This window comes from Python bivittatus, unplaced genomic scaffold (assembly GCF_059951505.1).
Source record: "Python bivittatus isolate LINGU-HERP-01145 unplaced genomic scaffold, Pbiv_v1 ctg000080_np1212, whole genome shotgun sequence".
Taxonomy (NCBI): Eukaryota; Metazoa; Chordata; class Lepidosauria; order Squamata; family Pythonidae; genus Python; species Python bivittatus.
Window position 1 is genome coordinate 23,110,034 of NW_028277035.1, and position 288,358 is coordinate 23,398,391.

At 39.2% G+C, this 288,358-nt stretch overlaps 2 protein-coding genes and 1 long non-coding RNA gene across 6 annotated transcripts; 1 reads left to right on the top strand and 2 right to left on the bottom strand.

Moving 5' to 3' along the window:
- Nucleotides 1-2,001: 2,001 nt before the first annotated feature.
- On the bottom strand, nucleotides 2,002-225,608 carry NEURL1B (neuralized E3 ubiquitin protein ligase 1B). Of its 4 annotated transcripts, none has more exons than XM_088133679.1 (5): nucleotides 225,391-225,608; nucleotides 18,083-18,643; nucleotides 9,753-10,460; nucleotides 8,493-8,618; nucleotides 2,002-6,821 (listed from the first exon to the last, which is right to left on the bottom strand). In XM_088133679.1, the coding sequence occupies exons 1-5, from the start codon at nucleotides 225,485-225,487 to the stop codon at nucleotides 6,577-6,579; spliced, it is 1,737 nt and encodes a 578-aa protein (XP_087989805.1). In that variant the 5' UTR covers nucleotides 225,488-225,608; the 3' UTR covers nucleotides 2,002-6,576. The 4 variants fall into 4 exon arrangements, with proteins under 4 accessions (XP_087989805.1, XP_087989806.1, XP_025024632.1 ...); XM_088133680.1 differs by lacking the exon at nucleotides 225,391-225,608 and adding an exon at nucleotides 207,906-207,969; XM_025168864.2 differs by lacking the exon at nucleotides 225,391-225,608 and adding an exon at nucleotides 63,941-64,244.
- A 10,308-nt stretch (nucleotides 225,609-235,916) lies between these two features.
- Nucleotides 235,917-241,151, top strand: LOC148216641 (uncharacterized). Its single transcript, XR_015794738.1, has 2 exons — nucleotides 235,917-236,775; nucleotides 240,357-241,151. It is a non-coding gene; the product is annotated as an uncharacterized LOC148216641 (long non-coding RNA).
- A 34,713-nt stretch (nucleotides 241,152-275,864) lies between these two features.
- On the bottom strand, nucleotides 275,865-278,834 carry DUSP1 (dual specificity phosphatase 1). The gene is made up of 4 exons (XM_007437745.4): nucleotides 278,168-278,834; nucleotides 277,688-277,836; nucleotides 277,279-277,498; nucleotides 275,865-276,772 (listed from the first exon to the last, which is right to left on the bottom strand). The coding sequence occupies exons 1-4, from the start codon at nucleotides 278,535-278,537 to the stop codon at nucleotides 276,402-276,404; spliced, it is 1,110 nt and encodes a 369-aa protein (XP_007437807.1). The 5' UTR covers nucleotides 278,538-278,834; the 3' UTR covers nucleotides 275,865-276,401.
- Between the last annotated feature and the right edge of the window lie 9,524 nt (nucleotides 278,835-288,358).

Sequence of the window (288,358 nt, forward strand, 5' to 3'; positions counted from 1 at the left end):
GGCATGGCTATTGCAGCTTTTATAGCTATGCTGTTGACCTTTTATACAGTTTGTTTACTAGCTTCTTCTCAAGATACACTAGAGTTGAAGGAGCCATCTGAATGTGTGTTTCTGCCCAGGTATGGATATGAGTAGGAGAGATCTTTTTGATCAGAAAATTAAGAATGGCAGTTTAAGTGGGTATTCCCCAGAATGTGGTCAGGCTGATGGAACATCTTTTTATCTCCTTCCAAAAGCGGACAATTCGCATGAGTAGCATGACATCTGTAGAGGGTACTTAATACTTATGGGTGACTGGGTAAATCCAGGAATAGCCCATACACATGGGCACATTCGTTTTAGCAGCAGAAACTATGCTAGTTGCATTTCTGCTGTTTTCATCTCTTTAAAAGCCTGACTACAGGGTTCCAGTTCCTATTTTTGGCGTATGAATATCCTCCTTTGCTGTAACCAAGCAAAGATGAAACAAGATGCTGTGGCCTGTAGTTTGTTCTGTTTTATAATGGCTCAGTCACAGTGATATTCTTCAAAGTATTTTGCCTTCAGAAATTGCAGTACATAGCTGTGGTGGTTTGAGAAGGAAAGATGCAGACACAAGAAACTCTGCCTGGGTACTGAAACAACTAAGTGTTAAGTAAAAAAGCCTTGGGAATTGTCTGTAATGCCCATAAGGAGGAGGAGAGTCCCAGGGAGGTTACTCAACAATGACAACAACAAACCAACGGAACCAGCTGTCAAGCTACTTACAGTAAAATAGAGATGTGACAACCTAACTTTACAGGAAGTCTGGGACTTTGGGAGGCAAACAGAGAAGCGAAAGATCATGACTCCTACAAAATCAAGCTGAACTTGACATCTAATCACAAATTCTTAAAGAATGATAGCAAGCTGCTCAAGGAAAACAGCTCTCTTTTCATTTCCCAGCCACCTTTCATTTGTTATAGTGAAAAGAACAAAAGGGAATGGAACTCTGAAGACGGAATGACCTCACTGCAGAAAAAGTATCTTCCCAAAATGAGTATACTTATGGTTGACAGTATAGGGGGGGAAATTCAGCACAAATAGTTTTGTTTTTTTAAAAAAAAATAATAAAGGAATAGAGAGCATGCAGAGTTCATAGAGAGGATACAGGTTAGGCAAAATAACCATCCAGCTCTCTCTGTTGCTGTAAGATGGTGAATATTTTATCACAATCCTTGGCATAAGGTAAGATCAGTGGTTTTACAGTACGTTTATTTGCAGGAAGCTATATTTTCCAGGCCTATTACACTTCAGGTGCGGAAGATTGTATGCACAAATTCTTTTAAGGCAGAGATTTTAAGTGCAGTTAAAAAAACAGCATTTGAACTTTCTCAGCAGTTTTTGTCTTTTTTTCTTGTTTATCTCCTTAGGGGAAGGAGTACTTTGGATGGGCATGTGGGAGATAGGGGACCCTGATATCACAGGGGGCTTTACATACTCTTTCTACATGTCAAGGCATATCGTACTGCATGGTAAAGAGGGCCTGGGAAATCAAATGGGTGCAGTGGAATCGTTGCGACTGCTGGACAACATCCAAATCTCCTTTTCATATGCAAGCTGATGTTGCACAGCAATACTGATAGAGATTTTGACAGATCCTACCTGTCAAAGTCTTGCGTCATTGTGTTCTCTAAGCCTCTTCTGGCTAGTCACAAGTTTACAGCCTCAACGTAAACTTAAGAAGAGAAAGATAGTTTCAGTCAAGAGGGATGGCAATTTTTCCATCACTACCCTAGTTGCTCAATTCTGCTCTTCATTTTACCACCGATAACAGTAGTAGCAATACATTTGAAGGCTATGCTGAATTCCTGTGCAGTGAAGCTTAGAGGGCCCAGTTGAAGTCCTACGGAAAAGGAAATGTCAGTGTCTCGTTTAGCTGCTTCTAAACCCTGAACCTCTGCCAGAGTCATGCACTGGTCCTCCTCCTATTCATAACTGTGTACCTAAGGCTGTTGAGAATATTTACAAGCCAACATCATGTTTCATAAACAGGTAAAATTTTATATTCATGTAAAACAGACCAAAATAATAAAAAATATATACACACACGCACTACAGATCACAATGCTAGAGAACATTAACATACAGAGAAGTGCAAACTTCCCTCCCCAATTAATTTGCTTTTAAAGTTTATTACAGAGAGATTAATCTGTCTTATTTTAAAATGTGAAGTACAGCTCACATCATGAACTACAGATATATCAAGAAGTTTTAGAAATCTGGAAACTTTTTTTTAAAAAGCTTTTTATACAAAGGGGAAGGAGAGTGCCAGCAAAAATTCAATGAAAACATACATTTTTCACTCCAATATCAAAAAGCATAATTATTGGTGAACACATGAGATTCTATAAAACTACCAGCCATCTGTGTTAAGATCTTTTTTTTCCTCTCCATTTTAAAGTAGCATTAAAAAGGATAAAAAGTGCACACACACCCTTATAAGGCACAAACAGATTTTCAGAACAAACTTTTTAAAAAATAAAAAATAAAAGAACAAGCAGTAGCGAAAACTAATTGCTAAGTAGCCTCCACTTCCTAGATGTTACCTGTCAGCGTATGAGACTTCCTTCTGAGATTTAAATGAGTAGAGCTGCATTTCCATTAAAGCTCATTACCTGTCTCGCAGCCTCTGAGCTTCTGTCAGATGCTACTTCTTTTGGGAAATCTTTTCCAAGAGAAAGAACACACGTGAGCCTTCTGCCTTGGCACCAAGCAATTTGCTTTCTGCAGTTATTGTAGACGTAAATTGCCAAGGCAGGAGGAAACATGTTCACTTGTTTACAAATCAGTTCCAGTGCAGAAGTTTAGGGCAAATGCTCAGGTAGATTTGCTATTAAACAGCTGATGATTAAATAGACCCAAATGACAGTTCTAAAAGAGATACCAGGAGGCTACGTGTTGCTGAGAATGTCAACATTAGAAATAGAATGAAGGTTTTGAATAGCACCCAAGTGGGGAAACATCCTTAGATTTATCATACCTGCCACAATGTAGACTTGTGTACTATTAATATTCTTCAGCCACTTGACCAACCCTGAAACTACCCCATAAGAGCAACAAGAACAGAGGAAGTCTGTAGCATTCACTAGGCCTTAGAGCCATCATATTACTAGGAGACATGCTAGAAATACAAGATAGCATTATAATACTAAAAAATATTCTATCTGTAGTTACAATTAGGGATCTGCAAAATATTTTGAATTTGAATAATCTCATATCAACTCTGAATACATCACCCACCAAGTGAAAAATGCTCTCTTGGTGTAGAACTGAGCACTGAAAGTATTTTGAAAGTGTTTTGAGCTCAAGATGCTTTCAAAATGCTCAAATCAGCCAGTTCAGATTCAAAATAGGGTGTTTTGAATTTGAAATTTTTTGCACATCTCCAGGTGCAATCTTCAGAAGTTGTGATCAAATACATTTAGAAACCCTCTGAGAAAGAAGTTTCTAAGAACTCTCTAACCAATACGAATGAAGAAGTAGCAGAAAGTCAAGGAAAATAATGCTGCTGGTTGAGCCAGAAAGTTTTCTACATAAGTAAAAAGTTACACTTCACAAAACCACTTCTAGCAAACAATACTCTTAACTTGTGAAATTACTCTTGAGCTTTCAGACATAGATTTATTGTTAATGTATCTCCACCAATAGTGCTACCAAGCATTAAAACATACAGTGAGATAAAGATGATAGAGATGAATTTCTTCTTCTCCAAGTCTTAATGCAGCTCCTATGGCAGGTGTGAGCAAACTACAATCCACGTATAGGAAAAATCCCCCACATTTTTCACTCCAGGATCACACTGCCAAAAACTGGCAGTGAAACCTGGAATTACACTGGCATGATTTTTCATTTAAACCAATCAACCAACAGCAAAAGCGCTAAAATATTCATGCTAAGGCTCCATCCAAATCTAGCAATTCCAGGGACATTACTATATCATTATCACTCTCTGTGTCCTTCAGGAACCAGAAGAATTTTACTCCTTAGAAAGTTTTGCTGGGAATTGCTCAAGTCACTCATAATGCAGTCTCATCCTAAACAGTTAAACAACCTCAACTATCCAGCTTTAGCATGTACATGTGTGACATCCATGGCTAGCAGACTTGAAATTAAAGCCAACTATGGTCAAGTTGCTATAAGAACCTGGAAGCTACCGAAAGCAGCCTGTGAATGCAAGTATAGTTGATGATTTTACAAATAATTATTTATCTCATTGCAAAACTTGCATCTAATGGTGTCAACCATTTTTTCTAATAACTGATTGCACTGCAGTGCTAACTTTACTACTCAAGTTAACATGGCAGGTAGAGTTCAAAATGTACTGCAACATTTACTGGAAGCCATCATGTACCATGATGACTAAATGTCTGGGAAAAATTAAATGAGAGTTAAGATTGGTCCTAGCAATGCCATGAGAAGAAATGAGTATATGTGGTATCTATGAGCTTTCATCAGCTTCTCCAGTACAGGTATCACAGAAACAAGTCATTAAAACAGTTTTTAAAAGCAGCTTTGGATCCCATCAGTTACATATCAGAATGTAATAACTGCCATAAAGATGGAATGACTTCATAATAGATTTTGCTGACTAAAGGGAGAGGTTGCAATTGGGGATTAATATTTCAGAAACCTCCAAAATCAGGGGTAGGGAGAAGCTGACCTTAGACCTCAGCATTTGAGAAGGAAAAAATAGCTCTTTTGGGGGAGGGAGGAATGCCTTCAAGTCAGTTTTGACTCCTAGTGACTGCCTGGACAAGCCCCTGCAGTTTCCTTGGGCAAGATTTCAGAAGTGGTTGGCCCTTGCCTGCTTCCTAGGGCTGAGAGAGAGGGACTGGCCCAAGACCACCCAGCTGGCTTCATGTCTAAGGCGGGACTAGATCTTACAGTCTCTCAATTTCTTGCCTGGTGCCTTTACCACACCAAACTGGCTCTAGTTACTCACAGGGAATTTAAATTTTCAAAGAACCTGAACACTGGAGCCTTCCAAAACAGTGCATAGGATTGCTCTCTTGGAAAAAAGAATCCACATCTGGGCCTAATTCTGTAATTCTCTGACTCTCCTTCACATATTATTCAGGTTACAATTCAGCACTAATGCTATAACCAAAATTTCATTTATCTTTTAAGTACAGGTCTAATAATAGTTTGAAAATTCTTTTTTCCACAAACAGTGCCAAGTGAAAAGCTTTTCAGTTTCAGTAAGATGCCTCCATTGTGGAACAGCAGACAACTTCCTGGAGCGGAAGATATGAGTTGGACATTGCTACCTACTTTGTTGACAAAATCTCTGGAGAGAGATGAAGGAAGATATCAATCAACTGTATTCATAAATCATAAATAAGAAAACATTGGAAGCTTGAAATTCTAAATTATCCATTAGCCACTTTCCTCTGCAACCTAGTTAAAAGGATACCTTCATATGTTACATCTTACAGATGCTTGGCTAATAACTATTTGCAGCCTCTATCATAAGCTGGTTGGATCACATGCACTAACCCTGGATTGGTTGCTTATCCCACAGTGGTCTGGGTTCACACAACATGCTAAGCCAAAACCCAACTAACAACATGAGATTTTGTGGCTAGACTCACACTGTATTGTTTCTTCTGCCTGCAGAGGCCTACTGCTTTCAGTGCAACTCTCCAGATCAGAAAGTACTTAGTAATTGCTCACTACAACAGCTGGAAGTATCAAGTCACACAGAGGTGAAAAATCAAATCCTAGGAGAACCTTTATAGCTCTGCGTGTGTTCCAGACTCACTTTCCCAAGAAAATGCCTTGTTCTTGATTTCACAGACTGAGCCACAACTTCATACATTTGGACACAAAATCATCGCTCCATGTTGTAAACCAGCAATGAAACTAATAAACTTAAAGAGCAGATTTATGAAAATATCTCTGTTCTTACGTACTTGATTGGGAGTAATTGATTAATTAGATCATCCCTATTCATGGTCTTGACTTGTGAATAATAAGAAAAATATTTTGAAATTAGCAAATTAGGTAACAGAACATTTATGACCTGCCACTCCTGCAAACCAAAATAAAAAGAAAGTAAATGAAATTTATTCTCGAAAGGGCCTACAAAACAAACTAATTTTCAGCATTCCTGGATTTAGCAGGAAAGAACCCCGAATGTTTAAAACTGGACTAGTGACTTCTCTTTTATCCTGCCCAAGATAGGTTAGTTGCATACTCAAGTGAAAACAACTGCACAAGATCTTTTTGGTTTCCTTTAGGAATCAATACGGCAACTGTATTAGGACTCATCTTCCCCTGGCCCCACCCTTACCCATCGGAGCAGCATCTTTTCAAAGCTCTTCCCACTCTGCAGCTGTACTTTCAGCCTCTACAAAGACAGAGTGTTCCCAATTGACTTAGTTTTCCCTGATTTGTTTCTACTGGTCAAAACATGGAAATACAGACAAGAGTCACTCAGCAACCACTGACCAGCACAATACCCATAAGCAGGGACAGTAAGGTGTGGCAATCGCTAACAACATTCTTCATCCTGCTCCTCATTAATCACGCCCTGAGGGGTGGGGTGAGGTGAGGTTAAGGACGGTAGATTTTGATAATGTCTTTAATGACCCGTCGGCAGATTGGACAGCAGGCATTGAGTTGTTTCTTCAGTTTAAGACCACAGGTGTTGCACAGGCACATGTGTCCACAGGTATAGATCACCACATCCACCTCGTTATCAAAGCAAACTGTGCATTCCCCGTTCTTGCTGCTTGAGGGCTCTGGAGGTGAGAACACAGGAGACACTGGAGGACTCAGCGGAGAACTTGGAGCAGTCACTATACAGAATGGAAAACAAAGGAACCGTGGTTAGAAAAGTCGCTTCCTTTTCTACCATCAGGCTGAAAAGGACTCATTCAAACCATTTTTTTAATGATAAAAAGAACCTTTTGTGAAGTTTCAGAAATACGCATTATAGAGGCAATAATAGAGAAGAAAAAATGGTATGTCATTATACAGAAAGTGAATCCAACTGCTTGGCAGGCAGGACAGCCATCAGCCAGGCATTGGGAACAGTAGAGAGCCAGGAGTTTCCTCAGGTGGCCAGGTGAAAGTGTATCAGGAAATATAAGATAAATTTTATATAGCAATATAGCCCTATTTCATAGAAAAATGTTTGCATCTTCTAAATAACTTTTTAGTTGTGTCCTAATAGATGTGCATGTCATGAATGGAATTTGGGGTGCCTGACATTACCTAGCATGAATGTTTGTAATTTTGGAGTGGGGGGAGCATGGGTTCAATGTTTTAACTTATTGGTTAATTTACTGGACTTTGCATTTTACTCATCTATCTGGATGTTAATCCATGATTTCAACAGTGTATGATGATATGATTGAAGGCAAAAGGAGAAGAGGACGGCAGAGGATGAGATGGTTAGATAGCATCACTGAAGCAATGAGCATGAAACTGAGCAAACTCAGGGAGGCAGTGAAGGACAGGAAGGCCTGGCGCAATATGGTTCATGGGGTCACGAAGAGTCGGACACGACTTAACGACTAAACAAATGATGATATGACATTAAGTTCTAAGTTTCACTGGATACTTTAGGATGAATCTATATAGTAGCAAACAAGACACCCTTTTTCTTGTAGGTAATTGCCTTTTCTGATGGCACAAACTATGAGTTACAGTCTTAGTCATTTTTATAGCATGTGCTCTTACTTACTGTATGCACCTTTTGAGAAGCACTTTCTTAAATGGGATGAATAAATGGGAGAAAAACATACTAAATGCCTTTAAAAATGTTATAATGGTTATAAAAAGGAGAATTTTTTTTCCTCCAGCCCAAGAGTGTATCACAGAAAATGCAACTGAAGAAGTAGCAATCCTCTCTCTCTCTTTCCCTTCCTCCACATTTCGTTGCAACTAGATTAGTAATAAAGAAAAAGATGTGATCTCTGATCTACATGGATTCTTTCATGGAATAGCCATCAGTGCATTGGGAAAGTATGTACATGTATATTTGCTGTCTCTTTCTGAGGATCAATCAATATTCAGGAAACCAATGAACTTTCATAATCTGTAAAGAACAAGTGTGTCTTGATGAAATATGGCGCTCACAGAGTCTCAGTTCAGCACTTTGCCATTTACTTTTATTCTCCATCAACAGGTTCTCTAGCACTAGTTTTGATAGATGGAGATTTTCCACTTAGTTGCTTGTATACCATAAATGTCCCATAGATCTCTCAAGTCATTTTAGCTTTATGAGGCATTTGTTGCCATTTTTATAAAAGAAGGATTGTACATAACCTAAAGATGTCCAATGGGGCACTAAAGAGCAACCCCGGGAAATTTCATGGTCCTTCCTCTCAGTGAAAAGTAGGCTATGCTTAGCATAGTTCAGCATGCCATCTTTCAGACAACTCAGCCTACAAAGCTTGGTTTATATTCATTAGCGTACTGAATGCAAGCATTCCAACTGCAGAGATCAGCAAAAGACCCCTTACCTAGGGATGACTCAGAAGCAGATGAAGACCGGTTCACGCTGAATGCCATGTCTGAATCACTGTCATATTGTGAGCCTCCAGGGGATCCTGAGGGGGAGATGGTCACAGGGCTGGATTGCACTGTGCCTGAAAAGAAAAGGTTCAGTCAGCTGCACAACCTGGGTAAGAATCTCTCTCAGGAGTAAGTGCTGAATTTGAGTTGGATCTGGGAATGGGAGAACAATTTCTATTTCATCTTCACAACAGTCTTACATAAAGTGTGAGTTTCTAACTACATTGTATTAGTTTTTAGCATGCTTGTTTGTTTAAGGGGATGAGTGTCCTCTACTCTAAGGTAAGGTTCGCTCTGCTCCTAACGTTTTTTCAGGCTCTGGACTACATCTGAGTAGCAATATCGAACTAGGAGATCCAAATTCTCTCTGTAAGGTAAAATGGGTATTTCGTCAGTACACTCTGATGGAAGGGAAAGATTCCTGTATACTTCTAAAATGGCATTCAGTTGTGTCCTGGTACACAGAGATACATTATTAAAATGTAGCCTACCTCTCCCCATTAATTAATAATTTTAATAAAGGAGAAGCATACTAGCCATTATAGCGAAGCAGATCCCTCCTGTTTCAATACCCGATACTAGAGACAATAAAGAACAGGGCAGAGATCATTGTCCACACTTGAACACCTAGTTACCTGCTTTTGAGAAGCAAATGCTGACTAGGTGATCCTTTTGGCCGATTACATAAGGCAGTTCTTTCTACACTAGTGGAAGGTGGGAAATCCTACTTCAGAATGCTGGTATTTTCCAGCTGTAAAGAAACCCTTCAGTTGCACAAAGTGGCTCATAAGCCCCAGCAGTGGTGCTAGACTATCACAGATACTTGCTAGCTCTTCCTGTACTTGTACTCTGGACAGATTGAATCGAAATTCCTTCCTTTCTGCCTTAGCCTACTTGGGTGAACTAAGAGAAACAATGCCAACTAGTGCAGAATGTTTAGCTTCAGTTTATAAAAAAGATTTTAAAGATACATGTTTGACAAACAAAAATATGCAGCTGGTTCTGTCCAGTTATCCAGGTATGATTTCTTATTTTAGCAGCACCAGTCATCCTCAGTACTTGTGCACATGAAACTTTAGTTGGCCATCAGGTAAAAAGTACAAAGCACTTAGCCAATTAATTGGCTGTTACAAGCCAAACAGGAGAGGGTCTCACTAGCATTGCTTTCTTTTATTCTGGTCACTGATTTTGAAGCTATACTTACTTACCTAATATTTTCAGCTGATTGATTACACCATGGATTGAGAAGAAAACCCACAGTGATTGCGAGGTATCAACACACATCAGCATCCCACGGCTCATCCCATTGATTCCATGATGCACTTCTCCATTTGGCAAAACCACAAAGTTGAGGATGTCACCATTGTTGAGGACTGGGAAGCCTCGGCAAACCACCCAGTACTCCTTGCGATCCAGAAGAAAATCTGGGTCTGCTGGGAGTTCATTTGTCCGTAAAGTACCAGGATCACAGGAAGTGATGCCAAACGTCAGGGCCCCATAATATGGCAAGCCCAAGTGTCCCACTTCCACAAACAGGCTTTCATCAATGTGCAAAGGTCGGTCAGAAAACACCAAAGTCCTGTTGCTTTCTTGCCAGTTGGTGCAGGCAGACATACGATCCTGAGAAAAGTTAATATCAGGCCCACGAGTAGGGTGGAAATGAAGATCTGTGTCTAGAAAGGCAGGCACAACTTGGGCAAGCTGCCTCCTGCTTGGGCAGCAGGGGATTGTATGGTTATCTGTGGGCAGCCCAGGCATACGGCTCAAATTCAGATTTGCAATTTTGGCGACCACTTGATTGTTCTCCAGCTCATTGTTGTTAAAATTAGCCGAATCGTGGTTGCTCTGAGGAAGGCAAGTGCTGAGTCGTGCATTGCTCAGACGGGTGGAGGTCATGGTCTCAGCAAACATGCTATCTGTAAAGCAAAGCCAAGGACAAGCCAGATTACAGATATGCTACAAATGGTGTCCCACTCAGACTATTGTTTTGAGCTCCGTTATGATTAATTATTTTTACTTTTGCCCATTATGACTGGGTTATTATTAGTTTCAGCTCTATTTTCATCACACACAAATGCCAGAAGCAATATTTTATAGCAGTCCAGCTGGGTTTTCATTAGTTTCAATGTAAGCAAAGTGGAAATGAAAATGGAAGCACAGAATTTAGAAGCCAGCAGACCTGACGTCTGATCCTTGTTGAACTCCAGTTCCCATCAGTCCTAGTTCCCATCAGTGTGGCTAGGGATGCATGTTGATGGAAGCTGTAGTTCAAAAACACCTGGAGGCTGAGGGTCACATGCTAGCCACCCTTGCATTAAATTAAATCCCACTAAGTCAATTTATTAATAATTACCCTGATCCATTCAAATAGTACACTACATTCTTGATGTCCTCTTCAGGAGTCCTTGCACCTTGCCACCCCTTCTTTTACATTCACAAAAAAAGAGAGTATCAGGAGAGAAGTCCATTTCTGTTTACTGATCTCCCTCCCTCAAACTTGCAATTAAAAAAAATTCTTTCCCATTTCCCTCTGCCTTTGTCACTGCCAATTTAATTCACAAGAGAGACTTAAAAAAAAACATTTAATCACCTTACAGATCATCAATAATATATTTGTAATATGTTGCACATTAAAGCAGCAGTTGTGACCTTTTACTTTGTTTCAAAACACACTAGATTCTTTGTTACTGACATGCCATGTGAGCAAGCAACAGACTCTTCCAGAAGTACTATGCAACTGATAGCTTCAGATGTCAAGAAAAAAGATGCTCCTGATCCAAAAGTACCAAAACTGGAAGCCGGCTGCTCCCCAGTAAGCCATCCCTCTGAATGTTAATGCTAAGAAAAAGGGAGGAGGCACATTCAGATTTTGTAGTAATTTGCACCCTAAAGGCTTAGGGTGCTTCTAGAACTACAAAGCAAAAGACATTGTGCAGTATTCTAGCTTTCTTTCCCGCCTCAACTTTTTTCTCTCTTTTTTTTAATGGTTAGAAAAACGTTGCAAGACACTACGGGAAAACAGGGCAGCTACAAATGCAAGACCATAACATCTGGCTCTCTTGCCCAATTCCATCTTTAAGACAAGGCACAATGAAAGCCTTGTCTGGAAGCACGCTCAGATCTCTAATTCTTGGGCCACTCTATGCATAGTATTCCACTGAAATCATAGCAATGGTTTGTGGACATCTAAGGATACAATTCTACGTATACCTGCATAGACGTAAGTTACATTACATTCAGCAGGATTTACTTCTGAGTACATACGCATAAGGTTTTACCATTAGATTTGATTTTCAGTTATTCTAAACATTGGCTGACTTGGTGTATATGTTAAATTCTTTTTAAATTGAATGACTGAATATTAAAATTGATAGACAAATATGTAGAAGAATCAAGTGTTCTGATTGTAGCTGTAGTCATCTACATGGCTTTTCTTGACAGGGACAGTCTAGGAGGGAACAGTAAAACAAAAACCCCTCGTATATTTTGAAGGGAAAAAAAATAGATTTCTCAGTTTAGATAATAGATTTGCAGAGTTTTTCATGTTATGTGATTTTTAAAAATTTAGCTATTTTTAAAAAATGAAGTAAGTTCTTTCCATGTGGTAGCAACAATGTACAGTATAAATTCAGACACTTTGAATGTAAACACTATTCAAGAAAATAACTATCTGAATCTCTTATCTCTCTGTAGTAATACCAGTGTTCTTTTGTTTGTGAGGGGGCAGAGAGATAAACACACACACAACAGAGGAATACTTTAAAATATTCCTCGGCCTCTGGCCACAGTCCAGCATACATTAAGTACATAATCTCCAATGTTTTCAATAGGCTTTACCACTCAGTTCTGATTTGGACTGAGTTGCCCAAGTACTATATAAAACCATAAATAAAACTTTGTAGAAAAGAATGTCTAATGCCTCTGATGGTTGTAGCTTAACATTTTATACCTGAAATAATAGCCTGATTTCTATCAATGAGCTAGGTTTGACAAATCATGGCACAGGCATGATACTCTTCAAGATAGTGGAAAGCACTGTCATGCTTCGTTATCTCGGAGGAGTTTGACTGTATAGTTCCTAAGAAAGTGGATAGATCTTTGGTACTGTTAACCTGACCACCTATTTGTTAGATCCTTGTCTCTCTTGGCCTGTGAAGGCCGCCCAGGAGGTGACATGTTTGGTCCTACGTAGTGATGCTGGCCTCTATGAGAAAGGACGTAGTTCTAATAGCCTTGAAGGAAGCAACTGCACACCCTCTCCTCAAGAGGCCATCACTGGATCTAACATCCTGGACAGTTTTCATCCAGTCTCCAACTTTCTCTTTTTTTTAGGGAAGATGGTTGAGAAATTGGTTGGGTTGCAGTTACAGAAGATCCTGGAGGAAATTGATTTGAACCCTTTTCAACTGGGTTTCAGGTCTGGAGATAATAGGGAGAATGCATGGGTCCTACTTATGGATGACATATACTGGAGCTGGGATGGGGTGGGGTGGTGCTACAATCCTGACCCTTCTTGATCTCTCAGCAGCTTTTGATACAATCAACCATGGTATCCTTCTGGACTGGCTGCAAGGAAAGGGGTTACAGTGGTTTTCCTCCTTTCTCTGCAGCTGGTCCCAATTGGTATTGGTTGGAGGGAAGAGGTTGAGCCCAAAGCTTCTGATTTGTGAGGTGCCTCAGAGCTCAATGTTTTAGTCCCTTCTGGTCCAGAATGCAGTAGGACAAGCAATGATGGGCAGTCTTGCTATGCCCCTACAGCAACCCTGGTATGTGAACTATACTGGTTACCAGTTGGCATCCAGGGCAATTCAAGATGCTGTATATCACTTATAAAGTCCTGCATGGCATAGGGCCTACCTATTTGAGGACCACCTGTCTCCTGTAGTATCCACCTGTCCTGTGCTATGACAGACTTGGCTTGCTTCAGGTCCTTTTGATTAAACAATGCTCTAGTGGGACCCAGAAAGTGAACATTCTCTACTGCACCTGCCCTTTGGAACAGCATCGCCCCAGAGGTTTGTAGCTGGATCCCAGCTTGCCAGCCTTCAAGTGTTCTTTAAAAACCAGGTGGTTTAAAAATAAATACATTCTACATAGAATCAGGATCTGATAGACCAAGTATATTATCGTCATTTTCTGCCAATATTTATTCCTTTTTTTTAATACAGGCCCACAACAGGAAGAGATCAAGAGAAAGAATAAAAATAATATTTTTGGTCTCTATTGCTTTTACAAAAAGCTTTGGAAGATAAGATAAAGTCTGGAAAATAAAGTCACTCAGATCTACTCCTAGTTAAGACTCTGCTTGGGCAGATTCCATTCAATTGCCCAAGGCATGATCTTGTTTTGTTACCTGAGAAATGTATAGCACCTGAAGAAGTGGGCAGGACCCTTGCGATTGTTATTCCAGTGATCTGTTTATTAAGTCCATGTGACTCCTGGTTGGTAAAGGCCTCCTGGGATGTGATATAGTTGGATCCATGTGGTGGTAAATTCACCTTTAAGAAAGGGGGTAAGGATCCTTACCTTTTGGGATAAGGTTGTTGAGAAGGTCATCAGATTACAGATCCAGAGGACTGGAAGAAACTGATTATCTGGACTTGTTTCAGTTGGGATTCAAGCTGGGGCATAGCATGGAGGTAGCATTGATCATACTGGTTGATTATTTTTGATAGAGCTGGGATAAAGGTAGAGTGATTATCATGGTTCTTCTTGATCTCTCACTATCTTTCAGTATCGTTGGTCATGGTAACCTTCTGAATTAGATATGAGGTTTGGGAGTGAAGGGCACAATATTGTGGTGTCTCCTCTTTTTTCTATAGCCAATTCCTGTCAAGGTTGACAGGTAGGGAGAAGTCCAGCTCCAAACTCCTGGTTTGCAAGGTACTTCAGGGTTTGATGCTCTAGATCCCCTGTTTAATATCTACATGAAACTGCTGGGTGAGTCATACATTGACTTGGGGTCAGGTAACATCAGTATACTGATGATACATAGGTATATATTCAGCCCCTGGTTGACCAAGAGATGCTGTTGAGGTCTTACTAGTGACTGGGGGATCAGATGTAGATGGGGAGAAACAGGCTTAAACTCAACCCTGACAAGACTGAGTGGCTATGGATGCATGGTTCTTCTGGCACTGGAGATTCTCCATCTTTGGTTTTGAATGGGATAGTCCTATCTATTATGGGGGTCATCCTGAACTCACAGATTCTGTGAAAGAGCATGTGGCACTGAAAGAGTATGTGGCAGCTGTGGCCAGGAAGGCCTTCTCAGAGATCCATTTGATGACGCAAATGCACCTTTCCTGAACCAGGTGTTCCTTCTCATAGTCACTCATGTCTTCATCACCTTTAATGTGGATTATTGCAATGCATTCTACATGGGGCTGCCCTTGAAGACCACTTGGAAGCTGCAGTTGCTCCAGAATGGAGCAACACGAGCAATTATGAGAATGCCACTTTATGTTCATGTGTGTAGAGAGCCATAGAGATGGCCTTGAGAGGAATATTCAAAAGCCAGAATTACAGGAACAAGGGCAACAAGAAGCATTCCTTACACTCTGGGAAGAGACAGTATTAGGAATAGCTCAGGCTGGCTCCTCCCTGACTCAGCAGAGCATATGAGGGAGGGAAGGTAAACACAAGCAGACTTGCAAGATTCTGTTACTATAGCTTATCTTAATAAAAGATAGCTATAGTCTTCCTCTGGAGTTGGTTTCTTGCTCCGGTCTACCTTGTACGCTTGACATGTAATGCTTCTGCTACGTGAGTTAAACAGGTTAGGCTTCTGCATTCAATTCAAGATGTTGGCTGTCACCTATAAAGCTGTTCAGGGCATAGGGACCGTCTCTCTCCCAATATTCTTGCCTAACCCAAAATTTCTGACAAAATTTCTGTTATCTGGGGGACTTTGGAAGTGTGCCTTCTCTGTTGGGTGACTGCACTTTGGAATAGCTTCCCTGTGATGGTTCAATGCCCCAACCCTGCAAGATTTAGGTGAAATACATTCTTGTCCCTAAGTTTTGGGATAGGTTGGAGTGTGTCCATCTGGTATGGAGTGGCTGTTTTGGTTAATGTATGTCTGTTCTTCCCATTATGCTTTCCGTTATGATTACTGAAATATTGTATTTGTTTTTAATTTTAACATTGGCCAGAGTCAGTGCTGGGTTGAGAGGCCTTAGAAATCAGACAGACAGACAGACAGACAGACAGGATGGTGTCTGGATTTTTAAAAATGGTGGTATTGATGTTTTTTAAAAGATGGTCTTTAGTTTTTATGGATGTGAGTTTAAACCATAATCTAAGTCCCATTAATGTATTCATTATATCATTTATAGTATATCATATAACATTACCCTGAAGCTAAATTATCCTGTGCAATCATGCCTATAACAGCACAAAGGGACTGCCAGATCTTTCCTTAGAGAGCTATGCAGTAAACACCAAAAAGGTAAAGCAGGGTGATTGGCAGCAGCTTTAGTCACATAACTCCACACAACACAGAGGCATGTTCTGAGAGCAGTTGAGACCGCAGACTACATCCCTAACATCAGCTAAAATCTGAAGTAGCAATCAAGGTCCCTACTTCTCTGTAACACATCCTAACAGGCTTGCCTGTAAAGACAAAAGAGCTGTATTTTCTAGGTAGCATGAGTGAAATCAAGTTATGTCCTAAACTCTGTAGGAGTTGGTGATAAATCAAGAAAAATAAAGTTCATGTCTACATGACAGAGAGTCCCAAAGGGGGTGGGGGTGAGGGGGAAGGAAGCTTCCAAACTCTTAGAAGGAGAATCACAATACTGTTGTCCATGCTGGAGTTTTCTAATAGATTGAAAAGTGGTGTTTCTTTTCTACCTAGGTGCAGTTCTTTCTTAAAAGCCTGATAGATCTGGAATGTAATGTGAAAGCATTTAAGTAGCCCTCAGAGGAGATAACAGATATAAAGCCTGCACTGCACAAGGAAAAGGACATGCTTTGAGGCTGAGTCACAGTCTTTCCCAGGACCAAGATGCATATAGCTGGCACCCTGTGGAGTCAAAGGATGAGAAAAAGAAGCCTCCTTTCATTTACATGGCCCCACAGTCACTGGCATACAAGATTCCAACTGCTAAAGCCTAACTGAAACTAAGAGCAAATATTTGCAACCTTATTATGGAACAGAAACATGCTATGAAGAGATGCTACAAGCATTAAGCATTTTCCCACATATATTTATTATTGCATAATTTAATTAAAATCCAAACTGGTCATGCTAGAGAAAACAGAGACGGATTTCCATAGGACTTCTTAAGAGAATATTTGTTTGTTTATTTATATCCTGTCTTTTCCTCTGGAGCTCAATACTTCCTTCAAGGAACCAGCTTCTTGCATGCTTATAGTTTGTACTTGTGTGCAAGTTGCTGTTACGTGCATGCTCAGGAGCCCATAGCAATGAAGGCTTCCCATACGCAGTTCACTGGGCTTGCATGAAGGCTGGACCGCTAAATGCCACCCACAGTTCCAGGCTAAAATGGCCTGCAGAACAGGGTGTCTGGGATTCTTTCCAGGCCCTTAATGATGGCTCCCCTTTGGATCATCTGGTTGAGCAAGGAGAGGGAGGGTGGCTTAAAACAGTGGGGCGCCAACATTCCGCGGCACAGCCCAACTGCCACTTCCGGAGGGGCGCCACAGAGCCTTTTCGACTGAGCGTTTTTCTCCACAGACCCTTGCTCAGTTCTCAGCATTTTTGTCAGCTTTTTCAGCAGCATCAGATTTGGTCCCATTCTGTTCTGATAACCCACTGATGGGCAGACAGAGAGATTCATGAGCCCCTGTCTATAATTTTTTTCCAACATTCTGTTCAGGCTGAAAAATGCTAATTTTTGCTTGGAAAATAGCCAGCCTCTTAAAGAATTTTGCAAGGTTCCCTTCTGCGAAAGGGAAGCGAATACATTTAGGTTGTAGGTCACTTAGAAACCTAGAACTACTTCCACACGACACTCTAAACTTTGCTAGTTTTAATCTTATTTAATTTTTGTGGCTTAATATTGGGTGAACCCAGGCCACTTCATTAGTTTATGCTCAATGTAAACCTAGAAAAAGGATTATTTTGGTACCCAGCTTAAATGTGTTGGGTAAACATTGCCTTAGCACAATGAAAGAATTGGGGCAGAAGTGACCCAATGAAAATGAAAATGTAGAACTTGGCATTTCTTTCGTTTACATTTTCAAACAGGAAGCAACTTCACTTGAGTTCCTTTTCTCAAGAGGCTAGCTGAGAGAATGAGTCAGTTCATGTTGTGAGCATGGGTGTGCAAAGGCCAGTTCAAGAAAATATATGGCATTAGAACCATAAACGGAATGCCCTACATTTTTATCAGTAGTATTTTCTATGACATTTCTGGCTTTCTACTTCACTCAAAATATAAACCACAGAGAGGGAAAAAAGAAAAATAATCTACAGCTATCTTATTACAAAGGCTAGAAGTTCAATTTGCCTTCCCAGCCAGCATATAATTGTTGTGTTTTTTAAGATTAGCATATAGAAAGATACACCTACCTAGTATTTGCACTTCATGAGTGATTCCATAGACATCTATCAGTGCCCAGAGAGGACCAGAGACTTTGACACCACAGTGAAACAGAATTGGCTCTTCATCATTGATGCTATAGAAAACTCTCCCATGGCGATCAACCCAGAATGCCAGGACATTGTCCCTTAGTGCAAACCTCTCTGGCAGAGCTTTAGCCCAGAAGCCTGGTCGGGTTACCAGGTCTGGACAGGCATACTTTGGTATGTCATCGGCATTCATCTGCGATGGATCGTGAGTGGTGAAGCCAAAACGCAATGCCCCGCTCCAGCCATGGTGCACAGACACCAGCTTCAGACGCACTTTCTCATAGAGGTGAATAGGACGGTTAGTGAAAGTGATGCCATTGCAGAAACTGTTCCTTCGGATGGCCTTCCGAGAATGGGCATCCAGGCGGATGTTTTTTCCTTTGGCCTGGAAGTGGAATCGTGGAGGTGCAGAAATAGTAAGGACAGATCGCCTCTCGTGGTTACCATTGGGCAGGGTGTAGTAAGGCCTGTGGGATATTGGACGGGCCTGATGACTGGTGTCTGCAAAAAGAGGGGGGAAAAGCGCTTGATTAGAAATGTCTCACAGAAATCATTCTAAGATAGACTGTAACCCTATAAACAAAGTTCCTTCATTTATTGAGATGTGCAAGCTCTGGGCTTCAGTAACAAAAAATTAAATAAATAACAAATTGATACCATCTTATTTCTATTCTTTGTATTTTTGCAATTTTATTTTTTCTAGGTTAGAAAGCTGTCTTTTGAGACCAGTATTTAACTGGAATCAGTTGTAATGCTGTTAAGCTAAACGTTGCTATTGCATTAACAAGTCAACACAAGTTAGCAATGGTGCAATTGATGGGATATTCTAATGTGGATTTTACCATTTCATTGCTATACAGAGTTTAAAAAGCTACTGCTTGAGCAACTATTCTGGTTTTGAAATAACTATAGGAAGTTGATTTGCTGAACAATTGTTTCTAGATAATGAAACATTTGAGGCAGTTGCTAAATAACCACCAACCACCACTTCTTCTGATCTTCAGAAGTCAGGGACGTCTTTAGTCCTATATGCAAAGGTCTTTTGTGTGGCACTCAAAAGGAGCTCTGTTTGATTTAAGAGAGGAAGATGAATGTAAAAGAAAGCTACAAATGTATGTTACTTGCTGTTCTTCTTATGTCCCTCCCTGGCAGCAAAACCTGTGGCTGGATCAAGGAAGACACATGCTCTTTTGAAGTGCCTTGAACCACTAAGGCCATTTTCAACCCATGTACCCCAAAGCAGAAAGAAAATCTAGTGATTCTGGAACAATGGAATATGCTATTCTATTTCAAAGGGAAAATTTTATCATGCAAGTATTCATCTCTTCCTTCAGGATATTATGTCCATCGTTTAAGCTGGAAGAATTAGTCCACAGATTTTAACTCATTTAGTGGCAACATTTGATTCAGACCAAACCACCAAACATTTCACTCTCCTAAATGGTGCAGAAGCCCAGGAAAAATATAGCTTCCTTAAGGAGGTACTATTTACTTTGAAGCACCTTTTCAACTTTGGATCCAAAATACAGCACAATTCTACAGAGCACTGGTGCTTCCTACTTTCCATTTTATCCTATATGGCAAGGAATAATTATGTCCTAACCAAACGGATCAGTCACAAATGGAGCCTGCATCCTATAACTACATCTATCAAATCCCACCACAGATCTGTATCTTGGGACACCTGTTAATGCCCAAGCTCCTGCAGTAGGGGGTGAATATATCCTCATCTCTAGGAAAAACCTTTCTGTTCTTGTGGGGCACATTCCAGCTATATATTTGTATTGATTCCCTGTTGATCACCATTTTCGTGAACGTGTGCAGGAATTCCGCCAACTGCATCCTTATCACATTGCAGTAGTCTTGGCAGCTAAGGTTCATTCCTCTGTTTTGTCTTGCTCGCTGAGAATATCACCATTTCCTAAACCATCCTTGTCTATTATCCATCTATCAGGGCATGTATATCACCCGAACTTTGATTCCTCCCATTTCACAGTTCAGAGGATTGGATTCTAACGCACTTCAGATCCAAGGCAGAGGAGGGTCCCCTGGCTTCTTAGAAGCAATTCAAAAGAGCTGCTTAATGTAGCTAAATGGAAATGTTTATAGACTTTGTACAGAACAAAAAGAGATCACCTCCCTTTTTTCTAATCCAATAGTGAAGAGCTTCATGAAATGTTTGGTTCACCTTTATCCACTGGTAACCTTCCTGTTCTCTGCCTGATGCCTTTCCCTCATTATCTCACCGAACACTTTCAAGCTCATAACCTACCACTTCCATTCATGTATCACAGAAGACAGTAATTTAGTTTTCTGTAATATCAGCTTGGCAAGCAGGATAATTATGTGCCTTACATTAAGATCACACTTTCTCATTTTTCATAGGAATAAAGAAGTCCTTCACCAGATATACCTTCTTCCAAAATCCATCTCCACATTCCAACTGATTCAGGACTTCTTATTATCTATCCTTTCCCCCAATCTGTTGATGTCAGAGATTGCTCCATTCTTTTGATACTTGCCTTCTATCTGGGTCAAACAATGTTGTTCTGAAAAGGGCGGCATATAATTTTGGCTAGGGCCCATCTAAAATACTGGGTCTCTTTCCCCAGTATATTCCAAATGGATAGTGACAATAATTAAACTTTGGTAAGAGCCAGCCAAACAACATTGCTCTCTTCAGATCTGCACTCATTCTATGAGAGTGAAAGCAACATGCAGCTTTTCCCCCCAGAACCTTTCTACAGGAGCTATGCCAGGCAGGTACTTCTATTTCATTCAACACTACTTTTTGATTTTCATTCATAGAGTGATGCAACCTTTGGACGAGTCTTCCTTTCCTTGATCACCTAATGACTAGTAGTTTTTCATCCAAGTAATAAAATAGCTACTCACCCATGTATATGAATTGCAGAGACCATGATGAAAAACTGGTTACTTATCTACAAATGAAGTTCTTTGATGGATCATCTGTGAATTCATGCAATCTGTGCTCTTACTACATTTAGTATCAGGTAATCTCATGTTCCTTCTCAGTTCCAGTTTCTTGGAAATTGTGTCACATCTAACCATGCTTGGTATGCACAGAGAATGGGACTCCTACCAAAATTCTATACGCTCTAGAAGATTCAGAGGAGGCTCTCTGCAGGTGCATATGTGTGAATTCACAAATGACAGCTCAAAGAATTTCAGTTACAGGTAAATAACCAGTTCTTTTAAACTAATTTCAGGTCTTGTGATTCAATATAAATGGTATGAATTATTCCTTATCTGATTGTTTCAACATTTAAATATGTGTATCTAATGCCGACCCTGAACTATATGTTTAAAAATCCAGAAAGATAAATCAAGCTATGTGAAGCAGTCCAATACGCGAGACCTGATTTTAAAAAAAACCAAAACTGGCTGCTATGAAGCTGTTTTTGTAGGTTCCTAACTTATGACTTTGCCTTATGACAGGAACAGTGTAATGGCAAGTATTTAGTAACTATTTCCATTATTTGTACTGAATCACATACACCACCTAAGACAAGATTAAAGGTTTTGTTGTAATGAACTACCATAAAAAAAAAGAAAGAAAGAAACAGAGCAACAGCTTTATTATTCTGGCTATTGGCCATTACAAGTAGCTATGATCCAAATGTTCATATTGCTGAAAGGGAAAACAAAACACACACTTCCAATGATTATTAAAGTATATATTGAATTATATTTGTCAACACTTCAGACTGAGAAATAGGGACATGGCTAATTCAATGTGCCCTGAGCTGCACAACGTGCAAAAGTTCTGGATGCAGAAGAAATAGTCTAAACTGCAGATGGGAGGCAACTGATAAAAGTTATTAATTTATTATTCTTACCACTATCAGGTGTCCTTAACCGGCTGCAAAAAGATTTTACTTCCAGCAATGGGAATATGATAAATACTGCACTGATAAACTAGATGTGAAGCATGACTAGAAAAAGCCCCTATAATGGAAAAACAAAAAATAAAAGCAAAGGCAGTCCAGGGATAACAGCATGAGCTGTTGAAGCCACATTTATTGATTTCTGGGGCCTGTTTTTTGTTTTGTTGTGAGATCATACATTGAAAAACTTGACAGTCCCAAGAAATTTCTGACAATATGAATGAGTTATGGAAGGCCAGAGCTGAGATTGCAATTTAGATATCCGCATCCCTGAGAGCCACATATTCCTACTATTGCTTCGTAGAGAAAAATGCTTATGGGTATTGGTAGCTGTGGAAAATGAGCATGCTTTTCTATATGCTGGTTTTCTGTGTGCATTTTTTAAATATGGAAATATCATTCAAGCATTTGGTGCCATTTCTAATATGCAGTATGAAGTAGTTGTTCCACTTTATAGTTCTTACACATCTTCAACTTCAGCCTCTCATTTATACAACAGAAGGAAACCATCTCAAAGTTCACGTTGGGATAAATGAGAAAAGGAAAATGCCGCTACGGCTTTCCCAAGAGATTATTTAGAGGTACTACTTATTTTTATCTCTATCTGCTCTCCCCACCCTCCAATATTATATACTATCAATGAGACAAACAAGGAAAACAAAACTTCATGAAGTTATATTTAATTTACCGGCTCCACCCAATGTTATACAATGCAACCACTCTTCCATTAGCTCAACCTTTCAAGTAGGCAAAAATCCCCAATGCTACAAAGCAGATGGGAGTGTAACACAAATGTCAATTACAGAATGTCACTTAAATCATTTCATTTTTTTGTACCCTATCATTTCTGGTGAGCAATCAAAGCAACAAACACCATTTATGATGAAAAGAAAATATTGCAAGATAACAATGCAGCTTAAAAATAACAAAATAAATATTACAATCATCTAACAATGTAACATCTGTTGAAAGTGATGTAACTTTAGAAACTGCATAAATGCTGAGAAAGTGGGGACTATGTGGAACTGAAGAAGTATTCCCATAACTTGGGAGCAAGGCCCACTCCCCTGTCTTAGAAATACAAGAACCTCTGAGAGGGGGCATCTTCAAGAGGGCCTTTCCTGTCAATCTGAAGAACCAGACAAGTTGTAATAGGTGAGGTGGTCCACTGAAGTTTTTGCCCTGTTGAATTTAATCCACACATATGGCTACAGTGAGTCACTAAAGACTGTGGGCATAATTCTCCACTTTCTGAAGAACAGAGTTTTGTTTTAATAACTTTTTATCAACTTTCATTCCTCAGGACATACCGTATTTATCGGCCTATAACACGCACAGGCATATAACACGCACCTTAATTTTAAGAAGGACGTTTGATTAAAAAAACTTAAATTTAAAATAAATGACTTGGAAGCATAATAAAGGGAGCTCCAAACTTTCTGTTTATTAATATTTATAGCACTTATAAGGTAAATACGTAATATGAAAGAAAAAGCGCCTCTTTGAAGGAAGAAAACTGGTGCTCCCTATCGCTCGCGCGAGTGCCTGAGCTCCACAGAGCAGGACGTGAGCGGCAGGCGAGCCACTGAAAACCGCACTCCCCAACACTTGCGGAAGTGAAAACCAGTGCTCTGTATCTCACATGAGTGCTCGCGCAAGCGAAAACTGGTGCACGAGTGCTGGAGGGTGCAGTTTTCGCTCGCGTGAGATGGGGAGTGCGGTTTTTGCTCCTGCGAGCACTGGGGAACACAGTTTTCGCTTGCACGAGATGGGGAGTGCAGGTTTTTGCTCGCGTGAGGGAGCGCGGTTTTCGCTCGCGTGAGATGGGGAGCAGCGGTTTTTGCTCGCTTGCCCTCCTCTCACCTCCAGAGCTGCCCTGGTTACAGCCCTGGCTCAGATGAAGGCGCCACTCTCCCAGCCCTGCGTATAACACGCAGCTAGGATTTCAGCCCCAAATTTTAAGGAAAAAAGTGCATGTTATACGCCGATAAATACAGTATATTAACTGGGAAAAAAATTATGACAATTTCAAATACTGGGGATAACCAGTTAAAAAAACAACCCTTAAACATTGATCCATCAGTAACTTTACTTTCTGGTTTTAATCTGGTTTTAAAGGGGTTATTGTTTTTACTGACTTTTATATTTTGTTTATTGGTTTTGTTGTTTGGTCATTTAATTATGTGAGCTGCTTGAAGTCACAAATGTGAGATGGGTGGCTATACAAATCAAATCAAATATAAACTTAATAGCCGCCAAAATACATTAAATTAATTTTCTGAGGAACCGGGAAGATCCAAATAGGCCCAATTTTTCTGAAGTAAGAACCTGGCCTGGCTTGTGTCCTTCCTGGTTGTCTCGTTAAACACAGAGACACTATTTTTTGGGCATCTCTGTGTATGTCCCAATAATTTTTGCAGACTTCTGGACAATTTTATGGCGTTTATCTCTTTCTGTGAAAACAGGTGAATGGTACACCCCTCTGCCCACAAATCTCTGCATAAATCCACTAAGTCCAGTCAAATTTATTTTCAAATGAGCAAGCTGAGCAAAAGGTATTTGCCAGCCAGTTCTGCACTTTGTGGGGAAAGGGGACAGCTGCTGAAGATGCAGGGATGGGGACTAACAACACGAACAATGCTGGCAACCCTCTTTCTCCAGTGACAGACAAGGCAGACCCAAACATAGCTGAAGCTCTACCCCTCAGGAGACCACAAGGGTACTTCCATAATGTAAACAGGCAGCCAAGGAAAACTGATAAAAGCTTTCCAAGTGGAGTGCAGTGAGATGCTTAATAGATCTAAATGAATAAATGTGAAGAAGCTGTTGAGCTCTGCAAGGCAAGCGTGTGGGTCATTAGCCAACCTCTTTCCAGAGTTTCAGTCAGAAGCCCCAAGAGGCCTATAATAATTGACAACTTTCAACAAGTGAAAACATTTTGGCCACAGCAACCTGGGAATTTCACCTTCTTTATATTAACACTTAACTACGTGGCAGACATGAAGAGGTGAGAAACACCTGCTCTTTTGAGATTCTTTTTTTAAATAATAGCTGTTGGAACAGCATAAGCACACAATTTTATCTGTAAAGATAAAATTGATAAACAGAGAGAACAATTTTAAGGTATTACTTTTCCTTACATTTATCTTAAGAGCAAAGAGATATGGGGAAAAAAGGACAGAGAGATACCATACTTCATTGTATTCTCTCAGTAGCCTAATGAATGGCAGTCTATAGATAGGCTGAATGGGAAACACTCTCTGGCAACTGTATAGCGGAAGTTTTAATCATAAACTTGGGTAAGGCCATGATAAGGCCAAACAGCCCTGAATCAAAGGCCATCATACACAAATACATTAAAGTCGTAAGCTAACAGCCTTTTGTGACTAAGCTGCAATTGATCTCCAGTTATCACTTTCTGGTACAGTATATGCAATATGAATTTGTTTTGGGGATTGCAAAATCATCAACCTCAATTCTGTATAGTATTATAGTGCTTTCACAAACCGATCCACATTCATTACCACTAGAAATAAGCAATCTGTATCTGCCCCTTTGATGTTTAAAGTGGCACATTTCTCTAAAATGGCGCTCCTTCCCTTCTCCTCTGTTATCCAGTAAGAGATTACAAGTACCATCGCCAGACAGTGTAGCTCGAGTGCCATGGCTAAGAAAGAGGGATTTAATGGGAAACATTTTAATATAACCTTTTGTACAGAAACAAAGCTGTTTCAGTATCTTCAAACACAGTCCAGTATCTTGCACTGTATAAATTGAATAAAGGTGTTCCAAAGGCATGAAAAATATGTGCGTAACTATCTCCAAGGTGTTTTGTGTGAGTCTGATTCATCTCCGCTAACAAAGAGAAAAGAATGAACAGAGAACACTTAGAAGCATAGTATTTCTTTCAAATAACACTTTTCTATGTATTTATTTATGCAGTGTATACACGCAAAGAATGCAACAATGTCAAATGAGGTGGAAAAGCAGCTGTATAGCCAAAATGCCACCTTCATTCCTAGCTGATGAACAGGAAGTTAAGGCCAGGGGTTATTTTTTTAAAAAACAAACAGGATAGCACGTTGTGATTATACAATAGGAAATTATCCAAAAGGAAATGAATGGATAATTTATTTATAATGCCAAGCCTTAGTAGCATGAACACCTGTCAGCTACCCTTTGGGTTGGGGGTGGGGGAACTGAGTTGGCTTGAAGCAGGAGAGGCATTAAGGCAATGAAAAAATATTGAAAATGCAGCTGTGCTGTTGTAAGCATTTTGAAGCAATACGTCTACTAACTTAGAATTGGCACTCTCCACAGAAGAAGGGGAAGGAAGAGTGGCAAACCATTTCCACGCATTAATACTTATCACTGTACAACAACCCATTCCAATGAGAAGATTAATCCCTACCAATCCCAGGCTTCTAGCGAAAGGAAAAGTACAACCGCATTATGCGACAGGAGATGTCTAGCCCAAAAAAGGTTTGGAATGTTTTCATGAACAGGCAATAATACTTGGAGTAGTAATAGTCAGCGGCCATATTCACATGCCAAGGTAAACCACAGAGTTACATGAGCTACCAGGAATGTAGTTTAATGGTAGAGCATATATCTCACATGTAGAAGATCCCAGGTTTAATTTATGGCATCAGTAGATACAGTTGAAAAAGCTCCTGCATTAAACCCTGGAGACTGTTGCTAGTCAGAATGGATAATATAGTGCCAGTTCAGTGTTTCCCAATCTTTAGTAAGTTTTAGATGTGTGGACTTCAACTCCCAGAATTCTCAGCAAAGGACATGGTAGATGAGGAATTCTGGGAACTGAAAACCATACATCTGGACATTGCCAAGGCTGGCAAACACTGTACTACAGTAGGTAGACCAACAACCTTGACTCAGAGCTAAACTACGAGGTATGATAAAAATACATATTGTGCAGCTCTACTTCTGCTTTTTATTCATAATTTGTAGTTTAACTTTTAAAAAATGGCAGCAAGGGAGTTGAAGAAACATCCACCTCGTTTCTAAGCAAAGGGGCTTATCCTTTTCCTTCTCCAAATCAGGTAGTCCTGGTTTGGATCTAAACAACCTGTGCTGATAGTAGAATAAATAAAAACAAGTGGAGCTGCATGACTCCTACTTGGGCAGAGGGCAGTTTGGACCCTCTCTTAGAAGGCAAATTCTCATACTGCCTCTCCTCTCACACGATTACGAACAGACATAAACTAGGCTTCAAGGTCATTATAAGAGATTCCGTCTTGACTTTATATGCACATTAGGAATTGTGGCTTTAAACAAATCTTAGTTTAATACACAAGGCACAAACACTAATCTAGACATTAAAGCTGTTTTATTTAGCAGTTGACTAGCACATAATGACAAACCAAGAATGTGTTAAAATGCAACTACATTTGGGTGCAGACCCAAGGGAGAAAGGCAGAAGAGAGTTCGAGACTACTTCTGCATGCAATTCCAAATTATTTTTTATCACAGCATACTAACTTTATCAGTGACATGTACTAATTGGTCATATGATAATTTACAACATCAGTATGTGGTGACATTTACTGGCTAAGTCAGTGTATGAACTACACCTTTAATTAGCCACCAGGCATCTTTTAAAAGTGTTGGGATTGCAAGTAGGTCAAGCTGGCAGAAAATAATGAGATTTGCATTCTAACACCTCTGAAAGGTGCCAGGGTGGAAAGTACTACACTTATAGTCAACAACATTTAGCAATAGGTCATTCTGCATCTGTCGCTCTAGAATTGAGACATTTGTGCCCTAACCCTTATAAAGCAATAGAAAAAACTGAGAATAAGTTCACAGAGTGAAGAAACAAAAGGAAAATCTATGGTACTTGAAATGAAGGGGGGAGAAGCTTCACTTTCCATCAAGTAATTGTTCAGAGGTTGGGAGAAAGATGATCTGTATCTACTTCATTTAACGGTAACATACATTTGCTCCTTCAACTGATTAGGTTTCATTTTTTCCAAATCAATTTTGGCTGTAAGCCTTCACCCGTGCCTCCACTAGCTAATTAAAACAGACACGTGAGGATCTGGAAGAGTTAGCTGTGGAAAGCCCCAAATGCTGAATCTCACCCTGCAGTATGCTGAAAAATTACTAGATGTTAATACTAAGGGGTTCTGTTTTATTAAAAAAATATATGGTTACTGTGACTTAAAATCATTGGTTTGCTTTTAAAGCAAAACAGAAAAATGAGTATTAAAAATAGTTATTACGCTTGGTACATTTCTAGTATTGTTTGGCTCTGGAACTGAGAAAACTAGAATGACAAACAAACCTTTTTTTAAAATCTGAATTTTACTAACCTCAGTAAAGCTATTAAAATTCCATTTTAGAACCAAACTACTGTAAACAGTATTTAAACCAAAAAGTTCCCAAGACACACAAAGTGCATTTTGCATTCTTTCCTCCAGTGCATAAATCTATTCTGTTTTCGTTCTCAGCCATACATCAACATTACAATCACACAATATTAATCTCTTGAACATTTGGGAGGTTTAAATTGTTTGGGGTCTCCTGAGAGCAATGCAAAAATCTAGACAAGCTAGAATAATGGTTGAAATTAAAGGCCAAGTTTTAAAAAGCACACACTTCTCACTAAAAAGTCCATAGAAAAAATGAAAGACTATCTGGCGTCAATCACAGATTGCTACACGATGATTCAACAGATATTCACCGCATAACCCAGACTACAAAATCCCACAAGTAGAGGATAGAAGGAGAATCAGACAAGATGACTAGGGATCAAATACAGCCAGAGGACACATTAAGGAAAAATCTGAATCCTTCCCAACATTGTTAATCAGGATCAACAATATATTTCAACAGGAGAAAACTGATTTTTAACTCCAAATATGGCATTAAATTAGGCTCTAAGAATCAAACCACCTACTGTGTCTCTCCAAAAGTTCATCCCAAATAGGTCCACCACTTCCAACAGCCTGTCCCAAGCTGTGGGAGACTCACTATCCCATAGGAAATGGAAAAATATCTTGGGTGTGGAAAACAATTCTTTTTGACCACAATAAGCTACAGAAACTAAAGCATCAGCTGGAATATATAAGGGATTGAACTCTATCCTGAACATAGTAAGATTCTAGAAAAGCAAACTGTGAATTCCATGTTTTAACATTTTAGAACATCTCTGGCTGCTACTGAGAAGAGTTTATAAAATAGTCATGTTATAGAAAGACAACCTTTTTATCCAATTAAATCGGCAGAGGCAGGAGCAGAATCAACTTAAGAGGACCTGCAGCAAAGCAGGAGGAGGACCAGTTGCTTAAGATAGAAGGATATGCTATTTCTTGTCCCCACTGTTCCCTCCCATGGTACATACCACCATTTACCTTCCAGCTGCCCAACAGCTGCTTGTAGTAGGCATCATCACTCTTTGGGTAACCTCGGACATTTCAGGAATTCTACCTCTTTTCTAGCCTTGAGGTATATTATTTTGTCTCATTCGCATCGGAACAATTCAATTAAAATACTTGAAGAAGGCTTCAAGCTTCTGGGAGCTTCCATTTACACTAGAATCTAAAAGTCTCCCAACTAAAATAGGAGTGTGCAACTTCTGCTGCCACAAGGGCTGCACCAGGCTTTGTGGCATGTCATGGGCTCTTTTGTAAGAGGGCTGAGCCAGAATCTTGAGGGATGGTGGTGGAATAAGAGCTATGAAATGGGTGCCTTAACCCCTTTGCAAGGCTTGAGACACCAGTGTTATCCCTTAATCATGACCCCCCCCCCCAAAAAAACCAAAATGCAAAAGAAAAAGAAAATTTTTCAGTCTCTCCTACTTTGGGGATGGGTTGTAGCTCCTTGGCCACAACTTTGAACTTGAGCTAGAAGCAAAATATGAAGTAGGAAGTAGGAAATGATAAATGCAAAATGCTGTTAAGAGAGTGGGTTAATTTAATTTAATTTAAATTTAAATTTAGGTTAATTTAACCTAATGCAAAGCATGACCCATAGTTTAAGATAATCTTCGTATACAAATTTTTATCTGACTTACATAGATTTATTTGCAAATTGGCTGCAATGGATGCATAGACACTGAACAGGCAAGGGGTACAATGAATAAGTAGGTGAGACAAGGCCAAACCCTTGGTCTGATGGGTGGTACTTGTTAATTTTAATCTGTGTTTTTACTTGCTACTTTTAAAACTACTGAGAGTCAGAAACCCTTGCCAATTTACTGGAGATCATCTGGAGATGATGATGATCATCTTAGAGATACTGATCTACTTCTGCCCACTTTAAAGCATGAGACAAGAGCTCCAGAGATCCTTAACAAGTGTCATAGCTTGTACTCACAAATCAATTGCTTTTTCATTTCCCTTTGCTTTCTCCTGAGTATTTAAAATTACATTTCAAATGGAGCCTCTATTCCCTTTGTGAATATGCTATGGAGGTTTTAATTAAGTCAGAAGTTATGATAGCGAGAACAGAGATGTAATATAATAATTGTGGAATCACTTTGGGAAAAAGTGTTTGTTCAGTATTTCTAGCTACTACCACATAGGTTAGTCTCTTTGAAAACACCTCCCTTATGCATCATGCATGATGACCTCAGGTGGACTTTTAAGTGGAGATGCAAATAATTTAGGAGCTATGAACAAGAAAAAGAAGCTGCTATTTCAGCCACAATTGTTTCAATATTAACTCTCAGAGAGAAACAAGCTTATGTTAAGTCCTTAATGGTTAACAGTTTCAGATTGGAGCACAAAATGGATATGCTGACATAATGAAAACATATCTGTACAGAAGAGGATACTAGAATGTTAGAATCATTCTGAGTGGAATAACTTAATTAACATTTTAGAATAGCACATTCTTAGTTCTAACAGTACAGGTCAGAAATATACCAGTGCAAAGTACAGCATCCTGAAATGTTTGGATGTAATTTTTTTTTAAAGCAAGATTTAATTTATCTATGCAAAGATAGGCTCGAAAGCATGGGAAATGTATGCTCTGTATGTGTTAAAACAGAGAACAATCTCTGCTACAATTTTTTTCAAGGAGAAACAATTGTTTTCTTATCAAAGAACCAAAACTGTAAAATTGGTTTATGCTATATATTTATTTAATTCTGTGATCTTATCTGGAGGACAAGAGATTAGGCCTGTCATAATTTTATAAATGCTGCTTCAATGTTACAGAAATATAATAAAGAGAGTCTTCACTCTATTTCAAGATCTCATGGTTCAAATGACATGACCAATTTTAACAGCTGGGCTGCTGTTGTAATTCTGACTGTACTTCCCTATCCAGATTTAAAGTCCTTTAAATGATAAGATTCTCCACTTCCATCAACTAAGACAGGGTTACTTGAATGTCTAGAAATGGCAGAGATGAGAAAACTATTAGATATGCTATATAAGTGATAGCAATCAGAAAAACCAGAATTGCTGATAATAGACTAGTTTTTATAGATGAAATTTAGAAATCAGCTTGTGTAAGCTGATGTGTAAAGCTTTTTTGTGTAAGCTTTTTTGTGTAAAAAGTGCATCTTCTTGTTTTTTTAAAACAAGGTATTTTGAATGGGAAATGGACAACATTCACATGCAATCACCAAATCACAGATTCAAGTACAGTAATTTTTTTGGCTCTTGTTCCTTTTTTGCCTGTCAGTGAGTTTCACGCACCAATCGATTATGTCTGCTTATTTCAGCTGTCTCGTGCTCCCCCCTCCACCAAATGGGTTAGAGTTAAGGTTAGTGATAAATAGTTGGCTGTGCGAATTTATGTATCCACCACATAATCACAAGAAGGATATTTTACCAATCAATTATGTCCATGGCACACAAAAACTTTTTGGACATGCAATGTTAACATTAGTGGCAGGCAAAGAAGGAACGAGAGCCATTTTCTCTATACATTCTGAACTGTACATATGAAAGAACAAGGGTTCCTTATAAGGAACAAGGGTTTGAGAAAAGGTACTCTAATTCAAGGTTTTGAGGTCAAGCTTTGATGGGCTAAGTGACTGTAAAGATTCCTAGAAGAAAAGGCACAGCTCCTTTAAGAGTGAACAGATTTCTAGAGGGAAGCAAGTCCAATAAAATCTAGGCCAAGGAAGGAAGGAGAATGTTAGGTAGTAGGAAAAGAAAATCTATAAACAGTGAAATGTTAATGAAAAATGCATCTAAATTCCTAATTCAACACAACCTCGTACCATATCAACTTCATTATTTTCACTTGAAAATACCAGATTCATATATATTAAATAAATGTGTATGTGGCATGACAATTACTATGTTCACAAAACATGCTTAATCTTATTTTTTGAACTTACTTTCTGGGTTTGCAAAATATGTTGAACCAGGCAATAACTATGGCAGAAAAAGAAAACCCAAGATAAAACTAACCAAGCCTGTCAGGTTGGTTTTAAACTTGTGCAAACGCAGCACTTATGTAATCTGAACAATCCCATATATAGCAAGCTCTTTCCTTCTTATAGTTTATCTTGCAAATACTGTTCCTGCTTTTTAAGGTTTAGAGAATAGTAAACTGTACTGTTCCTAATTTTGTGTGCTCCATTTGTGACTTGACTCTTTTTTCCATATTCCAGATCAGAACCCTATGACGCATTCTAGAGCAATGAATTTTTATGCCTGGCAGTTCCTTTAAAAAATAAAAACAAGCAGGGGGCAACTTATACAGTAACACAATTCAGTTATAAAGACATGCATAATAGAACTCTTAAAAATGAAAATAAACGTAGGAAGAAGGCATGTCCTCTTGGTTAAGTCACAAGCCAAACTACTGAAAGAGAAGTAACTGCTGGCTAATCTCAAAGACCACAAGCTGGAGAACATGTAACAAGGTAGATCTTATTTTCACCATTTGTATTATAACAATTTGAACTATGAGACAGGCAGTAATGAAAAATTATCACTAGACTGCATGCAAACTTGATGATGAAACAGTCCATGGCCCTCATTGTTTCCTCTTCTCTTGTATAACGCACATGATTTATAATGAAATGACTGGTTTCAGATCCTCATATGAACAATGACAGTGTCTCATTATCCTGTCTGGCAATCTGGCATTCTCCAGATGTTTAAGATTCCTTGCTATCAGGGCTGATTAGAACTGAAGCTCAAAACATCTGGAGAATACCTTGCTCTTCTGTAGAACTTCAGGATGCTACTATATGTTAAGCAGAAGCAAGCCTCTGGTTTAGGTATAATCTTCCCTACCACTCTTCTAATCCATTTCTTGTTTGAGGGCATCTAAAATTTATATTTAAATATGGCTGTTGCTATTGACTCTGCATTGTTTCTATAGAAGTATTGTTATATGCAAACAATAACTATATCATATATATCTAATGTTCAAACTAAAAAAAATATTTTGAGGAAAATTAAATTCTTTGCCTTGTGAACTATTCTATTACTATTACAAGGGCTGTATGTTATCAGGGTGCATAAATGTTGGTGTACTATTTTACAGTGCCTGGAGGCTGTGCAAGCTGGACGGGCAGGAACCATCTCTGCCTCAATCCTACCAAGACTGAGTGGCCGCGGGTGTTTGATCCACTCAGATCTGGAGATATTTCATCTTTGACTTTGGATAGGGGAGCACTTCTCCCTTCAACATTGGTACACAATCTGGGGGTCTTTTTGGACTCACAGCTCCTCCTTGAAAAACAGGAGTGAACTATGGCTAGGAAGACCTTTGTACAACTCCATCTGGAGATCAGGGGGCCCTTCATTCAGACAGTCACTCATGCCCTAGCCACCTCACGGCTTGACTGCTGCAACATGCTCTATATAGAGCTGCCCTTGAAGACCACCCAGATGCTTCCACTGGTCCAGAATGTGGCAGTGCAAGCAGTAATGCGTATGCCTCGGCATGCCCATGTAAAACCTCTGCTTTGCGAGCTGCACCGGTTGCCGGTTTGCTTCCGTGTGCGATTCAAGGTGGAGATTATTACCTATAAAGCCTAGAAATAATTTCTGATAGTTATAGGACCCTCTGGAATATGAAGCACATCAGGACGAGGGAACTGCCAGAATCTGAGAAGATGGAGGTGTCAAGCCATGCCTTCGGATTCAATATTTTCTTCTAGATTCTGCTTTATTTTGCCTCAGCCATAAGCATTCTGAATTTCATGGTCTATTAAGAAGTATCTCTTTAATTCAACTTACCCTTCTCCTATCAGCAAATTAAGCACCAGGCCATAAAATAATAATTTACACCAATTCAATTGTTTATTACATCTTGCATTAATTCACCAGTGTCTCAAGGCAGCTTTGGAAACAACCCAGGAAACCCACAGATATATATGGGAAGACTTTTGTATATCCTCAGGGGAATATCTGTGCAATATCCAAGTTGCATCATTGTTCTAGCAGCTTTTGAGTCCTGTGGAGTTAATCTTACAGGAATGATCAAATTACTTTCACTAATGTCTTCAAATATGCATATTTCAGACAAAAATATACATGGCAACGCATAGCTGAATGTGTAGCTTGGCTGTGATTACATTATTTATATCAGAAGTTTGATGTGTAGTTTTTTACCTTATGGTGTGGTCATTATTTGATCAATTTTTAGAAACCTACTTTTTTATACTAAACTAACAAAAATATAAATACATATAATGGATTTTATGAATGGTAAAAGGCAGTATTAATTTCAAATGTCATCGTCATCATCATCATCATCATCAGATTAAAAAGGATGGGAAGGAAAAAAGACCTGGAAATTAAGTCCAATTAGAACAAGTCCAATGAATTGATGATCATGTGTGAGCCATCTCTTGATTTCACTAAGCATATACAAAATTCACACTGAGAAAGTGCACCTACCATTTAGTTCTAACAATTTTACAACTGCAAAAGATTGCTCTGTCAATAATATACAGATTTATCTTTAAGATAAAATTATTTTTTGTTTGTTTTTAAAAAATATAAAAATGGCCAGTTTGGATAAACAAGACTCAGAAAGGGTTAGTAAAAAGAATGATAGACAGAGATGAGTGATTTGCAGTCCCTTGCAGTATTTTCATGTAAAATATGCCTAATAGCTAGTAAGATTGGAGCCTTGGAAGCTTTCCAATTTGTTGTAATTGAGTACATTCATTTGATGTTCTAGTATCTTTTCTCTAATATTTACTTCAGCAACAGTAAGAGCAGAGCAGATCCACAATCTTGCAGCTCCTGCTAGAAAAACAGATGAAGGCCATGACCAGGAGGGTCTTTGGATAGTTTCTTCTGTGTGTGTTTGTTGTGGATATTCCTGAACTGCAAGGCACTGTTGGTGGTCACTTATGCCCTTGTCACCTCAAGATTACTGCAACTCACTCTTGCAAGTGGTTGTTCTTGAAGAACATTCAGAAAGTTCAATTTAACCACATTCACAGCAAATGGGACTGCACAGTTGCCAATAGGCTTCCAGGTGCAATTCAAGGTGCTGGTCGTTACCTTTAAAGCCACTTGTGGCTCCAAACCTGGTATCTCTGAGACTGTGTTCACCAAGCCCTTTGCTTGTTCAGTGAGATCCAAAAAGGAAGGCTTACTGAAAGTTCCAGCCCCTATGGAGTATTATTGTCAGGGACCTGAGGGGTGAGCCTTCTTGGCGGTGGCCTCCTTCCCTAGGACAGCCTACCCCCATAGATAAGGATGGCCCCATCCCTATTAATATTTTGGAATGCTGTTAAGACCTGGCTGCGTTAGAGGGCCTTTGGGATGTGGAATGGAAGGCCAAACAGCTTCTGACAAAGCAGCACCAGGTGTGTGATGATTCCTATGTTGATTTGCTGTGCATTATAGTTTTAGTTATACTTATTTTGGGAATGTTTTTAATCCAATTAGTGTTAGGAGGAACTGTAAACCACTTGGTAAAGTGGTCAAGTAATAAATAAAAAGAAATAAATAATGAATATAATAGATCTATCAGATTATAGACTATTTATTAATATGTTTTGCTTATGTATTGAAACATTACGCAAATAAAGGTAAACATCATTGGTTCATTCTACTTTGCACCATGCTGAACACATTTGATACACAGAGTTTAACTATGTTCTTAATCATACCAATTTTCTTTTGAAAATGTGTACTTTTTAAAGAAAATACAAGCATTTTCACTCTCTATTGCTCTTGTGTAGAGTTTGTTTCAATTCACTTGTCATTCAAGCTACAACATTACATATGTTTAGCCACACTGAACTTAGATTTTTTTTCTGAACAAGAATGAACAGGAATAGGATGCCAGGCTTCCACATTTTAATTGAGGAATTTTATTAGCTACTATCATATGCCTTTTCCAAATGCCTGCCCTAATCTGAAATTGAAGATCAAGGACAGAGAGTATTCAGCAAACTCTGATCTCTCTAAAACTTGGCTATAGTATCTCGCTTTAGCATTCCACGGCCAAAACGGATCCAAAGGTTTTATATTATGTATTAAATATGGATACCGGATTAGCATCTAAAAGTTATTCTATGTTAAGGCATTGTACAACACCAACAACATGACAGATTTGGAATCAAAGTGCTGATGATGTGAGAAGACTAGCTTATGAACTTTCCCTCTCTTCTTTTAGAAGAATATCAGGAAAGGCTGTTTAATTCTTTTTGTTATATTAGGACATACTCACATTTTCATTAAGTTACTGTTACAAAAGCTAACTTAATAGCTGTACTGGTTAAAGTACTCATGCAATTTTCTAGCCAAAAAAATATCTGTGACTGAAAATGGTTTTAAGAGGTTAGAACAAAGAAAAACGAGAGCACTCTAAGGTAACATTAACAAAAGTTCCTTGCCTTTGGCACGTGCCATATCAAACTAGCAGCACATTATAGCAGAGGTAGTTCTCAGGCCCATCTGTATTATGAGGATGGCTATCAAAGATCTGATTTGACATATGAGCTATTGGCTTTAAAACTACTTCCTCTGTCCCCATGTCACTTGTTCACAATTTTGTTACAGCATATTTTTGTTTCCAGTACTTATGGAAATGATGTGTTAGCCTGTATGCACTTTAGTGCACATTGTTTTCTACAGAGAGAGGGAAAAAGGTCCACTGGGTGAGACCGGAAATGCATTCCAACTCCCTCAATTCAAAGAGTCATTACAGCAGAAGTCTAATGATTAAATAAATTAGAAAAGTAGAGAAAACAGGGTTTAAAATAAAGGACCGCAGTTCAGTATAGCTAGTGAACTTCCTAAGAGATCTCATACTGGAAGACACAGTTCAGGTATATAACAGTTACAAGTGCCTTCAGCAAACATTACATTATTATTTTTAGCTTTAGTATTTATCCTTGTAGAAAGTTGTTTCTCATATACACGTGAACTTTAAGGTAAATCATTAATACAGTATCTGCATTATTCCACTGTTGCACACATCACTGAGAAAATGAAAGAAAAAGAAGTTTGCTTAAGGATAATTAGGGAGTTCCAGTAATGAGTTTTGATTTAGACAGGTGTTTGGTTTAGTTTAGTTTAAACCAAGATACTTCATTCCTTCAACCTGATTTACCTTATCCCACCCCAACTTCCAATGGTTGACCCTCTTCATCGTGGGAATTTAGCACTGCAAGCATTTTGGGCAAAAGACCATTCTCTGAGCTGGAGAAGATTCACCTTCTACCTGTCATTTATATTCATGGCAGGACCATCACATGAGTCCTATATTTTTGAAGACAAGAATTGAATGTGGATGTTTATGCCGAGAGAATTGCACAATCCACAAATAAGGAGGCAGTGCACATTGAAGAGAAATCTTAGTTTGCAGATTCAGGGGCGGGGGTGGGGGAATCTTCATGGGAAAAAGTCCTGAGATAGAAAACCCATAAAACAGTGAGAATGAGCATGCTCAGTAGCCATGGAATGCTGACTGAAGGGGGCGGAGGGAATGGAAAACTGAGTGGGAGAAGGAATGGAATCAAGCATCTTGGGGGAGGAGAGACTGAGATGACATGGAACATTAAACAGAAGCATTCTACTCTGCAATGTGAACTGCAGGTCCCACATGTAAATACTAGTTGGGAAATATTTTGCATGCTATGATTTAATGTGACAATGATGCAAGTGCTATGAATTCCTATGTGCATTCCTGCCACAGTAGAATATTTAGTATTTTTCTGGGTATAGTCTCATACATAAAAAGGGTTTTTTTCTTTTTTCTCTTTTTTCTAAATGTGGCATGTGTAAAGTATAATAAACAAGCAAATAAAAATAATCTTTTTGTAAGCCGTTGAGTTGGTGTCCTAAGTGAAATGGAATTGTCAGGGTTTCCCTGAAGAGAAGCTGCAACAGTTGAAAAGGTTGGGTTTTTTTAACCAGCAATCCTGCTACCTCTTTCAGTTTGAATATCCTCTTTTCTTAATGATTCTTGAATATCATTGATGCCTCACTTCATTAAACAGCTGCAAGAAAATAGCAGAAGATCACAATATAACAGGGATTTGTACACTAGTTGGAATTAAGGTCCACTGCATTCAGTGAGACTTACTTATGGATAGAATGATACAGGAAGGTACTGTAAAAATATCCATTATTAACTACAACTGTACTGCAGAGAGAACATATTCTGTCCAGTACTGTGTCCATTCATAATCCAAACTTGCTTTAACATCAAAGATTAAATTAGACTGTGTATTTATTCTGAGACTGTGCAAAGGACAAATTAAAATGATTCTCTCCTGAGTGACAAGCAAATTTACAGGCACAATCATCTTACTTTTTAAAAATGTTCTCAAGGCAAGTGTGGTCTAGATGCAATAATTCTGTAGCGGCAAACCTTCACTTACTCAACCACTTCTAAACAGGGCAATTAGAGCTCTTTTTAACCACGTGCATCTACTGGGCACACACTTACGAAGAACAGATGCAGTTTTGTTTTTGAAAGAGGAGGAAATCACAGAACCGCTTCCATTCATGTAAGTAGTATGGAGAACCATATTAGCAGTAAACCTCAACAAGGGCATGTCACAGGGCTTTCTCTCTTTAGAGAACCACAAATTCCATTCTGAATAGAGCAATAAGGCTTCTGAAAAAATGTTACTTCCAACAAGTCCAGACTCACAATGATCCTGGATGATAGCCTGGTGGTAAAAAGTAAAATTACAGATAGTTGGCAAATAGGAGGGAACATCCTTCAGAAAGAATGCACAGGCAGAAAATCAAAATAATCAATAGCCTGCTCTTCAATCACTGGATTGTTACATAGCTACCAAGACTATAGTTCAAACAGACTGTTCATATGCACCGTGTAAAAAATCTAAAACATGATAATGGAAAAAAATCAAACTGCTTTGTTAATTCAAAGAGGGGAAAATACAGCTTTCCTATTTTCTATGTTATAGTTTATTTCAATATTGTCTTATGACAAAAAGTTTCCAAGACTGCTTATAAAAGGTCAGTACAAATACAAAATTCAAACAATAAAGGAGATTTTCTTAAGAAAAAAATCAAGACAGCAAACATGATTGCTGTCTTGCTGATTTTAATTTCAAGTCTTTCTGGTGGAAAAAAAGGTATTATTCAGGGCAGAGTTCACATGCAAAATAAGACTGTTTAAAATAGGCCATATGTACATGCTTTATATGTAAAAAGAAGGTGGAACTCTTTCAGAAGTGGAGCAATATATTTGCCCAACTGCTTGTTGTGTTACAGCCAAATCAGGTTTGTCACTCTTGTGGCTTCAGTTTCCAGCATGCACAAAGATGGTGCTCATAAGCAGTATACCAGACTTACCAGCAATCTGGCATACCATTATCTGTGAAGTGGAAGTTATTGCAAAGAATAATATATTGTGGAAGTACAAAGTTCTAACAATTAAGTATGAGCAAAACCAGAACAACTAGCGTTCCTTCTTTCTAACAAAATGTGGCATCTAAAAGACAAAGAAATATATTATGAGAAAAATATGGAATCCACTACAAAAAGACTTAGCCTCATGAAATTTATTTATCAAAAGCACACAAATTCATCTTGCTGTAGTTTTTCACCATGTATATATAAGTTGTCACCAAATGGCTACATAAACATTGAGTTCTATCATGGATTTGGTTTATCAAGGCTTCACTAAAACTGTTTAGCAAGAAAGAAAAGGTTTAGACAAGGTTACCAGCCTCAGATGTATTAATGCCACATGCATCACAATGGTAAGGACAATACCAGTTAGCTTTGGCACATCTTGGCCAGTTTACCACAAACACAAGTAAAGCCTAGTTACCCTAAGCATGTTTATACTATCTATGCAAGCTGGGATCTTTAGTGTAGAGACTACCTTGGAAGTGAATATTCTGTTGCCCATCTCATCAACTAGGAAGAACACGCTGTACTGACACACACCTACAGATGTGTCATCTTTTTAGGTGTCATTATGGAGCCTTTATTCCTTTTGTTCCTTCTGACAATACAAGTAACCTTCTGGAATTTGCTCCTGAGAAATAACTAATACAAGATAGGTAAAAGTTGTGGAAAAATGCAAAAATCTCATCTTAATTTTCAAATAATCTATATTGACTTACTGTGGATAAAGGACTTTTATGTTGTATCTTGGAAAGTAAATCCCATTGTATTCACCAGTCCTTGCTTTCAGATACCTATGTAAACAACTGCAACTTTAGACTCTTCTAATGCCCTCCTAAATAACTCCAAAATATCATTCTTCAGAGATGGAGCAGAACCAATTATTTTTAGAGGATGGAGAAGGGTAAGATTCTACTTCTGCAAAATGGAAGGAATTTTGTTTGGCATTGGAGAAACAATTGCTTAGACCTCAGGACTGAACCAAAATAGTTATACCAAAGAAGACAAAACCATATTTATAAATTAAAAATAATCTCAGTTACCAGAAAAACTAAAACAAAAGAGTTGCTAACATTTTGGAAACAAGATGTGCCTATCTGGGGGAAAAAAGGCAAATTTCATGTACAATAATTCTATTAGGAATGCCTCTTTTGCCAGTGGAGATTAATACATTTCATCTTACTCCAGAAAACTGGAAGCATTAGAAGGAGGCTGGCAGAAGGTAAGGCAGGTAGTTATTAACACTGATGGCACAAATCATGAGCTTACAAGGATTCAAAGAAGCAGTTCCTGATAGACAATCCTGGAGAAGGTTTCTCGGCCTTTTGGCTAAAATGAAGTGTAGAGCATTGCCTATCAGTTCACAAAGTGTAGAAAGCAACTAACAACTATGTTCAGGAAGCTCTCATTGTTCCTCTTTGATTGAAGCCCAAAAGCTTTCACCCCAAGCACTTATTCAAACTTGCCATTACCTGCTGATTTATAGCTTAGCTTATATCCTAAGAAGATAGTGGAAAGTGATTTTGCCTGTCTCCCCAGGTCTACTGGAAAGTCTGATTTAGGTGGGTTTTGGTACATCGTGCTGAGGAGAAAGGAGGATGCCAAAAACTGGTAGAAGGAACATTATCTCTGCCCAATTTTTGGTAACCCCTCTTCCTTGCGGTTCTCTATGTCACAACTTATCTCATAGGGCAGTCTCCTGAGACTTAGAAGAGGCTAGCAAAGTGGCACCACTATCTTCCATCAACCATCTTCCCATTCCAAATCCAATGGAGTTAACAGGATACAGTAAACAAAGGCTTATTAAGAATTCCTAAAGATTCTAAGCCTGCAGCACCTTGGAGATCAGACTATACTGAATTTCATCTGTGCCTCATTCACATAATATTAAATCTCTAGAGCATTTAACATATGAGACCTCTGGATATGTCACATTCTCCACTTATATTGTTCAAAACATGTGGTGAGCATTCCAGAATTAGGAACACATGTACAAGATTATGGGTGCCATTTAGAATCAGCACATATTTTACCTTTGATTACAGAACAGAATTCCACAATGCATATCCTTACTAAATTTAAATGGACCACACTCCTAAGTTCATCCATGTTGTTTTTTAACTCTACATTCATGAACAGACAAGTGCCAGGGTGTGACTTCCTTTACAAGATAACAGTCAAAGCTATAGCACCATATATTAGTTAGGCGTCTTAAGGCTGGAGCGAGAATTAAAACATTTGACAGCAAATGCAGTAATGCTGCATCTGAAATATATTTATGCAGTCAAGAGTCTAAAGATAAAATGCCTAAAGGAAAGGCGTTTTCCTTGTAGAAACTGCCAATTTAGTGTTGAAGGTTGTTAGGCAATAGCGCACAGCTGCTGCACCTCTGGGACGTGAGATTTCGGCTGTTCCCTCTCACAGCATTAATAAAACAAACCATGAATACTGACAAACGTTTATGCTGTTCAGGCAGAATGTGTCAGAACCTTTAAAGCTAATGAATGAAGTACTTCAGTTGATTTGAGAAAGGATAAAATACAGCCCTACTGAGAGGTATTCAAGAATGCGTCATGAATTAAAGGATAGCCTTTGTATTGATGAAAACAATCAAGATATCTAAGTTATTACAGGTAGTCCTCAGATAGCGACAAGTAATTGGGACCAGAATTTCCATCGCTAAGTGATGCAGTCATAAAATGCAATGTCATGTGACCACATCACTTAGCTACGGCAATCCCGGCTGCCATTGTTAAGCAAGGATTGTGGGTTGTTAAGCGAGTCCCAGACAGCTTGCAAGCAGGTAAGATGCAGTGTGAGGAGTGGTATGAGGCATGGTGCAAGGCACAGTGGGGCCAGGGGTGGCTGCTGCCAGGTGGGGGAGGGTGTGCAAGTGGCCCGCAAGGTGTGGTGCAAGTGCAGCTGTGTTGGAGATGGCTGCTGCCAAGTGAGGGCTTACCAGGGCAACTTGCGACCTTCCCTGCCAGCTTCCCCATTGACTTTGCTTCTGGGAAACCAGCGGGGAAGGTTGCAAAGAGTGATCACATGACCACGAGGCACTGCAACCATCTAAGTACAAACTGATTACCAAGCGCCCAGATCATGATCACATGACTGCAGGGGTGCTAGGACAACTGGAGCTTCGAGGTCCAGTCCTAAGTACCGCTCATTCAGTGCCATCGTAACTTCGAATGGTTGCTGAACAAGTGGTCGCTAGGCGAGGACTACTTGTATTTCTTTATGTTTACTTTATTATGTTTACATAATGGTAAGGGATTTGGAGGTTAAATCCTACAAAGAGTAAGTAAAGATATGTTTAACCTAAAGAAGAGAAGGCTAAGGAGAGACATGTCAACAGTCTTCCAATACATGAAGGGATGTTACAGGGAAAAGGATGTGGAATTATTCTCCATAGCACCTGAGAATAAGACAAGAACCAAGGCGAGAGGGATCCAAACTTGAAATAAGGAGGAATTCTCTGACTATGAGAGCTATTGAACAGTGGAAACGCCAGCCTCCCAGAGTCGTGGGTGCTCCATCACTGGAGTTCTTCAAGGAAAGATTCATCAGCCCTTTGTCTGGGATGGTCTGTGGATTCCTGAATTGGGCAGAAGGGTGGATTAGAAGACCTCTAAGGTCTCTTCTGACCCTATGATTCTACACGTTTACAGAACTTTTAACATCCTTCTCCCTCTCCAAAGGCACTTCCAAATTAAGCATGATCATCAGTTGCAATGAAAAGCAAAGCACATATAAAGCATTTCTGTTTAAACCATTAAAACAGCCAATCTTTTGCAAAATATATGCAGCTGCTTGAAAAGGCGTTCCTGGCTTTCTTTTCATGTCTGACTTTGTACTCTTTCATGTAATATGTGGAGACCACTGGGAGCAGCCTCTAAAGCAGGCATGAGAATCTCAGAAACCCTGCAACTGCTTTAATGGTTGGGAAGTAAGAACTTCATACACATTCCTGTCCATTGTGTCAAATGCTTCACGGAGCCATGTTGCATACTGAGACTGTGCAACAATTCCTATTCAAATGAAAAAAGGTGCTTCAGAGGACACATGTGTGCATGTTCAGCATCTGTCTGCTACTCCTTAAACCAAATGCATCTTTTTCCTGAATTGTGCTTCAGCTGCAGAAGGCAACCATACAATCTTAGGAAAAGATGCAGCTGCTTTAAGGAGTTGCAGACAGGTGCTATATGAGGGCCCCCATATTTTATATGCCTTTCCCCACAATTTGGAAAGCCAATCTGATCTACCACAAAGCCTCCAACTGAGGCACTGAAAAGGGCTGCTGTGGTTCTGACAGCAACTTCTGCTCTGGGCATATGCAGAAGACTAAAGCACATTGAAGTGGCAAAGTGTGTCATTCTGAGCCTCTACAGAGACCAGGCGCTGCTTTGCAGAGAAGCCTCACAAAGCCTCAACCAAATATTCAATCAAACGTAAATCTGGCTTTGAGGCTTTGCACAACTTTGATACCTGAAGTGAGTCTTACTGGATGTGGTGTGGTTTATTCCCAAGAAGCAGGAATAAAATTGCAGCCTCTTTAAAAATAATTAAAGCATGCAGTCACCACACAAATAATACAACAGCAGGATCATTCATCCCCCTCCCTTTTGTTCCCTAACCAATACAAAACCATTTATGGAAGCAGGGTTGCTGGGGTTTTTTCCCCGAAGAACATTAGGATAAATTGCTACTTGCACAGCTATATATGCCTATTCAAAGTTGTATCCAACAGAATTCAATCAGATTCATTCCCAGGCAAGAGGGCAGCAGGCTCCTCAATCAGAATTAAACAGCACAAGCAAAATCAGACATCTCTCACTCCATTTACAATTTTGCAGCACTTCCTAAAAAGAAAAGACAAGCATTCCTTCACGTCTCCCTCCCCTGACCCTGTTGTCCACCGACTTATAATACAGAAACAAATATCAGGAAACATCAGGAAAAATAAACAAGTTGTTCTCTTCTGTTGCATGCATCTCAGCTTTATCAGATAGCTACACTCGCTCACAAATCTCTTTTCTTCTGCTCACTGCTCATGCAAATAATAAACTGCTGCAGTCCAAGCTGCAAATGGGAGACAATTGGCTGTTATTTTATTATTTTTACCACTATGAGGTGCCTTTACCCTGACCTAGCTGAAAAAAGATCATGCTACCAATAACAGGAGGATTAAATCCTGCAGTGATAAAATGTACATTTTATTTTATTTATTAAATTTATATAACTGCCCATCTTAGAACAAGTGACTCTGAGCAGCATACAACAAAGCTAAAAACAGATCATTAATGAATATTAAACCATCAGTTCCAGGGAAGCAGTGGCGGACTGAAGATAGCTCCACATGAGTGGAGCTGATGGCCACAGTGGAAAGAGGAACTGGTGAAGGGAACAGCTCCTCAGAACCCCCCTCTGGATTAAGATCACCCACAAGTTTGCTCTATACAGAGGCTGGTCCATGAAGAGATTGCAAAATAGCAATCTCTGCTGGGTTCGAGCGCTCTGGAACCACCCTGTCAAAGCTGCGATTCGGACAGACACTGGGTTCGCCCACTTCCTCTCTTAACTACTGTAGGAAATTACTTATTATTGACCTTTTGGATGTTAAGAACCTTCAGAAAGGCAAGTTTCATTACACGGGGAGAGCTTCCTTCTATCCTGGATGGAAGAAGTTTTATGTACATTTAAAGATGAAATAGAAAAAAACCAATTTTTCGGAAACAGCAAAAGAGCATCCAGAATGTTGATTTTGGAAAGTTAAGGGGCCAGATGGACTTGAAAGAATATTTCCTGTGGCTTAAAAATTTATAAAAGTATATATGAAGATTTTGAAATTAACTGTAAGAAATCCTGTAGAAAAGCTTTGCTGACTGGAGAATAAACATATGATAAGAAGGGACTTTGAAGATTGGCTAGAGCAAAACAGAAAGAACTAAAGATTACAATTAAAGGAGAAGAGACCTATTAATACCATGGAGCAATATTATTTCATTATAGAAGAAATTACAGCTATCTGGGAACAACGTACTCAGAAATTACTTTTAAGATTGTCTGCCACTATAGAAATGGATATAACAGAAGTTACAAAAGAGGAACAGACTTCTGTATAGCATAAAATAGAGACTGAGGCTGATTTGAATGTGGATTTGAAAACAGATTTCAAAAAACGCCATACTACAAGAGTGATATGGAAGAAGATGATGTGGATTTGAAAATGGATTTAAAAGTCAGAGACTATGAGAACAACATGGAAAAAGATGCCACAGTGGATTTACAAATGAAACTGGCTGATGTTTTAATAACTAAAGGGGACAATACAAATAATAAATCAGAAGAGTGACTTGCACAGCTTTTTCATTTCGTACTTACAAAAGGAACCTGTTAAACTACTGAAGCTGTTCCTGAGAGGAGACAAAGAGAAAAAGACAAGAAATCAACTAGTGGGACACTATTTGTTGGGATTAAAGACCAAGCTTTTTAAAAATAAATGGAAGGACTACAAAGTGAACTTATTTGATCAGGGTTTTTGCATGCATGCATGCACGCGCGTGCACACACACACACACACACACACACACACATATATATAGTTTCTGGTAGCTGTTAATGGAATTTCTTTATAATCAGGACTGAATGACGATGCTTTAAAGATTTGTTTGTATTTGGGGAAAGATTTCTTTTGCTTTCTCTCTAAGAGAAAATGATAAGTTGGAGCACAAAACAGATTTATTTCATTAAAGTTTGTTTATACACACACACACACACACACCCCTACACTTAATGAAATAATTAAGAGCTACCAGGAAAAAAAATTTTTTTTAATAAATAAATAAATTTCTGGTAGCTCTTAATTGACTGGCTGAACAGAACTGAATGATGAGTTTTTATAATTTGTTTACTGACGAGATGAGTTATGGGAAAAAGAGATCCTTTTTTATTATTGAAATACTAGAGAAGGTGTTAAGTTATGGGGTTGTTTATACTTGTCTGAAGGGGGGGAGTCACTTTTATATTTCTTCTTTTCTTCTTTTTTTTTTTCTTCTGCTCATATCACTACAACAAGATCATCAGTAAGGAACAATGAAGCTTACAAATTACACACCTTAATACATCACAGGGAGGCTTGTGTGACAATTTAAATAAAACAGCCTAAGGACCAACTCATTAGCCATGAAGAAAGAACTATGTGTATGATGCAGCTGTTCTGAATCCCAGCAGAATATTGTATTATACTGTTTAGACACTGCTGTATACAGACACCCACATACATAGACCTCTGTACTTGATAGGAATCTCATCAAAAATAGTAAGGACTTCTATAAACTATACTCAGCCTCACAGAAATGGGGGATACAGGGGGTAGTAAAAGCCAGAAACAAATCAATCAGGAAAGAAATGCTACTATGTTAAACAAAGGATATGAAAATCGCTGGGATGAATTACAGGAGTTTCCCCCATCTGATGCCCTCAAATGTGCAGATTTACAAATTCCCCAACGCTCCCAGCCTGCCCAGTCATTGGTCCTACAAGTCTGAGATTAATACAGTTATAGTTATCTCTGTCTTTCAGCAATAGTCATCTCTTTTGTTTATCTAGAAAGGAGGGAATAACTCAGTTATCAGTGACTGCATTAATGTATGCTGAATAAAGTATTAAAAAAAAAAATTTCTAAAGCTGTGGTGGTTGGTTAGTTATTAAGGAGCTTCCAAAGCAGAACTCTCTCATTACAATCATTCAGTGCATAAATACCATCTCTCCCTTAGGATGAGGAAAAAGAAACTGGAAGGGACAAGGACATTCCCAAAGTCTTAGCAGGGCATATTTTCCTACCTGGGATGGGGACCACAAACTGCAGACTCTGCAATACAAAATTATGTATATTATGCCTGGGTCTACAGATCATGCTAAGTCATATGTCAGAACTATAGTCTGTGTAGTAAGTCACAGTCTGCAAAATCATAAACCTTAGTAACAACTTAATAGCTAGGTTCAAGTCTAAAACATAATTTGTGAACTGTGCAAGTGTCAGTTTTTTACCAGGATTTTCGAGCTGGTAGTCAAAATCCTGGTAGGATCAGAGCAGGTCCACTTTTGCCTCTCTTTGCCCTAAAAGAGAAACTCCTGGGATTGGGGCAAGAAGATAGCAGCAAGAAAAGCTTCAGAACCACTGTTGAGTCAAAGCTTCATGCCTGAGGATGTTTCTAAGTGGGTCAGTGCATTTTAAGGCAAACTATGGGAAGCTTCTGCTGACAGGGCAGAAGGGAGGGCCATACAGTGGGGCAAAAAAGTATTTAGTCAGCCACCAATTGTGCAAGTTCTCCCACTTAAAAAGATGAGAGAGGCCTGTAATTTTCATCATAGGTATACCTCAACTATGAGAGACAAAATGGGGAAAAAAATCCAGAAAATCACATTGTCTGATTTTTAAAGAATTTATTTGCAAATCATGGTGGAAAATAAGTATTTGGTCAATATCAAAAGTTCATCTCAATACTTTGTTATATATCCTTTGTTGGCAATGACAGAGGTCAAACGTTTTCTGTAAGTCTTCACAAGGTTTTCACACACTGTTGCTGGTATTTTGGCCCATTCCTCCATGCAGATCTCCTCTAGAGCAGTGACGTTTTGGGGCTTTCGCTGGGCAACACGGACTTTCAACTCCCTCCAAAGGTTTTCCATGGGGTTGAGATCTGGAGACTGGCTAGACCACTCCAGGACCTTGAAATGCTTCTTACGAAGCCACTCCTTCGTTGCCCGGGCGGTGTGTTTGGGATCATTGTCATGCTGAAAGACCCAGCCACGTTTCATCTTCAATGCCCTTGCTGATGGAAGGAGGTGTTCACTCAAAATCTCACGATACATGGCCCCATTCATTCTTTCCTTTACACGGATCAGTCGTCCTGGTCCCTTTGCAGAAAAACAGCCCCAAAGTATGATGTTTCCACCCCCATGCTTCACAGTAGGTATGGTGTTCTTTGGATGCAACTCAGCATTCTCTCTCCTCCAAACACGACCAGTTGAGTTTAGACCAAAACGTTCTACTTTGGTTTCATCTGACCATATGACATTCTCCCAATCCTCTTCTGGATCATCCAAATGCTCTCTAGCAAACTTCAGACGGGCCCGGACATGTACTGGCTTAAGCAGGGGGACACGTCTAGCACTGCAGGATTTGAGTCCCTGGCGGCGTAGTGTGTTACTGATGGTAGCCTTTGTTACTTTGGTCCCAGCTCTCTGCAGGTCATTCACTAGGTCCCCCCGTGTGGTTCTGGGATTTTTGTTCACCGTTCTTGTGATCATTTTGACCCCACAGGGTGAGATCTTGCATGGAGCCCCAGATTGAGGGAGATTATCAGTGGTCTTGTATGTCTTCCATTTTCTAATTATTGCTCCCACAGTTGATTTCTTCACACCAAGCTGCTTGCCTATTGCAGATTCAGTCTTCCCAGCCTGGTGCAGGTCTACAATTTTGTTTCTTGTGTCCTTCGACAGCTCTTTGGTCTTGGCCATAGTGGAATTTGGAGTGTGACTGTTTGAGGTTGTGGACAGGTGTCTTTTATACTGATAACAAGGTCAAACAGGTGCCATTACTACAGGTAACGAGTGGAGGACAGAGGAACCTCTTAAAGAAGTAGTTACAGGTCTGTGAGAGCCAGACATCTTGCTTGTTTGTAGGTGACCAAATACTTATTTTCCACCATGATTTGCAAATAAATTCTTTAAAAATCAGACAATGTGATTTTCTGGATTTTTTCCCCCATTTTGTCTCTCATAGTTGAGGTATACCTATGATGAAAATTACAGGCCTCTCTCATCTTTTTAAGTGGGAGAACCTGCACAATTGGTGGCTGACTAAATACTTTTTTGCCCCACTGTATGACCCATCTTGATTGGTTCTGCCTTTCAATTTTTATTGCAACAATTCTGAAAGACCTAACTGCCACCACAATAGAGTTTGAGGTGATCCTTAAAAAAAGGAAAAGACATTAAATTTCCTGAGAGCCAAGGTCAGTTCCTGGTGATTTCATGAATATGGACATGTAGTTGCCTTGGAAATAATAAGTGAAATGGTTTGCTGTTTTTTTCCAGGATAGCTTTTTAACTTTTCAGTCTAGCATTCAGTCCTGGGATATCCTGCTAGTTTCTCATTTGACTATTAATGAGATCTAGCTTTCTGAGATAATCCCTGATTCGCTAAGTGTTGCCATCTAGTTGGATGAGGAGTCCTAGCTTCTGATAAAAGAAATGAAGGTAGGACAAAAGGCTGTGCAATGACATAATTTCACCTTTAAAGAAGATGAACAAGGAAGGAAATGGCTCTGAAGAGGAGAAAGAAGGAAACTCTCAGATTTTTCTTCAAGACAGAAGTAAGTGTAGTTGTGAACAAAGTTCAAGCTCTGATTTACAAAAACACAGGAGAATGACACATCACATGATGGAGTACAGACTGTACATATTTTACTGCAAGTGTTAACTGCAAATAGTCACAGAAGGTCTAGTCTGGGCATACTTTTGCTTATAATCCTCACTCCACTTTCTTCCATTGGTCACATCAAAATCAAAAGGTCTTCTCTAGGGAAAGTAATTTGAGGAGTTAGGTAATCAGCCACTTCATTTTGAAAATTATGGCCAGTTATCTTTACTGCTCCAGAACCTCTTAAAACTGTCCTCAAAGATCAGTTCTGACGAGCATTTGCAAGGACAGATGATACAGGAACAGAAGATATGTGGGAGAACCTGGCAACATGGCAAAAGGCACCGGAAAATGTAAGGAACACAATATACTTCAGAGGCTCAGAAATGTTCTAGTAGCATACTTCACTTACGTCAGTCTCCAAATGCTGTGAATATTCTCAACAACAAATCTTGGATCAAGGAATGTACAGCTTATAGTCAGTATACAGAAGACTTAAAATGTGAGAGCTAAGCAGCACACCAGCAGAACCTCGCTGCATCTTATTGACTACATTTGGAAGTTAGTACCAGCAATGCTTTTATGTTACTGATCACCAGAAGAGCTTAAAGAAGGGAAGATTTATATACACTGCTTCTGGAAGACAGAGCTGCCTTCTTCATCATTTATGCAATGAAAAGTACAGAGTTTTCACATAAAGGCTTAGGTTCAATCCTTGATGTTTCCAGTTAAAAGGATGTCAGGTTACAAGTGGTGTCAAAGACTGTGTGCTTGAAACCCTCAAGGAGCCATCTATTAAAGCAAATGATACTGGACTAGACTGGCCAATTGTCTACCTCAGTATAAAGACCTTAGATTACATTCACTTTACTTAAACGTTTTGCAGAACTCAGCCCCCTGAAATATAATAGAATAGTTTTGAAAGTTATTGTTGTACCACATATAGATATGTGTTTAAATAACTATGTAAACTACAAATTGAGTGCACTACATTAAAAACAAGAGACAGATGAAAAACTGGTATTTCTATAATCTATATGTATAGATCCAAACTGAATAAATAAATAAATAAAATAATGGATTTTTTAAAAAAATATAAACAGATCTACAATAGGCAAGACAGTAATTTCTAAAAATATGGGAGGAGCCTTTTGAGACAAGCTTTGTTTGAAGGACACAGAATTGGATCTATAAAGGGATACATATTTTTTCAAATGAAAAATTATACACAACATTCCTTATTGGGCCGGAATGTTAACATACAAAATCTACATCTAAACACAGCCAAATTCTTCCATCAATAGTTTCTATGTTCATCATCACCACAAGAAATCTTGCACTATTATGCAGCAACCTGAAATACCAAACTGTTAATTTAGTGTGAAGACAGATTTTTCTCATAGACATTTAGGAAAACTATTATGAAGTTGTTTTAAATCTTTACTTGAAAAACAACAGTGCTGTTTTCCTTAGTGCATGTAATTGGCAGAATGAATTTTTTTTTAAAAAAAGCTGACCTATATCCTAGTGCTACTAACAATTGCTTCAAAGTTGGGTCAGAAAGATGAATTCACATTGGGCACCTTAGACAACAGGAAGAAAAGAGGGCAGGGGTATATGAATCAAGGACTAGTGTTTAGAGATCTCCGGGGGCTTATTTTAAATACCTATTTTGGTTTAGTTCTAGGATCTAGCGACCTGTTGCTTCCTTCTGTTCAACAGAAATGAATGCCACAGAAAGGTCCTAAACTTTGCACAGGATTCTCCATTTCATTTCACTACTTATTTTTCATAGCAATATTGGTGGATTGTACTGTTGTAATATAGATCTATTTCACACCTAACTTGAACATCCCTTCAACAATTTCCTTATACTAAACTACTAAGAGCTGGTGCATCAGTAAACCTGTCCTTTCCTTTCTGAGTTCAAACATAGTGCAGTATTATATTAGCGTATTTAGGGGTACTATACTGTAAACATCTAAACAATCATTAGATGGCAGCAAAGAAACACAGAAAACTGTCCTTTGCCAGCATCTGGTGGTTGTCTTGGATTTGCAGCCCAGATATGACAACTTTAATCATGTTACCAGTTCACCTTAGTCAAGTTTTAAGATTACAGCCAGACATGATTAAAAAGAAATTTAGCTAACATTACATATAACAGTGATGTCTGATTGTAGCACTCATGCCAAACCCATAGTATGCTCATATTTATTGCTTAAGAGGACAGTATTCCCTACTGTCATTCAAAATGGGTGAATGCAATCTGTTTAATATGCAGAACCATCTTTTATCAACTCTATTGTACTCCCAATTAGTGATATTTTGTACATCAGTGCATGGTTACAAATGAAACGATTTTCATCTACTAAGTTATTGACTACTGGAGTAACCAAAATGAACAATAGAAACTTGCTATCTCAAAAATGTCTCCTTGCTTTTAAGGGTATGCACTTCCCAAAGCACCTCCATCTAGGGCTTGGTTTTTGCCTTCTTGTCCCTCATGCCAAGGGAAACTAAGAAGAGACTTCACATGAGAAACTGTGTAAATTCTTTTTTTTTTTAACTTTTATTTTTATGAGGCAATAGTTTGGAGATTCAATAGATAAGTTTGTAGAGATTCAAGAGCCACTTCTCCAAAACCAAAATAAATTCAGAAATGTATTGACTGAGTTCTGATGGATAATCAAAAGGAAAAATAATTAAAAACAATTATTCCATAGACTTTAAGATTATGAGCACATGGAACAACATGAAAGAAATATTTCACAAGTATGATATGTCTCTGCCCACTAGCAAAAGGAAAATATTAACTCCCCAGTAGTACCTACAGGAAGATGTAAAATAAGTTCACCTTGTTTACACCAACTATTGAGCTCTTATTACATTATTTATCAGATCCAAGACTCCCTGTTCTCACCAACATGGGACCAACTTCTAGCATAAGAAAATGCCATTTAAAAAGTCAGCATAAAAGATCAAGTTAACTCTCTAATTATTCCCCGTAGGTTAAAAAATTGATTAGATGAAAGTGAGATGTAAATCACAGCAACTTTTTGAAAAAGTTGCCATCACACTTAACCAAAGTATGAGGAAAAGAAGATTAAAACTTGACTGTTTCCTTCTACTGCTTTTTAAAATACTGGGTACTTTTTCATTAATCTCCAGTTCATTTAATCCAGTAAGCAGCTTTAACATTTAACAGGTACTCAGACATAAAAGTAGTAAAGCAACTTCATTTCCAAAACAGAAAACCCAGAGTGATGGTGGAAATGTTCATGTCTGGATACAGTGGGATGAATTCCAGCATTTCCCTTTTCTCTCTCTCTCTCTCTTTCTCTCTTTCTCTCTCTCTCTCAATTTATTTTGGCTTATAATAACATTGTAAATTTTGTGACAAAGCTATTGTAATCTACTAAATGTCAGAGACTAGTTTCTAAGGAATCATGTTATTGTCACTTACATAATGAAAATGTAGAAATCATTATATTCAATTATAGAAATTGTTGTGGCATTATCCTGTTGCTAGACCTTCCAGACTAAATGCAGAATTTAACAAGGTCTTTTTAAGCAGGCACAAGAGCTTCCTCCAATGGACAAAGTTGACAACAATGATCAGCTTGTGGGTGAATAAAGGGCTACCTTCTTTCATAAACTTCCCTGACAAAGTTTGCTAGACTACAACCAGATGAAAACTATTGGAAGATTCTGAAGCTCACAGAAGTAACATAAAAAACACGACTACATAATTCCAACAAGAAAAGGTAGAACAAAAAAGGAGTAAATAAATCAATCTAACAGGATCCCCTTCCTCCTCCCAATTTGCTTTGGAGAAAACTAAAATGAAAATGATTGTTAGAGTTACTTAGTTAGCTTTGAGTACCAAGAATGTGTTATTTTTTTTCAATGTATGAACTTGATCTCACCTGCTCCTACAAAAACCTTGACTTGACATTAGAGAGAGAAACAACAGTCGCCTGGGAAATTAAACTGAACAACAGCTGCAAAAACAGAATAACCTTTTATTTTTCCTAAATGGAAAAGAACCTGAATCATTACATGAAGCTGAACCAGATCAGAACTGGAAAACCCTACCAGTTCCAAAGAAGGGCTCAGCCACACTTGAAAGGATACTCCACTCATGGACTTCAGCAAAACCCAAATCACAATCAAAATGAAACAGGTGTCTCCAAAGAGTCACGTATTTTGGATTCCTACAGGCTTCTATTCTTGACCCTTTTCAGGGACAAAGCCTGGAAAACATGGATGAGATTTGGTGGCCTATTTCCATTTTGGGATAGAGTTTCAGTTACAAGACACAGAAATCCTTCATTTGTTACAGATGTTTGAGTTCAATTAAAATGTAAACACTACCAGTAAGTATTTATTTGTTAAGTATTAGCATTTACTTTTCACACTTGCATCATAGTACTTACCGCTGATACTCATTTCCAACTATTTCAGACTTATTAGTTCACTCCACTCTGCTATACAAATGATGTATAGCTTTATATTTAAATTATATTAAACTGAAACAGATGATGTATATGCCAAACCAGTTTGTGAAACTTTTTTATACCCTGCACTGGATCTAAACTAGGATTCCCATTGCAACTATACCTGAATCAAAACTGAACCAATTTCATGTTTTTACTGCCTGTTTCCTGAAATGTGTGCAATTCAAGTTCAGGCAATCAAGAAAAAGGTCTTGACATAATCAGATTGGTTTTAGGTATCATAAAAAAGCCAGATACATATTGTGGTAGCTCAGAGAACAGAGAGGCAAAAAAATATCAGAAGCGAATATGGACGGATCCTATTCCCAAGTGACATACGCTGGTTTACATTAAATAAGACTCCCTGCTCCCCAATGAGTGGAAATTTGAAAATAATGGGGCATATTGTCCCAAACCGTTTTTATCCAAAGTTTCCTCTATCCAACTTTTAAAGAATTCCAGTGCTGATAGATAAGGATCTATTTTGGTGAGGAAAGGGCGGGGGGGGGGGGAATACCAAAAAGGCAGATTCCTATTCATCTGAATTGTTGTAAAGGATATCTCAGCAGCTATGAAAAAATTTTGGGGAAAAGCTACTTCAGATAACATGTCCTCTTCCATCCAGTCCTGGAAAGTGACAGCAGTAGGTACGTCTTTGCACGTAGTTCCCTCAAAATATCATTGAGACCGAACTTGCCTCTTGTATTTTTTGAATAAAAGCAGCATGTTCTAATAGCATGAAAGAGGCCATGCCTTAGTACCAAGTGGCCCAATAATCTCAAGTTATAAAGGCTGAGATCTGTGATACGTGAAAATGTTCCATTAATAGTCTATCTCTCTTCTTATCCTCCTGTAAAACAGCTGCTTTTCTTCTATTGTTCACCTCTCTTTCCACTGCTACCTTCCAACCCTGCTTCTTCTTTTCCTTAGAAAGAGTTAATTTAAATTTAAATTTATTTTGCTATTTTGCCTGAAAGACAAAGATGTTCACTCTTATGTTTGATTAGAATAAGATTTGTGGAATTTTTTTTTAAAGATGAACAGGGATATTATGAAATCTTGAACATGAACCATCACGGTAAATCACACATACAAGTTCACTTTCTCTAAACAAGACTGTAAAACTTTAAGCACGGAAACAAAAGAATGTGAATGAATAATCCCAAAGTCTAATTATTTTGAAAGGTGCCAAAAATCATGTGCCAAAACAGGACATCCAGCCATGTAGGCAAACATACAAATTCTCAAACTGAAGTGACACAGTTGTGAAGTAAAATGCAGATGGCAATCTGGTCAAGCTCCTGGAAGCTCGAAAGCAACCCAAAGACAGGGCCAAGACTTGGGCCTCAAAAAGGGACAGAGCTAGCCAGCAAGGCACAATCAAATTCCCCCTGAAAAGGATAGAAACCAGGCTTTATTCCAGGAGAGTGCCCTGGAATAAAAAATGCCCACCCTATTTCTTAATGGTATGTGAAACAAGCACACTCACCTGAGATGGTTTTTTTCCCCAGACACTGGAAGTAGATGTCACCGATCAGTCTGGAAAGATACTATATGCCGGAGCATAAACCTGTCTCAATAGTTCAATACACACAGGCCTGAATAATCCAAGATGGCCTCAGCAAAGCTGGATTCATTGTGCCACTGAATTTATTTTGGATTTATTTAATCTTGTTTACATATAGCAGGGATGTCAGCTGAATGAAAATGCCTTAGGAATAAACAGCAATTGCTTTCTTTGTGTGGAGGAAGTAGAATAAAATGTTATCTGAGCCATTTCTTTTATCAGTGACAGATGCAAGGTGCTTACGCCATGACTAAGTGGATGCGTTAGAAATAAAGTAATTCATTCAAGATCATAGTCAAATACCCAGGAGACATTTCAGTGTCAAGTGTTTGTCCATAAAGACTGCCAGCTATGTAACCTCCCTCTTCCCCTCGCTCCCATTTTACAGGTTCATCCAAACAAAGAAAAACAAATGTTGCTGTAGCCATTAGTCTGCAATACCCTTCCTGGAATTGACAAAATCCAAGGTCTAAAGGTTAGGTTACAGTCCAGCAGTACAGTTCTAAGCTTGAGCAAGCTGCTCAGATTTCACACACCTACTGCTGGTTATCCAGAATGATTCACAGCCTCCTAGCCTTCCCTCTATTCCTGTGATTTTCAAACTATCCAGTATAGGGGTTTTAATAAAGGTATGTGCTTTTATTATTGGCCTCTCAGTTTGAGAGGTGGTCCAATTCAGGGATTCAGCAGTTTTCTCTTGTGTTGTCCCAGGCAAGTTGGCAAGTTTTTCAGCACCTCTGGAAATCCATCTTTCAGCTTCTTTAAAGATAAACCAAATTAGGTAGCTACATTAGTCACGTGCAGTGAAAACATAACATCTCATGGAACTTCAGAGATGAACAAATCCTTCATTATTCATAAAAACTAAAGTGAAAATAAATGTGGTACTCTCTAAGATGACATAATGTCTCCTTAGAATTTCCAAAAGGTCAGAAACTAAAAACTGTCAATGAGGAAAAAAGAGACTAGAAGAGCCAAGCTGACGATAGATGCCACCAAGAATGAAACTTGCAAAACGGGAGGATAAGGGAAACACATTAATGATAAGTCATGTATTAACTCTGAAATCAGGGGACCAAGAAGCTATTTTTCACAATTACATTAAACCATCATGTGTAACATCTGCTTTTGCATTTCACATGTCTCAAATCTGTGTGCCTTCCAGATGTGTGGATTTACCTAGTATGGCCATCTAGAGGGAAGCCAGGTTGGAAAAGGTGGCTTAACATGAAGTGATTTTAAACCATGCCTTTTCAGCTTGGCCATCTATTGGATTAGGGTACTATAGTTTGTTCAACAAAAGAGACTTAAAAACCTCCTGGCATTGTGCAATGTATGAATAATTTCAGTGCTTCTCAAACAACAAAACAAAGAGCATTGCAAGAGTTTCAAAATAGATTCCAGCATTTGAGGGATTTTCAATAAATAAAAAGAAAATTCTTTAACAACTAAATCCTTTTGTGATGGCCTAATATACATTATGTACCTGGCCAAATATGGTGATTATGAATATTAATTACTGAAATAATATTTCTGTTGTAGCTTGTTAGGAATATTTCCCGCTGTCTTTCCTATGCTCTCTCATCAACACACACACCTTGATGGATATGCTACTGTCTGATCACAAACCACAGTAAGTACTGTTGAGAGACAGACGATGCTCATACAGAAAAAAGGTAAGTTAGAGTCTTCTTTCAAGTCAGACTCAACTTTGGTGATTTCAGGGACATATCCATACAGTTTTCTTAGTAACAATACAAAAGTGATTTTTGGGATCTTTTTCTGACTCCTCAGTCTAGTCTACAGCTCTAGTATTTCCTGATGATCTCTCAAGTACTAACTAGGTGTACTGCTACTTTAAGAAAACCACTAATTAAAGATAATGCAATTCTTAAAGCTGTGACATTTTTTTCAGGCTTGCATAGAAACCTGAAAAAATGTGGCTACTTAAATAAATAATCATGAGGTGCTTTGCTTACATGAAATGTGAAGTATTCCCTCCAGATTATTTTCCAAATTTTCCAAGGTCCTGTCTATTTAATAGAAAGTTTTATACCTAGTTTATCAGGAGTAGAATGAAGAAAGCCAACCTTGAAGTCCATACTCTTAAAGGTCATCTGAAAGCTGTTACACAGTGGAATACGTGGCCCATGTCATAACTTATCTTTTGCCAACAATAAAGTAATAAATAGTAATAACTGCACATTCAGATTGCATTTAAGCAATTAAAGACATGGGAGAATTTTTGCCAGGAGCTGAAAGGATCGCAGTGAGCTTGTTGACATAATATAAACCATGGCTTTTCTCTCTTTACCACACACCTCTCTTCACATTTTGGGATCAGGTTAGACTTCATTCACTTGGGCAGACTGATGCCAAATGAAAGCAATAAGCAGATATCATTCAAGAATTCCTGTGAATCCTTCAGAGACAGAAGCAGAGAGCCACTTATCCCAGACAAGTCTGCATGGTGACTGTTGGTTAGTAGGCAATCCAAGGGCCTTGGATTAAAAAACACAAAAGATTAGGGGAGATGCTCATTTTATTGATGAAAGCACTTTAGATGTCTGCAACCTCTTATTTCAAAAAGTTATTTTCACTATTCCAGAATATTAAAATGCTGCACTTTCATTTCTTTATTCAAATAGCTCTGAGCCAGTATAAAATGCCATTTCATTAGCCATTACAGTTAATGGCAGCACCTGACTGATATTGAAAAGCTAAGCAGAGTAGGACCTGATTAGTACTTGAATAAGTGACAACCCAAAGAACCCACAGATTTAAGTTAAATTGGGAAGTAAAAAAATTCCCAGAATAAGGCAATGGCAAACCACTTCTATATTACTGCCAAAAATGACTTCATGGACATAAGTGACTTACATTTTCATTTCATCAGATATTCCTAAGCACTTTGTCTACTATTGTTAATATGTGAATTGCCTCCATTTTCTGTGTACCAAACTACTGACTAAACAGATGTTAAGACTAATTCTACATCCCCCTGCCCTAAGGAGCAACATTAAAACATTAAAAGGGTAGTTCTATGAATATCTTCCCCCAGGTAAAGAGGACCCACTTGGGGCCCAGCATCTTAAGGGATACAGAAGTGCTATATAAAGGCTGTTTGATTACTTGGGCTTTCTCCATGAAGTCAGTGAGAATGATCTGTTTGGGTTTTCTTTGCATGGAATTAGAACAAAAGTATCAACTTCAGCTTCAAAAATGTTCATGTCAACTTAAAAAAAAACAGAAATAAACTTAGCAAACACCTATGAAGCATAGATTAAGCATTTTGCTTAAATGCTAAGCTAATATTTGGTTGTTTCTTCCTTGCTTTTGTACAACGGTTGCCTCTCCAGTCAACTAGGGCAAGAGAAGTATTATTTGTTTGTTTAAGCAAGAAAGAGCATCTACCAAAAGAGCTCTTTACCCTTCTTCGTTATGTGATACTGAAGACTCGCAAAGATTCTAGAACTGTTGTGCAGTCATTCTAAACACCCTTGGCATCTTCATATGGGAACTGGTCCAAGAATTTAAAGACGCACAGAAGAATTTCTAGCACTCCAGCAACTGTTATGGAAAAATGCAAAGATACCGCTTGAATGAAAAAGTACATTTCATAAGAAGCATCAGCATTACCTATTTTTTAATCTATCTATCTATCTATCTATCTATCTATCTATCTATCTATCTATCTATCTATCTATCTAAAAAAGGGTTGCATATGCCATATCTAATAAAAGTGTTTGCCTGTCAAAACCAGTATTTTAAAAAATGTGTTAAGTTAATCAAATCAAATACTCTTTTTTCATTTGAAATCTTTTATGAATTATATCCTTTTCTTTATCTCCCCGCAATTTCAAAAGGGCTGAGGATTTAATTATGCAAAAACTAAAAATGGATTTATTTCATAAACCTTACCTCCCACCACCCCAATGAAATGGAGAAAATGGGGGGTTTTTTACTTACCAAGAATTGTTCAAATCTGTTTAAAACACACACGCACGCACACACACACATTTTTTCAGCATTATTCATAAATGGTATCAGATTAGCTTAAAAAACAAAAGTTAAAATTCACAGATATTTGCAAGTATGAAAGTCGTTTGTTTGTTTATGCATTTATATGGCTGCCCAACTCAAACTATGTGACTCTGGATGTTGTATAAAAAAACAAAAAACCTATATAATGCAAAATAACATAGCACATTAAAACATACTAACCAATAAAATGATGAACAGATCTGAACACTTCTACAACTCACACATTGGGGACTTGGTTCAACCTGACCCCAAAGCGTTATACATTTTATATATGGCAGTCAAATTCAAAATGGAATCTAAACTCACTGTAACTCTTACCATTAATAGGTTTTTATAACTGTAAAAATAGCTTTGTTCAGGTCGATATAATATATGATGCAAAATGTGGGTACACAAGAAGATGCTTGCTAATTAAGAGCATAGGGTTCTTTGAGTCAGTTATTAACTTTAATATTCATGCAGGTTGCTCTTCTCAAAAGCTGATTTTGTAATGATAAGCAGCTAAGCCTAGCCAAACGAGAGAAGTAGCTTTATGAATCCTTTAACCTTCTTCATGTGTTGTGTTCAGGAGCTCATTGTTTCCCACATTAAAGGATTAAAAACGGGTGTTTCTCACTCCAACGTGCCCACCATTCTTCTGAAGTCATGTGATGTGATAAATATCACACTTCTCTGTGTAGTAATGACATATTCAGGCCCCAAATTTATAGAGTTATTTGGCCATTCTATATTGCTAAGGGACATACCAAAAATGTTCATTGAACTGAGTTGCCTATAGTTCATTCAATTGGCAGGCTTCATGTTAATATTAAGCCTGTTTCTAAAATCAGTGATGTCCAAGATTCCTCTTATTTCTATATTTGTACAACAAAGTGAAAAATATATATTGATGGTCTAGTTAGCAAGAACAGGTCACTTTCTATGTGTTCCTTTTTAAGTCCTGTGCTTTCTATAATGAGCTCAGGATAACATAGATAGATCTCCCTTTACCTGTCCTGTCTTCACAATCACCCTATCAGGTAGGGCTGGATTAAGCACTAATAACCTGTCTAAATTGTACATATTATGTAATGCATGCTAGACTGCAACTATAGGGCACAATTTCCGAAATTTATCTGTGTTTCATGCACCTCCAAATTAAGAGTTAATTACAAAATCTAAAACACATTTCAATTATATAACTACTGTGTGAGTGAATTACATCCAGTAACATCCTCTGGCAGACTGAAGGGTGTAACTGCAATTTATTTGGATGTGTAATTTAAACCCTAAGGATAAGAAAGAAGTAACAAAAATAAATGTCAAGTAAAAGTCAGACTACAGACAGGTACTATTCACAAACTCCAGCATCCTAAAGTGAGAAAAGTTTGCCCTGCTATCAAGAGATATTCAAGCTTGGGTCCCATCATGCAGCAGGAGACCTTCATACCTGGGTTGTGGGACAACCATTATTTGGCAGTTTGCCTGCAGTTTGAGTACATCCAAGTATCTTGAATGTAATATTCTGCTTAAGGAGAAGCAGAAGAGGAACCGTGATTGAGACCAGCAGCTGGAAAGAGGAACAAGCTCACAGGAGCTCAAAGCAGTAATCCAACACTGTTAATTCTTCATCAACAACTGTTCAAGTTACCCATTGAGAAGAATGAAGGGAGGGACCTCAATTACCCATTGGCAAGCAAAAAACAGAACCCGATTTCCATGAATGCAGAACAATACAGGCTGGGTGAGGATGTATTTTAAATCAAGGCATGGATTACACCAGATTTATAAATATACTTCAGCATTATTTTTTCTTTTACAATGGCTCATACAGATTTTTCAAAAGAGAAATAAGATGCAGTTTTCAAAATAACAATCAGTATCTCTCCAGTTCAACTGTAAATCTGGCTTTTTCTGTAAGAAACACTCCTTCTGCCTTCTTTGGAGGGCTTGCAAAATGCTTCCCAGCTGCTGCTAAAGTACATTGTTTTTATTTTAATGGGGTGGGGGGAAGCACACAGGACCCTGAACATGCTTGTGTTTTAAAAAGCGCGTTCATTCTATTCCACAGACACAAAGGTTTAAAAGGAAGCACAAAACAATCCTCTCCAAGGAAGCCTTCTGTCTGAAATTGGCCATTTCTGCTGCCAATCTGCCTCTTGGCTGTTGAACAAAAGCCACCAGTTCCAGCATCTGTCCTCTTGCACATGTTTAATTTGCCAACTATGCGCACTGCCCCAACCCTCTGTCTCGTCCAGTTCAAGCACATTTACCTGCCAACCACACTGATTTATCGGGGATCTGACCTCCATGAAAGCATGCTAAGGATGACAGCTTTTGAAGTGGATATCATGAATAAGTATCATTTTACACATTAGGCCCTGCTAAGTGGAATTGATATACAACATTCTCTTAAAACTAGCGTTGATTCTCCTTTTCAAGTCAAAATGAATTTAGAGAAGAGGGCTTTTTTTTTTCAACAGAATATGAAGCTTGCTGACATCAGAGTCAGATCACCTACCCATTTTCCACCATTATTTGTTTGAATGGAAGCAGGTCTTCAAAATCAAAAGCAAGATGCTTCCCATGTCCTGCAAGCTGAGAAGCTTTTAGCAAGAACCATCCAACCTATTCCTGGCCTATGATTACTCCTGCTTTCTGAGGCTTCACTCTAGATACACCTGCAAGGGAATAAATCTTAAGATGGGTTACAAGAGTCGCTATGGAGTACTTCATGCTTTTTTATTCATGGTTAGGAATAAACAGGATATAGCCCCATGGTCCACCTGAGAGAATTATGAATCACAGAGATATCTAATGCTCCTAATCTAACACAATTTCCTGCCCTGAAGCAACATTTAAATTAGGGAGTTAATTGAAACAGGGTTTGGTTTTTTGTTTTTTGTTTTTTTAAAAAACAAGCTTCAAAGTTTTGGGAGAAAAAAACACAAGAGAAATACATAGAAACAAATTACCTTCTCTACAGCTCCCTTATAGCCTAGCCTAGCCTAGCCTAAGCCTATAAAGCCACGCCATCCATGTTTGACAGCTTATCTCAATGGTAGTGGAGGATGCGGCCAACCCAACCTTATTCTCCGGACACAAGACAGAAAGCAACACGTGCGATAAAGAAAAAAGGCGGGGCAGACAGACACATACACCCAGAAGACCAGAAAACACCGCTACTGTGTGCACCACCACCAAGAGAACTGCAACGATGCCCGGACAACGTGACGAGGGCAATGCAAAAGTCCCTTGGCTAGGCAGCTCCGTTCACCAAGGAGAAAAGAGAGGGAGGGAGGCAGAGGCGGCGCGGGGGACCACAACCCCCCACTTTCTCCCAGAGGACGCCCGAGAAGAGCTCAGCCTTAGCAGCCGAAGGGAAGCATCCTCGTCTCGGGGGAAAAGGCTTTTCCGGAGCGTCGCCCGCTTCCCGGACCCGGGTCCAGGGCGACCTCCGCAGGCACTGATGGAGGCGGCGGCGGCAGCAGCAGCAGCGCTCTTTGACGCCCCGCCCCGAGTACCTGCCAAGCTCTTGTGCGCCGTGTTGCCCATCGCTCCCTCATTCACTCACGCCGCTCAGAGGGGGGCTGCCGAGCACGACGCTGTCGGAGCTGCACCGCGCTCTGAATCAGGGCCATTGACGGCCCCAGGGACGGAGAGGGCCACCAGCGGTTGCCGGCTGGGCTGGGCTGGTCTTCGCTCGGTGTTTCCCTGCCCAGGACCCGGAGCAGTACTGAAAGAAGCCCCGGCAGCCAGTGGCTCCCCGTGGCCGGGGCCGCCTCCTCTGAAGGGTTGGCTGAGGGCTCGCAGCCCAACCCTTCTCCCCGCCCAGCCAGGGAGGAGCCCGCCGTGCACGCATTGTTTGAAAGTTGGCAGCCGCCTGCCTACTGCCTGGCATAACGTAAGGCGGGACTGCTGCGCTGAAGCGAAGAAGCAAGCCCAGGCGATTGTGTCGTCACAATACGCGCGAGGGGAGGCAGCCTGCGGGAACGGTCGACGGGAGGGGGGGCCGAGGGCAACCTCCGGCCGCTTAGAAAGCTAGTCTCTAAGGCTGAGTGGGGGAAGAGGAGTGGGCCCGCTTGGAGTGAGATACATTCGGGTGAAAAACAAAGTATCATTCACAGCTCCACGCTGTACTTGGGGGAGGGGGCAATCCTGCGACCGAAGGAGAAGCATCTTCCGCCCCGCCCTCAGTGAACATTTGGAGGTAGCTCGGTCGAGGGAAGCCTGTAGAATTGCTGCGTCCAGAAGCATGTTAAGGCAAACGAAAGGCGAATCGCCGTTCGTTCAGCCGTCCTCGCCTTGAGGCAGCGTCTCTGTGTTACGGTTCAGTGAAAGCACATCTGGACAGAAGCATGCCCAGTTCAGTTGGGTTTCAGCATAAACCCGCTCGTTAACCACAGCAGATCTCTCTGACCCACAGAGAGCAGGTGGTACCTACATCTCGTACTACTGATCCCTACTTGAACTGCACCGACCAGGCAAGTCAAACAGCAGTGAGAAAAGGTACATATCACAAAAAGAACAGAACAGCCTGAGTGTGCACAACGAAGCACTTCTGTACCTTAGCATTCTGGCTAGGGTGGTCAAAATCTCACTACAGAGGATAAGAGGTGAAACACTCTGTAACTGTATAATTTTATATACAGATTATGCTGGTATAGAAATGCCAGAAATAAATTCATAAATAGCCTTTTTTTGTACTGATTTGCATAGCAGATGTGCACATATTCCTATGTGGTGGTTCCATGTCTCACATATAACAGTGAGATTCTTAAAAAAACTTACCTTATGAGCTCTCAGCAAATATTGAGTTCAGCCAAAGCTTCCAAGAGAGTAACTTAGTACTATATTCATTATATTCTTTTAAGTCTGTGTTATATGGAATACATTAATTAATTTAAAAAATAAATGTATTAGAACAACTTAAAGAGTGTTGTGTATCTATATGAGCAGTGTTCATCATTTCTTACCCATAAAAATCTCTTGGATGCTAGTTAAATCCTCCTTGAGAATCTTCTTTTGGGTTCCCACACTCAACATTTTATATTTCTTTTCCACCCATGACTATTAAAAAATGGAGCCAATTCTAAAATAATCAGCATACCAATTATTCTAAAATAGCTTTTATTAAAAACAGATAGGATATAAGACAGCTAAAATTATGCAGGGGTAGAAAATATTGGGAGAACCAATTTGGTGTAGTGGTTAAAGGCACAGGCTAGAAACTGGGAGACTGTGAGCTCTAGTCCCGCCTTAGGCACAAAGCCGGCTGGGTGACCTTGGGCCAGTCATTCTCTCAGCCCTATGAAAGAGGCAAGGGCAAACACTTCTGAAAAGCCTTGCCAAGAAAACTGCAGGGACTTGTCCAGGCAGTTGCCAGGCATCAAGAGTGATTCAAAGGCACCACAACAAAAAAAAGGGGAGGGGGGATATAAAAGGGGAATATTGTTTCATAGCAATTTAACAAAAGCAAGTGCTTGTAATTAAAGAAAAACAAATGTACCAGCTGTGATAAAGTTAAAATTATCACTGGAAACATATTGTGTTACATCAAATGGTTGTACTATAGCATCTAATGAGGGGGGGTGGGATTGTCTGTCTGTCTGGTTTTTTATATTTTCAAGTCAATTTTGACTCCTGGTGACTTGTCCACGCACTTTGCTTGGCAACATGTTTTAGAAATGGTTTGCCACTGCCTTCTTCTTCCTAGGGCTGAGAAGGAGTGAGCGGCCCAAAGTTACCCAGCTGGTTTCATGCTTAAGACAGGACTAGACCTCACAATCTCCCAGTTTCTAGCCTGCTTCCTTTAACTACTACACCAAATTGGTTCTCTTAATAAGCTTAGTCAGATGATTTTTATATATGTCACACGATGAAAGGGTTATATTTCAGTTTTCTGTGCAAGCTGATTTTATGCATTTTAATTAGAAGTTAAACCCCATTTTCTATTAAGTGTGCAACCCACTCCTATGATGTTAACTCAAAAAAAAAAATCCCCTTCTATTCAGCTAGGGTTGTTCCATTTTTGTGTGAATAGGGTTTCAGCCTTATAGAGTAATATTACGCTCTTTAAGTAAAGTTTCTGAGTTAACATCATAGGAGTGGGTTGCAAGATAAGATTTGCTATTCAGTCAAGCTCAGGTCATAAGGATGAATTTAATAATAAATAAATATATAAATAAGTTACTGGGAATATGCATGACAAAATGCAGCCCATAATAAAGCAATTTTCATTTATGGCCCCAACTTGGTGCCCTCCAGATGCATTGGCGCTGCAATTCCTAAATTGGGAAAATCTACTCTAGTGATTCTTGCTAGAATTACTGAGAATTTGAGTGGCTTTAAACATTAATTAAATATGACTGAGTGTTTTACGTTGTGTCAACCTGTAAGCAGGTATTATTAAATATTAGATAATGTGCCAAATAAAAACAAAACAAAACAAAGAGTCCCAATCATAGAGTTCTTTGGTAGCGTGATTTGATACCATGCAGTATGACATAAAATTACATATTATCCCATACCATATTATCTAACAATATGATTTAATCTAACTAAACCGGGCCTTAGCTTGTAAAAACAATTACATCAGTGCATGAAAAAATTGCCAAATTAAAAGCATCTCATTAACAACAACTGCCAGTACTGAACTGTGTAATATATGACTATATTCTGGTTGGTATGGGGCTTTTTTGCCTGACATTAATTGAAATCAACTCAATTATTTTCCAAAAATTAGAAAGGTCAATGGTACAGTTTTATAAGTTAAGAGCATGACAATTTACAAAAAGCATTAACACTTTTTCCTAGGACAGCTTTTTTTTGGGGGGGGGAGTGTGAGTATATTAAGGGTGAAGACTCCTCAAGCCCTGGTGATTACATGGACATGTTCATGTAGACTTCTTGACAATGGTACAGAGGTGCTTTACCACTGTCTCTTCAAGATTGTTTTTTCAACTTTGCACTCTTGCCTGCAGCCCTGTGATTTCCTGGTAGCCTCCCAAGTACCAACCAGGTGCAACCTTGCCTAATTTTTTTTCAACATCAACCAAGGTTGGCTAGGTGCTGCCACCTCTGTTGTAGAATCTGAATTAATGGAATATTTCTCAGAAACACCGAAACTCATGCAAAGGCAGCTTATACAGCAACCAGATAAATCTCCAGGAAAGCAAAGGATGGGGAAAAGGGAAACGGAGAATAGTGATAAGAAAATGCTCTTCATTAAAGAGCATAGGTAGGGGTCATTTGCAGAAGAGAAAATCCCCTATAGCTATTACACACTTTGAAAGAAGTGGAGGAGATACACATTATGAGGCTTAATAAACAGCCTTTGTTCAGAAAACAGCTTGGAGTCATTTTCCGAAGGAACAAATGAACCAAACGGTTTCTTTTTATACAAGCCTCATTTTTTAAAAAATGAAGCCTGCAACAAAGTGCTCCACACTTTATATTTCTACTTTGTAATTTTCATCTAGACCTTAAAAAACAGAAGAGTTATTCAGAAAGGTATTTATTTAATGCTTGCAATATCTGAAGAATTTCAGGTCCTCTAATAGTATTGTTAGTCCTATACAGTAAACTCAACCTTTCAGGAAGAAGTTTATTTTTGGTGAAGGAAGAAGAGAGAAGAGAAGAGAAGAGAAGAGAAGAGAAGAGAAGAGAAGAGAAGAGAAGAGAAGAGAAGAGAAGAGGCTCACATTTTGGGCAGCAAAGTCATGAAACAATTCACTTTTTGTCAACAAAGCTTGGATAAAGGAAAAAGCTTAATCCAAATAATAATGAAATATTATTGATGCAAAATATAGGATATAACTAGGCATGGAACCAATGCACTACAAGGGTACTTTTATAAATATGTCCTTGAGTTAAGCTCATTCATCCCCATTATCTTTTGCATATTTAGAAATAAAAACAGAAATCTGAATTGCTACTCCAATATTTCTTTTTGATAACTCATTTTTATATCAGTAAAAAATTATATTAATTTGGCTGTACTGGTTTATTGTTTGTACTTTTTAAGCATGTCTGTAGGCCCCACAAGGAGACTAGAAACATTCTTTAGATTTTGCTTTAAATTAAAATTAAAAGAATCTAAACAAACTTTGAACAGTCAAATGGAGCAAAAACCTTGACAGGCACCACAAGCCATGGGCATCACCAAAATGTTAGATTTTTTAAAAATTGTAAATGGAACAACAGACAGACACTATATATTTACCAGGAAGGCATGAATATTTTCAGCATCCCTGTTCACAACAGAACTGCTTAAATATAACACTAACAGCGTAATCATAAGCCACCCAAATTTAAAAAGTAATTAGCATGAAATGCCATTTAGATATGATGATTCAAGATAGCTACTTCTAAATGCTCCATTACCATGGAGAAGAGAGAGAGAGGGAGGGAGAGAGAGAGAGAGAAATGTCTCATTATGGTTTTAGCACATCAGGTGAACAAATTTCTGTAGTCTGAAATGGTTTGTACAAATAGTCATGCAACAAATGTTACACTATAGAGTGTTTGTATTCAGGATTACACCCAGCTTGGAAGCCATGCTGTTTTTCAGAGTAGTTCATTTCATTTTTCTTCTCCACCCTTCTTCCCATCCACAATTTTTGTTTCCTGCATTCAAAAATCAGCCAGCATTCTGTGGCTAATTGACAATGTTGAATTCTTTTTTAAATTTTTTATTTCATTAAACATTTTGAAGAAGATATATAGACAAACAGGAAAAAAGAAACAAGGGAAAGAGATAAAAGTGTAAAATACAAATTGAATAAACAAGGAATTTACAAATGCGGTTGTTATTGTTTTCCAATTTATCATTAGTTGTGAATAATTGAATATATTATATAGTATGTTATAACAATGAAAATTGCTATTAAGCTCTAAGCAAAGTGTAAATATCAATAATTATGTCCAAAATAGTATAAATCACTAAGATTATAAGCTACAGTAAATTCTAAAGGTCTGTTCTGATTTGGAAACCTTACAAATTGAGATATAGACTCTAAGCATAGAGAAAACCAAATTTCAGATGTGGTACAAATCCATGTATTAAACTGTAGTCTAGGAATGGTTCCCAATTTGAATTAGATTCTATGTCAGATTTACTTTTAAGATACAAAGCTGTTCTAGACACTCAAGCATATTCCTATGACTTGGTTAGCCATTATTCAATTGAGAGGATAAAACAACGAAAGCATATACTGTAGTATCTTTGCAGCAGTTCAAATGTACAAAGCTAATTCAGTATACTTTGAGGGAATACATGGTCTACTAGAGTTTAATAAAAATATTGCAGGTTAAAATGCAAATTCAGCTTTCAAGATTTGTTTCATTTTGGTATAAGTCATTTTGCAGAATTGTTGAGCTTTGCAACGTTGCCACCAGATACGAAAGAATTATCTGACCTGCTCATTACATTTCCAGCAATTTTTAGAAAACGAATTATCCATTTTAGTGATCAGAACTATACTAGTAAATGTAGCGTACAACGCTAAAACATACCAATTTTCTTTCAGTATAATATTCAGGGTAAATTTAATATTCTTCTTCTATTGAAATTCCCATTGTGCACTTCTAAATTCTGCATCCATTTGGTCATACAATCTTTGAGTTGTTTGGTTTCTGAGTCATACTTCACCAGCAATTTATAAATAAGGCCCAGCAGATGTTCCAAATTACATGTTATACAATTTTCAAATTCAGCCAAGCCTGTAAATGTTCCCCCTTATTTTTGCAATTCTTTTAGTACTATGCTACATATCTGAATATACTGAAATCAGTCAGGTGAAAAGACCGTTCACTGTGAAGTAAGAGCCTTAAAAAAAAATTTCTGTCCTATTAATAATCAAATCTTGCAATCTAAATACATTGTTTTCTTTCCACTGAGCAAATTTATGTTTTCTTCTTCATAAAAACAAACATTTAATAATGAAGCAAGAGAGGGACAATCTGGGCTTATGCTTTTCCTATATTTAACCCAGACATTCAATACATTAGTTTTTACTGCATGACCTTTTATAAATTGTTTGTTTCTGTGTCATTCCTGAGATATTTATTTTATTTATTTATCATATTTGTATAGCCACCCATCTCATAAAAATGTGACTCTGGGTGGTGTACAACACTCAATTAAAAAGAAAACAAATAAATACATACAAAACAGTCATTATTAAAACTATAAAAACTTTAAAAAAGCACACGGAACAAGAGAGGATGATGCTAGCCACAGCAAGGGAGCCATCGCAAAATCTCCCTGGGCCCCTGGGAGCCCCAGGCCTGATCACATAGCCAGATCTTGAGGGACTTGTGGAATGTTAAGAGGGATGTAGCTAACCTCACTTCTGGGGGGAGAAGATTCCACAAGGCAGCCACTATGGTAGACAAAGCCCCCCTCCTGGGATCTGCCAAATCTAATCCCTAACAGACGGGACCAGCAGCATGCCCGCTCTGCCAGACCGGATGGGACTGGCAAATGTAATCAGAGAGGCAGTCCCTCAGATAACCTGGTCCCATGCCATGAAGGGCTTTAAAGGTCAAAACTAGCACCTTGAATTGGACCTGGAAGCAAACTGGCAACCAATACAGCTTGCGGAGCAGAGGTGTAACATGTGCTGCTTTAGGGGCACACATAACTGCCTGCGCTGCTGCATTTTGCGCCAGCTGAAGCTTCCAGATACTCTTCAAGGGCAGCCCCATGTAGAACACATTACAGAAGTCCTAATGAAAGGTGACCAGGGCATGAGTTACTGTGAGCAGAGCCCCCAATCCAGGAATGGGTTCAACAGCGCACAACACGAAGGTGTGCAAAGGCCCTCCTAGCCATGACTTCCAGCTGCTCTTTGAGCAGGAGCTGTGAGTCCAAGAGGGCCCCCAGATTGTGTACTGGGTCTGTCTGGGTAGTCCCATCCCAGCCAACACCAAAAATGGTATAGTCCTAGCACCAGAAGGCCCCAAAACCAAAGCCACTCAGTCTTGCCAGGGTTCAGCTGAAGCCTGTTGTTTCCCATCCAGACCCTCACAGCCTCCAGGCACCGAGACAGGACATCAACAGCATCACTTAATTCACCTGGGGCAGAGATGTATAATTGGATATTATCAGCATACTGATGATATCTCACCCCATGGCAACAGATGAGCTCACCCACTAGCCTTATGTAGATGTTAAATAGGAGAGGGGAGAGTACCATAGTAGGGGCTGAGGGTGGGATCTCTCCTCCCCAGCTATCACCAATTGGAATCAGCTCCAGAGAAAGGAGGTAAATCAGCACAACAGCATGCCACCCACCCCCAATCCTCTGAGCTGATCCAGAAGGATACCACGGTTGATGGTACTGAAAGCCGCAGAGAGGTCAAGTAGGGCAAGAATGGATGCACAACTCCTATCCTGCCCTCACCAGAGTTCATCCAAAAGCACAACCAATGCTGTTTCAGTCTCAGGCCTGAATCCAGACTGAAAGGGACCCAGATAATCCGCTTCATTCAAGGTCTTTTGAAGCTACTGTGCAACCACCTTCTCAAGCACCTTCCCCCAGAAGGGCAGGTTAGATACTGGACAAAAATTTATGCAGACCATCTGGAAGTCCTGGCCCTTCCATAGAGGTAGCCAGACTTTAACAAGATGCAATCCATTCTGTAATCCATGTTATGCAACTTGCATGATAGTACAATAGAAAATTTGGAAATGCTGGTCCACCTTGCCCTTTTGAATCCAAACAAGTTGAATTCTAATTGGGCTGGGTTTCTTTAAGGGGGTTCGTGCCCCCCTTTGAAGAGTAGTTTAAGGAATCTACTCATTAAAGTTATAGATCCTTTTTCAGGTTTGCTCTGAATCCTGAATAAAATTGGTGGTCTTCAATTAGTAACAAAGTGGTACTGTGCTTGTGTGAGATCCAGAGTACTTATCGGAAGCATAAAAACCCTGGAAATGATGAAGGACTTAAGGTGATAAAGTTTGTTAAGGAGTTCAAGGAGCAGAATACCAGTCTATCAAAACAGAATCACATAGCCTGGACTGTGCATCTATATTGCCAAACAAGAAGTTACAAAACACAAAAAGAAATTAGAGTGCAAAACACAGCAAAAGTTACCCAGTGGTTTCCATGCATTTTTATCATGACAGCTCACATCATAAAACTGACACCTACCTGGTCACTCTTTTCACATTTCAACAGTAAAGCTGCTGTGCTCATTATATATGATTTGATCTTTAATCAGCAATGCTGGGAAGGGGAAGGGGAAGGGGGGGGGAGAGAGAGAGAGAGAGAGAGAGAGAGAGAGAATTCTGCAGTGTTGGAACTCAAAAAATAGTTTTCAGGCCCTCACAGAAGCAGCCTCTGAGTGACCAGGAGAAGAAAAAGAGAGACAGAATGGTGGCTCCCCAAAGGGCAGAGTGAATGCAACCAAGAGAAGGAACTGAAAGAGACATATGTCAGCTGGATCTACTGGCTGTTAAAGTACGCTGTCAGCCAAGAGGAAGGATCCTAGTGGATGGGAGAGATTTGGTTTGGGGAACAAATACCCCATATTTGGTTTCTGGGACCAAATGCTTTGGATACCCCAAATCAAGCAAGCCAAAGTTCATTAGCAGAGTTTTGAAGTGAATCATGGGATATGGAAATGAAAATATTGAACTAAGGATCTCAGATACTCTTGTGTATTATAGAAAGTGTCAGTGTTGCTGAAATGAGGCCTCTTAAACTACTCAATATTTAAAACCACAAACCATTGTCTTATAAAGTTCATGGCCTTCATTGTTTATATGCTAACACTCAGGGTATGTGAAATAAACAAGATAAGCTCTTAGTACAGAAAGGCAAGAGCATAGATGTTTTAGTAGCAATAGCAACTACTTGATGGGGTGACTCCCATAACTGGCATACAGCAACTGAAAGACAATATTTGTTCAAAAGGGACAAAAACCACAAAAAGGGAGGAGGAGTTACACTGCATGTTAAAAAATATCCATTCCTGCTCAGAAGCTCAAATGAATAAACCTGGCACTGCTGCATGGGGTTTCTGATGTAAAATAAGTAGAGGAACAAACAAAGCAATTGCCCAGAAACTACAGTTGGTATAAATATGGCAGCCAGGATGTAAGAGCATCAGAGATGCCACTGTAATATAACCCCAACATTCCAATGTTATAACAATAGATTTCAAGCTCCAGTTTAAACTGCTGGTTTTTACCTATAAAGCCCTATATGATTTGGTTCCAGAATACCTTTGGGACCATCTCCTCCATGTGGAATCTACCTGGCCCATGCAAGCAAGCTGGGAGGGATGCTTAGCAACCTGTCCCCATGAGAGATCAGAGGGACACAGACAACGTCCAAAAGCAATCCTTCTTTGTAGTGGCCCTGTAGTTATGGAATCGCTCCAGACAGTCCTGGTGAAATGATATCCACAAGGTCTTGAAGAGTCAGAAGTGACTAATGACAAAAAAATAAAGTGGGGTGCCACAATGATTAGTCTTGGGTTCTTTAGACTTCAATATTTTCATTAATGAATTGGATGAAAAGATAGAGGGAATGCTTATCAAATTTGCAGATGATGAAAAATTAAATGAGATAGATAAAGTTCTGGAAAACAGAAGTAAAATTCAAAATTCAAAATGATCTTGATAAATTGGAGAAATGTGCTGGAAGTAAAAGAAAGTTAGAGATAAATGCAATGGTCTTCACTTAGGAAACAAAATCAAATGCAATGATATTGGATTAATAATATCTGGCTTGGTCATAGTACTTGCAAAAAAGGATATTGGAATAGTACTATAGTTGGCTGCAAACTGAATATAAGCCATCTGTGTCATGAGACTGCAAAGAAGGCAAATGAACTTTTAGGCTGCACCAAATCACAGAAAGTAATCATTCTACTCCATTCTCCTTTGATTAGACTCCCATCTCAAGTACTGTGTCCAGTTCTGAGTATGACACTTGAAGGATTCTGAAAAATTAGTACAGAGAAGGGCAATTGTGATAATCAGGAGACTATAAACTAAGCATCATAACGGGTCTGGGTGTGTTTAGTCTTGAGAAAAGACAATTGAAAGGAAGTTTAACAATACTCTTCATATACCTGAAAGAATATTATGTAGAAAATCAAGATTTGTCCTTTTTTGTTCCAGAATTCAGGACATGGAATAATGGATATATTATAAGGAGGTAGATTCCAACAGAATGTTAGGGGAAAATTTTTATAATTATAAAAGCAGTTCAGCAATGGAACCATTTGCCCAGAAAGGTGATGGGTTCCCCTTCATTGGGTGGGTTTAAGGGAAGCTAGACAACCCCCTATCTGGGATACCTTAAGTTGGATTCCTGCATGGAGCAGCCTAAACAGCCTTCTAACTCTATGATTCTATAGGACTGGCATACACACTGCTGCCAATCAACATTACTGCATTTCATAATGAGAAGTTGTGCATATCTACAGACTAATCACTTTCACTAGAAATTATGATGGAACACTGATATAAACCTGGCACAAACACTAGACAGTTTCCTAACTGCTTCTTGGAAAAATAATGGTGGCCTTTTCCAACTCTTTCAACATCCCTCTCTCTTATTCATGCCTTGGAGCTTCTTTGCCTATTTTGTTTAGTTACTCCTTTAATTGTGCTTAATTTCACCATTTTTATTTTATGTCAACTAGTTTCATGTTGCATGTGTGCATAAAACTGACTTTCCATACGGTTTCTGAAATTGTCCATTAGTACAGTGATACCTCGGGATACGAACGCCTCTGCTTGCGAATTTTTCGGGTTACGACCAGCTCTGGCCCCAAAATTTTACCTCGGTTTGCGAACTCCGCCTCGGGGTACGAGCCATTTTCCGCCTGTGCCACGTGGTCCGCGGCCATTTTCTGCCCGTGCCACGTGGTCCACGGCCATTTTTCCGCCCGTGCCACGTGGTCCGCGGCTGTTTTTCCGGCCCTGCCGCGTGGTCCGCGGCCGTTTTCGCGCCGCGCCGGGCTGTTTTCGCGCCGCGCCGGGCCGGGCCGTTTTCGCGCCGCGCCGGGCCGTTTTCACGCCGCGCCGCGCTGCACCCGGCCATTTTCGCGCCGCACCACGCCGCGCCCGGCCGCTTTCCGTGTGGTCCGTGGACGCCAGAACGGATTAACGGTAATTACATTGAACCTTATGGGAAATTGCCTCGGGTTGCGACCAAATTCGGGCGGAGGGCGGAACGGATTAACCGGATTTACATTGAACCCTATGGGGAAATTTGCCTCGGGGTGCGACCAAATTCAGAGGGCAGAACGGATTAACCGGATTTACATTGAACCCTATGGGGAAATTTCCTTCGGGTTACGACCAACTCGGGATACGCCCAGAGTCACGGAACGGATTAAGTTCGTATCCCGAGGTACCACTGTATTAAAGTCTTCAGAATGTGGGGAAAAGGAGATAAATTATGTCCAATGGCTCTTCTCTTTTTTCTCTTTATTCATCAAATAGTGATTGATGAATGATGGATGGGCTTTATTATTAGCATGATAAAGTTGCTTTCTGCCCATATATATATTTTATATATGGCTGAGTTTATGCATCATAAGCTATGGTTTATTTTATCTAGAATGAGCCAGAAATAAGTCAATTTTGCAGATAAGCAAAATAATCTCTCCAGCCAATTCTTAGTATGTTTCCCTCCTTTAGTTACCATTGTCTTGAACGTTTGTGGATTAATTTCAAACTTGGGTAGGATATAAAAACTAGGATTCAAGAAACCGTAAACAAACCATTCATCCACATTCATCCATCACACAACCTATAATTCAAGCCAGTTTGGTGTAGTTGTTAAAATACTAGACTAGAAACTGGGAGATCGCAAGTTCTAATCCTCCCTTAGGCATGGAAGCCAGCTGGGCTGGTCGTTGTCTCTCAGCCCAACTCACCTCCCAGGGTTGTAGTTGTGGGGAAAACAAAAGAAGGAAGGATTATAAATGCCATCATGATTTATACAAAAGAAAGGTGAGATATCATCATCATTTATTCTAAATTAGAAAAAGGAAAGATCCCACTAAGACGTTGCAATTCATAGTTCCATAGACAGAAACAGTAGTCATGATGTTTAATGTACATAAAAATGTGACACTAGATGAAGCAGCAGCAGAGGCAGATTCGCCATGATAAAGACTAAGGTGTTTCCTCGCTGCTGATGTTGATTTACCAGTGTAGTACCATGGGCACAATTGTTCATAAGTTCATATATTTGTTCATATAAATGCACGGTTACTTTTATTTTTTTAAGTGTTTGGGAAGGGAAGATAAGTGCTCGTACTTCAACTAGATTCACAATTGTAAACAAACAAATACCGTTATCAAATAAACAAGGGATTGTGAAACCACAATTTTTCATCTCATCTTTGAATAACCTTCCTTAACGAGAGGAATTCCAGATGAGCGTTGCTCTTTTTACACTTAGGGCACCAATGGTTTCAAGAGATGGAAGCACAGAAACTCCGAAAAGACCAGTTTCCAAGTTTTCTTTACTAAGATTGCTAGTGCAGTTTTTCAGGACTTTTTATAACTGTGAGTCTCAGACCCCATACATCTTTCCTGCATACTGAGGACTATAAGATTTAGTTAAATAAATACGGACTGTGTTCAAAGGGGAAGTGTCTTAAAGTACAGTCACACATTTCATGGATTCGAACCACACTCTTGATATGTGTTGGTTTAATTGTCATTCATCAATATATCATAATAATGCCATAAATAAAGGACCTACATAGACTAACAGTCATGCACCTGACTTTCTGTGAATCAGGTTTAAGCTAATTTGTTTTATTTCTAGAATTAATCAGTTGCTAAACTGTTGCCAAGGCTACCTAACAGCTATACTAGTCAAGGGAGGGCAAACTAATAAGATTATTCCAGTTACCCTAGATGAGCCTGGGTCAAGAAGCAGGGACAAGCACAACATACTTAACTTCTACTGAAAAATAGTACTTCTGACAGGAGCCTGTTCATCGATCCTCAGGCTTGATTTTTAACATCCAAAGCAGAAAGAGAAAAACTGGGTGGCCTTCATCCTTGTTCCACCTCTGAAGTGGCGTTTCCAAATAGGCAACTCTGTATCTCTCCCTTGGAGACTTCTGGTCTGTCACCTGACTGAATCAGGTTTGGAGAAAATGCCCTCCCTCCCAATTCCTTAAGAGTTTACTTAGGTCATATGATGCTTTTCTCACCTAGGCTCAGATGGCCTGATGCAAGATGCTCCCTACAGCATCTCTTCCTCTGCTAGGCTGTGATCATGTTGGAAGAGCTGGAGCAGCTGAGACACTCCCAGCACTCTTGATGAATTGGTCGTGCCCAGTTTAATCTGCTACTGCTCTTCTACCAGGAATGGGAGAAATACCCCACCCGCTAGTTAGGCTAGGAAATATAAATATTCCAAGAAGGTAGTTTTTTCTTTACTGGATGGTGTGATTCTGGCCACTTCTTCAACTTTGCATGTTTAATTAAATTAAATTTAATAAAAGGTTATTTACTCCTCCACCTCTTATCTGTGTCATTTTACTATTTAAATATTTACTATTTTACTATTTATATATTTAAAACACATTCTCTGCATTGAACTTAAAAAAATCTAATATAAAAATCTGAAACAAAATAGTACAATCAGAACAACAAAAATGTAAAAATGACAAGGCAGCTGTTTATCTTCTGTATTGCCCCAACTAACTGGAATCTCCCTTTTTTCTGAACAGTATCTCTTTCTATGTTGCTTTCTTGCTTTCAAAGAACATATTAGCAAATATTCAAGGATCGGTTGTTTACATTTACTTTTTTTTTTTACATTTATTTTAAAAGAAATAGAAGAAGGTTGTATCTGAGCTAAGTGTCTGGTACTATGCACGTCATTCATCTAGCAGGAAAAATAACATTCTGAAATGATAATACTGCATACAATATAATAGCAAACATTTTCTATACTTTTAAGATGTTCTAATGTATAATTTGCAGGAAGTTGAAAATTATATTCAGATATATTGAGGAGACCACCTATGGGCAGGGTAAGGCAGATACAAGCAAAGCAGAAAGTTGGCTTGCCCAGAATAAAAAGAGGGAATGCTCAGATGATCAACATTTCATCTTTAACCCCAAAGGATGATTCTACCCTCCTGTCCAGATATAAGATAACGTGGCAGAGCTGTACAGTAGCTGAAAGGGAGAGGGAGGAGTGAAAAGGGCTATAATCCCAAGAGAAGAAAGGTATGCACTATCAAAAATTAATTTTAGAGGAGGGAACTATGAGTGCACAAAAAGTCTTGGGGGGGGATGCCCACTCATCCTATAAGTAATTGTTGTTTTTATACAGAAATTATGCCCATCCATCCATGAAACTGAAAGGCTCAGAAACATTAATCTAAGTTTCCCAAGATGAGCTAAGAGGTCAGAGATCATTGGTGTTCCTTTGTCTTGTGATCTGGCTGTCTGAAAGCCAATAGTCAGATAACTTTAATAAGAACTACCATAACTCTGTTAGAGCAAATCCATTTCCCATGATGAAGAGATATTTGTTTAGAAGGGATAGGCCAACATTGCGTTCTCAATTCCTCTACAGAGCTAGCAGGCCACCCACACAGCCTAAATGCTCAAAGCAATTGTTTCATTTCCCCTGCTCCTCACACAAGCACAGGATGCCCAAGGTCTCAAGTGATCACACAAAGGGGAAAAATGGGGAGGGAGGGAGGGGAAGGAAGGCAGGAGCTTCCAGAAGAGCTGAAGGAAAATCCACACCCTTCGAAGAGCATCTTGAAGTGCCCTTGGCTGCAGGGTAAAAGGTGTTTCCTGTCCTGAATTCTCTACAAAGCCCCTGGGAAGCTTAAATCATGGCAGTGTTTGTTTCTTCCAGTATCAAGTGGGTGTGCAGCTTGTCTTCAGAGAAGACAAGGAGTGGCGCAGGAGTTGCCATCCTCAAACTACATTCTACATAATAAGTAAGAGAGAAACGTGGTTAACTACTTCAAGGGATTCAAGAATTGTAATTCCAGTCTGACCTTCCTTCTTAACAGGAAGGAATTTTCCCTTTCAAAATCTAGCTGCAGATGGCATGCAAACTTACCAGGTAGTATATCCACAATGAAATGTGTCTTGCCAATTAGATATTCCTGATATTCCTTGTTTGTAGTACTATTGTGTATGGAGAATTAGCTTCCTAATTCTGGTAAGGTCAGCCAGGTGCCGGCATGATTTCTCCCGCTATAATTAATACTTTTCCCTTCTCTCTTATTGAAGATTACAGTTCAGCAGCTATTTTTGGAGGGATTCTTATTTTCTAAACTAGAAAGTCCCAAATGCTGTAGCCATTTACAGGAAATGGGGTGCTCTAAAAAGAACTGTACAAATTTAAATCAGTCTAATATTTCTTGTGATTCTTCTTAAGACTGTTACAATTGAAAGCTGCATTTTCCATCCTGAAGTGAAATCTATGGTTCTCTCCTAACCCCTCTGAATATTAAACCACAAGAAAAGTTCTGCAAAACTCAATAGCTCACTGTTTTTAGCAGGTGCTAAGACAAGGTTTTCCATTACTTTGGTTCTGTTCTTTTGTTTCCATTGCTTTGGTTCTGTTTTTTTGTTTCAAAGGCAGCAAAGAATGACCTGCTCCAATTAAGATGCTTTGCACAAGGCTTTACCCTGCCCATCAGATGCATACCTACAGGAGGAACAAGGACGTTTTCAGTAAAACACTGTTCTCCAGGTGTTGGCTGACAGCATCATAAACTAAGAATAAGACATCACTTCCTGCTGGGCTATGTATGTTGCAACCCACAATTAAGCTGTATGATGTGGAACAGGATAACATAAATGGTAGGTACATAGAAAAAGGTGCAAACTATTTTAGAAATGGGTGAGAATTATTCTATTATAGCAAGGAAAATCTGAAAAAAATAAAAAAGTATTTTGCTTTCTATAGTCATGCAAACCACAAAGAATAGGAGATTCAAGATAATTATTTAAACATAGTAAAAAAGCCATATTTAATTAACTTCCTAGCAAAGAAAGAAAACAATGGATCTCTAATAGGCTGTAAAGTATAGTTTACATCATAGGACTATACATATTGTTTGACTTATTAATTGAGGGAGTCTTTTTTCAATATTATGTTTTTTTCTTTTTTTCTTTCAAATCAGTCTTAGTTCTTGGTGACCCTGCAATTTTCTAAGGTAACATTTTCAGAAGTGGTTTGCCATTGCTTTATTCCTAGGGCTGAGAGAGAATGACCAGCCCAAGGTTACCCAGTTGGCTTCCATGACTAAAGAACTCAAGTCAACCCACTCCTACCACTAGATCAAACTGGCTCTCAAACAAAAAAGTTATCAATGTGTTATTTCTTTTTAATGAGCAGGCAGCCAAGTATAGTCAGAGTAATAAATACTGTAGTAAAACTGTTTCAGTAAATATTATTCCAGGCAGCAATATATCAGAAAAAAGAGCCACCTGAGTTGTCTGCTGCCAGAAGGAAGGAAAGACGCTTCTTTGCTTTTAATACTATAGCAAACAGAAAAACAGTTTTAGCAGGTGAAACTTTTTCTTGCTATGCAGGTAAGTGATCAGTGGAAAAGAAAGGTTCCATCACTGCTTGCATATAATGAAGTTATTAAAGACAAAAATATGTCTAATAATAAAGTTGATTTCACAAACTAGACTTAATAAGAGAAGCAATTTTATTAGTGGAACCCATTTTAAAAGATTCTTGCAGAGCTGATCCCAAGATTTCCAAGACAAAATTCATGGTTTCCAACAAAGTAATGTAATATTTGGTGGCAACATTTTGTTACTGTTTTGACAGAAAGCCTTGCAGGACAGAACAGAGGAGGACAGAACAGAATAGATTAGGACAGAATGATAATCTAAGAGAGATTTGCTTTTGGGCTGTGCCTAACAAGTATCACATATTAGTAACATCCTAGATGAAATATTCAGTGTTGTAACGGTGACTTTCTAGCTCTCTGTTAAATGGCAGCATTCATTTTCAGACACGTAGTTTGCCGAATTTGTCATGCATATTATAAATCATCTAATACACAGTTTGGAGGTAGGGATGAGAGAAATATGAGAAATTGGATATAAACATGCTTTTAAAAAAATAGGTTTATATGACTGACATAGAATGAGAGAGAGGAAGATATTTTGCCTCCTGAATATATGCAAATTTATAACCTAAGGCTCTATTTAATCACAAAATTATTCAAATAGAAAAATGCATGTTCAAGGCACTGCTGCTGAATGACAAGGGAGCAATTAAGTTTCATGTTGCCCAGGCAACATGGCATGGGAGATTTGAATGTTGCATGCACTTCAGTGGGAAGACGTAGTTAAAAATGCACACACAGTTCCCCATGTAACTCTTACAGTATACACTCAAATTTCACTGTTGTTTTTAATTCTCTTCAGTCTGGCAATAGATAAGTCATGGAGGACCAGAACATGCAAATGTACCTGATCTACTTAATCCTGGATCTTACCAACACTATGGACAGGAAAAATATCACATTAACACCCATATTGTTTATCTAAAATTTACTTCCTGTTTGATTTGATTCAACTGAGATCAAGCATTTGAAAGGAACACCCATGTGATATAATGATGGATGGATGGACTGAATCATCAGCTGCTATCAATCAGCCCAACTTAGCTCACAGGTTCCTAGGGGAATATAATGGAGGAAGATCCCCTTAAACATTAAGTTCATAGTGTGAAATATAAATGTAATAATAATTAGGATAATTAAAAAGAGAAAGAAAGTGACATTTGAAAAGCTAAGCTTTTGAAACCACTGCAATCCATGACTTCACTATAAGAATTAGCTCAAGGAGGAAGATTGTGAAAGGTCTTCTTTATGTAAAATGTTCGATAGCTTCTGCAAAGCAGTAGAGATGGACCATCTACAGCAGGCAACCTGCAGAGTATCACTCTTGTTCTTTGGGACACTCTTCTGAGAAAGAGGCAGAAAATTGGTAGGGTCAAAGGGCTTTGTGTTGCTGCAGATTCCACTCATTTGCACTCCAGTGCTGCCCAATGGACTGACTTTTCCAGTGGCATTTCATAAGAAGTTATTCCTGGACTCAATAAGGCAACCTTATATGTAGTAAGTGGTACTGTCTACTTCAATATAAGATGCTATTGCTCAGTGATGGGACTCATATGCTCTGCATTCTGCAGCATTTCCAACTGAGGGAGAGTGGGAAATTTTAAGTTCCAGAGATGGAGAAGATTTAGACCTGAGACCTTGGAGAATCACTGCCTGTCAGAATACACCAGTCTCCCACCAACTTGGTCCCTGCCAGATCCATTGGACCCCCACTCCCATAATCCCTAGCCAGGACTATATTACTCATGTTGCATCTGTGCTTTTAATAACAGCTTAAAGGTGAAACTTTTTACAGTGGGGCAAAAAAGTATTTAGTCAGCCACCAATTGTGCAAGCTCTCCCACTTAAAAAGATGAGAGAGGCCTGTAATTTTCATCATAGGTATACCCTCAACTATGAGAGACAAAATGGGGGAAAAAATCCAGAAAATCACATTGTCTGATTTTTAAAGAATTTATTTACAAATCATGGTGGAAAATAAGTATTTGGTCAATATCAAAAGTTCATCTCAATACTTTGTTATATATCCTTTGTTGGCAATGACAGAGGTCAAACGTTTTCTGTAAGTCTTCACACGGTTTTCACACACTGTTGCTGGTATTTTGGCCCATTCCTCCTTGCAGATCTCCTCTAGAGCAGTGATGTTTTGGGGCTGTCGCTGGACAACACGGACTTTCAACTCCCTCCAAAGGTTTTCCATGGGGTTGAGATCTGGAGACTGGCTAGGCCACTCCAGGACCTTGAAATGCTTCTTACGAAGCCACTCCTTCGTTGCCCGGGCGGTGTGTTTGGGATCATTGTCATGCTGAAAGACCCAGCCACGTTTCATCTTCAATGCCTTTGCTGATGGAAGGAGGTGTTCACTCAAAATCTCACGATACATGGCCCCATTCATTCTTTCCTTTACACGGATCAGTCGTCCTGGTCCCTTTGCAGAAAAACAGCCCCAAAGCATGATGTTTCCACCCCCATGCTTTACATAGGTATGGTGTTCTTTGGATGCAACTCAGCATTCTCTCTCCTCCAAACATGACGAGTTGAGTTTAGACCAAAACGTTCTACTTTGGTTTCATCTGACCATATGACATTCTCCCAATCTTCTTCTGGATCATCCAAATGCTCTCTAGCAAATTTCAGATGGGCCCGGACATGTACTGGCTTAAGCAGGGGGACACATCTGGCACTGCAGGATTTGAGTCCCTGGTGGGGTAGTGTGTTACTGATGGTAGCCTTTGTTACTTTGGTCCCAGCTCTCTGCAGGTCATTCACTAGGTCCCCCCGTGTGGTTCTGGGATTTTTGCTCACCGTTCTTGTGATCATTTTGACCCCACAGGGTGAGATCTTGTGTGGAGCCCCTGATCAAGGGAGATTATCAGTGGTCTAGTATGTCTTCCATTTTCTAATTATTGCTCCCACAGTTGATTTCTTCACACCAAGCTGCTTGCCTATTGCAGATTCAGTCTTCCCAGCCTGGTGCAGGTCTACAATTTTGTTTCTGGTGTCCTTCAACAGCTCTTTGGTCTTGGCCATAGTGGAGTTTGGAGTGTGACTGTTTGAGGTTGTGGACAGGTGTCTTTTATACTGATAACAAGGTCAAACAGGTGCCATTACTACAGGTAATGAGTGGAGGACAGAGGAGCCTCTTAAAGAAGTAGTTACAGGTCTGTGAGAGCCAGACATCTTGCTTGTTTGTAGGTGACCAAATACTTATTTTCCACCATGATTTGCAAATAAATTCTTTAAAAATCAGACAATGTGATTTTCTGGATTTTTTTTCTCATTTTGTCTCTCATAGTTGAGGTATACCTATGATGAAAATTACAGGCCTCTCTCATCTTTTTAAGTGGGAGAACCTGCACAATTGGTGGCTGACTAAATACTTTTTTGCCCCACTGTATATATTTATCATCATGCTAGGAAAGTTAAACCAACTGAGATATGTTTTAAACAATGGCAAGTTATATGAATTTAAAAGAGTTCATGTGAGCTTAACACATGGTATTATATGAATATTTGTCTACTGGAAAGCTGATTTAAGGAATCAGCTTTAAACCAGCCATTACCACAGAAGAGGCTTTTAATCCAATTCTGCTAGGTAGACTAACAGCAGCGGTCTTGAACGGCACATCTGTAAATACTATTACCAACCCCCTTAAGCCATCTATTCCTTGTGTTTTTGTTAAAAATAAACAGGCCCATATTTGGTAAAGTGTTCTTAGCTTTTGTGAAGCTCTGACACACATTCTGAAAGCTAACACATGTTGTCCTCTGCTTAGCTGCCTGCCCCCGTCCTGAATCCTTAAAGCTCCATTTGCTTGTAATTGATTGCAATAAATGTGCTGTTCTTAAAATTGCAGGAATCACCTATCTCTACAGGCAGGGAAGAGTCACAAGAGTCAGGGTCAAGGTGAGGATTTCCAGGTGCTTAAGATGTTGGGATACAATCAGATAAAACATGTATATTGACTGGTTCAAAGGTTAGCCTCCATACCCACAAAAAGACAATATATGGAATGAATCCAAGCCATAATAATACTGATCTAAATAATGAAATACAGGACTAATTACCCACAAACCAGAACAAAGCACGATAAATTTAAAAGCAACAAAGCAACAGATTAAAAGCAGTAAAACAGCAGCAGTTAGCATTAAATGCTGTCCTCCTTTTCACTACAACAGTTCCTTGGGTAGTCAACAATATCATTCCAATATTGCTCTTATAACCATCTATCAGCATCATCTAGGACCAATGTGTAACAATCCTAGCCAACATCAATCAGACAGAAAGCAAAACATCTGCTTATATTGGTCTACTGCTGCTTGACTGCAAAAATTGCTTACCAGAGTAAATCTACAGTAGGTAGAATGGACATTTGGTCCTCCTTTCCTCTGTCTATCAGCAAGGACAAGATAACACCTATCATGTAGTAGAGAAGTGCAAAACTATTGGTATTTATAAATATTTAAACACAGTCATTTCACCCAAAAGACTTCAAACTCATGCTGCCAAAATCTGTATGCTGTCTTTAAACCTGTAAAATTCCATAATGAACAAATGGCAAAGATTTAATTACTGCTTGCTTGACATGGAATAAACATTCAGAACTGGCAAATGGAAATGTACCTCATGCAAGCAGAGATTGGGAAGGGGAAACAGAGCTTCTCTAACTGTACCAGCATTTGCCCTTTGGGTCCCACAGTAGAAAACATCTGCTGGTTGCTTTGAAATCAGTTCAGTCTTGCTCCATTTCCTAGTACATAAGCAGATAATTTATCCACACATTTATCTTTAGTCCTGAAAGTTGTAATTCTTTCAGCACCCTTTCTTCCGACAGTTGCTTCTTAGCCTTTGTAATAGATTTCCCAATTCTCCTCCAAATGGAAGAAAAGCCTAGGTACTATGGAGACATATTTGTTCAGATGTGAAAACTACACCAGCCCTGATCAATTTTAATTCCTACTTAACTAGAATAGCTCCAAACATTATTGACTTTCTTTTAACTGACTGGCAGGCCACAAAGCACAGCAAGAGCACAGCACAACACATCGGCTTAAGGTTCAAAAGAGAAAGCAGGGACAAAATACAATAAAAATCTAAATTCCTTTTCCTCTCCAAATCCTAAACACAAGCCACCCTAGTTATTCCATTGCAAATTGTTTCATGTTTCCTCCTTTTGTCTTGGAAAGCATGCTATATACAATTAATATCTATCAATATAAATAGGTAAGTAGATTCTGTACTGGGTTAGGTACTATTTGCTATATACTCCTCTTTTCACTTTCAAAAAATGGAATCAAGGCAATTCTCAAAAATATTGACCACATAAAACAATAACCCATTATAGAAAACCAAGCATTCAGAATCAATAGCCAATAAATAACATTCAGGAACAGGAGAGTCAAATGCTTATTTAAAACTTTTTAACTAGCTCTGGAATTAGGATGAATTGTGAGGTGGCTAAATTTAAGAGTGATGCCAAATTACAACAACAGCAAGAGGTGCAAAATAACTTGCAAACTGATATTTATTTATTTATTACACTGATTTCTAGCCTATCAGCTCACTAGATTCCACATGGCATACAATAATATAAAACAACCACAATGAAGTAATTTAAAACAAGAATTAAGATCATCACCATAGAAACTAAAGCTAGAGAAAGCCACCAGTGTTAATCCACAAAGGCATGCAAAAGAGTGTAGGCTTCACTGCTGTTCTAAGGGGGAGGAGTGTGGGGCCCTCTAAACCTGGGGGGCAGGGAGGGCAGAAGATTTCATAGGACTGGGGCAGTAATGGAAGTCTTCCTTCCCTAAGAAGAACAAAAATCATACCTCACAAACCTTATTCCTGATTCGGTTTAAAGAAGTGGGAGTAAGGGTTTCTAAAATGTGCCAGAGTCATCCAATGAAGTTGAATAACGGGAGATTCAGAACAAGCAAAAAGAAATCCTTCACACAGACATTTTGCTTTGAAATCGTTTAAAGGAAGATTTGACATCAGCAGCTGAAGGCTAAGGTTACCGATGCCTGTATATTGGCTTAGGGACGTATGCCATTATGCATCTTAATACTAGTCCCCAGGAAAAAATTAGTAAGAATATCCGCATCTGAATTGCTTAGAGACATCACACAGATTTGGATGAGCCACCATGTCAGAATTATTCAACTCTCCTCTTAAACTCCTGTTGATTTTGCAAGAAATCAACGAAAAGTTGCTCCGTAACGGTGCATTTCTTATATGCTTTTGTAGAAGTGTCTGGGGCTGCCCACTGTGATTGCACAATTGATGCTATATTGGAGACAAAGTGATGAAACCAAGTGTTTACAGGTAGAGATTAGCAAGAGATACTGTAGGTACTTTGTTCCTGCCTACCAAAATGTAGAAGTCTTTTATTTTACTTAAGGCTATACAAAGCAAAAAGATAATTTTTCATACAACATGTTATTAACTAACCCTGTGCCAAAACCTGTCTTCCAATTTTACCAAAGTTTCTTTCCCGTAAAACAGACTTTTATTTTTCTATCTCATTCTCAAAATACTTTAAAATTTCTTAACCTGCCTGGATTTTTGGCTTTGAAAATGTCCATCGAAGGGCTTTTTCTCATTCTTTCTTTGGGTTTAACTTCACTCTTAGAAATGGATGACCATTGGAAAGATTCTTCTGTAATAAAAAGCAAGATACTCTGACATATTGGTCACTTACAAATTTGTGCAAGAATTCAATATCCCTCAATGAAAATTTCATTAAAATGTTCTTCTCCTTCAAAGAATAAAAGCAATTTCTTTTCTACCCAAACAACTCAGAATGGCAAAAATACAATAGAACTGCGGCAAATGACATTTATTTGTTTGTTTATTTATTTATTTTGAGTTAGGTGGCACCCAACTCCAAACTGACTGTGGGCTGCTCAAAATATCATAAACAATAAAAACACAATACAGCACAAAGCAAGATGGGATCTGGTCACTCTATACAAAAACACAAAGAAAAAACACATCCAGTAAGGAACTCCTTAGAGATCATTTATAAAATATTATTTCTTGTTCAAAAGAATGTAATCTAAAAATCTATTGATTTTGGGGGGGGACCTCTCTTCTTCATTGGTTAAGTAAAACATGCAAGGGAAAAAAAGGAAAAAGATACACGTAAAATTTGGAAAAATGAAAAAGCAAAACAAGAAAAGACTTTAAAAAAATTATTAAAAGGGCATTCTAGAAGCCCCCCCCCCGCACTTTTTCCCCTCTTGCCACTAATTGCTACTTGAATATTTGTACACTTTACTTGGGACATTATTACTCATTTCTAAGCTCAGGTACTTAGAAACTGATTTAAAATAACAACAACAACAAGTGAAATTATCTAGAGCACATCAACACAGTTGCTTTGTACTGGCCAGTTAGAAACCATGGGAGATAGGCAGTCCCTCAAATAACCTGGTCCTCTGCCACATAGGGCTTAACAGGTGATAAACAGCACCCTGGATTCACCCAGAAAGCAGAAGTGTCATGTGGGCACCCATGCCACTGCATTCTAAACCAGTCTGAGGTTCTGAGAGTAGAGCAAGTTGCAACAGTCAAGCTGTGAAGTGAATAGGGAGTGAGTAAATTTCTGAAGGGCCTCCTAATCCAGGAAGAGGTGCAACCAACGCATCAGATGCAGCTGTATAAAGCCTTCTTGGCCATAGCTGCCACCTGCTGCTCGAGCAGAAGCTATGAGTCCAAGAAGACCCCACAGATTGCGTAATGCTCTTGAATGGCAGAGTGCAACTCCACCCAAGTTTAAAAATGGAAAATCCCTGGATCTAGGGGGTCCTCATATCCATAGCCACTTGGTCTTGGTAGGGCTGAGTCACAGTTGGTTTATCCCCATCCAGTCCAACATATTGGGCCCTGGGACAGGATCTCAACACTTCATTTGGCCAACCTGGGGTCAAAAGATATAATTGGGTATCATAAATGTATTGAAGAGACTGAACCTCAAACTGGTAGATGACCTTATTCAGCGATTTCATATAGATAATAAACAGGAAGGGAAAGAGTACAGAGGAGGGGCCTAGGAAGCAATCTCTCCAACACCCACTGGAACTGGCCACGAAGGAAGGACGAGAACAATTGCAAAACAGTTTCCCCAATTCCCAACTCTTGTAGCTGATTCAGAAGGGCACTGTGGTTAATAGTATCAAAAGCCACTGAGAGATCAAACAGTACAAGGATGGATGGACTACCTCCATCCCAGCTCTGCCACAGGTCATCAATAAGCATGACTGAAGCTGTCTCTACAATGAATCCTGGCCTGAAACCTGACTGAAATGGGTCTAAATAATCTGCTCCCTTCAGGGTTCTATGCAGGTGCAGTCCAACCACAGGGAAAGTTGGTGATAGGATAGTAGTTGTCTAAGACTAAAAACAGCCTCTTGAGCAGGGGGCACCACCACTGCCTCTTTTAAGCCTGAAGTCCTTACCCACTGTCTCAAAGGGCCGACACCTCAGCATGAACTAAACTATAAGCCACTTCCTTGGTTGCCTTAACAATCCAGCAGGGACTAACAGACAAGTGGCCAAGCTGATAGGGAAGAGAACTCTGTCCACTTCCTCAAGAGTCAATGACTTGAACTCATCCCACATCATACCACAAGACTGAGGCTCAGGCATCTCAACCAGATTTGCCTTGTTGGTGTCCAGCTTGGAGCAGATCCAAATGACTTTGCCCATCAGATAGCTTGAATATTCCTCACAGTGGCCCTGCAGATGACCCTGTGGTCAATCCTAAATAGGGCTGCTGGACAGCCATTACGGACACAAAAAGAAGAGAGAAATTTTGACACTTTGCCGCCCTTAGCACCACAAAGTAATCCTAAATATGGGCTCTTACCCATGTTTAATCAGACTTGCTCCTAGTCTTTCTCCAATGGTAATCCAGTGTCTCTGTTTCATCTCCCAGAGCTCCTCAGTAAACCACAGTGCACCCAAGGACCAATGCACAGGAAGAGGCAGCTTAGGGACAATGCGGTCCGAAACCACAGCCACACATCCTTTCCATGCAGTGACTAAAGCCTTGGCCGAACCACCCATCAGAGTCTCAGAGAAAACCCCAAGCTCCCTTTGGAAACCCATTGGTCCACCAGTCACCTGGGGTGGGCCAGTCCAATGGGTCCTATCTCCCTGCAGAGGTGTGGGGTGGGCATGGGGTGACAGCAGTGAACAGAAAGGCAATTGGACTGATGCTAACATCCTCCACTATCAGATCATGTCACAACTGCCTTGAGACAAAAACCAGATATAATGTATGGCCACCAGTATATATCAGACCACTGATTATTGGGACAGGTCTGCGGTGGCCATGGAGGCTATAAATTGAGCCAATCTGAACACTGCCAGACAGCAAATTGAAATCCCCAATCACCAGCGGCCTCAGGGACTCTATTGCCAGCAACAGAATCCAGCAGCTCAGGCAGGGATTATGCTAGGCTGCAGGGAGAACAGTACACCAGCAGCAAACCCTAGAGCCCAAGTTCAACTAGAGCATCTCTCATCCAATTATGTGTGGAGCAGAGCCTCTGACAGTCTTCAAGGACTCACAGATAACAACAGCCACCTGCCCTATCCCACCCCAAGGTGTCAGCTGGGCAAAAACTGAAACCTGGGTGGGCAGAACTCTGAGGTACACCCCCCCAAGCCCACCCAGGTCTTGTTTATACACACCATTCTTATTAATTCAACCAATTTCCATCACAAGTTGGCATAATAGAAATGGTGTTCCTTTAAAAAAGAATCAAAGTTATGAGATACTGATCAACAGCTGCTAGTTTCCATGATCATTTTCAGTATTAATCTAAATACCACATTATGTGTTGCCAATATAATGGACCCCGTCCCAACCCAGCAACCTCTACAGAGTACTGTGCCATCAACCCCAACTAGCATGGCTATTGAGAGTGTTGACGAGGAATAATGGGATATGTAGTCAAACACACCTGTAGAACCCTAGGCTGGGAAAGACCTGTGCCATCAGTTTCCACTTTGAAAATTCCAGAAGACACCTGACTTTTGGAAACAAACATAATTAAAGTAGAGTTTGGGTCTGATTCTGCAAATCAATTTTTATGTTGTATTGCTCACAATCATCACTAACAGCACCAGTTGAAAATCATGGAATGAAAGGGTTAAAAAGAAAGTTGGCGTGCAGTAGGGTGATGAGGCCACGTGGGAATAGCTTACCATGTCTGAATGCCCTCTGTGTGATACTTGAAGATGGATTAAACACAGCAACCACATTTTTTTAGCATTTTTATGGCTGAAAAATACATTGCAGAAATGTAGGCAATTCAGGAGAGTTTTTCAAATCCTGAGCTTTCCCTCCTGTTTTCCTAAAATAATTATTCACGCCTGACAAAATGATTGTGCACAGTTGCCAGGGGGCAAACACCCATTGCAAAATTAGCACAGGGAGCCAATTTGGTAGAGATCCGTGATGTCTGAAAATACCCTTTCCTTGAACTGGCATGATGACAATGTCAGTTCAAGTTGGAACGACCCTGGAGCCAAACATTCCCAAATATGGAAACAAGAATGTCATCCACGTTCAACACAGAAATAGGATGAGGCACAAAGCAGTTCTATCAGAAGCATCCTGGGTCCTGGGTTGCCCAATGTGTTTATGTAGTCTTAAGAAGGCTGCTCTTCAAAATATCCAATTTATTCAGAAGTCTCAGATACAGTGTCCTAATATTAGGAATATTAAATTCTAATATTGGGAATAATTTCTGAAATTAGCGTAGCCCCTTGCTATAATTTAATATGGCACAGACAATAAATGCCCCTACCAGTGTGACCTATGAAGGCAGAACAACATGCTTACATCTTTCCTCCCTGAAAAGTAAGGAACAATGTTTCGAGAGGTTGAGGCTATGTGCACATTTTAAAATAATCTCTATATTTAAACATCGTATTTCCCATTCTCAAAAAGAAATATAACGGACACTTTATATGGAGAATTCCATCCCCTTGCTCAGTTGTAATTATCTTCAGTGCTAGGAGTAAAAGTTCTGAGAATGAAGTCATCCAATTGTAAGGCCATTCTGAGAACAGAATACATCTTTGCCTGCTTTGCCAAGCACTTTGCACCCACTTGGGTGCTTGATATAATTAAACTTAAGCCCGTATCTTTCCAAGCCTTCTAGCACTCCAGCAGCCAGCATTCAGCATCCTTGGGTGCGCCTGACATGTGGTCCCCCTTATCCCCAGGCAAGCAATAAAAGATGCAGTCCACAACGTTCTTCTCTGGGGCACATTTCAACAGATTTGATTTATAGTTTCTACATAGCATGTTTTCATCTTCCAAGCAAATGACCAGTGACAGCATGGTTTACACGGCACTTCTGAAGCACAGCATTCTGTGATCTGATAACCTGTCCTAACTGAAAGCTGGCAAGAAAAGACATCATGTTGTAGGAATGTTGCAGAAGCTGTTCCATATACTGCTTCCTTTGTTGATTATTTCCCCCTTCTTCCCTACACTTTTTAATTTCATGAAACAAGGCCCAGTTCCAGGAAGCAACAAAAACACAGCTAGATCTAGCTTCTGTTTTTCTTAAAGGTCAAGAAATCAGATTTCAAAAATGTGGTCAGTGGGTGTTTAGCAGGACAAGATCTCCCACTGCTCTTTTAGTTTTCAATAATAAAAAGAAAGGAAGCATAAGATACCCCTCCTGCATATTTTCCATTATTTCATGCTTTATCCACTCACAGTTTCTTCTGCTATCCATTCACTAAAGCTGGTATTTATTTGTTTATTAATCACATTTATATGGCCACCCATTTTACAAAAAGTGACTTTGTATGCCAGAGTATATACTGGCATAGTACATATTTCTCTATATGGTTCTAGCAAATGATCAACCACCATCTCTAGCTGAAAATCATGTCTCAAACCATGCTTTTAAAAAGTTGTTCTAGTAGGACTTTGCAAAAGAATTTGAATAAAACTGACTCTTGTATTGGTTGTTCCAGAATGTTAATAATGTACCAGAATCCATGGAGAATGTACGATGTTCTCCTATTCTGTTTATACTTCATATGACAGAAATTTGATACTTTCCAGTCAACACCCCATACAATGAGAACAAGAAACCTGTGCATGGAGATCAATGTGAATGGAGTTAGAAGTTGCTGCTTACATCTTTCTATCTGCTTTTGTGTACATGTGTGTCTATCAACCTTATAAGACCAATATTTCTTAAACTATCCGCAATTGTGGACACCACATAAATATTCAGAAAATATAAGTACCATCTAATTAAACAAACAACCCTTTCCCTATATTTTTATCATTAAGAACATGAAAATTCACATTTTTGCTGAATCAGGTAATGATTATGATTGCATCAGTGTACTCCTTCCAATCCCCTCCACTTTTAAGGGTTTTTTAAAACTAATTTTGTAACATATTTTTAATTCAGAAAGGGTTTTTTTTACCACTTGAGTTGATTGACTCTGGCCAATGAACCTGAGGGAGGCTGCCGTTGACTATGAGTGAACCTCTGCAGACAACACTTTGACAAACACAATTACAGACACTGTTTGATGGAACAGAGCAGGTAAATACTGTCTTCCATTCTGTCATGTGATCTTCCAGCCATATAAGCTATACACGGCTGGGAGATAGCTAAGAGAAATCTGATGTTCCCCCCCCCCTTTCTTTCTCTTTCTCTGTCTCACACACACGGAATGAGTTTCTCATGAGGGGTGAGGAAGGGAGTTGAAATGGGATAAGGATCCAATAGGAAGAAAGTTGTGGCTAGACTTAGAGAAAGAGAGAATGGCTAGAAAGCAAAGTTGGATCTAGGCTGCTAAAGGATTTCAGGCTGCTAAAGTGAACACAAGTTCTTGGGTGATGGAAAGATCAGAGGTAACTATAGTGGGAAAAAGATGGCATGAGATCATATCTATCTGGCATGACTTCCAGAGAGGGAAAAGAGGATCTGAAGATCAAAGTTCTACTATCTGTGAGAAGTTAGTTGCCAGCTAAGCTTTAATTAAGGCTCTTGATTAACTCTGTGGAGAATTTAATAATAGCCACATACATAGCAAGATGCACATACTGACATAATAGCAAAACTGTTATTTTTCAGGCAGGGATATAGTTAATCCCAGCCTTGTAGAAGAAATTAGGCCAAGCATCAGTCTGCTGCATTCTACTGTCTTCTGAAGTCAAAAGCAGGAGGGGGGAGGGGTTTGTTTATCTGCTTGCTGCTTACAGAGCTATCTAGCTGAATTCCAGGAGAAATCAATGCTTTTCTATCCTGAAATGCTGTTAATAAAAAAAAATTAATTGCTTCACAAGAAGGTCCTTGCTGTCTTTTATCTGTTCAGTCCTGAGATCCAACAAATGACACACTCATTTCCCCTTCAAAGATTAAAATATTACAAATGAAGGCAGTGCAGGTGAGTTAATTAAAAGGACTTGATTAAGTACCAATCAGGAGAAAAATACTCTTTCTTCTTATGCCTTTTCCCTTCTGAAAAGTGTCCTCGGTCCCTCCCATTTTTCAGCTCCATAATGGTAAAAATGTGGAAACATTATCTTTTCTTCGAATTCTGAAAGACCAGAATTCAATTGGGAAATGAACAAAAGAAAGATGAAGAAGCCACATTCCTAACAACAATGTACCAAATTACATCCTTAATAGCAGCAAATATGTCTATCTCCAAAAATATTCAGGGATCATATGTTACACACAGTACTGCCTTCAGGTGATGCTGCTACTGAATCTATCCAAGATTAGCTGAAGGGTTAAAAGCAGGAGCAAGTTTAATAGGCCCCCCTTGATGAACAAAACCCTTTGATTTGCAGTGAGTGCAGAAAGGGCAGCAAAACCCTTTTTGGGACTTCACCATAATAGACCACATATGGTGCTAGTTGTATGTTTTATCCTTCCATGCTGCATATAAAAAATAACATGTCTTGAAGAAGGATATACTTTAACTCCTCTCCCTGGCATCTAGTGAGATTTTTCTTACAAAGAAAATTTGTGATCACCACCAGGAGCTTTACTATGTCATCTCTTCTTTATGTAGGTCAGCCAAGTATTAAGAACTGAAAGCTGGCAAAAATGTCAGAGGGGGTTAGAATTAGGAAACACAGCATAGGGATGAGGAGGCAGGGAGGGTATACAGGCTATAAGGGGATTTTCAGAATACAGGTAGTCCCCAGGTTAAGAACACCCAGATTACAGATGACCCATAATTAAGAACGGAGCCTACTATAGCAAAATTCAAATTAAATACACAATGATTTGAGTTAAATACACAATGGTTCGAGTTCATTACACAATACTACTTATACAGTATTATACGATAATACTGTTCTGGCTTACATACAAATGAGATTAGGATGGCCCCGACCCTTTTGGCTTTTGGGGCCCCGAGCATGCGAAGGGCCCTGTTTCATGGTTGTGTTGATATCAACGATTTTTTCAGATCTCTTGGCTGTATTTACATTTATATTTAATTTTTTGTATTGTTTTAAGTGTTGACTGTTTTTATTGTTAGCCGCCCTGAGTCACTGGTCTGACATGGGCGGCTATATAAATTGAATGAATGAATGAATAAATTTGACTTAAGGACAGACATTGAGAACGGAACTCATTCTTAAACTGGGGGACTACCTGTAGTTCTTAGTTTTGCATTATTAACTACCAGTATTCACAATGTTTGGCAACTCTGAAGTACACATGAAACTGGTTTTAAAAAGGCATTTATGAAAATTTCATCATGAAATCATCCATGCCTTTTGGAGAAGTTGTATCAAAGATAAACATCTCTCTCTCACTCACTCACTGTCATAGATTTTAAAAACACCCAACTGACTCTGGGCACTTTACGTAATACCAAGTCAGAACAATAATAATAAAAAAAAATTATAAAGCAGATGTCCATACAAAAGGGATGAAATAGAGTTGCTAGGACTTCAAAAGACAACTATACAACTTATTCTTTACTGGATGAAGGTTTTGCCTGGACTCCTAATCCTTCCCCAACTTGATGTACTTTAAATATGCTGGGATCACATCTCCCATAATTCCCACCCAGCATAGCTGATTGTTTTACTAACTGGGAATTCTGATCATTGTAGTCTCAATACAGCTACAAGGCACCAAATTGGGAAACCTCTGTTAAAATTTGAGGTGATGTCACCTGTGGTGACATTTTGTGATTCTTGCATTAACCTGCTAAACCAGATCTGGGGCAGATCAAATAAGTAAGATAGGGCTGGGAAGGTAATTATAGGGTATAGAAAAGCATAAATAACAGTTATACTGTTGTCTTTCCTGGAAAATCTGAAAAAAAGGTAGTAGAAATGACAATCTCTACAATGTTGAAATGTTTCTGATTCAATAGATGGCTATTCATCATCAATCCTAGACCATTTTCCAACAAAAATGATGTGTTTTTTAAGTACCTAGTGTTAAAATTTTCCCCAAGGGCATATGGGCTTAAACCTGCTATCTCAGCTTTTGAATAAAGGCAGGATATTAAAAGAAACCACAACAAAATTCAAGAATCAGCAGCTTCAGATGAAGAAAGGGCCCAGCAGCTGCAGAACAAAATCTTAGCTTAAAGCAACCTTCCAAATAAAGCCCGAAAGTTGAGTATATGAAGCAGGGAGGGGAATGTCAATGAACTGAGGTTTGGGTCAATAAACAACTTAACCAACCACATGAACAAAATAACATGGAACTCTCTTCCATCATAAGCCAAATAACTTCAATCACAGAAAAAACAGAGTGGATTGATTCTGTCAGCCTGTGGATATCATTTTGTGCTAATTTCAAGCTGTACAAAAGCAGCAGTTATATAGGCCGCTACACATGAAGAACTCTGTGTATATACACAGAGTACTGGTAGCACTATTATACATGGCAATGATGAACGTATACTAAATTTCATCAGCACCAATGGATGCGTTCATATATGCTGTGAAGGGTTAGAACTTGTACATATTCAGAAGTAATACAAATGAATGGGCTCTATGCATTCACCTACAGACTGCTCCTGTAATAATTACACAGAAGCAATGCAAGAAAAAAAAATCATACAATGATGATTCTGTGCTAATCTGCAAGGGAAAACAATCTTTAAAAGTTTTACAAGAAAAAAAGCTATGTGTGGCTGATATCTTAAGGTAGTCTTTCACAATCTGAAGTGTGTCAGACTACAACTTTCATATCTATCTGTAATCATCATATTGGTTGGAAAAATAAAACATTGTGGTTTATTAAGTTATATGGTTCAAGAAAGCTGCCTTAAGACACTTCTTTTTAGTACTGATTCAGTTTTCATAAACCATCATCTTATCTATACAGACTTTAACATGATTTGAGGACTTCTGTTACTGAGGCTGACTGAAGCCAGTCCAAAGTGGTCCAGCATGATGCTACTGTTTTCCCTGGGAAAAATGAAGACCTTCCATGAAAACAATCTAGGTTTCATGAGGCCTTCCCATCTGGTCACTGGGATCTGTGCCTTTTTTGCCATGTATGTTAGAGCAGCCAGGGAAACTAGATGCTTCCCTAGCACACAATGTGTTTCTAGTCTTATCTTTGGTAGTTTAGTCTTTCATGGGGGGTCAATATTCCCACTAGTACGTTCTCCGTAGCCTTAACAGGCATCTCCCATTATGCTGATCTCACTTCCGCTACCTTCCCTACATCATTCTTCTCCCACCTGCTTCTTAACCCACTGCTTAACACGTAAGCCAAGTGCAGGTCATTCTCATTCTCTTCATAGATTCCCACTAGCTGTGAATGCCAGAGACCATGCCTGGTGGAACGGAGCGAGGGAAGAGCCAGAGACTTGGCACAGAGAAATGGAAGGGAGGAAAACTGGGAGCAGGAAAGGAGGGCCAGATACCTGCTATAACTGTTGAACCTTGTGCTACCAGGCACCTCTAAAAGGTTAAATGACTTTAAATGTCTAAACATTTAAAAACAAATGTTAGAACAATTCAGCTTCTACCTCTCCTTCTTCTCTTTCTCTCTCTCTCTCTCTCAAAGTTTCCAATAGCTATTTTATGCTATTTTGTGAAGGCAGTAACACTACCGGCCTCATTGCTAAAGCATGGTAAAAGGCATAGTGCAGGCAGGATTTTTCATACCAATAAACTTTCCTCCCATCTCAAGGACTGGAGAAAAGCATATCAGTATGGCTATATGGATGAGCCCTATCTCACTGGGCTAATAAGACACTTTTCATGATAAGCTGATAATGGGACCAAATGCTGAGACCACTAGGTATCAGAAGCCAGTCATGTGTAGAGCAAAATCTAGGAAATGGCCCAACAATTATTCTACTTCAAGAGTGATAATATTTTTGAACATCCTCCCATGTTTTTAAATTCTTCTTGTCTGTTGGTGCATGTAAGCTACATCACTCAGTTAAAGAAGGTGCATGAGTAGATTAGTATGTGTACATTCTGAGAACAGCAATCCATATGGTACCTGTGGATGATTCTGATCAGCAAAAGAAGCTGCTGAAAATAGCTGGTTGTAGCTTTATGCAAACAACAGTCATCCCAAACTGATAACATAAGGTCACTGTCTGGTCTAAGTTAACAAACCACTTGCATATCAGGAGATCTGACTGTGTTAGAACGAAACTGGTGATAGTCTTAGCTCTTCTTCCTAGGCATCATTCTGAAGCTTAGTTAAAAATGAATAAATAAAAAAGCAAAGGTGCTTGTCTAACCAAGAATAGAACCTATGCAATTCAATGTAAATAATAACTTGAGTAAATCCAAAGGGAAACCAGAAATCAAATTTGAGTTAGATGAACTGATCCACGTTTTCTTTTAGCTATGATTGGTTAAACATGTCACAATGGCTAGAATACTAAACCATGGTTTAGGTTCATAAATGAAACATAAATCTAACATTAAGTAAGTAAGCTGTATCTTTTCAAGAGAAGTCTGCTTGAAACTGAAAAAAGGTGGATAAAGATAGTAAGAATGTTGGAGAAAAGAGTCAGTCAGACTTTATTACGAGTCACTGAACCAAACCTCAACAACAATAATAATGAAGTATATAATACAAATTTCAGTGTAGCATGCATGATAAAAGGACCTGTGCATAGCTTATTTTGCTGTTAACAGTGCACAAATTCTAGACTACAAATATAACTTTGCAACAGCAAAATTTATCTTGGGATCTTTATCTGCCAAAAGAAGCTGTGCATAGAATTCTGTCCAACCTGGAAATGGGCTAAGAAGAGGTGTTAGTAACTCATTGCGGGCATCTCTATAAAAACTACAGTACAGCAGGATATGATCCTGCGATTCAATGCTCCCAACTTCGCAAGAGCAGAGCCAGAGAGAGGATAGAAACAGGAAAGCAGAGCTGAAATGTTATAGGAAGCAGATGTATAACAAATGCAGGACAGATCTTAAGAAATCTGGATGATCACCAGATGGTAACCAAGATACACAGAAAATTCTAACTCTTTGCTGCCATCTAGTGGTTATCCTGGATTTGTACAACCAAGGTTTGGTAGCCTTAGGAGAAAGGATGCAGGAACAAGCCAGGATTAGCTGTCTACAGTACAATCAGAATCAAAACCTCAGCAGTAGAAAAGAACCAACTATAAGGGGGATTAACTTGCTCTATCCTGCCTTTGGAGCTCGAAATTCCATGTGCTTTTTCCCAGTGAAAGGTTTCTAGAGCACTTAAATGTTCAGTGACTCACCCAACCTATCAATGAATCAGAGCTGGTTCAAGGGTGGTAATTTTTTTATATCAAGATAGTATTTTGATGCAATGTGAATTATATGAAGATAATTAAATGTGATTATTGCATCTGAATATCCCAGTGTGTACACATATACATACAAACACTGGCCAAGACTGACTATTGCATTTTAGTAGTTTAGACCATTGCAGATGATTCATGTCCAATCTACGTGCTTTTTTCAACATAAAGACTGTATGCATATAGGAAGTTCATTACCATGGAAGCATCCTTTGTTTCAGTCATGCACCCCCAACAGTAAATATGGTTGCACTGTTGAAAACAAAAGTGGAATCTCTGAACCTCAACAAAAGTGCAGCTTCTTGCAAACAAGTTTGACTTCTCCACTGTAAGTGTTTGCTCTATTCCACTTCCTAAGAGTTGTTCTTTCTAGCAATACAACTGGCAGAGAAAAAGAATATTTTTTTTAACCTCAAGCAGAGGTACAGTCAAAAATACATGGAAGAACCTTCCCCAAAAGTAGGCTGCAACACATCTTTCATCCAATAATTCAACTGGTTGAGCAAAATGTGAGGGAACCATTAGGCCCTATACAATGTCTCTCTTCTTACAGGAAAATTCTACCCAATTCCTCAAAATGAAGGTCATTTTATTTGCTTGTCCTATTACGTTTGATCACCTGATATAGCTCTTGTCTGATTAGCATGTTCCCCTTAAATACACACACACACACACACACACACACACACAATCACAATTGGAAAACTTCTCTACTCCCCCCTTCACTTGAACTTTACTAGAACATGCTGTTGGATATTGCAGCACAATGATACGGTATAAAAAGTGTGCACAGTTCTTAAGAATATGTACCAACTTGACTAATGGGATATGGCTTGTGGGAGAAGAATATTTGGTTGAGTTTTAAATATTTCAAATGTTTGACTTGTGCACAAAGGGCTTGTTTTTAGAGGCACAGCAGGTAGGGCATTACACAGGAAAAGGTGGCAGAGTTTGATAGATCACATTGTTTCGTTGGAGGCTAAGGTGAAGAATTTCTTTAAAAACAGCATGTGATTATCTTCCCTCTAGATTTTCACCATAACCAGGGGAAAAAATAACTTAATCAGTGATGTTTTTAGCATTCATTTAGACCAGAGGCACAGAGTCTTTGTGGGTTCAGAATCACCCTTAGCTGTTTCAGTGGCAGGCTGGGAACAGAGCTCTAAAAGATAGATGCAATCAGGACAAAGAAGTGGGTGATGCAAGATAAAATATAAATGTGATTGATTTAAATGAAATTTAAACAAATTAAATGAAGCCAATTTGATTATGTTCTGTAAGTTTAATAACTACCTTCTCCACCAACCCTATTAAAAAATTACAATTCAGCAGCAACATTTGGAGAGACCAGGGGAGCTACACCATTGTTTTGGGGAGGGGAATACAGAATGCGTACCACTCATTTAAACTAAACATGAAAAATAACCTGATGGTCTTAAAAGCAACATAGCAGGCCATTGATGGAGACGAACTGCAGACTGAAGAGGAGTCAAATTTCTAGAATGTACAAAACTATAATATGAATATAATAAGTATTATTTTCCCACACACTGACACATTTCTCATGATGTGCTTTCCATGTTATATGAATATTCAAAAATAGCTGTAGTAGCTTATATAAATAAGCAAAAAAAAAATTAAGACGACAAACAAACCTCATCTTTGTGTCCTGTTATCACAGACCAATCCACCAAGTTTGTTGTTTGAGTTAAGCAAAACGGAAGTACCTGTATGTATGAAATACCTGAGCATGGGAAGAAGACAACAGTACAAAGCAAATGATTTGCTTTGTATAACCTGAACTACACATATATTGTGTGAAGATGCACTGAAAGTGTTATTCTGATTCAGTGACATGATGTTCACATATCTTCTATTTACTCTGACATTTGCTGCAAGTATGAATTCTGTGACTCTTAGCCTTAGTTTTATTATTTTCCAGGTAGGAGGAGGGCTCCAACAGGCTTGCCAGGGAGTAAAACACAATTGTGCCAAGATTCCTTACAAATAAACTTACCTTTATTCCCCTTTTAACAGTACAGGAGTTGTAATTACACTATCTTAGCTGTGATGAGAGCTATTAAGATTCATTCTGCCAGTTTTCCTCTCTGGAATGACTCACCAGCCCGCTGTGCCCTCCTTGTACTGCAGCATCCTGGTGCTCTAAAGTCTGTCAAACTCATTGGCAGAAAAGGCTCCCTGTGGGTAGAATTCTCTCTTCAAAGACAATTTAAGCCTCAGTTCCTAGTGCTAATGCTGGTGGAAGATTTCAGTTTGACATCTCTGGAGGCTGATGCACACAAGTATAGTTGTGTAATAGTCATTTCATGTTCTTTGCAGCGCTTTATGCTTTGTCATGAGAAATTCATTGTGTTAATGAACAAAAAGAAAATCCAGACTAGTCCAGGCTTAGGGTTCTCACTGATTTTTCCAGTCCAAAAAAATGCCAAGAACAGGCCCAGCACCAAAAAGAAACAATGAATAAAGGCCTGATATTAGAAGTGATAATACTTAGAAACCAATGGCAGATTAGTTAATCCTTCTAAGACTCTGTTACTAATAGAAGAAAATATATGCAGCTCAGGGTTGAACTGTGGAGTCCTTGGGGTTCTCTGAGCTTGATCATTTTCTTGCAGATGATTCATTACCCTGCTAGGTAACATCTTCAGTTGTAACAGTGTAATCACTGAAGATGTTACCTAGCCAGGTAACACAATGTCTGCAACAAAACTACCAAGCTCAGAGAACCCCAAGGACTCCACTCTGTTACTAATCCTGAAAATGGACATTTATCAACAAAAGACCTTCAGAGGGAGAGTAGAAGAAACAGCCAAGTTATGTTTCCTCAAAAGGTTCAATTCTCTGTGGGTAGAATACCTACAGTTAATTGTCTTATCGGCATCAACTATGTTGTCAACAGTGAGTGCTTATTAATTTTTATCAGTATACTGATCTGCATTTATTTCTCTCTGGCCTTACTCTTTCATTCTCCTCCCTTCCAATCTTGTGTATAGACAGATGTTGATGTCTGTGCATTTATGCAGCTAAAAGTAACAGATTTCATACATTGAAGTGGACTGGGTCCATAAAATTTTATTCCAGCCTTTCCCAATTTAATACCCTTCAGAATGGTTGGGGTTTATGAGAATGGATGTAGATCCCTTCTGGAGGGACACCAGGGTTGAGGAAGATTAGCCCTTGACATAACACATATGTTATTCTATAGTGTGGTCTTTATTATATTTGATGCAACACAACCTGTGGAAAACAAAACAGGATAAAGGCCTACAAGGCATGTTCTTGATTAGACACACACACACACACGCATATGTGCGCTATTAATCATGTTCTAAGTTCAGGTGTCAATCCAGAATCCTTATTAATGACTCAGAGCATTTATGTAAACCTGCTCAGTGAAAGCAGGTTGAATGAAGAGCTCTTGTTTAAACAAAGGCAATGCCAGGGATGCACTGCAAAATATCACGCAGTATTGAATTATTTTACTTTTATCATAACTGGCTGAAGAGCTTGTAGGATAGAAGCATATCCTGCATCATTCACACATTGGTCTATTCTGGGTTGATCTTAAGAATATACAGGTGCAGTTTTACTTCCATTCTCCCTTAAAACATTTTTTTATCATGTTCACACATCTGAGTACCTAACATTCAATTAAATGAGTAAGCAGATTCTTAACATTCACTCTTCTCTTAAATGCATGGATTCTACAATACCAGGAGTCCAAAACTGGCTTTCACAAATGGGCATGCATAGGGGTCTGGCTCTAGTGGTTTCCATGGGGGTCTTCATACTCTCCTCCCACAACCCTAATTCACCCTCCTGCCAACTACTGGAGAAGCTGACTAGGTATGTTGCCACTAGCCTCTTTACTCCAGAGAAAACCCTCTCTGTCACTGGTTTACCAGGCAGGAGATAAGAGGCAATCCTCGTTCTTTCTGTAGCCTGACTTGATGGGAAGGCATATGCTAAAGGCTAGGTGCCTTTTCCAGAATGCACAGCAATCAACAATTTTAAATATATATTATATATAAAGAAAGTTGAGAAGAGAACGAAAAGAGAACAAACAAATGCTTTCTGAAGAGGCTGATCTCAGCTGTTCCCTCAGCCCCAGCATCCACCAAACATATATACCAGAACAAATTCACACAGCCCAGATCTCAGTCCATAAAGTAAGAACAGAATTTATACTGCAACTAGCCTCATTGATCCTAACTTGCTGTCCAAATTTGCTAGATTCTAGCCTGCTTGCTACTGGCCAAGGATTTTGTCCTTCCCTTCTTTTCAGCCTGCCTTGGAAGAAAGAAAAGAAAAAGAAAAACTTCAAACAAACAAACAAAAAAAATAAAGATTACCATCCTCTCTTATAAAAACCCACCTCCATGGAAAACCCACCCTCCTGATTAGTTTAACTCCTAAGTGTTTGATTTACCCGGCTTCAAGTTTGTTCCACTTAAGAAAGAATATGTCCTTGCACACAGAACAAATACACATAGACATTTCCATTTGACGCCATTAACATGAATTATTTTTTCTCCATGCATTTTGGCACTGTATTAGTCTTATGAAGGGAACAATGCATTCAGATTCTCATTCACCAGTTCCCCAGATGAGCCCTTCCCCAGTCTGATTCTCTGAAGATGTGTTGGTATCAGGTTAGAGAGCTGCCGCATATCAGCTTTAAAGATGCTGGCAATCCTCATACATAGCAAAATGTAGCAATATTTATGCATAAGATTTATTGACTACTTCAGTCCCAGAGGACTCTAGGCAGTGTACAAAATATAAAACATAGTTATATGAAAAAGTAAGTACACCCCATTGAAATTTTTGACTTTTTCAACATAGAGATATTTGATCTTCATTTCAACAATATTGATAGATAATGGGGATATAATAACTAACATGCAACAGTTACATTATACAGTCCATTGTGTAATTTAAATAAACTTAAATGCAAATTTTGCATATGGAAAAACTAATCAAATATCTGTAAGCTGAAATAGTCAAAAATTTCAATGGGGTGTACTTACTTTTTCATGTGACTGTGTAGTATATTACTGATGATAACACAAAATGATAACCATTCTGGTACTGATGACTTCACATAAACTCTGAAGGCCTTCTAAAATAGGTAAGTATTTATTAGCCTTCAGAGGCCATTAGAGCAGGAGCCACCTGTACCTTCGGGGAAAGTTAGAGGAGCTCCTTGGAGAACCAAGACTGTTCCAATATTCCAAAATCCACATGGAGGGGGGAAAAATTGAAGACATAGGCATATTAAGCAGTTGTGTAACTGACTTTGTCTTGAAAACACTTCAGAAGAACCGTCAAAGGGTGCCTAACTACACATATTAAATTACAACTATTTGTTCTTGTCACCACCTTTAATCTTTTTATTTAGCCAAAGTGTCAAGTTATAAAGAGACTCAGAAAGGTCACTCATCTCTTTACTGATTCTGTACTCCATCTGTTTTATTATATATTATTCACTTATTATGGTTTTATCTATGATTTATTCCAGCCTGGCATTTCTTTTTTCCAACAAACATGTTTTGGCAAGCCCTGGTCTTAAAGGTGATGGTAAGAGTGGAACTACAGAAAACAGAGGAAGCTCTGCAGAACACAACAGCAGAAAGATGAAATTAAATGTGTGAAGACAGGACACTTGTGCTCTTTATAGACAACAGGCTCCTCGAAGCACACACTGGCTACTTTGATACGTAGTGGGCTTTTCAGATAGAGATGACATGAAAGGGAGAAGATCACGGATACTGCCTGCTTTATAATTTCTAGCTTGAGAATGGTATCTAAGAATAGTCCATTTCTTCTCTCCAGATCATCAAAGCAAAACAGTAGAGAAAAGGAAACCAAATTAGGACAAAGTTTAAGGTTTTTTTTAAAGGACACAATATGGACACAATTCTTTAAAGGACACCTAGGACACAATCCTGTGACAAAGTAGAGGAATGTGATTTACGTTATATTCTGCTGCTTCTCAGAAAGGAGAGAATCTAAAATACAAATCAGGCAAGAACAAGATGATCCATGTCATTTTCTGCAACCAGTTTGGGATTAAAAAGCAAGCTAATCCCTTCAGAGACTGAAGTTCTTCTTGGTATTTGAAGTGCTTGTGTGCAGGCTACCTTTCTGTGCGTTCAACCCAATAATATTTGAAAACCCACATTAGCCACAAGTGTGATTTAGCATTGGCTCATCTGACTGGCCCAGATGACTGCTGGCCTCAAAAATATTACAGCAATATTGTGGGAAACAACAACTCTCACAGGAAATCTAGCTAACCTGGGAGGTGGGGGAAAATCTCTCTGGGTCATCAGAATAGACTTGGACAAGTGTTTAGTCAGTGGCTCCACGTATATTGTGGAAAGTTATCATTTGAGAACTATTCTTCCACATATTTGGAAAGACAGAAAAGGCAATGATGACTATATTTTCTGCCCTCCTTTTTGCATAATGTAAGCTTTTTAATGGCACTCCACAAGCTTCATGCAAACAAAGATCCCTTTTTATTCTTAAAAAAGCCTAATATGGTTTCATTTCCTCACATTTCATGTAAATCCTTCTTTTGTTTCATAGACTTGTTTTAACACTTGGTCTTGCTACTTGTTTGTTTGCCGTAGTTTGTTTTAGCCATGGTTTACTGAGTTAATCACAAAGATCGGATTCACGTGTCATATTAAGCTATAAATGAGAGATGAACCATAGGCAATATGCAGCCCCCATCAAGTTTATTTGCAACTCCCAGAACCCAAAATTTGACAGCAAAATGGTCAGTTTTTTACAATGTAAGGTACAGCTTAAAAATGTTAATATATGAGTAGACTACGTCATTTTCACACTTAATTCTCACTAAACCATGGACTGAACAGTTCTGTGCTCAGAGATATGGCCACAGTTCTCTTGTGGTTTCCAAGCAGGAAGCAAATAAAGTGTGGCCTAAAAGTTGCTTGTTGTCATAAACCATAGTTTACAAATCACAACAGATGGGTTTACTTTTAGAACAAAGCTGAAAGCAACACCCTGCATTAGCAGAATGTGTGAATCCAGCCACTGTAAAACACCAGTACCTTGTCTGTGTTGCTGATTTTTATGCTACATATGATGAAATATGCTACAGCACACAAGGTGATACTGCACTAGAATGAACTTAAATACAAATATCATGAATCATGGATAACCCAAAAGTTGCTAGCTAAAATCAGATGGAGTGTATGAAGTCTAGAGTCTGCAAACACATATGGAAGAGGTTAATCAGTCCCAGAATGTAATTCTTTGGGCAGCAACTTCATCATACAGAACTTTTGAACTGAGATAGCAAATTTAAAAGGAAGCTGAAAGATTAAAAAACAACAACATAAAAGCATCCCTATAAATTAAAATAGATTGAACGGAAGGAATAGTATCAAGAATCTTGGAATTATGTTCTTAGTACTGTACACATCATTTCTTTATCCTCTTTAAGACTGGACCTTAAAAAATTTTGAAATGACAGGCTGATCACATTTAACCCCTACCAAATTTAAAACAGGCATAGGTCATCACATAATCACATAACTTTGTAATAAAGAAATATTTTTAAATCTTTCACAATATATATACAGTGAAGCATCTAGGAGTATCTGACAAATTCTCCCTAACACCATGTATACATTTTCATTTAACTGTTCTTTTGTATTCTATCTGAATTTCTTAAGAAGAAAAGTAGTACAGAAATAGATAGCAGCAAAAAATGCTTGGCACAAAAGCAGTGTAACAAAAATATTTTTACTGCATCAAAATTAATCAAACACTGATTCATATGAGAATACAAAATGGGCTTATGGAAGAATTCTATGAAAGATAGCTATATAGTTTATTATATTCTAGGTGTATGCATTTATGGAAAAATCCTGGGAAAGCTAGTTGCTGTTCATATGATATTCTGGGTTTATGAAAGAATCCTGGGAGTAGTGGCAACAGTATTATTATGGTTGGTCGCACAGTCAACCAGATGTTTAGACTGGATTTGGCATTTTTATCCACCTATCGAGTCCTTCCCAAAGACATGGGATTGGCAGATGTTGTTAGATGGTGTCAAAGGTATTGTTGCAGGATATAAGCTGTTCCAAGTAAAGCTGCCTTTTGCAATTAACTGATGGTGATTTTGTCAATGCCGATGGAGTTCGCACAACATCTGTGGTGCTCCAGATGTTCTGGGATTGCACCCAAGATGCCTATTACTATTGGTCCTATCTTTGTTTTTTTTTGCCACAGTTGTTCTATTTCTATTTGCAGGTCTTTCTCTTCTATTATGCTATCTGCAGGTTTTTTATTATTATTATTATTATTATTATTATTATTATTATTATTATACAATATAACACTATTCTTTTGTCAAGCCCTGTTTTTCTTCATTGTAACAAAAAAGAGGGTGACCATGCACATTAAAGAAAATGCTAAGTAAATGTAACAGCAGTAGAATCCTATGGAAAATGTAAGAGTAAGGGTGAAAAACAGATAACAAAATGTATATTGAACTAAACATCATCACAGTGATATATATCAATGCAAATGTTAAGATCATCTGAAATTAATTCATCCTTTGCATAACTAGACATGGAGATTGTTTTATTTTTGCCCAGGAAAGCAGCATCTTCTCCCCCCAACACTTTAAAAACATTCTAATTAATATTTAGAGATGTATAAAATTGCTATACCTGAATTCTACCTTTTTTATCATTTGGGTGAATTAACATACATCTAAAATTATAGATGCAAAAAAATTCTTACCCAAATGTAGCATTCCACATCATATTTCAAATTATCTTAGTATCTATTTTATCTCAAGTGCTTGTGGGAAATTATAGACATTTACACTTGCCCAAATGATAGAAAAATACTTCTATTTATTTACTTATCACATTTCTATCCAGCTACAATCAAAAGATTCTCAGCAGCTAATATAGAATATAAAACCGATAACGCATCCATAGTATAAGATTCTGTAAAAACAATAAAAATAACACCCACCAAGCATAAAAACAGTAGTTAAAGATGGCATGATAAAAAATCAGGGGAAAGGTCTTTGAAACATCTCTGTCTTTAAAGACTTCTGAAATATCAACAAGGAATGGCCTAGCCTGATTTCCACTGGGAGGCTGTTCCACAATATCGGTGCAGCCATTGAAAAGCAGCATTCTCTCACCTCAGCCACCTGAACCTCCCAAAAATGTGGGATCAATAAGAGTTTCTCTCTGTTGGATTTAAAAATTTGAAAAAAAAATATCCTGTATGTAAGAAAAAAGTTCTTCTATAGTGTTAGAAGAATCCATACTTGTTCTTGTCTGTTTCATGCAGATAATCAAGTTCTATCTCCAGTCTTTACTCAACAGAGTCATAAGTTGACTACTGATTGCTTACGTATTTTATAAACACATCAGCATAATGTTGCGTAAGCAGCCATTCCCATCCAGAGAATTCCTCCTTTACCTATCAATAATACTCAGCGTGTCAGCTTTGCAGGGGTATTTAGTGCTTCTTTCTATTTGATGTTAATTATAAATCTGTAGGTATCAACCAAGTAACTTGCTTTTGGAACTGCTTGGACCTCCTCTGTAACCAGACCACTCAGGGAAGTGGCATATTAAACATAATTATTTGCACAACTAACAAAATTCCACACTTCCTAGTCACATCATTTTACCTAAGGGAACTCCCTTGATAAGATGCCCCAATTAGGTTATTAATCTTTTACTCCGAAGGGCAAAAGAGTGGCAGTGTGATACTGAAATACTGTAGCATAACTTGCTGGGATTTCAGCAGAAAGTCTATTTTGGGAGCTGGGTGGAGGACTCCTTAACCTTGACTCTGGAAAAGATTTATTGCAGATGATCTCAGCCAGTAGCTATCAGTGTCCAGTGGCTGTAAGATACCTTACACTCTTGGACTTCTGATCAGGCATGCATCTGCCCCACTTCTTAATTAAAGAAATAGTATTTGTGCTTTCTCCCACTGCTCCTCTGACCGCTCCTTGTTCCAGAGATGGTAGCTGATGCATGACAAGCCTTGTGATCTGATGCTTGTTCCTCAGCTAAGATGAAAGAAATACTTGTAAAACCACTGTGGGGAAGATTAAACAATTATAGCTGGGGAATTTCTGTCCACCAGACAAGAGACAAGAAGGGTGGGACAATTTTACTGATGAATCTCAGGAACCTAAAGTCAGACTGAAGGGAGTTTAAGTTACGAGCAGGAACAGATCGTTTCAAGACCTTATAGGATATCTTGCCTCCCTTCCAAGAAAATGGGAGTCAATAATTCAATGCAAAAGGATGCCTATATTTCTATAACAGACTAGGAAAGACAGACTCTCCTTGCAAGGCAGGAAAAAAAAAACACCAAGAATGGTTTCTGTCATTATTTCAGCTGACCAGTGTGTCAATTTGGGGACAAGCTGTGTGAAATCTCCAAAGGTTTCTGTTGTTGATGGCAATAACAAAACATTATTTTAACAAAAATTACACACTCTAAGAACTTCTGTATCTATCCATCTGCTGGTTATCTCCATTTAAGCACTGCTGACTATGCCTCTGTGATTACCAAACAGTTTCACAGGTCAGGACTGCAAACCCAGACAGTTTTGACACAGAATGATACGAGTTTCTATTTATTACTTTCTTACACAGTGACCATCTATGTTATGCAATCACCTCTCTTTTCTTCTAGGACAGTGTTTCTCAACCTCAGCAACTTTAAGATGTGCGGACATGCTGGCTGGGGATTTCTGGGAGTTGAAGTCCCAGAGATGCTGAGGTTGAGAAACACTGTTCTAGGATAACCAGGGCCATTTTTTTCACCCTGTCATCACGGTTGTACTGTGGCTTATTACAATTCTCTCACTGCCTATCTCAGGGTATTTTGTGTTATCTACAGGAATATGTAATCTCCAAATGGTGCTGTTTTTAACATTTGACCTTTAACAAATAAGTCAGATTGCAAAAAAATATTTTTACTGGGAATTAACAGAATAGTAACTGACATGCCCATGCTTTAGTACACAGGTTTCTGGGAACTTTCTTATGATTACTCTTTAAAATACAAGTTGTTTTGCTACTTAACATGAGTTTTACTAAATATGGTTGGTAATGCTGTATTTCAGGAGCCAGCTTGGTGTAGTGATTAACACATCAGACCAGAAACTGGGAGACTGTAAATTCAACTGCGTGACTTTGGGCCAGTCACTCTGTCTTGGCCCTAGAAGAAGAAGGAAATGGCAAACCATTTCTGAAAACTACAGGGACTAGTCCAGGCAGTTGCCAGGAGTCAAGACTGACTCAAAAACATGCACACACACAAAGATGATCAATCACTTTGGGATCCTAAAGATTTACTTAAAAAGCAAATATTGGAAATAATTATAAACACATTAAATACAATGTCCAGGATTTTGCTAATACTGTTCTCCAAACTGCCTTGAAGCAAATCTGAGATGTTTTAACAGTTGAAATCCAATTTCCCCCAGAATATTTGCCTGAGATTTGGGCAGCTCATGGGTCTGTTCTAAGCACTATATAAAAGAATAGCCAAAACAAATTGAAAGCAGTGATTACTTATTTTATATATAAATTTATAGGCTGCTTCAGTCAGCCAACTCTGGTTGCCCTTAAAATAAATCACTAGAAGGGTATGAAACTAAATCTACCCTTCACTCTGGGAAATACTTTTTATTTAATACATTTTTATTAAACATTTTTAAGAAAAAGCAAGTAAACAAAAAAAGGGAAATAATGTTTGTGTGCGCGCGCGTGTGTGTGTGTGTAAAACCTCATGTATATGCTCAAGGTGATAGGGCTACCATATTTGGGCTGCTAATTTCCAGTAGATGGCAGCAAATTGATATTTTCTGTTTCTCTTTGCAGCCATCTAGTGTCCGTCTAGATTTTTTCAGCCCAGATATGAAAGCCCTATCTGGTGAGCTAGTTATTTTGAGGCAAAGGGGAAGCTGCCTCCCTTTGCCAAAACATAGTCTCTTGCTGCTCTTTTCCTAATTAGTTGGAGGCTGAAGTTAACCATTCCTTTCTTCTGCAGACAGAGAAGGAAGCAATTACTCTCGGCTTTCTCCTGCACATAGAGGAAGGAACCACAGTGTGCAATTGTTCTGTGATGGTTTTTCCTGTATATGAAAAGGGAAAGGATAATGGGTACAGAGTTTGTGGGGAGGAGGAATCGCTTGAAAAAAGTCTTGCTTGAGGTGCCAACGGCTATATCGGCTATATTTAGGATACTCTGAACTTACTCTAAAAAGCTGTCACCTTTATCAGATATGCTGATGCACAGACTGACAGGAGGCAAATTAATTCAATTAAAAAATGAAATAATTTCTAATCTACTGTAAGAAATCAGCAGATTCACATGTCACAGATGTCAGTTATACCAACCAACAACTGCTCATCTTCAAGGCCATGAGGTGTATGGCAAACAGTGCGTTGAAACATGGGAAAAGTGGGAACTGCTTATGCCGACAGAAGGTAAGCAACAGTACAATGTAGTTTCATTTTAGTTTGCAATAAAGATTCTTAACAAATTGCATTGCATTGTATGCTTGAGAGATCTCAGCCAAGTTCAGGCCTCACAATCAAATTAAGCCAAATCAATTCAGAGGACCAAGATTTATTGATGAGTCCTGCTGCAAAAAGCTGGTCATCTATTCCTTCTTCTACTGTGAAGCAGATCTGAAGTAAACAGGCCCTCTAATATGTGCTGACTTTATCTCTAGGAATGGAAAATGTTGTAAGAGTCAAATAATCCCCAGCCCTTGTTTAACGACTTAAATGCATTCAACACTGTTAAACTATACAAAGAGTGCTGTCAGTCTTGCCTAAGATAGCAAGTACACCTTTCTATCAGCCCAGTTTCTCCCCGTAGTAGCTCTGATTGAGTGAATTAGGTTAAATTTTAAAAAAACAAACTGTAAATCCTGGCAATAGCTAGGTTGCACAAAACAAAGCATATGTCTACATCTCCTCCCCTCATCTGCACATCACATGGGCATGTGGCTGGCTGCCAGTTCCAGCATTAGGAAGGACTGCTACAGCTGATGCACCAACTCCAACTGACATACATTGCTGAGGGTGTGCCTGGATTATTGCAAATATGGCCTCTGGGTTAAAACAAGTTGAGCACAAGAGCTGTAAAGCACACTTCATCTCTGCTTTGATATTGTCAGAGCAATAGAAATATACATAGTGGATCTTATGCTTCTTCACTTGGAACTAGGCCCCTTTGTGTTCAACAGAATTCACCTCCTAATTAGGTCTGTTAGGCTTGCAAACTACTTGGCTAAAGTGGCATGTTATATTATAGCACAGATTGTACAAGGAAAGAACAAAACCAAACAAAATAGTACCAGAAAACCTGTTTCCTTTTACAGGCCCAATGATTTTTATTCTTCAGTCTGAGTTCACATCCAGACAACTCAATCTACCTTAGTCTGGAAAAAGAGTGCCAAATATAAAGGGTGCTTTCAGATATCCAGCTTTTCCAAGTCCTCTGACTGTGTACTTTAAAGAAAGCCGAGATTAAGCTGATTGTTTTGATTATTTACAGTTACCCAAATGTTTACTTCTTGACTCTACAGCTTTCACAGCCAACTAACAGCCGACTGATGAGCATCAACAGAAGAGCAAAGAAATGACGCCAGCAATCAGAGGTCATACCTTGGCCAACAGGCAAGGAAGGCCTTGCTTGCCCACTTAGTCTTGTACCAAACAAAACCTTTCCCCTTTGCAAAAAAATAAAAACCAGGTGTTTGTGTTCTTGTGATGGCAGCAGGTACTTATCCTGCCACATTGGAACCCTTTTGAGCCACTATGCTGGGAGGCTGAGGAACCAAGTGTCCACTCCAGTCACCGTTCAGACTACTCCGCGCATGAAGTCTAGCCTGCTGCTGCTGCTGCTGCTGCAGCCGTGCTCATGGAAAATAGAGGTTCCCTGCCAGCAAAAAACTCTTCATGACTGAAGCAGGGAAAGGAGAGCAAATGGGGCAACAGTCAGCATCTATAAACAGTGAGCAGAGGTCTGGGTTCATTCTAATGGTGCAATGTCACCTCCATCCAAAAGAGCCCTTAAAATGAATTATGTGTGCTTACTGTTACCCAGTATCCTGCGTTTTATTTTCTAGTATTTCTAATACATTCAAGTTTATTTATCTTGCAAGCCAGTTCTCTTGGTTGCTTGAGGATGGAAAAATATCACCAAATCTTCTCTCATTTCCTAGGAATGAAGGTATTTTAGAAAGATTAAAAGCATAAACTATTTTGGAAGTAAAGTAAAACTTTCCCTGCTTCTGTTCCTGCCTGCTTCGTAAATACCTCTTTAATTGTATACATAAACGTGATACTTCAGGGACAGTAAAAATAGAATGAAGATATTGTAGTAAATCTTATTGATGTTTTATACAGGTCCACCACCCAGGTTCAAGCAAATAATTCAGCCATCAACTTTTCGTTTCTTTTTTGGGGGGAGGGGAGGGGAGGGGAGGAGGGGTACCCAAAATGGTCAGTCAGGCAAAACAAAATGCTACTTTCCCTAGGCAGTTCAGGGGGGCCAAACCAAAAGAGACACAGGAGAAAGATGAACAGATCTCTGAATCATTCCTTAATTTAAAAATGGAAACTTGAGTTTGCATCACTAGGGGAGGTGGAACCCTAATTTCTTTCTCTGTAATTTTTCACATCAATATCCTTCCTGTGGCAGCTATTTACTTTGCTTGAAAAAACATACACAGAGGTGATATGCAGGATCCAGATCCAAGACAGAAAAGGGTGCTTTGGGTCTGATTTTGGCATCCTTGTTATACCTGATGCTCTTTAAGGAAGCTGTACTTTTTCCTAGACCATGATAAATAGGTGGTTGAGCTAAAGAGGTGAAAGGAGATGGCAACAGGGCAGCAACACAAGGTCATACCCTTTTGCTGCCTTCTTAACTCAAACATATATTTTCCTGAGCTCATGCAGCTACTGTGACAGCCCTATAAATGGTGCAGCATCTTTAAGGAACAGCCAACAGGTAGAGAGAGGGTGCCCCCATTGGATCCAAAGTACTCCTTGCCTGCTTCAGATTCAAATACCGCATACCTCTAATGTGTAACAAACAGGAACTATGGAAAAAAGTGCAGGAGAATTAAATTCACTTTCCCCTGGCCTATACCAGTGTTTCTCAACCTTGGCAACTTTAAGATATGTGATTTCAGTTCCTAGAATCCCCCAGACAGCATGCTGGTCTACACCAATGCTTGGTTCCCTTCTTTAGCATCTCTTCTTGTTTGGCATAGCGCAGCATGCTGGCTGGGGAATTCTAGGAACTGAAATCACATATCTTAAAGTTGCCAAGGTTGAAAAACATTGGCCAATGGTTTCAGTTTGGATCTTCCACATCCATATTAAACGTATTAGGTAATGTTAATAACAACAACAATTATTGATAAGAAAGGCAAAAAAGTCTGGGTAGTGGACATTGCAATACCTGGAGACAACAGAATAGAAGAGGAAAAACTGGAGAAAATGACAAAATACAAAGACCTGCAAATAGAAATAGAACGACTGTGGCAAAAGAAAGCAAAGATAGTTCCAATAGTAACAGGTGTCTTGAGTGCAATCCCAAAACATCTGGAGCACCACTTGAAGACCATCAGCATTGACAAAAGCATCAACATTCATTTGTAAAAGGCAGCTTTACTCAGAATAGCTTACATCCTGCAACGATACCTTTAACACCATCAAACAACATCTGCCTATCCCAGGTCCTTGGGAAGGATTCGATAGGTGGATAAAAATGCCAAATCCAGTCTAAACATCTGGCTGACCAACAATAATTTAAACTTGTACTGTATGTCACGAAATATATTTTATAGGAATAATCCAAGGGATTAATCCAACATTCCTCTGCCTCCATGAACCTTTTGGCAATATTTCCACTTCAGCTAGGTATTTTTAAAATAAGTGTGATTGTAGACACATGGGTAGAAATATAGAGAGGTAGTGGTGTTTTTACCCAAGGAACTTCACTGTATGTGTATCTTAAGTAACTCTGAACTACCCAGAAACATAGGTAGCCTTTGAAATGCTTGCTTACAAGTAAAATATGGAGAGGCTTAAATATCCATCCTGTTCTCCTAAAGCTGAAACATAGCTCAGAAGCCTAGCACAACATATGAACCTACATCAAACCTTGATTTCCTGGTGCTATCATCTTATCCCTATCCACTCAGAAGTACTGCAAGCTCCATTCAATGAAACTTACTCTGAGGTAAAGCTGCTAAGAACCCAGGTAAGGAAGCAAAGGCTTCCTCTACAATTCTCTGGCCTAATCCAGAATATATGAAATCTTGCCTCTGGTTTCAAGGCTGCAGTAACAACAGAAATGTAATTCTTCATTATATTAAAATGCACTTTTCCAGAGATCAGTGCTCCTTCTTGCCACCTCTTTCTTTTGTCATCAAAAATGCGTGTGATTTTCTTACATTCTATCCTTATGACAGTCAGTCAAGGCACGGCTCCATTTGTTTTCTTACATCACCAATTAGCTTTCCACAACTCTAGGAACATGATTTCTTAATTCACTTGGACACCCTCTGCTGGCTGGTTCAACATGAGCCAAAGGAAAATCCTGCAGGGTTTGCAAGTCTCCCCCTCAGTAGAAGAACAGAATTTGCCTCTATTTATAAGGTAGATTATTTAGAGTTAACTAGCTTGATCAAAGTTCACCATGCCAGGTAATAAAAGACTTTGTCATCAGGATTTGGCTGCCTCTGTTCTCATAGTCAAAACATGACAATGAAATCCACCTTGAGTTCTCATTGTTGTAGTGCAGTCCTCATTCTGTTGTATTACTTAAATATCATATTTGATTTTTGTAAAGATGGTAAGATACAACAAGAGGGTATTTCACTGTTAATTACACTGGAAGCTATGTTGAAGGGCAGCATTTTTTTTCTAAATAAAGAACTTCTCCTTATGACACTAGACGCCTCTGGCATTTTTTTCAAACAATAAGCTTTAGGGTCACGTACTTCATACATATTATCTGATTTTTCTTAGGCTTTTGCAAGATCTCAAAATATATGTCAGGAGGCATAAGAAACAGGCACTGTTTTAGAACAGATATGGATGCTCATAGTGATATCCGAATTAAGTTTATCTAGGCTAGGCTTCCACACCCTGACATTCTTCAAATGTATTGAATTGTAACCCCATCATCCTTAGCCAGCATGGAAGAGGCTCAGGATAATTGGGAATGATATGAATTATAGCCCAACACATCTGGGGGGATGCCATCATGATAACAGTTATTGTTTTTTGAATGTCAAAGATTTCCATTCACATCTTTTGTTCGGCAGTGTTAAATTGGATCTGAGTGGATAAGAGGCTAGGCAAAGAATTTAAATAATGTCTGACTGGTATAAACACTGCCATAAAATGCATCCTTTAGAATAACTGGCATTCATCTTTTGCTGGAAATAGGAGAACTAAAATAGGCACATTTACTCTTTGCATGTGGATAATGTACACAAGCACGTTCCACTGACATCATGCTGTCATGCTCCCACCATTCCACTGCTCAAATATACAAATGGGTATTAAATAAAAGATGCCTTAGCCTCTTAGGAACAGATTAAAAGTAGATGTGAGACTTTTACGGCTGCAAGGGTTGGAGCAATGTCTCAAGCAGTGAACAAGAAGAAAAGGTTGAGCAGGGAGAGAGAACTAGCTACCCAATCCACAGCTAGCTGGATTCAGTATGCAAAGGTGCCTCCTCCACATGGTGCTGTTGGCTAGGGTTAGGGTTGGAGTCCCAAATCATTTTGAAGGCCCCAAGGAAAAAAAAAAGCTAGCATAAAGCAACATGTATTAAATCTGCATTATTGACTACATAAATCATGGTAATTTGTTGCCAGGTTTTATATAGCTTCCTTGCAAAACAAACTGTTGGAAGGGTGACTACAGTGGCCCTGAGTTTTCATGGCCATGGGGGCAGTGAGAGGCAGAGTTAGCAATTTACTGTTTCCCCTCTTTGACTTTCACTCTGTCGGCTCTTAGTCTGTGAGATTACAAATCTTGGGGTCTTCTGATTTTGTTCCCAAGGCATGGAGGCATGGAGGCTTTTTACTGGCTGACTCTTCTCTGATAGGATGTAGCTAGCTAGGTGCTAGGCTTTGCCTGTCCCCTCCATGCCTCCTCCTGCCCTCCTTCCCCCTTCACTAATTCTTGCCCAGACTTAATTTACAGTATCCAGAATGTTCATACGTAGACACACAAATTTGCTTTCTCCAACATGAACAAACCTTAGCCAGTTGATATTCTGATGTTCTCAAGATGTATTGCTACTGTATCTAGGTACATGCAGTTTTGTATCTTACATAAATTCAAGGAGAAAGCTCAAATCCTTATCTTTTTTTTCCCCTACAGATTGACAAAAGTGTAAAGTCACAATGTAGTTTGAAGGTCATCTTCTGTATCCCCAGTTGCAAACCAGAATCTGTGATGCATCTGCTGTCCTCTAAGAAAATGGCCACTTAAACTCTCTTTTGCTATTTTGAGCCAAGAGCCCCTTTCAAGACACCTTTCAGTCTATTTCACTGAAAAAAAGAGTTTTCTGCCAGGTTCCCTCTATTGTTCTCCTAAAGTTAAGCTGCAATCTGTCTCTTTGAATTTTCTATCCATTCATTCTAGTTCTGCTTGCTGTAGCAACAGAAGACGAATAGCAGTTTTTAGCAGCTCTACTATCTATTTAGAGATATAATTCTTCTTGGAATCAATTTGGATTTCATTTCATGTTTGCAGAAATAATTGATAATCTATTTCCTTCAGTTAACAAACTGAATTAAATTAGAATTACCAATTTCCAGAGTACAAACTATATATAATGCTCTCCAAGCCTGTGTGTTACATACAGTTGCTTGTAACGATTACATCTTCTCAGAGATCAAAGTGATTAATGTAACATATTCAGCATAAATCAGTGCACTATAAAATGTTGCAGTTTTTTTTTTAAAAAAGACTTAAATAATGTATAGGAAAAAAAAGGAAAAGAAATATAGACCAATATAAGACCAGTCTGCATATCTATTTTATACTACCCAGCTAGTTTACCATTCCATCTGTAGATAGCAATTTGTTCAAAATAACTTGTAACTGAAAATAAATGAACCGCTAGTATGTGACATAGTACTGTATTAATATGAAGGCTTTTTAGACAAACCAATCCTCTAATTTGGTGGAATATTATTGCTCAAGGCAAGGACCATGTTCCAAAGCCATGTATTATTAATGAGGGTCTGAAGCTGATTTTAGTGGTATACTCAAGATGTACAGTTTGTGTCTATCAATAGCAGGTTTGAGCATGCAGGAAGGCAAGGAATTTTGAGTTCCTAACCCCAGCACCATTAACAGGTTAGAAGACCAATTATTTTATTATTTCTATTCTATAGACATATAATCAGAAAGTGTATCTCTATAATTTCAGCTGGCAAATAAAGTACCTGAATATCCAGTGCTGGGCACTCATCCTTTGTAAGAGAATATATAAAAGAAATTCCACCCAGGGGGCGGTTAGAAACTAGACCACTTTCTTAGTGAAGACAAATGTTTTCAGAATGTTTAGAGGCAAGAAGGGAAGCGATAATTCAATTAATCCAGTTGGAAACAATTCAGCATGTTTTTAAGGAGCTGCTTTGGTCTTGTTTATAAACAACAATAAATAACAATACAGTGGAGACCTTAGCATAAACATTAAGCTCAAAGATAGAAACCTTTTAGATATTATAAAATAATTTAATGCATTTTGCAATTGTCTATCAATGCCATACTTAGCTTTAATTGTACAATTCAAGCAACTTTGTTTATTAATATTTTAGAAATTATATTTAACATTTATAAACTTTTTTCTCCTTATCTTTAAAGGATTAACTTATCTAAACCACCATAATGTTAACAACTTCTAGTTTATACTTCATAAATATCACTGTACCCAGTGAATATCTGTATTTTATAATGTATTATTCACATCTCACATAATTATACCGCCCAGAGTCACTTCCTTGTGAGGTGGGTGGTGTCTAAATTCAAAATATAAATAAATAAAAATAAATAAAACAATTACTTGGGGGGGAGGGAAGCGAGCACATATACATGTATTTATTTGGGTAGAAAAGCTTGAAGCCAGCATATGTGATCATCGTACCCACAGTCCCCATCCAAAGAGGAAATTGTGCTAAATAAAAGCCCTCAGGGAGAACAAGCCTACAGTCCTTTTGTAATCCTTGAACTGCATATAAAAGTCACTGGGGTTCAGGCTCTAACACTTCACAACCAGTACACAATGGCCTATTAGCCTAGAAGGATTTTTAATAGCATGCTAAACATATGGATTGCTGAAATAGTCTACTTCAGTCTGGGTCCCATTACTCTGGCAATCACTGCCATAGTTCTATGCATCTCGTTTGAACTACAACACTGTTTTTCCACGTGACAATACACAATGATTTGAGTTGAGAGGGAGTGACTGCCCCAAGTCATCCTGCTGGCTTGCATGCCTCAGGGAGGGCTAAAACCTGGGTCTCCCTGTTCCTAATCCAGCACCTTAATCAATACAACCATACTGGTTCTCAAAATCCACTACTGTACATTCTTATTATTTAACTGTTGATTATGCATTCCACAGTGCTAGCAGGAAAGTATCTTAAACTGTTAGAGCACAGAGGCAAATCTAGTAAAAACAAACTAGCCTCTCACTGACAATTTTGGAGATCCTTCCATATCCATAAAATGTTGCATCAACACTTTCCACTTACTGTTGTCTTTTTTTTGGCCATTTTGGTCAACAATCAGTTCCCGAGCTCTCAGTTACTAGATGGCCCAAAGAGCACAGTTGCAGTATACATGCACTCATATATCAAACTTGAAGCTTGGTTCTACTCAGGTGCCAGAGAATAGGCAGGTGCCTTTCCCCCATTGTATGGAAGACAGTGACTTGGAAAGATCTAAACAACTGCATACTTTTCTGAACTCCAGAAACAGCCAAAGAGCAAAGCCCAAACAATAGTTCCACAGCAATCCCATGGACAAGGCATCCTAGAAAAACAGCTCAATCCCTTAATGACATTGAACATAATATACAATGGAGCCAATCTCATTTTCTATAGTAGAACTCCACAGAAGTAACTGACATAATCAAGTCCATAACTTTCAGGATAGATTTGTTCCCTCGCTTGTGAAATGCCCCTATTTGTGACACACACATTATAAACATATAACGCTGCCATGCTGAATCCAGCCTTTCATAATATACAATGGAGCCAATCTCATTTTCTATAGTAGAACTCCACAGAAGAAACTGACATAACTTTCAGGATAGATTTGTTCCCTCGCTTGTGAAATGCCCCTATTCTATCTATCTAGTTGGCCATGTTGGCTAGGGAATATTGGCGATGAAGTACCATGCGTCTGAAGATTGATGGAAAATGATTTAGTGTACCTTAGAAAGGAAAGTATAGGAGACATAGTTCTTTAATGCCATTCTCCTCATCATCCCATGACTCAGTTTCTTGGGGCTTTTTGCATCTTTCTCCAGTTCTGTCTGTAGCAATGGATCAGATTTGTCATTTACATGACTCCTGATTTTTTAATGAGAATGAATCTGGCTTAGAATCTCCAGTAAGACAGGAGAGGTTGAAAATGTGCAATTCAGTAATTGAATCAGAGCTGACTGATGGCTTATCAGTGACATTCATTTCACCTGACAACTGAATGTACTTTTCATCAACAACTTTGGAAAAATACTACCAATGCATCTGTAAAGAAACAAGACTGGTATCACCAATATGTTTCCTCTATCAAAATAAAGTTATTCCTAAATGCTAATTATGGGCAATTTATCATCTGGGCTTTTTGCCCAATACCACATGTGACTCCATTCAACGGATAGCCCCCGCTTTTCACATTTCTTTTCATATGCAAAGCCTTCTGCAATGTTTTTCTTTTGGCATTTGTTATTGTTAGCATGAGAACTTTCCAAGCACACATGGATTTGATTGTGTCGTATGAGCCAATGAAATTCCATCCCCCTTTTAAAAAAACCCAAGAGAACTCCCCATTTCAAGGAAGACCCCTTAAAGTAATTTACCAGAATTCTTCAGTCTTTAACAAAACAAAAATATTAAAAATGGATGTGGAGAAAGGCATCAGTGTTTACGTGTTCTTTTCATAATGAATATCTCATTTTAAAAGCCAAAACTGTGCTTCAGGAAACTCATAATTTGGAAAAAGTTTTGTAATCCTCAATCTGCATCTGAGAATTACGATCGCATAATAGAGATTACTTGCAGACTTCATGAAAGCATGCAGCCCATGTAAGTGCAATCCTAGAATCTAATTCACGGAAGCATTGGTTGTACAATGATATTTTATAATCTTCTGCTCTAGGCATCAGCATTGTCTTTGCTGCAATGTCAGCTCATAATATTAAGAAATCCCAGATGGGAGAGAGAGAAAATCAAGACTAAGAACCAAAAAAACCCAATTCGCTCAGATTCATTGCTTCCAAAGAAATTAGGTGCTGGTAAAATAACTTTTTGGGAAGTACCTATGGGTTTCTCACTCCTTCTCAGAGTCCAAAAAAAATACCTATGTTCACTTACATCAGAGATCCACAAAATGAGACTTGCAGCTTCATGAAGCCCACCACAGCCCCAGAGCCCTTCCAGAGAGGATGGGGTCCCCAAATTTGCCTTTTTTATAGATGGCAAAGAGTAAATGAGTGTCTTAAAACTCTGTAGAGTTTAAGCATCTTAAAACTCTAGTACACACACTCAAACCAGGCCCACTGTGGATCTGGTCCCTGCCTATTTTGGAGTACGGCTGTCAAAATGCCATGCAAAGCCAACACAACACTTAAATCAATAAAGCTGTGCACCAAAGCCTTATGCTAGGGATGGCAGCTGGTTTTTTAAAAGTACAGGCCAGCCAAAGGCTGCAGTGGGCATCTTGGTGATGATTGAGGTATCACTGGGAGAGATGGGGTAGTTTCACTTTCCCTAAATGTGGGCGGCTGTTTTTTTTTAAAAAAGAACAGGAAACTGCAATTAGAGGCTTAATGCCCCATTTTGTGTGTTTAACAAAAGCTCAGTAGAAAATTATGCTATTGCTATTCAGTGATAGGTGGCTACAGGAGCCCTATGAGGTCTACAAGCCATGGATTGCTCACCCCTGATTAGACCATGCCACCTGTTCTCCCACCTAAGTAAATGCATCCCTAAAAAAGATTCCCCACTATACTTCTGTCTCCCTCACCCCATAAATCAAATATTCAATTCTGGTTGCAATAGATGGCCTTGTAGGTACCTAGGCACCAGGCCATATAAAACTTCATAGGTCAAAACCAGAATTAGAATGAGCTGTTTGAAATAAAAACTACCTAGGCTTCCAATAACTAGATGCAAAGTATTGATCAAACCATCGAAAAGCAGGAAAATATGCAAGTAAAGTACAAACCACATACACAACAAGTTAACCACCAAATGAACATATCGGTATTAAGCCAGAGAAGAGCAAGATGTCCACCCCGCACCTCAAGAGCTAATAATAGATGGTATATTTCCTGCCATTCTGAGGCAGGAAACATAAAAAGTAGAAGCTATAGAACAAAATTAAGCTGTAAATACATTAAAGTCTTCCTCTAAAAGAAAATATCAGACCTGCCCAAATGTGAAAAATCCCAGCTATTTTGCATTATAGCCTTACTTACTATCTCCCCCCAGGAAATGTATGGCCCCAGCCACCAAAAGATTGCATATCCCAAGATTAACACACACATTTATTCAAGCTCAAAATAATTAAATTTCAGTTTTATTTTGTTTTGTTTTTGTTACAATGAAGAAAAATAGTTCTTTTTGTTCATATAATTCACAGTCAGGAGATGACACTGACATTTTCTCCTCTATATTTAGCATCCTCATTGTCTGGTGCTAATATGTGGCTGTCATTGACTGTTTTTAATTAGATGGCAGAACAATGAACATGTCAAACTCCATTGCGTTTTCTCCCACCATCATCATCACTTTAGCAAATAATTCCTGAGCAGATCTGTCTGCTACAATGACTATTACACAGCACAATACATCTGCCTTTTTTGGGACTGATTTCTCACCTTTTCCTAGACTCTTTTTTAGTCTACATTGATTATTCATACATTCTAAAGGGCAATTTTTGCATTTAATCCACCTGTCATTACGGATGTTTAAAATTGGAATAAATGCTTATCATACAGAAGAAACCCCTTTAGAGCACTTACATATCAATTTTCATCCACAAATTGCATGCCACTGTCAAAACTAAACTAAACATGAAATATTCCTGTTCAGTTTTAAAAATAAAGCAGAGGAATGGGGCAATTAGTTGACTCATAGTAGTAAGTAAGCCTAAAACTCTTCATATTTTCATCCTCTATTATATTCTTTAAATAACTGTTAATAAAGTTGGGCAAAGACATGCAATTCAAAATAAAAATATAGGTATTTATAACTGTTGCAGGTCCTTTTTTCTTCAAAAATGCCTTCCACCAGTAATAGAACAAAGACAAGATTTGCCATTTTTCTTGAAATGAGTTTGGTGGCAATGTGATGCTCTAGTAGTCCATCTGTGAATGAAATCTGCCACAGATGTAAAATTGGTGTGCCAAAATTTGTTTTTAAAATTTAAAATAGCTTTAATATGTTAATAAGGAAAGCGTTACACCAAACTCTACAGTTTCCTTTTCTAATTTCAGAAGACAAAAATTAGTTGACATGACATGAGTGACCAACAGTTTGCATCTTGAAGTTTCATCCTCCAAAAAAGAATTCCATTAGTAATCAACTAATGTTCAGGAAATCAGTGGTCCACAGCACCAAAACCACCAAGGTAGTAAAATATGTGGTTTCTCCATGAGGTCCTAATAACAATTCACAGTAGGTTTAGACCCTCTTAGAGGAACATAGTTCCAAGAAAGATGGGAAATTTGGATCTCTAATCCAATATATCAAGGCCATTGCTTCAAAGTATATTAAGTTACTTAATGGTACAGCTGCTAAACTCTAATAATTTTCTGAATAAGCTGAAGTTCAACAGCACAGAAGGTCATTATCACCATAAGCCTGGAGGATTATACACCTCTGTAGGAGGCTTTTTTTCCTTGAATATCAAGTTGTCTGCTATTTTCACTAATTATTCATACTTTGTATTTATAATACAATACATTCCTGGACATATACCAATTGTTGTGTCAAGTCTCAGCCTTCTTCCAAAAGGCAACTTAAACTATATTGATAAGAAACATAAATGAATGCATCAGTCACAGTTAATTACATTATTGATGCAAGGCAAGATATTGTGACAACAATCATTATGGTCTTAGAAAGTTATGCCCCTGAAATTGTTGGAATCAACAGTAAAAAAGGGCTATTTATATCATATCTCACTTGAGCTGTTGGTCACAATGTAAAATAAAATGCTGGACTAAGTGGACATTTGGTAAGATCCAGAAATACCTTTCTTACATTCTTTTGGTCATTTCATGTGGATTTCCCCAAATACATCTTGGGAAAGGTTTTCAAGGGTTTCAGCCTGCTGTGCTTACAAATCTGTTATAGACTTTAGTGACAAGTACATGTATATATTTAAAGGAGCCAGGCACACTGGGACATTGACAGTATCTCTATCCTTCAAGACATTTTTAATCCCTGTCTGAGGAACATGGATGTCTGCACAGAACTATTTGCATTTAAAAATCAGATGGATGTTATTTCTCCATGGCAGATCCATTTAACATAATGTTAATAAATAATCATTGAAAAACCAATGTTCCATAAATAAGTCTACTCATTAAAAAAATTCTGGATAAGGCAAGATTACTCTAGTTATCAAGAGTTTCACAATTAGCTTTGTTGCTTGAGTTTTTTTGTTAACCTCTTCTTTTGAAAACTACAACCTTTTCTTTAGCCACATTACATCCATCCAAAATTAGACAAGAAATACATGAGTGATTACTTAACCGTGTGAGCAAAACATGCAACACCATGTTAGTATGGAACACAGAGCTGGGACGTAAGTTCTAGTGCTGATGTGAGAATTTTCTATCAGGATCCACTGCAGAATGAAATCCAGCACAATACCATATGTTGATGAGCTAGCTATCCCACCAAAAGCTTTCATGCAAATTAATTATATTCCATCATTTTACTTCTAGAGAGGAGTTACATGTTCTCCTTACTTGGCTAAAAATCAGCAAGCAACTTATTCAAAGCCTACAAGATCATAGATTCAGACAGAAGGCCTCCAAACATTTCAATCTACAAGAGATACAGAGCTGGCAAAATGGTCACTGTTTGCTGACTTGTGCCAAAAGTTTCTTCCCTCACAACCACAACATACAGAGACACAGATGCCCACACAATTTTTAAAGGTCTGATAGGCGTTCCATGGACAACCCCTAGTGGAAATAAACATTCTCTTCTTTGAAGATGTTAATCATTGTTTTTGTCATGTCACAACCAAGAGAAGGCAAGCACTAGGATGCTTGAAATGGATGCTAGGACATTCAAAATAGGCAAGATCAATGGGCCTATTTCTTGACATCTGTATAGCTATTCTGCTATCATAATTCCCATCAAGCTGATTGTTTCTTATCATACGCAAGTCCTTATCATATACCAGAATCAGTTTGCTAGTATGCAGATGAACAGCTCCTGGGTATAAAATACAGAGCACTGTCTGGAAAAAGTAAAACTGGAAATCTGCTGGAACTGAATGTGTTGTGCACGCATATTTCATTGATCCTCTCAGCCCAGATTTTTCTGCCATCTATAATTTTATGAAGCAATACAGCTTTCCTTCTTCCTTTCAGACACACTCCTCTCTTTTTAGCCAGACATTTCACTCATGTGGCAGTTTCCAGTTGCAGAAAATACTTTTCAAGTATATAACCTGTCGTCTACATTCTGAAATAGCAGAGTCCCAGAAAAACTGTATCGGCAGGGATTTCTGTACATGTACAGTACCTTGTTTCTCATAGTTTCTTTTTCTCTATGAGCCTGATTTATAGAATTGGAATAATTGGAAATTGAATCATGTATCCATTAGGCTCTGGGCTGCAGGTGGAATGCGCAATATGGATGTTTTGCCTGCACATCTGGAAAGACACAGCTAATTGGTAACACCTCCATTACCTCTCTCCTTTTAGTGTAAAAGATCCCATGAATCCCATCTTCCCTTGCTCTTAAAAATCTTTTCCAGTTTATGTCTACAAGAGACATTATGCAGCTCAAAAGAATGGAGCAAAGTGAAACAACCATTAAAAGACACACAACCTGCATTGCGGAAAGCACTAACAGGATGCCACGGGCTCCACAGCCTTTCTATACCTCATACAATAGAACAAAGGTAGTCAATTCAAGGCTGTTTGATCTGTCTCTTGCCAAGCCCTCCCAGGGGTGTGCACAGCCCTGTTGCTGAAAGGACTGGAATAGCAGGTATCAGGAGAGTAATATCCTCTCAAGATTCGCACATAGCAACAGTGCAGGTTACTATAGAAACCTGAGGATTATTTTTAGAATTCATCATGTTTTAACATTAGCAACCTGCACTGCACTAACCTTCCCCACTCTCTTCCCATTTTCTACTGATTTCAAAACTAAGTAGTGCCAGAATGGTGTATAATTACAAAGTTGGATCAGGAAGACCCAGGTCCACATTCTCACTCAAACATGGAAAATCACAGGATGATTTTGGGCCAGTCTCTGTCTTTCAACTCAGCCTACCTCACATGTTGTGGAGAGAAATTGAAGGAATTCCATATACACTACTCTTAGCTCCTGGAGGATAGGAGTTATCCCTGTGGCACAATATTTATTACAATTACTTTTTTTGTTATTTCTTTGTTATACTGATGCACTATATAACTAGAGAGTGTTTTATAAGCCACTCAGAGTCTTTATGGATTATAACAGAATATAAGACCCAGTAATTAAGTAAGTCAATAAATACTTCTAAAAAAAATGTACTGGGTAGTAGGCTGTACTATCAGAAAGCAGGACCTGGTACACATCAACCCAGCAATACTGAAACAAAGAGAAATCTAGAAAATAGCCCATCGTTAATTTATCAACTTCAGCCAGTCAATCATCAATCAAAGAGTCTAAGAGATCTGACTTTGTCTTATATAAAATCATATTTTACCTTACTTTTTATGCTCTAAAGAAAAATCTAAAAGGATTCCAAATAAAGACTAAATCTCAGAATAAAAAAAAATTTAAAAAGAACATTCCAGCATTCTGTGTTACACAATGGCCAATGGGATACATTTGGGAAGCTCACAATCTTGGAGCAATTCCTCTTCCATTTGCTATTAACTAATGTTTAAAGCATGATGCCCCTGACTTACAAGGTAGTAAACAGCTATCGACTGATATCCTAATATTTTCTAAATTTGCCCAGTTCCCTTTTACAACCACTGGCAAGGAAGGCCACCATTTAGCTATGTGCTGTACAAAAATGCCTTTTCTTCTGTCAGTCCTGAACCATTTTGTACATAATTTAAATGGATAAGTTGTGAGAGAGAGAGAAGAATTTCTCTATTTCTCCATGTTACTTGTGCTCTGCATCATTTTACATTCTTCTACCATGTCTTCTCTTACTCTCCTTCACTCAGGTTAAAGCGCCCCGTTGCTATAGTATTTTGTTTCTGGTACTGATTCCAGACAATCATTTTGGTTCTTCCTTTTTGTCACCTTTTCTAGTTTTGTCATAGCCTTCTTAAAATGTGATGATCACCATGGGTTTGTATAACTTTATATTGAAAGTTCTATTTGCAGTTCCTTCCTGAACATTCCAAGCATGTAATTCAGCTTTTTCAAAATAGCGGCTGCACATTGGGTTGACATTTTTATGATCCACTGTTACTCCAACATCCCTTTCCTGCTCAGTTACTACCAGTTCAGATCCCATTTATGTACAAGTGAAGCTCACACTGTTTATACCAAACACACACCTCTTTACCCTTATTTATATCATACTACACTGCCATTTTGAAACTCACTCAGATTGGGGAGATCCATTTGGAGCACTTCACAATCCCATTTTGATTTTATTAACTTGAAGAGTTTTGTATTATCAGAAAACATGTCCACCTGTCTGCTCAGTTCTATATATGCAAGCTAAAAAGCACAGGTCCCAACACGGCACCCTCAGCGGCCTTGTTATACACATCCCACTAGCATTCCTATTCTCCATTTCCTATCTTTTTAACTAGTTGCCAATCCACGAGAACACCTGTCCTCTCACCTCATAGCAGCCAGTTTGTTCAAAAGCCTTGCGTAAGGGTTTTCTCAAAAGCTTTTTAAAAATCCTTTGACACTACCCAACAAGCCTAGAAAGTTGGTGGAATTGGATTTAGCTCTGTGGAAGTCTTATCTGTTTCTTTTCAGCAAGGGTCAGTCCTCTATATGTTTGCTTTTTTCTCTTTCATATCTTCAGGCATTTTCCCCAGAACATGTCAAAAGGCCTACAGTTTCCTTTATCAGGAACATATTAGCTATTTTCTAGTCTCAGGAACAGATGCCAATGTTAGAAAGAAGCATATTTTAATGAGAAGATTAGCAATTTCATATTTAAGTTCTTAAAGAACTCTTGGCTGGATACTTTTGGATGCAGAGATCATTTATTTTTAGTTTTATCATTCTGGCTTATAACTTCATCTCTTTGGCTGATCTTTCGTCTGAAAAAGCAAGCCCTAGCATAAACATTTGTTCTATGTCATCGGTGAATATAAAAGCAAAGAATTAATTCAATGTCTCTATTTTCTTATCTTCTTTTAGAGCACCCTTAATTCTCATGTCATTCCAAATCCCTATTTTTGTTGTTTTCCTTAATGTTCTTTGTCATCCATTCCTCAAAACCTTTATTTTTTTGGCCTATTTTATCAACTGTTGGCATAGCTTTTGCAGATTTGTATTTGTTTTTGTTCTCATTTTGGTAAGACTATGTTTTTTAAAAAAGAAAACATTCTTGCATTTAATGGTATCTCTGATTCTGGTTAGTAGTTACTTTGATATCCTCTTGGACTTTGTGGTACTTCTGCTGATTTAAGGTATACATTCTAGTTGAAATTCTGTTATGTTGGTTTTGAATAGTCTCAAAACATTGGGGCAAGAGGAATTCTCTTGATTCTCTCAACTTTCTCTCCATTAATCCCAATTTTCTTGAAGTCTGCTTTTCTGAAATCAAATGTGAGCATTTTGGATTTTCTCAGCAAACATCTATGTACACGCACTTACTTGCAATCTAATTCATTTACTAATTTGTTTCATACATAATTGTCACCATACAATATGAATCAACCTCGATCCCCAAAGAACAGTGCTATTTTTCTATATAACAGAAATCCAAAAGTTTGTCATAAATAAAATGGAAGCCTGACAGAACCTCAGTAAATGGACTCCCCTGTCTGATCATGCTATTGAATAACTTAATTTTAAAAGTAAGATTTTAAGATGCTGCAACAGTCTGTTGTTTTTTTCTGTGTTAGATTAACATGGCCAACTCTACAGAAATGGTACAATGGAAAGCCAACTTCAGATACTGTGTATCCAATTTTTGTTGTTATTTTGCACAAAAGAAGGAAGGTTGCTGCAAAATAGCTATAATCAATGCCTGGAGGGGGCATTGGGCATCTGTCTACCCAAACTTATGTACCAATTTTCTAGCAGTTAGCCATTCTGAGACAGTAGCAATATAGGTTGCATAGAAGAGAGAAAATTTTGCAGTGTGCAGTAGGAACAAGAATGGTCAGTAATAATGATCAGATGAGTACTTCAATAAGCAGAAGTTTGTTCTTATATATTCTTATATATATATATACAGTATGGATGAATCTCTCTGCTTAAACATAAGAAGCAAAAAGATCAGGAAAGGCTGTAGATTTATTACCTATAGGGATGACTGGACAGAACCACTAATACAAATGTTATGCAGATTATCTATATCAGAATTATTTACAAGCAGCCAAAAAACAAACAAACATATTTTGGGTCAAATTCTGACAGGAGTCTGAAGAATGTCAAATATTTTATCTTATGATCATTGAAGGCAGTCTCTTTTCCAAATTTCATAGAAAAGTTTAGCCTGTTTGGATATCTTCCACTTTTTTGCTTAAGAATTTCAGCTTTCATCACTTGTACTTTCCTTGTAAGTTCCAGCTGTCCTTCATTAAATTTTGTTTAATCTCCAGTTTCTGGGACAAATATAAGTCAAACAAGCATACATGAATGGGGTATTTGCATAATTTAGTACAAGCCACAAAACCTGACATTTCTGGACACAAAATACTTCTTTAAGATATAATAGATTCAGCTAGATATTGATCTTTGGTACTGGAATTAAATACTTAGGTAAGAAACTGGATTCTGTGACTGTTCATTCTATTTATCTATGCCCAGTTCCATGCATTAACATAAATATCCTTATTTCAGACTTGAGGGAAATGAGAATTATAACCACCTGCAGCCCCCTTGACTGAATGCAGCTCACTAGAATTGCTGCTGCTGTTACCACAATATGGAATCTCTTCACACCTTTCAGTTTTTCTTTCACACACAGTATTTTAAAAAAGATCTAGTAATGTCTGCTTTTGTGAATGTGATTATGTGTCTCATATTCACAAAGAAAGAAAAGGAATTAAATATCTCAACAAGGTGCTAACACAGTAGATCTTTCAATATTTCTTGTTGGAGACCAGCTTTCTCAATCTTGTACCTTCCATGCTAATTAAGGATTATGGGAGTTGATCCAAAAGAAAGGGCACCAGGTTGGAGATATATGATGAACACTTTAAAAACAATGAAGCACCATTAAGAGGCGTATTTGTGAGATCTCTATTGGAAGTATTAATTTCTTAAAATCATTACTGATAAAAAGTAAACTCTCCCCTGAACTGAATTCAGTTCCTGATACCTTCATGGATCTGTCCATGTAGTTTTCATGGTAATAATGTGGCATACAGAACAACTCTTTTCTATTTTCTAGTTAATATCTAGGTAGCATCCTCATACCATGTACTGGCCAATGAAAATTTTTGAGGAGCAAAGTAATACCCATTTGGTAAGTTAACATCTGCTGATGGTTTACAATCCAGATATCAGGATACTAACAGTAAGAGCATAACATAAGCAAATTTATAAGTGACAACCAAATAGCTTTTTGTGAAATGGGTCCCAACAGGAGCTTTGCAGTATCATTTTTGCAGCAGGAATCAAGAACAAGAAGCTCAAGTCTCCTGCTTGTAGCTTAATTTTACTGGGGAGAAGTTAGTATCCACAATGGTTTGGCTACATGAGAATAATGAAGTCTACCTAGATCATGAAAGAGCAGTTCCTGGCATCCCCATACCAGGTGGATGAGTTGAACTACACTCTTTACTTGAAGCATATACTATAATTACTATCTTAGACCTATTAACCACACTAAGCCTACTTTCCTTTCACATTTTATTGCCAAATGTATATAATGATGTAGAACATGATTTAAGAATATGGAAGCCACTCCTAAGGAGTGCCAGTCAATTATGAAATTACTTTATATGCGGTCCACAGATGTTCAAACACATTTTCATATGCAAAGCAGAACTACTAAGTGTTGCTGGGTAAATATAAATAAGTGGAAAAGGAGAAGCTCTTAGTGGTGCTACGTTATGCATATATAACACTTTGTGGTTTGAGCCATGATACCACAAAGGTTCTCTGCTAACAAAAAAGATAGCCCTTGGAGGACTATGATACACAGATCACTGACTGGGCTCAGTAACAAAGCAGATCATTATTGGCTCTTCAGCTGGAAGAGAGAGACTATATCTCATGGCAGACCCCACAGTTTGCATGCAGAAGCTCCAATGTTTGTCTCTAAACATTTACAATTAAGAGTCTCAAATAACAATTAACATGAAAGTTCACTGCATGAGATCCTGGAAAGACATTGCTAGTCAAAGTAGACAGTACTAGTCTAGAAAGATAACAGTCTAACCTGTCCCTTCCAGGATTAGAGTCATGGGAATCTTCTCAGTTCCCTGTAATTATAAAATGAAGGATTCAAACTCATGAATGATTGGCACTTCTTCTGCATTTCATTATCAAGAAGAGGCTTGCTTGCTTGTCTATTTATTTATTGCAACAAAATGTTTAGCAGAGCTTTAGGCACTTCATGGGTAGAGAAGAAAGTGACATGGAAAAGGCAGAAGCCAATGCAAACACCATATTTTTGCTCTGTTTCAAGGAAATTAGGAAAGCAACATTTTCCAAAGATTCTAAGAACAGAACCAGGCATTGGGGTTGCCATAAAATGGTAGCTTTTTGCTGGCTATTAAGATTGTCTGATAGGCAGCTTCCTTTTGAATTCTCCTTTATAACATGGAATAAAAGTATATGGTGCTCTGGTAATGTGTTTCCTCAGCACAGCTTCCTATTATGAGCTAGCACTGGGGAGAATGAGAATCTGAAAAACAAAGTCATGTCATAGATAAACAATGCTACTCATTATAGAAAGAAAAGGGGGAAATTGGCACAATTTTGACATTTTTGACAATAGCTCAAGAGTTGATAATTATTTTTATCCAGGAATCAAGTCAAGCAATAAGCAATCCATTTGCTGATTCTATAGTTGCTCCTCCCCCAAAATAGTTGAATGTTTAATTTAAAAAAAAAAAAGGCTCTCCTTCAACAGCCTATACTTAAAAAGTAATTCTGGCATAACCAAGCACCTAGGGTCTATTGATTTTTTTTTCCCCAATCACAACCATATTTGCTGGAATCCGTATGGCACCCACAAAGAATTATTACAATGGTGCAAGTAGTTTAATGATGCACAACAATCCTGGCCTGTGAAATGGATAAATGCAGAGGATACTCTGATCTCACATGCTGTTTCTTGATGTTTCACAAATGATTATGTATGTCTGGGGTTCTGGTCCTTTTAAGCACTGTATCTCTCCCACTCCTTTAAAATTTATTGGAATCATAAAAGGAGAGATCTTAGCAAAGATCTTGTGAGAACAAACAAGTAGAATCCTAAAAAAAGTTTTCAGCGGATGTACAAATGTTGCAACTTACTTGTACCGATATGTTGAAAAGTTAAGTGACAGTACACAAGAAGCAAAACATGAATCATCAATTTCTCACACTGGCAATGAAATGAAGACATTAGAAGTAAATTCCTATGAATGTTTTCTCCAAAGCCTCACTGAGTTCAAAGTTAATTTATGTAGGATTGTTACCTAAATGAGCAATTCTGAAATGCTAACTATGCTTACTTGGAATTAGAGTTTATTGAATGTAGCTGAAATAAGGTTGCAATTTGCTATGTGCACTTACAAGGGGAGTAAGCTACAGGGGACTCAATGAGGCATTCTCAGGTGAATGCATACACTGGAGTGCAACTCTTAAGGAGCCTCCCATGGCTATATACAACGTGCTGATTTGTTTTTGCAAACTGTAAGTTGCATGAGTGAATACTACCATATTGAAAAGGAGATATGTGCCTGCAAAACACACACCCAACATGTTTTATTTATTACATCCTTTGGTAGTTAGTATCTTATGGTAAGCATTCAGCAAAGCAACTCCTGTATCTTACAGTAAACATCCAGTACCAAAGGACCTAGTGACTCATTTTAACCCTGAATAGCCTCCTACGCTATATATAAAAGGAAAGTCTCCTTTATAAGCTGAATTCTTGATGACTTCATGTACATGTCCACATAAGTTTCCTGGCAACAGAAGTTCTCTGCCACTGCCTTCTTCCAAGATCTTTTTTTTTTTTTAATTCCCTGGAGGTCTCCCACCCAAATTCTAACCAGCCCCTAGGTCATCCAAATCCATGCTCAAAGCACACAAGACTTAATTTCTTCTTTGTAACAACCATTGCAAGTGCTAAACACGCGTGCGTGCACACACACACACACACACACAATGAATGTTTACGTGCTGCTGGACTCAACAAAAGAATTCCCAGTGGTATAAAAAACTAAGAAGACTGAAAAAACCCATTAATAAGTATTTAATTGAAGATATTCTATTATGTTTAGTGAAGTGTCCAAACAGAGCTGTCAAAAATTCTGCCTGAAACTATGGAGAGCCATGGACACTATAAATAATACTAGGTTAGAGGGATGATTGGTCTGCCAGCATATAATATTCCTATATTTCCTATGATAAAAGTTTAGCTCCCTCTGAGACACACAGGTTTAATAGAATAAGAACTTGGCGTTGTTATTAAAGCAAGTATTTCACGTGTTTATAGCTGAAATGTTATGGACATAATTTGACTTTCCTGAATGACAATCAAATATCCATGTTTTTTTAAAATGTTCAGCTGTCCTTAACCAAATTAAGGCTGTTTTTTTAGGCAAATGGATCTCATTGTTTTGAAGATTAACTATAGCAGCTAGATAATATATTGAAAGAACATATGATAAAAGTAAAGCACAATAAAACATAATTCCCCAAATTCTAGTAGCCTTTAGCTCTGGGTCCTTGCACAAATCTTCCATTAACCTACACCAATTACCTGAATTGTGAAGGTCACTGACCGTAGGAAGATCAGTTGCATAGGCAGCTGTGCCGAATTGGCAGTCAAAGGCTTGTAAAAATGTTACATGCTTGTCCCGGACTTGTCAACACTATAAGCTTTTTGTTCCTATCTTCAGCCTGGATAGGGTTTTTTCCCGAAAAAAGCTGAGTAATTCTGTATTGTCAATATATGTTTTATACATTACGGGGAGCTACCCATGATGTACAGATAAAAGTCTCTTTCTCCGTGTTTTTCATTTGTCTGCATGGAAGGGAGAGAGAAACTAAGATGCTGGTGATGGATTTTTACTTACAATAGGATAAACGAGTAATGCTTTAAGGTCTGAAGGAAATGTCAGATAAGGGGAAATCTGTAGTGATATTTTCTATTTGTTTGTATTTTTAAAAGTTACAAAATCTTCAGCAAACAGCAAATTTAAAAAATGCTGCCATATGCAGAGTCAACAGTAATATTCATTATTCTATCCTACCTAGGCTAGAATTCAGGGAAACTGTTTATAGCGTTGACAAGTCCGGGACAAGCATGTAACATTTTTACAAGCCTTTGACTGCCAGTTGGGCGCAGCTGCCTATGCAACTGATCTTCCTACAGTCGGTGACCTTCACAATTCAGGTAATTGGTGTCCTACTTAGCTTAATCCCTGGATATCCTGGGCTATGACCTAGAAGACCTGCTTGCAATCTGTTATAAATAAACCACAGATTTTCCCAAACATCTCTGCAGACCTTGAGTTATATTTCTCCACTAGTATGTTGGCTAATTAACAATTCCCATTGCAGAGATTAAATACCATTAGCTGGCATGTGGAAAAGAAAGTGTCTGGAAATAATTTCAAAAAAGGTAGCCTACCAGAGGCTGCAAAAATCCAGTCACTGGAGAGTAGCAAAAAGATACAAAAAACTTCTTTTCACTGTCATCAAATACGTAGCCTGAATTTTTGCAACCTAGATAACCCTAACAAAACTAGAGAGAGTATACATTCCATGGATGTATTTAAACATAATTTAATGACAATTAAACCCAAAGGAGGTAAAAAGTAGCTACAAAAAAAAAAAATTATATTTAGACACATGCCCCATCATTAGTCTCATTCAATTCTACCATTAAAAGAAAATTACTTTGCATAAAAGGTGAGAACAGAACATTTAAAGGGCTTTCTGTGCCCAAATAGACCTGCCAATTCCAAGCTATTTTTGTTAGAGGTCATACCCCCATGTTCAGCCAGGTTAGGCTGGTATAATACAGACAGATTTTGCCTGTGTATCATGTTAATTGAGCAACTCACAGAAAAATAGGTAAATCCAATGTTTTTCTCTGAGCTTTTTGTAAAAAAATTAACTCCTGTTTCACTGTTCTATTACAATTATGTTGCTGAGGATTTGGGGGGATTATATAATTTAATTTTTGTTTCTCAAATGTTTAATTCATAATTTCTGTTCAATTCTACAATGAATAGCTGGATTGAAATGCTTTTAAATTAAACTAAATGATAACATGAAAAAATACTCTTAAAACCTACACTTTCTGTTACTACTCTAAATTCATTCCAAACAATTTTACTTGCTAAGACTGGAAATAAAACAGGCAGAAAACATTTGAGTAATCATCTAAAGCTTCCCCCCTCCCCCACCATTTTTCTCTCCATGTATGGCATGAGGTTCTACTTACAAGTCAATAAATTATACTAATCCAATAAATTATCAATTAAAATGTCAGTGGATGAGAATCTACCTTACTGTTATGCAAGACCAAGGCATTCTTATTTAATTGTCCAAGGAAGTCTGGCTCCCCAAAAAGGACAAATGCTTCTAAATCCAACCACTTGGGCTACCCAAGAAAAGGCAAATAACTCTCTGGAATAAGACAAGAAGCAAGAAGTAATGTCCCAGAGCAGAAACATTTGTTCTAGGAGAACAGGGTGTACCTTTTCTTAGGCTTTGACAGTGTGTATTGCAGCCAAGTGTTGGATTATTTGCTCTGATGGGACCATGAAATACTAAATACGCCAGCAGCCTGTTTCCTATCTTTGGCTTCAACTGGCTGAGCTGCTGCTTCTCATCTTTCCAATGGCCACCCTGACTGGATAAGTCAAATGGGACTATTATCAGGAAAAAGCACAAGCCTGGCAAGCTTCAGTCACAAATGTTTTAAAAGAGGAATTGAATTCTAACTCAGAAAATAAGACATGTTACTGTAGATGATGCAGAGCATTCTTCTCTTACCATTAAATCACAGCTTGCCTATTCGTCAAAATGAAGGAACCAGTTGACCCAATACATTATATCAAATTCCGGCTCCTTTTTGGACATAACTTGGCCTGGAGGGGAGGGAGGGAGGGTGCTGGCATATCGGAGCCTGCTATAGATTATTTTACAAGTAAATGTGCTTGTAAGTGGGTGCATGTACATAGACCTAGAGTGTGCAAAACACCTCAAATTTGAAACTTTTTGAACTTGAACCGCTCAGTTTCCAGTTCAAAACATTTGGATCAAACCTGAAATGAGTTTTTCCAGCCATCCTGGAAGAGCTTCAAGCTTAAAATATATATTTTGAGTTTGAAATGGGACTTTGGGCAATGTATGACACTTCCAGAATGGTAGGAACAACTTGTTGTAAACCTGAAACCATGTTTCAAACTGAAAACAGAGCATTTCAAGCTTGAAATAACATTTCAAATTAGAAATGTTTTGCATAGCTTCAATCAAAAAGTCAGTGTAGAATTCTAAAATTAAAATAAAATCAGTCAAAACCCCCTGATATCTCAATTTTTAAAATATTTATATTATTTTCTGTTAACACAAGAAAAGGTTAAATATTTAGGCTCCAAGATAACAACAGGAGAGGATAGCCCTCTGTCAGCCTCCCTATCTCAATACTCATTTATGTAAGCTTCTAAGTTATGGAGAGAACTATTGAAGTACAAATCGATACATAAAATAATATGCATTATATATAGCTACAGAGTAATGCAATGTAATGTATTGGGATAATGTAGGCTATACGTTTTATAAATAAATAAATGGCTCTTGCTAATAGCTCTTGCTAATAAATAAATAGCTCTTGCTAATAGCTTAAGCACCTTTTAGCTGACAATCCAAAGAATCAAGAACCACACAGATTTCAGAAAGGCATTTCTAATACTATTCAAGGACAATAACATACTCTTGAAAGCTGTAAGAGTAAACTCCTAGGGAGTGAGTTTTATTCTTATAGTGAGTCAACTGAGGTGGAATCTTCCTTCCCACTCTCACATCTGGACTGTGTTGCTATAAACTGAACTCTTCCTCCCCAGCCTACTTCCCATAGTCTCTCACAGCCTCTGCCACTTTCATGGTGGGGAACTGTAGGATCTGCACACATCTTTGGCCACACAAGAACAATCCCTCCATGAACCTTGGTGAATGAAGCACTATCTGCATATACTGATTTATCAAACAATGCTTAAGCTTTTAATTAATCTATAACGATAACAAGTGGATATAATTATTTTTGAAACATATTTAATTATTAAAGCTATAATGTTGCAATTTAGGAATGAAGGTTGATTGAGAAACAGAATACAACAAAATATTTCCTTACCAAAGGCATTCCCTTACATCCATTCCCTGGTAAGATGCATCTGATATGGCATCTTTGGGCAACCAAAAATTCTGTATTGATGACCTGACATTATATTTATCATAGAGATAAAGCAGTTTTCCCTGTGATTCTACTATGAGCCATGTCAATGGTCATTCAGTTAACAGCTGTGTCATCACCAAGTGTCATCACATGTAACAGTAATCAAAACCATCCATGTCCATGTACTAGTTGTCTCTATACGCATCACCAATGGCTTTGTCCCAGTACCCTATCTTATTTAACAATTTACTAATTGAAATAGCAAAATGGAAATACCTTTTAAAAATTGCACATTTTAGCAGAAAGAAAACAATCTAGGGATTTTCTATTCTAAATCAACTTTGCTAGATTTCTGGTACCTGGGTTTTAAGGAGAAAAAATAAGTAAATATTCAGCTGATCACTTGACTCTTAATAGCAAAATTCACTGTTTAGGCAACCTAAAAGCTTAATTTTTAATAAAAAGAAACATTTAAACCTATTAGTACATTGCTGTACTACATTTAGTTCAGCAATGTACAGCAATTAGTATATTACTGCTGTTGTCATAGCAGGGATAATTAGAGCATTTATTTCATATCTGAGAAATAATGAAATGTAAAAAGAATAGATTTACATTTAATTGTAGGCAGACGCCAATCTGGTCTTAACTAAGATACAATATATGAAAATTTTGAAATTAAGTACAGTGGTACCTCTAGTTACGAACTTAATCCATTCCGTGACCCTGGTTGCAACCCGAGTTGGTCTCAAGTCGAGGTAAAGTTTCCCATAAGGTTCAATGTAAATCCGGTTAATCCGTTCCGCCCTACGAATTTGGTCACACCATGAGGCAAATTTCCCCATAAGGTTCAATGTAAATACGGCTAATCCGCCCTCCGAATTTGGTTGCATCCCGAGGTAAATTTCCCCCATAAGGTTCAATGTAAATATGGCTAAACAGTTCTGAAACATATGCATTTTATTTTTAAACCTCAAAAACCTTCCAAACGCCACAAAAATCTTCCAAACGCCACAAGCCTCACCAAACGTCTCCTTGCTACCGCGATCTCGCCCACAGGAAGCCGCGACCGCGTGGCAGCAGGGAAAATGGCCGCGGATACGGTTCGTAAGTAGAGGCGAGTTCGTAAGTAGAGGTACATTTTTGGGGCCGGAGCTGGTCATATCTCGAAAAATTCGTAAGTAGGGGCGTTCGTAAGTAGAGGTACCACTGTATAAGAAACCTTCCTGTGGAAAAATGCTATAGATTAGGAAAAAACATGATAAAATGGGACTTCGAAGGTTGGACACTAGAGGGAACCACAAAGAACTAAATATTATAATTAAAGGAGAAGAGACCCACTAATACAGAATGGAGCAAAATACTCTAACTTTGGAAAAATTCAAGGATATTGGGTAACAATGCACTCAGAAATTGTTCTGCTATCATAAAACGATTGTCTGCTATCATAAAACGAAATGTAAAGAACAGGTTTTTACTGGACAAGATCGAGGTTGATTCAGATATGGATTTAAAAATGTTAGATTACAAGATTGATATGGAAAAAGATGTTACACTGGATTTACAAATGAAACCAGCTGATGTCTTAACAATTAAAAGGGATATACAAATAACAAACCAGAAGAATGACTTGGATAACTTTTTTATTTTGGATTTACAAAAGAGATGTGTTAAAGTTTTGAAGGAATTTCTGAGAAGAAACAAAGAGAAAATGAAAAGAAATCAAGTTCTGGGACATTATTATGTTGTTGTTTCTGGATTTTTGGCCAACCAGAACCAAATGACAAGACTTTAAAGATTTGTTTACAGACAAGATATGAGATATGGGAAGAAGTTTTTTTCTGTTTTTTCTTTGGTTGTATTTTCAGAAAAAGTGGTAAGTTATTTGTTAAAAGGAATATAAAGTTGGTTTATTTAATTATGGTTAAAATATATATGTTGTTATTCCTGGTAACTCTTAATGGACTTTTGCTGATTAGAACTGAATGACAAGGTTTTAAGCATTTGTTTATAGATAAAAGTTGAGTTATGGGAAGAAGAGATCCTTTGTGTAATGTCAGAGAAGGTGATAAGTTACTGCATTTTTTTGTATTTGTGATGAAGGGGGAAGTCATTTCTTTCTTTATATATCTCTTTTCTTTTTTCTTTTCTATATTTTTTCCATTTTTTAATTATTTTTTAGTTTTTCTCTGCACTTATTTTTCTTTTTACTCTTTCATATTTTTCTTTGTATTAGTTTTTTATTTTTGTAACTGTAAACTTTAATAAAATTATTATAAAAACAAGGTTATCAAATATAACTATTTTTCCTAAATATATTGCTTGTATGAGAGTTACAGAAAGATGGAATGGGAGTAGGAAAGTTTTCTTGTATTGTCTTTGAAAATAAAAGAAGTATGCATTTGTCTCTGATGGAACAGCAAAGATGTTTGGAAGACAGGAATAGTCTGACAGAAAGGTTCATAAATTCTGTTCTCACAAGGCCAAACTCTTTCTGCCTACAGCCAATTCACCAAATAAATGTTGTGATAACAATAGTACAGAGCCACAGTTCTGGGCCAGTGCTGTCTCAGGTTACTGCCAGCCTCCTGAAATACAAAACATGTGAATAACCATAATATGTAACTCACCTGCTTCCTACAATGCTAAACTCTCAAATAGTGTACTCACAATATTCATTTTATTTTGGAAGTGTTCAGAATCACTTATTTCCATTGTTTTCCTCCACTGCTTTCTGAGACTGATTGTCAAAAAGGTTGGAATGCGGAAGTAATCTGGTAGAAAAATACTTAGAAGTAGGAGCTTAAGCCTTGTAGAAACACAGTTTACACAAATATGGAGAAACTGAAAGATGTGAGGTCCAGCAGTCTACATGCAAGCTAAATTATAGGCAGCTTTCTGAAGAGATAGGAGGGGAAAGTGATGGTTATTAGCCACTCCCCACCATCTCTCTTACAGTTCCAGGAGATTCACCAGTCTTCTGTAGCAGATGTTTAGGGAACACAGGGCACTGCAGTAGAAGAGGGAAATTGGCAGTGATGGTCTCTTCATCCTCTAGGACCCCACCCACCCAGCCATGGATAATAGCCCCTTTTTGCACCAGAAACATATGCTGGAGCAAATCTAGTACGGCCCTCAATAGCACCTGCACTGATGAAAGCATAATACTGCCATACATATATTATATACATACTACACTTATTAGATACACTCTTGAATAAAAGGTTTAAAATCCAGCTTTTAATATACTCTTCTTAGTCAAATTCTTAATTTGTGCTATTCCACATTTTCTCCCCAGTATATTTGGTGCTCACAATGGGTGGTCTAGAAGCAAGGTGGTAAAGCAGCCATATTCAAGTTATTACTAAGCTTTATTTTTACCATTCAAAGAAAGGGGGAAAAAGCATCCAGCTACTGGTGCAATGATATATAATAAATAATTATAATAAGATTCCAGAAAAGAGAAAAACAATTTTCACAAAGTTAAAGCTCAAAGTTTTGGTCTGCAAATGAAACAATGAAAACAATACATGATGGACATCAGCAACAGAACTCAATGCAGGCTGCTCGTCCCTGACAAAGTATTAGCAGCAACATTTGGAAAATAGCATCACATGGCACAATTTGGAAAAAGAAGATTTTGCATTTAAAAGAGGCACTATTGAGTCTCCCTGTAAGGACAGTGAAGAATAAGATAAAATCCCTAACACTCAAAGAGGTGCACTAAAGACAAATCGACTCAGAGTGTTTTGGTACCATAACCCTTCATTGTTGTTCACCTATATAAATATATCTATGCACATTCACTCTCTAATCTCTCTCCAAGGCATACATTAAACAAAGTCAACTAGTACATCATGGTTGAGATTATGACACTTGTGATACATACAATTCATGACTGAAACAGTTGGGAGTAAAATCAGGCTCATCTTTGGCTGCAAATCCATTTCAGAATACAACCCACAATATAAAAAGAAGCCCACTATAATAATGTCATAACTTCATTTCCTTTTAAAAGATCCTTCAAAAAAAAGGGGGGGGGAACCCTACAACTCAAAAGAGATTTTACCTTCATTGTTGTTCATTCAAAGCAGATTCAGGCTTTGAGAGTCTATACTGGGGTTTCTCAGCCTTGGCAACTTCAAGTTGTATGGACTTCAGCTCCCAAAATTTCCCAGCCAGCATGCTAGCTGGGGAATTCTGGGAGTTGAAGTCCACACATCTTAAAGTTGCCAAGGTTGAGAACTACTGGTCTATACCTTTTCAGAACACTTCTAAGAGTACTAGATATTTGAAAGTCTTCCCTCATTAAAATTGCTTTATATATTCGAAGCTGACAAACTAGCAAGAACCACTGACCAAAAGTATTTACAGATGATGCAAGATGAAAATTGTAATACAAACTTTTTGAAAATCTTTACAATCCCATATTCACTAGCCTGTAACCTAGTTCCACTAAACTAATTGCCTACTACTTTAGAACAGGGAATTAAGGACTATGCTATACATCAATTTTGTGCAATTTTTCTTAGCACTGATCCAGCTTATAGAACAAGCAAACATTATACTTCTTCATGAAGTCAATATAAATTGATTAAATTATATAAATATAAATTGATTAAATAAACAAATATCACTTAAGAGAACTCCATGTTTCAATGCCACTCTATATTTACATGTCAGACTTAAGGACTTTATGAGGCAATCTGCACATATATCTCATACTTTTCTTTAAAGACCAAAGCTTTGGTATAATCAAAATAGAGGAGCCTTCCAAAATGACACATATTACAAGTACTAGAGCATTATAAGTTAATAGAAAAGTTAATGGAATAATATTGCAGAATGGGTAGCTGCTCTGTAGCTTCAGGCAAAATGAGTTATTTTGTTTTCGCATCAGTGAAGGCTTACTATCTTACCACCAAGAATGGACCACATGTGGTTCATGTGTTGTTGCACTCTTAATAGTAAGAAATGATGGGACTGCAACTCCAACATTATCTGGAGTTCTACAGCTTCCCTTGCTATTTTAAAGGAATGGATGAAACTAAATTTAGAAAAGGCAGAGGTGATTGTGGTGAAGTGACTTTCTAACTAAAAAATAGATGGAAAATAGGTTGTCTCATTAGATTCCAGGATTGTCTCATTAGGTTACAGGAGCAGACAACTATAGTCTTCACAAAACTCATCCAGTGAAAAGGTGGCAAGCCTTTTGTTACATTTTGTAGCCATCCTAAAAATAATTAAAACTAGTTTAATGAACTCACTGCAGAAGTACAACTGATAATTATTTACAAGGGAATACAAGAATATGACTTTATGTACAGTACAACAGACTTCACCTGGTGCTTAGCTTTCCTTTTACTGATTAACATGAAACTGATACTATTCACATAGGTGAGGGCTTTCAATCTTTTCATCATTGAGGCTCAAATTAGGTTTTTAGTATATGGCCTAAATTATGAAATAATCATCAGTGTAAAGTTATGTGAACTATTATGGAAAATAAGGCTTAGAAGATGCTGCTGTACTGTGAGTTGCCACCTTTTCATAGATGTGTCACTAAGCTGTACAACTCCTCTTCTGATTGAATGATGTCAACAGCAAACCAGCAGAGGTATACTGCAATGCTCCAAGAACTTGCCACCCTCTGAAAATCAGGTGGAGGTTTATCTCATCTTTCAGCTACAGATGAAGTTCCCCTTCCAGTGAGATCATCCTGTGTCTGTGGATGTTTGCGTTCTCATTGGACAGCCTTCTTAATATTCTCCTTGCCCCCAGTTCATTCAACCAAGTTTAGAGAAAAGCCCTGGAACACATTTTTACAGACTTACTATCCTGTTAGAATTAGCTGGGATAATGTAGTGCCAAGGCTTCCTGGAATAGCACCATGATAAACAGGATTCTTTTGTTTGTATTTTTGTTTCGTGAAATATGGGAAACTCTAGGCAGGTTGAGGGAAGTAAATTCAGCAACTGTTAAGTCTGAAGCTGGAAAACTGTGTGCGGTTTGGCTGACATCAGAGCTTGTAACTGCTTAGTTTGGGCCGAGCAATGATTAGCTAAAGGTGTTTCCTATGAGCTCCAGATCCATGCTGAGAAGGAAGTGGGGAAATGTGGATTGGATTTAAATTGTATTGGGAATAAGCTGCATAGAATGGATGATGCTGTAGCAGAGCTTATGAGAAACTGGAGAAAAGAAAAGAGAACTCTGGTTTTTAAAAAAGGAAGTGACATAGAATTATTTTACTCCACAGCTTAGCAAATATTTTACAATTAAGGAGATGTATGCATACCTGTGCACATTTGTATTTTTGTCAAATACCAAATTTGCACATTCAATTTAAATAAGTTAAACAAACCGTTTCTTCCAGGGTTTTTTTAAAAATCACCAAAACCTTTTTAAATTTTTTATTTCTCTTCTTTTTAACAACAGAAAAGAAGTCCTATTCTATTACCCATACAACCCTTAGTAATTTGAGAGTTCAAATGTACAACTTTTTTATTTTCTAACACCCAGATTTCTGTTTATCCAAACTAGAGGAACTTCCTTTGAATTTTCACATGCTTGACAGAAATTTGGAAACTGAAAATGCAGCTGATTACTCCTTGGCCGTGGGAAGATCTTAACTAAAATCATTGAGTAGATTCTACATCCTCTGATTACATTGAGCTTTTCTTATAAACAAAAGAAATACAGGATGAGCAGTGAAGCTAATGCTCTCAGATGACTTTCTTTGGAGCCAAGGCAAATGCATATCTAAGTACAATACACAATATTTAGTAGAGGTTCAACTTAAAATCCCTAGGCTCATTCATTAAGATTTACTAGCTTCAACATCTACGTTAAGCATTTTGTTGATTAGTACCACATACACTGTTTTCTTCCCTAACTGATCAAGTTATTACACTATCTGAACTAATAATATTGATTATTCTTGTACAGAATAATCAATATTCAGCAGAATTCTTGTACAGGTAGTCCTTGCTTAACAATGGTAATTGGGACCAGCACCTCGGTCGCTAAGCGATGCGGTCATAAAGCAACATGACCATGCTGACTTACAATGGCAGTTGCGGCAGTTCCAGTTGCCATCGTTAAGTGAATCCTACACAGTCGCAGCGTCCCGCAGTCATGTGATCACTATTTGCAACCTCCTGTTGGCTTCTGACTTTGTTTGTCAGAAGCTGGCAGTGAAGGTCACAAATGGGTCACAGTGTCCTGAGGTCACTGTGATCACATGATAATTGCAAGCTGTTTGCCAAGGTGACCACAGAGATCCTGCAATGGCCACAACTATGAGGAACAGTCATAAATCCCTTCATTCAACCCTGTTGTAACTTCAAATGGCCACTGAAAGAGGACTATCTGTATAGCTTTCAGCCATCTTACTGCCAACTGTATGGAATTCAGTTCACATTTTCTTCCATACAAAATGCATAAGTACCCTCATAATATCTTGAATTCTCTCTTACAGTCTCCCATGGCTCATAGACTACAAGAATAGCAAGTAACTTCTGCAGACACAAACTTCTTGTTTTTTGACAGACAGGATTTAATTCCAGATTGAATCTGAGTAGCAACTTGAAAATAACCCCTTTTATAGGAAAACAAGCAGGATTAGATTGTTATTCCAGACATAAAGGCTTGTTCATTTCATAGCATAGCAGTAGGATCCTGAATATAAACTTCATAAGCATAGTGTATACTTACTGTATGATTACAATTGCTAAGTAAGCACAGATTTCCTATGTTGTGGCCATAACATATTTAATCATTCTACGTATATGTGTTTCATTGTTCTGCATACTTTTTGAATGTATGATGTAAATTATTTCTGGATGAATCAGAAAGTTTGAAATATGGGTTCCCCTTCTCATCTGAAGCTTATATTCAGAAAATAATCTGGGTAGATGCCTTGACTATGAAGCCACTGAGTGCGTGCCAGGACAGAGATGTCAATTATGTCAACAACCAACAGTCATTTAGCTCCAATACAGGAAAGCACAAGGCAAAACTGGAGCATGCCCAGAGGAGACAAACCAGGATGATAAGGGTACTATAAGAAAAAAACCTATGAGGAACTCTTGGAAACACTGGCACTTGTTAGCCTGGAGAAGAGATAACTGTGGGGAGACATAATATTTGCCTTTAAGTATCTCAAGATCTATTATGTAGAAGAATTGTTCACAGTTATTCCAGAAAACAAGACAAGAAATAATGGGTTTATATAACAAAGAAGTAGGTTTTGGCTGGACACCAGGAAGAATTTCCTAACAGTTAAAGCTGTTTAACAATGGAACAAACTACCATTAGAGACTCTCCTTGACTGGATGACCATCTGTTGGGGATGGTGCAGCAGTGGATTCCTGCACTGCTTGGAATCTCCAAGGTCCCTTCCAACCCTTATATCCTATGATGCTGTGAAAAAGATTCATATGCAATAAAGATTCTTATCAAGTCTTACTATATCAAACATCTGAGAAGCTTTTCTTTTTTAAGTTGAAGATGGTCGTTTGCAGCTTAATTGCCTTCTCATTCACTCCAATTGTGCTAAGAGGAAAGCTATTGTATGCACCTCAAGGACCAGACCAGTAACTACTGAAACTGTATAGGCTTCCAAGATTGATGTTAGCCTTGCAAGCACAATTAGGAGTATTAGCTCTATCTTTATTGTAAAGTTACATTAACAGAACCTTGCAAGGCTGAAAGTACCTCTCCTGTCCTTCACTTTTACTCTCCCGAAAACTAGGGAGAGTCCCTTCTAAGAGTCTTTGCCACCCTTCCTCCTTTGGACTCAAATTTCATTTATCAGACTTTGTCTAGGCTGCAACTCTTCTTTCTTCTCCCAAGGTCATTCCCACATACCAAACAGTGAGAGAAGAAGAGATCACCTTTGAATACTTCATTGCTATGTTACCTGCCAACAATACAGTTAGCCATACCTGTTGCCCCTGGTGGAATTTGCTTAGGATAATGGTAGCCATAGGAAGCTTCAAAGAGTGACAGCTGAGCGGAGGGATAGACTGTCACTCTTTGAAGCTTCCTATGGCTACCATTGTTATTTTTTTCTAAATATGTCTGGCCCATGCCCATTTCAGATGGCTTCCAAGTTCATCAGAAGCTTCAGGCAGCTCAGTGCTTTCTTAAGGAACAGATAAAATATCATAGCCTCCCTCCATCACACTTGGAGATTGCATCTGACTGTCTACCAAGTTTCTCCCATCTACAAAATAATCTAAAAAACTGAATGGCAGGTTTATTGGATTGTCCCTCATGATAGCACAAGTAAATCCTGTGGCTTTCCAACAGCAGCTTTTGGCCACAAGCCACCTGATTTGTCACACAGAACTTCAGCAATTGCCAGAGATACTGACAATTAGGAAGAGGGTCACTCAGTAAAGAATGGAGAGACTGTGCTACTCCAAGCGAGGGGGAAGGATCTACAATTGTGTGCATCTCACCAACACTAGGCAAAAGAAGTATTCAGTCATGGAGACTAGAAGGAAAACAGGGGAAATGCTAATCTTTTCTGTTGCTCAGTTCCTACAGGAAGAGAGATCAATCATGATAAATATGGTGAGAGAGGGAGGGGAAGAAAACTTCCCATTCTTATCACTGAGTCAGGAAGAAGTGTGTGTGTGGGGGGGTGTTCCTGGTTTTTCCAGATACACAAGGCAGAGCAGTAGAGAATGAGGATGAAAATGGTGTGGGAGTTATATTGAGAGCCACGGTTTCTCAGAAGATAGATGTCAGTTGTGTCAACAGTCATCAGTCGCCTAGCTCCAAGATTCAAAAGCACAAAGCAAAAAAATCTACTAAGTCATGGGAAAGACAGAAAAAAGTGCCAGATTTGAACTGCAGTATGTATAAAAGGGATCTTCACTCTCACATTGACAGAGGGCAACCAGTTGCTTATAGTGCCTTCATCCTAGTACTGTACACACAAAAAGAATAATGTCTAGCTTTGCCAATGTTGAATGTCTGGTAAGCTTTTTTTGCAAGTTTGAGCCAGAGGTCCTGACATAGTCACTACGATGGATTTGCAGTACTTTACTGATGTGTCTATCTGGAATTCTTAAACAGGCTATTTGCAAGGAATTCTGAGAAGATGAATGTTTAATCTGCTTTTCCTACTATGTTGTCAGTCTATCTTTATCACTTTCATAAAAAATTCTTGCTTTATGAATATTGTTCCTTTTAACAAAGTTCCTGTCATTAAAGACGATTCAGAATGTCATTACAACTTTGCTTCTGCCTATACAATGGAATTTAGTAGCAATTGGTGCTCTGAGGGCATAGATCACAGTGACAAACTTGTGGTACTACAGAAGTTATTAGACTATAGCCTTCAATATCCAACATCAGATTCTGACAGCAGCAGATTACACTGTTTGGCGATGCCTATATTATAGAACCGTTTTTTCCAGTGCGTTATCAGACATTAAGAGTCTTCTGAAGTGGGCAGCCATATTAAATCAAATACATTTAATTTAAAAGTTGCTGGATTTTTGCCAATATATTGTTCTTTAACATATGTATATTATTTATGATACACAAAACTTCTCTTGTCTTGAACTGTTCTCATGCATTCACTTGTACAGGTAGTCCTCGTTACTGACCACTCATTCAGCGTCCGTTCGAAGTTACAACAGTGCTGAAAAAATAACTTTGCAGCCAATTTACAACCATTTATGACTTTGCAGCATCCCCAGTCACATGATCGCCATTACAGTCAGTATGCATTGTCCTGTGCCTGACTTGGGGATTTTTTCTTTCTATTCTCCTCTTGCACAGCAGAGAAATTGGAGAGGAAGGGATTGCAAGAGAGTAAGCTGTTTGCTCTTCTACACATTGAAAGCAATGTGATCATGCCAGCAGCGGAAAAGGGTGAGGTAACGGAGGGATTGCCTACAGAAATTGCTTGCTTTCCCCCCGCCCCCTTTGCAGAGAGGAAAGGATTTCAAGAGAGTAAACTGTTTGTGTAGCACACCTGCAGCTGCCAGCCTCAGGCTTCTGGTTCGATCACATTGCTTTCGACGTGTTCAAGACAGTAAGCAGGCATTCCAATGGGCAGGGGAATGGTTATGAGGCAAATAAAAGCCAAAGGTGTGAAACTGAGTAGTCTTGTCTCTGTGGAGTCCTTGGGGTTCTCTGAGCTCGGTTGTTTTCTTGCAAACGTTTCCTTACCCCACTAGGTAATATCTACAATGACTTGTCTCCTTCCAGCCAGAAAGCAGTGATTTCCTACTTAGCGACCGCTTCACTTAGCAACAGAGTTGCCAGTCCCAATGAGGCTCATTAAGTGAAGACTACCTGTATAATCCAAGCAGACTGAATAGAACACCTCTCCAAATCCTATTCTTTTTCTTCTGTCCTTTAAAATAGTCACCTTGAATCCAAAGTATTGGACATAGAACATAAACCTCAGACTGACCATCATCTAGTTTACAAAGCTGTCACCTGTACCACTTTTTGAATAAATTATCTTAGCCTTTCCTCAATACGTTTTTTATTTAAGTTATAACCTATACTGGGAATAATTCCTCTCCTGCTCTGTTATCAGAAGTGTGATATATATTTAGTGCTCTGCCTTGCCATAAATACATTTTTTCAAAATGCAATCCAGCAGAAAATTACATTATCTAAACTCAAACTGTTATCACAAGGTATAGCTGAGAAGTTTATGAATGGTTGCACAGTAAACAATTGCAACAATATCAGCAATTCATGGGCAAAAGATCTTATACCAGCTAAGGAATCTCACAGGGACCATCTGGATCAAATCATAAAAGCTGCATACAGATATGCCAATTAACATTAGTTCACACAAATTTCTTGAAGCCATTAGTAAAGCTCCATCAAGAAATACCACAGTTATATGAACCCCCTTGGAACTGATAGAAACAAGCCTTGCATGATTTCATTCTTTCACTAAAACAAAACAATGCACTCAGCACTAAATCTCAAAAAACATATCCACCATAAATTAAAAAGACAGACGGCAAAGTTTGAAGTTCTATCACAATAGTCCTGCCAATGTTATTGTTGTGCAGGAATCAACATTTTCTACCATCCAGAACTTTTTAGTGTGGAGCAATGTACTTAGTTACGACTGTACCTCAAGATACAAAAAACATGGTAATTGCTGTAAATACTTGGTAAACTTTAACCATAATCACTGAGATACAGTCCTTGCAAAAGTTTTAGGCAGGTGTGAAAAAATGCTGTAAAGTAAGAATGTTTTCAAAAATATACATTGTAATTGTTTATGTTTATCAATTTACAAAATGCAAAGTGAGCAAACAGAAGAAAAACCCAAATCAAATCAATATTTGGCGTGACCACCCTTTGCCTTCAAAATAGCATCAATTCTTCTAGGTACACTTGCACACAGTGTTTGAAGGAACTCGGCAGGTAGGTTGTTCCAAACATCTTGGAGACTAACCACAGATCTCCTGTGGATGTAGGCTGCCTCAAATCCTTCTGTCTCTTCATGTAATCCCAGACAGACTCAATGATGTTGAGATCAGGGCTCTGTGGGGGCCAAACCATCACTTCCAGTACTCCTTGTTCTTCTTTACGCTGAAGATAGTTCTTAATGACATTGGCTGTATGTTTGGGGCCGTTGTCCTGCTGCAGAATAAATTTGGGGCCAATCACACACCTCCTTGATGGTATGGCATGATGGATAAGTATCTGCCTGTATTTCTCAGCATTGAGGACACCATTGATCCTGACCAAATCTCCAACTCCATTTGCAGAAATGCACCTCCAAACTTGCAAGAAACCTCCACCATGCTTCACTGTTGCCTGCAGACACTCATTCTTGTACCGCTCTCCAGCCCTTCGGTGAACAAACTGCCTCCTGCTACAGACAAATATTTCAAATGTTGACTCATCAGTCCAGAGCACCTGCTGCCATTTTTCTGCACCCCAGTTCCTATGTTTTCATGCATAGTTGAGTCGCTTAGCCTTGTTTCCACATCGGAGGTATGGCTTTTTGGCTGCAATTCTTCCATGAACACCACTTCTGGCAGACTTCTCCAGACAGTAGATGGGTGTACCTGGGGCCCACTGGTTTCTGCCAGTTCTGTGCTGATGGCACTGCTGGACATCTTCCAATGTCAAAGGGAAGTAAGCATGATGTGTCTTCCATCTGCTGGATTAAGTTTCCTTGGCCAACCACTGCATCTACGGTCCTCAGCATTGCTCATTTCTTTGTGCTTCTTCAAAAGAACTTGAACAGCACATCTTGAAACCCCAGTCTGCTTTGAATTTTTTGCCTGGGAGAGACCTTGCTGATGCAGTATAACTCCCTTGGGTCTTGTCGCTGTGCTCAGTCTTGCCATGGTGTATGACCTGTGACATGAAACTGTCTTCCACAGCCTCATCTTAGTAGCAGAGTTTGGCTGTTCCTCACCCAGTTTTACGCCTCCTACACAGCTGTTTCTGTTTCAGTTAATGACTGTGTTTCAACCTACATATGAAATTGATGATCATTAGCACCTGCGTGTTATAATTGGTTAATCATACACCTGACTCTAATCCTACAAGATCCCTGACAAAGTGTGCAAGTGTAAAAATTGATGCTGGTTTGAAGCCAAAGAGTAGTCACACCAAATATTGATTTGATTTAGATTTCTCTTCTGTTCACTCACTTTGCATTTTGTAAATTGATAAACATAAACAATTACAATATATATTTTTGAAAATATTCTTACTTTACAGCATTTTTTCACACCTGCCTAAAACTTTTGCACAATACTGTACATGGTTCTATCTGGCTTCTTCTGAGGTAAAGATATTCCAATCTCTTCAAGTGTTGTTTGGCTTCTCTTCTCCCACAACTTTTCTACCAGCAGTCACTTTCTCCTGGTTACATAAAGCTCTTGCATAATGGGACAAATGCCAAGGCCTACAGGCCCCAGGTAGCAACTAGGACAGATGCTATAGTTTCAGGTAGAGAGTGAAGCAGCCGTGTGATCCTTAACACCTGATAAATAGGGTATGCCCAGAAGCCAGAGGTATTCTAGAGTCAGAAAGAAGCCACAGTGCAGTGATTTTGATGATGCACTCCTTTCTGGGAGCTGGACTGAGCTTTGCAATTCATTCCTGCTACTACATGACCTTGCAAGGAAAGAGAAGAAGAAGGTTACAGATGACAGAGAAAACAAATGACCCACACTTAGTGATTAGTAAAGACACAGAGATATTCTCTTTACATCTGGGTGGGGGCGGGAGAAGGGAAATCACTAGAAAAGTGCTGGTGCTGGGCATGTACGGCTGCATTTGAGGGAGAAACAGGATTGTGTAGCCCTGTATATTGGTTCATCTAAAACCAACTAAGAATCACTTTATGTGAGATGGGCGGCTATATAAATACGATAAATAAATAAACTGTCCAATTAAACCTTTGCACAGTGTTTCTGGACATCTGTTACTAGGTCTGTGCAGCATTTTGGACTGGTTCTCCAAAAGGTACTTCAGATTATGAACATAGCATGTGTCTGCAACACCTTAAAGCAGTTGTCCCATCCCAGAAAAAGATGTCGCTGCTTTAAGATATTCCAGCTGTTCTGAAAATAAAATTTGAATTAAAACCACAAATATTTTAATAGTTATTATCTCAGAGAACATAAATGAAAGGTATCATAATTTATTAATATATATGCTAACAGCAGCAAGAATCAATCTGGCACAACATTGGAAAAGAGAAACCTTGCCATCAATACAAAATTGGGGGACTAAAATTCAAGAATTTGAGGCAATAGAAAAACTGACTGTATACATTCCCAGCAGAGGTCTAACCAAATTTAGGCAGGAATGATTTTTAAAAATACTCTTTAAAAAAGATGTTTCAGACTGGTGTTACATTTGTGATCTTAAATGCTCCAACACACCTTTCACAGATCAGATCCAAAATACTGCAGTTCCCCACTAGTTACTCATTTGTCACCAGACTAATATTCAAAGTGATAGTTGTAATCTTTACCATCCCTAGTCTCCTTCCTCTGTCTGCCTCTGTGTTCATGCAGCTGTTTACTATACAGCACTGCACTCAAACTCTAATTCTATATGTGTGGATAAGGTCATGAATCATGAAACATAAAATAAATTCTCAACTTCATGCCTTTCCCCCAGGCTCAACAATAAAAAACTCCAACATTTTCCTCTGAGTGGGATCTACAAAATGATGGTGAGTCATAGCACAGTCATTATCGTTCTTAACAGTCCCTCCTTCTCTTGTCTGAGTCTTCCTCAAATATCCCAAAGTCCATTTCTATAACTTCACAACATGTAAGGCTCTCCAGCCAACACAATGAGCTCAAAACAATACACAACTCAAAACAAGATACACAACTTTTTCCAAGCAAAATCACTGTAGGGAATGTTCACACGTCTGAAATGCCTGCTGTTCAAAAGCTTGTATACTGTAAATGAACATTCTGGATATTTACAAATGTTTCTAAGTATAGTGAAAGAAGCTAAGAGGAGATTTAAATCTCATCTTAAAAATATATCACTTTATTTTATCTTTGTATCTTCAACTCATTTGTTTTTAATATTGATAAGGTTTTTCTTCGTAGTCCATCAGTCAAATCTCAGATCCTTCTCTTCACCCAGAATCATAAAGCATTCTCAAGAATGCCTCTTTTTCCAGCCAAAAGTCTCTTAAAAATTTTGGTTGACCAAACCCCAACCCTGGCTTCTTACACAAGCTACCTGATCAGGTTCCCTAGTTTTCTGCACAAATGTCTCAATTCTGTTATCCCACTTTCCAGTTCCTGTCTACCTTTATTCAACACATTTTCTTGGTGTTATTTACTGCTCTTTGTACTTTATATTAATAAAATGTCCTTCCTCTTTACATACTGTATGACCTTGAATGCTCCCCAGAGATCTAAGCCTCTGGCCTATTTCTGGGAGTACTTCCAATTAACAATAACTGGAGGGAAAAGTCACATAAGAGATGGACATGGCATCATAATATCTGATTTATTAAATGACTTGTTTTAAATTGATTTTTTTTTAAAAGGGAGGAGGTAGTGTTCTGTTTCTTAGCTTCAAGAGTCCACTTCTATTAAAAGAGTATTTTTCCCAAGTGAAATGGTACAGAATCTACAAAACTGATAAATAAATATTGATCAAGTGCAGAACATTCACAGAAAGTTTATGTAGACAGATGAAAAGTTCATGCATAAATAGCCTGCCTGCCTGCCTGCCCGCCCGCCCGCCCGCCCGCCCGCCCGCCCATCCATCCATCCATCCATCCATCCATCCATCCATCCATCCATCCATCCATCCATCCAGATCTCTACTTGGAAGAATTAGGTCATGCACAGGTCCTGTGGAAAAAGGATCTTGAAATTTTGGAGGCTGCATCACAGCCAACATCATCCAATCTTCTACCTCTATGTGTTCACTTGTAGATAACCATCTGCAGAGATTTACAGATAGTCCTTTTCACAAGAATTAAAAAAAAAGAATCTTCCTATTTAAGAAGTGGGATATTTTCTCTTAAATTGCAGCTTTTTTCTCCAGTAAAGCTATATCCAATACTTCCTGTGTAGCAATTTATCTTTATAGCCAGGAAATGTATCTTTCCATCTGGACTTTGTCAGTTTTTTGGCTGATTTAATACAGACTTCAAGAAATTCATGTTTCTGCCTTCTTATTCACCCCTACCCCACTAAGAGAAATGAGAATTCTTATTTTTCCAGACAGTTTACAAAAGATTCCAAGAACACACAAAGCCCCCTCCAGAAAACTGAAAAATTTTCTTTTCCTTCTTAGTTTGTATCTTTTTTAAATTTTTAATTTTTTTCTTTTTTTCTTTAATATCAAATATTGTTTTGTTAAAAAAATAAAGATACTAAATAATAACAATAACAAGGGATAAGATATGGAATCTCGTAAACTGCAGTATGAACCACCAGCCCTCCCTTAATAGTCAGTTCATTAAGATAGAGTCTGTTTGAAAGTTTTCAATCTTTTTTCCCTGGGCTTTTTGGAGTCTGGACCAATCTGCCATTTATGAGTTAAGCTACTATTGAACTTCTCTCCCATCTGTTGGTTGTTTAGCATTCCTTCTATTACTTCTTCAATTGCCTCACAATCTCTCAGACCCTCTCCTGAAAATGTTTCACCAGCGAATGGATGAAACACTGGAGTTTTGTTTTTTAACAAGTGGCAAAATGAAACTGGGTGTTTTCTTTTCCTTTCTTTTTTAACAAGTTCAGGAGTAGAGTATGGATGGCTAGGCTTTCCTTCAAAAGCAGAGGTAGGGATTAAAATCCAGAAAGAGATGTTTTTAAGTCGGACTTATTTCCCAGCAGTTTACACTTGGGAGTCAAGCAGCTTAATGTTGCAGTGCAGAACAGCTCCTAGATAATTAGTAAGGTACCGACCCTGACCTCCAGTAACTACATGGACAAAACGTTTGCCATTTTAACCTGTCTCCAGAAACAACACCTAGCTCTCCAAGGTGATTCCAGTAATCAGTTTTTCTAAGTTATTCCAGGCTGATATTACTTTTACCTTCTTAATATTTACATTAACCCAGATTTTTTAATGGTCCAATTTTATTTTCATAATGGCTTTCTCTACTTTCAGCTAAAAATGGTGGAATATAATTAATTTAGCCTAAATAAATACAAAAATATAACAATCCAATTCATAACCCTCAGCTTCCTTATTATGTCCAAACAATTTTAAATTCACCTTTCCTAGCAAAATGACCTAAGTTTTGCTTAGTCATGTACAATCAATTATTATCATCAGTGATCAATAAAATACATTCACTTTCAATTCTTCCGGCTTCTAAAGATTAGATGCAAGCCTTTGTAATACTGTTTTTCAGGTTCAAATTCTTTAATAACTACAGAAATTCAGCCATGAGGAGAGAGTGTTTCTTTCTTGAAGCAGACTGAAGTTGCACAAGAACAGAAATGGGACTTTTGATAGGAGAAACGGGATTAAAAAGCAGGGTGTTTCTGAAGCTAGGAAAATGATTTGAACTGAACTTAGCTCACAGTCAGTTTGAACCTAAATTTAATCCTAGTTATCCCAAGCTTTCTTCATTGCCAAAAAAAGAAAGCTATTCTGTTGTTGCTACTGTTAGACTGTTGGACCCAAAATGGGGTTCTTGCCCGTAGACGGCTGCCAATAACTTCGCCGGACACAAGAAACCTTCTAGAGCAAAGATCCTTTATCGCTGCACAGCAGTAAAGAGGATACCTCTGTGAAAAAAGGCTCCCCGAACATAAAGAAATCAGAGTTTTTATACATTTTGCTTTAAGGAGGTATAACATTTAGAAATTAATAATTGTTCAGGAAGTTCTTCATCCCCTTAGCTGGGATTCCCTTTTGATCTCTTCTGTGCTGTGGACCCATCCCCTTATCTTTTGTTTTCTGAGGAGATGTTTACTACAGGTGAATACATTTAATAGGTTACTAAGGTTAGATATAGGCTAACCACGAAGGGTCAGCTATGGGTGAATACATCCTTGTCCTGAGAAGGGTCACTAAGTTCAGCTATAGGTTAATAGGGAAAGAGTAACTACAGATTAAAACTAGGCAAGAATGTAATCCTTGCTGTCCTGCAAGAATTACAGGTACAATACTTTTCCATTCCATGCTCCTCAAGACAGAGAGCCAGTTTGGTGTAGTGGTTAAGCACCAGGCTAGAAACCAGGAGACTGTGAGTTCTAGTTCTTCCTTAGGCCCAAAGCCAGCTGGGTGACTTTGGGCCAGTCACTCTCTCTCAGCCCTAGGAAGAAGGCAAGGCCAAACCACTTCTGAAATCTTGCCAAGAAAACTGTAGGGATTACTCCAGGCAGTTAACAGGAATCAACACTGACTTGAAAGCACACACAGAGACAAAAATTGTTAGACAACTAGGAGTTGGAATTCTTGCCTATCTACAAGAGATCACCTAGCAGTAGATCCCAATGTGCTTTCTATCCACCCATATTTTAAAAAATCAAATTAAAATATAACGGATTCTTTTTTATATTCATTCCCTTCATTAATACAACACATTTTCTCTCATTTACAAATTATTCTCATTTGTAAAGGAAGAGGCATATTTGAACTGAAATGGCACTCTACAATCATATGTCCAAATTGTTATCTTGTGTTTGTTTAATCAGGCTGTAATTCATAATACCATGGAAAGAAAGATACAAGATTAATGCAGTTTCCCTAGGCTCAAGAATTTCCTGTCTGCTGTTGTGTTGTAGTGCAAAGAACTGAAGAAACACACACAAGCCAAGCACAACTAACTTTTATGAATCAACTGAAAAATAATGCTGACAAAAGTCCACCCAACAATACAGCCCTGTTTTAAACCAGTTGAGCTGCACTGGGCTAAAACAGAATCTCTTAAAATATAGAACTTTTTCAAGTGTAATATGAGAACCAATTGAGAAAGTGTACGTTTTTGAGGGACTACTCCAACTGATGATAGCTGCCTTCAAGAAAATGTATTGTGTCATTTTGTTTGTAAGCATGTGTGTGTGTGTGTGTGTGTGTGATTTATATTGCACCTTTCATTCAGAGCTCAGGATGGCATATATAACGCTACCCCTGACAATTTTCCCTCCATTTGGCAGGTTGAGCAGAGAGGAGAGAGTGACAGACTCATTGTCATCCAGTGACCTGCTGATTGAGGTTGGACTGCAACCTGAGTCTTCCCATGCTTAGTTCAACCCATTAAACACTACAATTTTGGAAGTTTATAATGCAAAAGCAGTTTGACAGTATATATGGCATTCTTGATAGAGGAAATCTACTTAGAAAATGTGGATGACTAAAAGATTTATACTGGATGTAAGTAAAATCCAGCTATGATTTTAAGAAGGGTTGTTTCTTCTAATTGTATATTTCACAGACTGGATCTCCTCTTAAGAGAAATTCCAAAGGACCAAAAATGGACTGTACTATGCTATGAAACATTAACAATGATATTAATTGAGATAGAAAATAACACAGTATTTAGCGTGTTATTGAACATAGCTTCAAAACAGGGCTGGGCTAAAGCTCAGAATGAATGCCTTTCTAACCTTAAAGGGTCTCTCAAGTCAATCTTGACTCTTGGGGACTACACAAACACATTCTTATCAGCAATACAGAACTGCTTTCTTTGCTGTTTGGCCTTCAGCCCCGGGACCCCCTGATAGCCTCTCATCCAAGCACTATCCAGATCTAACTCTGCTTAGCTTTTTTCCAGATCAGCCGAGCACTGCGATGCGCTGAAGCAGTTTCCAAGGCATTAACCAAAGCAGTAGTCATCATCATCACGCTGTAATTCACACCGGGGCTTTGAGATTGGGAATTTTAAGCAAAATCTATATGCTATATGCTGTAAAATGCCATGTATGAAAAAGAAGAAAATCTAATGCTTTGTAGCATTGCTTAAAGGAAGTAGTAAACAAGAGGGATAATGCATGCTCTTGATTACTGAGGGGATAGTCACTCCCAGGGCTTCCACTGCCACTCGTGCTGCTTTGCTTGAGCAAGAAATCCTGGCCTAAATAAGAAACACAACCTTGTGACTTTCACTGGCTTGGGCTTGGCAACATTTCTGAACTGAGAATGCTACCGTTTACTGAAGAGGTCAGATAATCTACTGTTTATTTTTTTATGCATTAAATTTATACACCGCCCATCTCCCCCAGAGGGTGACTCTAGGCCGCTCACAATTAAAGTAAAACCCGAAAACAGTTAAAAATATAAATATCCCCATTAATTTAGTTAAAAAGTCAAGCTATATAAAAAGAGCATATACCTAAAAAAAAACTAAAAACATTCAAGATGACGGGGGGTAGAATCAATTACCCCACAAGCCAATTCCAATGGTGCGAGCCCCCATCCGGCCCCTGGCCAACTGGCATAGCCAAGATTTCACACTCTTCCTGAAGGCCATGAGAGTGGGAGCACACTGCACCTCAGGTGGGCACGCTGCACCTCGTTGTTCCACAGAGCAGGGGCCATGGCAGAAAAAGCCTTCTCCCTAGACCCCACCAGTTGGAATTCCTTGACTGGTGGGGTCCACAACATGCCCCTTCTGCCAGACCGAGTGGGGCCAGCTGATATAATGGGAGTGAGATGGCTCCCGTTACTAGCAAAATTAACTCCACTTATAAACATGCCATATGACATGTCAACAGTCTCTAATCCCATGTGCAGCAAAAGTTGCTGGAAGAATTATTTATAATTTGGAAGAGAAAAATAAACTAGCAAATATTAAAAGCACCAAATCTCAGCTTTAGTTTGACAGCAGTATTGCATTTTCACTCATCTATTGATTCTTTTGCCATTTTTATTGATTGATTCACCACAATTTACATGGCTTCCCTTGTAATCATATTGAAGAAATTTATCAGATAATTAAAACAGTTACATTTAAAAAAAACAATAACCATTATGCCATCTTGCATGATGATCCTTTAACTGTTACTTTTGTTCTATTTCAGGTGTTCTATTTCAGGAAAAGTAGGATGTAGATTCTCCAATAAATGAGTTAATCAAATAAATATCCAGAGACCCTACTATGTGTAGAAGACAGGTTTTATTTGGGTTCAGCTGTAATGAACAAGTTCCTTTTTAGTGTGGCTCATTCACTTCTATTTATTCCTTTCTCTTAGCAAGCCTGCAAGGCTCAGACTTGCAAATCTAAGTCATTTTCTGCAGCCCACAACAATATTAACTGCAGGGGACACTGCCCAGCAAGGCCAGGTGCTCAGCACCTACAGACACAAAGGCTATACCCTGAAAGTGCTCCATGCAGAGCAGCCTGGCTACAGCAGCCTTACAATTCATCTCAGCTTACCCTGACTTGGCAAGTTGCCTAGCAACAGCAGGTGTTGGTCAGCCCAGCTGTGGAGTCAGTATTCCAAAGCCCCTTGTGCCAAGGAGCCCTGCCCTCTGGAAACCCCCACTTGTTCTGACACTCTGTGGTGGGCACCACTCCAGAGGGAGCACCAGCCGTATAGCCAGGAAAGTGGAGAGGGGAGGCTTGGCCAGGGAAGACAGACGGGGAGCTGAAGTTGCCAGAGGGAAGAGAAGAAGTAGCTGAGAAGGAAACCAGGACTGGCTGCCCCACCAGATGGTCTCTCTGCCAGGCAAGCCTTTAGTAGGAAAGACAGTGAGCAAACAACCTCTCTCTGCCAGGCAAAGGAGGAAGGAGGGACTCTGCCGGAAAAGAGAGAAGAAAGAAGGGAAAGCAAATGAGAAAAAGAGCGAGAAGTGCTCAGCAGGATGAAAGAAGGGGAAAACAGACAGGATTTGGGCAGCAAATCTTATTGGAATTGGTTTCTTAGATGATATCATCCTAGATATGGTCCTGAAAGAATATTACATAAACACCCCAAAATTGGTGTCCTAATTAACGAAAAAAAGAGTCAGTTTGATGTAGTGATTTAAGGCACCAGGCTAGAAACAGCGGGACCGTGAGTTCTAGACCTGCCTTATGCACAAAGCCAGCTGGGTGACCTTGGACCAGTCACTCTCTCCCAAGGAAGAAGGCAATGGCAAAACGCTTCTGAACATCTTGCCAAGAAAACTGCAGGGGTTTCTCCAGGCAGTCACCAGAAGCTAAGCACATACAAAAAGAAAAAGGAAAAGGAAAAATACTGCCAATTAAGTGCAATTTAAAAATAAATTTGTTTAGTGGCATAACTTTATACTTTTCATTTCTGAATCACCAGAGACTTTTATATCAACATATCAGAAAGTTCCAGTATATTGGCCCTCAGGCAAATGAACTGGTCCTCATGTAACACTCATGATTATTTGAGTTCACCATAGATACCTAGTATATCTTACTAACTAGGTATATAGTTTGTTTAGTGTAGTTTTACCCAATTTGATTCAAGGTGCTGGCTGGAGAAGCCCAAAAATTCTGAATATATTTAACATGATAAGCTCCCACCTGGGTTTTGAAGTAGTCTTAAAACCCAGTCATGCTACCAAAGAAAAGATTGAAATCAATTAATCCATAGTAGTAAAAGGAGAAAGATTTATATGAAGAGAAACCAGAGTATAAGGAATTAATCCAGTCTGATTTTTTTTTCATGTTGGACAGCAACATTATGCTTTCTATAAAATGGGGAAAATATAAAGTAATCTTTCCTTACTCTAGATTGTTATAATGATCTAGAGGATAAACTCATAACTAAGATAGCCATCATGCTTGAATATAAAAATTTTAAGATTCGGTTCTGCAAAGAAAAAGTTTTTGACATGTCTGTTGCTTAGCTAGAATACAATCAGTGTTCGCAAATAAGGTGTGATGTTTTGTTTTGTGGCTTCAAGTCAGTGCTGACTCCTGGTGACTGCCTGGACTGGTCCCTGCAGTTTTCTTAGCAAGATTTCAGAAGTGGTGTGCCATTGCCTCCCTCCTAAGGCTGAGGGAGAGTGACTGGCCCAGGGTCACCCAGCTGGCTTCATGCCCAAGGTGGGACTAGAACTCCCGGTCTCTCAGTTTCTAGCCTGATGCCTCAACCTCTACACCAAACTGGCTTTCAAATAAGTAGCAGTATATAAAACTAATTTCAAAGTTATAGTGGAACTAATTCTCAGAACACACACCTAATGGATATCTTAAATTAGAAGAAGCAATCATCATGCCCCAAAAAACAGGGAAATCTACGCTTCCTTTTATAAACTTACTGAGTTTACGAACTAATCATCCTCTTCAGGAGGCAATTCAAATGCAGAACTATCCTTGACTAGATTATTGGAAGCCAAGTATGGAAAACAAGAAATTGGAGAGGGAAAATCACTGTGCAAAGTTTCTTACTCTCTCAGTAGGCTTGACGTGAAGAGGAGATAAACACTGGGAGTTCATTAGGTGATTGTTCCTTTTATTTTGTACATGAATGGATCAAGTACCTAGCACACATCTGTAGCTCCAGCAACTCCTCCAGACCGCTATTAAACCGCTGGACAGATAAAATCTGAATCCAGAGAAAGAGTTCCAAGGAAAAATGGGACAAGACATTCAAAGGCCGAGGTCTTCACATCTCTTGCCTCTTCTCATTTTTCCAGTTTGTTTACATAACAGAAAACTGAGAAGATGGGTGGGGAAGAGAAGCTGACACGAACAGTTTGCCAGCAGTATGAATGGCAAGTCATGCCAGGATACAGGTGATTTTATCAATTGCTCCACTGAAAACATCATGGAAACGTAAGAGCTGCCCAAAGATGTAATTATGCCTGTCAAGTTGTGTTATTTCAAATAGAAACAAATGCCAACAATAAAAGACAATATTTATTTATTTATTTATTTATTTATTTATTTATTTATTTATTTGAGGCCAAAAAATCTCAATATACAATAGCATAAATAAGCAGAAGCTAAAAGAAATAGTTGGAAGATAAATAATACTATTTTGAACTAGCTAACAAGTTTAAATACCTTGGAATTCATCTGCAGCACAGAAGAAACAAGCAAAAGATATTATTGTCTGAGCACAGAACAATAATGCTATGTGCTAACCTCAAACACAATAGCCTGCTGCAACTAGCATAGAGCCAAGGTATTGAGTCTTTTCTTTTACAGAGCGTAGCTCTACATATATGCAATCCTTAAGAACTCTTGAACCACTCAGATTAAATAAAATGGCTGTATGTTCTCGGTACAGGTATAGTATCCTTTTTATGCCTGGAGAACAGCTTTTCCTCTGTTCTGGCTCACATAACTAAAATATTGGATAAAATTAAATTATTCAAGAGGATTTCTTTCTATCTCCCCACATTTCTCATAGACAGTTTTGCATCTTCATGGAAGAAAGGTATTAGTTTAGACTTGGAATCATTTCATAAAATCATAGGGTTTGAAGGGACATTAAAAGTCATTTAGTCCAACCCACTGTCTGGTTCAGGATTTGCTAAAGCATTTCAGATATGATGGCTATCCAGTTTCTCTTTCAGAACCTCCAGTAAAAAGGAACACAATATTTCATGAGGCAACCTATTGACAGCACTTATTGTTTGGAAAGTCCTCCTAATATCTAACTTGAATATATTACCCTGAAGTTTCAACCTGTTGGTTCTGGTCCTGCTCCCTAGGAACAGGTCCACTCCCTCTCCTGTATGACAACCCTTCAGATACCTGAAGACTGCTATCACAGCTTCCCTCACTCTTCTCTTCTACAGGCTAAGTATACCTAGTTCTTTTAATTGTTCCTCACAGAACTTGGTTTCAATCCCTTCACCAAGTGCTTCTTCTGCACTTGCTCTTGTTTCTTAATGTCCTTTCTAGACTACAGTGCCCAGAACTGGACACAGTATTCCAAATGGGCCTGACTAAGGTAGAGCAGGACAATTACTGTACTTCCAGAGATCTGAACTCTATGCCACTGTTAATACATGCCAAAATAGCATACAGGTAGTCCTCAACTTATGACAATAGGGACCAGAAAATTGTTAAGCAGTGCAGTCATTAAGCAAGGCATCACATGACTGCTCCCGATTTTACATTTTTGCAGTGGTTGTTAAGCGAATCACCACAGTATTTAAGCGAATCACATGTTCGTTAAGTGAAGCATGCAGTTCCCCATTGATTTTGCTTGTCAGAAGCTGGCTGGGAAGGTCACAAATGGTGATCACGTGACCCCAGCATGCTGCGACCATCGTAAACACAAGCCAGTTGCCAAGTGCTCAGATTGTGATCACATGGCTGTGGGGATGCTGCGATGGTTGTAGGTGTGAGAACCGGTCATAAACCACTTTTTTCCAGCGCTGCCGTAACTTTGAATGGTTGCTAAATGAATGGTCGTAAGTTGAAGACCACCTGTATGCCTGTTTAGCAGCTATTTACTCATGTGATCTACTAGGACACTCAGATCCTTTTTCACACATATGACTGCCAAGCCAGGTCTGTCCCATCTTATACCTTGGTCTTAACATTTTTGTAACCCAGATGCAAAATTTTAAATTTCTTCCTGTTAAATTCTATCCATTTTAACACACTGTTCAAGCCTGTCTAGATCTTTTTGAATCTACTTTCTCTTCTGGAGTATTAACCATTCCTCCTAGTTTTATGTCATCTGCATGTGTGATAATCATCTCAATCTCTTCATCCAGGTAATTAAATAAAAATGTTGAATAACATAGGACCCAGGATAAAGTCCTGTAGCACTCCATGCAATACAACTCTCCAAGCTGATTTGGCACTATTTATGCGTACTCTCTGGGTCTGGTCCTTCAGCCAATTATGAATCTGTTTAATAGTTCTAGCCCTTATTCTACCATTTGATTATTGAGGATATCATTAGCTTTGTTGAATGCTTTGCTGAAGTCAAGGTAAATTATATGGCTTCACCTGGTCCAGAATTCAGCAATGTGGGTAGTTATGGGCATACATTGGTATGCCATGTAACACCTCTACTTCATGAGCTGTACTGGTTACAAATTTGTTTTTGGATACAATTCAAGATGCTGATTCTTACCTATAAAGTCCTTCATGGCACAGGGTCAGTCTATTTACAGGATTGTGTAGCTCCAATTATTTCTGCCAGTCCAGTAAGATATAATAGGATCCCATCATTTAGGCAATATCATCTGACAGGACCCAATACGTGTGTCTTCTCTGTTGCTGCTTCCACCCTCCAGAACAGCATTCCCCACAAAATCCAGCTGGCCCCATCCCTACCCTCCCTTTTGGAAGGTGTTCAGGACCTGGATTTTTCCTCAGGCATTGCATCTAGAAGTCTTATGACCCATTTTTTCCTGGCATTTTATACATCTATACGTCTCTGTTCTAGTCTGTTTTTTAAATTTTATCATGGGGTTTTAACAAATTTATTATTGTTATTAGTGGTATACACTAATGTGTATGCCTGAGTGGGCTGCTATATCAGTCAATCAAAAAAATAAATATTCTTGGCATTCCCCTGATTTGTTAAGTTGAGTACTCTTTAAAAGTTGATGGTCTCCCATTCAGTTTTATAATCAAGTTTGACCCTGCTGAAGTTGGGTCATACTTTACCTTAAGCAGTTCTCCAAGTCTGGGTACCAGTTTTTAAGGATTCACACAAATGAATAAGTGAAAAAAAAAAAAAGGAACAAGAATAATCAAGACATTGGACATAGTCCTACAAGAATAGAGAAAGGGAAATTAATATGTTTAGTTTTCAGAAGGCATGACTATGGGGTGATATGATAGCATTCTACAATTCCTTGAAAAGCTGTCAAATAGAAAATGAGATTTGTTCTTTATTCTCTTAAGGTCAGAACAAAGGATAATGGTTTAAAATTAATGAAAAACATATCCAGCTGATTATCAGAAATGTTGGGGGAAAAATGCCTATGAGTAAAAGCAGTGGAACCTATTACTTTAGAGAGAGATGGACTCCCCATTGCTGATGTTTGAAGCAGAGGCTGGAGACACATTTTCTTTAGTATGGATTTCTTCACTGAGCAGGGATTGGACTTAATGGCCAAAATGGCCCTATTTCAACTCAATGATTTTGTGATTCTAAGTATAAATAGTATACTTAGAACATCAAATTTACTTGCCAAGTCACAGAAATTATTTGGATGCAGTATTCCCCAACTTCCTACATTATGGATCAAGCCAGAATAAATTATGGGCCACCTCAGACTGTTAGACTTATCTCAAAATGGGGAATCTTGGCTTACCATGAACTACAAAAGTTGTCTTAAAATTTAATTGACTTATATGCAAAAGGACTGGTGCGGTCAAGACTTCCCACTATCATTTCTAGAGAAAGAACCCCAGCTGTTAAAAGAAAATGATGGAAGGTGTGTTTCATCAGAACAATAGTGCCGTAATATCGTCCACCATCGACCTTTGTTTTAATGCAACCTTTCAGATGCTTGAAAAATAACGCCAAAAGGGATTTGTCTGTTGTCATGGCACCAAACATGTTCTGTCTCAAATTACTCAAGCTGGAAAAGCTGGCATTCAACAGCCTCTCAACCAAATTTGAATGGCCTGTTGCTGAAACACTCATTCAAATGTCCTCCCTGCATCAAGATATCAATAGGGCAACCCAAGCTTGATTCAATGACTCTGATCAGCATCTGTTTGGCACTTAGAAGGCATACAGACATGTGAAAAAGAAAGTACACCATCTTTGAGTTCTATGGCTTTACGTATCAGGACATAATAAAAATCATCTGCTCCTTAGCAGTTCTCAAAACTAGGTAAATACAATCTCAGATGAACAACAACACATGACATATTACACCATCTCATCATTTATTTTACAAAAAGAAAGCCAAAATGGAGAAGCCATGTGTGAAAAACTGAGTACACCTTATGATTCAATAGCTTGTAGAACCACCTTTAGCAGCAATAACTTGAAGTAATCATTTTCTGTATTACTTTATCAGTCTCTCACATCGTTGTGGAGGAATTTTGGCCCACTCTTTACAACATTGCTTCAGTTCATTGAGGTTTGTGGGCATTTATGTACAGCTCTCTTAAGGTTCCAAACAAACCATACCGGTTCAGTCTTTTTCTAATTGTACTGTCATGAACTTGAACATTTAACATGCTAACTGAGGCCTGTAGAGTCTGAGATGTAACTCTTGGATTTTTTGCAATTTCTCTGAGCATTGCACGGTCTGACCTTGGGGGGAATTAGCTGGGACATCCACTTCTGGAAAGATTGGCAACTGTCTTGAATGTTTTCCACTTGTGAATAATCTTCCTCAGTGTAGAATGATGGACTTTAAATTGTTTGGAAATGGCCTTATAACCCTTCCCAGATTGATGGGCAGCAACAATTGCTTCTCTAATAACATTGCTGACGTCTTTACTCTTTGGCATTGTATTAACACACACCTCAATGCTTGAGACCAGCAAACTCCTAAAACTTTGGCTGTTATAGAGGTAGTCACGCTTGATGATCAATTGATCAAGGGCATTTGATTAGCAGCACCTGGCTGCTATTTAGCCTCTTCATACCTATGGTAGCAGTAAGGGTTAGTTTTTCACACATGGCTTCTCCATTTTGGCTTTCTTTTTGTAAAATAAATGAGATGGTGTAATATGTCATGTGTTGTTGTTCATCTGAGGTTGTATTTACCTAGTTTTGAGAACTGCTAAGGACCAGGTGATTTTTATTATGTCCTGATACGTAAAACCATAGAACTCAAAGAGGGTGTACTTTCTTTTTCACATGACTGTATCTGCTTAAGATATGGAAGTCTGAATACACAGAGTAGATACACTTTTTCGAGAAGGATTTTTTTTCAGTCAAGATTAGCCTGGCACATTTAGTAATACACAGAGCTCTTCTTCCCGTAAAAAAATAATAATTTGATTATTAGCATTTCTCAGCCTTAGCGACTTTAAGATGTGTGGACTTCAACTCCTATAATCCCCCAGCCACCATGCACATTACATAACAACAACAAAAAAAAACATTTAAAGTATGGTTTATAAAGGTTATGCCAACAAGTACTGCAAGTTGGTTGGAGTATAATGAAGGGGGAAGTCAGAAATTAAATACTTACCTATAATATTTTTAGGAATATTTTTCTTTTCCTTTTTCTTCTTTTTTAAACATTTATAAACAATAATAGAGTGGAGATTTTGGCATTAAGCTCAAAAATTTATACTCCTTTTTATATCATAAAAGCAACAATACACTCTGCTTGGTACCTTTTACTAATGTTATATTCAGCAATAATTGTATAACCTCAGTAATTATCTGTTCATTCACAGATAATATATCTTCTGAAAACTCATCTTTGTTTTAAATTAAATAAAAAGATAAGACCAAAAAGAACCAAAAACTCATAAATCAGTGTTGGTATACTTTTTAAAAGAGAAAAATGAATGTATCTAATCTGTATATGCTGTATTATTGTTAAACAAAGTTTTAACTGTTAAAAAAACAGAAATGCTATTCTAAAGCAAGAAAGATTAAACTATTTCTTCATTTCATTTTCATTCCTGAAGTCATTTTTTTCCAATCTAAATGGATTGTGACAATAACTGCTAGAATTCTAACTCATGATCACTGAGAATTTGGGAATTGCAGTCCCCACAAAATCTGGAGGACACCAAGTTGGGGAGGGTTGGTTTAGATATCACTCAATGATATTTGCATCTAAATAGCAGAAAAGCCTATTTTTTAAACATGTGGCCTTTTCTTCAGGAATCCCTGATTCAAAATAGCTGAAAGGAACCTCTGAATCTTTATCAGCATGTTCTCATGCATATCTCTTCAATACATTCATACAAACATGCATATACACACACCACACAAATGCCCCCAGTGGATCAGAACTCTTATACCAGTCAGTGAAGTATCCTGATCAGATTTGGGCTCATTTTTTACCTTTACAATTGCTGCAATTCCCGTTCTTTATTTCTTCCCTTAATGACATTGACTCATTAGAATCTCTGCTTGCTCTTGAGCTGAGTTGTTCAACATGCCTTTTCATTGCAGCATCAAGTTTGTTCATATTAGAGACAGCTATGTAGAGTGGACTGGGAATGCTTCAGACTATCAGAATTTCTAAGTGGCCACAGTCTACTGCAGCAATGTTCCTAGAGTAATGAGAAATACACATAAGGAAATCCAACCCAACAGCAAAAAAAAAAAGGTTTGAATTCCCTAGCTAACTAAATAGTCTTCATTTGCCATACTGGATGAGAAGATCAGTTACAGGTGCATCAGGAGATCATTTGCATACATTACTCACCTGCAACAGATACAATGACAAGAGACAGAATATTATACCCAATCTTTGTTAATAATGCAAACGGCTTTAATATACTGCTGAATGAAACATCAAATGTACTTTCCACTTTCTATTCCATTAAACCACTGAATAGGTTGTAAATGGTTTAGAATACAACTAACAGAACATCACAATTTAGCATTCTTTTTCAATGCAAACCTGTAATGCAACTAAGCTTAAATAAGCAACAATCTTTTAGCCTTCCAACTATAGTATGATAATAATTAACTTAGTTAACCTTATGAAGTTGCTGAAAGCATTACTGAGTTAATTTTTTCCTTAAATAGTGAAATACAGTTACAACACCACTAACAAAAAAGAAATACAGTAGTAGTAATGCAATAAGAATATACTAAAATAAAGTAAATCTAACAAAAAAGAATTTTAGAAAAGATCCATATAGTATCAGTATGGAATTAATTCAATTCTTAATCTTACTATTACATTTAAACTGAATAATAATAATAATAATAATAATAATAATAATAATAATAATAAAAAATAGAAGAGAAAGAACTGGAGAACATCACAAAATATAAAGACCTGCAAATAGAAGTAGAACAACTATGGCAAAAGGAAGCAAAGATAGTACCAATAGTAATAGGCGCAATCCCATAATGTCTGGAGTACCACTTGAAGACCATTGGCATTGACAAAATCACCATCAGTCAATTGCAAATTGCAAAAAAATAGCAAAGAAGTGAGTGTTGCAACAATTTGAAGTAGATCTAGCAAATATTTCTGGAATAAGAAAAGCAATTCAAATTCCAGAATCTTTAAATCTGCCTCACTGAAATTCAGGTCAGTACTGTGGCACTTGCAAAGGTTCTACAAGTGCCATTATGTCTAGAGACCCAGACAGCACCACCCTAAGACCACTGATACAGAAATGAACTTAAACTGATAAGGAAAATGTATAGAGGCCCCATATCACCACCTTCCTGAAGATACTAGGACATTTTCAAGAGATACCATGGAAGACTTTAATAGCTATCCTGATCCTTCTTAGCACCTTCTATGCCTGCCTCTCAGAACACTAAACAATTATGTTTAAAAAGGACTCTTGGCTTGATAAGCAATTTTTTAGTGCTTTCCATTCCCAGAGTGAATTAAGTCAAAGGGCAGGCTAAAGGCAGTATCCTAGAAGAGAAAAGTAATAAACTTTACTATAAACAGCTCCAACAATGTGGCTCAAATAAAACACAAAATCAAAATGGACCTCGTTGAATTGAAAGGCTAGAGCCTATTTATTTTCTGGGAATCTATTTGTCAGATAGATGGACTTTGAAATAGCAATACTGAAAATTCTTTAGGTAGGCTATTGGCATAGTGTGAAACACTATGCGTTGACCTGCTATTTTATATTTTTTAAGGGTGGGGGAAAGTCCTTGGCAATTTCCATCACTGGATGCCCACCATCACATATTGAAATTATCATTTTTTGCCAGTATGTTTGGATTAATAAGAAAACTATTTAGGAAGTTTTGACCCTATTAATCGTCTGTGCTCCTTCAGTAAGCCAGCATTTTCAGATAAACAGAGTAATACTGACCTGTCCTGCTTGTGCCTTTAATTATACTGGAAAGTGGGAGGAGCCAAGATAATGCCTTTTATGGAAAAGATTAGCCTGGTAAAAATCCTTGAATGCTGGCAAACTCAGCACTTCTCTGAATGTTCAGGAACACATTTTTTTTATACATCCAGAGATGAAGAATACCCTTTCAAAAAAGGATGATCTCAATATTAATTTGGAGTTGAGGAAAAGAGCTTTAAAACCTTGTCATTTTCAGAGGAATCCTGCAGCCCAGTCTGTCCTGCTGTAAATGGGCCATTTCTGCCCAGTACTACTGTTTGCCATGAAATGCATTAAGAATCCTCTAGAAAGAAATGAAGACATACAGAAATAAAAGTTAAACTTACTAATTTATTATATAAAGTTTGGCATCTAAGCAATTTCTGAACTGCAAAGTTGAGACCTTCAACTCATACACATGAGTCTCTTTAAGAAAGGAAACTTTCTTTTTTAGGAAGAGCATAACCCATCACCATATAGCCCTCAGCCACTTCCTTCTGGGCCTGCCACAAATCCCTCTTTTCCTTGCTGCCATGTGATCAGACATTAGGTGGGAGGAAGCAATGCATTTTCATTTCCTCAATGCTGCTGCAGCTCACACAGAATGACGTTGATCAAAATGGCAGAGAGGAAATGGGAGGGTCTTCCGAGCCACTCTTAGCAAGATCTGTTACTCTTTTATTAATAATAGCAAAGTGACTTTCATCTTGCCAAGGATGGTTGGGAAGAAGGAAACGTTAACATCTTCCTTTCCAATGGTCTTAAATACACACACACACACACACACACACACACGTACGTACATGATTGGAGGAGAATGCCTCTGTGTTGCTTTATTGAAATTGTACAACACCCCGAAATCCAAATAAGATGAAGTCTGGTACATAAAATATTGAAACAAATAAACAATTGAGAACTCTTTGATTTCCTGAGGGGAATGTAGATGCCCAGTACTTCTTCAGAGTTTTTTTTTTCCATCTAGGTTTTTGAATTACTTTTCAGACAATGAAGCTGTTACAACTTTTCTGATTCACAGATTTATAATAAAGGAGATATACTGTCTAATCTGCCTCAATGGAAATCTTTTTAAAAGAAGGTTCAGACAGTAGCTCACAAGAGCAGCTAATTGTTTAAAAACAGTCAACAAAAGCAGATATAAAAAACAAACAGATTTCTCACCCAATAGGACATCTACTCTATTGTACTTCTAGCATGGTCAGAGAATGAATAGAGAGAAGTTACTTACTTATATCTTCCTTCTAGATTTTTTGTGTGCTTCTTTCTTCCTGAAACTCAGAATTTCTATCTTAGCAACTTTTATATTCTGTGGTCCATGGAGGTTTTAATTTGCCTTTATAGGTTTTTAAGTTATCAGTAGTTTTGTCCTTTCACTACAGGCACTTCAAAGATATTATTATTAGCTCCTACTATTCATGATTTAATCTTGGACGTGTGTGCTGGCCTGACATGTGTTACAGAGAGAAAGGGGAGTCAATCTCTTCCAGCAATGTTCACTGGGACACTATGTAGAGATTGCATGGCTATTGTCTACAGGAATTTATTTATTTATTTAAAATATTTGTATGGCTGACAATCTAAAAACATAATTCTGGGCGACTCACAACAGCAATAAAACCCATAACTATAAAAACCATAAAACATATTTTTATGTTTTATAAAACAAGATTAAACAATTTCATCTTACAGAGAGTTATAACATGTGTAAAACTCTCCCTTGACTCAGAAGATAATACTAATTATAGGCCAGTTTCAAATGGAGCATTTCTAGTTAAGGAAACTGGGAAAGTAATGGCCTCACAGCACCAGAGGCATCTAGATGAAACTGATCTTCTGAAACCATTTCAATCAAGATTTCATCCAGGATATGGGACTGAGACTGCTTTGTCATCTTTGTAGATGGCTTATGTGGCAAACTAAACACGGAGAGTATGATCCTGCTAGTTCTCTTGAAAGTCTTGGCAGCTTTCAATACCAACAACCTTTTGAATCATCTAGTGAGATTGGGTATTGGGGCACAGTTTTGCAATGGTTTGTTCTTCCTATCAGGAAATGCTCAGGAAGCGGAGCTGGGAGACGACGTTTCAACACCTCTTTAGGTTGTCATTAACTATAATGGTATGTGGGAATGACCTTGGGAGGCAGGAGAAAGAACTGCAACTAGATAACCATCATGCAAAAGGTATCTCAGGCTGCAAAAACAGAAGGGACGTGGGAAGTGCCTCAGAAAGGATCCTCCCTAGTTTTCTGGAAAGTAAAAGTAAAGGAGGGGAGAAATACTTTCAGGCTTGCAAGATTGTTACTATAATCTCACAATAAAGGTACAGTTAATTCTTATTTACTGACGCCTCATTTAGTGACTGTTCTAAGTTATGATGCTGTAAAAAACAGCTTTGCGACCAAGCCTCGCATTTACAATTGTCACAGTGTCTCGCGGTCATATGCTTGCCATTTGAGCACTTTGCAACCAGCGCATATTTACAAGTATCACAGCATCCTGCAGTCAGGTGATTGCCATTTGCATGCTTCCCAGCTGGCTTGCAACAGCAGAGTTAATGGAGAATGAACAAGTAAAATCGCAAATCACAGTCATGTGATTTTCCACTTAGCAACTGTGGCGCTTAGCGAGAGACTTGCTGCCCCAACTCCAGTCACTAAGCAAGGATTACCTGTAGTGTTAGTACCCATGGCTTGTGCTTTTTGTCTGGACTACCTCAATGGGCTGACATTAACCTATAATGTTCTACAAGGTTCGATTTTGCCTCTTATCCTATACAGGTAGTCCCCAGGTTAAGAACGCCCAGTTTAAGGATGACCCACAGTTAAGAACAGACCCTATTGTAGCAAAATTTGAGTTAAATACACAATGGTTCAAGTTAATTACACAATACTACTTATACAGCATTACACAATAATACTGTTCCAGCTGACATACAAATTCAACTTAAGGACAGACCTTGGGAACGGAACCCATTCTTAAACTGGGGACTACCTGTATAACATCTATGTGAAACTGCTGGGGGAGATCATTTGGAATTTTGGAGTGGGATGGCATCAATATGCTGATGACAGTCAGCTCTATATTTCCCCTCCTTCTAACTCCAGGAAAACAATTGCTATCTCTGAACACTGCCCAATCTCAATAATGGGCTGGATAAAAAGGTGCTGTTGGTAAGGGCTCTCCTGGAACCCAGATGAAGCCTGTTCTGGATGGAGTTGTCCTCCCCAAGAAAGAGCAAGTTCAGAGTCTGAGAAGGCTTCTTGACTCCCAGCTGTCACTGGATTTGCATATGGTGGATGTGTTGAAGAGCCTGTTTGCACAATCTTTCCCAAGCCAGTCAGATTTAATAACAGTTATTCATGCCTTAGTTACAACCTGTCTTGACTAGTGCAATGAGTTTTATATCGAAGTATATTTGAAAAGTGTCTGGAAATTACAGTTGGTATAAAATGCAGTGGCCATGGTACAGAGATTATATGAGGCTTGTATTAAAAGGCTTGCACTGGCTACCAATTGCCTACCAAGTACAATCTAAGGTACCAGTGTTAACTTTTATAGCTTTAAATGGTATGGGGCCTGATCATCTGCAAGGCTGACTCTCCTGCTGTGAATCTGTCCAGTTACTGAATTCAGCAAGAAAGGCCTTTCTGAAGACAGCCCGCTGCCAGAAGCCTGCTTATTGGATATATAGAAAAGCGCCTTTTCCTGTATGGCTCTTAATCTATAGAACACACTACCCAGGGCACGCTCGAATACCAATATTTAGACAGGTGGTAAAAAATACATATATTATATCAAGTTAATTATTTAAGAAACTGGTTTTGCTTTTGATTTATATTGTACTGGATAACTGTTCCCACTGTCAAACTGGTCTCACTTTTTAGGGGTTTTTTTTCTAACATTCAGCTGCAATCTGCCATCTTGAAACTAAATCCATTATTTCACATCCTACATTCTAGAATGAGAGAAATATTCTTCAGTGGAAGAACAGATCTTGAATTTCTAGGTGACATCTTTTCAGGTATTTGAAGAGGCCTTCTCTTCTCAAGGCTGAACACATCCAGTTCCTTCAGTCCCTTTCATGTGACTTAGTTTCTAGTCTCTTGGCCACTGCCCTTGCCTTTCTCTGAATCTGTCCCAATCTGTCAATGTGTGGTATCCATTATTAGACACAGTACTCAAGACAGAGCATGATCAAATGCTGTTTCAAATCCGAACAACTCAAAGCAACACAGAAACATTAAAAGCACTTAAATATGAAAATTAAATATCTTTTTACTCACTTAAGACTTGCTTAATGGTTTTGGAAATTCTCAGGCAAATTTTCCTAAGGTTCATCTGAACAGTAGTTTTGTTGGTGATACTTCCATAAAGATGGACACAACACAAGAAGCATGCTATTACAAGTGCTACCTGTCAACTGTAGGAAAGTTATACAGATACTTCCTGATGCCTTCATACCAATAAAAGAAGCTCATGTGGACTCCCAGTGGTTAAAATTGGGATTTGCACATCTGCCTTTGTATATATCCAACAATCCCAAGACAGATCATAAGCTGTGTAAAATTTTGTTTATTTATTTATTTATTTATTAAATTTTTCAACCGCCCATCTCCCCCCAATGGGGGAACTCTGGGCGATTCACAACAAACATTAAAACATAAAATATATAAATACATAAAACCTTAATTAAAAACATTACTAAAAAGGAGAAGGAGAGTCCAAGAGGATGAAAAATCTGAGGCTGAAGGTAGAAGGCCTCCATGGGGCTAGCCATCCCCATGCTTGAGGTATTCCCACCCCACCCCAGGCCGGGTGGCAGAACCAGGTCTTCAAAGCCTTACAGAAGGCCAAGAGTGAGGGGGCCAATCACACCTCCGGGGGCAGAATGTTCCAAAGAGCAGGGGCTACCGCAGAGAAGGCCCGCCTTCTGGACACCGCCAGTCGAAGTTCTTTCACCAAGGGGGTCCGAAGCACGCCCTCTCTGTGTGATCGGGTGGGCCAGATTGAAGTCATAGGGGAGAGGCGGTCCCTTAGATAACCTGGTCCCATGCCATGTAGGGCTTTAAAGGTGATAACCAACACCTTGAATTGGACCCGGAAGCAAACTGGCACCCAATGCAGCTCGCAGAGCAGAGGCGTTACATGGGCCCTCCTTGGGGCTCCAAAAATAGCCTGCGCAGCTGCATTCTGGACCAGTTGTAGCTTCCGGATACTCTTCAAGGGTAGCCCCATGTAGACCGCATTGTAGTAGCCTATCTGGGAGATAACAAGGGCATGAGTGACTGTTCGAAGGGCATCCTGATCCAGGAAAGGGCGTAACTGATGCACAACCCGAAGCTGTGCAAAGGCCCTCCTTGCCACGGCTGCCACCTGCTCTTCAAGCAGGAGCCGTGAGTCTAGGAGGACCCCCAGATTACGCACTGGGTCTGTCTGGGGCAGTGCCACTCCATCCAGCACCAAAGATGACAAAATCTGGATACAGAGGAGCCATTAACCCACAGCCACTCCGTCTTACCAGGTTCAGCTGAAGCCTGTTGTTCCCCATCCAGACCCTTACAGCCTCCAGGCACTGCGAAAGGGTGGCCATGGCATCACTTACTTCACCAGGGATGGAAATGTATAGCTGTGTATCATCAGCATACTGATGATACCTCATCCCATGATGACGGATGATCTCGCCCAGCAGCTTCATGTAGATGTTGAAAAGGAGCGGAGAGAGAACTGAACCCTGCGGCACCCCACAAAGGAGGGGCCGAGGATGGGACCTCTCACTCCCTATCACCACCGATTGGGATCGGCCCTGGAGAAAGGAGGCGAACCAGCACAAGACTGTGCCGCCCACCCCCAATTCCCTGAGCCGTCCCAACAGGATACCGTGGTCAACAGTATCGAAAGCTGCTGAGAGATCAAAGAGAGCAAGGATTGTCTCACTTCCACCATCCCGCTCCCGCCAGAGGTCATCCATAAGTGCGACCAATGCCGTTTCCGTTCCATATCCGGGCATGAAACCTGACTGGAAGGGATCCAGATAATCTGTTTCCTCCAGAACCCTTTGGAGCTGTGATGCCACCACTTTCTCAACCACCTTCCCCAGAAAGGGGAGGTGGGAGACTGGATGAAAATTGTCCAGCACAGTAGGATCCAGGGAGGGTTTCTTGAGGAGGGGGTGCACCAATGCCTCCTTAAAAGCAGCTGGAAACACTCCCTCCTGCAAGGATGTAGTAACCATCGCCTGGATCCAACCACACGTCACCTCCCGAGCTGCTTTCACCAGCCAGGAGGGGCATGGGTCAAGATGGCAAGTGGTGGCCTTCACAGTCCCCAGGATCCTGTCCACTTCCTCAGGAGCAATAGGATCAAACCGTTCCCAGATAACTGGGTAAGAAGAATCCCCCAGTATCTCCCCAGACCCTGCCCCACACTCAGAGTCTAACTTGGAACAAATCCGAGCGACTTTGTCCTGAAGATGCTCTGAAAATTCCTCTGCACGGCCCTGCAAATGAACCCCCACATCCCCCTTACCAAGAAGGGATCTAGTGATCCTAAACAGGGCCGCCGGGCAGCATTCTCCGAATGCGATAAGGGCGGAGAAGTATTGGCGCTTTGCCACTCTTATTGCCACAAGGTAGGCCTTGATAGCGGCTCTAACCTGTGTTCGGTCAGATTCGGTCTTTGTTTTCCTCCAGCGGCACTCTAGACGTCTCTTAACCCTCTTCAGCACCCTCAACTCCTCCGTGAACCACAGGGAGTGTCAGGGCAGATGTGGCAAGAGAGGTCGCATAGGCGCAATCCTGTCCAAGGCCCCGGCCGCCTCCCTATTCCAGGCAACAGCCAAGGCCTCCACTGGACCGTGCACCAGATCTGTGGGAATATCCCCCAGCTCCTTCTGAAACCCTGACGGGTCCATCAAGGGCCAGAGGCGGACCAATTGCATGGGTCTGGCCTCCCTGCAGAGGGGGGTGGTATAGGAGAAACTCAGGGTCACCAGGACGTGATCTGACCATGACAACGGGGAAAGCTGTGGATCTCCCCTCAGATCACTTTGCCATTGCTCCGACAAGAAAACCAAATCCAGCATGTGACCACTGTCTCTGGTTGGGTCCCGCACAATTTGAGACAGGTCCATGGCTGCCATGGTAGCCATGAACTCCCGAGCCACCTCCGAGGACCATCCCAGAGACGGTAGGTTGAAGTCCCCCAGAACCATAAGCCTGGGGAACTCCACCACCAGCCCTGAGATGGCCTCCAGCAGCTCAGGCAGGGAGCTGCCACGCAGCAGGGAGGCTGGTACAACAGCAGAACTCCCAGCTGTTCACGGGCGCCCAACCTAATAAACAGTGTCTCAGGCAGAAACTTGTGGAGCAATGCCCCTGAAGGCCACTAGAGATTCCCGGATCACAACAGCCACCCCTCCTCCCCTGCCCTGGCATCTCGGCTGGTGCCACACTGAGAACCCAGCTGGGCACATTTCCGAGAGGGGCAATCCCCCTTGGGCCCCAGCCAGGTCTCAGTAATGCATGCCAGGTCTTCCCCCTCCTCGGTGATCAAGTCACATATGAGGGGGGCCTTCTTGTTAACTGACCTGGCATTAAGCAGCAGCAGCCGAAGGCCAGGGCCCCTATGAACCTGCTGACCAGGCTCTGGGAATGAGCCAGGAGGGCCGGAACACGCCACTGGTAACACACACCGGGGGCGTCTTCCCTGAAGATGGCCCGCCCTCCAGCTCCCGCCATATCGTCCCCTACCCATCACCACCTTGATAGAGTAGCCCACCGCATAATCCCCGGGGGCTGTAGGCCCAAATGCCTCCACTCCTGAACCTCCGGGGTCCCTAACCCGGGGCAAGGGTCCCTCCTTCCAGCCACTCATCCTCATTCACACCCAAACACTCACAGGTGAGGGAGGGTCGTCCCAGCACACAAGCTTGCGCTCTCGGTGCCGCCAGGACCCACCCCCCACCAAACCTTACACTCCCACACACTCTCTGCCACCCTACCCGACTTCTCTCACTAGTCGGCAGGGTGGACCTCCCATTCACTCCCTCACACCTCCTGTCTCCCACCCAGAAGGTGGATCCTGATCCTATTATCCTCATGCACTCCCCAGACTCCCTCCCAGACTCTCACTCCTGGGAGGGAGTCCCAGACTCACACTGGAGGGACCCCGCGGTTCTCCACTGGCCCTGGGGGGGGTAGATGGGGGTGGATAGCTCCCGATTTACTGGTCTTAAAACCAAGGGCCGTTTGTTTCTTTTGCTTTCCGGCTGCTCCCCAGTCCAGCTGTTCCTTTGATGCCAAATGATCTTCCTCCACAGCTGGACTCCAAGTCCACTACGGCCTCGCCCCCCCCAACCTGCCCAGCGTCCTTGCGCCAGACCACCAAGTTCCCAGGACTCCAGCCGCCTGTGGGTTCCCACATCCCTGGAGTTTGCCGCATTGCTCCGGGGCTCACTAAAACACAACATGTGGCCCCAAGGTCGTTGGAGCTCGCAGCGCTGCTCCAGGGGCCCCTAGGGCTCACTGTGCCACACTAGGGCCTGCTGCACCTATGTAAAATGTAAGATATCAGTCAGTAGGCTGGCATGTCATTCTATCAGAGATACAAGACAATTACTACTATAGAAAGCTATCGTTATTGGTACGGATTATTGGTTATTAATTACTATTAACAAGCCCTCCTCAGGGTGAAGGACAGGACTCATATTAAGTCAAGTCAGGAGCTTGGTAAATGCAGCCAGTAGCAAGACAGGATGATTGACAAAACCTAAATGAGATCCAGGTGAAAGCCTGAACCAATATTGAGAATCAACAAAAATATCACTGTTTAGATTGTTTCCCCACTCCACTAACGTATCTTGCTCCTGAGAAATTAGTTCGGCAGTGATTGAGTAAAGAAGGTCAATTGTTTAAAAAATACTGAATTCTATTTTGTTCTGGGGAAGTTATGTAATTCTATTCTGAAAATGAAGTTAGCATCTTTTGAGAATTAGGTTTTATTCAGTGCAGTTTGCCTTCAGTTCTGCAGAACAGCTCCTTATGTATTTTACCCTCTCTTGCTAACTTCAATAACAAACAAATAATACTAGACTGTATCCAACCCTCTGTTCATTAGGCAGACTGAACACACAGAACACATTTTTAAGGATATATGAATGAAACTGTCACAATTATTTTCTATGTGCAAAGCCAATGGACTATTACAAATTGGCTTCTCCCCCAACACTGATGTTTCTCGAATCTCTAGGAAAAAAATTCTGAACTCAAAATGTATGAATATTCTTTCATAAATACTGGTTTATACCATTTTGAATCTATTTTTTAAAATACATAAACTTCCTAAATATTGTTTATAGGTGCTTGATCAATATCCTTATACGTAGTTAAGATCAATTTAACACCTTATTTTTCACTCTTTCCCCAAGGTGCTCAGTATAGATATGGGAGTTATCGATTGTTATTTTTACAACAACCTGCAAGGCAGACATGCTTAGAAATACCCTTTTGCAGATATTCTTCTCAAGTAGATGAACATTTCTAACCTGCATGTTTCTGGCCAAGCAGCCCGCAGCAGTATACAATGAAAATAAAATAAAAAATCCATTCATAATCATTAATTCGTAATTAATAAATACAATAAATATTCATTAAAATAGCTTGGCAAACAATTTTAAAATCACAGATTCTTACTTGGGGAAGGTTTGAGTACAAAAATAAGCCTTTAGCTTTTTCTTAATGCAAACCTTGCAAAAAAGGGAATTTCATAACAACAGAGGAGGAAACTGAGAGGTTTTTGGCCCTAGTAGTTTCTACACAGGACTCTTTCTTGGACAACACCCTAATAAACCCTAAGAGGACAATCAAAGGTCTTCCTTCACAATATGACCACATAATTAAAACATAGTTTTACATATTTAAACCTTAATTTTAACCATCATGTAGTTAAGCAATATACCAACATAGGGTTCAGATAAGTTGCTCAATGTTACCAAGACATTGCTGACTTCAGAAATAAAGCAATAGACATACCTTGAATTATTTCCACTTTTTAGGTAATTAATATTTAACAGCCCAGCTAGGTACATCAGCTGATCTCAAAAAGCTAAGCAGAATTTCACTTAGTATTTGAATGGGACACCATGATGAAATTCCAAGGATATAGGCTAAACTGGAAAGTTGCGGGGGGGGGGGGGACCATCCTGGAAGAAGGCAATGGCAAACAGTTTTGTATTTGTTTGGCCAGGACGCTACATGGACATGTAGTCACCAAGACAGAGTTCAACTCAAAGGAAACATTATTGAATGCTTAGCAACAATTCTGTCCCTTAGTTTACATTCCCTGGCTCTACTCCTCACTATTGTGAATCTGGACCCTGTATATCATCTTATTTCATTCTTGGTAAATACAATTGTGCAGTTTGTCAACAGAGTATGAAATGAATGGCATACAGACAGAAGATTATGTAACATAAAAATAGATTTTCTGGTCATTTTCAGTACAGGTTAATAGAATTAAATCAGCAACCTGTACATGGCAAATTTTATGGGTTCCCATGAGGTTTTATGGATGCCACATACCAACAGATAGTAAAAGCATTTACTGCTTTAAAGAAAGTGTTTAGCAGGCTTTCTGGTCATCTTAAAATAATTCATTACTAAGTCATATTATTAAAAAGTGGACTTAGTCATGGTTGTTCTAACTCACTCCCTCTAGGAACAAGAAATAATATTTCTCATGGATTCTATTGTCCTTTAGAGTTTTTCCATTTATTCTTAGAGAACTAACCAAGATTCACACAGAGGGATGGATAAGTGTCTGGAACACTGGGTGGCTAGAACAAGTTATAAATGGAACACTGCTTCTTTCATCCGGTCTTCATTAAAAGGCTCAGACTCTTAAGAAATGTGGTTTCCCCTTCTGAAAGTAGGAATGATCCTCCTTCACCTTGAAGATAATCCATAGTTTACCAATGTGTGGCTTAAGACCTGAATGCTGGTTTAGAAAGATAATAAAGCAATGCAGCTGACTAAGCTAGGCGTGTCATAATACAATCATGGCTTGGACAGCATACTAAGCGACTTCTATATATAAAAACATAATCATGAATAGCCAGAGTTATCACAACAGTTATGATGATATTATCTGAGAGGTTTCACCAAATGCATATAAGGTCCCATTTCTGATACCAAACTAGTGCAGGTATAATGTACCCCAAAGCCAAGCAATGCTTTGATTTATCTGTTCTATTCTTGTGGCAGATGCATTTGTAGTATTCCCAAAGTTGGACTAGCCAGACTTTCGGCAGTCAGTGCCAAGAGAAAAAGAGGACTTTCAGACTACAGGGGCAAAACATAGCAAGTACTTGGGGAGCAATGAGATTGAGGCCTAAAAGCAATTTTCAAAAAGAAGAACAATTACTGGTTGGGAAACAGCCTTAGTATTAGATGATACTTCTTCAAAACAGTCTGCATCCATGACAAAGATAACTATAGATGCAGCCTCTTAAAATAAGACTATTTATTAATTCATGTACTTGGGATTTATACTTTTATTTGCTGTAACTTTGATACCATATAACAAAACAATCTGTGATATGAGGATGGGGTGGGGTGGGGAGGGGAGGGGAGAACAAGCACAAATAAATGAAAATTTTTGTTCCTGCACCTCTTCAGCAAGAAGATGGACAGCTTCTCAACAGTGGTAGATCTTGGACATATCCCCAGTAAGAAAAATACGCAGAATCTATTTCATATGGCAACTGATTCACTAAAGAAGGATTCACTAGATTACACTCATACAATTGAGTTTATGTTTAAAGTGAGGTGTTTTCTCCATGTATTATTTAATATACCCAGGCCCAGCCCAACACATGAAGTTACTAAATATTACAGACAATGGGCTTGTCCTCACACCCTCATAACTGTGGCACAAACATGCCCAGTAACTGGGTTTTATGCCATGTCCTCATGACACTGTCTTTATCTCATCCCCAGCCCACAACTGAAGCAGCTTGAAGTCAGCTTTAGCTGTTCTGGTTTTAAAGTAGTATTTCCCTTTTTCTCCCAAACATTTTTTGCTATAGCAAAAATCTAGCATGCTTCATTGATGATGTGATTGCTGATGTGGTCAGGGATGGACCTGCCCAGCTCTACAGTCCACTTTAGGCTGCTGGCTCATACCTTTTCAGCTTGCTGGAAACTGCCCTCCAGGACCACTTCGGCTTGGACTTCAGGAAAAACCAAACACGTGACTTCCGCAGAGTCATCTGCCCACATAATGCCTGACCAGCATTTTGAAGGGTATTATGCAGGCTTCTTATAAGCAGGGGTTTAGTGCTCTGTTGAACCAGAAGTAGACCTGTGTTTAAAAGACCAGCACTCTCTTGAGCTAGTCCTGTATGGGATAGGTCAATGCAAATTGAGAAAGAGATGTAGGTTCTGGGTAAGCTAAAAGTTTTCTGCTGCTTCTGCCAAGAAGGGGTTTTGCACGCCTAAATTTTTTAATTATATGGGTGGATGTTGCCTACTCCATTCCATCTTTCAGGCGCTGCCAGCCACAAGGACAGGACTGGAATCACTGCTGGTACTGGCATTCTGTTGCAGGACCTGTCTATAATAGAGTTCACTCATTATCAGTTGTTCCATTCTGCTTCATCCCCACATCCCTCTTCTGCACCTGCAACCTGTTAATCAGGCAACTTGATAGGTAGCTAAACATATTATTCCAGGCACCCACCTACACTCACCCAACTGATCCCCATCCCCTGGTTAGGGGGAGTGACTGGCAGTTGCTGACAGGCAATGCTTGGTAGGAGGGGGAAAAAAAGCTAGGGGAATCCACCTATTGTTTTGCATAAGATGTCATGCATTAAAACAGTCAGGACATCACCTGTCACCAGCTTTTTTGCAGAACAAGTCTTGGAAATCAGGGCAGCATACTTTTCTATCAGCTCAGACAGCATTAATTCACCTATCTGCCTGTGCCCTATAAAAAGCTTTTCTAAGTTTCAGTCAAGAAAATCCTATCAGCAGCAAACCGGACAACTCATGCACATTTCTTTCTTGCTTTGCAACCCACTTTGCCTTCCTCTCTTAAGCTTTTGGAAGCTGTGTAGCTTGCTTTTTCCTGTACAGATGTTCTAGCTGTTTTATTTGTGATGAGATATTCAAATTTGGTCCCTGGTGGCTTGCAAAAAGTCTGAAATCCAAGGCTAACAACTAATGTGTGCATCCAAGATTATTAATCAAAGGACGGGAGGGAGAACTCCCATAGCATGATATAGATATTCCCATTCCTTAAATGTTTTGCTTCAACGACAAATGTTTGTTTACCAGAATTCCCAGAAGCGGAAAAAGGTGACAGAATGCTTCATTGAGAACCTCCTGTTTATCACTAGGCTAACACACTTGGTCCAGGCTAAAGGCCTTTCCACTTTCCACTCTGGAGCTCATCCAAAAGCTTAATGGCTTTTATTTGGCACAAAGGAAGATGCACTGAGTATAAGCTATATATTATTCATTCCTTCCATGGAGCAGCTTTTCATGTATATCGTGCACTTTGCAAAATCCTCTACCGGTTGGATGGGGCTGGGGAGAAGGAAACAGCCACAATATCTTGCTTCAGTGATTATTAGGCTTCTTCCTGGTTTGTACATTAGTGCCAGCAGTTCATACCAGAGATCAGGGCGGATAAAAATAAAACGCAAAATATAACCTTTACTTCCAATAATATGTCTGGGCCCCTCACAAACCTCACAGGCATCCCTAGCAAATTAACGAAATGGGTGACTGCAATCCATTGCTTTTTTTTTTTTCTTTTAAGTTCTCATTCTTGTTCAGGAAAAAAGATAAGCTTTGTAAAAATGAAGGTAAGCTGAGACAGGAGACAACATGCTAGAGGACTAGAAGGGATAGTGGAGACAACTTTACCAGTTTGCCCTTGGTAAGTGCACCGTCTATGACTGTCTATACTCCTTTTGGAATATATTCTGAACATTCCCACTGTGACTATTTGCCCCAAATGTTCCCTATCTTTACGCTGCTAAAGCTGTTCCTAAACTTTTCCTGTATTTAGACCACTACATCATCATCAAAAGCTTTTGCAGGCCAAAACAGAGAGTTGGCCATGTGTCATCAGCAAGCACTACATTATGAATAATATAGGAACCCCAAATTAAATAAAAATTAATGTAACTTTAAAAAAAATAAAATGGGCAACATCACAAAATATTATTAAATCTTTCAAAATGTTGGTATCTCTACCTGAAATCTCCCATTTTTTCATGAAAAAGCTAGTAGTTTGCAAATCTGTTGATCTCTTGAGATCTTGTCTACTTTAGTACACACACACACACACACACACACACTTAAAGATAATCAGTTGTCCCTAGGCCACAAGCTGGGAACCATAACTCTGGAAGATCTCTTTGATCTGGAACTCAGAAGCCAAGTCAGGAAATAATTTACAGATGAACTACAACCTTATTCAAAGATTCAACTGAATGCATAGAGGACTTCAAATTGAGCATAGAATCAGCCCATATGTATCATTGCCTCCAATTCTCCAAACCTCCATGCGTTAGCTCACACAAACCAGGACTCTAATGAAGCAGGCTCCAGATCATGCAGTGAAACTGCACTTCCCCTTCAGTCCTCCAGCTGAATACATAGAAGCCTGAAAGAGAAAAGAGCATGGCCAGTTATGTGTCTCATTATCTGTCTGTCCAGTTTAAAGGTCTCCACATGTTCAAATGAACATCTGAAGAGGGCTTCAGACAGTCACTTTCCATCACTTGGGAACAGATGCATAATCCAAGGAGAGAAACACCAATACAGTAGTAGGAGAGCTCACCTTCCATTGCTCAAGCAACTCAGGAAAGAACTTTAAATGAGAAACATTCTGGAATCTAATTCATCAGTATTCCTCTAAGCTCAGCAAGGAAGACAAGAAATCCCAAAGGAAGAACAATCATTTTGCCAAAATGTCATTTTTTCATAACCATGCAATCTATTGTACAGCATTACCTTCCATTTAAGCTGACTGATTCAAAAAGAAAGCTTTTCTCTTGAAGACCTATTTTGACATATCTTTAACCTAAGCCTCCTCACACTACTTCTCATATTTCTATAATAAAGTATTTTATTATAAATAGAAATGTCCCTAAACTGGGTTACACAAGGATGCTAACATGCATACACATTAGCCTACTGTCGCCCTTACCAAAGGTTGGTTTTTGTAATAAAAAAGACTTCTTAATTAATTCCACAAGCCAATCCAGATAGTTATAAATGTGAACAACTGCATTATATAATGGTGCAAAAACAAAGGAGGTAAAAAAAAACAGTCCTAGATCACAGGTAGTTTTGCTACTGTCCATTTAAGCTGGTCAAAGCCCCATCGTTTCCACCCCAAAGCAAAATCCACTGGAAACATGCAAAGCTGCCTTTGCTCCCTCTCATGCAATAGTGTCTTCCCCAGGCTGGTACTTTCCAAGCACCCAAAATTCCCAGCCAATAGTCCTATCATATGTGGAAGGGACTTTGTAGTGGAAAGCTCCCCCTATTGTGGGGGAGATGGGCGGGGGAGAAATCCAATCAATCAATCAATCAATCAATCAATCAATCAATGTAAGTCTAGTTTACAGTGATGGGCAACAGCTTTTCAAGACTAAAGCTGGAACTTTGGTGTAAAAGCTACAGCATTTCTCCATTAGTAAGCATATATGGCCCTTTTTTGCTTCCTAGCAGCAATGACATCTATTCAGCCTGAGGAAATTCAGGGCTATGAATTCAGGGGTATGGATGGGGATATCTTAGAGTTACCAAACAATAGACTCCACCATAGCCCATTCACAAGACTTTGAGCAAGCAATTCCCATGACTAAAACCCATAGCAGGACTGATCTGAGATTAGGGATTGACATCCTGCTACTGTATAACATCCTGGTATTTCTTGCCGATAAAAAAGGAGAAGCAGTTGTCTTATTGGGGCTTTTTCCTGGACGGACTGCTCCCAATGCTTCTAATCAAAGACACCGCAGCTATTCCATCCTTTTCGTGAAAAGAAAAGGAGATGGAAACCGCGTGGCAAAACACTGTCATTGTGAATCCTATGAATGAAGTAAGGTGGTAGTCTAATCAAAGCTGCAGTACGAGTAACCCATGAGGCGAAGCATCCCCTTACTGTATGAAATTCCTCCTGGAATTTGGATATAAAAATAAGGAAAAGTGATTTCACCTAGAAATGTATCTATCCTGCCACTATATAAATTAACCCTTTAACCCTTCCCTCTTTGGATAAACCCCTTCTTTGTTCTGTCCTGGCAGCCCCTTTTCTGTTTCCAATTACAACCTAATCCCTTCTTAGCAGTTTGATGTATGTGTTTAATTGCTGTCATACATGACACTCCTTAAGTGGGATAGTGGTATATTTTGTCTCATGCTCCATTTTCTTTGCAAAAATATTATCTCTAAGACAGTGTCCTTGCCATGCATGGTCCCTATGATATAGTATTTCCAGAATATTTCTGGAAATGTTTCTCTTGGCCTCCCCAAAGAATGTAATCTTTTGCAAGTGACGATCTCTGTATCCTGTCTTCCAATTTCCCAACTTAACAAGTTATTAAAAAAAAAAAAATAAACCTTTACTTTACAGAAATATAAAGCCGAAAACACTCAACTACTATTCCTGCTCACCAAGATGTCTCTTGTCTCCTTCCCTTCCCCCCTCCCTTCAGTGTTCTTCATCTCCAAGCCAATACAAAGCAAAAAAAAAAAAAAAATCAAAACTATGCAACCCTGGGTCAAGTTTCAGCATGGCCTCAATTAGCAAGGGTTAAAAACAGAATAAGTCTTCAGTTTCCCACAGGAAGCCTGCAGTCCTTTAACCCACAGTCAGAAGAGGTCATCTGATGCCTTTTCTTGAAAAAAAGCAACATTTCCCATCTCTGCCTGGATTGTCTCTCATAAACCCCACAGTGCTCAGTGTCTTTCTGTATACAGGAAACAATTTTAATGCTGTATTTCTGTTATAGGCACAATGGAGTAGAGATATTTGAGAAATGGTGTGGAGACTTCCTTAAAATACTAGATGAAATAGCTTAAAGATTAATATTTTTACGTCAATTATTCTTTTATGTTTGCTGTGGAAAACAAAGTCCTGCAATCTCCTCATTGTCCTTTAAATACTGGGTTGCTAAATTAAAGCTAATTTTCAATGTAGTACAGAAATCTCTAATACTACACACAGTTTTCCCTAATTTGGTGTGCTCCACGTGCGCAGCTCCCAGGAAACTGGAACTTCACAGCCGTATAATTATATCCAGTTGCAGGGCTGTAATGAATGATCAGTTCAGGTTCTAGAAGTAGTAGATGTCCATCTATTATCCTTATATAAAAGCTGGCAGATTTAATGTTTGAGGTTCACAGGTTCACTGTCCAATGTCATTGTAGGAAGACAGCTGTATTAGTCTATGGTAGCTAAAAATCAAAAGGAGTCATTTTTTATTAAAAGGTACAAGTTTCCATGAACTACAGCTCATTTCATCAGGTGCACTTGCCTTTTAATAAAATGTATTTGTCTAAAAAGATGCTATCAGACTCCTTCTGATTTTTATCTAGTATCAAAAAATCGCCTATTTGATGGCTTGAAGTACATAATTGAGAGACGCAGGTAACACAGCACTGGACCTGTGATTTTTTTTTTAAATTCAAAAGCAGCAACCCATTGTACAAAGGGTTTCTGACAAATTCAGATCTGTTGAGTAATTCTGGAAAGTGGCAACATAAGGCAGAGATGATTGCCAGCTTGTCAGTCTGAAGAACAATACATGTAAGCAACCCTATAAAAAAAAAATACTCAAGTGTAAATCTTCACTGGCAATTTGTATAATTCATGCTGAATATCAGAAGAATCAAATGTACTTCCATGAGATTGAAACCATAGTCAAGCTGATTCACACTCTTAACTGCCATCTTGTAGGATGTTTAAATAAAATTTTAAAAAGCACAAAGCTTCTTTTGATGATTGGTCCATCTCACAACGCAGAGAAGCCACGGAGTGCCCACAGTTCTGTTCTGTTCTTTTCTTAAGATACTACCTCTTTCAACTGCATTGCAATGCTTTCTCTTTCCATACAAACCTCCCATAATTATTCATTTGTTATTTGACTAATTATAGTATCTGTTCTATGTCCCATCCAGGCTAGGGCAACCCAATAGTATTATGATTTCTGCCCACAGCTGATTCTTTGGGAATTAGAATGTAGGTGGCAATAAAAGTCAAAGGCACTGAGAAAGTTATAATTTTCCTTAATCTCACCCACATGCTCTCTACAATCAAGAGCCATTAGCAGTGGGGGGCGGGGGGGGAGCTGTAATCCTCAAGTCTACAGGCATTTTTATTCAGCTATACCCCAAAGGCAGAAAAGGAGAAGCTAAGAAAAGCTACACAAACAATGTAAGACACAACAGGAAAGAACAGAAGCCAGGTGCCCACCCTTGAACACTATGTCCCCTTTCTGCATGCTCAGCAATGTGGGATGATTTTTCCCCCTCTAACATATAATAATGTTACAGTAGAGGAAATTGGCACCTTTAAGCTGCAGAATGTGATGTTAAATCATCATCTGCTTTGGATAGATGGCAGATCTGTGAAGGGGATGTCTTTGTCTTTCTACTTTGTCTTTCTTTAAGAAATGCAAAGCTTGGAACTCCCTTACAGTTTTTGCTCTTTTTCCTTAAGTATGCAGCTGCTGATGAAATCATGAAGCTGTCTGATTTCAGTAATTAATAAAGTAACTTTCCAAACCCCGTGGCTACGGATCAAGGCTTACAAAAAAGCAGAAGATGAGAAAAAAGGAGAATTCAATGAGGCGAGGAGATTTGTTTTCAGAACATAAGATTCTCCTGCTATTACACAGCAACAGTACACAGTACAATTGAAGATGTGGACATCACAACCTGTGCCAAACTTCAAGCACTTCTAGGTAGCATCTTTGTGGGCAGCACCTTATCAAAGGCTTTCCTCTCAGAACCAAAAGACCATCTATCCACAAAACCCAGTAAATTTCCATGAAATGCCAACATAAATTATCATCAACAAGCTGAAGTCCAGACATGGCTAAAGATCAGTCTACAGATACTGTTGACTTATGATAATGACCTCATTCTGTAACAAATTACAGTGAGTACCTTATTTTTCACTGCTCCTTTCTGCAGCATATTGACTGAAGAATGAAGGGATGAGAAATATATTCTCTTTAGAGGAATATACTCCCTTCTGGAGGAATTTTAATGGTGTAATATTTAACATTGTCAAATTGGTGTGTCCATCTTAAATTAATCTAATTCTTTATTCTGCAACTGTGAAAGCTGCCCTTTTCATAAGAAGCTTACTGAATTATTCTGAAGGCCATTTAGTCTCACTTATTTTCCACAAGGGTAATACAGATTCTAATGCGAAACCCAGAAATGAGACACGGCAGTATTTTCTCTAGTTGTTCTCCAGTTACTAATATTCAGAAGTCAAGTATTCATTAATACTTGAAGTAGTATTTAGCTATCATAATCTATGTTTTTATTATCTATAATTGTTTAATAATCTTCTTTTAAAGTTGTTCAAGCTGTCAGTTATCAATCAATGATGGGAAGAACTACTTCCTTCTGTCGCCAGCATTCAGCTTCACTGGGTGACCCTAGCTTCTAATGTTATGAGACAGAGGGAAAAATGTTCTACTGCTGAAATTCAGCAACTGATTTTATCCACCTCATGCATTCTACAAACTTATATCATATTCCCCTTTAATTGCCTTGATTTTCTAACTAAAAGTCCCAAATATGAGAATTCCAAGAACTTTCTTCTGGTCAATCTTTGTGAGATAATATCCTATCAATATGTATGTGAAGTTAGGAATTTGATAGTTACTTTTACTAAGTTGCATTTAACTTTTTATCTTCTAATAGCCAGCTTGGAAATATTATTTGAAGCTCTTTATAATCCTTTTTTATCATTTATTTTAACCACATTGAATTAGCATATACCTCCCACTTTTTATATCCCACAGTGGTAAGAACTGTCCTATTTATTTATTTAGCCACCCATCTCACAAAAAAGTGACTAAGGGCAGTATAAACACAATTACTCATACTCTCTGGTTTCTGTTTTTTAATCATTATTTATTCTTACAGGGACCTGGCCTCTTATCCCATAGGTAGTACATTTACTCTGGAGAGAATATGACCAAAAAATTTATAAGCTTAGTTACAAGATTTATGTTATACCTTATATCCTTATCAACATTATCAAAAAAAAAACCCTAAATGTTCAAATAGGATTTATCTCTGTAAACAGCATAATGGTTGGTCTTCAACAGGAAGGACTGCCCTTTTATATGCTTGATCATTTTATTCATAATGACAATTTCCACTAATTTAGCCAGAATTGACACCAAGTGTTCCAGCAAAAGAATTGGAGAATCACCAGCAAAGTAGAATGTCCTTAAAAGATCCTTGCTATTTAAAGTTGTCCATATATGAATGTGGAAGAACACAATTGAATTGTATAATTCATTGCTTTAGACCTGTTATGTGGACTACAGTGCTCTATGCTATCAGAGCTGCTCAATTAGTACGCGAAAGAATCCAATTCATTTTTAAGGAGAACAAAATGTAATTGTAACATAAAAAGGCCTGAAGTCAAGGTAGCTAAAGAACCATTACCTGCCTAGTCAACCAATTACAAGACATTCTCTAAGTGTTCCATTGTCAGATAACAGATAAGTGGAGAATAATGGTGAGGCCCTCTTTGTGCTGGGGCTTTGATTTTAAATTAGAATATTTAACAGTACAAAAGTTGTGCACTGTGTCCCAAGGTGATCAGACTGAGGGTTTTCTCCAACTCAGATTACTGTAGGTCAATGGCTTTAATGCAGATTAAAGGTGGGGCTCAGAGAGCCTTCATTCTGTGGGGAGGAGATTTTGATGTGCTGAGCAGACAGAGGCAGAAGGTTAGACTTCTAGCTTTTTTATCAGCTCTGTCCAAAGGACAGATCTCATGCTACCTTCTAGGAATCTGTGTTGCCTACTTTTGTTCTGCTCAAGATCTGAACGAGCCTTTGTGCAGCTCACATTGTAGCTCACTAGACCAAGTAGCATCAAACTACAAGGTTCCTGGGCTGATCCCTTGCAATAAAAACATGAAGCTCTAATTTTAAAAATATGTTAAATTTTTGGAAAATTTAGATTAAAAATAAAGTTTCAATGTGTGTGTGTGTGTGTATAGTACAAAGATCCTTGCACTGCTCTCTGCTTCTCCACCACAAGTATTTTTTTAGAAACCACTCGCAGGTAAGATATAGTACATAAGTGCTACTGGATTATTTATTTACTTACTTACTAAAATGTATTTACAGCCAGGTTCCCAGACTCCAGACGACTAACATAAAAATGTTCACATCAGTGGTTGTCTTTTTTTCAATTTCCAGCAGCAAGACATAAATAGCTGCATGGCACCACTGTAATGTAGATTATTTATTATATTTTGATTAGTAGGATGCCTTGACTTTGGTGTTATGATAAAAAGTTAAAATATAAATGTCCAAGTCGCTAAAATAAATACCATCCTGGTGTTAGAGTTATATCTGCAAGAAAAATCATATGCTCATGCCTAAAGTTATGCCAAGAATTCTGTAATGACACTCACTGCTCCTAAACGTACAATAGCAGCCTTAAAATTTCACTCCTGCTGGACAGGTTTGCTCAGGAATAGTTCCTACTAAATACAATAGAAATTACTTTCTGGTAAGTATGCTCTGAACTGCAGACTTAGAAAAATAAAACTAAGGCATATGCTCATGAAAAAGCTATTTATTTTAAGAACAAGAATGCTATCCCAGTTTTCCCTTAACTAAGGCTAATTCCCACACACACACCAGACCCTTGTAAAGTTTACAATCTGTCCGCATCTTATGCTGAGTGATGGCTGATATAGTCATAACCAATCCAGCCCATAGTGTCTCTCTATATATTTAGAAGTGAAATTTCCCTCTCTCTGCAGGATTTGCTGAAAAACAAACAATAAAGATACATGCTCACACACATGCATACTTACTTATTTGTTTAAACCATAATGAATGTAAATCAGATGACCTGAGCCTATAAAAATGCATTCAGTTTCCCTTCCAATAAATGTTTGCGAAACAAGATGATTGCAAGCAGTTCCTCACATGCCAGGAGAAAGTTGCTCCTGGAATGGAACTATCAAAATAACTCCCAGGGGCTTTCACTGAAGATCTACTTTATGTTCTATACTGCCACATGCAAGAGATAGAAATAGAAATAGAGTTTCCTAGTGGTTCCCAAGTCAAGATGAAAAAATAGCAATCTAAATTCTTGCTCTACAAAGATGTAACATGCTTATTTCCTTAGAACAAGCTCTTCCGTTTTGTTGAGTCTTTATTCTGCTTTAGAAATTGTATAATATAATGAAAATAGCTCCATTAATATTTTTAAAATATTACTATACCCAGAACTATAGCTTACAATTTTATTAAAATAAAATACTGAACAGAATGATGTACAATACTGGTGACCCAAACTTTGGACTAGACAGAAGTCAAGTCTCCATCAATTAAGTTGTTCTGCTGAGTTAGAAACAACTACAGGTAGTCCTTGCTTATCAACTGCCTGTTCAACTGTTCAAAGTTACAACAGTGTTAAAAAACAACTTAGCGACCAGTCCTCACATTTATGACTTTTCCAATGTCTCTCTGATCATTTTCTCTTGCTTATTTACCCCCTACTAACATGTCCTCACCCCTTCATGGATCACTGCCTTGTTGTGGCAAAGGGGCTTGCGTAACTCAGTGAAGCCATGAGCTATACCATGCAGGGCCACCCAAGACCGACAGGTCATGGCAGAGAGTTCTGACAAAATGTGGTCCACTGGAGAAGGAAATGGCAACCCACTCCAGTATCCTTGCCAAGAAAACCCCATGGACAATGTCAAAAGGCTAAAAGATATGACGCCGGAAGATGAGCCCCTCAAGTTGGAAGGTGTCCAATATGCTACTGGGGAAGAGCAGAGGGCAATTCCAAGTAGCTCCAGAAAGAGTGAAGCGGCTGGGCCAAAGCCGAAAGGACGTTCAGCTGTGGATGTATCTGGAAGCGAAAAGAAGGTCCGATGCTGTAAAGAACAATATTGTCTAGGTACATGGAACGTAAGATCTATGAACCAAGGCAAGCTGGATGTGGTCAAAGATGAGATGACAAGATTGAACATCGACATCTTGGGAATCAGCAAATTGAAATGGACGGGAATGGGTGAATTTAATTTAGGTGACCATTATATCTACTACTGTGGGCAAGAAACCCTTAGAAGAAATGGAGTAGCATTCATAGTCAATAAGAGAGTGGGAAAGGCAGTAATGGGGTACAACCTCAAGAACGACAGAATGATCTCAGTGCGAATCCAAGGCAAACCATTCAACATCCCAGTAATCCAAGTCTATGCCCCAACCACTGATGCCGAAGAAGCTGAAGTTGACCACTTCTATGAAGACCTACAACACCTTCTAGAACTAGCACCAAAAAAAGATGTCCTTTTCATCATAGGGGATTGGAATGCTAAAGTAGGAAGTCAAGGAGTAATCGGAATAACAGGCAAGTTTGGCCTTGGAGTACAAAATGAAGCGGAGCAAAGGCTAATAGAGTTCTGTCAAGAGAACAAGCTAGTCATAGCAAACACTCTTTTCCAACAACACAAGAGATGACTCTACACATGGACATCACCAGATGGTCAATACCGAAACCAGATTGATTATATACTTTGCAGCCAAAGATGGAGAAGCTCTATACAGACAGCAAAAACAAGACCAGGAGCTGACTGTGGCTCAAATCATGAGCTTCTTACTGCAAAATTTAGGCTTAAATTGAAGAATGTAGGGAAAACCACTAGATCACTCAGGTATGACTTAGATCATATTCCTTGTGAGTACACAGTGAAGGCAATGAATAGATTTAGAGGATTAGATTTGGTAGACAAAGTGCCTGAAGAACTATGGACGGAGGTCCGTAACATTGTACAGGAGCCAGCAACTAAAACCATCCCAAAGAAAAAGAAATGCAAGAAAGCAAAATGGCTGTGTGATGAGGCTTTACAAATAGCTGTGGAAAGAAGGAATGCGAAAAGCAAGGGTGAAAGGGAAAGATATAAGCAACTGAATGCAGATTTCCAGAGAATAGCAAGGAGAGATAAGAAGGCCTTCTTAAATGAACAATGCAAAGAAATCGAGGAAGATAATAGAATGGGGAAGACTAGAGATCTCTTCAAGAAAATTGGAGATATCAAAGGAACGTTTAGTGCAAAGATGGGCATGATAAAGGACAAAAAAGGCAGGGACCTAACAGAAGCAGAAGAGATTAAGAAGAGGTGGCAAGAATACACAGAAGAACTATACAAGAAAGATCTTAATGGCCCTGATGTCCATGCTGGTGTGGTCACTGACCTTGAGCCGGACATCCTAGAGAGTGAAGTCAAGTGGGCCTTAGGAAGCATTACTAACAACAAAGCTAGCAGAGATGACAGTATTCCAGCTGAGTTATTTAAAATACTAAAGGATGATGCTGTTAAAGTGCTGCACTCAATATGCCAGCAAGTTTGGAAAACGCAACAGTGGCCACGGGATTGGAAAAGGTCAGTTTACGTTCCAATTCCAAAGAAGGGCAATGCCAAAGAATGCTCAAACTATCACACAATTGCACTCATTTCACATGCTAGCAAGGTTATGCTCAAAATCCTACAAGCTAGGGTTCAGCAGTACATGAACCGAGAACTACCGGATGTACAAGCCGGGTTTCGAAGAGGCAGAGGAACTAGAGATCAAATTGCCAACATTTGCTGGATCATGGAGAAAGCACGAGAGTTCCAGAAAAACATCTACTTCTGCTACACTGACTATGCAAAAGCCTTTGATTGTGTGGATCACAACAAACTGTGGCAAATTCTTAAAGAGATGGGGGTACCAGACCATCTTACCTGTCTCCTGAGAAATCTGTATGCGGGCCAAGAAGCAACAGTTAGAACTGGTCATGGAACAACCGACTGGTTCAAAATAGGGAAAGGAGTACGACAAGGCTATATACTGTCACCCTGCTTATTTAACCTATATGCAGAGTACATCATGAGAAATGCCAGGCTGGAAGAGTCACAAGCCAGAATTAAAATTGCAGGGAGAAACATCAACAACCTCAGATATGCAGATGATACCACCCTAATGGCAGAAAGTGAAGAAGAACTAAAGAGCCTCTTGATGAGGATGAAAGAGGAGAGTGTGAAAGCTGGCTTGAAACTCAACATTAAAAAAACTAAGATCATGGCATCTGGAACCATCAATTCCTGGCAAATAGAAGGGGTAGAAATGGAAGCAGTAACAGACTTCATTTATTTGGGCTCCAAGATCACCGCAGACGGAGACTGCAGCCATGAAATTAAAAGACACTTGCTCCTTGGGAGGAAAGCTATGGCAAACCTAGATAGCATATTAAAAAGCAGAGACGTCACCTTGTCAACAAAGATCCGCATAATCAAAGCTATGGTTTTTCCAGTAGTAATGTATGGCTGTGAGAGCTGGACCATAAAGAAGGCTGAGCGCTGAAGAATTGATGCCTTTGAACTGTGGTGCTGGAGAAGACTCTTAAGAGTCCCCTGGACCGCTAGGAGGTCAAACCAGTTAATCTTAAAGGAAATCAACCCTGATTGCTTGTTGGAAGGATTGATAATGAAGCTCAAGCTCAGATACTTTGGTCACCTAATGCGAAGAGAGGACTCTTTGGAAAAGACCCTGATGCTGGGAAAGATTGAAGGCAAAAGGAGAAGAGAACGGCAGAGGATGAGATGGTTAGATAGCATCACTGAAGCAATGAGCATGAAACTGAGCAAACTCAGGGAGGCAGTGAAGGACAGGAAGGCCTGGCGCAATATGATTCCTGAGGTCACGAAGAGTCGGACACGACTTAACGACTGAGCAACAACAACAACAAAACATGTCCTCAAAAAGAAAGAAAAAGAACCCTAGTTCAGCTGAAGGAAGTAGCAAGCAGCAAAGGAAAACTGAAGTAAAATCATACCATAGTCTCAGTCATCTGATTTTCATTTAATGACTGCTTCACTTAATGACCAAGTTGCCGATTCCAACTGCAGTCACTAAATGAGCACTACCTGTATTCGTCTTCTCTGCCAGATACCACCTCTGCCACTTGTTGTTCATGCCATTTAAAAGCATATACACACACTTACATATACACTTCACCAACAAGAAAAGAAAATCAACTGATAGAACGGTCTGATGAATTCTTCCTAAATATACAATAACATAACAAAAAATAGAGTGCACCATCTCTAAACAAATGACTATAGTAGATATATAAATCACTCTAAACCTGACCCATTCCATTGTGACACTAAACAGAAACATGTTTAATTAACATTGAACATTAGATGTTCAAAAACTTGAAACATTAGTCTGCTTCATCACATATTCTGTGAGTTCTTTTAAGAATTTCTAAAAAGTTTTTTTTCCTGCCTTTTAAAACTCTTTAAGAAATGAACACACACATACAATTATCCTATGCAACTTTCCCTCATATAAACTTTGGGAAGATCTTGTATGCAAGATCTTCAAATGCAAGTTCTTTCTTTGGTACTAAGCAGATTCCTCAAATTTGTTTTTTTAGTCTTACAAAATCTTCCCAAATATAACACTTTCATACAGAAAACAAAAACAAAAACACTGAAATGCTAACAGACTCCATGGATTACATGCTGCAGTGAGTTCTTTGGATAGATCATGATACAACTAACATCAGACTCCTCTTGGTAGCCTTTGGAACTAGAAGAGTCCCAGAGATGTAGACCTCTCATAAGTAAAGTTTACAGCAAGATTAAAAGAGACATTAAGAGGGAATTCCAGTTAAGGCTGACCTAAATCTAAGCTCTAATTATACTACAATGTAGATTCAATTGGTATGCTTTTTTGTCTTGTCTGCAACAGACTAGAGGCCCCACACTTCTGGGCAGAAGGCATGGTTGCTATCTGTCCCCTGTTATAACAGAATACAGTAGTCTATTTGCAGAGTGGCTGGTGTGGGTCTTCCGGGCTGTGTGGCCGTGTTCTGGAAGTTTTGTTTCCTAAAGTTTCACCAGCATCTGTGACCGGCATCTTCAGAGGGCAGGAGCACAGACTTTTGCAAGAGGAGCAGTTCTCTCTTGCAAAAGGCCAAGGAACTCAGCTCAACCATCAGGACATGTGAACAGTTCACACAATGAACATACTAATCACCCCCAGCAGCCACTCGTTAACAACTCAATAGAAGAAAAAACCCTGCCTAATCCCCAGGAAGATACATACATATTCTGACACCAAAACAAGCAGCCACTCGTTAACCCAAACCTCACCCCCCCACCCGCCCAACCCCCCACCACACACACACCCAATCCCCCCCCTTCAGATCTCTATAAATACCCACAAAGGGTCACATCATCCTGGGCACAGAGAGAACTGCTCCTGTCTGTGCTCCTGCCCTCTGAAGATGCCGGTCACAGATGCTGGCGAAACGTTAGGAAACAAAACTTTCAGAACACGGCCACACAGCCCGGAAGACCCACACCAGCCATCGTATGCCGGCCGTGAAAGCCTTCGACAATATATTTGTAGAGTATTTGCTTCTGTTCTTGCCAAACTATCTCTCTTAATTATTTTAGCTGATACAGCTGATTCATCTTCACTTGAAGCCTCCCTCTTGTGTAATAGTAATACAGTTGAAATTAGGTGCTAAAGGCTCCAAACCCCATACATGGGGAAATGACTAATGAAACATCTGTATCTCTCTGCTCTGAGAGCTTAAGGGAAAGTGGACTATATATTCCATTCTGATAGCCTCTATAGATCCCTTCCTACAAACCACTGAGCACCACAACCTCGATAGCTCCTAAAGTAATGCACTGTCTGTAGTCATCTAAGTGTGAAGGTTCATGAGTCCAATTCCCAGTAGAAGGTTTAAACCCCAGAGTAACATCCCAGTAGTTACCCACATTTGATAATTCTCAGTAAGAATGAAACAAGTTACATGGTGCCTCCTGGTGGTCAGTGTAACCCTGTGAAAAGTAGATGTGTTGTTACTGTGGAGAGTTTTTTTTTTTAAATATACAAACATTTTCTGACATTTTTATGATTGACAAAGATTAATACATATAAACCAATCAGAGAGTGTGAAATATGGGTAACTAGACATTTACATTTTTATTGTATTTAAAAATGCTTCAGTGTTTAAACAAACTAAATCATTCTGTTCCTGTAGTGAGCGTAACGAGACTTGTACACAGTGATACTATGTAAATAGAAGAACTCTCAACACCAGGAATCTGATTTATCAAAGTCCTGACTCATGTAGGAAACTTCAATTCTATTCAACTTAATGTCAGTAGAACCACTATAGGGTTAGTTTAAAATGCTGCAGAAACCATCAATTGTCTGTTCAGCTGTACTGATGCTAATGTCAGGTTTTGCACAAGATCTGCAGTTTAAGTGATTTGATATGAACATGGCTAGCATCCTTTTCACTCAGTGCCCCGTGGTCAATTTCACTTTCCCTTGGAGCACTGCAAAAAAACATAAGATTAATTTTTTCTCCCTATCAACTCCTATTCCCACAGGGGTATGCAGAACTTCATTTTTTTCTAGTTTCACTGAATGGCAACAATACTGAATCTTTCATTTTTGATGCAACCGAAATCCTATTTCAACATCTTGAAAATTAAAACTAAACTATCAAGATTATGCTAATTACACACTCACCGAATGCATGCAATATGCTAAGTCCAAATCAAAAAAATCCCTACATTTTGACTTAGCCCAAAAGTAGGAACCCAGCCATTGTGGTGTGTAAACCATGGTTTATGATTTAGCATTACTGTATCTGTAGACTCAGTAAGTGATGGTTTATTCAACAAATCATGGCTCAGACAAAGTCAGCTTAGCATTACATGCAAAGCCAATCACTGTCTTCAAGGGCAAGGAAATGTTTCAGTCAGGACTGAGCAGATTTTTAACTGAGACCTACTATTAAATTCTGAAGGACTTACAGTAGTTTAGCAAGTATTCTTGATTCCTACAGTGATAATATCTCCAAAGCAATAATAAAAAGATCCCTTGCATGGTAGGTTTGCTGGTATCCATGACCAGAGTGCATATCTCATCAGTTGCCAAGAGTCAACTGTCTCTCCTCCCTGAGCCATCATTTTGCTTTTCCCTCCTGCCTGAGCCAGCATTCTGTCCATTGGCAATGGTTGGTAACCCTTAGGAAGCTGGGGGGGGGGGGATAAAAGAGCTCAGAAACATTAATTGTGCCTACATATGCTTTAGGGGTGTTGTTTTATTTCAATTTTAATCAAAATGGATAATTGTAGGTCCACTCTTAGGGCCTTGCAAGCAATTAGCACCAGACAAATCTATTTAACCAACACAGCGGCTGAATTTTCTAGACTCCCATTACTGTTAAATTATGGTAGTTATTTCCCCCAAGGCTTCCCAGTTAACAAGGCTGAGAGAGACCCCAGAAAGAAACCAGAATAGCCATTCAGAGAAACACTCTGCATTTGCCCACTCACAAGTAAAGTCTTTGTCAGATTAAAACAGATCCTTTATACAAGACTCAGCTGCACTGTCTGGCGTTCTCCAAGCCCCAAAGGCAATTCAGTGCTTGTTCTTTCCATCTCCAGCAGATTACATTAATGCCTACCAGCGTACATATGGTGAATGGGCACGTTCAATGCATTACATTTGGAGGAGAAAAGCTTGATTGCATGCAAAATTGGAAAACAAGGAAAGCTAAATATCAGAACTCAATCTGTTCAGACATGAGAGCAAGTGACCAGTCTGTGCATGACTTTCAGTTTATGAAATGCAACAGCTGCCAAATTACTGCAGAATACATCCAGGCAGAAGAGAAGTTTTCCCCATTCCTGTTTTTCAAATCTACCTGCTTTATTGAAAACAGAACTCTAGCACCTACCAGTGAAGAAGTGGGTGAGTACCATTTTGGCGAAATTGATTTTCGTATTGAATTTCATAGAAGCATAAAGGATTCACATATGACTAATTGCAAGGGGAAAAAGTCATTAAAATGTGAATACTGTATGCATTTTGTCAGCAAGACAGCAGATTTTGTGGATAAAGTGGACTGATTTAACAGTCCTGTTACATTTCTGATACTTACATTACCAAAGGAAAAAAATGCTATAAGGTTTGATTTAATTACTGATTTTACATCATGAACCTAAGCTTGTTTACTCAAAAGTAAATATTATGTTCAATTATACTTACCCTCCATCAATTTCCATTGATTATTTCACCAAACATAAATATTAGGCAGAAGGGAGGAATGTTCATTAAATAGGATAAAACACTTTTGTGATAAGGAAGGTAATCTGTACCAAGGCTGATAGTAAAAACAAAGCTTTTCCATGAAATACAATCATCATCATCATCATCATCATCATCTCCTCCTCCTCCTCCTCCTCCTCCTCCTCCTCCTCCTCCTCCTCCTCCTCCTCCTCCTCCTCCTCCTCTCCATACAGGAGATCAGGAGACAGTCAGATCCATGGATGTACACCTGTCCAAAGTTTACATTACAGAGCTGCACCAAAGCAATAGAGCAGAGTATTTCAAACTGTGTTTCACAGAACACTAGGATTTCACAAGAACTTAATAGGGTTCTGTGAGGGACTTAATGGAGGGGGAACAACAAAAACATTCACTCAAATGCAGCTGATATTCCATCATTAGAACTTTGCCTTTTGATCTAGGGCTTGGGGATTTTTTTTTTAAACTAACAGGGTCTGCAGCCAGAAAACGTTTGACAATTCCTGCAAGGAAGCACCAAGAATATTCTGCAGAATATTCAGAAGGTATTTTTGCATGCATCATGTTTTCCAGTGAACAGAGAAGGTATGTTAATGCTAGTATAGAAGAGAGATGACTAAATATATGTCAAAAGCCTATTTTCAAAATTAAAAACCTAAATCTTTACCCAAAAAGTATATCCCTTCACCAGACTTTTCTCCACCCAGAGGCAATCATATTGCACAAACTAGCATCATTGGGTTCTTGAACATTGGCTTGTTATGCACTTGAACAGATTACATTGGGGATACCTAATATCTGTGTAAAATCAGATCCACTGAGGACTTTACTCCGTCAGTCTGTAAGACTTTTCATCATGTAAGCCAGTCAATTAATTTGCAGGCAATAAACAGCACTAACAATCCACAAAGGGGTCATATATAAGCTATGCAGCAGATGTGGTAGAACATTACAGTGAGGAGGGGGGATAAAGCTCTCAGAATTGTCGGCATTTGTCAGCTGATGGCATTTCATCTCAATGAAAGTTGCTGGGAGGCTACAACACAAAATAAATGACCCCATTGCAAAAATAGGAAATGATGAGTCCAGTGAAGAGGAAGATCATGATGCCGGATGGCTGTGGGAGATTAGACAGACTTAGCAGAAAGCTAATTGCTGAAGACAATGTTCCAGCCTGGACTGCAAACTCTTCTCTATTGTTTGAGATTCCTTCCGAGACATCTGCAAAAGAGCATTCTTCCTTTAGTACAATGTCATCCTTTCCAAACCCTGCTGTTTTCTTTGGAGTCGAAACAGTGGCACTGTTCAACAAGAGATCTCAAATAAGGAACCAGAGGAAAGGGGGAGAAATGTATTTTTTGCCAAAAGAAGCATTTGGTTTAAGGGTATAATTTAATTTAGCTCTTAAAATCTTCAACAACATCCATTTTCCTTTTATTTGGTTAAACTAAGCATTATGCTTCAAAGCACACAAATAAGGTTGTACTCAGAAGACAAGAAGATAACAACAGTCATTCTCTGGGAATTTGGGGAAGTAAAGTTCAAAACATCTGCAGAGTTGGGGAAAGTTGACCAAGATATATGTGTATATACATATATGTCTCCAAGGAAGTGGCACAACCCCCTGTCATCACTTGACAATAGCAACCAAAAGTTGGGATAAGTAAGTGCTATTACAAAGCAAGCATTAATACCAAACAAACATCTGAAGGACTGTTACATTCTAAATCTGCTGTACCATCTATGATTGAAGAATTTCTATCAAAATTCTGTCTCACCAGAAAATCAATCTAGCAACAAGTTGGGTGCAAAGATTTATATCTGAAGTAGGTCTCAGAGACAGAATGGGGTCTTGGACATACTCCCCAACCTGCTCCCCAATAATCTCCATCCTGAGCTTGAAGAGGTGATCTCTGGGATAATTCTTGAGATTTTATATCAGCTACTGACCAGTAGAAGACACTACCTAACTAGTTTCAGGTATAGCTATCCTCTATACTAGATGTTCTTTGTTCAACCCGTTAAAGGGGTTGAACCCACAAGCCTTGCACTTGATGACTATTCAAATCCCATTAAAGATTTGAACACAGAACATCTATTATGGAGGATAGCTGTGCCTTAAGAGTCCTAATAAGGATGAGACCGGTTGTGTAGTGCTTCTTACTGGTCAGTAGCTATTATAACATCTAAAGCTATATAAGCCACCACCACCACCACCACCCTTAAGGGGAGGCAGTCTTGAGGGCTTTAGGATGAGGCCCAGACCATTGAAAATCACAAAACTCTCTAGTGTGAGAGCATGCAGAAAAAGGAAAGCCTGCCTTCATAGCTTCTATAATCTTTCAGGTTATCTATTCATTCAGAGGCTGTCTGCTCAAGACCAGGACTATATGGCCAGCCAAAAAGCTTTCAAACGTTATAGATTTGATACATATTGCAGGGCATAATCTCAACCCAGTGTATGGGGTAGAATATATTAGAAGTAAACCAGTTATTGCTGGGATAAGAGTCACCCCACTGTCGTGGCTGGACTGTTTTCTGTGACATTTAAGTTTGGTTGTTGCTAATCTGAGACATTCTGTGGGGTTTTCCAGGTAACATGGTGATTCTGCAGAAGCTTTGTCTTGTTGTGGAACAAGATGAAAAATGTTTGCAGTAGACCACAGAATCCATACTTCTTTTTTGACTTTAAAAAATATAACTTGTTTTAATTTTCATGTTTTAATTGTCTTTGAAAAATTGGTGGGTTATGTTGTTTTTTATTGTTCTTTGAATACCACCCTAGTTCTTTTTGGATGAAAAGCAGCAATTAGAAATTTGGCTTTGCATTGTATAATGAATAACCAGGAGAATGGGATAGGGGAAACAAAAAGCAAAAACTATCTTCTGTTGATTTGAGACCGGTACATTTTCAAGTCTTATCAGGGTACCAGATCACATGGAGGCCCCTGAAATTCACTTGTCATATTTGCTAGCATAGTTTCTCAACATAACTACCTTCTCCTTCATCTGACACACCAAGAAGAAATTGCAGGCAAGAAAACTTTTCACCTTGAAACGAAACAGGCTGGTTTATGAAACCAAATTTTACTCTTATTCCATTCTATGATGGAGTACAGGGGAATAGCTGGCAGACAGCAGCTTGCCAACCCATTTTTGGCTGACCAAGGAAGATATCTTCTCACAATTCAGTTATATATCAGGCTGACAAGAACGAAAGTGATTTGCCCAGAGGCTGTATGATTAGTTGTGTGGTAAAAACAGGGTTCTGAACTTTGAGGGTTTTTCTCAATATAAATTTCAGAACTAAATAAGGTAGCATCAACAGGGGAAAGTATCTACTGATCTTTTATCTCAAGTTTTATTTGAAACGAATTTTGGAGAAAGAGTAATAGAACAGTTTTATAGATGGTTCATTATTTATTTTGTAAATAAATACAACCTCTCCACAGCCCATGGTCTCAACAACTCAACTCACAAAATAATATTTAAACTTATACTTAGAAATACTCACCCAGAGCATGACCCAGAGGGTCATTAGCACAATATCAACATTACTTGGTTTTGGCTCAACCCACTGCCAGCGGGCAGCACATAATATGCTTCCAACTGAAGAAAATATATATTTAGCTCAGGATTGAACTGTGGAGTCCTTGGTGCTCTCTGAGCTTGGATGTTTGCTTGCAGATGTTTCATTACCCAACTAGGTAACATCATCAGTGAGAGTGAGTGTGGGGTTTGCTGCCTGTTTACTGTATGTATACTAGCTTATCCTGCTAGTTTTGGTGGGGGTATAGTTTCCTCTTTGGTGGTTCCTTGATTAGATTATTGTTTTCTGCCTGATTGTTGGTCTGGTATTGATATGCTTGCCTGGAATTAGTTTGGCTTTTAGATTAAAATAGGATCTTCATCCACACTGCAAATCAGGAACAAAAAAACTGGACACAACCCAAAAGCCATACCCAACTCTCATTCTAGCTGTGGTTATGCAGATGACATTCAAGTCCAGAGTTTAAGGAAGAGAAGCCCATCTTGATGTCATTCATTTTTCAGTATAGGAGGAGACGATCCTTGCTCCCTAAGTTTTCTTGCATGGAGAAAAATGCACTGTATTATTTTATTCCCTTAAATAATATGCAAATGTAAGAAAACTGGATTTTAATCCTCTACAGAGGAAAATCTCTGTTCTGTTTAATAATGCTCACACCAGTATTTGCAGTAATCTAAGTGCAGTGTATTAATTATTCTATCCAATACACAGAACTATTCTATCCAATATATACATATATATATAAAAAAAATCACTTGGCCCATTAACACAACCAATCTTTATATTAACTGTAAACTTTCTGAAAAGGTACCCAGATATTTTTCAATACAAAAAAGAAAAAAAAAGAGTGACTGATGTTGGGAAAAACATCTCATGACATATGGTATTAAGAATGTTTAAAAGAAAATGCATTGTTTATCCAAACTGGTTAAGGTATATACTTAAATTTGATTGCATTTGAACAGTTAATGTGTTAAATTTACTTTCTCCTTTTCAGATTAGGAGTTTAAATTCTTCAGCATTTAACAAATATATGTGGAAATCTACATGTTTAAAAACAGAGGAGCCAAGTAAATGGAGAAGGCCATGTTAAGCAGTCTAATGCAAGTAATGTAAACATAAACTTCACTACTGATGCATTTATTTTTAAATATGAGCTTTTTCCAAAAAAACCCCCCAACAATGTCCTTTTAACTCTCTTTGAAGGCTGAAATCAAGCTAACAAGTCCTCTAGAGGATTCATGAATGGGTTTTTATTCATACTGATTAGAGCAACTTTAATTGATTCACATTCCGCACAATAAAAACTGTGATCTATAAAAGTTAAAAAGCGCTAAGAAAGTTATTGTGCTTATTACACTTCTGGAACCTTAGCTATATTAAAGCTGTCATGAAACACAGAATGTTTGCTCATTCATTTTAAAAAATGCCAGTGAAAACTAAGAGCTAGCCCGTATGGTGTAACGAGGAAATCTTTTTTGAGAATATAAAGAATTAATTCTGAATACCAAATGGGAAGTAAGAGACACAGAAATTGGCAATTTCTGTATTTCTCCGCTTCCACCCCTCTCGCTCCTGTGGGACCAACGTTCTAGCCAGCTGCAACATTTTCAGGGGATAACCATTGGCAATGTATTTATATACTTCATTTTGGTACTGAGGATATCTTTGCTCAAAGACATGGTCCAAAAGATTATTCCCTCAATGCCTCTCCCACCATACTCTGTATTCTTAGCCAGCTCAGGGTTCTATTTGAGATTTTATTAAAAAGTTCTCTTGGCCCAAATATGGAGCTCATTAAATAGAAACTAGATTACAATCAGAGGAATTTATGCAGAAGCAAAGGTGTTAAAAACACTTAAATGCAAATAAATAAATTGCCCTGGAGAAAAAAAAAAAAGAAAAAAGCTCTTCTAAAGCCATTTCTAGTGGGATAGTCATGTTTTTTTGTTTTTACTGTATTTTGCCTTTGTTACAGAAACCTTTCTCATGTATTTTGATCAAGTCCCTTGACCGTGCCTCTTTGGAAACAGATTTTTTACAAGCAATCATGAAGTATTTTATTTTACATGACCTCAACAATGTACTTTTAAGGTCTCCGAAGAATGCTGTTACATAAGATTCCAAGAAACAACAGTTTTCCTTTTAACTGCTACAAAGACAGGCATCATTTTTCATTGAAAAAAACTATGGTACCATCATCTTTAATAGATTGAAGTATGAAAAGTAACTTTATGTGTGTGCGTGCGCCTTTGAGTCAATGTTGACTCCTAGCAACTGCCTGGACGAGTTCCTGCAGTTTTCTTGGCAAGGTTTTTCAGAAGTGGTTTACCATTGCCTCCTTCCTAGGGCTGAGAGAGAGTGACTGGCCCAAGGTCAACCAGCTGGCTTCATGTCTAAGGCGGGACTAGAACTCATGGTCTCCCATTTCTAGAACCTTAACTATTACACCAAACTGGCTCTCTGAAGTAACATTAATAATTAATAAAAACATTAATAATTAACATTAATAAAAGATAATAAGTGTTACTTTTACTCCACTCCTCCAAGTAGTGAGAAGTTCCAGAGGCTACTTCCATTTTCTTCAGAAGTTTTAATTTTCTTCAAAAGAAGTTCACCTGGAGATGATTAATATTTTGTAGTTATTGAGTTTATATATGGGTGCACTATCTCATCTGGGAGCATCAGAATGAGGAACGTCAAAAATTCACAGCTTTGTATGTCCTTCATATTCTCTCTTACACTGTTCCCTAAGATACCATAATCTTACCATACTAAAGCTATTCTTTAGATTAAGAAAGAGGCTGTTGATTTGCCCATTTCAGAGTTCTTAAGAAAAATACAACCTTTAGGCAATATTTAGCAAATGGAAGTTACTCTCTATCAATGTTATGGACAACAACTGTCATCTCCCCCGGCCATCAGGGGCAGTGATGAACTGTATGATTTGTTTTAAAATTTGTTAATATTTGGACTCACATAAAATTCTACGATTGTGGAATTATGATCACACAATAAAGATTTGCCAAGGAACACTGTGGGATCAAGACCATGCTATGCTGTTTTTATTAAGAATGTTATTCCTTTCAGTTATGTGATATTTCATTCAGTAAACTATATTCTGAAATTCATGCATACTCTAGTTAACAGGGTGAAAGGTAACAATAACAATTTTTAAAAAATCTTCAGAAATTAGCATGCCTACTTCAAAACAGGTTTTTGGAATTTCTGAATTACTCACGCTCAGTTTATTAAAATGACAGTTGACTGGAATCCCTATAGTCTAATTGATGCAAGTCAGAAATTTTCATACAAATTGAACTAGTGTTAATTTATGTGTAACACAAACAGCATGGGAGAAAAATGTTTTGTAGAATGATTTGAGCATTCTGACTTTTAAAAAGGCACACAGCAAAGGAGAACGAGGAGGGAAGACCATATGTTTGAGTGTTATGCAGAACTTCAGCTACTGAGAACCACTGTTATCTAGTGAGACGGGGGAGAAAGATGCAACATAGGAGCTTATTGCAATTTGAATACATTATGCATTCCATTACAACAGATTTGTTCATTTTTCTCTCTAACAGAAGTGTCCACAGGATAGGGTCATAAAAATCAAGATGGCAGCTGCATCAGTGCAATCAGAGATCCACCTGTTATACGTATGTGTGATTACACCATCCCAGGTGCTATCTTGACATTTTTTCCAAACCCTGCAGACACCCCTGCTCCTTAGTATGTGATTGGGGATATATATTGATATAGATTGCAGTATCAGCTTTTTCATAAATTTAACAACTTCCCGTAATTTTGCAGGTGATGGGGACTGAATTTAATAGTGGACCTGAGTATGTGGAAGTTGTACCTGCGTATGAAGATATGGGTGGGGGGCTAGCATATGAGAATGTATGCATCTGTGACAGAAACTACATTCAGTGTTCTTGTCAAGAGTGATATATTCCTTCCCAATGACATTCTTGTTGAGAGTGATATATTTCTTCCCAATGACATGCCCATGCAATTTCTAAAGATAGTCATGTGCCTTATGACTTCCTTGTAACCCCCCTGCTTGTTTTTGTAGTCTTTTAGCTTTAAATATAGCTATTATTTTAATGCTTTCATTGTATCCTTGAAGATAAGAATGGTTGTATGATTTGTGATTTCCTTGATCCTATAGAAGAGATGGGAGAGACCAGTTGTGGTTAGTCTGATAAGGGGCCATGGCTGGGGCAACTGACAGGACATACAAGATCTATATGCCTGTAATGTTATTATCCTGATAGAGTAAGGGGAAGAGAGTTGGGGTTAAGATAAGTTTAAGATGGATAATGAGTAATAATTAATGTATAGCTGGAAGGATGTCCATCTTTGGTTGAAGTCACCATGACCTGGTGAAACAGATGTTTATAAGAAGTTAACCGGTTTCTTTGTTTAAACTGTCACGTGGATCCTCTGAAGAAAAAGTATATAAGCTATGTAAAGTCTGTAATCAGGACTCCCTCCTTTCGCTGGGAGTCTCCAACTTATTTAGAGCTCTGAAATAAAGTGGATAAAAAGTCTGATTTTCATCTTGGTGTTCTGTTCACCTCGCACCAAGTCCCGAACCTGGTAATTAGAGTCAATTGGCTGGACCCAAACACAGGAAATGAGCCTTATATTTAGTCATACCCTGGTCTGGCTAGTTCATTATGAGTAATACTACTCCTAGTAGTAAGCATAAGCAGCTTTCTGGGGTTGTTGACTGAAAACGTCAGGGATTAAATTTAGAACTTTATAAATAAAAAATAAGAATTCCACCATGGAGTTAAAGATCTTCCCTTAATCTTAGAAACATTGGTGAGCATTCTGTAAAGAACATAATAGAATCTGTGGTATCTTTTGCAGTGGGGCAAAGGGAGGAATGCAAGAGTTGGAGCAAACTTTACACAACACAATTTTTTCATTACTTGTAGTTTATACTGTACCAATATTTTTGAAACTGCATATTTATTCCTGCACATTTTATGCTTAGTTGCACATTTATTAATAATAAAATGGCCTGATTTTTACTATTTTTGGTAGTTCTTATTACTAGACAGGCTAAAAATTGAGAGATTAGATCTACCTTTTCTTTTTCAGTAGTAAAACTGGCATCTAGACTTTCCTTTTTTTGAAGAGATTAAAAAAAACAGCATTTTTTTCCTCCAGTCATAATACCCTTCACCTGTTCTTCAGGATTTCTCAAAGATACTACATAAGGGTTGAGCCAGACCATTTGCTAATTCCTTCAGCATCCAGGGATGCAATTCATCTGGTCTTGGAGATTTAAACTGATTCAAGATAAATTAATTTTCTCTGACCATGTTTCTACCTATCCTAAGGTTCAATACTGCTCCATCATCCTGCCCTTCACAATTTCCTGGAGGAAGACATTCTTGTTGTTGAAGAAGAATGAACCAAAATGGGAATCAAGTAGCTCTGTTTTTTCTTTGTTACTATCAGGTTCAGCCCAAGAAACTCCACCGGACGGTTCTGGAATTGCTCAGTTACTTTATTAGCTTACACCTGCTAGACAGAATCTTGCCAGACTAACTCTAACTCCCAAAGTCTGCAACTAAACACTACAAATTCCTTAGGGTGGTGCCAGTCTCATCCTCTTAGCTTTCACACACTCAGGCTGTGGGCTGAGGAGATGCTTGAGATTCTTCTCCCTATGTATGACCTTGGATCTCCTCACTCAAGTCCTCCATCACAGTTACCTTTGTTTCCATCATCACTGAGCAGCAAGTAATACTATTTTTTTTATTTTCCTTTTATTTTGAACATACCTCTGGAAGCTTTTTTATTTTTAACATCTTTCACTAAGCTCAGCTCATTCTGAGCTTTACCCCAATGTTTCTGCTCCTTTCATTTCCTGAAATTAGTCTTCCCTAATGATTAGTATCAAGTTAAGAATAGCTGATTCTCTTGTGCCTTCCTTTTTAAAGGAAAAGGAGTCAACAAGACAATTTAGAAATATTCTTGGGCCTTACTGTTTGTCTCTCAACAGACTTCAAGTTAACTAGAGCCTCCTATCATTACAATTTCATGCCAGAAATGTATGTATACATAAATGCAGTTATGTAAACATACAACTGTTTGGCTTTGAGGCCACTAAGTGTCATTCCAAGTATCCAATAATTCACAAGGACAGGAGTGAGAAGCTGAGAGTTTGAAACTTCAAGGGTATTAAGGTCATTTATAGGTATAGGTATATAAATGATAGTGGAGAATTAGCTGTTTCGTATGGCTTCATTCTTTTCTGCAATAAAGATTACTAATCTACCCAAGATGGGTCTGAGACTGTTCTGCCAAGTTCTAGCTAAAGAGTCAAACTAAGCCATGAAGTGTCAGGAGATTAGTGATTTACTGCCAAGTCCTAGTTGAGAAGCCTGACATTTTGGAAGGCATCATCCACATCTTCTCCTTAGTCTGACAGGCAATAATAAATATGATTTTCCCCCCCTCCATTTATTTCAATCTGGGTGCTCTCTACAGTATTGTCAAGTTCATTCTTCTGAATTTCAAAGCAAGAATAGATACTTTTAATGTACACTGCAACACCTCCTCCCATTCTGCTGCCTTGTTCCTTTCAACAAATGGCGTCCTTCAGTTGTTATATTCTGGTCATGCAAGTCACCCCACAAGATCTCCATTATCATTTTTAAATCAGACTTGCCTTTGCCTTTCTATACTAATACAGTAGTGCAAATTCTCCTTGTTTATTTACTGTACTCTAAGCATTAGTGCATAGGCTAATGCATTAACTAATACTGTATGGCAATGTTCTTTCTGATTTTTGTTTGGGTGGCTGAAAAGCCTGATTTTAGTAAGTTTCTACAGTGCAGAAGTCTTCATCTGAGGTTCTGACTTCAGAGTTTGCATTTGCATACTCATGATTTGATTTATAGCCATTCTAATGAATCTTGCCATGTTTTGTCCATGTACATTTTTACATTCTTGTGAACTACAACCTGACGTATACCAGCAGTCCATCATCTAGATAGCCCAGACTATGGGCCCAGAAACCAAATCTCTCCAGTCAACAATATCTGCATAGCTTGTCACTGACTTCCTGTACTCTTCTTTTCCTTTCAGGACCTCTTTTACAGACTGGAATAATGAACAAGAATACCACCTAAGTGCCTAGAGTCTTGAATTTTCTTCCAAAAACATTGAAGTCTGTGAGGATATAATTGTAGCTGTTCTTTGCAATAGAATTTGTCCATATATGTATTAGAAAAAAGGAGTAATTGTCGATGCAGTTGATAAAACCTAAAGTTGTTTTGTCATATTCTTGATCTTTGATCCCGGCGGACAGCACACTTCACAAACCAAAGGGTTTAATCAACACAGATTTGTTTCCTCGTAACAGTGAGTCACCAATTACAATTATTCTTCTCTTAGTCTTCTTATAGGGCACACAGTTGCGTCCCCCTGCCCTTTGAAGATCCATCATATTCTCCTCTATTCTGCAGTATTTCTTTTTCTTTTTCTTTCCCTGAACTCTCAGAGCCTGTTTCTTTTATGGGGTCATGAAAACTCTGAGTTCCAGCAGCATAAAATATCTTCTACATCAAAATATCTTCTATTACTCTCACCCTGCTGCTCTGTCTGTCTTATGAGGTTTGCTTTCACTGTCCATGTGCATTGTACGTTCTCTTTTATTTGAACTAACAAATCCTAGTCCCCTCTTATCAACTGACATATGGCTAGTTATTACTCCAATCTTTTGTCTTTTCCTTCAAGTACTGCTATGAGCTTCCTTGCAAATGTACCTCAAGCTGCTGTTTTCAGATATGCCACAAGCTTTGCATACTACAGTTGCAGACTCTTGTCTACCTTAATGTTTATTTCTTAGACAACCACCAAAGAAAGGTTTTTATTTATTCTTTCTCAGGCTCTAAAATTGACCAAGTACTTGACTTTTGATTTAGAGGAAAAAAATTGTTCAGGGCTTCCCCCACCCCTTACATTCCCCAGGCAAACTCCTGTTAGTTCTCCCTGTTCACTAGTTCAACTTGCTTCCTGAAACTGAGCTGCCTTATATTCTTCCTACAGTCTCTGTTTATTCAGCAGGAAGCAATCACCCACAATGAGAAGTCAGCAGCTCTCAGGGTGCATACTTTGCAATCTGCAGCTATTCAGGAGATAGTCTTTTCACTCCCCACAGCTCAGCACACATTGTCTCTGGAAGGCTAATATAGTCAGTTAACTACCATTCTCCATCTCAACTCTCACTTTTCTACTGATCCCTTTCTTGCAACTTTAATTACAAATCAACATTAAGTGGCTGAGCTAGTAAATCACTCTTTTCTCCCACCATTAATCCTTATCTCAGGAAAAAGCTTCTCTTCCTTAATTTCTTAGTCCCCAGTTACAATTAAAGATTAAAAAAAAAAGTAGCAACCCTACTGATACACAAAATTATGACTGGAACACAACTGATGCACAAACTCATGTTTAATATACAGGTAGTCCTTGTTTAGCAACAACTGGGACCAGCAACTTGGTCACTAAGTGACACAGTCGCTAATTGGAAAATCACATGACATGGACTGTGCTTACAATTTTACTTCAGCTTTCTTTTGCTTTACAGCATCAGAAGGATATGACCCCAAACAGCAAGGTGAGCCCAAATGGCAGGGAAGGTTTCTGGAACGTGACTCATGAGAAAGCTGGATAAAAGGGAAAATCTTATAGCACTTTCTCCTACCTCCCCCGTCCTTTGGAATGCTCATCCTGGCGCTGGGATAATTAGCAAGAAGAGAATTGATGTTTGCTTTTACATTCATCAGAGAGGAAGGGGTTACAAGAGAGTAAGCAAGCACAGAACACCGAATACACACCAAAGGAATGCACTAGTGTCAGATGTTTGCCTAGCCTAGGAGGCAAAAGAAAGCCTTTAGTGTGAAATTGATTAGGGTCTTGTCAGTTACAGGCAGCAGCTGCCAGCTGGCCACAGGGTTCTAATCAAGTAAAGTCACATAGCTGAGCTTGTTAACTTGCAGTTAGCACTTTTTAGGGATGATTTGCTGTGGAGAAAAGCTGTTCAGGAAGAGATAGCCTGTTTAGGCAATCTCTCCAAGGAGGTGGGGGGAGAAAAAATAAGTCAATCACAGGACAATGCGTACTGACTGTAATGGCGAACACGTGACTGAGAGAGATACTGTGAAGGTCGTAAATGTAGGCATTGGCTGCAAAGTTACTTTTTCACCACTGTTGTAACTTTGAATGGTCACTCCACAAGGCAGTTGCTAAGCGAGGTCTACCTGTAATGTCTGGCTACTTCAGGGTTGGCCAAGCTATTGATTCTTGGCACAAATACAGATTCACATCATGGCAGCCCCAATCCCAATTGGACATTATTTTTAAATTAAAACAAACACAATGAGCTCCACATTGAATTGGAATGGTAGAGCAGAAGTTAGTAATATATTCTTCTTCCATCCATTTTCTTGAGTTTAATTAGTCATAATGCACAGTGAAGGCAAGGAGGGAAAACAGATGTCATCCCTGTCAACCAACCATTTGATAGAAAGCCTACTTCCCAAAGCCTATTCCCATCAAATCATAATTCCCCCAAGGCCGATTTAAGATAAAAATCAAAAGGGTATCCAATTCAGTCACATCACACTGTTCACACTTGAATATAAGCACATTTGGGCTGAGTGCGTCATGTATTCACTTTTCAGGAAGTCCCAAGTGGATAAAAAGGACAAAGGAAAATACAAACTTAAATTTGTTCTGATCTGCTGCTAGAAAAAAAAGTGTTTTCCATATGTTTCTAGACTCAATGGTGCAATCTCAAGTGCACAGAATTCTTACCGTTTTGTAGCACAAGAGCGAGAAGAATGTAAATCTCTGGGCCTAATCTGACACACCCACTTCAGGAAGCGTGCGAGCCTTGAAGGCCCACAGACAGTGCCCCCTCTCCCAAAGCCTTGATTCAATTCTCCCAGCCCTTCTCAGAAAGATCTCCTACCAGCAACTGACGGAGATACAGTAAGAACTTTCTCCACACACACAAGCCTTAAAATGTAATCAAGGAAACAATTTTAAAGTCTCATTGCTATGGGAAACATTTTCAAGGAGTCATTGGTGAGAAGAGAAGGACTAACACTTCTCTCCCAAAAGTTGTGACAACCCTCCCAAATATCATTCCCGTTCACATCACAATTAGATTTCAAAATAATCTCCATTAATACAAAGGGGAGCTATTTTAAAGCATTATTGCCAGTGGGATGGGTGTTTTGTGAGCATATGAGAGAGGGTGGGAGGATTGGTTGGTGTGTACAAAAAGAAGAAGGGAGTAGCATACCCACAGAGTATGGCTGAGCCCACCAAGTGTGCCTATCTCTTAACATGATTTCCTGCAGTCAGTTTGGACCTCTGGCTTCTCATCTACACTACAGAGAGTTCTAAACAACTATTGTCCACAGAGGAAGTACTGTCAGATACACCAGCATGGTAACAAAGCAAGACTGCAATGCAAACCAGAAGCAGAAATTACCTGGTAGAAGAAAAGCTTTTTGGAAGTTAACTGACATGTGAAAATCAGTAACTCACACCTACACAAATGCATGTAGTGAAATCTACCTATTCCTACTAAAACATGGAATTGTCTTACAGAGATTTTGATTAGCATTCTTACAGACATAGAGATCTGTTAAATGTCTATCTCTTGTTGCTATCCATAGAACTAATTAGTTAGGAACCAAAGGAAATTCTACATAGACTCAACATATTTAGCATCTGTTCTGTCACTTAAAGCCAGAACTGTTTCCTTAGCAATGTCTTCCTCCCACAATTTCCTGTACCTGTATGTACTAGACAGAAGAATTATGAACAGCCCTAGGAATATAAAGTAAAAATACAGTAGCAGGTTGGTAGTCTTTTGGTCATTTATATGCAATTTTTAATTTAAAACAAAACTGTCCTGTTTCCTCCCTCCGTCCCCCCCCCCCAAAAGGAGTTTACTTATGAGAAACTATAAATCTCCTGTAAAAAAAGGAAAAGGGGATAAATCAAATTCTGGGCTTTTTCCAAATGTTTTATTTCTTCCAATGCCTTTTTATTTGAACAAATGTCCATCTATGAAACTCAACAGCACTAGATAGATGCTTGCAGATGAGGATGGGTTTTAAGTCATGGCCTATAGGTTTTCTTCCCAAAAAACTGCAGTCTTGTTAGTTACTGAGCAGCTTAGTCATAATTTTGTATGTCTATATAAAAAAGGAATGTGTTGGCATTCCTTGAGTACCCTGAGTACTTATTCCTTGAGTACCACCTTACTCAGCTGTTGCCCTCCAAATGTATCAGAATTAAAGGTCCCAACATTCCCACTCATCAACGAATCATGGTTCTCATGCTGAGGAAAGCTCCCCAAAGATTTTACCTAATATGCTTAATTGTTCTATCAGGCCATATCTGGTACCAAGGAGCAGAGAGGTCTGCTAACAGCAATACAGTAAAGCTCACTTCAATGGACCTCCATTTAATACAGACTGGACATTCCCTAAAGTAGTGGGCAAAGTCTATTCATTTGAGCTTTTACTGATGTTTCTGCAAAGCCACTGGGAAGATTGGGGGCGAACAGTCTAGCCAGATATGCTTCACCATGACAGCAGCAGTGGGAAGACTGCAGCTTGGTGAAGGCAGAAAAGGGCAGGCTTTGCCCCTTGCCACGATCAAGACTCTAGCTCAGGGCTGGGAGGTGGCAAAGAAAGTGATAAGAGACCTCAGCTGTGGGCAGCTGCACGAAAAGGTCACTCATTCCCACAGCATCAATGACAGGAGTGCAGATATTAGGAGGACAAGATGGCAGCTACAATGCTGAGCCCTGCCAGCTTGAAAGAACCAGGAGGACTAATGCATGCTTTTATGGATATGCATAGTGGTAGATGGGCCTTTTATGGATGCACAAACATTCCTTTCAGATTTAATAGACATATGGGATTAATGGATACCTTTTTCCCCTGACTGACCCATTAAATCAAGGTTTTACTGTATATACCTTATGTAGCAAAAATGCATAACCTACATATCCTCTGCTAACAAAATCATTCAGAGTTGTCCTTCTGTGAATATTGTATTGCCTATTCTCTAGCTATGACATTGCTCTTGTTTCAAATGCAAGTCCAGTTTTATTATAAATATTCATATTCAGTGATAGTCCTTCTTAGCCTTAAGCAAGTTTATAAAACAGTGGCCAACCTAGCTTTGGGAACAATTGTGCTTAATCACATAAAAAGTTCACTTTAGCCAATGATCTCTTTCGACATGTGTTGGAAGGTTTGAGGCAAATGGCCCTCCTGCATTTCTACCCACTGATGTCTTGAACCAGAGGTCAAAACAGATACGAGATGAGATCTCTTAATGTGCTTTACTGCTGTGCACAATGCTAATTTTATCCTAGCCATGATGCAGTGCTGGGAGAGAATGATCAAACCTTTTCCCTCTGTTGTGATTATAGCTACAGTGGGAAAGCGATAGGCATAATTTTACATCACAGAGGTAGGGTTAAACACTTCTATTCCTAGAACCATTGTTCTGATCTCAAAACCGGGGCCTCCCACTGCTGTTTAAAAGGGGAAAGGGCTGGAATTCAGCTGGGATTTTCCAGATCACATCTGATTTGCCCCTGAATTGTCCATATGAACTAGGAAGTTCTATTTAGCTAGAGACCTTTTCTCTAGGAACTTGATTACCTGGGATACACAAGAATAGCCTCCAAGAAAATAAAAAGGGAAGTGTTTGTAAAAATAAGAGAAATGTGGTCATGTGCTTCAATGCCAGGGCTTTACTCATTGCACTTAGCCATAATAATATGTTGTTGAATGCAGCCATGCTGATTTAAAAACCATGGTTTATGATTTAGTTGTTTAGTTGTATGGGTGATCCAAGCCATAATGTTTTTTTTCAATGAATCTTGGTTAAAACAAAGCATGACTTAGCATAGTATGTTACTCTAATCAGTATGTATGTGTTTATTTCAGAGTATCAATGTACTGCAAATATTTTTAAAAGCCATGGAGGGTAAACAACATGTTGTTGCAGTTATCCTCAAAATAATTGCACAGAATGATGCCAATGCAAAAGTGAAGCTGAAATATACTGCAGAGCCTTGGACTTCTATCACCACTGAGCAACACTGACCCCAAAACATCAACATTCTTGTCATTATACAAAACCTGTTCGTATGTTTTCTGCACACAATGAAAGTAGGATTCAGAGGCAGATGGGTTGCTCATACTCAGAATGAGTTGTGTTTCCATTTAGTGAAAAGTCAAATGCAGCAATGGATTCCTTTAGGGAGATGTTTTATTAGTTTGAGAGATAAGACCCTTGAGTTTTCACTTTGTGTGACTGAGAGTGCCTCTTCTTCTCTCTAGCCAAATCTCAATTTTTTGAAATAATGAGTAAGTATTACAAAGGCTCACAAAGACTCCTGCCCTCCTACACATTCCACTCAGGAATCTTAAGAGAACACTCTGACTCCCATCAAAGTAAGACAGCACCATAGACAGTAGACACAAATACTCATTTCTCTTCCTGAACTTCTGTACTGAGCAAAGAACAGCCAACGTGTTGGCAAGAAAAATTCACACCCACTCCACCACATGCCAAGTCAAACAGCAGCCAGTCTGCTGTTTATGCACATAAAATAAGCACAAGCATCTTAGAAACGGTGTATTTTGCCTTTGGGAAAGAATGCACAATGCTCTTGGTTGGGTACCCATAATCTCATCCCAAGGCTTTGAAAAATCCACCTGAAAAAAGTAGGTACAGGGTTTCTTCAGAATATCACAATATCCAGAGCCTGCCAAGATGGCTTTCTCTCTGCAGGAGTGGGCAAGGAACTACCTTATAGATTAAGCACTCTGTTTTGGCACATTTACACTCCCAAGGGCTGTGAAAACATACCTGCGGTAAGCAATACAGCTCACTTTGCACTTCCCTGTATTTCTCTAATTTAGAACTTCCAGGTAGCTCCTTTAGGCCACAACTTTAGTTCATCTACATAAACGTGGACACCTGGTTCATTTTAAGTCAGTGTTTTTCAAACTTGGCAACTTTAAAATGTGTGGACTTCAACTCCTGCTGGCTGGGGAATTCTGGGAGTTAAAATCCACACATCTTAAAGTTGCCAAGTTTGAAAAACACTGATATAAAATTATATCTTCTTTACTTTTATACGTACCACTACATTTCAATTTGGAGGATTCAATCTAATTTCTTAAGAGGTATCAAGGAAGCTTACACCAGAAGCTTAACCAAGCATATAAATCTCTTCTTCCAGTTTCAGTCCAGAGTTACAACTCTGACATTGGGCTAGTCCTTCTTTCTCAATTCAACATACAGTATGTCACATGGTTGTTATGAGAAAAACATAAAAGGGAGTGCTACATGTGTGACTTTGAGCTCTTGAACAAAAGACAGGCTATAAATCTAATAAATAATGGTTCACTTTTCACTTTCTTGTTCTACTGAATTGGATTTGTCTATCTATGAATACGCCATTGTTACAAAATTCTTTCCTAGCTTTGTCCTTTTACAAAGAATACTGTAAATGATCATGCTCCTAAAATAGAAGAAAAGTGATATAAATGAGAGGCTAAATACCCATGTATTCATAATAAAGATGGCATTACTGACATAATCATCAGTAATCCCTGCCAGAACCTGCAGAAAGGCACTGGGGTGTTTTTCCCACCCCAGTGGGAAAGATCTATATAATGCTAACCAGGAAATATTGGTACGTTGGTACATGTTACACATTATTACAGAGTGACATAGGCACAAGAGCTATACACCCAGCTTAAGTTTATAGAACAGCCAGTCTGCATTCTGTTAGCATTAATTCATGTCTCTCTCTCTCTCTCTCTCTCTCTCTCTCTCTCTCTCTCTCTATATATATATATATATATATATATATATATTTATACACACACACACACACACACACACTGCATAGATATATAGATATAATTACATTTACCTCCTTTTAAATTACTTCAAGGCAACTTTGTTTTCCTGAATATTTTAATACCTCCAAAACAGTAAGACAAAGCGATCAATGATAATGCATATACCTCATCAGCAGCACAGTCTCAACCTTCCATTAGACCTCCTGCATGTTTGGCTTGCTGCTACATACCAGTCTCAGTAGGTCAGGGTAATGTCTTGTTGGGTGTCTTATTTATAGATTATCAATTTATTTATAATTTAATTTTTGAACACTGCCCACTCACCCATGGCTTTTGCATGGATTATGTTAGTCTCATGACAATATACAGCCAAACAGCCACTGCTGTGTATTGATTCATGCTTTGCACATATGTCTGATCAAGGGGGCACCATGAACACAGTCATGGTTGGTAGACAGAGGCAAAGTAGCCAAGGGTATTATATAGATGAAATACATATTGCTTCACAATATACATCTGCATTTCCATTGACTTTGCAGTTGCTTCACCCCATATTTGACCTGCCACAACAGCCTCACACAACAAAAGGTTTACTTGTGAAAGCTTCCTACCAACCTCATATGGCACTGTTAATTTTTATTTAATGCCACTCTACTTAAATCTTGTGATTTCTGCAGTGCCTTATAAGAGAAATATTCTGCAGGTTACGCTGCATTCTCTTCATTTTGCCAATGGGAGAGGTTTCAAAATTAATCCATATAACTAGTTTAGTCTTAATAAATAATCAATTAATGTATACTCACTAGCTAAAACAATTAAAGATTGCCTTACATATGAATACAGGCTGCCCTCTAGTGGTAGCAAATTAACATCGCCAGCTAGAGGCAAAAACCTTAATTACCATAATAAGGCTCAACAGCAAATGCTTTTTGTTCTTCAAGAATGACCGGAATGTTGCCACTGTTAATTCTTCACTTTGGGACAAAACAGCAACATTGGGAACACAATTAAAAAGCAAAGAAAAAAGAGGCAACCAACTGTAGATTATCTCATGCTGCCCCCATGAGTTGACCCTGAGAACCTTTTGTGGATCAGGAGGGAGGAGTCCAGACACTTTTAACATAAAAAGTGAAATAAACAAGAAAATACTTTTTTAATGGAAATTATATATGTGTATGTGTACTTCCAAGGTTTTCATTTTTTTGTTTGTTTTTGTTTTTATTTCATGTTTGTTATGTTGCATTGAACTTCATTTGGCAAACATGATGGGTTCAAACATTTCATTATAAAGGAAGTTACAGATCTGTTGCCTGAATTATGTAACTTTCTGGAGCAGGAAATCTGGTCCCAACTTTGCGGCCATCCCCCTACATTCCATCTAAAATCCCTGTTGCCATCAGGATATCCAAATATTCAAAATGGATATTGTACATGGACTTCGCCATGTAGAAGTTGAATGTGCATCACCCTGAAGGTAGGACTTACATCTATCATTTACTGCCTCCTGCTACATTAAAAGAAAATACTTGTTAAAATGGTGAAATACAAGCCTACAACACCAAAACAGTCATAAAAGCTAAACATGTTATAGTGATTAAAATAAAATAAACATAATAGAAAAAATCTAATTAACAGGGGAAAAAATCTTGCTGCATTGTGCTTTCTTATTGAGCACACATGTTTTCTCCTACATGCAGCACCACGTCACTTATGCATTGAAAGCCACTGTGATCTATGCAACTCCCTGAATCTGTACTCTGTACAGAAGATTAGCGTTGTGGACTGGGTTGTTTATCCACTGCCACATCTTCCAACTAGGATTGACATAAAGTCATTGTCAGTGTGCTGTACTGTGTTAAGATTAATGAATAGTAGCAGAGTTGCTCTTATTAGGGAATAGATTAGTGAATAGTAGAAACATCCATCACTGTCGTTATTTCAGTACAGCTGATTCTGCAACTGGTTGAGTTTTAGATTGTGATGATGGAATTAGTGCTATGGGGTACTGTAGGATTTGCCTGCTAAATATGGACTAATATTGAAAAATACATAGATATTGACTCTGTGTGCGGTGTACTATACTGGGCTGGAAGAAACTGACCCATATGCATTAATGCAAGACTATGGATGATTCCTGTAAATCTTGACTTTTCAAATCTAAAACTACATGGCATACAAACTTCCTGTGGCAATATATGTTTTCCAGCATATATATTTGGCTCTTCCTATAAGAGGTCAAGAAGTAGATGATGATGTGATTCAATTAACTATGTCAAGCTTTAGTCAAGCCCTTCCTTCACAAGTATTTTTGTGACATACCAACTAGTATGTCCCAATTAAGTGGGTCCTATACCTATTTAATCAGAAGCTTTTTTATTTGTATTTTTACAGTATTTAAACAGCATAAAAAGTATAAAGAATAAAACTAAGGATTATTATTCTAATAAATGTGTTTAAAAACTGAAGCCTACATTATATAAATTAGCACAAAATATCAAGTTTCCTGAAAGAATTTTAAACCCCCTTTTATATTTTACATTGTTAAAACCTACAGAAGATCAAATTGCCAGAAGGATATTATTTCTAATTCTAACTATTCCAAAGGAAAGGAGGCCAAGTTATAATATGATAATGCAAAGTATTTGGAATATGGAAAAGAGATTACTCCATGAATGGAACCATGTCCCTTCACCATCTTCCAACATATTGTACTGAATATTGAAGCTAAATATTTTATTTTTTTAAAAAACAGCTTTCTAAAAACAAAACACACCTTTTGCAAGGCCCAGCTAGGAACTGATGACCAGATCACAACCATTTCCTTTCAAAAGAAATGTTGATATTCTGCCAAATCACAGATTATAATAACTGCATAAAACATGCAGCACACACTATAACTCCAAGATTCAAAATTAACTGCATTGATTAACAGATACATTGGTATGAATGTGTATGTGTATATAGCCACAATATTGTGGCCCTACCTGAAGCCACAGTAATTCATACTCTTATCACTACCTGGGACAGAAAGTGCAACAGGTAGAAACTGTGGCAGCCCATATATTAGTAAATCCAAGTTGCCATAGTCTTAACACCTGTTTTACAGGCACTGCATTGGCTACTAATGAGTTTCTGGTTGCAATTCAAAGTACTGGTTTTGACTTTTTTTTTTGGGTCTGCGCTCAGTCATTGCTGACCCTGCAGTGACTGCTTGGACGAGTCCTTGCAGTTTTCAAGGCAACTGTTTTTCGGAAGTGGTTTGCCAGAGCCTCCTTCCTAGGGCAGAGCCCAGCTGGCAAGCGCAGGAGGCGGGGTTTCCGTTGCTTCGCGCCCTTTTCAGGCGCGCGCGGTTTTTCGCGATTACCGGCAACTGCTCCCAATTCCTTTTTTGCAAGGCGCCGCCAGCATTTTTCCTCCCACCGGAGTGAGAGTACCCATTTATCTACTCACGTAAGTTTTCGAACTGTTGGGTTGACAGGAACTGGGGAGGAAACAAGCTCACCATTGAGATATTTACAGGACTCTGTTCACAGAGAAGCAGTCCATCCAATTTATCCAGCATGGACTTTCCATCAATATGTTCTATGGTTTCCCTCTATAGGTAAAGTAAAGGAGTTCAATGCTCACAAGCAGTGTTTTTCAGTTTTAGCCCCCTCATTATGGATGAGCCTCCACTGGAGATTAGGTGAGTACCCTCACTGTTGGCTTTCCAGAATCTTAGAGACAGCTGTTTCAGAGGGCCTTTGAGGAGAGAATGATTTTGCCTATTGCAATATTCTTATAACAGTAACATAGCTTGATAATTTAAATATATAACAAAACATATTTATACTGTTCCAACAACTTTCCACCAAACATTTGATTCTAGACTAAATATTCAAAAACGCCTCCAAATGCTTCATCTTCTTTCATACTTTGGCACATAACCTTAAGGAGACATTTCCATAATTTAGTATCACCATCATCATCATAATTGTCTTAGCACCAGCTTCTCCAACCCAATGGCCTCAGTATGTACTGATCATGCTGGCTGAGAATTATAGTCCAATGTGTATGGAAAACAACAGGATGGGGAAGGCTATATTAGCAACTGTTCTTTCTCTGTTAGTTCAAAACCATTTCATGGATCAATAAGGCAGAAGAAAAACATAGGGACAAATGCACTTTCTGGTTCACTCTTGCCCAGTCTGGTACTCTCTGTGTTTTGGACAAGTCCATAAACGCCTCACCACGTATTTGGACAGTGAGATATTATGATAGTGGCAGTCCAAAATATGCAGAAGACACCAGATCCCCCATCTTGACTTATACTAACCTGAAGACATTTCTTCACTTCAAAACTAGGCTGATAAAATGTGGAAGTTTCATCAGCAGTCCACCGCATCAGTAGTTAGTACAATAGCCAGGTTCCTGTCCTCCAGAGTGGGATGTTGTTGCTAATACATAAAATGCTTCTGATAAGAGAAAGCTTCTTGTGAATATTTCCACCAGGGTTTCAAAAACAGGACCTAAACAGCCTCATATATAACTTGGAAAGAACCTCACTCCATCATTGGGATGGGGGCATCTTTCTCAGCCATTGCTGGTCTTCTTAATGAATAAGACATAAGCTAAATGCACATAATGATAAATTGTTCAGACAAATCAGGCACCATAAGCATTCATTATGGGTATACTTGTCAGAAGCTGCAAAGACATGCTCAGAAAGTGATACTACAAGTAACCTTGTGATTTAGCCCATTTTCTATTAACTTCCTATTCCCACTCAGCACAGCCAATGATCTGGTGACAGTTATGAACACTGTCGCACAACAACTTCAGGTTACCTATTACTCCAATGTAAGCTTTATGCAGAATGGTCACAGAGTAGCCACAGTTGCACAACACATCAACCAATAACTTCCATGGGTTGCCCAATTAAACCAAATTTCTGAGCTCACAGAACAGGCCAAACCATAAACTAGCCACTTCAATTAAGGTAAGTTAAAATGCGCTTGGCTACGTTGTTCAAGGTGTCCTGTGAACACATCCTCTGACACTTCTGGACCCTGTTGCAGGTGCACTTACCCAGAGGAAGGACCCGTGGAACCCAGCAGCTGCTAGAGCCGCTGCTAAAACTGATACGGATCCCCGCTCCCAGTGGGGCAGACTCTGCGTTGCCCATGGCTAGGCGGCGCGTGCAGGGGCCTCCCGGGGAGTTGGAAGGCGCGGGGTCGCTGCCCGAGGTCTCCGAAAGTAGCTGGAGAGGGGCGCCTGAGCGGGCTTCGGTCTTTGGCAGCTGCGAGTTCTCCCGCCTGAGCGCGAGTTCAAACGCGGCACGTGGGCGAGGAAGCCAACCAATGGCGCGGAGCACCTGCCCAATAGGCAGGCAGGCGGACGGGCGGGCGAGCGGCGGACTCCCGCTCAGCGTCGTCCTTGCGGAGCGGCGCTGCGGCTGCCAGGGAAGCAGGGAAGGCTCCGCCCCACCGCTGGAGCTCCAGCTAGAGGGGGCGGACAAAGGGTCTCCTGGCGGCGGGCAAGCGTTTCATGTCGGATATGCAGAGCTGGGAATCGCAGACAGAGGGGGAAAAAATAAAGACTCAACGCCCCAGCGCTGTAATGCTATGAACCAGCCTTGCCACGTTGACTAGAAACGATGGGAGTTGCAGTCCCGACACCATCCCCGGACGGAACTAGTTTGGTGTAAAGTTTCATTGGCACGTTTTTGATCGGAACGCGGGCCGCCTTGTTTCACGAATGCGCCTCCCTGACTTCAGTAGTCTGTACCTTCGCTTTCTGTCCCAAAACCAAAAACGTGAAGCAAAGGTGGAACGCAGCGGCTTCCGTATTATGCTGCCTTTTCTTTCTTTCCGCACCGCAGATGTGGGGCCCAAAGATGGGGGTCGAGGAAGGGCCTGGGGCGGGGGAGATTCCCCATTATCCAAGAGACAAGCACTGCCATTGCGTGAGAGAGGACCAACACCTCTTGGGAACCATAATGATGTTAGTGACCATAATGATGTTAACTAACTAGTAATATCACAGGACAAGATCATAGGATGACGGCAAAGGAGCAAGAGTTATGATCATCATGAAAATAGGTATATTATGACTGTGTTTAAATAACCCACTTAGCCAGGTCAGGACTTAGCAGCTGCATTATACAAGCAATTTAGTCCTTGTTTGCAGATTTATGGTGCTTTTGCAAACCCAGGGACTCAGTTTGATTAGTATACTGTACTCTGGTTAATTCCCTGTACTCTGCCCACCCATTCCCTAAGGGATTATGTATGTAAAGTCAACATAACATTAGAGGCATGAAGTAGCATTGACAAGTACTCATATCCCCATGTTGTTCCTACAGGTAGTCCTCATTTAGCAACCACAATTGGGAAACTTGGCCATTAAGCGAAGCAGTCACTAAGTCAGCTTTCCTTTGCTTCACAGACCTGCAAAGGTTGTAAATGTGAGGACTGGTCGCAACGTTGTTTTTTCATCACTGTCATAACATGAACAGTTGCTGTGCGAGGCAGTCACTAAATGAGGACTACCTGTAGTCTCTTTTAGAGACTCCTTCCTTATTTCTCCTGCCCTGACGTTTCTGGGAGTCACTATGTTAGCCAGATTAATGAGTATTAAACTGTCTCAGCATGAACACAGTGACTAACCCAGCATAAAATAACAAGGATGTCTCTCTCTAGATGGAGATATATAAATTCCAGATCTTTTCATGAGTTACTTGTGTGAAGGGAGAATATAGAATGGGCAGTGGTATGACTACCAGATCTGTGCTGTAGAGTAGAGTTGTGTGTATCTCTGGGCTGCCATCTAATGGTCATCTGGAATTTGCACCCCAAGTATGATTATAGCCTTACTTTTCTACATATAGGTCCTCTTCTCACAAGTAGTACCTGGAAGGAGCTACAAATATGAACAGATGTAGATGCCTATAAATAAGTTTTAATTATGCAACTGTAACATTGTCATGTATTAGTCACATTATTATTTGCTATTGTGATTCTTCTGTGGTTTTGCATATTTTTGGCACCCAGAAATTCCCAGGTTCAGGCCTTGATATCTCTCCTGAAACACAAGTTTAGATAAACCAATGGTCTGACTCAATATAGGGCAGCTTCTTATATTCCTAAAATCAAAATATTTTGATTGTTGGTTTCCTTTGTTGAACTATGAAATTATGTAATGCTACATTAGTCAGTGATGCAAAACAATTTTCATCTCATTTGAAAATAATGATATAATTTCCTGTAGCAGCATGTTTTGCTATTTCTCTTTCCTGGAGTTGTATTTGCCCAACTCCAAATGGGTGGTATGTGTCTTCCTCAGTCTGGGGTCCTCTACCAGAGGCCTGGGAGTTTAAGGGTTCTGCACAATATCTTAGCTGTTCCTAGAACTACACTCTTCTGGACAGAGAGTTCTGATGTTGTTCCTGGGATCTGTTGGAGCCACTCTCCCAGCTTAGGAGTCACAGCCCCGAGTGCTCCTACCCCCACTGAGACCACTTGGGCCTTGACTTTCCACATCCTCCCTAGTTCCTCCTTCAGGCCCTGGTACTTTTCCAGCTTCTTATACTCTTTCTTCTTGATGTTGCTGTCTTCTGGTCCCTGTCTATTACCACAGTGTCTGGTTGATTGGCCAGTACTTGCCTGTCCATCTGGATCTGGAAGTCCCACAGGATCTTAACCTTGTTATTCTCCACAACTTTCTGTGGAATCTCCCACCTGGACTTGGGAGGGTCTAGTCCATACACTGTTGTCAGGTTCAGCCCAAAGAATTCCCCGAGACAGCGCAGATACAGTTCTGTTGCGTTTATTAGCTTCCACCTCAAGACAGAATCTCTCCAGACTAAATCTAACTTCCCAAGCCAGCAAGCCACAACACCGTGAATTCCTTAGGGTGGTGCCAGTCTCAACTTCTTAAACTTCCCACGCTCCTGTTGAGAGCTAAGGGAATGCTTATCTCCTCGAGTGCGGCCTTCATCCAACCATTCCTTCACAACTCTGCAGATTTTCCTGTATACAATGCCAGTTACTTGGTTGTGCCATTTAGTGTATGCTTTTCCTGCCTGCATCTTACACCCTGCCACTATGTGTTGGACTGTTTCTGAGGCCTCTCTGCACAGTGTGCACCTTGGGTCCTGTCTAGTGTGGTAGACCCCTGCTTCTATGGATCTGGTGCTTAGTGCCTATTTTTGTGCTGCTAAGATCAGTGTCAGCTGTCTTTTAGTGAGGCCCTTTCCACCCACTGGTAGATTTCCCAATGTCAGCCACCTCACTGTAGATCCATGTCATGTGGATCAGCGAGTCGATGTCTTGTTCACTCTTAGCATACGGCTTGAGGTCATCCATGTAGAGGAGGTGGCTGATGGTAGTTCCACTCGAACTTGTATCCGTATCAGTTTTTGTGCTTATCTGGCTGAGGGGTTCAAGCCTATGCAGAACAGCAGCGGGGACAGGGCATCACCTTGGTGTATACCACGCTTGATGGCCACTTGAGTGAGCTGTCTTGAGTTGACTTCCAGTGGTGTCTTCCACCATCCCGTTGAGTTCTTGAGGAAGATCCTTAGTATCCTGTTGACTTTATATAGTGCCAGGCATTCACAGATCCACGTGTGTGGCATTGAGTCATAGGCTTTCCTGTAGTCAATCCATGCCGTGTTCAGGTTGGTCTGTCTAGATCTTGAGTCTTGGCCGACTGCTCTATGAGCAACTGCTGTTTTGAGTCTTTGGTGTTCTCTTTGGTGTTGTTCCCAATGCTCTTCTGAGATGTGCTCAGGTACTGGCCCATAGAGTCCTGTAGCTTGGTGGCTATGATGCCTGATAGGACTTTCCATGTTGTGGGGAGGCAGGTTATTGGCCAGTAGTTGGATGGTGCTGTTCTCCTGTGGGGGTCTTTCATGGTCCTTCCTTGTGTTAGCCAGTCTGGAACGCTAGGCATTCATGCACTGCTGTTAGTTGCTTTAGCCAGTAGGTGTGGATCATGTCCAGGCCAGGTGCTGTCCAGATCTTCATGTTCTTGACCCACTTTTGGATGTCTGCTACTGCAATGGTGACTGGTTCCTGTTCTGGGAGATTGCTGTGGTCTGCTCTCAGGGCCTGCAGCCACTTTGCACTGGCATTATGTGTCTTATCTTTCTCCTGTGTGTTCTTTCAGTACTGTTCAGTTTCTGCTGTTGGTGCCCCTGTTGTTACTGTGTGGTTGCACTGCAGTTGGGAGTATACCTTGGATGGTTCTCTGGAGAATAGGGCATTTACCAATAGAGGTGAATATGTATAGCTCAGGGTTGAACTGTGGAGTCCTTGGGGGTTCTCTGAGCTCCCCTGAGCTCCCAAACCCTCAGAGAACCCCAAGGACTCCACAATAGGGCATTTATCTTCTTGGCTCTGCTTCTCTAGTGTATCTCCTTAGCCTAGTAGCCAGTGCTGTGAGGCTTTGTTTAGCAGCCTCTAGGACTTCAGATGGAGTCAGGCCCTTGTATTTTTTTAGTAGCTGAGTCTTATCCTTAATCTCCACACCCTTCTGTAGTTCCACCAGCTGACTAATTTCTCTCCAAGTTGTCTTGATCTTAGCCTCCAACCCCATTTTCCAGGGGTATATATACTGCTGTTCTTCTTGATCATGTAGCCAAGCATCTCCAGGATTACAGTGGCTATAGTATATACCAGTTCATTAGTTTGAATTATGGTGATAATAGGAATTGTCGTGAGGGCTCTATTGGCATCTTCTAGCATACCATCTGATGGTACTTCTCCACTGAGCCTTGATAATTGGTCTCAAGGGTTGACTGTAGCTAGTTTATCAATAATCTTATGCCTCATATCAGTTGTTATGCTCTGTAATGGAGGGGGTGGCAGTGACGTTTCAGCTTCAGGTATTGGCTGCACATCCAGTTGTTCTTCCGGGTCTTCTTGAGTCTGTGATGTAATGTGTAGTTGGTCTATCTCAAGTTGTGAGAGCAGCTTCCTCTTCACTATGTTGAAGTGTTGGGTAACTAGCTGCTTCTCAATTAGTGTGGATGTAGGTCTTCTGTCCATCCATAGTTCCCTCATGCATTTCATATATACTGTCTCATTAGGTCTCCTGTTGTAATAGCACTCCATCAATTCCAGGTTTTCTTGTCTCGTCTATGTATGGTTTGTATACATATTATAACCAGCACTGTTACAATGAGAGAAGATTCTCAGGGAGCAGTTCATAGCCAAAAGCAAACACATCCCCAATATGGACATTTATATAATTGCTATGGAAAACCAAAATGGCTATCTAATTTACTTGAGTGCTACAATGTGCTTTACAGAAGAAAAAATGCTGACACCAATATAGTTGTCCCAAGATGTCTTTCTCTCAGTTTCTGAGTGATGTTGCCATGCAAGTAGCATTTGTGAGAATTTTGATAATGGTTGTCCAAGTGGAAGCAGTGGAATGATTGTGATATCTGGCTACTAGTAATCTCTTGCTAATGCATTTCTTATCTTCTCCATTAGAAGCTACAAACTATGAGGTTATTTCTGGTACATTAACAAACTTAATAGCGCCAATCCTGCACAGAACTGCATTCCAGTATTCTAAAGCATCTTCTTTGTGTGCAGGACTGCAAATAAAAACTACAGTGCAGGCAGTATCAGCCTCTTTCAAGAGAAAAGAGTCATAAGTTCGTAATGCAGAATTTTTGAAAATAATACCTAGCATTAATTAATGCTAATCATGCTATCAGTGATTTAACAGGACCCACAGTTATAACTGAAAAAGTAGGTGATATGAATATTAGCCACAGAAAGAGTTGCCTTCCCAGGAAAATCAGATTTACCTACACAGATAAGATACGTGCATGAAGCTGTGTCAGCAAATAAAAAATCCCTTTGCCAAAATCTGAAGCATACAGAGACATATCTGCGGGCTACGCTCACTTTGTAGTGGTGGTAATAGTATGTGAAAATTAAAACTTCTCTTTGGTGAAGACTCTGCCAGAGGCAGAATTCTTAGAACAAACCATTAAAGAATTCCGATGAAGGTAAGAACGTCCTCTCTCAGTCACAATGTTGTCCTGAAGCTCAAGGAGTGCCTTTCAGTTCCCCTAAAGAAGATCCAACCCAAGCACTTAAAACCTTGAATATTCACACTGGGAAGTTATCTTGGCCATTATTTCCTGAGAGGTCTGACTTTGTAGAATATAAACACAGAAATGGAAATAATTACAGTGTGCCACAAAAACCTGATGCAGCCATGTGCCCAGAAGTATGTTCCCCTGAACCAGAACCTTAGAATGATAACGTATTTGATTCACTTTGATCCATGCCTCCCAAAACAGAAGCTGGCTGCCTATTGAAACGTTCATCCTAAAGCAGCTTTCTTCAGTGGGGTACCCTCTAGATGGGTTGGATTAGGGCTATCAGATCTAGGGTGCAAAATCCACACGTTCATGAGGCAGCAGAACTCTCCTTCTAGATGGAGCATATGAACTCCAGATCTTTTATCTTTTATGTTATTGGGTGAAGGGATATTCATATGTAGAAGAGGACAGTGGTATGTCCATCTGATTGGGGCTGCAAAATAGAGTTTTCTGTATCCCTTTGCTACCATCCTGTGGTCATCTGGGTATTTGCAGCCCAGATCTGGTAACCCTAGTTGGATTAAACTTTGAACATCTCAGATCAGTAGAGGGACTGTAATTTTTTGAGGTGAAACTGACCCAAATGGCATGTAATAGCTCACTCTCTCCCCTCCTCTCTCTGAACATTTTCTCCCAGTCAGCTTAATTTGATGCCTTCTTCCATGGTGAAACACTTCCTAATGTACAGCATGTAAAACAGGGCAGTCTTAGAAAAGAAGCTGCATGTTTCCTTCTTTATCAATTAAGTTTGATGACAACTGTGGTCTTTTTTTTTTTTATGCCTAACATTTAAGTGCTTCTTGATCATTTGTATAAATTCCTTGGGGATTCTAGCTTTTTCTATACTCCCTAATTCTTAATTTAATTTATTCACCTGAAATAAATCTGTCAACAAGCTTCTAGTGGCAAAATGCTTCACAGATATTGTAACCAATGTTTTTCTACAGTAAGCCACTAGAGGGGGGAAATTTGTCTTTTCCTGATTGTACTATAAAATAATGACAAAATTGACTAGTTAAATGGACAGTATATCCAAGAGACATATTCCAACCTATCAAATGATTTTTTTTCTATTTAATTGATTTCTGTGCTTCACTTCATAGTCCACTTCATTTTAAAAATGTGATATTATATAGGGTTATTGATCTAGCCAAGCAGAGAACATCTGCTGGAAACAGTTCTGGGGAAGCTCCCTTCCTCCTATGACACAGATTGTCCACTGAAATGGGGATGGCTCCCACTGGTACCTGGTAAAATCTTGGCTGTTCTAGAAGGCCTTTGGCAGCTGATATGAAGCTATTAGCAGTAATCTTAAATTGGGACTCAAATTATTATATTTACTCTATTTTATTATCATTGTTACACCAAATTTTAAAAATGTAGCCTCTGAATGCCACCAAGAGTCTACCTGGATTGAGGAGGCAGATACATCTAAACAAAACAAACAAAAAAATCTGGACTGGAAATATCTAGATGATCACTAGATGGCAGCAAAGAGCTCCATGGTTCATTTTTGTTTTTCGTTTTGTTTTAGCTCTTTGCTGCTATCTAGCATTCATCTGGATATCTGGAACCAAAGGGAGTGTCTATAATATTGTATGCTAATAGGAATCTGTATAATAGATGAGTTGGCAAAATGATGTGTCACCTGGGCAAATACTCTGCTGAAATCTAGTGTTGTTAGATTGTTGTTATTACAGTTTTACCACACCCTGTTTTTTGCTCCCAACAACTCTGTAGAGGACTTACCTAGTGAACTTAGCGGAACACGGGATTTGACCGTAGGTTCCCACAGTCATGGTCTGAGGCAAATTATTACATAGGAGCCTTCAGATGTTGTGTTCTTCAACATAAACCCAGAGTAGCTTTCATATGAATGAATGAGTCAGTTCCCACAATATCTTGTTATCCATGCATAAGTGTGTAAGTGTAAATGTTGTACTGTAATGTTTTGTGTGTTGTAATGCAAAAATTGTAGGCACTAACATCTTGTTTGTTGTCATCCTATACTTACTTGCTTTTATTTGGTAAAATAAAGGTAGTAAAGATAAAGTCTCATGCTGAGCTGACTTCTTGTGTTTTCATGGACAACTCTGTGTAGTTTTCTTGGAAAAAATATGGAAGTGGTTTGCCGTTGTCTTCTTCCAGGACATTATTTTAGTCTAGCCTACAGTCCAGTAACCTCCTGCCTAGGACTAACCAGATCTGATTCTGCTTAGCTTTTCAAAATCGACCAAGCGTGGCTCAGTGCTGCCACCTAACTGGCCTTGTCTCTGTAGCAGCTTCCCTTAAGTCACCAAGTTCTGAAAAACAGATCAAGAAATTTTATTAGATGCCTGGATAGAAATATTATATTAATCATGGGCAATTAGACTAATCAAGTGAAACCAAGAAAGGCATTTGGAAAACTGTTTTGAAATATAGACAGTGAAACATCCAAATATATACCTTTTGAGATTAAAAGCTATAAAATATATTTAAGTACAATGTATTGAAGTAGAACTTGAAGTACAAGCAGAACTGGAAGTAGAATTTTAAGCAGTCTCTGTGTTATTTGTACTGTTGTTACTGCAGCTAAATTATTATAATATAGCTGCAATATACAGAACAGGTATAATATTTTGTAGATGTATCTAGAAAATCATCTTATTTATCTTTGCCAGAGACCTCAGTTACGAATGAAAGAATGGGATGATTCTTTCTGCTTTACAGAGGATATATATGTGTTTGCAGGAGGGGCAACAGACGCCAGGAGATAAACCATGAATTGCAATATCACAACATAAACTCTGTCCTTGGCTCATCACAATGCAGGTACAAAAGGAAAGAGCTTGTATTATGATGTCACAATGTACATTTTATCATTTTGATGTCATTGTGTTTAGGAATAGATTCCCTTTGAATGGGTAGAATCACACATTGCATTAAGCCTTAAATAAGATTTGTCTTTGGATTATTGTGTGAATTCAGACAGGTTGGTTTTTAAAGCATACATATGGCATAGTATATACTGCAGAGCAAGCCAATTCAATAAATCATGGATAAGCAAATAATATCTTAATACAATGTGGTTTCTTTAGGGAATATAACTCTGCATGTATGAAAATAAACAGTGGAAATTGCCTCTGAATCAAATACTGTAATGCTAAACCTGTTGCAAGCTGCTCACATTTTGGATAGTTCTATTTAAGATCGTCACATAAGCTTCTTAGAAAGGGAGACATATAGCACACACACACACACATCTATGGAAGGAGTGCAGATGCTCATCCCACATGAGGTTTGTAATGTTTTGGTAATCGCTATAGCCATTTCCCCTGAAACTCAAATAAGACTTTCTATCTGCGGCAGAGTGAGAGGGACAAAAATAAAAGGCAGGGATATATGAGAAATAACGGCAAGAACTCTGGGTGGGAAAAGCTGTGGGAAAAAGTGAAGATAGCATTGCTCAGCTGGACTCAGAAGGACATCAACATATGATTTATGAGGTTGAGGAAAGGTATTAAATTGTCTAAATCAGACATGCAGAAAGAGCAGCTCACCTCTATCCCTTCTGTGGCCCTCAGAGTGCCCTTAAGAGGGGAGAAAAAGTTTACCCCTCCCCTTTTTATTTTTATTTTATTTTTTGGCCAGGAATGGCCTTTGAGCCCGCAAATGCCCTGCACCCCTAATCTTAACAATGAAATATGTCAGTTGTTTGGGCAGTGACATTTAGGACAAAGAACAGAGTGAACTAATTTTCTCTCAGTAGGAAATGAAAAGAAGATGGCGGCAGTCTGTAAGACATTACTGGAACCAAAAGGTCAGCAAGGAAGGAGCAGAGTTTGGCTTTGTTTCCCAATTTTGCACAGACAGAATCTACACTATTTGGCACTTGATTGAAAAGGAATAAGAAATCCAAAGGGTAGAACCAAATACTACACCAGAATTTCAGGTCTGCTCAGCAGGATACCTACCTGCCAACATAGCCAAACCAGCAACCAAGAGTGAATTTATTTCTTGATTTTTGTTCCTCTTTTTCTCCAGCATACAATCTGACCCTCAAGTCTTAAAAAGATAAATCCAACAAATCAATATATTAATATATGGGTCTGAAGCACTGTGGGAATAGCCTTTTCTAAGACCAAATCAAGAAATATAGGAAAACAATGGGTAAGAACTAATCTATATTTGAGCTTTTTGTGTTTCAAAGAGCAAAGAAAAAAATGGTGTAGATTAAGCTGATACTCACTCTGTAAATAATCTACATAAAATAAAAATTAAGTGCAGTTAAGGAAAGTATGAGTTTTAAAACCTGTTTCTTCCCAAACTGCTTTTTCACCTAAGCCCAGGAAGCACAGAGGTCCATGTTTGTAAAAGAAAGGAGTTCTGCACTTGCACAAAGGCCCTGACAGACCTATTCACATATACAGTAAAATTAAATTACCAGGCCTGTGCAGATTTAGCCCTTCCTGTTTGACTAAAGGCAAAAGAAATCTACTGAAGGGCATTATTTTGATACACAATTTTATATTTTATATATACACAATTTTATATATGCTTCACACAATGTTTAACCATACCTGTAACAGTGCACTCTATTTTATTTCTAAAGGGTTAACTTGCTTTTGCTTTGTAAAGAGCACTGGTTTCTTCTTCCCCCCTTATCTCTTTGCTGAATGCCAGATTGTCTTCGAAGAAACAATTAGATGAATACAAGTTGTTTGTTTTACCAAGCTTTTGCAACAGTCGTGGGGCCCTGCATTCCAGAGAGAGAGATAAGAAAAATCTTGTATGCCATTCTCTTGGTAACCAGAAGAATAAGTTACATTTAAGTTTACCTTCCTAAGAACCACCTTTCACTTGCTCAGACCGTCCCAAAAATCCCTTGTATGGGTGTGAGGGGATGTACTATCTGATTACAGATTTACATGTCTATAAAGTCTCTGATGTTTGTGTTGTAAGGTGTGATTTCATCAACATTTCTTCTGAATGTGTTGATTGGGGTCACCCAGCTGTGTCTTGATCAAAATACATCTGTTATCTTAAAGAAGCCTCGTCTCAAGTCTTTTTATTTGGCTTTATTGAGACTTGGGAAATAAAAGGTGCCATACATTTTTGGCGAGCCAGGCAGGAGTCCCGAAGGCAGGGATTCCTTGGGGAGGCTGCTTTAAGCCCCCCTCATTGCCTTCACAACAGCGGACGGGGAAAATCGACGGAGACCATCCATCAATGTCAAGCGCGCGCCTGGAAAGTTTTCCAGTGACCTTGTGCTGATCGCCGTCGGCAGACTCCGCTCCTGCTGGGCCTGAATGCTCCAAAATTGAGGCTTCTCCCTTCCATTGTATAAAGACGGATTGGGAAGGGTGAGTATGCTTTTATTAGGTGGGGAGTGGTGCCTTGTGAGTGCGTGAATGAGACATGGGAAACTTCTGTTAGAGATCTGCCCATGAAGTGAGTGTGTGAGGATCTTAGTGCGGTTCCTCTTATTACCCATGTGAGGCGATAGAGGCCACGACGATCCGCGTGGTTGATTTGTGTGTGTGTTGGAATATATTGTCCTAGAGGAGGATTCCAAGGTAGGAGGGTGCACTATTAGATGGAAAAGGATTTCACATTAGGGAGGGTACTCTGGCCAGACCCCGAGCTGATTGAAGGAAAAATCAGCCCGAGAAATTCCTAGAAATCCCGAGCTGAGGCCCTGCGTCGAGGGAAAGACGAACAGGGAGTAGGCAGCCCGAGAAATTTTCCTGTGCCTCTCAAAGAATCCCGAGTCGACGGAAAGACCCGAGAAATCCTCTAGGCAGCACGCACCATAACTCACAGCAATAGAAGGCTTAAAAAAAAAAAAAAAAAAAAAAAGGAAAAAGGAAAAAGAAAAGAAAAAGAAGAAAATCCACTAGGTGGACTATGGGGAACAGCAACAGCCGCCTGAGTGAAACAGCAAGGAAGGAAGCCGCGGCAGAAAGCTTTATGCCGGCAAAAAGCCCTACGCCGCTGCAGTGTGTTCTTAAGCACTGGGACATTTTAAAACCCAGAGTTGCAATGAAATTGAGTTTTAAAAAGAATAAACTAAAAACTTTTTGTGAACTCGTTTGGCCACATTATTATATTGGCCCAAATGTAGGATTTTGGCCACCAGAAGGTACTGTTGATGGAGAGTTCATAAATATTTTTGCCAGCTTTTTGGCTTCAAGTGGCAGAATTGAGGAAGAGATATATGCCAAATTTTTCTTTAACCTCTTCCTTCGCCCAGATCTTCAAGTTCTATGTGGGCTGAAAACCAACCCTGTAAAACTTTTTTCCCTGCAGCCGAGAGCTGAGCAGGACACAGAAACAAAGCTAAAGCACAAAACGGAGGAGGAGGAGGAGGAATTTCCCCCCCCTTATTGTACTCCAATGGCCCCTCCTCCGCTTCCTGCATCAGCTCCTCAGGCATCTCCATTGCCAGCCCCCACGGGCTCTGCTGCTGCAGCAACCCCCGCAGCTGGGACTGCCCCCCCACTGCCTTTAACCTCTGCAGCTGCTTTTCAGCCAGCTTCTCAAGATTTTTTAGTGGCAGCTTCACAGTCACCAGTGGCTGTGAGTAGCCCTTCACATATCAGGACAGGACTTGTTTACAACACGGACTCTCCTGATATTTTTGTTGCTCCACTACGGGGGCAGGACCCTAATCTCCTTGCCCCTCTTAGACAAGTACCAATGGGCAACCAATTGGCTTTTATTCACACTCCTTTCACTACCAGTGATTTATTTAACTGGAGAGAAGGATTGCCTCCTTATCGTGAGTCTCCACAGCAATATGTGGATCTTGTTCAACGCATCATTTGTACTCAAGAAGGGCCTTCGGCTGCTTCATCAGAGTCGCCTGAGTGCTATAGAAGCCCTAAGTGTGCCAACAAACATCAAACAACTCCAAACATTTCTAGGCATAACTGGATATGCAAGACTTTGGATCCCTGGGTATTCCCTCCTTGCCAAGCCTCTGTACCAACTCACACAGAAAAATATGGCTTGGGAATGGACTGGAGAACATCAATCTGCTTGGCAGGAATTAAAGGACTCTCTTGCTAGAGCTACAGCCCTTGCTCTTCCTGATCAGTCTAAAGGCTTTGATTTATTTGTCACTGAGAAGCAAGGATGTGCACTAGGAGTCCTTACCCAGAAATTAGGCCCGGAAAAGGTTCCTGTTGCTTATCTATCCAAAACTCTGGATGCTGTGGTAAAAGGTTGGCCTGCTTGCCTTCGCTCAATTGCAGCTACAGCGCTTTTAATTCAAGAGACAGAAAAGATTTCTTTAGGAGCAACAGTTGATGTATATACACCCCACTCTGTACAGACATTACTGGAACAAAAACTTCCTGCATGGGCCACTTCAGCCCGATTGACTAAATATGCCAGCTTAATTTTGGAAAATGATTCAGTTAAACTGTTTCGCTGTGAGCAGCTCAATCCAGCCACCCTCCTGCCTCGACCATCAGAGGAGGTTAGCTCATTGGAAGGCCCCCATGACTGCCATCAGGTTTTAGAGATTATTGTTGGAATTCGCCCTGACCTCCAAGTTGAACCTTTTAACTTGGCAGAATGTCAGTTTTGGACTGATGGTTCTTCCTTTATTGAAAATGGGGTCCGCCAGACAGGTTTGGCTGTGGTCACCACTGATGGACCTATTTTGTTACGTAAGCTGCCCTCTCACTGGTCAGCACAGGCAGCTGAGCTGTTAGCCCTTATAGAAGCCTGTTATCTTGCCAAAGGGCAGACAGCCAATATTTTCACTGACAGCAGATACGCCTTTTTAGCTGCACACACACATGCAGCTCTCTGGAAAGCCCGGGGCTATGTGGGGGCAGATGGAAAAGCTCTGAAGATGAAACCACTGCTTGAAGAACTAGCTATGGCTGTGCGTTTGCCTACTCAATTAGCTATAGTTCATTGCAGAGGTCACCAGACTGATCGAGGTGAAATCTCCCGAGGCAATCGTGCTGCTGATTATTGGGCCAAACAAGCTGCTCGTAAGGGTGATGTCATGCCTGCAGAAACTCACCAGCTTTTACCCCTCATTCCTATAGAGCCTGATCACCCACTACCCCCTCTCTATGATCAAAGAGATCATCTTGATCCACAAGGAAAGTGGAAGGATGGATGGTGGATTGTTAACAATCGTGTTCAGTTACCTCTTCAAATCCTATGGATGGTTGTCAAAAGAAGTCATGCTATGGCCCATTGTGGCCCCAAACCTCTTTTCAAGTGGCTTTCTCAAAGATACAGTAACAAGAAGCTGAGGCACCTCTGCCAAACAGCTGTGGCTCAATGTGCTATCTGCCACAGAAATAATCCAAGGAGTGGTAAATCTACTCCTTCAGGCCACCTTCGTACTGCTCAATACCCAGGAGAAGCCTGGCAAGTGGATTTTACTGAGCTTCCCAAAAAGGGACCCAAAAATCATCTTTTGGTCTTTGTAGATTTGTTCTCTGGATGGCCTGAAGCCTTTCCTGCCTCATCTCAACGTGCAGGAGAAGTGGTCAAGGCCCTGGTGGAACACATCATCCCAAGATTCTCGGTCCCTAAAGGGTTAGAGTCAGATAATGGGAGACACTTTACTTCTGATGTCACTCAACAAGTTAGCAAATTCTTGGACATTCCTTGGCATCTACATTCCAGTTATCGGCCCCAGGCTTCAGCCAAAGTGGAACGTATGAACCGCTCTTTAAAGACTCAGCTTGCAAAGCTCTGTCAAGAAACCCAGCTCCCCTGGCCAAAGATGCTGCCCCTTGCTTTAACACGTATTAGGGCCATGCCCAGAGGGCCACTGATGTTGTCACCTTTTGAAATGCTTTATGGGAGACCGTTTGTATCTCATGAAGTGCTAACTGCATGGACAGGTGAAAAGAACATTTCTCAATATTTGCAGAAGCTGGCGCACGTCCTATCTTTTATTTCACTACAGGTTCGAGACGCCTTGCCAGTTGCTCCTGATGTACCACCCATCGCCCAGCCAGGCCAGTGGGTCAGAGTGAAGGAGCTGTTCCCATCTTGCACTGATCCAAAGTGGTCCGAGCCGAAGCAAGTACTCCTGAGCACGCCCACTGCTGTAAAAGTTGAAGGCATCAAAGCTTGGGTGCATGGATCCAGGATCAAGCAGGTGAAGGAACCCCCAGATACCTGGCAAGTTTCCTCAGTTGATGGACTTAAACTAAAATTGCAGCGCTCTCTAGCTTCACCAGCAGATCTTTTCAAGGACTAATTAGGTCCACCGGTAGAGGCCTAATTCAGGAACAGAAGATTTGAAACCATAGACTTTACCAGCCACACAAACACCTAGATGTGCTGGCTTGGTCACAACCCAAGTTGTGAAACTGACTACATAAGAAGCATCTTATGTTCAAAAGCAAAGGGAGGAAATGAAGGGCATTATTTTGATACACAATTTTATATTTTATATATACACAATTTTATATATGCTTCACACAATGTTTAACCATACCTGTAACAGTGCACTCTATTTTATTTCTAAAGGGTTAACTTGCTTTTGCTTTGTAAAGAGCACTGGTTTCTTCTTCCCCCTTATCTCTTTGCTGAATGCCAGATTGTCTTCGAAGAAACAATTAGATGAATACAAGTTGTTTGTTTTACCAAGCTTTTGCAACAGTCGTGGGGCCCTGCATTCCAGAGAGAGAGATAAGAAAAATCTTGTATGCCATTCTCTTGGTAACCAGAAGAATAAGTTACATTTAAGTTTACCTTCCTAAGAACCACCTTTCACTTGCTCAGACCGTCCCAAAAATCCCTTGTATGGGTGTGAGGGGATGTACTATCTGATTACAGATTTACATGTCTATAAAGTCTCTGATGTTTGTGTTGTAAGGTGTGATTTCATCAACATTTCTTCTGAATGTGTTGATTGGGGTCACCCAGCTGTGTCTTGATCAAAATACATCTGTTATCTTAAAGAAGCCTCGTCTCAAGTCTTTTTATTTGGCTTTATTGAGACTTGGGAAATAAAAGGTGCCATACACTACTCTGTTCATTTCAGTTTGAAGCTTCCTCTAAAGCCATTAGTGATCGTTTTGGCAGAGTTGCAGGCAGTGGTTAAACAGTAAATAATAAGAATGGAGGTGATATGGAGGCAGGATGAAATAGTTGTGGTTCAGTAGTGAAGGAGCAAGGTTCCCTTACTGCTTCTACTAAAGCTCAGAAGAGCAACTGGCTGTTACTGTACATAAACAAAGCTGCAGTTATACGCCTAATTAATTAATTAACCTGGAAGACAGCGGCACAGACCTCAGTAGGATTTATTTCTGAGTGGATATCCAAAATGGTTCTCATTCATATTAAAAACACGAGATAAAGAGCTGTTGTCCAGCGCAGTCTTTATAACAGTGTTTTTCAACCTTGGCAATTTTAAGACGTGTGGACTTCATCTCCCAGAATTCCCCATGCTGGCTGAGGAGTTCTGGGAGTTGAAGTCCACACATCTTAAAATTGCCAAGGTTGAGAAACACTGCTTTATAAAATGTGAAGCTTTGTCATGGTATCAGCTTCCATGGACTAAAGGTAAGGCTGCGGTAAGACACATATCCTATGCAGGCTTATAAGGGAGGGGTCCCATTGGGCAGAGTGGGGAATACTTCTATGACTGTGTTGAAAAAAGGATCTGCCAGACTTTAAAGGGGCTGTATACACCAATGACTCACGTACATGTGAATGAATGGCCAAGCATCAGTGCTGCTGCTGTTTCCACTTTACCACTATGCAGCCAGGGAAGGAAGTGATGTAGACTTAGATCAGTATTTTTCAAACTTGGCAACTTTAAGATACTTGGACTTCAACTCGCAGAATTCCCCAGCCAGCATGTCCTGAGATGTGTCAAGCAGGAAATTGAAATGAAATACCAAGATCAAAACATAAAATGGGCAAAAAGAAATATAGAATTGATAGAGGTGGTCTCAAGTAAAGGATTATAGCTGTGACTATAAGCAGAAGGTTCAATGAAGCCCATTGCAGAAAATGAGTAGAGAGATAACATAGCAGAGGACAAGATGCCTGTCATAGAGCTGGCTTATCACATTTTGAAATAAGTAAAATAACTCATTACCATCTCATGTGCTACACATATCAGTTCAGAATTAAGTCCAGAGTCTTAAATCTGTGACTCTACTGCTGTTCTTGATTTCCTCTAGAAAGGCCTCATGTCATACGTCTGGGATCTGGATTTATCTTTTCTGTGTAACTTCTTCCCACTGACAGCTCATAGCTGCATGTCAGCCAGTAGCCTGAAACCTTTTTCCTGTTCAGTTGTTTCCAAATGAGCCCCCACCACACAACAGATACACCCATTGTTTGCCTTTCAAGGCATGACCTTATTCTTGGTCCTCTTGCATGTCATTCCCTTTCAGTTGCTCCAGCTCATGAGGTCACTGAATTTATACCGCATAATTTCCTGATTCTTCTTTGTATTAACACCACCTTGGGGCTTGCTGTCATCCGGATATTTCATCAGCCCTTTTCTTCTTCTCTACCAGGTCACTCATCAACATGTTTAATCAAAATGTCCATGAAAGTCCAGTCGCAGACAGCTCCTGCAACTCACTGTGCTCCAGATAGAAAGGTAGCATTTTATACTACTTCTTTCTTTACTGGAAAATCACTTGAAGACTTAATATTTCATTTTCAAAGTAACAGCTGAAGCATGTAATTCTCAGAGATGGTTATATGCACAAGGAATGCAACATCTTATTTCAGACCATTGAGGAACAGAATTTAAAACAATGTGACACTGAAGCCTGATTTAAACACCGCATCAGGGCATTTCCAACAGGCACAGGCTTTGCCTCTTATATCCTCTCCAGCATTTTGTGCCACCGTGCAAAGGTCCTCATGGTTGTTCTCTGTGTTCCTCTTGGCCAATGGAAAATGCAAAAGAGCACCGGCCAGTGGATGCCTTGCCCCTCTTCCCTCACTATGTTTGCTTCTTGTGAAGGGGAAATAAAAACAGAACAATCAAGAAGGAACGAGAAAAGTTAATTTTTTAACTAATGAAGACCCATTTTTAGCTAATGAAGACCCATACAAGGACTGTGATAACATAGACCGTTTTCCCACTAGACACTGTAGGAAAAGAGCTGTGTTAGTCTCTGGTAGCCGAAAATCAGAAGGAATCTGAGCTGCAAATCACCATCAGATGCACAGAGTGGCATGTAGGATTTAAATTGGGAAGCGGGGGGGAGAGGGGAAGACAGGCTAGTTGTGCAGATGTACTGTAGGTTGCAAGTACACATTGATGTCTAATTTGCCCCTCCAACTACACCCACAGCACCATCAGAGGCCCTAGCAGGTACACACCCAAGATTAGAAGCACCTTCACATGCTCTTTCTTCTAATGTGACATACCGTATGCCATCATCTGCCAGAAATGCCCCTCTGGATTAGGACAAATGGGACAAAGTTTGTGCAAAAGAATGAATGGACACAAGTTTGACATAGGACTCAAAAATAAGGACAAAATAATATCAGAACACTTCAACTTCCCAGGACACTTTTGCTGACCTCAAAGTGACTATCTTCAACAGAGCATTGAGGGAGAGACTGCTGAACTCATATGCATCAAAAGATTTCAGGCAATCTAGAAGGTTTCAACAAACACAATGTGTTTTTAACACATTAGAATTGTTAATTGATCATGTACTTGCAATCTGTCTCACATGGAACCTGCATTTGCCTAACCAATCTATTGTCCCCTGCTTACCCCTCCACTTCCTCCCAATTTAAATCCTACATCAGTCTATGCATCTGATGAAGAAGCTGCAGCTCGCAAAAGCTTATGCCTTTTAACAAAATTAGTCTGAAAAGGTGCTAACAGAAACCTTCTGATTTTCATTTCCCAACTAGTCTCGTAAGGTCACCCAGCCATTGTTGACATAATGTAAAGCCGTCCTCATTATAACAACATGGTGGAAGTTGGATGACTCTAGAAGTGAGAGGTCAATAGTGTGGGTCCTACCATACAGGCACAGCCAAGGATCATGAATCAGCATAGCCCTTGTATAAAGAATGGACCTCAGATGCTATCAGTCTACCACTAGGGTATAGATGTCCTGGGCTTCAGTTTCTCTCCTTGACCAAAAGATGGCAGCATGTGTTCTGGTATATCAAACATATTTACTGTTTGCTTTCTTTTCTTACTTGATACATGACCATATGAAATTTCTAATAGCCATGTCCGATGTAATTTTTTCTTAGCATCTTCATATCACAGATATCCCCACAGGTATCTACCCCACAGGTGTGTTCCTTTACAGGTAGTCCTCACTTAACAACCATAATTTGTTTGGTTTTTATTCTGTTTTTACTGTATTTTATAAAGTTTTATTGTATTTTAATATTTATTGCTGTTTTATTGTGAACCGCCCAGAGTCACTTTTTGTGAGATGGGCGGTATCTAAATTTGAAATATAAACAAATAAATAAATAAATGGGACCAGAAATTTTGTTGTTACATGGGGCGGTTATTAAGCAAGTCATGCCTGATTTTATGACCTTTTTTGCAGTGCCATTAAGTGAATTACTGCAGCCATTAAGCAAATGACATGGTTGTTAAGCGAATCACACGGTTCCCCATTGATTTTGCTTGCCAGAAGCTGCCTGGGAAGGTTGCAAATGGTGATCATGTGACCCCAGGGTGCTGCAACCATCATAAGTGCAAGCTGGTTGCCAAGGGCCTGGATCATGATCACGTCACTGCAGGGATGCTGCGATGGTTGTAAGTGTGAGGACTGATTGTAAGCCCCTTTGTTCAGTACCATTGTAACTTTGAATGGTCACTAAATGAATGATTGTTAAGTGAGGATTACCTGTAATTTAAGCATTGGAAAGCAGAGACCAATCACAGATTCCTGTGTGTATCTTGGCAGAAAAGATACTGTGCACCCATTGGACAAGACATGACATGCACTCTACATGCCCGTCTTAATAATCTTTTGGAAACCTTTGTATGTGAAATGGCCTCTATTCTGCAGACAAAAAGGCCTTTGAAGTAGAAAGACCAAAGCTGTGATTACGTACATTCATTTCAAGGTAGTAAGTTCCAAACTACTAATTGGGACCTTTTTCACAGTAGATATGAATAAGACCATCTACTCTGAGGCAACTGAAATAGCTTAGGCAGTTAAATACATTAAACTAACTGGAGGGCAAAAGTCTTCAGTAAAAACAAAGAATTCTTTATTGATCTTGCAGATTCAAGTTGTTTTTCTTCTATTATAAACCTTTACCCTGTCATCTGTCTGACTTGTTTGTGTTTTGTCTCTGATTCTTTTGGTTATTTAATCCAGTGTTTATTCAGTGTTTAACTCTACTTATTTATGTATATACTGTATAGCAAAGATGCAAGAGAGAAAACATCTAGCAGTAGATTTTGTATCTCTTCAGATCAATAGAAGTGTACAAGGCTGGTGTCTTAATCCCTTAGTGTGCCAGGAAACCCTGCATCACCCATATATTAAGTATATTCTGACAGGTACCAGCTACCAGACACCAGAGAAGATCACTAGAAACTCATAATGTATACCCTACACTCTGCTGTTGCATTTTAATTTTAAGTCACTTGGGGAGTCAGTCTAGGTTGGAAACTCCTCAAATTTGTGTTGGCTGTAGTAAAATATTTGGCCTCTGTATATGTATGTGCGTGCATACATTAGTGTGTGTGTGCGTGCTTGTGTACGTGTGTGTGCGGGCATATGTATGTCACAATGCAAATCTGCCTTTTTGTATTTGCATCCTAACTTGGATGCAAGTATACAAATCACAAGGTTTGCTTTATGACATCATGACACACATTTTGTCACTGGCTCTTCTTACTCCACCATGGAAGCCTCTCTCTCGTGTGTGTGTGTGTTCACACATATATGGCTTTACTTGAAAAAATGTTACTGATGCTGGGTAACAAAATTTATCTTTCCATCCGCTTTAGTGGCACTGTGTTAAATTTAGAGTTTGTTTCAAATCTTTTCTCAGTTCCTGCCTATGTTCCTTATGTGTATCAGTTCCTGAACTTCAGTTCCCCAATCTATAAGTTATTTGCCTCAGAAAACTTGAGGAAATTACATTGCAGTTACGATCCTATATATTCTGATCAAGAAGTAAGTTGTAGTTACTCTCTTCTGAATAGACATAGACTTGCAGAGTTGAATGTGGTTAAATAACTTAAAAATCAAACCCCTTTTCAATCCAGCATAGAACAAATAAAAATGGAAAATGGGATTACTAAGAAATCACCTCTCTCAATGTTACCTAAATAGAAACAAAACATGTGCAACAATTCTAGAGTAGATACGATGACACAACTACCTTCTTTGGGGATAATGAATGCTGAATGAGGAAGTGCAGGAATGTTGTCGCTACGTAAATAGGAAGAGTTACATAATAATAAACAAACTAGGTCAAGGCCATGGTCAGTCTAGCTCAGTACCCTGTCATCAGTGTCAGTTAGTGCTAGACATTTCAGGAAAAAGTGCAGAACATTTTGGAACAATTATAATTATGCATAACCTGTTCTTTACTACTAGCTTTCAATCATCAACATGGCCTCAGGATATGACAGCATTGTGCCCTGATTTTTGTAGACCACACCAAAAATTTTCTGTATTAGTCTATGTGCTCCTGTGACATCTTTGATCTATTATGTTCCTAGCATACTGGACAACTTTCGTCCAGTCTCCCACCTCCCCTTTCTGGGGAAGGTGGTTGAGAAAGTGGTGGCTTCACAGCTCCAAAGGGTTCTGGAGGAAATGGATTATCTGGACCCTTTCCAGTCAGGTTTCAGGCCCGGTTATGGAACAGAAACAGCATTGGTCGCACTTATGGATGACCTCTGGCAGGAGCGGGATGGTGGAAGTGCAACCATCCTTGCTCTCCTTGATCTCTCGGCAGCTTTCGATTCCGTCGACCACGGTATCCTATTGGGACGGCTCAGGGACTTGGGGGTGGGCAGCACAGTTTTGTGCTGGTTCACCTCCTTTCTTCAGGGATGATCCCAATCGGTGTTGATAGGGAGCGAGAGGTCCCATCCTCGGCCCCTCCTTTGTGGGGTGCCACAGGGTTCGGTTCTCTCCCCGCTCCTTTTCAACATCTACATGAAACCGCTGGGTGAGATCATCTGCCACCATGGGATGAGGTATCATCAGTACGCTGATGATACACAATTATACATCTCCATCCCAAGTGAAGTAAGTGATGCTGTGACTGCCCTTTCTCAGTGCCTGGAGGCTGTGAGGGTCTGGATGGGGAACAACAGGCTTCGGCTGAACCTGGTAAGACGGAGTGGCTGTGGGTTAATGGCTCCTCTGTATCCGGGACTTTGTCATCTTTGGTGCTGGATGGGCTGGCACTGCCCCAGACAGACCCAGTGCGTAATCTGGGGGTCCTCCTAGACTCACGGCTCCTGCTTGAAGAGCAGGTGGCAGCCATGGCAAGAAGGGCCTTTGCACAGCTTCTGGTTGTGCATCAGTTACACCGTTTCCTGGATCAGGATGCCCTTTGAACAGTCACTCACACCCTTGTTATCTCCCAGATAGACTACTACAATGCGGTCTACATGGGGCTACCCTTGAAGAGTATCCGGAAACTACAGCTGGTCCAGAATGCAGTCGCACAGGCTATTTTTGGAGCCCAAGAAGGGCCCATGTAACACCGTTGCTCTGCGAGCTGCATTGGGTACCAGTTTGCTTCCGGGTCCAATTCAAGGTGTTGGTTATCACCTTTAAAGCCCTACATGGCATGGGGCCAGGTTACCTAAGGGACTGCCTCTCCCCTATGTCTTCAACCCGTCCCACCCGATCGCACAAAGAGGGCATGCTTCGGACCCCCTCAGTAAAAGAACTTCGACTGGTGGGGTCCAGAAGGCGGGCCTTCTCTGCAGTAGCCCCTGCTCTTTGGAACCTTCTGCCCGCGGAGGTGTGATTTGCCGCCTCACTCCTGGCCTTCCAAAGGGCCTTGAAGACCTGGTTCTGCCACTTGGCCTGGGGTGGGGAGGGAATACTTCAAGCAGGGGGATGGCTAGCCCCATAGTGGCCAGCTGTCCGCAGCCTGATTTTCCATCTTCTTGGATTTTTCTTTTTAGTATTGTTTTAATGCTGGATGCTTTTTTAGTATTGTTTTAATGCTGGATGTATTTGTGTTTTAGATATATTTATAGTTTTTAATGTTTTTTGTAAGTCACACAGAGTCCCCTATTGTGGGGGAGATGGGCGGGGGAGAAATCCAACAAACAAACAAACAGACAAACAAATAAATGTTACATGCCACTTCATTCTGCATCTGAATTTCCCATCATGATCTGTGCTGTGACCAAGGACTGGGGAATTATGATGACCATTGGGCATACTATTTATTTATTTATTTATTTATTTATTTATTTATTTCATGTTATTTATTTATTTATTTATTTATTTATTTATTTATTAAATGTATATGCCACCCATCTCCCCCAGAGGGTGACTCTATAGTATAGACAGGGAAACAATTGCCAATATTATATTTGACCTCTTTCTTCTGGAAATGCTTCTTCTAGCACTTCCTGTTTAATATTCATGCATCAGAAGGAAGTTTTCAATAAGATACACTGATAATGGTCTGACAGTGATATTCATAATTTTGAATAACATATTTAATATTTTATTTGAACTCATTTTACTGCCATCATTGGTATTTTTTGCCACAGAATGCTAGACAAGTCAGTTCTCAGCCCAGCCTGTTTCAGAGAGTTGCTGTGATGGTAATAAAATCAGAGGGGACAATTGTAGGTTTGTGGCTTTGAGCTCCAGGAGGAAAGGTCAGATGGGCCTCCATGAATGAAAGAGGGCACTCAGTCCTATGTAAAATGGTAAACAACTGCCTTTGGTGCATATTTCCAAAACCATACATATCCCCCTTTTTATTCTTTACTTATGTAAAAGATGTTTAGTACACCAGACATCTTACGATTCCCATGTTTTTACCTTTTCTAGTATCTGTTACAGTATCTATTGCTTGGTTGACAGATAACCTCCAGTATCTGTTATATAGATACCTCCAGTATCTATTACATAACAAAAAAGTTAAACCAAAAAAACTCATATAGAGTTCACACACACACACACAACCCTTTGCATTTAAGAAATGTTCTGCAATATTTCATGTTCTATTATCAACATGCTTGAGATATGCATACATCTAGTGAGAATTATTTTCCCCCCAAATGTGGAAAGGTATGCTGCAATACTGTTGAATACATCGGTAATTTCCCCAAAATCTTGAATGATATTTGTAATTTGGATCTGGGTTTTGAGATCTTTCAGTGCCTTAGCAGACTGTTGCCTCCTGAACTATCAGCAGCTGAAGCACTCAAGCTGGTCCTCTGCTATAGTCTATAATTCCTGTGGTCCCTGCTTTTTGGTTATGATGAGAGGCCAATGGCAATGGTCATACAAAACATTCAGAGGATATCAGATCAGCTTATCCCTGATCTTGAATAAATTCACAGCAGTTGAAATTAGGTTGCTTTAATATCTGATTTACTAGTTTGCTAAAGCAGAGTTTTTCAAACACTGTTCTGTAGAACCTAAGGGTTCCATGAGAAATTGATGGGGTGCCATGAGAGGCTAAGAGCAAAAGAAGACTTTACTCGAACACATCCGGTTTTCTATCATCGGAGCTTTACCGCTTCATCAGGTTTTTTGTATTTTTTTTAACTAAGAAGTTCCACAGCCTGAAACAGTTTGAAATTCCCTTATGTGAATGGATTGGAAAGAACAGTAGAAAGCTAAAATGTCATGTATTAAAACAAAAAAGCCTAGAAATCTTAGCCAGTGCAGGCTGTTTGTGTGGGAAAATTCTCACTGTTCATTTTATAAATGTTCATTATTTATGTTTATCTTTTCCTTTATCTTTCATGCAAGCAATCATGGATTATCTTACATGCAGACTAATTCAGGCTTGAATCTGCACTGCCAGTTCGGTCAGAATGGTTTATTCTTTTGTTATAGAGCAGTTTTTAAATGATTTTTTCTGTCTCATGGTTCAGTAACTGGCACAACCTACTAGGCCTGGAGGCAGGAGGGAGAAATCAAAAACATATTCCAAAAGAAGGCAACAATAAACCACTTCTCATGGCTGCCAAGAAAATTACAGTACTGACGTAATCAGGAGTTGAACTTTATTTTCATTAATGCCATAGTATTTCAGGGGGAGGAGTGGGTATAATCTATAATGCTGTTCATCAGTTATAATGAAGGCTGTTTGGTAGGTAGGGTCATGATCAGAAAACTTGCAAAGGCAAAACCAGGGACGGTAAGCACTAGTCCTCTTTAAAAACTTACTCTCTCCCTGCCTGACAAAAGCTGTTTTGCCAGATGGCTTAACCCAGTGTTGTCCAAACTTGGCCACTTTAAGATGAGTGGACTTCAACTCCCAGAATTCCCCAGCCAGCATGGCTGGCTGGGGAATTCTGGGAGTTGAAGTCCACTCATCTTAAAGTGGCCAAGTTTGGACAACACTGGCTTAACCTATAATCTCCCTGAGAAAGGGGTTTAGCCATTGGAACTCACTCCTCCTTGGCTTAATTAGGCAAAGCGGGGAAGCGGCTTCCCTTTTCGGGTCTTCCAGCCCTTCTTTTGGGGATTTTTTTTTTTTTTTTGTAAACTGGACAAGATGCTCAGCCTGGAGTCCCAAGCAAATTGGGACATATGCTAACTAGATCTCATGCCTATCTTGCTGCCTTGTTCTGGAGTTTATTTCCATAACTTACTAAGCCATACATCATACTTTACAAAACAGAATGGCTCATTTTATGCACACATAAACACAACCAAACAAATCCCATCATGACATATTGTCATGTCTGAGTCAGTATATGGAGCCTCAGTTAGGGCAATATAGATGAGCATTCAACCCACTAATATGCTAAACCTATATGCACATTAAAACTTGACTCAACAAAGCAGGCTGATGTCACTGTGAGTCTCTCATTAAAGCGTTTCTGCCTTTCCTCCTTTTTTTTTAAATAGGACAAACTACTATCAAGGAATTTAAGATGTTGAAGTCTTGCAGAGATTAGCTGGATGATGTTATCTATCTCACCAAAAAACAGCATTTCATTATTATTATTTTGAAAGCAGTAGGCGTCATTATTAGTCTATGCTGACAACTGCCCTCTCCTAAGAAAATGTGGCATCTGTAACAGATGCGTCATTAAAAAGGGGCTGGCCAATATAATTCAGGCTTTCTGGGCTCTTGCCTACGATAACCACACTATCTTCTCTTTGCTCCTGCAACGACTTGTTAAAAACTTGAGCTCAGCTCTAGAGCACTGCACCGTGCATGGTCCGGAGAGCCTGGCAAAATGAATGCAGCTACTTTTTCCGCATTCTGTTCGCTCAGAACAATTTGCTGGATGGAAACAGATAGCATTGGTTATCTTCTCCAGTGATTACTACACGATCCCAACTGAAGTTAGGCTGTCTGGAATGCACATTGCATACTGAAATTACATAAGATACCAGAGAGAGACAGAGACAGAGAGAAAGAGAGAGAGAAAGGTGTGTCCTTCAGGGCCTGTCAAAGACTAGGAAAATGACCAGACACTTGTATTATTAAATTACATAATAATGAATAACAATAACAAGAGACCTGGAACAAAATAACTGGTTTGATATTTTGAGAAAGGGATGTGCCAGAGGAAGAGGATTAAATGCAGGCAGTAAAACAAACATCTGTCCATTTGTTCTGCCAATAGAGTTATCCCCCAGAATAAATTGTTGATGTTACCATCAATCAGATCTGAGCAAATAAAAGGAAATAGATGCAAATGGTGGAAATGGTGAACTTGAATAAGGGCGAGGAAAAGGATGACCCTCTAGGCAGTGTGCATTTGGATTTTCAAAAATCTTTGGCTAAGGCTATTGCCAAAAGCTCTTCTTTAACATCTCCTGTCATGGGAAAGGAGGTTTTCAAATATTACAGAGAGGCAACTGCCTGAAGGATAGCAAACAGGAATGGGGGGGTGGGGCAAGCTGGAAATAATAATTTTGCATAAGCACTATTGGGGTCTCAGCAGGTAGCGACTGATCAAGAAAGAGATTATGAGGATGGAGTGCAGAACTCAGTGAAAACATCTACCCAGCATGTTATGTGAAAAAAAAGGGCAAATTGCATTCTAAGGATCAAAATAACTGAAAAAAGCCTTGACAATATTGTAATGCCTTTCTTCAAATATGAGATGTTACACCTTGGAATACTTGGTAGTTCTGATCCTCATTTGTTCTGCAATCAGCAGATCACTTTTATATGAGATCCATATAAGTTTTAATTTTCCTAAGTTTCTGACTTCTTTTTTTCTTATTATTGAAAAATTGCTAAGGAGGGAAAGACAGAATGGTTTGTTTGTTAAGTTATTTTAGAAAATGTACATGGCTGCCCATCTTACATGTGAACTCTGTGTGGCAAACAACAATCAACTAAAACAATGTAAAACCGCTATAAATCAAATAAAAAACAGAATTAAAATAATCATAATACAGTAACCAACACACAGTATAACAAACTCAATCACACAAACCACGCCTATTGTCAGAACCTTCAGCAACCGAAATATTAGCTTAGTAGTTGCTTGCTTCGTTTCTGCCATTCTTCAGAAGGGGGAGGGGGAAAAGGAAAGTAGAAGGAATTGGTGTGATATCAAAGACCAGGAAGATGGACTGTTATCGGAGGGTAGGAATCTGCAAGGTTGCACCTCTGTGGGAAACAGAACTGGTGCCTGGAAAGAGGGGGGTGAGAAGTAGGAGGAAAGTAAAGAGGGGGGAAAGTGTGGGCTTTAGTTTCAGCAATGCTTTGCTTAGAGTTGCATGTACGGTTCCAATAAATGAAATCTTTTTTGAACCTAACCTGGGTTGCACGAGATTTTTCTTCATTGGGATTTGAACATTGCAAACCTGACACCTATATTGGGCTCAAGTAATATCCTGGCCAAGCCGCTGGGGAAAAGCCAGAAGGATCCCCCTGCCCCCAGTCTCAGGTGGGAAGCTGTTCCATAGGGCAGGCACTGCGATAGAAAATGACAACTCCTCCATCCCACAAGATGGCATTATTTGACAGGGGGGAGAGCTCCTACCCTGTTGGATCTGGTAGAACAGGCAGAAATCCTTGAAGATAGGTGGTCCCACAAATAAGCTGACCCAGTGCCATTTAAAGGTGATAACCAGCACCTTGAATTGCACCTGGAAGCATGCTGGAAGTTAGTCAGCTCATGCAACAGCGGTATAACCCGGGCAAACGTCGGTGCATCCCAAACTGTGCATTCTGGTCCAGCTGAAGCTTCTGAGTGTTTTTCAAAAGCAGTCCCACGTAGAACACATTACAGTAATCCAAAGCTGTAGAGTTGCAGAATTCTCTTTCATCAGTAGTGCTAGGAGCTGTTCATCTGGAAGCAGCCATTGTATATTTTTCAGGTTGGGTCATCACATCTCAAAACACTATAGCAGTGCAGGAATGGGAGAGAACACAGAGGAACCAGATGGGTAGCATAAGACCCTACAAGAAACAGTTATACTTTCTTTTTAACTTAAAGAAAAGATCTAAGGGGCATACACAATCAAGGGATTATCCATATTGTAGGAAAAAGTGAATGCAGAGTTTCTCTGTCTTTCTCTTTCATACTATTAGGACCTGGGATCACCTATGATTGTTTTGATATTTGGGACAGATAACAAGAAGTGCATCTTCACACAGCATGTAGCACAGCACGTAGCTGAGGTATGAATACTCTGCAATGATAGCCTTTGATCAAGATAATTGTAAATGGGTTGGACAGATTCTGGAGGATAAGATTATCAATGGTATTGTAATATTTCCTGCGCTCAGAATATCATGCCTCTTAATCTTAGTTGCTGGGGAACAACAATGGGAGTTTGCTTTACAGTCATCTTTTGAACTGTGCATCTGGGTTATCCCAAGACATTTTGCTGCTTCAAGCAAAGAATAAGATGTCCCAATCCATGACTACAACCTTGTCAGACTGGCAGCTCAGTTCAGTTTATTATTGATTAGCCATATCAGGATACAGAATATAAAACATATAAAACATAAGACATTAATAAGACCATATATTAAAAATAGGATAAGAGAAAAAATCAAAATCAAAATTAAGAAAGAAAGAAAAAGATGCAAATCATATTTCTGTATCACCCCTACAGTTTACTCCGATCAGATCCACATATGCAGATATCAACGGTACTGTTTTGTTCAAATAAAGGGCTGTATTATTTGTAATTTTTGAATTCTGACCACCCATGAAATATGTTATTTTAATATAAGATCCCAATAGTCTAATGTGCGGTCCAAGATACTGATCCCTCTCTTTTTTGTACAGTTGAGATTCACATAATATATGTGTTATGTCTTCTATCTCTGGAGCTCTGCAAATACAAGTGTGTTCATTATAAGGGACTTGGTTAAATCTTCCATATTTAACCATTGTGTCGAACTGCTCAAATCTTGCTTGAGTAAATACCCCCCTAAGATATTTGGGCATTTCTGTGTTTAAATACTTGGCAAGCTGGAAGGTACGTTTGTAACGGCTCATCCATTTCAGTGAGCCAATCTTACTAAGGGCGGCTATATCTTTCCACGCTTCTATATCCAAGATTCTTTGTGCGGCAATCTTTTTAGCTTGTTCTCCAGAAACAATTGGACATGAGACAGGGAGACCACAGCTCCTAATATAATTTATCAATTGTACTATCCAAGAAGTCTGTAACTGATATTTTGTCTGTTCTAACAGACACAATTTTGGGAGTCTGTCAGTTTCCATAGCATTGATTTTGCACCAATAATTATAAACCCTGATTTTAGACAAGGAACAAATTGTATGGATTCCCAATTTGGCTCTAATTGCAGCAGCTGAAGTTCTTTTATCCACACCCAAGATACTTCTCAGATGCTGTGGTGGCATTTGTTCTAATAGTGATATATGTTTTAAGCCCCAAACTTCAGCACCATATAAGAGTATAGGAGTAACCTCGACCTTGTATACTTTGATAACTGGGGTTAAAAAGCCTGGATAGCTATAATTTATTAATTTGAGCAGTAAGCTCATACATGCCCTTGCTCTATGTGAGCTCCTTTGATGATGAGGAAGCCAAAATTGAGTCTCAGAGAAGACTACCCCTAGATGAGGGAAGGTATTAACTTGCCCTATTGTCTTATCATCTAATAGCCATCTATGGTTATGATGTTGTTTTCCAAAGACCATAATTGTTGACTTTGATTTATTAATTATTAGAGAATTATTATGACAGTAGGAACCAAGTCTTCTTAACAACCTACGCAACCCAGCTTGTGAATATGATATTAAAATCATATTGTCAGCATATAACAAGGTGTTACAATATGTGTTTAACTCCTTAGGCATCAGACTGGCAGCTGAATCTTAGCTCACTACTTCTTTCCATTGCTCCCTATAGTGCACAGTGTAGGCCACAAAGCATTCAGCTCTATCATCTATCACCTTTTCACCCTTCTCTCCCCCTCAACATCTGAGATGGCCACCCTAATTTCCCTAAGGGTAGGATTGGCCATAGGAAAAAAAGGATGTTGAACTAAATAGGGTTTTGATCAGATCTAGTAGGGATTGTCTTATATTCTTAATTAGGGACCATAGAACCACCCAGTAAATTGTTAAAAGAAAGTTTAATTGCAGGGGTAGCAAGTCAATGCAGTGGCCATGGAACTATGCTAAGTGTAAAAAGAGTTCAGGTTACTCATGAAAAGTGAAATTCATATCCCATTGACTTTGGGGAAGGATGTAATAATTCACAAGACATAGTCTCATGAAACCTGAAGTCCCCTCAAAAGCTTGGCTTCTCTCTCAGAAAACCAGTAATGTCTACTACCAACCTTCTCTTGCATTGTGTGCTAGAGGTTCTAGATTCTAGGTTAACTCTGTTTCATACACTTATATGAATTCCATCTACCCTCAAAGAGGCCTCAGAGTCACCTGCAATGTGGAGATCCACAGCAGGCAGACTGATGCAGAGTGGATCTCTTGAGGGTGGAACAATTCAACAAAGCTGCCAGAATGCTCATAGATGCAGATGACCATAACAGGGAGAACGACAATTCACCTATTTCTAAATGGCATGGATGGCCCCAGAATATTAGATAACCAATCTCTAATTTAAGTGAGTAATAAATTACTCACAACTTGCAACATACAAAGTTCCAGTTTCCTCATTCTGAAATCTATTACATTACTGGAATTTCACCCAGCCAGTCCTTGATTGACTGTAGAATAATTTCTCTTGCATCTCAAATTCGCTTTACTAGAGAAATCAACAAATATTAGTGAAAAGATAAGGCCTTAAAGCCAAGAAATCATTATCGAATGAGAGAGGAAGATATTTTCCTCACCCCAACAGATGATAGGAACACATCTTGTAGTAATTTACAAACAGGCTAAGTTGATCCAGATGATCTAAACTGTTTCAGCTCAGGAAATTAAGAATAAAAAATGTGATTTATTTTGTAATGCAGTAAGAACCCATAGCTACTTTATAAATCTGGCCAGAGTAAATATTGTTCTATAAATATTTTGTAAATAGTTCCTAATTGGTAGTACTGAAATTGCTGATATTTTCAGCACTATTTATTACATTTATCTGGATTCCTCCTTCCCACCCATCTTTTGAAGGAATGTAATACAAAACTGTCTGAATAAGCAGCATTTTAAATTGGAATGTAAAGCACATCCCTTAGAGAAGGCAAAGCTTAGAAAGCAATTTTATTAACTATCAGCAACTCTACCAAATTATAATAAAATAACCTTCTAATTAGAATCTCAGGAAAAAGAAGAACATTGCTTCTAACGCTTTTATAAACAAAGATGGAAGGAGCTTCTGAACTGATAAACCAACTGGTAGTTGTGTATATCAAGAGTCATGCCTGTCCAAGCAGATCAAGCCCAATGGAAAGGTTGGGAGTGACATAAGGTATATTATATAGTGATAATTATTGTAGATCCTGAGGTTTCTGAAGCACAATATTCAGTTGCATCCTGGATCACTGTGGCTAAGGTTAGCTTCTCTGCCCTACACAGAGTCTGGAGGATGGTGAAGGAAGATTCTTTAAAAACCAGCTTTATGGAAAGGTTTCTCAATGGTTACCATGCACTATTACTATGTACGATCAGGAGAAGTCAAGCAGGCTTTCTAGCTGCATAATGAACAGTCATCGCACTTATTATCAGAGGGCTGTAGGATCATTATCTCAAGCAACTTTCCAATTCTCAGAAACCTCACCCCTATACTGAACTGGGGAGCCTGAGACTTCTTGAAAAACCAGCTCTGGTGCTGCCACAAAACTCTGCTGTGCTGATGCTGTTGCTGTGTTTGGCGGTGACTGTGCAAGGACCATTTTTCATTTCGAGCACTGACGTGAGCTGCACAAAGCTGGAAGCGGTTACATGAGGCGGCAGCATTCCAGGCTTCCCAGTGAGCTTGGGAGTGTGCCTCAGGCTCTTGTGTTAAGGACAGCCTGCTTAGCAAGGCTAAGACAAGCTCAGCCCTGGAAAGTACAGTAGCTTGTTCAGGCTGCCGGGGTAACTAGCCCAGCTTCCCAATTTCATCAGAGAAGGAGCCTCTGAATCTGTTGGATCTGGAGCCAAGTCCCAACATTCAGTTCAGTTCAGCACTACTTTTAGTTCAAATAATTATTTGGTAATACATTGGGAAATAATGAACTGGAGAGAAAATGTTGTATTCATTAGACTGTGCACATTTCATAGACACTTAATTTCTTTAAGCAGTTGTGCTAGGAAGCCAAGTAATCTGCTTGAGCTGGTCTCTAGAAGAGAGGCTTTTAAGAAAATGTGTATGTGCGTTTGTGTCTTGTTTTGTTTTTATGGCTCTTTTCCACTGCACAGCTTCAAAGATTCAACTATGTAAACAATCGCAAATTTATCTCTCCGCATACATGGAGATGCACGTCTGATTAATGAATGTAAAAGAAGCACCTTTCAAACCTTTCCAACGTTTTCCACACTTACAATCTCATATGCTGCCATACGTCTCAGCTGTAAATATAGCAAAGACTTCACTGTGTTCCTTGTAATATACCCACTAAGCAGAAATTGTCTGGGGGCAAATAGCTCCACCAGAAAGTTTCATCGGCAATAGGAACATCAGTGTAAAGACTGATGCCTCCATCATTTGGCATCGCTCTGTATTGTGCCATGACACTGTAAGACACCCTGAGTGAGGACTGATAATTTACGCCAGGAGCACTGCATAAATAATATGGCTGAAAGAGTTTACCACAGATTAAATCTAATCTTTGTTTAAAAAAAAGAAAAAGGAAAAAGGAAAATGTTGGTCTGAGATGCACAGGACAAAGGCATCAGTAGGATATGTCTGACTGATAATCCACCCTGATAGGAAGCAGGAGGCAAAAGCAGGCATTGGAGATGGAAAGATCAGATTCTGTGTGCAAGTATGTTGCTGTTGTTTCTTACTCATTCTGAAAGGTGAAAATAAAAGTGACTGGATCTCCACTGACTTCCTAACAGCATGCTTGGATTTGGACTAGAGAAATCCAAATTCAAAGCCCCTCTCAGCTATGAAGCTGACTAAATTATTTTGGATCAGCTGTTAGAATTATTGTGAGGATAATAGGCTGTGAGAAAAGAAAGGAGATCACCTCGAGATTCTTCGCAGAAGGCTGGGATGAAAATAAAGGAATACTTTACTTTTTGTGTCCTCCTCATTCTTCTCAAGGGTACTGTTTAGAAAGAGTGGAAAAGGTGTCTACAGTCCCTCTCATCTCATATTTTCTGGCTGTTTGTTAAAGGTTAATGCTGGTAAGGCAGAAATCTCAGCTTCTCATGCCAGAGAAAGCATTTTGCAAACAAAAGAGCAATGGCAGAAATCTTCAAGGAAGGGAAACTAGAAACTCAGTGACTATCCAACTGAAAGGGTTGGAGAAAGGGGCCCAGGATTTAAACCTTTGGACTAACATAAGTAGAGAGTGAGATTCTGGGATACTTTTAGATATGAACTACTGCACTTCATATTTCAACTTTAACCCTTTGCTGCAAACTAGCGGTTGACCAGATTTCAGCTCCAGGATACTTTTAGATATGAACTACTATATTTCATATTTGTGGCTTCCTAATTCTCTGCAATAAATATAGTTATTTTCTTGGGTCTGCTTGGAAGTGTGGAGTGGGAACATAGTTAAATAGCCATACCTGGTATAATGCCTTGAGAGTTTGCAAGCATACAGCCTTTTTGGGTCTTTGTGTGTGTGTGTGTGTGTGTGCGCGCACACGCACCAAGTCCCTGCAGTTTTCTTGGTTTTTTCAGAAGTGGTTTGCCACTGCCTGCTTCCTAGAGCTGAGAGAGAGTGACCAGCCCAAAGTCATCCAGCTGGCTTTATGCCTAAAGTGGGATTAAACCTCAGTCTCCTGGTTTTTAGCCTGCTGCCTTAACCACTGCACTAAACTGGCTTTTTTTTTTTTTTTTGCCATTCTACTAAAAGTATCAGTAGTAATTACCTGGGAATTTTCAGTTTCTCCCATATTGATTGCATTTCTCAAAGCAACTTAGAAGTCATTTCACAAAGAAAAAAATTTCAGTTAAACTGATATATAATTTATATAAGAAAAAAATTATTTAACACTTATTGGCTGCAAAAATCTGGATGACCACTAGATGCAGCAAAGAATCACAGAAAACTTTAACCCTGTGCTGAAATCTAGTGGTTGACCAGATTTCAGCTCCAGGCTAATGATCTGGTCATTGAATAGAATAAAGTGATAGCTATATGCTTCTGTAACTTTTTAAAAAATTCTGTGCATGGAAAAGTGGATGTGGAATGCACTGAACAGAATACCTCCATTGCCTTCCTTTCTTTTACACTGTGACTTCTGAAATAAGTATAGAATTTGTTTACAACAGGTTGACTGGAGCTCTGGGAAGGTACCAGGCTGGGGAGAGCAGGTTTAGAAAATAATAGCAATGAATTGCCTAAAGCTATTGAGCAGCCCATCTGTACAGTATAATGGCATCTTCCCCAACACAGAAATACAATGGGCATTTAATAGATAAATTATATGCTCTTCCACTATTAAACCAAAAGTCAATCAATACATATGGACCAGAAAGCACAAGTTAAAATATATCTTTACATTCCTTTCTTTCAGAGAAAGTGGACAACAGATGTTGGAAGAAGGGATTCTTTGTCCTTTTTATTCCAACCATATTTTTTATTGGTCATATGCTTGGTATGCTATTTTTGAACAATATCTATCTTAACTCCTTGGAAAAATACAGCCCTTGCACAAAATCACCAGAAAGCTGCACTCAAGTTGGGAGGAGTGTGTTCTCTCCATTGCATGTGAAAAGAAATGTGGATTTGGATTTCTGCCATGGAGAAGGGCTTCAGCAATAGACCAAACACCTCATGGGACTCTCCTGGAGGCTGGTTCATGTGATGAGCTGGAGGCAGAATGCCAGATCTTGGTTTAGTTATGAGAGGAATGTCTGTAGCGCCTTTCAGGAACGCTGTGTTCCTTCCTGCAATATGAACGTCACCATCCCCAAGCAAGAAGGCCAAGCAGGAAGGCTCAGACTGCCCTTCAGGTTCCCACCCTCCTTTACCCTTGATTTTGAAGGCTGTGTTATTGTTTTTTTAACCTAGTATAAATAATCCCTTCTTTCATAAGTAGGAGGCAAGGGAAATGAATGGAACAATGGTCACTGGTTGGCCAGAGTAGGCCAATTACGTGCTAAGGGCATTCACTTCCTAATCCCACAGCATTATCTCATGTTCCCACACAGGAATATGTGGAGGGCCTTATTGATCCAAAAGCCTGGTCTCCAGTAGTGTATCACTGCTGCAGATTTTTTTTACACAGCACTAATAGTCCCTGCAGGAGCTTCCGTACAGACTCGTCCCATATGAGCAGAAAGCAACAGGTAGATCACTGTCAAGAATGCCCCTTTTTAAAGAAACCTCACTAGCTACCAATATGCTTCCAATCCAAGTTTCAGGGGTTTGTAGTGGTATTCAAAGGACAGATGATAGAAAGACCCTCTTATACTGTACACATCTTCCAAGGGAGTTCTCCTCTTTCTCTTGGGCACCATATATCTTGCATGGACAAAGGAAGGGACTTCTCTCTTCTGGCATCCCAACTGGGGAAGGTTTTCTTCCAGGTGGCCAGTCTGGTGCTAAAATTTGTTTATTCTTTGGCGCTAAGCAAAGACTTGCCTATTCAACTTTCTTAATCTACAGTTCAGAAACTCACTCTGTGTTTTGATTTCATCTGGGTATCTTTCACTGTGTTTTCTTGCTTTTTTATGTTGGTTTATTAATTATCTATCTATTGATGTAGGATGGATTCTCAAGCAAGACATGTTAATAAGTAAATAAAGAGTTCTGTAGCATCTTGAAGACTGCAGTGGACTCCTGTCAAAATGATGTTATGATAAATTGATTAGTCTATAAAGTGTTAGAGGGTTCTTTTCTGGTTTTGCTGTAAAAGTTTAAAATACTACCACTTTGGACACTTCTGCCAGATGATGATGCCACTTAATTTACTTATGTCATTCATGGTCCCTCCATGTTCAACGTCCTTCACTGCTGCTGCTCCCCCAGTTTGTTTCTCTGTACTAAATCCCTCCCTCCTGCCCCAAGAACTTTTGGTAGCCCTCTCAGGCATGGAGTAGAGCTGTTTTACAGAGAGGAGCAAAGCCTCAGCCTGAGGGGAGCAAAGACCTCTATATGCCGGATCCATCTGGAATTCTGCATCGGTGGTTCACATAGTTGGAAAGGGGACCAAAAATACCACAGGTTCTACCAGGCAACATGGCAAATAACAGTTTATGGCTGTACACAATCCACAGCCTCCGCATTCCTGACAAGTGACTGGACTGTTGGCAGTGGCCCACCCATGAATGTAGATCAGAGAGACATTCGAGCTGCAGCTTCTTAATCACAGACCAAAGACATGACAGATGTCCTCCTTCAAAGCCTAAGCTGGAAGAGGGAGACCTGTAAATACAATCATATTTAAAAACTTATTTTGAGAAGGATCTTTGTTTTGCAAAGCCACAATAACAAGGCAGGAAAGTAAGTTTCTCATACTTATAGGCTATGGTTCTCATTAGGATTTACTAGTTCACATGGAGGTGAGTGCTAGAGTAATGTGTACAGTGGGAAGAAGACAGAGATTATTGGAACTGGATTTTCATTTTTGATGGCAGGTAGCAGTTTTAAGAAGGCAAATATCTGCTGAAGTGTTCTGCCACAATGCCAAAACAAAAACAAAAACAAACCAGAGCTTCATTGGTAATGCCAAGTCTGTAAAACTGTCTCCTTTGAGGGGAGGAGATCTTTATAAATATTTAATGGGAAAGAATTTGATGGGTGTCACTCTGGACAGCTGATACATCTTCTCATCCTGTCTCAGTATTAGGTCAAAAGAAAGTCAGTCTGCAATCATTCACTTCTATTCAACTTTTAAATGCACAACAACCCACAGTTTTTGCTGAATATGCCAGTGTAGACCTAAGAAGTGCACAGAGACACTTCTGCCAGGAGTAGCTATGAATGTGCTAGGCTTGAATGTATCTCGGAAGGTAAGGATTTTATACATATTTAAATACACAAAGTAAATGCAAACCTATTTCATATGCAATACTGGGCAGCAATTAAAACTTTTATTTAACAATCTTCAATGTATCCTACTGCACTATTACTGTTCTTACAAAATACATTCCTAGTCATAGCCTCAGAATGTCATTGGAAAGGAAATGACACCCTGCCAATCCCCAGAAATCAACCAATAGTGTGATTGGGTACCATCATGCCAAGACCCACCTTCCTCTGCTGTGATGGTGAGCACAATGAAAAGTGCCCAGTAACACCACTAGCTGATTGGTAGGCTTCATCAGGGAACTCAATTCACTTCCCATGCAAATGAAAAACTACATTTGATACTCCCCAAAGACTGCAGTGCTAATATAACATAGAGGATATATTACCCATAACAGTTATAAAACATGCATTTATCTTTCAGGGCATATAAATTTGTTGGTTATATTTGGATTTACTTTTCTTAATGTAAATGTAAATAATCTAGACAATAGCTTCTCCTTTTAAAAATGAATATATCAATATTCATCAATAGGTGTAGAATTATTTTTCCTCCAATTCTCCTCTTCTGATTGTATCGTTTTAGTATATAATGTTATTACTTTTTATTATTCCTTATTTCCTGATGCTATGCAAACACACTGAGAGTTTTTTGCACCGAAGTCAAATTCCTTGTATGTCTCATACTTGGCCAATAAAGTATTCTGTCTGTCTGTCTGTCTGTCTGTCTGTCTGTCTGTCTGTCTATCTATCTATCTATCTATCTATCTATCTATCTATCTATCTATCTATCTATCTGGAAATAAATAAATATTAAATCAACCACACAAGGCCAGGATATTCATCATGCCAAATTATGGTGGGTTATTTCTTCTAAGCCATATTGTTCATTACTCTATAGAAAATTAGGTTTGGTGTGGAAAAAAACCTATTTGCATCCATCCAAAGCTAATTACTTGCTGCCAGTCATTCCTAAATAACCACCAGATCATTCTTCAGTCATCAATGGAAACATTTTCTGTGGTTTCATAAGATCTCATTATTTTCCAAATGAGCAAAAGAATGAGGTGGAAATTGTCTATCAATCATGTGGCCTAGAAATACCAAACCTTCTGCCACTAATACTTCCTTATATTTTAAAAGACTGTCTTAGATATATTATGCTGAAAGCAAAGAAACTATCCCCAAACATTCAAAATTCTAAATTACCCTCTACCACTCTTTGAAATAGCCTAGGAATTGTGAGATTTGTAGCAGCCCATTTGCAATGTTGTTTTGTTTCTTATTCTGTTCAATAGCTAAATCCTGCTGCTAAAAACCTAATTGTATTAATGTTAAATCCCCTTGGATCCATGAAGCACATATAGTTCTTCTGTACTATATTATTTTAGTCTCTAACTCATACCACTGGAATGCCATCATGATGGTGTTGGTGCAAGAGGCAAGAATTGTGGCAATTTTCTGCCTTAGATACTCTTCTTTCTGGCTTCCTGAGTTATTGGATAGTGAATAGTGATATGGTCTTCCTCTAGGCCAGTGTTTCTCAACCTCGGTGACTTTAAGACGTCTGAACTTCAACTCCCAAAATTCCCCATCCAGCACTCTACACAGTTATGTGGGGAAAAAAGGCAACAGGTGGATAGAGGTGACGTTGCAAAGGAGGAGAGGCCCCAGGATGAACAAATCTCTGAAAGACTTTCTAAAATACAGATCTGGCACCACATAGTATTTATCCAGATTTGCCCATCACCAGCAGGCAGCTCTCCACTCCTAGACTTCAGTGGACCATTTATGAAAGGATGTGAGTTAGGCTGGGGAATTCATAGAGGAGTCCCTATGGGCAATAAACATCCCAAGTACTTTACATGCAAGAAGTGCTAAACAGACAAACAATAGGGTATAGTTAATTCTGTTGAAATTTATTCCAGGGTTCTTCTTTGGTTCATGCTTCCCTCCCCACCTACTCAAGTGAATACAAATATACAATGTAAGTGGTGAACACATGGTGAAAGTGCCCATATTGCATTTTGTTCAAAAGTACCATCAATTCCTTTGGATTAAGCTGCAGAGGAAAAACAGCTGTGTGTGTTGTGCAACACAGTCCATCTATGGGCTGCTGTGGCTAAAGCCAATGATGCCAAGAACTGTGCCCTAGAATAGTTTTTCAACTATTTTTAAAATGTAAGGTGTTTTTTAAAAGAAGTGAAAACCCCTCACTTCATGAGTGAAGAATGCCAGGAGTATATACCAAGAGTTTATATATTCTCAACAAGGTCACCCAAAGCGTGAAGATTATTCCAGCTGCCCAACTAAAGCAAGCAGGCACCTAAATCTAGCAGTGATGGAGGCAGATGATCACTTTAGCGACATTGGCAAAGTTGTTGTTTCATATTACGTGGGAGGAAGCAATGGTAAACCACATGGATAGATTAGATAAAGGGACTGATGAGATAGTGTTGGAGGATGGGCCCTCAGGTCAAATGGCACTAAACATACTGCTGAAGAAGAGCTGAAGATCTTTCAGAGCACTGATGGTATTTCTGACTTGGCTAGATTAAAGCCTTTGGGACATCCTGATAGTTCCTGATGTTGCAATGCAGGAAAAGAACACCTGAAGCTGCAGAGAAAGAATTGCAGTGGAAATGGGTGGAACATGGCTGCCACAGCCCAGATGGAATGTAGCAAAATACTGGCTCTAGGTTGGCAAAGGAGTGAGATAAGGCTATATATGCTCCCTTATTTATTCAATTTATATGTGGAATATATGTTGAGGGAGGCTAACTGGAAAAAGATGAGCATGATTCTAAAACTGGAGGAAGAAACATCAATAACTGCATTATTTTGATGATACCAATTTGAGAGCTGAAAATGCAAATAATCTAATAATGAAAGTCAAGGAACACAATGAAAATATGGGACTATGATTAAATATAAAGAAGACCAACCTAATGACAACAGGTATAGTAAGCAGCCTTAGAACTGACAATGAAGATACTGAAGTGATGGATAGCTTCTGCTTTTTAAAATCGACTAGCATTTGACACAGTAGCCATGAAGGCCTTGGAAAAGATATTCAGAGGCTGTGATGTGTCCATACCTACAAACACAAGAAACATGCAGCAATGGTTTCCCCTGTGACACTATGTGGAAGTAAAAGTTGGACTGTGAAGAAGCACAACAGAAAGAATAATGATGCTTTTGAACTTTGGTGTTTTGGGCTGTTCCGGAGGGGTTAAATAACCTTCACATTTAATTAATGGTTGGTTGGGAAGTGTCATAGCTACAGACCAGTAAAATGATATCTTTATTTCCTCCAACTTCTATTTTTAGAAGAACTTTGAAATGCTAACATTTGAGTACAAACTTTGGAGAAACAAACAGAACATCTTTATCTGGAAGCATTCATTTGATGGAAGCTAAGAGCAGAACCAATTTCAAGTATGAATTAATTCCCTAGATATCTATTAGGGTCTTCCCTCTGCTTCCTTTCCTCCCCACTTCTATTTTCTAACTTTATCTTCATGCTTTTCCTCTTTCTTTCCTGTCTGAAATGAAACACAGTGCATTTTCACATGAAAACATTTCCATAGCCTTCAGGAAGATAATTTCATATCAGGAATAGAGCAAGCTATGATTGGGATGCAACCCAGATGGATGGAATGGTCTCCAGTAAGTGAGTTTCTCACATACACAATGCCATAAATGATCAGGGTGACATCTATTGCTTTAATAGTAGGAATCTGAATGGTGACCAGCTAGCCACCTTTATCCCTTTCCTTTTAATATATCCATCCATTGTTATTTCCCCTATCACTCTCCACAAGAACATCTCAAATTGCATGCTACATTCCAGCAGCTTATGGAATGCATTAGTCCTGGGTAAAAATAAAACAATTGCAGATGTATCATCCTGACGTCAACCATCCCTGGAGTTTGGATGTGAACTATAAACAAAAGGATGAAAAGATATTATAATGACCATCTGCTTTCACTTCTCTCTCTCTCTCTCTCTCTCTCTCTCTCTCTCTCTCTCTCTCTATATATATATATATATATATATGTGTGTGTGTGTGTGTGTGTGTGTGTGTGTATGTATACTAGGTATACACACATAAAAGAATGAATGACATACACAGGCTCAGAAGGCAATAGATTAGGTTGAGATATCTTTGCTGAAGTGACAAGGAACAAAAATGCCTACAAAATATGGTAAAATGGTTATTCTTACCTTCAAATTTCATTTCTGTCTTCCTACTGTCTTTTTGATTGGCAAGAAAGGATATAAAAGTTTATTTATCTGCTGCATGTTGGTTTTTAAAAAGCAGCTGATGGCTCTTTGAGCTGCACATCTTAGAAAACAGTTAATTCTGTGTATAGGTTGAAGATGAGGATTATTTTACAAAAAAATGTCCATATCATTTTTAAGACGCTATTTCCAAGTAGCAGCCTTCTCCATCTCCACCTTTTGAAGGTAAATATTGATAGATTAATTATTTTAAAGAAAAGCTGGTCAGATATGTCAAGCTATGTGTTTCTTCATCTGATTTCGTGTACAGTATAAAAGAACAGAGGCTGAGGAATGTACACCATCAATTCAATTGCTCTTGGTCTCTTTTAATGGTAGCCAATAAAAGCAAAGAATAATAACAGCAATAATACATTAAAAATAAAAAAGCCAGGTTCACACATCATATTAAACTAAAGTTGTGCTAAGCATGGCTTGTTAAAAAAAAATCCAGTTAGCTCTGTTTGCATTTAGTGCCAAGGATAAACCATGATTTACAGATTGCAGTGGTTGGTTTCATGGACCTTGCTATCTCAGATCCAAACAAATCATATCACATTTCAGAACAATCTGTGAACCCAGTCACTATGTATATCAAAGAAAAGAGGGTGTTTTCAATCTTTACCCAAACAATGCTTCAGTTTTTAATTAAGGTGGCTCTAATTTTTAAAATTTCAATATAGTGATGTTTATATAATATAATTAAAGATTATTAACATTGTATTATTTAGATAACTTAGAGTATTGAAATAGAGAAGAGGGAAAAAAGATGTTCTATCACTATTAATTACAATTTAGGATATCAGTCTTACAAGCATTGAAATTATTTGGCTTTTTCATTCAAAGTTGAGTATAACGTTAAAAAAACACTGAGACTCACATCAAAGTATTTATTATATAATAAAAGTTTTGGTCTTAAGCCAATTACTTAATATTAAAATCTCCATTGTATTGTTCCTCTCCCCTCCCCCTCTCCATATGTACATACACACTGTACATACACACTCATACATACATAATGGAAGGAAAAAAACAGATGAATGAAGCAAATTTAGCAAGATGACTCTAATTTTGGAAAGCCACCTGTAGTCATACATATCACATCCAACTGGTTGTTTCACTCTCAAGATTTAGCAGCCCACTTCCCATAATGGCAAATCCAAAGCTGGGACTTTTGCATTGGGTGTCTGCTAACTGATAATTTCACTTCTTACATATAAATGTTCTCAAATACATGGCAATTTAATACATCTCCAGTGCAATTTGTTTCGAAGTGAATATGCTATTCACACTTGCTAGAAATAAGCCTCCTCATTCTCTGCAGAGCTCTCTCCTGGGACAATTTATACAGGCCTGCCTTGCAACTTCTTAAGATATTCTAGTCTCTTTGTTGGTTGCTGCAACAGATAATCCTGTAGAAGTGGCTAATAAACCAGAAGAAGTTGCTGTTGAAAGATGCTCTCCACCCACTCTGCAAGGGTGTTGAATTGTGTGTACACTTTGGACAGAGCAGGTTAATTGCCCATGATATCCACTTCTACTTTTTTCCTTTTCAGACTTGGAAGAGGAGAAACCCATCAATTCTTACATCCTCATTTATCAGAAAGTACAGACAAGCCTAAGAGTTTATTTAGATGATCAGGAGAATCCCATTAGGAAATCAGTTGACTATTTTTTTTTCTTATGGGTACTTCAGAGTGATAGGAGCATTAGCTGAGTTCAGACATCACTCAAAGCCATAAACTAAAGTTTACAAACCTCAAGGGCTGGGTTTGCACAACATATTAAGCCAAAATTTAAAAAGATCACATTATGGCTTAGCATTATGAACACAGTCATAGCCTTTATATAGGAGGTTGACGTAATTTGACTCAGGGCATTGGTCCAATATAATAATCTGTTCTGTGACTAACAGCCGTCTCCAGATTTTTAGTAGGGACAGAACTTGGAGTCTTCTGAATGAAGGCAGGCCCGACCAATGTAGTCTAGTGAATAGAATGTTGGACAGGGATTGGACTGGGATTCGTTCAGATCTCCACTAAGCATGGAGTAGAGTGATTAATTTCAGACCAGTCACATTCTCACAGTCCAGCCTACATAACAGGCTGCAACTGGCAGAACAAATGAGGAGAGCAGTTTCTCTAAGGAATTCAAGTCTTGACTTTCATAGAGAACAAGCAAGATATTAATGGAAGAAATAAGTCGTGCCATGAACTATATCCTTTTCCCCAGCTATATCAAATTCATCGCATGTGTTTAAAAATCTTTTCTAATCTTGAACAAATCTAATGCAGGTAATTTTGTTACTAATGACTTGCAATGTAAAGCTATTAGATCTAGGCTACAAAATCCATTTGATAGCTAGATGGCAGCAAGGAGATACAGAAGCCCTTATCTGCTGCCATTTAGCGGTCATCTCAATTTATTTACTATAAGACATATATGGCTGTCCATCTTACAAACAATAACCCTGGGCAGCTCACAGCATAACAATAAAATATAAAAATAAATAATTATACTAAGAACAAAAACTATACCTCACAGTGCCCTAAAAACAGCACTCCCCCATACATCTACTGTGCTCCATTCTCACCCAAGCCCAGTGGCTGGGGAGAGAACCAGTTCTTCACAGCCTTCCAGAAGGCCAAGAGGTTGGGGGCCTGCCAGGTATCAAGGGGAGGCTGTTCTACAATGGAGAAGGTATGCCTCCTAGGCATCCTGTGCGGCACTCATAACTGCACACACTGCTACATTCTGGACCAGTCGTAACTTCCAGATATTCTTCAGGGGCAGCCCCATGTACAGTGTATTGCAGTAATCCAACCAGGAAGTGACCACGGCATGAGTGGCTGTGAACAAATTCTCTTGTTCAAGGAATGGGTGAATCTGTGCAAAGCTCCCCTAGTCACTGCTGCCATCTGCTTCTTGAGCAGGAGCCGCAAGTCCAGGAGGACCCCTAATCTGGGGAGTGCTACTCCTTGAGAGTCAACAATGACACCTCTCCAGATATAGGGGGAGGCTAAAAACCCAAAGCCACTCTGTCTTGTTAGAGCTGGTTTCTCCCCAGTCTGATTCTCACAGCCTCCAGGTGCTGGATAAGCACCTGAATGGTATTGCCTGATTGGCCAGGAGTACAAATATATAACTGAGAAGAATCTGTTTGCTAATGATACTGCACTTGTGCCACTGAATAACCTTGCCCTGGTAACTCTACTATAATAAAATAAGGGAAGAGTATGGGGAGAGGAGATGGTGATCATCAGCATCAGCATCAGCATCAAGCCAGTGTGAACTCCTAGCAACTACGCAGACAGATTTTCTCCACGATCATCTGTCCCCCACCTGGTCCTTCCAACAGGGTATCCATTGCCATTGTAGTGGAGTTCACCCACCTTGCTGCTAATTGTCCTCTCCTTCTCTTTCTTTCCACCTTTCCCAGTATTACAGACTACAGGAATACTTCTCAAGAGAGCTGGGTTTTTGCATAATATGTCAAAAATATGATGATTTGTATCTGATAATTTGTGCCTCAAGTGAGAATTCTGGATTGATTTCTTGTATGACCATTTGTTTGTTTTCATGGGTATCCATGGTATTCTCAGGATTCTTCTCCAAAACCAATGTTCAAAATCATCAATACTCTAATGGGAGAAGAAGTAGTTTGGTTTATTCCATTATGATTGCCTTAGCAAGAACTATGTTTAATGACAGGGGGAGGGGAGGGGAGGGGAGGGGAAGGAGGTACTAAATAAACGGGTCGAGGTTGTGAAGAGGTGTCATTTATTGATGTGTACTTGTACACTTAATGGTTGGGATGTAATTTTGTTTCAAGCAATCACTTGCATAATACAGAAGGTAAATTTAGGTACTGCACCAGTAGGAATCAACAGATTAATGTGTACACGCAGTGACACAATGCAAAAAGTTAAAGCAAAGCATTGCAAGGTTAGGAATACTTCTCAAATCCTCTTTCCTCTCCCCACATCTTTGTGTATGTGCATAGGTGTGGGTAACTGCACAGAGCTCGAATCATATATTGGTGTGTATGTGCATACTATAATTCCTGGATAAGGATACAAATGTGCTTGTTTTCAAGAACTGCTTATGTGTGTTGTGTGTTAAAAAATTGTCTGCTCATATACATTCAAATGGCATTTTTTCCTAATCCCTCCCATACGTCAAAAAAGCCACAATGTTTATTGTTAAGCTCATATGTATTTGTAGCACTGCATGGCAACCAGCTCATCCTGAAGCAAGTTCCTGCCAACGCCAAGAGAACCTTTTTCACCATTTCATGACAGACTGTTTTATCAGCAACAGGAAGTGATGTTATTGCCTTCCGCGCAAAAGGGAAACTCCTAGTTGTTTCCATGGGGATATAGGCAACTGTGTAATTACAGATTTATATAATCTTAAAGTTATACACACATTGGTCTGTGGAGAAATTGGGGAAATAATAAATAAACAATAATGATAAAAGGCTGTTGAACCAGAATCAGAAAGATTTAAAATAAAGAGGCTTTACATAAAGGCTAGATGAGGCAATACCTTTTAATAATCAAGAGTGTTCTAATATAAGAAGCAGAGCAAGCTTTACAATTGCGTGTGAGCATGTATACTGTTTCTTTCTGAAAGGTTAGGGGCACTGTGAGCCAGGAAAAAAAAGACTGTGCCGAAAATAACCTTGGCTTCCTTATCTGTCATCAATCACTGAACACAAATAGCTGCAAAATCTTTTGAAAATAACTGTTTTGCCTTATGCCTCTAGAACACAGGTTGCAACCAGCTGGAATGGGTTCAGTCAGGAATGTTACACTGTGCCCCAAACTGTACTTTTGTGCCCATGTTCCAGCACTGGTTTAGACTGAAAAATGGATTGGCTGCCAAATAAGAAATGAATTGTTCTGTGAAATGATAAAACAAGTTGTTGCAACCCTTTGCTGAATGGAATCCCATTGGAAATTCCTTTAAACAGATGGCTGTGTGCTTTCTTTTAATTGGACAAATCATGGCGGTTGCCAAGGTTGTATTTTTCCACTGACTGTGCTCAGTTTAAAGGTGGAATCATTTTGCACTGCCCATACCACAAACAGAAGAAGCTGTTACATAAGAAATATGAGGGAGGGAGTGGAGTGATGAAAGGAACAATACAAAGAACAGAATACATTCCTGTCCTTTTTAAAACTTATTTGCTGAAACTCCACTTTTCAAACTAATATCCGAAGCAGCTTACATTAAAAGAAACATATAAGAAGAGTAGATGCCTATAGTAACAAAATTGAAACATAAGAGCAACAATGAAGTTTTCTAGGAGGAAAAACGTTTTCAAGCAACAAGGGAAGGGAGAGAGCTGCCCAGAGGCTGAATTCCATAATGGTGGTTCCACATCTAAGAAGATCCTGTCCTTAATGCCCATGGTTCAGGACTTTGCTAATGAAGGACCACAGAACCCAGTCTAGCTGAATTTTATGCATTCTGAACTGTATTCAAGGCATCTTCCAATACTCTGAATTCACAAATAGTGCTAAGCATTATTGTAGTTTGGTTTTGGCTTAGTGTATTGTGTGAACCCAGTCATTGTGCTTCCTAAACCATAACTTATATTTTAGTGTAATGCACATAGTCAAGAATGGCTTCGTCAATGAAACTATATGCATTGATGAACTTTTTAACTATAAAGAAGGAAGATAACAACAACTGTTTTCAGTCACGGTGTTAACATTCCCATAATGCATTATAAGCTGTGGTTTATTTAGCAATAATGCGTTATGGGAATGTTAACACAGTGAATGAAAACAGTTATCTTTCTTCTTTATAGTTATGGTCATAAGACATCTGTATTCATGGGACTTAACCATATTTTTCTCAATTAACCACATTTTCTGATACATGACACAGTGAACTAACCATGTAGACTGGATTCACACAACATGCTTGGTTAAAATGTTGGTTAGTTTAAGGCTCAGTGTATTTATCCTGCCATCCTCTGGATAGAATGGCTGATATTCTCTATTTATAACATTTGTTTTCACAATCAGAGAGTGTCACTGAAAGAGACTTAGACCAAGCTCATTCAATTTATGGCTGAGTAGGAATTTGGAATCACCAAGCCTAAATCTATGTTAGAGACTTTTGTTTATTTTTATTTACACTTCCTCTTGGTTTTGTGTGTGTTTTGGGTGCATGGATGGATGAGGAAACGTCATCATCTAGTGTTAATCTTTTCACTCTGTACAGTTCAAGATATTTACAGACAAAGCTTTCTAAAGAAAAATACCATCCCCAGAAAGAATTAGATGAATACAGGAACACAGTGGTGATTGTGGTACCCCCCCCACCCCCAGATGTAAAAGTATAGCTTTGACCAATGCTCATATTCCTCCTTGGATATCAGGGCTTGATTTATAATAAATCAAGTGACTCTGAGATCTTGTGATCTAGTCCAATGATGGAGGGTGCTTACAGACCAAGTCTGTTCAGTCACCCTGCCTCATTCAAAGAATGTTTCAAGAGGCTCTGCTAGCATCCTCCATTTGTAACCCTCCAATATTTTCCTGTCTTTTCCGTATTCTTTTTTACTAAATAAAATCCATTAAAGAAGAAAAGACAGGTAGCTGTACAATTCCTATTGATTGGTTGCCAGTGCTGGATTCACACATTTTGCTAAGCCATAGTTTATTTTAATCATGCTGAATTAACCACAATAGCTGAACTCACAACATACAAAGCCAAAAATAAGTTAATCACATTATGCCTGGGTTTGCACATTGCACTCAGCTACAATACTATTTGTTTGGATTTCTAAACCAAAGAAACTTTTGTTATAACACTGTAGAGTTATATTTATGCAATTCCTGTAGAAACAATATTATGTAAATGCACCTGGCCACTGGCATTAGCCAGATTCATGTATGTGTCCAAGTTTATTATCCTGTATGCACTGAAGTGGTTCAGTGGCTTCGACTTGTGACTGGGTACACGCAACTTGCTAAGCCACAAGCAAATCACAAAATGTTATATGCTTAGCTTTCTGTGAACCCAATCAATATGGTTTTTAAATCATGATTTGTGACTTAGCATCATGCGGGAACCTAGGCATCTGAGGATATTAAATAAACCATTATTAAATAAACCATGGCTTAACATGCCATGTGAATGAAATATTGAAGAGAAGAAATGTTATCCCTGGCCCACAAAACTGCTCTGAGACCATTCATGCAACATTAATGTCTCTTTCCAACTCATCTGTAAAATGAGAACAATGATAACCAACTTACTTCGTCGAACGACTGAGTGAAATTAAGAAGAAATTAGTCAATTAGACCGTCTTCCACTCAAACTCATCCTTGAGGCATTCTTCTCTCCCTGAGGCATATCCACGAAAGACAAGAGGTGACACAGAAGGCACCATTAAGTAACCATTGGGGCTGCAATAGCATTTTGAGATGAATAGCAATGTCAATGGGAAATGACTCTAAGCTCTTAGGGCGAAAAAAAAACCTCACAGTTTTTATTCAAAATAAAAATGGGTTGCTTCAAACATGGTTTTTAAAAAGTACATTTAATGATTTGTTTTCCCCACATCTATTTCCATGGCCCAATACTCGGACAGGCCTTTACTCTTTTTTCTCCTTTTCAGAGAATTGCAACTTCCATAGAAGAGAAAAAAATGGAAGTTTATATAATATGTCCCAGTCTTTAAAAGGATTCAACATGGAAATGTGTTGTGTGCTGCATTTTGGAACTTTCCTAACAACTTCTCTTCGGTGGCCAGCAAAGGAGCTCATTAGAAATGGCAGCCATCGAGCCAGGGATACACACGTACCGCTGAACTTCACCTCCCGTCTCTGCTTAGATAGCCAAAAGATTATTGGAGTTGTTGTCGAAGGAATGGAATGTTTTTCATCAAATAGTCATAGACATTTTCATATGATTAACACTGGCCATACTAATAGTGTAGGTCATCTTAACAGTGGTACCGGATCTCTTTTCCTCCTTCTTATTTGGATGATCCAGACACATCTGACAACACTAATCATCTGGCTGATATCCACTGCCTTAGAAAACTAATTATGTGTTTTTCTTTCCTTTGCTGAAAGAAAGAAAAGAGATCCTATTTCTCTCCTTCTCTGAACGGTAATGCAAGATAGTGTTTTTAGGGGCAACATAGATTTCCAGGGTCCTGCCATGATTGTGGGAAGAGGCACTTGACAAGAGTCCATCAGCTAGCAAGCTGGAAATGTCTGCTTTCTGATCTTGCCATTATCAAGAAAGAAAGGGGGAAAAACTTTAAAGGAATTCTTTTTTTCAATAGAAATGTCATAATTTATTTGGTTTGTATAAAAAGCATAATTATTACAAAACCTGTCTTCTTTTATAAGAAGAAAATATATTATTTCACATCATAAATAAAATCAGCAAGCATACAACCACTAGCAACCAAAAAAACCTCCACAACACTCCTTTGTGCTTTCCATGTCAGTGCTTTGGAAACAGTTTTAAGATGTATTTATAGGATTACAGTACCCAAAAAAAAAAAAACCTGAGGTATTTTGTTTCTTTCTTTAAAAAAAAGACAAGAAAATGAAACTTCAGACTCGAAGACAAAACATACATTGCAATTACACCATAAAAAATAAATAAATACAAAGGTCTTCTTGTACAAGGGGACAGCATTCTGCAACTGAGCATACCCAGAGAATGTGAATACTGCAGGATTTGCTACTGGAACGGCAAGAGGAAAGAAAGAGTAATAGGAATTTTCAGGAGTAGAAAGCAAAGTCCTTTGCGCTTTGTCTCCTTTGTAGGCATCCATTGGTCAAAAATGCCTCTTTGTTAAGATCATCTATCAGAAAGAACCTCGCTTTCTGGAGTCAGAAATGTTGATCACTGCTGGTGATTCTGTATTGCTTTGTAGATGTAACAAGAGGAGACCCATATAAACTAATAGATCTCCTCCTAAAGTTATTGCACTTTTCAGGTAACAAGATGTCAAGTCTTTGAGCAGAGTCTGCTTGCACCTGCCTTTCAACAGCTTGGAGATGTGGTGATGGGGCTCTGAAGATAGCTTAGTGGATTGGAAGAAGGGTGGACAGGGATGGAAACGGGGAAGTTAAAGACAGTTGTAGTGGATGTTCCTCTGTCCAGTGCAGACATAGCAGGGCTTCCAGCTTCTGCTGAGCAATTTGGAGCAAGGACCTGGGACTCAAACTGCAACAGCTGGCCCATGAAACTAAAGTTAGGGGAGATGATGCTTCTTCTCTGTTTCACAAACTCAAAGGCTTCATCTAGTTTGACTCGGTTGGTCCTCATAAGGTAAGCGAGGCAAATGGTTGCAGAGCGGGAGATACCAGCTTGGCAGTGAACAAACACTCGTCCACCATCATTTTTGATGGAGTCTGAAACAATGAGTAAAACATAAAGCTTAGCACATTTCTCTTCCAAGATGCTTTTGCCTGAAGGGAAAACCTTTCCTAGCATCTCAATATTCAGCTGGGAAGTGAAATTGAGGCACAAAGGAAGACAGCAATGATAGGTTGTGGATGCTTTGTCTGAACATGCCAGTAATTTATTCTAATTGGCCACTTAATTCTTGCTGAAAAGGCTACCTTGGAAATGCTGTCAACATGAGATAGGACCGGATTACTAGCTATTCTTTACAACACCCACATCACCGAATCCAGTGATGTCATGCATAAAGCTTAGATGTTCTTGGCAGGCACAGAACTATTGTCCAAGGAAACTCAAGCATCAGCATAACTACAGATGCATTCTAACTGGCGCTATCTCGATCCCCACTGGCTATCTGGATCTCAAACTCAAAGAAGGCTCCTAAAAGACTGGTGCTTGGGATATTTTAAATTTGGGGTCTAATGGGAAAGCTGCAGAAAGAAAATGCGCTTACCTATGAAGTCAATGGCTTCATTAAACCAGCAGCTGATGTCAGCTTTATGGTTGTCCTCCACCGGGATGCTCTTGTACTGATAGTGCCCTTCAAAATGGTTTGGACAGTTTGCAGAGACGTTGATCAAGGCAGTGATCCCCAACGTATCCAGCATGTCTTTTCTGGACGCATGATAGGCGCTGCCTAAATACAGGAAAGGTAGGATTTCCACCGGACCACCCTAAAGCAGAGAAGAACATGTTCTGTTAAGCCCTGGGCAAAAACTGCCATTATTCCAAGATGATTGTTCTCACTACTACGTGCCCGCATCAAATACAAAATTGAAACGACTTTTACATGGGCCAATGGAAAAAAAAAAAGACATCCCCCTCCATGCTGCCCCCCCCCACCTCCTTTGATGCCAACTGACCTGATCATAGAGAGGGGTTCCACAGGAGCTGCAGTTTGAATCGGCACTGCCGGGGGCAGTGGTGGTGCTGAGCGGCAAAGTGAGGCCTTTGGGGGCAGAGGGCTTTGTGCACAGTTCAGGATAGGTGGAAGAGAATGCCTCGTATCCTCCTGGAAGAAGATAAAAAGAGAAAACAGAGGTTGTTAATATATTCAGAGAAGCAAAGCGGGCTCCTGGGGGCAGGTTTCAGAAGACCGGAGAGGGATGGTGGCCATGGCTGAGGAGTCCCTCCAGTCTGCGGTCCCAAAGAGGGAGCTCCTGTTAAGTCACCGAGCGTCCCTCTCTTCTAGCTATTAGCCCTTCATTTCTTTCTGGAAACGACTGCTTCCCTTTGACTCCAAGCGAGGCGACTCATTCGTGTTAGTTCCCCGCTCTGTAGACCCGAGGGTGGAGTCCCGGGGAACCCGGGGAAGGCGATCTCGCTCCGGATCTAAAACTCACCCTTGAGGAAGCAGATGCGGGCGTCCCTGGCTTCCCTGCAGAGGGTGTTAAGAGCCAGCAGGACGGTGCTGTCCCGCTTGGGCGCCTCGAGATCGGCGCTGCGCTCGTCCAGCAGCACCACGGCGTGGAAGAGGCGCTTGTGCAGGCGGGCGCGCATTTCTTCGTTGGGAAGAATGTGCTCCAAGCCCACGGCCCCCTTTGCCCTCCGCCGGACGATGGTGCTGAGGCGGACGTTGCAAGAGCCCGCGACGTGCGAGGAGTTGAAGGCGAAAAAGGATCGGCAGTCCAGCACCAGGCACTGTAAGTCGCGGTCTTGGAGCAGGTCGCGCAGCGTCTCGCAGTCCAGGGCGCACACTTGCATGTTGACCATCGCTCGGGGCAGGGCGGACAGCGCGGAAAGGCAAAGACCCCCTTTCCTTTCGTCCCCCACCTGGGCGCCTTTTTATTCCACTTGGCTGGGCTGCGCGCTTTTCACACCTATGGGCAGGTTTCCTGGCAAGCCGCCCCGGACAATTTCTGTATCCCCCAAGGAGGCTGGATCTGAGCCGAGAGGTGAAGCCTTGTATCCGGACTTTGTTGGTCTGACTCGCGCGCCGGTAGCTCGGTGGCGCGTTCTGCGGCTGAACCGTTGCTGCTCTTACGCTTGCTTTGCTGTTTGCTCGCTCAGCCGACCGGCGTGGCTTTTATACGGTGAGGGCGTCTTTCTTCCTTTCTTTTTTTCGAAATGAATGGGGCCCTGTCACGTGACCCCCCTTTCACAGAAGACGTCACCGGCAGACACTCCCAGCTCCGAAGCACTCACGTCACTGATCCGCCTGAATAGCAAAGTCACTTTGAGTGCCTGTCCACAAAAGCCCTCCTCCCTCCCCCGGGAAGGAAACCGACTGATGCAAGCACGCCCGCGACCTCGCCCCTCCGCCGCCTGACCTTTCCGCGGTTTTCAGAGGGCGCGGCGTGTACAACAACAAACGCGCGCACCGAACAAAAGGCGGGAGCGCGCTCGCGGATGCGTTATCCCCGTTCGTTCTTAGTGTAGAATGGGAAGGGGCGGTGGGGGGGGGGGTTAGCTCCCTTCACTAATCTGCTCTCGGCCTCTCTGCTTCCCTCTGCGGGTTGAAATTCCAAACTCCGGGATCTCTCCGATACTGTAATGTGAGACTGAAGGACCCCCTGACAGTAGCGAAGGATCAGCCAGCGGTGGCAAGCAAGCTTGGTATTTTATTTTTTATTTTATTGTAAGCCGCCTAGAGCCACGTACGGGAGATGGGCAGCTATATAAATCGAATAAATAAACATGTCTCGCTAGAACACGTGTTTCTCAGTATTCTTTATCCCCGACCCCTCTTCTTCCCTCTAGTTTATTCTATTTTATAGTTATTATATCGTCGTGTTACATACTGACATGACTGTCTACAGGAGCATCAGATCCTTAAGACCGAGCCTTCACATTACCTAGTGGCAGTATTAATACAGACTCTGATTCTATAAAACTTTAGGTTGTCAGGAAAGAAGGGGTGGAAATGACTGTGAACAGAAAGGTGGTTACCTTAGTCTGGGACCTTTAAAATTAATTAGGGTCACTCTTCATTACGCCTTCTATGGGCTCGGTCCAGACAGCAAAGGTAGGCAGCTACTGCACCACGTGGTTTTGTTCTCATAAAGGTGTACTAGAGTTCAAAGCTGATTGTTTTCTAAAAGCATCACAGGACATTCTGGTTTGGACCTGCTTATAAAAGTCACAGTTAAATAACAATTTTAACGATGTTTTAAACAACGAATGTGTTACGTTTGCTTTTTAAGGGTGGTGGTCATTCCGGCAAGTGGATAGCCACTGGATTGTTGAAGAAGTCATTATTTTTCAGTTGACAAATTATTAGTAAATATATTCACTTTGTAAGGTGAGGTATTATACAACATTAAAACACTATTAATTTTTAAAGGCATCCTCTAATAACTGATTTCCGAAATAAATGGTATAAACATGTATATGTAAACCAATTACGCTGTTAAAATATAGCCATTTGTGGCAATATGGAACTATCTGTTTTATCCACATCTATACATTCAAGCATGATTTAAATACTATAAGCATTTTAATTTAATCCATCTGCATAACTTTTAAACATCAATTTACTGGAGTTTGATCTTGCAGTTTTTTTTCTGAGAAGCAAAATTGTACAGATGGTGCAATCATATTTGAAATGTTTGTGCTTTGGGGAAAAATTAATACATTTTGCATGATTTTTGAATAGACAAAGGATTCCTGTTCCATTTCAACAGGCCTGACCCATCTTTAGGGGAACATAAATATGTGTTACATAGAATGAATATGTAACAATTCATTCAGTGCTTCTGAAAATGCCAAAGGGAACAAACAATCTGGAAAAAGAGGAAATGTAGGATCACTTCCCAAATCCCAGCCAACATGACTGACACTTAAGATAGTAATTTATTATATCCTGCTCCCTCCTACCTACTCCAACAGAATCTGCTGGTTTATCTATTTGAGAAAAACAGTATAAATAATATACTATTATTTTGCCTTGAAACAGAAAATTGTGCTGTCCCCCCTACTGAGTTACAGTGCCATGCAGCCACCATGGAGTGGCAGAAAATTATTTTCCCATGAAATGTGCTGCCCCATTGCCTGTGCTTCTATGGTCTCTGTTCTCAGTCACTGCCAGTCACTTATTTTCTTTCCAAAGGAGTGAGTGACAGATTTAAAAGTTCTTGAGACCGCCTTTGGATAGCATCAGAATAAGGGGGGAAATACTACTTTTACAGTGAACACTTAAGAACAGCATAAGCCTCATGGGCTAGCGATAAGATGAAGACAACTGTAAGAAGACACATCAGAAAAAAAAGAAAAGAAATCCAGGGCATGTTTATGCTGTGGTTAGGTGCAAATGGAGATGCAGCCTATTCAAGTTAGGCTAGCTGTAATTAATTTACAGTCTACTTATTTCATTGAGATTTAAGTATAGCTAATTGCATTTGGAATGGAGAGATTATGATTTCTTGAGTTCTCAGAAGACAGACTTGGGGAGCAAGATTCCTGGGCATTATTCCTCCTTTCAAAAAAGCATATGCCAGTATAAGTAATGATTTATGTAATACAAAGGGACTGCAACAAATAGATTTCATGTTGGCCTGGGGATAATGGGGACTGTAGCCCATTCAAATGGGATAAAATTTTCTACCAATAGTTTTCTGTTAGAGGAAAGAGACACTCTAAACAGGAAAGTCAACTGTACATTTTAGAACAGTGTTTCCCAACTTCAGCAACTTTAAGAGCTGTGGACTTCAACTCTCAGGATTCCCCAACTAGCATGCTGGCTGGGGAATTCTGGGAGTTGAAGTCCACGCCTCTTAAAGTTGCTGAGGTTGAGAAACACTGTCTTAGAAGATGGGAATCATCTAATAATCCTTTCCTGTAAATCTTACCTGCTATGCACAAGACTTACTTTTCATTTCACTTACCCATCTGTTACCCCTCCTAGCCTTTAAAAGAGCAGGTATTTCCCAATGTCTCCCACTTAATCATATTCAACAAATCTGTGACAAACCCATGTAGGATTGCATGAAGTTCTTTTGTAAAATGCTAAGTCTCTCTTGCATGTTGTATAATCCCCCCCCCCCAATTCCATCATAGCAGTTCTTATGAGAAGGAGGTGACAATCTACTAAGCCACCTTTCCACTGGAAAGACCTGATGCTCAGAAATCATAAAGCATAATGAGACAAAACCTTCTGTAAATGGGAAAACAGACTATCAACAATGTCCACAGAGCTTTAGTGAGGAAGGAAAGAATGAGTTTTACTGTAGTTTCAGATATTTTGCAGCTGAGCCAGAAATAAATCAGCCCAGTTCTCAAATACTACTGACACTCTGATATCCCAGAAATGTAGAGCTGTTTTCAAACCAGCACCTTTCTCCTGAGGAAGTGTCTTGAGAGACTGTGTTGGATGCCCTCATCTATTTTTTTTTTTTGACTCTCTCTTGCTGCTGGCATAACCACACCTCAGTGGCTGCTTACCAGCTTTCCCTTAGGGAAGTGTCTCTCAATTTTGGCAAGTTTAAGATGTGTGGACTTCATCTCCTAGAATTCCTCAGCCAACACGCAAAAATCTTCTGCAGCATGCTGGCTGGAGAATTCTGGGCGATGAAGTTCACACGTAAAAGTTGCCAAGGTTGAGACACACCGCCTTAGGGAATGTAATCCTGAAGCTGAAAAATGTCCCCCATGCTACCCTAGGGGTCTTAGGACTTTAGCCGTTTAGCACTTTGCAAACACGTAGCAGAACTATGGCTGTTTCATCCAAATCCAACACCATGAGTCAATACAAAGGGTACCTTGGAGCCCCTTTAGGCACTAAAATGCCCATGTAGTTTGTGTGTAGCTAATAATTAGAAGGCATTGTCTACTGGGCTTATAAAATAGTTGTGCATCTCAGTGCATGATGTTGTATATATAGTAAAAGTAGGCAGAATTTGTAGGGTTAGGCATGTTTTATTATTTGTGTTTATAGCACATAAACAAGCTAAGAGACACTGTATATTACTGCAGTTACAACGAAACTAAGAGACCATGCTGCTGTTGAAAAAAAACATTTGGTAAAATAGTGTGTCTGCTATTTACAGTTGCTCAGCAGTATAGTATACGTTAAAAAAGCATTTAAAATAATAAATAAGACCTAGGTTTTCCTGCCTGGAAAATTCCCTTATCTTGAGATCAAAGGGGACATTACGTTGGAAAACAGGTTTTAACCACTCCCACTGACAAACATCATAATACTAAAGCCTTCCTCCAGTAGACTTTGACTCCTGGTGATTTCATGGACACATTCACATAGTTTTCTAGGCAATAACACAGAAGGGTTTGCCATTGCCTTCTTGCAGGAGATAGATATTGCTTCCTGGTCTAGTCCACAGCCTAGGGATTTCCCTGTAGTCTCCTATCCAGGCTAGTAAGATCTAACACTTATGAGGTGTGCTTTTTTAAAAATTGAACTATAATTAACGTAATCAAGTAACCACATAACACAGATTCATAATGCATAGAGAAAAAAGATACAAAAAATACAAAAATCTACCAAACAGTAAGCTAAGACACAGGCATTATACACATATATATTGTATCTAAAATATTACCAGTAATAGGTCTATTGCTATTGAGATAAATTATCAAATTGATCCAAATTTGATAGAATTGTGGTTCCTGCCTCTGATATTTCATTATTTTAACTATGTCTGATTTTTTCTAATATAGCAATTGGCCTTATTAATCCATATCTCAATTATTAGATTATCTAGAGTTTTCCAATATTGGGCAATTATTATTTTAGCTACTAAAAATAAGTTCCTATTTTTAAGCTTGAGATTTGGTCCTGTAAATAAATGTAGTAAGCCTAACTCTGGGGAACATTCAATTCTTTGTTTTAGTTGTGATTTTTTTTCAAGAATATAGTATAAATGAAACACCAGTAAGAATAAAGTAGGATGCTATGAAGGCAGTATTAAGAAGAGAATGCATAAAGCAGATATGCATGATTAAAAAAAGATAATCCCTAATGGCAAGTAAGCTTTAGTCAGAAATTAACAGTCTACTAGCAAAATACAACAGAACTGGATCGGCCAGTATTTATAAACAGCTAGAAAATGAAAGGAGAGAGTTAAATGACTGGGAGACAGATAAAATCTCTTCTCAAATTGCTAAGCAAAGATATTATAAACATAATAAAAATTATAGAATGCTGGAAAATCAATTGAAAAAAGCTAAGGAAAAAAAAAGTATTAGTGCAATTAAAGATAGCAATGCCCAAACAGTGACTAAAACCAAAGATAAAAGTAAGAATTCAATTTTTTTTCAGCAATTATATTCTTTAAATAACTCATCACTAACAAAAATTAATCAATATTTAAATAGATTAACGTTCCCAGAACTAGCTCCAGAGGACATACAATTTATGGAATCTCCTTCCTCTATTTCAGAAAAGTCTTGAGAAGTGTTAAAAATGGAAAATCTCCAGGCCCTGATGGACTGTCAGGGGAATTTTACAAAGAATTTAAAGAGGTCTTAATACCTGTATTTCTACTCTTAGGCAATACTTTGCACCAGGGGACCCCCTACCAGCATCTTTGAAACTTATTAGTTCTTTTCAAGATCAACCAAGATTGGCTGGAACATACATAACTTGGTACCACAGGGAAAGAACCATCATCCCTGCCCCATATCATGAAAGTAGCCTGGCAAAAAAATAGACTATTGAGAAAAAAACAGCATCAGGTGACCAGGATACAAAACTAAATGCAATGGAAGTGGCAGATGTTATACCCCTGGCACAAAATAAAACTCTTTTCAAGGCATGTACATGAACATGCACTCCCCCCCCCCACAAGTGGAAAGGATGATTTTTTCCCCCAAAAGGTCAATATGTTTTTGAATCATTTCTGAGCCAACCTTGCCTACTTCTGGGATTAACATATTTGGGTTCAGTGAAGCATTTTTCAGTGAAGAAACCTACGTGACCCTTCGTTTTCTACTACTGTATATGATAATGTATAATGCCTTATACACTTATTAACATTTCCAGCCTTTGATGGGAAACTTTGTTTTTTCACAAGCTCAGAGGCCTTGATTAGTGATTAACTAACAGTGGAAAGTTCAAATCCCTCCTCTGAGCCCTTTCAATACGCAGTTTATCCAGACAATTAGAGTAGGTCTTCACCTCTACTTTTATTATTAATTAAATCATTTAACAACCCTGAGCGCAAACTTGTTTTTTTCTTCTACATTTTTCCAGAATGTTCCAGAACATTCTGAGTTTCCTGAGTCTTTCTTCATTTACATCTCCCCTCCTTATAAAGAGTAAACAAGAATAATCTATTTAAAAATACTTTAAACACTACACTAAATGAAAACAAGGCTTATATGGCTTCTTTCCAGATTTTATCTTATCAAAAACACCATAAATTTCCAGTGAGTAATTTTAATTTTTAGTATTTATATTTTACTTTTGAACTTCCAATACACTTCAGTTACAAATATGTCCGTTGAATCATGATGATTAAAATATATCTCTTTCAGTTTCTACAACACATATTTTCCTCAGATGATTTTCTCACGTCAAAATTTTTAAACTTCAGGCAAACTTAATTCTATAGAGCAAAGAAAGAGTATTTTCTAACTGTCTGTGTAATTGTCTCCATTCAGAAGCTTTAGTGCCAAAAGTCTAGATGCGCAGCTGATCCAGATTTTGTTTTCTGAAAAATAAACGTTTTTCAGGCAAATACAATTTATGTCTATTTATTTAGTATCATTCTTACTATAATAATCCAGAGAATTAGTGACAGACTGTGAACCAAAAAATCATATGCTCTTATCATATTCCACCCCCATTTCAGCAAAATCATTAAGAAAAGAGCACCAGGCAATTTAGGGGAGAAATAGAATCCCTCAATAATTGCTTACTCAAACAAAATCACTAAACTCAGGAGAGATTCAGGTGTTACACAAATGTTTCTTTTTAAAAAACAACATTGTCTGCTGAATGAGCCCTAATAATTGGGTTCACACATCATGTCAAGCTATGAACAACAGGGTTGAAATCACAACAGCTGGGTGCTGTTACAAAGGGCTCCTTTTTGAAGAGTATATTGTGAATACACAGACAATATTGGACTTAAAAATGAATATTGGATTTTAAAATGTAATTTTCCCCCGACTCAGGAAAAGGGTGAAAAACTCAGCCTGAAGGAGAGTCGTTCTCTTCTTGCCCCAAAGCACAGCATAAACATGCCTGGGCAAGCTTCTTTTTTCTGCCCTGACCTTTCAAGTTTCCATCATTTCATCCCCAGCCCATGAGACAGTCTGAAGTTGTCATTAGCTGTCCAGATGCTAGTAACATTTTCCTCTTTGTAGTACTGTGACATTGTCCAATGACAAGATGTGTGGAGTCTGTTAGGCTTTTTCATCATTAAGGGTGGGGACCAGCAATGCAACGAGCGACCTACCACTGCTTTCTGCCCACAGGGTTGGTGGGTAGCACTTCAGCTCAGTTGTTGGGAAAAGCTTGTATCTTGTAGCTGGCACTCTTAATTGTGAAAGAAAAGCTAAGATGGTCCTTATGAGAAAGGAAAAAATGAACCAGAATTTTTACTGAATCTCTGCATTGCTGAAGATCTGGGTATGACTTGCCAACCTCCATTCTAAAACATTATGTTTTTTTCTTTTTGTACTCTACCTTGCTAATATTTATTTTAGCATTGTATTTCACTTGCATTTTACTCTTTACTTGATATTTTAAATTTGACTGCTCGTTTCCCCAATAAAAATAATTTGAATGTCTTGCATTTTTGCTTTTGTTGTTATTCCCCAAAGAAATTATGCTATTACTTTGAATTTGCATGTGTTATGTGCGTGTAAAGTTTTAAAAAAAATCTTTTAATTGGAAATTGTATGTGTGGTTCATGAAGATACCATTTCAATCTCTGCTTAAAGATTCCTTAATGGATCTCTATTCGGAGGTACTTTAAAGTTTGAACTGTGCTCCTATGCATGTCTGGAAACTTACATCAGGCTAAGCCAAAAGCAAACCAGGGTTTACTGCAACATTTTCAGACTGTGAGTTTGGACCCATTATTAGATTGCAGCATTGTTCTGAGTGAATCCCTTGTCTTCAGTCAGGTGATGACGAAAGGGATGTGAGCAAATGGCCAGATGTACTGAAGGATTAGAAATTAAAAGACGTTTTAATAGGAATCATGAACTACTGGCTATGTTCAAATAAATATTTCCTTCACAACTGAGATATTTCTTTCAGTGTTTTAGTTCTACCTTTAGTCCTACCTTCACTTACTAGTGCCACCATTTTGTAAATGGCTGACTTCAGGGATCTGAGTCCCCTCAAATGGGTATTGGGTGAGGAATGCTTGAGAATCCTTTGTTTAATCTAATCAATGAAGAACAGCAGAATAAGTATATTTGATAGCAATTGTAATGGGTTTCGGCAAGTTGTTACCCTTTATTGCACCTTAAATGATTGAGTGCAGTGGCATCCTGGGGGGGGGGGGTGTCACAGGAATCAGATTGATGCAAGTTCCGCCCCTTTTCTACAGGTGCATGCCCCAAAGGGGCAAAGCTTGTAGCATGATGCCCCAACACTGCTTTTCTCATTCTGAGAAAAGCAAGAGCCTGCCAGTGCCACTGATCAGGTAAAACAGGATTTTCTAAATCCATACTTTTAGCTGATGATTTTATAAGCATCACAAAATCCAAAGTCACAGAACTAACAGTAAATACAATTGTAATATGCATGCCTCTTGAAATAATAGACATGCATATTATTTCATATGAAAAATGTGTTATCCTAATTAATCCACTCAACATAGCTGAGCTTTAGCTTAAATATTATTCAATGGAATATTTAATGGAGATATTGAGTTTTGAAACCTACCTAATGAATCTGGATACTTAAGTAAGCCTCTTGAGAAGACATTTCTGAAAATCAATCCTTTTCAGTGGATGATTAATATCAGCTGAATGTGATCTTTGGAATAACTCTGATTGCTCTGAAGAATGGATAACACACATTGACTTTCCAGCATTTTTGCATTTAAGAAAGCTGCCATCAGGCACATGGACATATATAATTCTTTAAGTTTTATCATTCCTATACAGACCTTTTGGAGGCAATTAATAACAGGGATAAAGATTCTTAACCATCTGCTAATGATGAATTGAATCCAAAACCAATTTTAAACAGTAGACATAAGCCTAAAGCTACTACACATAGTTTATTGTCTTAACTGTGGAAAACCTCCCACTTTCTGTGAAAGCTGGTTTATGTAACCTTTAGGAATATGGCCAAGCTATTTTCAGTTTTGGCTAAAAGCCCAGATGGGTGGGTGGGGCAAAGCAGCTGTCAGAAAGATCCATTGTAAATAGAATGGACCCACCATGCATTAGGAGCCAACCACCATTAGGAGTTAGAAAAACAAGAGTTGGCAAAACTGTTCCTTGGCAAGTGACAAGTGTGAAGGTTGGAAGGACCAGGGTCAGACACAAAGAGCCTGAGACCAGACTGATTTGATCAAATAACAATGGACAGATGTCAACTAGTCCTCCCACAAACAAACGACCAGCTCCCAGTTCATTAGGAGACACAGATGGGAAAAAAACGCTTTGGGCCT

Coding starts and splice junctions, on each gene's coding strand:
- NEURL1B (XM_088133679.1), bottom strand. CDS start 225,487: ATGGGCAACGCAGAGTCTGCCCCACTGGGAGCGGGGATCCGTATCAGT. Junction 18,644..225,390: donor TCCACGGGTCCTTCCTCTGG/GTAAGTGCACCT, acceptor CTCTTTTTGCAG/ACACCAGTCATCAGGCCCGT. Junction 8,619..9,752: donor CAATCAGCTGAAAATATTAG/GTAAGTAAGTAT, acceptor TTTTCTTTTCAG/GCACAGTGCAATCCAGCCCT.
- DUSP1 (XM_007437745.4), bottom strand. CDS start 278,537: ATGGTCAACATGCAAGTGTGCGCCCTGGACTGCGAGACGCTGCGCGAC. Junction 277,837..278,167: donor CCGCATCTGCTTCCTCAAGG/GTGAGTTTTAGA, acceptor ATCTTCTTCCAG/GAGGATACGAGGCATTCTCT. Junction 277,499..277,687: donor GAACCCCTCTCTATGATCAG/GTCAGTTGGCAT, acceptor TCTCTGCTTTAG/GGTGGTCCGGTGGAAATCCT.